Source organism: Marmota flaviventris, chromosome 14 (genome assembly GCF_047511675.1).
Source record: "Marmota flaviventris isolate mMarFla1 chromosome 14, mMarFla1.hap1, whole genome shotgun sequence".
NCBI lineage: Eukaryota > Metazoa > Chordata > Mammalia > Rodentia > Sciuridae > Marmota > Marmota flaviventris.
In genome coordinates, this window is record NC_092511.1 from 56,249,331 (window position 1) to 56,537,688 (window position 288,358).

Below are 288,358 nucleotides of genomic sequence, written 5' to 3' on the forward strand. Positions count from 1 at the left end.
TTTTGGTCAAGATAATTTTCACTCTCCATAGAGCAACCAAATGTAGGTTGATCCAAGCTCTTCCTCTTGTCTTAAAGCATTTCTTCTTCCGATACAAATTCACAATGTTATTCTTCAAAAATGGATATTTTTGTCACTATTTTGTGATTCATATTCCAGAAGAAACTTGTACAGTTACATGGGTTCTTTTCCACAGTTAGCTCTTTTTACCCTTTCTCTTTCCCAAATAGCTATAAATTCTCTTTGTGATACAAGTTCACCTCTTGCTCTCAGCTGAGGAAAATCCAACTCTTACATACAAAAGCAAAAATCTGATTTGGTTGGCAAAATTACTTTGTCTTATTGTTCTTAAACAAGGCCTGTAACACCTTCCCAACCTACCTGAATGTACAGGATTTCTGCTTTTCACATTATGGTGGACCATGTGGTTTTAAAGAGTTCTCTTCTCACCAAAAAATCTCAAACCTACACAAAACACAACTGCAAGTCCATACTGTAATTTGTGCCTCTTTAACTCTACCTTCTAGGAGGTAGAAATCCAGAAATCACAAAGATGAATTAAGTCATAAGAGATTATTAAATATAACCAGGCACAAAAAAGATCCAATTAGCAGTAATCCATTTCCCAAAAAAACATTATAGAGCTAGGGAAAGAATCAAAAATGTACCAGCAGTGGAATTGACAAATGGACAATAAAATACCATACTTGGATGAAAATGAGCCAACTAGAAACAGATGTAGCTGCACAAACATATTTCTCAGTGTTCAATGAAAGAAACAAGATCCCCAAGGATAAAAATGCTGGCATTCCATGCATTTTGGCAACAATCAAAACCTCTGTACTGGCTAGAGATATACACTCATGTATACATTTATATGTGCGCACATAAATAATAAAGGAAACAAAAAAGTGATTATTATGCTGTCAAGATTTCAGTGATCCCTGGTGGGAGGGAGGGAGAGATATATGATGGGGTACCTGTGGGGTTTCTAGGGTGCTAGGAATGTTCTACTCCTTGACTTGGGTGGTTACACACATATTCACTTCATAATTTTTCCTTAAGCCATTTATGTTTTATGCACCACTTTGCATATTTATCACATGATAAAACAAAGAAGAAAACCTGTGCAAGGATCCATAGTTTCACCAATGAGGACAATTATGCTGTACTCATCTGACCATATTCATCAGTAAACAATCCACAGTGCTGCCTTTGGAAAAAAACGAAATAACAACAAACCCCCTCAATGACAAGACAACTTTTAAAGTACACGGTATTACACTTAAGAATGCCTGTTCTTCCAGACACCATCAGAGAAAAAGGAGTCCACAGAGTGGGAGGTGACATTTAAAATAGGGTCCAGAGAAGCCACATCTGAGCCAAGAGCTCAGCTGGGGTGACTATCTCATTCCAAAGCCTGATACCATGAAAAATGGCTTCACTATCTTTTTTTTTTTTTTGTATTATAAAAATAATGCACATTCCTCATTCACTGTAGGAAATATAGAAAAGAAATATGAAATACAAGAAATATGAGAAAAAGCATTTGTTACTTTTAAAATCTTTGTGTGTATTCTCTGATTATACACCCACTACCCCACCCCAACTCCATATTGTTATTTGGTTGCCAGTAAAGAAGATTGACCTGCTTCAACAATAAAAAAAAAAAAGCATTTATTAAAAGGATCCTAGAAAGCTTGTACAATTCAAGTGAATGCTTAGGCCTCAGGATGCACAGATACCATGCTACAGGTACCTCAGCAATCTGCCTAGGACTAGGACTCTTCCAGGGGTTGTTTCATCTTTTAAAATCTTGGGGTTCTTGAATTGTTACACCCTGGATCTGCAATCTCTTAGAAAGGTGCTTATTGACTGAAATGGAACATTGTGTTAGTCAGTCCCACTAAAACTACATGGAATGTGAAGGAGCTGGACTGAGCCAAGAAAGTGTGTGTGTTTGGAGGGAGGAAGAGAAGGGGACAGTTATTTCACCATAAAAATGGGAAGGAAATGATGGAGAGCTCAAAAACAATAGATATAAGACCCTCCTCTTCTGTTTAACAGGAATGTTTTAAAAATTAAAACTTCTCAGTAGTTCTATGTCTATATCTCTTGGAAGTTTTTTGGTTTTTATATTGAAATAGGGCATGCATGGGAAAAGTACAGAAATCCTGTCTATAGGCAGAGGAATTTTCTGTGTAACTATCACTAACATCAAGAAATGAAATAGTATCCCAGAAACCTCACCGAATCATTACTCAATCTTCTTTTCAAAAGATAATCTCCAACCTGCTGTCTAAATCATGACTTAGTTTTTCCTGTTTTAAAACTTTGTATAAAATTGAATCATATATATTAACAATATATTAACTTTTTTGATATCTATGATTGAAGATTGAACCCAGGGATGCTTAACAACTGAACCACATCCCCAGCCCTTTTTATTTTATTTATTTATGTATGTGTTTATGCATTTCTTTATTTATTTATACCAGGGATTAAATCCAGGGGTGCTTAACCACTGAATTATATCCCCAGCTCTTTTTTTAAAAATTTTATTTTGAAACAGGTCTTGCTAAGTTGCCAAGGTTGGCTTTGAACTCACAATCCTCTTTCCTCAGCCCCAGAGCCACTGGGATTACAGGCGTGCACCTCCACCCTCAGCACTGATCAGCAAATTTGTAAGCGTCATCCAAATCACTATATTTAGCACTTGTCTATTGGTGGTAATGTCATATAGTCCTTCCATTGAGTAAATATAGCAATATTTATTTCTTTTTATTGTTGTTGGAAATTGAGTTGTTTCTACTTTTTTGGCTAATACAAACCATACAGTTAGGAACTCCTTATACCTCTCATTTGGTGAACATATAGATGCATCTGCAAATGTTTAATTTTAGTAAATATTGCCAAGCTAACTTTCCAAAATGGCTTTACAAATTTACATTCCCCTCACCAGTGTACAATAGTTCTAGCTCTTTTACTTCCTTACCAACGTTTGCAGTTGTTAATCTTTTAAATATTAGCCATTCTGGGAGTGAGTAAAGAAATCTCTTTGTGCCCCTGGCAATTCCCTAATGACTAATAGCACTGAGTGTCTTTCCAAGTGCTCATCATGCTTTGGGTGACATATACATTAGTGTCCTATTATTGCTGTGACAAATTACCACAAAGTTAGTAATTGAAAGCGCAGAAATATACTATCTCACAGTTTGGAGGTCAGAAGTCCTAAAATAAGATGTTGGCAGGTCTATGTTCCTTCTGAAGGCTCTAGGGAAAAATCAGTTTCCTTGCCTTTCTAGATTGTCTTTTTTTGGTGGGGAGGGGTAGTACCAGGGATTGAACTCAGGGGCACTCGAACACTGAGCCACATTCCCAGGCCTATTTTGTATTTTACTGAGAGACAGAGAGTTGCCTAGCACCTTGCTTTTGCTGAGGTTGACTTTGAACTCACGATCCTCCTGCCTCAGCCTTCTGAGCTGTTGGGATCACAGGCATGCGCCACCTCTAGGGCTTTGCCTTTCTAGATTCTCTATAAGTCACCATTCCTCAAATGACATTTATTCAAAGTCAGCAGCCAGTGGTCTTCCAGCTTCTCTTTCTACCACCATCCTCAGGTTACCTTTTCCTGACCCTGAATTTCCTGCCTCCCTTTTGTAAGAACATTAGTGAATATTGGGCCCAAGTGGATAATCCAGGCTAAACTCCTCATCTCTAACTTAAGCCTTATTTGCAAAATTGCTTTTGTCATCTAAGGTAGCTTATCCACAAGTTTCAGGGGTAAGATGTGGATGTCTTTGGAGGGAGGGACATATTCTTCAGCCTACCAAAAGTGATTGTCCATTTCTTTTTTGCCCATTTTTGTATTAGATGGGTATTGTTTTTAAATTATTGAGCTTTAGGAGTTCTTCATATATTTATTCTAGATACAGAGAAACGTGACCTACAATATTTCCTCCCAATCTGTGCCTTGTCTTTCATTTTCTTAGTGTCTTTTGAGAAGAGGTTGCTAATTTTGAAGAATTCCAACTCATCAATTCACTTTTCTTATTAATCATAAATTTGTTGTACTAAGAAACCTTTTTCTAACCTAAAGTTACAATGATTTTTTTTCTTCCTAGTTTTGTTTAGAGTTATATCCAATTTAAGTTAATTTTTGTATGAGGTATGATACATAGGTCTTTTTCGGGACTTTGAAACTTTAATAAATAATATAATGACTAAAATAGAATTTTCCAGCCACTGTGGGGGTTAGTGGTGGCTATCCTACAGTACAGCAGCTTCCTGGTCATAGTGTTCCTTTCAGATATTATGACTTATGTTGAGAAATATAGACTTTGGTCTTTATCCCCAGTTCCTGAAACAGAGCTCCCAAGACCTTCATAAGTTCCAACTCCTTTGGAATTTGCTGGATGACAGGAGCATCTTTTGTTCTAATGAGATTATTCTGGGTGGTCACAGAAGGACCAAGCCAAGATTAGGAGCTTGGAATATTCAGCCCTGCACCCCATCTCCGGGAGGGAGAGAGGTGTAAAAATTTAGTAATTATCATGCCTATGTGATGAGGTCTCTGTAAAACCTTCTCTGAACTATGGGGTTTGGAAAGGTTCAGATTGCCGAAGCTGTGGGGAGATGCCTGGAGAGGTCCGGAAGCTCTGGCATTCCTTGCCCTATGCCTCTCTTCTATCTGGCTTCTTATCTGTATTGCTTGTTATTCACTCTATAATAAGCTGGTAAATGTAAATAAGTATTTTCCTGAGTGCTGTGAGCTGTCCTAGAAAACTAATGGAACCCAAGGAGGGAGTGATGGGAAATTTCAGTTAGCAGCCAAATCAGACAGAAGCTGTGGGTCACCAGACATCAGATGACATCTATACTGGGGGACAGTCTTGAGGGACTGAGCCCTTAACCTGTGTGGTCTGACTTGAATGCCAAGTAGACAGTCTTAGAACTTAATTGAATGGATGTAGAGGACATCCAGCTGGTGTCCCCTGGAGAATTCCTTGCTGAATAGTGACAAAGCTTCATACATTTTGGTTCTCAGAGGCAAAGTGTGTTGTGTTGACTGTGTAAGAGAACAACAGGTATTTTGTTTTCCTGTTTAAGAAAACATTTAAAAAATTCTCAAACAAAATCCTGAACTAACAACAACAACAACAACATCAACAAAACATGTTCCTTAGAAACCAGTAAGAGATGATGAATATGCTTTTTTCTACCACACTTAAAAATTATTAAATAATTTAATCTCAGCAACTCTAGAGGCTGAGGCAGGAGAATCATAAGTTCAAGGTCCAGCCTCAGCAACTTAGGGACACGCTCAGTGACTTAGAGTCTCAAAAAATAAAAAGAGTGGAGATGTAGCTCAGTGGCAAAGTGTGCCTGGATTCAATCCCCAGTACCTAATAATAATAATAATAATAATAATAATAGATTTATTGATTTATTGCAGATACTGGACAAGAATGCAACTGACTGACAATTTTTTTTGCTTGTTTGAGGAGTTATATGAAGAAACCTAAACTTATGAACAGTATGATTTTTATTTAGCCCAGAATATTGTCTATTTGGCCTATCTTTCAATGCTGTTCTTTATGTATTTTTTTCTCTGGTTTCCAAGATGGAAAATATTTTTCCCCCTTACTATTATTTTACAATACTATGTTCTTATTGGGCAGAAATTTTTGATGGGGAGGAGTTAAATATGAGTTCTCAAAACATTCTGGATTTTTATTTATTTATTTTTGGTAATGGGGATCGAACCCCAGACTGTTTAAGCACTGAGCCACATCCCTAGCCCTTTTTAGATATTTTATTCCAGACAGAGTCTCGCTGAGTTGCTAAATGCCTCACTAAGTTGCTGAGGCTGGCTTTGAACTCTCCATCCTCCTGCCTTAGCTTCCCAAACTGCTGGGATTGTAGGCATGTGCCACCGTGCCCGGCCATTCTGGATTTTTCAATGCTTACAATTTAAGTTCACTTTTGTCTTTGTCACATTGTGTGCTGTGTTAATTTTGTAAAGATTCACACAGATAATGCTACGAGCACTTGAAAGTTATAGCATCAGAGAGGAGAACAATGGCCTCGGCACCCAGAAGACATAGTTTCAATCCCAGCGTTGGCACTTAAGACTTTAGAGAGATTTTTGGTCTTTTTATATCTTAGTTTACCCTTTTGCAAAGTAGAGGTGATGATACATTCCTTAGATGCCCAGACCAGGTCTCTATAAGCTGAGCTCTATCGAGAAGGTTGTGGGAGTCAAGAAGAGACAGGTTTTGCATTCTCACCAGCATCCACTGAAGAGAGCTCTGGGCTGGATCGAGGGATGGAGAGGAGGATTTCTCTGACTTTTGCTTTCCACCTGCTTTTCTGCAGTTGTGACAAAGTATGAGTCCCTCCCTGACTGCCTGCCTTTGCTGTTACCATGGTGATCCAGGTTCATTTTAGGAGTTTGTGACAGGACAGATTGTTTTTGCAGTTTGTGAAATTTCACTCTCTAAAAATAAGGACCAGGCAGTCTCAGAGGCAGTGATAATATGGTGGTAGGTAGAGCTTCTGCCACCTCTCAGCTACACAGTCAGCCCCGCATTCTGGATCTCAGTCCTTATCAGGGGGCAGTGATGTGACTGATAGGTCATGGCAGTTAAAATTGCAGTTGGCCTTGCAGTTTACTTCCCTCAGTGACATGTCCTTACGTTCTACCCCTTTCTAAGATCATACACATGCTCTCAGACCATTCATTCTAAAAAAGTAGACACAGAGACCATTGAATTAGCATGAAACACAGAGACTCCTATAAACTTAGTTAAGAAAGCTTTTAATGACTAAACATTCCAAACATTAAAAAAAAAAAAAAAGTAGACTGTATTCATCACCCAGCTTCAACAATTATCAATTCATGGCCAATATGTATCCCCATTCAGTTTCACCTTGCCTGCAGTTTTGAAGTAAATCCCAGAAATTATATCACATAGTCCACAAGTGTTTCAGTAGAAACCCAAAAAAGTAAAGACTGGGTTCTCTCTCTGTCCTCCCCGCCCACCTGTGAATGAGTGTGTGGTGTGTGGTGTGTGTGTGTGTGTGTGTTTGGCACCAAGGATTGAACTCAGGAGTGCTCAACCACTGAGTCATATCCTCAGCCCTTTTGAAAACATTTTTTTTTAAAGAGAGAGAGAGAGAGGGAGAGAGATTTTTTTAAAATATTTTTTTATTTTTTAGTTTTCAGCAGACACAACATCTTTGTTTGTAGAAAAAACACTCAGGAGTGCTCAACCACTGAGTCACATCCTCAGCCCTTTTGAAAACATTTTTTTTTTTTAAAGAGAGAGAGAGAGAGGGAGAGAGAATTTTTTTTTAATATTTTAGTTTTCAGCGGACACAACATCTTTGTTTGTATGTGGTGCTGAGGATCAAACCTGGGCCGCATGCATGCCAGGCGAGCGCGCTACCGCTTGAGCCACATCCCCAGCCCTTGAAAACATTTTATTATTAGAGACATGGTCTTACTGAGTTGCTTAGGGCCCCACTAAGTTTCTGAGGTTGGCTTTGAAGTCATGATCCTCCTGCATCAGGCTTCTGAGTCGCTGGGATTACAGATGTTCGCCACTGCCACTGTTTGTGTGCCTTTAACATCACCACAATACCATTTAAATGGAGATACTCTATCACTATGATAAAGAATAAAATTATTGCCTGGTACATCTTCCCATAAGGATTGAGCTGCTGCAAGAATTTCCCTCCTGTAATAAACAACCAGAAAATCGAACCAAATATATGTAACAACCGTGGTCAGACAATAGACACCAGGCAATGTAGGACTGTGTAACAGGAGAGAAGGGAAACCAATAAGGCAAGCCTTGTGAGAGTCCCTTCTTACTTTCTGTGTTCAATTCCTGGCCATGGGGCAGGAAGGAGAACTGAAACCCAGTTGGTTCACTGAATTTCAGAGGCAGAGATCAGAGTTTGAGGAGGCTGGCTAGAAATTGCAGGGCAAAATATCAGTGAGGAGGAGATGCATGGGGTTGGTGGTAGGAGAGACACAAGCAAAGTTACAATTCTGCACCTTGACCATTTTCAATGAATAATGTATCCATTCATCCATTTGTTTAGTTATTTTAATATTACAATGTTTCTTATATGTGCGGGATTCTGTTTTGGATGCTGGGCCTTATAATATATCATCCCATCACCAGGTAGAGTTCCAAGTTTCTGATCGGCAATCAAACTAGTAAGACACAAAAGAACCGTCTAGCACTAAGTTATGGACAGATGGAAATAAGTCAGGGAAAACAACATGCAAACATCTTTGGTCTCATCAGTGGTCCAGCAACTACTTGCTGGGAATTCAAATATAGTTTGCCTGAACCAAGTTAAGATATATGTGACTCATCTGGAAACAGAAAACATACTGCTCTAATTTCCCACTTGTGTTTTTTATAGGTTTCCAGTAATGCCACCCAGGGTTTAAGTACCAATTTGTAGCTCTCCTAGTAAACCAGACAGCCAACTCATGGAAAATAATATCTGTCATTATACAAGAAAATGTCTTAAATGTTAAAACCCATTGAAACATTATAATTTATTGAACAATTACTTGACTATATTTCAGAGCATCTATATAGCATCTCTTAATTGGTGACCTAAAATACACGCATTTTAGGCCTTTGCTAAGGTCTATAACCTCAAATGTTTTCTCAAGTTTTATTGTAAGCTCTGTGGCAAAAATTTATTTATATGGAGGATTGTTTAAAGGACATTCATATGAAGATGTGTGTCTGTATGTGTGTTTATCTGTATTTTCCAAGTTTAATTTTGCAGATGCTTAGAGAGTTTTTATATAGCTCTTATTGTCTTGACCCCATCAGAACAGGGCCATTTCCAAGTTGAGGTAAGAATTTACTTTCTTACCTTAGATTTGTTGAGAGACTTTAAGAAATGGTTATATAAAAATCTAAGATTAAATTTATTGCAGAGTTATTTTATTCAGTGCCTTCTATATAAAAATATGTAGCATAGCTGGGCATAGTGGTGCATACCTATAATTCCAGTGACTAGAGAGCTTGAGGCAGGAGGATTGCAAGTTCAAAGCCAGCCTCAGCAACTTAGTGAGGCCCTAAGAAACTTAGTGAGACCCTGTCTCAAAATTTAAAAAATGTAAAGAACTGGGGATGTGGTTCATTGGTTAAGCATACCTGTATTCAATCCTGTATCCCTCCCATCAAAAAAAGCAAACCCCCCAAAACAGTCAATAATTAAGAACTCATCAATTAAGAACTCATGGAAGCTTTGTTTGATTTTTGGGAAGTGAGTGTTGATGTAAATTTAATGATTCCTGTTGGCTGCCTACCAACATAGCCTAGAGGTGACTTTAAGCCAGGTATTGCGTGGGGCTTGCAGGCTCTGGAGTGAGGCACATCTGGGCAGAATCCCAGCTGTTACCTTTTTGAGCTGAGTTGCCTTGAGTAAGTTATTTAACATCTCTGTCCTTGCTGTCTCCTCAGTGAGGCAAAGATGATGATGATGAGGATGATAATAATAGCAGCTGCCTCCTTAAATTGAGAGGATTAAATGAGATTAAACATAAGTGTAGGGTTTAGCCTAATACCAACACACAGCAAACATTCTAAAACCATTAGCTCTTATTATTATTATGGATTTATGTCAATCAGGGTGTTAAGAAGCATGTCATTTTTAAAAAGGTTGACAGCATTTGGAAGATTAACACAAGTCTTAGATGCATTGACATCTGGTCTTCCTATGCAGAGGTGAATTTTTTTCCTCTTTGATTATGGTTCTTGAAATCCCAGAAACTAGGGATTTGGGGAGAAAAAAAATCAAACTATCCCAAATAAGCAAACACACAGTAATAACAGAATGTAGATGAATCCTATTTAATTCATTGGAATTACAGAGTCCAGGCGTTGGACAAAAAGTTAGATGTTAGGTATGGCAGTATCCCCTCCTAAAGTTAGTTATTAACTATTTAAATAAACTCAGATATATTAAACTATGTCTGAGACTAAATTCTCTCTTAAACAAATGGGAAGTTTGCTTAAATCAGAATGAAAATATAGATATTATTTCTAAACTCTAGCATGTCAACATATTTTCAGAACCAAATCTTGATCTGACATTTCGCTCGGTTTGAATTCCGTGTACAAGCAGCTTCTACCACTTGCAGGGCAAGGAGGGCGGGAGAGCTCCCATGGGGCGCCACACCCAGCTCGCGACTGGGCAGTCCAGCTGTCATCAGCCGAGAAACTGCCGCTGCTGCAAGGAGGAGCATGTGCTGACCTAGGAATAACAGCTCGGAGCTGATGATGTCAGTAACTTTTAAAATAGCTTATTTAAGAATCTTTTCAGTGACCTCAGCTACACTTAATACCACTTAGATCATCTGGACTTGAGCAGGAAATGTAAGAAGGAAGGGTGACAACTGGAACTCCAAGCAGCTGTATCCTAAGAAGCCCATTTTAGGAATGAACTTGTCTGAACAAGTTGAAGATTGAAGATCCCCTTGGTATCTAGTAACCATGATGCAGATATAGAACCCGTGTGTCCTCAGCTGCACAAGTCTGGGGAAAATCTAGCATTACCAGGACAGTTGTGTATGGTGTTTCTCAAGCTTTGTGTATACCTTCTGTGATAGCACCTTGAACCCTCTTCCTAGTCTTCTGTGTATTTTGGAGATTCTGAAGGGGATGACTCCTGTGGACCCAGACACAGTCCTATCATCACCGTGGGTTTCTTCTATGGACCTTCTTTCTGTCCTGCAGCCCTTGTGTCCACTGCAGTGGGCAATGCCTGCTGAAGTTCTGTGCTTCCAGATTGCTGATGCCTGTTGTTTGAACTGAGAGCATGTCTCCCTCCTGGAGAGCCCCTCTAATGGTGCTGCTGCTTGCAGAAGTGTAAGTGGGCTAAGTCCCCACAAAGCTGCACTTAGTAGTCCAGAGCCCTCAGGTGCTGACATCAACCCACAGTGCACTTTGGCAATTGTGGAATGATCTATTAATCGAACATCAAAACTATACCCTAAAATTCCTAGTACTGTATATGTTACCTTGAAATGCTTATGGACCATTAATTAAACATGCTCTTACTAAAAACTTGACAGTTTATTCCACAGCACCTAGATCATTACAGGACAAGAGAAGTTTTCAGTCTAATAAAAGGAGTTTGGTGCAAAATAAAACAAAACAAAAAGTCTTTAACTAATGCATTTTACGTTTTTCTCCCATTTATTTCTATTGCATGGCTTTTATTTTTCTACACATACTTCATAATTCATCTTAGTTACTTTTTATTTTGCACATTTAGATTTTTCCCTCATGTCTTGTTACTCTAACAAGGTTATCAAACAGAAAAGTGATTTTCTGGATGGAAATTCTAAATATTTGTTAGCCAATGGGCAGATAACCCACCCTGAAAGTCAATATAGCCTTCACCTATGATTAGGGAGGGGGAGGGAAGGAAAAAGAGAAAGGAAAGAGCATCCTTATGGCTATTTTTTCACAACTATAAATTTTTCCTTGGGGAAAGCATTCTAAGTCAAAGGGTTTGTGTTTTTTAAGGTGTTTGATACCTATTGTCTGGTTGCTCTCTGAAATGGTGGGATCAACTTATATTTCCTACCATGCTCTTGTCAAGCCTGGGTGAATCACTAAAATAAATGTTTCTGTATATAAAAAATTATTTCAGTGATACGCATGTGTTATAACAAGTTCAAACAATATATAAGTGATTTAAGTACAAAGTGAAAGCCCTACTCCTTACTTTTCCACTCATGACCTGAAACTTTCGGTGTCAATAGTTTTGTATCCTGCCGGATGATCTTCTGTGCATGTGCAGATGGGATAAGGTGATTAGGACATTTTGGCTTCTACTTCTAATGTGTGAAAAGAAACCAGCTGAAATGCAAGATCACTGGTTTAATGAAAAACATTCATTCACCCTCTTTCATTTCCTCATTTGTTTTAGTCATTTCTGTACTGTTTGAAAGCTTACAAGTTGTTAGTATTAGGTTCATCTGTGAGGGATGCCAGTTGTTTTTCCCAAAACAATAAAAAGAAAATTTATCATCATGCCATATATGCATATTTCAGAATACTGTTTAGAAATTCAGTTGAAGATTTTTCTGTTGCTGTGTAGAGTTGATAATAAAGGATCACCCTATATCCTTTTGTCTAATCTGCAAAGAACAAGACTTCCATCCACTAGATTAGGAGTCAGAAAGCTAGTCCATGGGCCAAATCCAGCTTGACACCTGTTTTTGTATGTTGTGCAAACTAAGAACATCTTTAATATTTTTTTAACAGTTTAAAAAGAATATTTTGTGACACATGAAAATTATATGGAATCCAATTTCAATGCCCCCAAATAACGTTTCAGTTTGTAAGGGTTGCCAGTTGTTTCCCAAAACAATAAATGGTGAATTTATTATCATGTCATATATACACACTTCATATGCATATGAATGACAACCACACTCATTTATTTATGTATTCTTTGGTGACTATTATAATTTGGATCCTAAATGTCCCCCAAAGGCCCATGTGTTGAAGACTTGGTCCCAGGGTAGAACTATTGGGAGGTGGTAGAACTTAGTAGGAAGTTTTCAGTTCATTGGGGGTATGATTTGGAGGAGATTGTAGGACTCTCATCCCTTTCTCATTCTAGTCTTGCTTCCTGGTCATGAGATGAACAGTTTTGCTCTGCTGTGTGATCCCACCGTGATGTGCTATTTCTCCCCAGGCCCAAAGCAATCGAGTGAACCAATCATGGACAGAAACCTCCCTTACCTAAGGTATTTGTTATAGTAACTGGAAGCTGACTAACATAGTAGATTTGTGCTGTAATGGTAGAGTTTAGAACATCCCTCATGGCTCTGAGAATCTGAAATATGTATTAACTCTCCCTTTGCAGAAAAAGTACATCAACCCCCGATTTAAATTTCCTTCCTTCTTTCCTTCCTCCCTTCCTTCCTTCCTTTCTTTAAGTGCCAGGGGCACTTAACCACTGAGCCACATCCTCAGCCCTTTTTATATTTTATTTACAGATAAAGTCTCGCTGAGTTGCTTTAGGGCTTCAATAACTTGCTGAGGCTGGCTTTAAAGTTGTGATCCTCCTACCTCAGCCTCCTCAGTTGCTGGGATTACAGGCATATATCACCGCCCCCAACTTGATTTAGATTTTCAAATGAAAAAGCTCCACTACTCAGCAGAAAACTCCACTACTTTAAATAAGAGGAATGATTCCATGGTGGATATTGAAAGGGAATCAGAGATTTGAGGTGCAGTTCATAAGTGGACTCTTGAAAACTGAGTGGACATTTAGAAGAATCAATGGTTCATTCTGGAATGAGCAAGTGTGGGAAGTAGATGGTCCTTGGGATGAATAGTTGGTTTGTCTCACAGCATGCATTTAAAATTTTGGAAATTACTAGGATGTTGTTCTGCAAAGGTGATTTTACTATTTAATATACTTACTAACAGTAAATGGGAGTGCCCTTGGATTCTCACTAATTCGAAAAAAAAATTCAAATCTGATGGGAAACAAATAGTACACTCTCATTGTTTTAAGTTGCATTTCTTTTATTACTAGTAAGGTGGGGATTTTTCTTCTTTGGTCACTTTATGAAATGCTTTTTCATGTTGTTAACCCAGTGTTTTCTTGGATCATCGTTTTCTACTAGATTTGTAGGAACTCCTCATATATTATAAATAGTAACTTTTTGTATTTGACACTTACTTCAAATGTTTTTTCAGGCTGCCATTTATGCTTTAACTTCTAAAAAACTAATACTAGCACTAAGCACTAATACTGTTTACTAAGCACTTACTATGTACTAGACACTCAGCCAAGAGCTGTACATATATTCATAGCAACTTGTTGATGTTGGCACTACTTTTATTCTATTGTTACAAATATGGAAACTGAGTCACAGAAAAACCAAATAACTTGCCCAAGGTCATATGGCTAAGAAAAAAACGGAACTGGGATTAGAACCCAGTGGCAGGCTCCTCATGACTTTTCCATACTATGTTCCACAAGTGTTACTCAACATCTCATTTGATCTTATTTTTGGCACCAGGGATTGAAACCAGGGGTGCTTAAACACTGAAGCACATCCCCAGTCCTTTTTATTTTCCATTTGAGACAGGGTCTCCCTAAGTTGCTTAGGGCCTCACTAAATTGCTGAGGCTGGCCTAGAACTTGCAATCCTCCTGCTCAGTCTTCCTAGCTGATGGGATTTTTAGGTGAGCACCACTGCACCCAGTTTTATTTAATCTTTACAACAACAGTCCTAGAAGTGGATACCATTGTTATTCATGTTTAACTGATGAGGAAACTGAGATGCAGGGAGGTACAGTTAAGTGGTAGAACTGCAATTTGAACACAAGTCTGCATTCAAAATCCATTTCCTTTTCCATATTACAATTCCCAGGCATTTTTCTTTTACTTAAGGACCTTTCCTGAAAGGAGGAGGTCTCAGCTGGGTTGGCTGAGCTGAGATGGGCTTGGGAACAATTGGTTAGGAAATGCTGGAGTCACAGAATTTTGTCCAGGTCTCCTAAACTCCTTTGAAGATTTCACAGTATTCTGATTGTGCTTATTTAGGATATTCCTTTTTTCCATTCCCAACCACACAAGCATCACAGTGTGATATGACGTTATTGCATTATGGCCATTCTCTAATGGGACATGAATCTAGAATGCTTGCATCTTGTAGTATCTCTTTCGCCTTGCTCTGGACCACATCCTGCCCTACCCACTTCTGCTTTTACAAACAAGTTGATGTGAATGGGGGAGGGTGGTGCTAAAATAAACTAGCTCTGTGACAGGAGACTTTCTGTATTATGGGGCAGCCTTCCAGAAAATTTAACTTCTGGTGGGAACTGGCCATGAGATGAAAAAAAAAAAAAAAAAAAAGCGTATGGTGAGGAGATGGAACAACCAGTGGGTGGGGTCTTCATCCTTAGTACCTCGGATTTGCATAATGATACCAAAATGCTTAGACTCAATCTGTTATATGAGAGATTAATAAATGAACGTTGTTTAAGCCTCTGTTTTATTTTTATATGTCACCTACATGCAAAGAATACAGAAAGATGTTCAACTGTACTAGTAATCAGAAAATATAAAAAAAAAACCCATGAGATATTATTTTACATTCTCTAGATTGGGAAAAATTAAAAAGTCTGACAATGCAAATAGTTGACAGAAATATGGAATAACTAGAATTCCACTAATGAGAAAATAAATTTGTAAGTTTTGTAAAGTGATTTAATTTGTCTTATAAAATATGATCCAGTAATTCCAGTCCTCAGTATATCCCCAACATCAATGAGTACACATATGTAAAAAAAAAGACACATACCAAATGTTCTTAGGATCACTATACAACTAAATAAGTGGAAATAACTGCTAATATCTAGTAGCAGGAGAATTATAAGTTCAGATGTATTCATATCACAGAACGTTAATCAGAAGTATAAATGAATGCACACACAAATATATGCCTCAACCTGGGTGAACCTTCAAATTATAATATTGAGTGATAAAAGCAACTTGCAGAAGAGTGTATATATGATATACACTGTTTCTAGGTCTTGTGCAGTATATTCTTTTCATTCTCTGAGATTACTACTTACAATAATTAATTTTTTTTGTCTTGCTCCTTGCATTATTCTTTTCCCACAGTCCTTTTAGGCTTGCTAATTTGTTTTCATTTCAGCACTTTTCTTCCTATGTCTGGCTATCTTTTGATGTCATTCATATTCAGAAATAAGGCACAGAAAGTCTGCTTATGCTTGGGTGAAACATATCAACTTATGTTGTTCTTAGTGGTTGATGGAGCAGAGAACTGGCAGTTTCGTTGGCAGTCTCCTCAACGTCCACGGTCATTTCCCCAGAGAGGAATCCTCCAATCATCTTGCAGATGGGTGTCAGCCCACCTGCCAACAGGCTGTGCCCAAGTAGAGGGCAAGAGCTTGCTCTCACGGCTTGGTATGCAAACAATATCCCTGTTTTCAGAAAGTACTCTATTTTCATTCTCAGCTGTGATGGTTTACTCAGAATCCTCCTTGTCTTTCTTATTAAATCTCTCTCAAATGAGCAGTTCTCAAAGTGTGATCCACAGGCCTTTGAAGGGTCTCTCAAACCTTTTCAGTGGTCTATGATGTCAAAACTATCTTTCTAATAATACTTAGAGGTTATTTGCCTTTTAAACTGCATTGACCTTTGCCTTGATGGTGCAAAAATAATGGTAACACTGCTAGCACCTTAGCATGAATCAAAACGGTTAGTGCATTTTCTACCATGATCTAGCCAGGGTGAAAATATGAAGGAGGAGAAGGAGAAAGAGAAGGAAGGAGGAGGAGAAGGGGGAGGATAGGGAGGAGAAGAAAGAGGAAGAGGAGAGGAGGAGGAGGAGGGGAGGAGGAGGAGAAAGAGAGGGGAGAGGAAGAGGAAAGAAAGAAATACAATATACTTAGGAATGTCCCTGATTAAGACGTTGAAGTAACCAATTTTACCAAATCTTTGTCCTTCAGTACAGTCTTTTTAATATTCTGCAAGGAAAAAATATTTGTATGATTCTTGGAGTTGTGAGCTGAACTAGTCGCTTTTTTGAGGAAACATAATTTTTACTTGAAAGACAGATTGGCAAGCTATTTATTCAGATATGCATATTTGGCAGACATTTTCTTGTAGAATGATTACAACGACCCTGTCACTTCAGAGAAAATGATATTTGTTGCCTATGACATAATCCAAAACTTTCAAGTGAAAATTGCACTTGTAGCTGTGACTATTATCTTGACAGTTTCTCAACACTTTAGGACTATTTTGATGAGTTCAGTGACAGCATTTTAAAAATGCAATTTAGACATATTTTAGGATAAACTGTCACACTTGAAAAATCTGAATGTCTTGGTGAACCAATATTTTCCAAATCACCAATGCATTATGCTGTCAAATTGTGCAGGAGTAAAAAGTCTACTCAAAATGCAAGTTAGACCAATAATTTCAATGTAAGGGAGTATCAAAAGTTTATTGATATGGGGGCTGGGGCTGTAGCTCAGTGGCAGAGTACTTGCCTAGCATGTGTGAGGCAGTGGGTTCTATCCTTAGCACCACATAAAAATAAACAAATAAAATAAAGGCATGCTGTCCATACACAAGTACAAAATTTTTTTTAAAAAGTTTGTTGATATGACTTCAAATTTTATATTACAACTAACTTTGAAGAAACTATGAGTTTTGGTGTTGTAAGAAATATATATACAATTTTCTAAAAATACTCTTAAGACTGATCCTTTTTCCATATCTATGTGAGGTTGTATTTTCTTCAACTAAGTAATGTATCACAACAGTTTAAACACAGAAGCAGCATGAGAATGTAATGCTGTTTTTTTTTTTTTTTTGGGGGGGGAGGTGTACCGGGGATTGAACTCAGGGAAACTGGACCACTGGGCCACATCCCCAGCCCTATTTTGTATTTTATTTAGAGGCAGGGTCTCACTGAGTTGCTTGGTGCCTCGCTTTTGCTGAGTCTGGCTTTGAACTTGAGATCCTCCTGCCTCAACCTCCTGAGCTGCTGGGATTAGAGGTGTGAGCCATGGTGCCCGGCTTGGGATGCTGTTTTAATAAGCTAGGTATTGAAGAGCTTGGAAAAAATATAAAATAGTATTTCTCATCATGGATTTTATTTTATTTTTTTCAGTACTGGGGATTGAACCCAGGGCCTTGTGCATGTCAGGTACTGAGCCACACCTCCATCCCTGATGTTTGTCTTGGAAAACAAAACAGTTTTTATAGTTTAGTATTGTAGCTCATTTGATAAAGATCACATATGAGGTAGAGTAGCTCCAAGATTAACAAATATTTTCTTAGGCCAGTCAGTGGAAGAGTGCAGAAAAGATGTGTATCTACAACCTGAGATGTATTAGAGATGATGGCAAGAATTCTTAACCCAACGCCACTAATAAATACAAAAAATTAATATTTATCCATCACATATTATATACCAGGCAGTATGAGCACATCATCTATATTATTTGCAACATTTTTCATTAAGAAATGTTTTTTGTTAAGCCAATCCCCCCAAATCAAAGGCCGAATGTTTTTTCTGATAAGCAGATTTTGATCCCTCGTGGGGGGTGGTAGGGAAGAATGGAGGAATTTGGATTGTTCAGAGGGTAGTGACGGGAGGGCTGGGGCTGTGGGGATGGGAAGGATGGTAGAATGAGACAGACATTATTACCCTACATACATGTATGATTACACTACTGGGGTGACTCTGCACCATGTACAGCCAGAGGAATGAGAAGTTGTGCTCCATTTGTATACAATGTGTCAAAATGCATTCTACTGTAATATATAATTAGAACAAATTTTAAAAAAAAGAAAAAAAAACAGAAGAGAGAGCAGTAGAATAGAAGAAGGGGATCAGGGGGAGGGACAGGAGAGAAAGGGGAGGTACTGGGAAATGAAATTGATCAAATCATACTGATTTATTATGTGCACGTATGAATATATTATAACAAATCCAACTGTTATGTATAATTATAATGTGCCAATAAAAAGGGAAAAAAGATGTTACTTGTGCTATCATGTGATGGGGTTATTATTGTTATTATTATTTTTTAAAGAGACAGAGAGAATTTTTTTAATATTTATATTTTTAGGTTTCGGTGGACACAACATCTTTTTTTATTTTTTTTATTTTTATGTGGGGCTGAGGATGGAACCCAGCGCCCCACGCATGCCAGGCGAGCTCGCTACCGCTTGAGCCACATATTATTGTTATTTTTAATCAAGTGAATAACTTTAATTTCTGATTTTAATTTTCAGTTTGTAAATGTCAATATAAAGAATCCACCTAAAACAAAGCTCTTTGGGGTCCTTGGTAACTTTTTTTTTTTTTTTAGTTATAGATGGACACAATATCTTTGTGGTGCTGAGGATTGAACCCAGTGCCTCACCCATGTGAGGCAAGTGCTCTACTACTGAGCCACAATCCCAGTCCCCTTGGTAACTTTTGAAGGTTCATAATCCGCTTGAATCAAATGTATGAAATATGATATGTCAAGAGCTTTGTAATGTTTTGAACAACTAATATTTAAAAAAAAATTTAAAAAAAGACTAAAAGTATGTGAGAATCATTGCTCTCTGAAGTCAGCCTCCCAATCTCTACATGGTAGAAATGGGCAGTTACTGGGCCGTGCTGGCTGGGAGGGAGTGGGGCTGTACCTCGTCCATAAATACATTTACTTTTGACTGCAGCCCATATTCTGGGTTTCAGGAAACAGGCTTCTCACTGACTTCACATTCTACAAATAATTAGTTACTTTGATAAATTTTTTGGTAATAACTTATAAACCTCCAGTCTCTCTCTCTCTCTCTCTCTCTCTCTCTCTCTCTCTTTCTCTAAGTGTATGGGTATTTGCTTGCCAAATCCTTAAACACTTGAAAATGTCTTTTTGAATCTTTGAATATATATGACCAATGGACTGTGAGTCTGGGAAAATTTTTGTAGCTAGTTTTCTGATTCATCAATATGGCTTTCCACAACTTCCATCCGTTCTTTTTTTGAACTATTATTGAACTTGTAAAGTGTTAAATTGGATCTTGGAGATTTGCCAGAAGCTCCAAAGCCAGAAGGATCCCACTGGTGTCAAAAACGTATACATTCTGAGGAAGATTCTAGACCAGGGCCAGTACACATTTTCTGTAAAAGGAATGAGAATAAATATTTTAGGCTTTGTGAGTCATATGATTTCTGTCAGGACTACTTAACTCTTCCATTCTGGTGTGAAAATGGCCATAGACAATCTGGCAATGAATGAGTGTGGCTGTCCTCCAAGAAAATTTTATTTATGGCATGAAAGTGTGAATTTCATGTAATTTTTGTGTGTCACATATATTATCCCTTTTTGATTTGGAAAACCATTTTAGAAGACAGAACCATTCTTTACTCATGGACCCTACCAAGACAGGTGAGGAGGGATATGTGACCTACAGTTTGGTGACCCCTGTGAGATCATTCACCATTCCCATAGGACTTGCATAACAAGTAAGCAGGTTCTACTAGCTTCTGTCAATCATAGGGCTCCTGCTGCACCCTGAGGTTGGGAAGGTAGGAAGAGGATTTCTTTGGAATCTGGTCATTGTGTTTTCAACCCTATAGCTCTGCATGGGTGGGGGGTGGGGGAGCACAGGATGCACTCTCTTCACACCAAGTGAGAGTTGTCAGGGAAAATTTTCAAGTGTTCCCAAACTGAAAGGTTTAAAGAAGGAAGACCTTGGACAGAGCTGTCCTCACTAGGACAGAATAATAATTAAAAAAAAAAAAAATACTGGAATAAATCTGCTTTGCCACTGCTGGAGGCTGAAAGCTTGGGTCTGGGACTGTATGCAGACCCTTTGAGGGAAGCCTGCTAGGGTAGGCTTTAAAAAAAAAATCCTGTGCAAGCTGGGCATGGTGATGCACACCTGAAATCCCAGACACTTGGGAGGCTGAGGCAGGTGGATCATGAGTTCGAGGCCAGAGCCTTGGCAACTTAACAAGGCTCTCAGCAACTTTAGTGAGACCTTGCCTCACATAAAAAATAAAAATGGCTGCAGATAAATAAAATAAAAGATAAATAAATGAAAGTGCTACATGGTAAAGCACTTCTGGGTTCATTTCCTAGTACCAGAATTTTTTTTTTTCTAAAAATAAAGGATCCTGTCCAAAGGGACTAACAGGAGGGATGAAGAACCCCTGACAGACAACTTGACTGTCAGAATGCACTCTAGAGGCTGAGGGTTAGAGACAGAAGGCTACCTTTCTACATCATGGGAATTGTTGTCCTCAGTGTGTGAGGGCAGCATGGAAGGAGTTGGCTGTGGTCCATGTGCCATACACAGGTGCAAAACCAGCCAGGCAAGACTTAATCCAGAGCTGGTCCAATGAACACAGGCATGGGGCAACTGAACAAGCAGAGCTACTCATGATAAGGTCACTTCAAAGGTGTCTGTGCTCTAGGGGATTATTCATGGTCTTTAGGTTATCATGAAATGCAGAATTTCCTGATGTATAGAAATGAAGAGTTAAGGCACAAAACCTAATAGATGCCTCTCTCTGCAGTGACTAGAACTAAAGCAGCTGTCCCAGATGTTATGCCCCAGAGACAGTCCTGATGGTGTCTTTCATCATATCCATCTTCTTCCTGAGACTCTGGACAGATCACCAAAAGAACCTAGCAAGTGGGGCTGGAAAAGGAGCCAGGCTAGAGTGATAAAACCAATTGCAACCTCTGCCTCTCTACTTCAGGTTGCAAATGGGCGCAAGGAAATACTGAAATAAAAAAAAAAGTTTGCAATATTTTACATTATTATGGACTAGAACTATAAGATTATTATTTTAATTTGGATTTTTTAAAAGCTAAGTGATATTAAGAAATCTATGAGTCCTGCCCAAGATTCCATCCAAGGGGCAAAGAAAAAAAAACTGTCAGTCTAGAGGGGTTAGGGGATTGAGAATAGGGGATTATTGATCACATTAGATAGGAGGAATAAGTTCTTGTGACTGTAAAATTTTTAAATAGTGAATCTTCTGTGACATGAATTATAATCCAATAAAAATATTGTAAATAAAAAACCTGTCGAAGTGAGAAGTGCTGAGGGAAGAAAAGTAGTTGCCCTCTGTGCTTGTGCTTTCCTGAATGTGTTACATTCAGGGCTATTAAATCTTTTGGTGTCTGTTGATTTTGTTTGTTTGTTTGTTTGTTGTTCTTTAGGAAGGGGAATCTGTGTAAAATTTTGGTGATAGAGTTATCATACGTTTTGTCCCTGTTCATGACATTCAATCTGAAACAAAACAAAACAAAAAAAGTAGGCAAAATTTTAGTCTCATTGTATCTGGGCAGGAGGGCTTCACTGAATGAGGGTCCTGTTGCATAAAAGGAAAAGATACTCCTTCTCCAGTGCCAGGTTCAACTTGTGCTGAAGTGCAGGGCTGGGGGGCCTCAGAGTGGATCTTGGCCTCCAGTTGCCCCCAGAGCTGGCCACCATTGTGCAGTCAACAGAACTGCATAAGGGTTCTGTATTCCTGCAGCTCCCCCTAGCATAGCTTTCTTTAGAAAGATTGCCTTCAGTTCCAGGCAGAAGAGCCACTCTCCTCCTTCAGATGGCATGCAGATGGCATGCTCTCTGTGCCAGGTGTGAACTGGCAAGCATTTCCCAGAGCCATGTCCTGTACACTCTGTGTGCTGCACTCTTCCAAATATTCTAGCAGAACTGACCTTCAACATGGAACCTCAGCAGTCCACACCTCCAGCAGGCATTGCTTTCCCACTTGTTTGTGTTAATGGAATTCTTCTAGAGGATCTATCTTCTTAGTTTTTGGCGGTTGTTGGTGTCAAATCTTTAATTAATTGCTGAGAGCCACGGCTGAGTCTGTATGGCCCCTGGCATTTTGCCAACAGTATTGATTGACAGGCGAGGCATTACTATCCGCCTCTGCCGCAACTTTTGAGTTCTCGCACTATTTTGGAGTTCTCGTGGGGATTTCCGGGGATTCCCCGAGAGTTCCCATTGGTTGGGGAAGTGCAGGAGGAGGGATTTCCGGGAGAGATTTTTCCGGCTGGGGGTTCCTGGACAAGCCTCGTGGCTCGTTCGGGAGGATTCCCCGGGAGCTGTGTGAAGTGTTTTCCTGCAGTTTAAAAATAAAGTTTGTTCCTGCTTCAGTGGCTCGTGATTTGTGCCCAGCCAGACTGCGGCAATTAATAATACTTTAAAAAATCTGAAATCTGAATACAGTTATCTGGAGTGGACTTCAGACACCCAGAAAGTTATACTCTCCATTTAAATCTTAAACTTAACCAAGGCACCCCCTTTAACGGGCAATTGTCTATACATCGATAACTCTCAGGGGGAGAGGAAGAATGGACTAACATTCCCATTGAAAAATCCACTTTTACTTAAGTTAGAGTCTTGCTGAACAAAGTGTTATGAACATAATAATATGGATTATGTAATAATAATATCACAATCTTCAGTTTTATATGATAAAGCTTAAGAAGTTGAAGATGAATCAGAAATGCTTTCTTTTTATTAAAACAACTTTTTATTTTAGAATAGTCCATTTATTTATTTATTTTCTTAGAATAGTTCTAGATTTGAGGGTAAATTGTAACACAGAGTTCTCGTGTACCTCATACCATATAAGTGAAGGAACGCTCTTTTTTGATATTTACATAATGAAGAATTGCCTTAAAAGATATAGTGTCTCCTTCCAGAGCAAAGAGCAGATTCATTTACTCTTTAGTGTAATAAATATAACATGTCCCTAAAAGACAGCACTTGGGGGCAAGAGAACCAATACAAACATTTTTAACTTATCCTATTTACTGTGCTGGGAGTAATTAAATCCTTTGTCTCATTAACAATCCACAAGTCCCTGGGCATGTTGTGTACTCCTGTAATCCCAGTGGCTGAGAAGCTAAGGCAGGAAGTTCAAGAACTAAAATCCAACCTCAGCAATTTAGCAAGGCCCTAAGCAATCTAGTGAGACCCCGAGTCAAAATAAAAAAATAATAATTAAAAAAGGGGCTGGGTGCATGTGATGAAGATTTTCTCGCATTCTGTAGGCTCTGTCTTCACATTACTGATTGTTTCCTCTGCTGAGAAGAAGCTTTTTAGTTTGAATCCATCCCATTTATTGATTCTTGATTTTACTTCTTGAGCTTTAGGAGTCTTGTTAAGGAAATCAGTTACTAAACTGACCCAATGAAGATTTGGGCCTACTTTTTATTCTATTAGGTGCAGGGTGTCTGTTTGAGTGCCTAAGTCTTTGATGCACTTTGAGTTGAGTTTTGTGCAGAATGAGAGATAGGGGTTTAATTTCATTTTGCTATATATGGATTTCCAGTTTTCCCAGCACCATGTGTTGAAGAGGCTATTTTTTCTCCAATGTATGTTTTTGGTTTCTTTGTCTAGTATGAGATAACTCTATGTGTGTCTCTGTGTCAGATACAGTATTAATCTCCAAGGTATATAAAGAACTAAAAAAAACAAACAAAACACACACACACACACACACACAAAAAAAACAAACCCACAGATAACCCAATCAATAAATGGGCTAAGGAAATGAACAGACACTTCACAGAAGAAGATATACAATCAATCAACAAATATATGAAAAAATGGTCAACATCTCTAGCAATTAGAGAATTGCAATTCAAAACTATTCTAAGATTTCATCTCACTCCATTCAGAATGGCAATTATCAAGAATATAAGCAACAATAAGTTTGGGGAGGATGTGGGGGAAAAGGTACACTCATACATTGCTGGTGGCACTGCAAATTGGTGCAATAACTATAAAGTGGTATGGAGATTACTCAGGAAACTTGAAATGGAACCACTATTTGACCCAGTTTTCTCACTCCTCAGCTTATACCCAAAGGACTTAAAATCAGCATGCTATAGTAACAAAGCCACATCAACTTTTACAGCATTTCAATTCACAATAGCTAAAATATGGAACCAACCTAGGTGCCTTTCAACAGAGAAATGTATAAAGAAAATGTGGTATATATACACAATGGGGCATTACCAGCCACAAAGAAGAATGAAATTATGGCATTTGCCAGTAAATGGATGGAGCTGGAGAATATCATGCTAAGTAAAATAAGCCAATCCCAAAGAACCAAAGCTCAAATGTTTTCTCTGATATGCGGATGGTGATTCACAATAAGTTGGGGGGTGTGGCTAGGGGAGAAGAGAGTTACATTGGATTAGACAGAGGAAAGGGTATGGGAAGGGAAGGAGTATGGGGCTAGGAAGGATAGTAGAATGAATCAGACATTATGACCCTATGTGCATATATGATTACATGACTGGTGTAATTCTACATGGTGTATGAAGAATGAGAAGTTATACTCCATTTATCTATAATGTATCAAAATGCATTCTACTGTCATTTGTAACTATTTGGAATAAGAAAAAATAAAATAAAAAGGGGGACTGGGATGTGGCTTAGTGGATAAACACCCCTGGGTTCAATCCCCTGTACAAAACAATATCTACATCTATATCTGTATGTATCTATATCTATATCTTTACTAGTTTTGACAAAACTGGCAGGCTGACTTGTTAGCTTGCAGTTGGGTAAAACATCAGACTCTTCGTAGGTTTGGACATCTTTCCCTTAATTTAGGGTCAGTACTAGCACTGAGTACTAAATTCAGCTAAATTTAAGGTCTTTTTTTTTGAGTTGCCAATGCTAAAGAATAAATTTTAAGAAGAGATACAACTGTGACTCTTACATAAGAAAAATCAAAATTTATTGAAGTGTTAACTCCTGCAAGATGTCACAACTCGTTGAAAAGAGAGATCAAAGACAAATTTACATGGAGTAAAGGAATGTTGAAGTGCAATTCTAATTAGACACAAAACTTTTCTATGGGAGGGGACTGGGATGAGGAAGAGGGTAGAGGTGGTCTAGGGAAATATAGAGTTTCCATTCTTGCAAGAATTGTTTGCATTGCTGTAAGTTATCCACAATTTAGAGTTGCAAAATGATTCCAAGACAAGGAAAATTACAAACACCATAGAATCAACCTTATGAAGGTTTACTGTAAATAGCACAGAATTTTACATTGGAAACACATAGTAATCTTTTTTTTTTCCAAAGTCTTACTTTTTCCTTACACCAATAAAATGTGCTACAAGAATGTTTCCAAGGTTATGGATCAAATATGGGAGAATCAAAAGAATGACAGGATGAGGTTTAATAAAGTAAACCTGTCCAGGTACATAGGAAAGATATTGGAAGAAGTTGTAATGACCTGGGCATGAGGTCTGATAAAAAAGAACACTTGCTGGAACTTCCTCAAGTCCCAAATCCTATCGATCCAGGCAGTTCTCTCTACTGACCACAAGGTGTTGCTAAGCAGGCATGATGACCCAGGGCAGGAGTGGAAGGAGCCCAGTGGCAACATCTAATCCACCAGTTGTTCCACTGCTTCACACATTTGGGGAGTCCCAGGACGTTTATTCCTACATCTATTCCAAGGCCTCGCACATAGTAAAGTCTTATTCATGAATAAGACTCAGTCCAAGTTTCTTGAAATGAATTATTCAGAACACAGGGAGTACTTTTATACTGTAGGCATTAAAAAAAAGTTTAAATAGCATGACATTTCTGTGTAAAGAACTTAAAAACCTAATGTTAGGGTTTGTATCTTAAGTGTACACCAGAGGTCTCTGTGTTAAAGGCCTGGGTCCCAGCTGATAAAGTTATAGTTACCATTGAAACTTTAAGAGGTGGGGTGTGGTGCAAGGGAGTGAGGTCACTGGAGGTGTGTTCTTAGAGGGGATATCTGGAGCTCTGCCCCTTCTCTTTCTGCTCTCTGGCTGCCACAAGGTGAGCAGTTTTGCTCTACCACATGTTCCCTTGCCAAGGTGTTCTGCCTTGCCCCAGTTCCATAGTGATGAGGCCAAGTGACCATGGATTGAAACCCAAACAATCCTCTCTTCTTTTTAAGTGTTTTCATCTCAGGCATTTTGTCAGAGCAATGGAAACTGACTAATACATCTTCTGATCATGCTAGGACAAAGGTAGAAAGGATTCCAAATTAGAAATCAGTTGGTCAATGAAAAGAAGACAAATGTAGCCATGAATAAGACTTGGTTAATGTATTGATGGTGGTTTCCATTGCCGGTACAGATACAGCAAAATACTTTTTTGAATGTAAACACAGCAAATCATTCCTTTAATTTTTTTGTTTTGCTCAGGTGTCATCAAATGTTAATTCCTCTACTTCTAACTCCAATGCTTTCTAATAATTTCTAATTAACTTTGGTGCAATGAGAAACGGATGGCAAGTTATCTACAATTTTATGTAATCTATATTAATAGGGAAAAAAATGAAAAATAGAGGAATCATGACTGCTGATTAGAAACATAGTTGGAAAGAAGGAAGAGAATGAATCAGGAAGTTCTCAGAGAATCTCTGAACTTCTTCCTTCCCCTGATGTTCCTGGCTCCTCGGACCAGGACATCTGTTGGTTTTCCCCGTCTAGGTACCTCTCACTCTTCTACTACTTCTGCATCTTCCTTTTATTTTGGGGGAAAACCCCTGCCCCATGGTGCATGGCCTACTAGGGCCATCAGTCCACATGCTACCCCTTGAGATTCCTGAGAGGGAAGCTCCAAGTTGAACCAGGCCACTCAGTGCCCTGACACCTGGAGATTGCCACAGGCCACAAAACCACCAGAATACTTTCACCTTGATGCCCCAAAGAGATGGGCTGTTGGTTTTTACTTTCTGGAATCCTGCAGTGCCCTGGTTCCTGTCCCTCCAGAGACCTAAGTCTTCACTTTTCCTTCATGTCTGTGAGCCATCCTATTCTCTTCCAGTAAATTCCTATGTGCCTATAGTAGCCAACATTGGTTTTTGTCAAATACAGTCAAAGAACACTGACTGGTATAATAAGGAAAGGGAACTAGTTAGAAATGTAGTCCTATGATTACTTCTATCATCTCTGTTGAACTAATTATTGAAAAGGGCCAATTCTGGGATAATGGAAACTTGCCTTGAAGATGAGGGATAACTAACATTTACGGATATTTACTATGTTCCCAGACACTTCTGAAACTGTGGGTATTGTTTCATTCAATCTTCAGAATGACCCCATTGGATAGGTGCTATCATCCCTATTTTATAGATGAGAAGACTGAGGCACAGAGTGATTAAATAACTTGCCCATCTTCAATGTCAGCTTTTCAAAAGTGCATTTGTTTTCTAGGGCTGCCATAACAAATCATCACATAGTGGGTGGTTGAAAACAGCATCATGTATTGTCTCAGAGTGCTGGAGGTTTCAATTCAGCAGAGCAATGTTCTCCATGACACTCAAAGAGAGAATCCTTGCTTGCTTTCTTCTAGCTTCTGGGGCTGCTGGCAATCCTTGGCATTGCTTGAGTTTTAAATTCGTCACTATAACCCTGCCTCTATCATGTGATCACATGACTGTTTTCTCTCTGTGTGGCTCTTCTTTTCCTTTTCTTATAAAGAGAATGGTCATATTGGATTAAGGGCCCCTCTGCTCCAGCATGACCTCATTTCAACTTAACTATTTACATCTACAGCCACCCTATTCCAAAAATGTCGCTTTCTGAAGTTCTTGAGGTTACGACGTCTTTTGGGGGGGGGGGGAGACACAATTCAATCCATAACCAAATTGTCTATAGGAGTAGTTCGAAAAAGATTTCTGTAGTCAAGCAAGTTTGGGAATCTGTTATGGCAATCATTGTGTGGTACTTGATGTTTAATTGGTTAATCTGTAAGATCATTCACCAAATTGTAACTATAATAAACAGTTTCTCAAACATGTTTGATCGCAGACTTCTTTTTACAGGCCTGTTGTGGGGTGAGTGTCCACTGTGGGCACTGCTCTCATGCCTAGTGGGAGGCAGGGGCACCCTGGTGTGGTTCCTCCCTTCTGTTCTTGTTTCACCTCTCACCTGCTGAGTCATCTTGAGAAAACCGCTTTCTTTATCCAAGCCTGAGTTTCCTTATTTCTAAGATAGGGGCAGCAATATACTTCCCCTCTGGGATTCTTTTTTGGGGGAGGGGGGTATTGGGGATTGAACTCAGGGGCACTTGACCACCGAGCTGCATCCCCAGCCCTATTTTGTATTTTATTTAGAGACAGGGTCTCACTGATTTGCCTAGTACCTTTTGCTGAGGCTGGCTTTGAACTCACGATCCTCCTGCCTGCCTCCTGAGCCACTGGGATTACAGGTGTGCACCACCCTGCCTGGCTCCTATAGGGCTCCTCAGAAGACCAAATTAAATAAGGTAGGCTGACAAACCCCTGGTACAGGGCCTGGGAGAGAAGTAGATGTTCACTTAACAGCAGGTACCTCAGTTATGCTAATCAGATGGCTCTGGATTTCTTGGTATTGTTATTAAACATTTTCAGGGTCTCAAGAACAATTCCTAAGCAGGATAGTTTCTACCAATAAAGTTTTCTTGTTCATCTTCCTTTTCTTTTTATCGTTTATTTTTTTTCTCTCTAGGAAAAAAAATAAAAAAGATAATGCTTTTCTTTATGGTAATAAAAATTTATCTTGGCAAATATTGCACCCAATTGTATTTTTAATGTTTCCAGTATGAGCAAAGCCTGGGCTGTTTGGCTCTACAGTTCCTTATTCTGCCCTTCCAGCCCACTGAGGGGAAGAGGATGTGATCATGCGATCACCAGCAGAAGGGAAATTGTGAAAGAGACCTCACTGTGAAAAAGACAGCCCACAACCGCCTGGGGTCTCAGAGGAAGGTGAGCTTCTGAGAGGACTTGTCTGGGAAGGGAACCGTCTGTCCTTCTGTCCATCGGCATGGAACCCAAGCAGATCAGGGAGGGCTACCTTGTGAAAAAGGTAAGTAGAAGCACCACTCACAAGGTGAGTGACAACTCAAGACAGGCTAGGGGAAGACTGGTATCTAGCTTCGAACTCGACCCAATTCCTTTCAGGAACACATTCTGCTGCACCTGTTGGGATGAAAACAGGAGCTCACTGCAGCACTGGGGAAGGTTGGGGTGGAGGAGTCAATAGGTATTCTACTGCCTTCTGTCTCTTAAAGGGAAATTGATCCAGCTCAGAGTTTAGCACAGTTTAATCTTGGGGACCTGAGAATTCTGAGCAGCAGGATCTGGGGGGAGGGGCCTAGGTTAACTCCCTCACAATTTAGAATAAACTTTTTTAAGAGTCACTCATGTGCATCTGCCGAAGGAGCCAACTCTTTTACTGCAGAGGTTACTCAGAGAGACTGTTTCTTTTTTTATTCAAATCTGCCCTCAGGGTTGTTTATTTGTTTGTTTTGGGGGGAGGAGTGCTTAAAAATAAGTTGAAAAATGATATAGTAATTATAGCTTATTTCTTGGGCCATCTTAAAATTGATGCCTAAAAAACCCATTATCTTTTAAAAATTATACTGAAATCTCTTCACTCACAACTCTTAATGAATTTGTTTAATAGGCCATCAAGGTGGCAGAAGCACAATTTTAAAGAGTAGGATATACAGAACTGAGCATACTTAAAAAATGCCTTGTCTCACTCATTTGGTATAAGGAACACTAAATCTTGTTAAGGCCGTTCATCTTTCTTCTGATTCTGGCTGGGTGTTTTCTGAGTTGATGTGAAAAGCCCCCATGGTGAATTCACACATAGGGCTTATTGGCATCCTGTGGGCAACGCCTATACACACAAGCATGCTCACACTAACCCACGTGAAACCAGAGATTCAGAAGTGAACGGAATTTTAGTACATCCCTTCCGCTGCCATTCTGCTGAATGAACACCTAACAAGACCCTGTTTTAGGCTTTGTTTTACGTGTTGGCCTAAAATGTTCTACTTCTAAGGGGACTGAACAGCATATATTGCTGCCTGCTCCAATTCTGAATTCAGTCTGAAATGGACCTGTAATCAGCTGGCCCCATCTCCTCGTTTGCACAAGAGGAGACTGAGATCCATGGTCACATGGGTGTGACAGAGTTGGGACCAGAAACACACTCTGACTCCTGGCACTGACTCATGGCACTGGCTCAATTCAGAACCCCAGGATCTTGCAAAGCAAATTTAATCTAAGTGTTTGCAATGTATTTGTGTTGGGGAGTTATGAGTTGGTGCTGGAGGATAAATGTGCCCCTAGCTGGTAGTGTCTCTGGCTAATTTGAAACATCCTTTGGAAGAGACACAGGTTTACACACAGAGGTGCATGTAGTGTTCTTGTGATAGGAACTGGTGCTTCCTCTGAAAACCAATAATAATCAATGTTGACGGATTTGCCTAATCCATTTGGGCTTCTTGAGAAAAGCAGGTGAATGAAAACATTTTCTGCATGGGTTTTCTGTTTGTTTGGTTTTTAGACAATGGAAAACATCTTGCAATGAAACTTGCTGTTATAAAGTTTGCATGCTTGTATTTAAACTTCTCTCAACTACAAAATATGTATTCACTCTATAATAACTGAGATTGTTTCATTAGGAAAGGAGGATAATAGAGTCAGGATTATGAAGCATATGGACTTAAATTAGTAAATAACTTCTAATTAGTGAGAATCATTCTCTCAGATTATGGTCTGTAGATGCCCTTTTAGAAAAGTGCCTAGAACCTAGTAAAATTTCATACTGATATTTTCACAATTTGTATCTTTAAAATTTTTGTTTTCAATTTACATCTTCCTTATGTTTTGCATTTTTATGTGGGGGCCACTTGAATACTGTCCATATAAATTTTCTAATTTGGCATTTTGTTTTTATTTAAAAATCTTATTTCAGGGCCTCATGCTCTACCACCAAGCTATGTCCTCTAACTTGACTTTTTTGGGTGGGGTGCTTTAACACTGAGCCACAATCCCAGCCTCACCCTTTTTTTTTTTTTTTTTTTTTTTTTTTGGTACCAAGGGGGTACTTAACTACTGAGCAATATCCCCAGCCCTTTTTAAAAAAAAATTTTTTTTTTTTTGAGACATGACCTCGATAAGTTACTGAGCCCGGCCTTGAACTTTCGATCCTCCTGACTCAGCCTCCTGCATATCTGGGATTACAGATATGCACCACCATTTCTGGCTAATTTGACATTTTAAAGAAAAGTTTGGTTCATAAATATTCTCTTTGTCAGTTGTGGAACTAAACCTGGAGCCAGAGTTTCCCACAAGGTGTAAACGTTCCTAATTTCTTTAGATATTAAGTTTTTTCAGTCACTGGGGTGGTGGCCAAGTTAATCATGAAGAAAGAGCCATGAAAATCTTTCTCTGATGAGACTGTTAGGAGCCTTAACCATGACTATTTGTGTTAAAACATGACAAATAACAATAGCTGAATCTCTCTCCATTCATCTTTTTCTCTTATGCACTTGGATAGTAATAAAGGACAACTTTCTCTTTGGTCTTGTTTTATAAATGCTTTTATTGGAATATTTTGGGTGGAAGAAATATGATATTCCTGCTCACAGAGGAATTTTTTCGTTAGAAATCTTGGTCTTGACAGCCAATGGGCTAGTAACTACAAAATGTTTCTGTTTTTCTTCTGTTGAGAGATAATATTTCACAATTTATGTTTCCTCTTTGGCCTCCTAAGATCTTAAATACATAATTATCTTAAACTTATAATTATCTTAAACACATAATTCTGTCATTTTCCAACCTTTTCATTCCAAACACCCAGATCTCCTTGCCTCAAAGTCTTGTCACTTTTTTTTTTTTTCCCAAGAAGCATTTAGACTCAACTAGGTAGCCGCTGGCTGGTATACAAATGTGACCTCATTCAGTCTTTACCACTTTGTGATTCTCATCTTAGAGTTGAGAAAAATGAGTCTCAGGGAAAATAAGTGACTTGTTCCCTATCAAGCATTTGGTAAGAGGCTAACCTGGGATTCAGACCATCATCTCATGATGCCAGGCATTGTTCTGAAAGGCAGGCTATGCAAGCCGACAAAAGGGAGGTCAGATGAACTCAGCAGAAGCAGTGTGGGGCCTGGACAAATTGTACTGTGGGCAAGACTGGGTTTAGTAACCTAGGCCTCCTTTGCTCTCTGATTAGGTGTTTATTTTGCATGTGTTTGAATACATACTGCTGAAGGGAATATGTTCATATGCATGGCTTTAAAAAAAAGAAAGGAGCAAATGAATACAATAAATAGACTAGACTCCTCCAAGTCATTTCCCTCATTCCTAGAGGTTTATGGAGCAGACCCTGGTTTCCACGACAACCCTCCCAGCAACCAGTAGGTACAACAGGACTGATTCAGTGGCTTTGGGACTTGGATGTCCTGTGAGACTGGGAGAAAGCACAGGAATTAGGGTGTTGGGAAATAGAAGGATAAGGAGCTGAGGCAGGAAAGAAAAGGGCTGCAGAAAACTGTGGCAGAAAGGGAGAGTCTAGGACAAAAGAGAGAACAGGAGAATCCTGGGTCCTTGCCCAGGAACCCTTTCCTACAGCTGGCTTGTCTTCTGGACAGATGAAATATCCCAGAGATTTGCAGCCATTGATTTCGTCATCACGGTAATGACTAACACATGCAGTGTCTGTCAGGCAGCAGGGACAGTTCTAAGCATTACATGCATCAGTCCCTTCATGTGACATACTTAGAACAACCCTACACAATAGGTACAATTATCCTGACTTTATAGATAAGGAAGATAACGTACAGAAAGGCAGAGCCTTGCCCAAGATCCCCCAGATAAAAGTGGCACATCTGGTTTGGAACCCGGTAGTGTGGCCTCAGCTTTGCATAGAGCTGAGCTTAACCACTTTCTATCTGGCCGTCTTGAGTTCATATTGCAGTGACTTTCTGTTCCAAAAGCACTCTTTGCTGTAATAGGTGGGACTCAGAAGAACCTCAAGCCAGAATAACTCTACCCTTGCCTACACCACTGTACTTGTTCCCCCCACCTCCCAGTACTGGGGATTGAACCTAGGTTCTATCACTGAGTCACATCCCCTGTCCTTTACACTTTTTAAAATAGGGTCTTGACAAGTTGCGGAGGCTGGCCTCAAATTTTTTTTTAAACATTTATTTTTTTTAGAAGTAGTTGGACACAATACCTTTATGTTATTTATTTATTTTTATGTGGTGCTGAGGATTGAACCCAGGGCCTCGCACGTGCTAGACGAGCACTCTATCACTGAGCCACAATCCCAGCCCCTGTCCTCAAATTTGTGATCCTCCCACCTCAGCCTCCTGAGTCTCAGGGTCTGTAGGCATATATGATGGTGCCTGGATACATATTTTTCAAACCCCTGCTCCCAGCTAGTTGCTTTGCTAAGCCCTTTATCATCTCCTTTAACCTTTACAATGAGAAGTAGGTAATTTGTTATCTTTATTTTATAGATAAACACAAAAGTCCAGTTGCCCCAACTGTCAGCCATGGGTTGTAGCTTTTTTTTTTTTTTTTCTTCAGTTGCTGGGGATCAAACTTAGGGGTTATTACCTGCTAGGTTAAAACTCTACCACTGAGTTCCACTTCCATCCCTTATTTTATTTAGAGTCAGGGTTTTGCTTAGTTGTCCAGGCTGGCCTTGAACTTGTGACTTTCCTGCCTCAGTCTCCTGAGTAGCTGGGGTCACAGGCATACAACACCCCTCAGCTGAGCTGTAGCTTCTTTCAGTGAAGCTGGACATACACAGGAAGGCATGCTCTATTTTGTGCATTCATCACAATGAATTAGATATTACTCTCTTCCCTGTTAAATTATAAACTGAGAGCAGAGACTGGATCTTGTTCATTTGTTACACCCAATACCAGGTTGTGTCTGAAGCAGACTCTTTTATCATTAGTTGGATGAACTTGAAAGAAATTTGCCTAAAATAGACTCATAGAGACCAAGGAATCAGGGTTCCATAGTATGGCAACTTTTTTAAGTATTAAAAAAATAATTTCAGACAGGATGTTCATTTTTAGATGACATGTAAAATGTGCTCCTAAGACTTATTGTTACTTTTTGCCTTGCTGGTGAGGCCCAAAGATTAGAAATAGGAATTATAGAAATAAAAAGATAAAAAGATATAGGGACAGCAGGCTCTTTGGGACAAATGCATAGAATCTCAGGGTAGAAAAGGATGTTAAATGTCCAATTGAACTTCTTCTCTGTAGCCTGCATTTCTTTTATTTTTCTATTAACAAGCATCTTGAATATTTCTTTTGTTAAGGAACTCACTAATTTAATTGTTTTCCTTTGAGTTGTGCATAAAACTGTATTTTGAAACCTCCATCTAGTGGGACTCCAGAATAATCCAAGTGTTTCACACCTTTAAAGACAATTCTCGTCTGCTCTGCCTGTTCATAGACAGTTCCTTCAGCAATCTCCCAGGAGAGAAGGTGTCATCTTTGTATTCTGTTTTGAACTGGCTCCAATTTTATCTGAACCCAGCATAGTTCTCCTAGCACCTGATAAATATAGAATTAGAGGGAATAGGTAGTATTTAAAGAGTGCTCACTGTGTGCCAGATATTGATTTCAGCAATTTATGTGGATTGCTTCATTTAACCTCCCCAAACCCTGAGACATAGGGATTATTACTATCCTCATTTGCCAGATGTAGAAATTTGCTTAAAAGTCACACTGCTAGAAAGTGCTGGGGTTGGGATTTGAGCAGGAGTCATCCAGTTCCAGGGCCCCTGGTCACTTCCTGGCTATGCCCATTTAAAGTTAGAATATTGCTTTCCTCTTTTAGATCCTATGCTATTTATATAACCCACAATGAGTGTAGTTTTTTGTTGTTTTTTTTTTTGACAGCCACATTAAACTGTTGAGTCATAGAGCTCTTCCCCCTTCCCAAATGCCCTTTCCCCAAATCTTGGCCCATACATTTTACTTTAAAATATTTTTTAAAATCTTATTAAATAAAAGGACTGTGTCTTACTTAATTCCAATTTGCATTTTTTTGTTGCTGTTGAAGTCATCCATTTTTATTTTTGTTGGACCCACATTAATTTTTCTTTTGAGAATTGCCTGTTTATATTATTTGCCCATTTGAAAACTGAGAGCATTTATATATTTCTTATTGATTCTAGAATGTTTTAAAAAATACCTTAAGGTTCTTTACCTTTAATCATTTAGTGATATATTGTAAATATCCATGCATTTGCTTTTGCTTCCAGTTATTGCTTTATTTTTTAATGTACAGAGTTCATGTTAAAAATATGATCAGATGTCTCATCTTTTTTTTTATACCAGAGATTGAATTCAGGGGCACTTGACCACTGAGCCACATCCCCAACCCTATTTTGTATTTTATTTAGAGACAGGGTCTCACTGAGTTGCTTAGCACTTGGCTTTTGCTGAGGCTGGCTTTGAACTTTCGATCCTCCTGCCTCAGCCTCCTGAGCCACTGGGATTACAGGTGTGCGCCACTGTGCCTGGCAGATGTCTTATCCTTTTATGATTTCTTCTTTTGGTGTCATGTAATGTCAGACTCTGATATATCAGTCCCATGATGATGACCATTTACCAGGAAACTTTAAATCTGACTTAGCATCTAAAACACACCATTGTGGGCCTGTAATTGAATAGATTTTTGTTTGTAATGGAAGAAAACAGACATATGCTACACACACACACACACACACACACACAAGCGTGCAGGTGTATACATGCAAACCATGCATACACAAACAAAATTGAACACCTTAATCCAAAAATAAAAAATCTGAAATGCTCTAAAACCTGAATCTTTTGAGCACTGGCTTGACACCACAAGTGGACAATTCCACACCATTTAACATGCACAAAATTATTTAATATATAGTACAAAATTACCTTTGGCTTTTTGTTTTGTTTTTGTTTTGTTTGGTACTAGGGATTGAACCCAGGGGTCCTCTACCACTGAGCTACATCCCACCTCTTTTCATTTTTTAATTTGAGACAGGGTCTCACCAAATTACCCAGACTGGCCTCGAATTTGCCATTCTCCTGCCTTATCCTCCAAAGTTGCTGGAATCACAGGCATGTGCCACCATGCCTGACTACCTTTCGATTATGTATGTGAGGTAAAAATGAAACATAAATTTCATGCTTGGACTTGTGTTCCATCCTCAAGTTATATCATTATGTATATGCAGATATGCTAAAATCAGAAAAAAATAATAAAAATCTGCAATACATCTGGTTCCAAGCATCATTTTGGATAAGAAATATTCAACCTATATCTATCATCTGTCTATGTGTAATCTCTAGTAAAGTGAAGTAGTTGGCTAAGTGTTATAAAAAAGAGATTGATCCAGATTTTAGAATTAGTTATCTAAGAACCAAAATGAAAATAGCACCTGAGAGGAAGGGAAAGAGCATAAAACTGGGAATCAAGAGAATTTGATTCTAGTGACAGTTTCACATTAACTAGGCAGGTGTACAAGGCCTAGTCACCTAACAGGGGCCTCAGCTTTATCTCTATGGTAAAAGTGTTGATAGATGGTCCTAAATTCTTCTTTAGCTTGGTCAGACTATAATCACACTTCCAGGTTTGCTCTTGGGTGAGCACCAAGAAGGTTGAGGCCAGACAGGGAAAAATATAAGAATGGCCAATAAGATCTATTGTCAGGTTACCAGAGAATTCCATCATCCTAACCTAACTCACCACTATCAGGCCTGGAAGAGAGTGCAAGCTTTATAAGTGGCCAGATATCTCTTCATTTTCCAAGTATTAGGTTCCTCAATTTGCATAATGACCCCAAATCCCAAATGACACATTCCCCTAGGAGTTTGCTGACAGCCCCTAAAGCTATATTTGAATAAGGAAAGCACACATTCACTTTGGACAGTTGTCTCTGGATGCTTTAATTGTCTGCAAAGGGAATGCAGTTCTGACAGATTTCTACCAATTTATTCTAATTCTGAGGTCAAAAGCCCTGAGTGATTATGGAAAGTATTATCCTAGATAGGCCTACAGTTGAATATTAAACTTTAGGTTTGAAAAGAATTTTAGTAGTCATCTAGTTGAAACTCTACTCTGAAAGTCTGTGGATACATCTTTCTTATTTCTAGTTATTTCAATTTTTATTGATCAGATTTGTCTATATATTTCAGTAAAATTATATTCCAAATTTTAATACATAGTAATGTCAAATGTTGTAAATTTATTTACTAACTTTCCCTAATTGTTTAAAAATATTCAAACTACAGAAATTGGGAAAACTACTACCACTAACCATATACTTTTTAACCAGATTCATCCATTGGTAAGGAAAGGATGCATTTGCTTTTTCTTTTTTCCTTCTCGATATTTCTCTACAAATATGCCCACATATAATTTTATGTCAAGAAATTTGAGAGTAATTTGCAAACATCATGCTAACTCACTCCACTACTTCAACACATATCTAATAAGAACAAGGATATTCTCCTATATAATCTCCTATGTAATCTTGAATGCCATTATTGCATCCAAGAAATTTAACCCTGATACAATGCCATTGTAACTAACATAACTTTTTATATTCAACCAATTCCAAATGACTCAATAATATGCACAACTGCTTTTAAAAACTTCATTATTCGGTCAAGGGCCCTATGTTGCATGAATATGTTGTTTTTCCAGTGATCAAATGAGAAAGGTAACTAAACTAGAATAGTTCTCTTTCATAGGATCAACCTGGCCAGGTATGGAGGTGCTTGTCTATAACCCCAGTGACTCAGGAGGCTGAGGCAGGAAGATCACAAGTTAAAAGCCAGCCTGGGCAACTTCATGTTCATTTGTTACACTCAATACCAGGTTGTGTCTGAAGCAGACTCTTTTATCATTAGTTGGGTGATAAATCAAAATTTAAAAAATTGAAAGTGCTGGGTATGAAGCTCAGTGTTATAGCTCCTGGGTTCAATCCCCAGCACCACATAAAAAGCAACCTGAACAGAGCCATATTACTATAATCATTGTGTATGCCCTTCATGGAATTAATTCTCAGGACCTGTATACAGCTAAACAGAACATTGCTTTTTAACTTGAAGGAAAACATATATACAAAAAAGCATGTAAGCTATGCCATAATTTTCACACACACACACACACACACACACACACACACACATATAATGTACATCATACACAGAACAAGATGAGACATTGACAGTATCCCATAAAAATCATTGCTCTCCTTCCAACTCTATACTCCCATCATAGATTACCATTAGTGTAACCTCTCACCAGTTATGCATGTTCTTGAACTTCACATAAATGGATTCATACTCTAAGTACATTTTTTGCCTGTTCTTTTTTCACTTGATATAACGTCTATGAAATTGATCTGTGGTGTTGTAAGTACCAGTAGTTCACTTTTTTAAATCGTTAAGTTGTATTCTGTTTTGTGAATTCACTGTATTAATAATACATTTATATGTTTTCACTGTACAGTTTACTTATCCATTCTCCTGTTGATGGGTATTTGAGTTATTCTCCATTTTTGGCTATTATGAATGACGTTGCTATGGATGCTATGAATATTCTAGTATCTAACCTTTTTGGCAGTATACACTCATTTCTCTCAGATCTGTGACCAGGTGCAAAGGGCACGTGTCTGTGTTTAGCTTTAGGGTGAAATTTCCAAATAGGATATAACATTTTGTATTTCAGTTATTCTTCTTTCTTGACAAATCTTGCTCTTCTCTATCTTTATAAATGTTGGGTACTCTTGTGGATGTGTCGAGGTATCTCATCGTGGTTTGAATCCATGTTTCCCTGATAAATAATGATGATGAACACTTTTTCATATATCTTCTTTGATTTCATGCCTGTTTATCATTTTTTGGCCCGTATAAAAATCATATTGTTTCTACTTTTCTTATTGATTTTAAGGAGTTCTTTATGTTTTGAATATGAATCTAAGATGTAAAACAGGAAGGAATTTGATTAAAATTATTTAATGTGTTGGCATAGTGTCTGACCTTGTCCATTTTTTGAAAAGGGAAATAGTGTAGTGTTACTCTGGATTAATTATTCTGCCTGGGCAAAAAAGTGATAGTGTATTTTAGTTGGGGGTGGGGGACAACTCTTTTAGGAGCCCAAACAAAGGAAATGTTTGGACAAGAAAAAGTAGTTATCTTCTTTGTATAGTCTTCCTTTTGGGCAACTAGACCTTTATATAGAAGCTCTTTGTATTTGAGATAAGCAGCAGGATCTGCTGGGAGCTGGATGATAATTTTAATTTGTGGTGGTCATGACAGGGTGGTATTGTGGGTCAAGGAATAGAGGCAAAGGAATTTACTTTATTCCTTTTCCAAAGCCCTCTCCCAAATTAAACCAGAAAAAAGGAATTTTCTCAGTCTAGTCAGAATGGTTAATTTGTTGCTAAAGGAGCAGTTGGCATTACTCCAAACTGAATCTTTGTAAGTATTAATTTTCCTGTGAGCCACATTAACTCCAATAGCATCACTCATATTGTAGACCAATTCGCAAGTGATTTTCATAGAACCTAGCCATGCCTGCACACAGGCTCTTGTCTGAGTTTCTTCTTGACATCCATATTCAGATAAAATCTGATTGAACCAAGGGATGGAAGCACTGCAGCACTTTAGGGGCTCTGTGAGCATGGACACAGCTGTTGGATCAAGATGCTTTTCTAGTTTGCCCAGATTCAGGCATACACTCCTATTTAGTTTAAGCTGGCACTTGAGATAGAATCTATTTACTATCCTTGAATTGAATTAAACACAATCAGCAGGCTTGGGAGCAGAAAGTAAACCACAGAAAGTCAGCCTGGAATGTGCATGAAGGAGAGTGGAGATCCAAATTGTACTCCCTTGGTCATGGCCCATTAGAGGCTTATGGGCTGATTATAGATGTGTGTGTGTGTATGTGTGTGTGTGTGTGTGTGTATATATATATATATATATATATATATATATATATATATATATATATATATATATATCTTAATTAAAAACTAATTCTATCCAGGTACGGTGGTGCAGGCCTGTAATCCCAGCGGCTCAGGAGGCTGAGACAGGAGGATCTTGAGTTCAAAGCAAGCCTCAGAAACAGTGAGGTGCCAAGTGACTCAGTGAGACTTTGTCTCTAAATAAAAAATACAAGAAAGGGCTGGGAATGTGGCTCAGTAGTTAAGTGGCCCCTGAGTTCAATTCCCAGTATCCAGCCCCCACCCCCCGCTAAAAAATAAAAATTAAAAAAAAAATTCTAACAAAATGAAAGTCCCCTTCTCCAATGAAGGCTGCTTTCCTGAGCAAGCTGATCATACAAATATGGATCACTTCCCTCTATATTGATCAAAGCTGTTCTATTTATTAAGTCCTGCATGTGTCTGTAGAATAATTTCAGAAAACATTGTTATACTTTGTTTCTACTCTAGTGTTAATCATTTCCTCATATCTTCCTCATTTAGTCTTAAATACTCATTATCACATAATGTGATTTTAAATTACAACCATTCATGCCACAAATTATTTACTGAAGACCTGGTAATGTCATTCAGTGGTAGGTTCTTGACCTCCTGAAATTAACATAGTTTGTTGGCAATTTTTAGCTGACAATGTTTTATATACTTTATGTTTTATATGTATGCATAAATATACATTGTATAATTCCTGTATATATGTAAGCATATATGTATTGTTCGCATACGTACATATTTTATTCATTATGTAAACCTAATTAATACTTGCTAATATGATGTAAGATAGAATTATTATCTTCTCTTTAAAAAAAACTGTGGCTCAGAAATTAAACACGTTCCCCCTAGGATATGTACAACTAATAAACAGCACAAGGGTCAAATGCAGGTTTGAGGTCATCCTGTACTTTCAAGCACTCTAAATACACACATGCCATATGATGACCTAGGAGGCATGCAAGTCCAGGGATGACCCCAAACCTTAATCTACCAAAAAAGAAACCAAAAGAGAGGTGACTTGTTTGCTCACAAATACATCCACAAATGGGCTTCAGCTTTCCCATTCATTATTCTACAGTGCACCTGGCTCAATGTTCCAGGGTCTTCCTCATTCACAAGATGATAGTGCTACCAGTTCATTACCACTGAGAGAGGATGAAAGAGTAGCTGTTTATTTTGCTAGAAACTCAAACAGGCATACAAACATGACAATATTTTAAAATATTTAATAATACAACCTCCTGTTTATAACCACAGTTGAACTTTAAAAGTCCTGTCCACATTATTTCCATTAATATGTGCTAGAATCCTCTGAGGCAATCGTTGTCACCCCCATTTTAGTCTTGGGAACTGAAGCTCAGAAAGGCTGCTCAAGTTTGAGTAGCAAGGACACAGCAGAGCTTGAACTGGGTCGTTTGATATTCAGCAATCACGGCAGCATGGTCTGGCCTTACAAGTGAAGCCAGAATTGAGGTGGGACCAGATTTTATTTACAGCCATCTTCAGTGAATCAGATCAGGTGCCCTGAAGATCATATTTTGAAAAGCACTAGGAAAATTGCTTCCTATATTTTGACTCTATAATTCTGATAAACACCCCCAGGAATTAAAATTTTCTAAAAATTAAAAACCTTTTGACAAAATACCAGTGGTTGTCATTTTTCTATATTTTTCTCTTCTCAAAACAGGCAGTTAAAAACTGAAAAGTGCATGAAGACAAAGAAATATGAGCTGTACTCAAGGAACCCCGCCCATCTCAGCTCTTTCTGTTGTCATTCTAGGGGAGCGTGTTTAACACCTGGAAAGCCATGTGGGTTGTATTGTTAGAAGATGGAATTGAATTCTACAAGAAGAAAAGTGACAACAGCCCCAAAGGGATGATCCCCCTGAAAGGAAGCACCCTGACGAGCTCTTGTCAGGACTTTGCCAAGAGGATGGTGAGTTGACATCACGAGCTACAAATCTGGGTCAGGCGCTGACCTTTAAGTCTGTGCATGGCCTGCAGTATTAGCAGTGCCTCCTGGACCAGCCTCATTCACTCTCAACCACACTTCATTATGGCATTTGAGTCTCTCTTGGGTGGAACAGGTTTGGGTCAACTGTTCTCTTTATGATGGGCTTCGGTGCCTTAAACATGGTCATTTCTAATGGGATGTGTTTTGATTTTCAGTTTGTGTTTAAGATTACTACCACCAAACAGCAGGACCACTTCTTCCAGGCCAGCTTCCTGGAGGAGAGAGATGCTTGGGTTAAGGACATCAAGAGAGCCATTAAATGCATTGAAGGAGGCCAGAAGTTTGCAAGGAAATCCACAAGGAGGTCCATTCGTCTGCCAGAAACCATCGACTTAGGGTGATTTTCTGTGGTTGCTTCTCTCTACCCTTCCTTCTTTCTCTCTGCTTTCTGAGGGGAAGAACACAACAGATCCTGCTCCAAGGCTTGCTTGGCCATCTCTGAAGTCTATATCCACTCTGCCAAGCTGCACTGGAACTTGGTGGACCTAGATGTTGAATTGGGTCTGAGGCAAGAAGCTAATGGAATAGGAATGTATAATTTCCCTCACTGGGTAGCTTTGTGTATGTCGTGTATGTGTGTGGGGGTGGGGTGGGGAGAATGGATGACTCATCATTTCATTTATGAAGTAGCCATAATAAGTTATTAGTCTTGAAAGAAAGCATCAGGATCTCTAGGCAGCAACCAAGAGGCAGGAATTAAGTATACAAGCAAGTGAGATTTCAAATTTGAATTCATGTTTTCATTCTCATAGTCAGGAAGGGCCAGCCAGGGTGAACACCCATCCTGCATGAAAGCCATTTGTTCCCTGCCCTGGTTTAGTGGGCTGTAATACTGGCTAGCTTGGCATTGCAAGTGATAGTTATCGTCTAAAGGGAGTCAGAGACCAACAGGTAAATATAGCCTCTTGGCAGTGATTGTGAATAGAGTTCTTTCCTGCATGCTTCATATCTTCTATGAGCACAGGAATCTCTTTATTTCTTTCTTTTCTTTTCTTTTCTTTTTTTTTTTTTTTGAGTACCAGAGATTGAACTCAGGGGCACTCGACCACAGAGCCACATCCCCAGCCCTATTTTGTATTTTGTTTAGAAACAGGGTCTCACTGAATTGCTTAGTACCTCACTTTTCCTGAGGCTGGCTTTCAACTTGTGATTCTCCTGCCTCAGTGTCCTGAGCTGCTGGGATTACAGGCATGTGCCACCTCACCTGGCAGGAATATCTTTCTTTCTGGTAGTTTTGCTTTTCAATTGAGCATACTCTGAAACAGGAACCCTGTTGGGAGGAATATCAAGTTAGCTGCTTAAAATGTCCAACAAGAATTCTCTTCACAAGGAGTGGGTAAGAGATGGGACACATCTAAGAGAGGACACAGCTGCATGATTAACACAAGACTCCTGTCACAGGAGTAAAATGTTTGGGCATTGAGCTTAGTAAGACTCAGCAGCTTCCCTCACCATGGGAGATTTTTGTTGAAAGACCCAAGAGGAGACACCTGGCTTTGGCTGCAGCTGCTGGTTGGGGACATCAGGTGATCACATTCCTGAGTGATGTCAGGGAGGAAATGATGCTCAAACTACATGGAGCCACAATATACAAGAAAGTGGGCCTGTGTTGTGCCTTAGATTCTCTGATAAGGCTATTTTTGGCTTATTGTTCCAAGGACAAGAAAAGTGAGAACTTTTATTTTGCCTTATCTCATCATTTTTAGAATAAAAAATAAGCTTAGTGGAAATGTTTGGTTTTTTCAAGACAAAAGTCTACAACATGGTCTCTTGAAGATCTTTAAATAATTGGGGGACTGTGTTAATCAGCTTTTCATTATTGTAATATATACCTGAGATAATCAACTTATAAAGAGAAAAGGTTCATTTTGGCTCATAGTTTTGGATGTTTTAGTCAATGGTCAGTTGGATCCATTTTGCTTTTAGGCCTTTGGTGATAGTGGTACATCAGGCAGGGGTGCATGGTATAGTGAAAACATTCACCTCATTGACAGGTTGTAAAAGAGAGAGAGAGTCTGGGGTACCACAGTCCCCTTTGAGGGCATGTCCCCAAAGACTGAAAGACCTCTCACAAGGCCCCACCTCCTTAGTGTCCTCCACCTCTCAATAGGACCAAGCTGCGAACTAAGCCTTTAACTCATGAGCCTTTTGGGGGGATATTCCAGGGATCTCAAAGATCTACAATGTGAGTGAAAAATTGGCCCTCAAAACCTTTAATCTTTGGAACCTAACTCAGGGCAATTTTCCACCTCAGGCACCAGGAATTAAATTTAAAAAGAGCTTAATGAATTTTAGAAACATTATGTATTTTTCTAGTGCATTTTGCTAAATGCTCTGCAGGCCACAGAATTATGTAAATATGAATATTTCTCTTACGGTCTGGTGGAGAGATAGGTTCAGGGGTTACTCAAAGTGGCAAGAGAAGCTTGTGCTCATGGCCAGCCTCTCCAGGGTGGCAACTCCCAGAGAGAACCCACTATTCTGAAATGTTCCCTACTCACCATCTGTTTTTGATCTCTTTGCAGTGCCTTATATTTGTCCATGAGAGACACTGAAAGAGGAATAAAAGAGCTGAATCTAGAAAAGGACAAGAAGGTTTTTAACCACTGTTTCACAGGTAAAAGGATATGCATGCCTGAAATGGGGTGACAAGGGAGGTAATAGGGAGTTCTCCTTTTGCTGTCCCTCTGCTCTATGTGTCTGGTGGGGGCCTGGAGCATGGGGAGTGAACAGTGTCACTAAATGCAGAGTGGTGAACATAAGAATTGACTTTCCCCCATGTGGAATCAGAAAGAAGGGTGGAAAAAACGTCTTTGTACAAGATAATGTTTCAGAAGTTCTAGCTGCATCAATTAAAGGATATTTCTCCCCCAATAAATGGCATTATATAATTGTTAGCAATACATACTCAGGTAAATAAGATGCATATCTTATTATGATAAACAGGGGTGGAGACATATAATGTTAGAGTTAAGTGGTAATCTTAGGATGTCAGAGGCTGCACAGGGTAGGGTTTTAGGTGTTATGAACTTAGGTAGTATGATGTAGTGATTGAAACATGTTCATTGGAACCAGACTACCTTGGTTCAAATCCTCCTGGGTCTTTAACTTACTAGCTATAAAAGCTCAGGCCAATAACTTAGCCTCTCTGTGCCTCACTTTCCTTATAAAATGTGGGTGTCATAGCCTATGTACTTTATAGGCTTGCTGTTCTGTGTGTAGAACATTGTCTGACACACAGCAGGTGCTAGTGGAGCAAGCACTCAAGTGACTATTATGACTGAGGAAGTCACATGTCTGCCTAAGTGAGTTCAGAAAAGAGAAAGAGTTCAGAGGGTTGTTGGGGGTGAAAAGGAGGTGGTACCTAACTTTGACCCTGAAATATGGGTATCATTCATGAGGAGGATGTCTGATGAGGAGGCTTGGCAAAGGACAGTGAGAACAAAGTTATTGGGCAGAGATGCACAATATGTATCTAAGAAAAAGAAATTGACCTGCCCGGTAGGGCAGATGGTTCATTATGGGGAACAAAATGAGATTTATAGTTTTGGACTAGATTTATCAGATACCAGGCATGGTTACTTATGGTGACAAGAGGCATCAAAGGAAGTAAATTCTGAGAAAATATAAGAGATATTGAATCTGAGGTATAAGATCAACAGATAATCTTTTTTTTTTTTTTTTTTGGTACTGGGGATTGAACCTAGGGGCACTTAAACACCGAGCCACATCCCCGGCCCTTTTAAAAAATAATTTATTTAGAGACAGGGTCTCACTAGGTTGCTTAGGGCCTTGCTAAATTGCTGAGTCTGCCTTTGAACTCGTGATCCTCTTGCCTCAGCCTTCCAAATCGCTGGGATTACATGCATGTGCCACTGTGCCCAGCTCAACAGATAATCTATGACAGTGGTCCAGGTCAGGGTCAGGAAGGAGAAGGGGAAGAATGTGAGTTGTAGTATCAGGGGATGAGTCTCAGGAAGTTCAGGCAGCAGCCCGTTAGCATCAGACAAGTAAAGGATGAGATTTGAGACCAAGATACCTAGCTGTGGTTGTTGGTGAGGGAAACTGACAAGAGCAAGGCAGCGACCTAACTCTACAGGACTGTGGTCAGGTCTTCAGAGCAAAGGGCAAAGGCAACAGGAAGAGGTTCCAATGTAGATCTGGTCACAAGATCCAGCTGACACTCATTTCTTGTGTTTATGTGTTCCTGAGTTCCAGGGTATTGGGCTACCACTTTTTACGTCTTTTCCATTGAAGTTCATGGTGGGTTCTAGAAATTTCCATGGGTAGAGGCTTCAGGGAAGTCAAGTAGTCTCAGCTGGGAGATGAAGACTGAGGCAGAGACTGGGACCCAGATGTGCTGATGTGTGATAAAGGACCTTGAATATCAGGTGATGGGGACACTAGACTGAGCTTATCTTTCAGGCTTCAGCATGCCTAGCTGAACAAGCATAAAATGTGAAGGCCCAGCGTTGGGCAACCTAGGCCTAAGGACACTTAAACTCTCGGAGTCTAAATTCTCTCATCCTTCAAATAAGGTCTGTAATTACTACCCTACCTCTTTTATAGGGTTGCTACAGGGATTAAAAGCAGAGATTCAGTATTAATTAATTTATCCTTCTAGAAAAAGTGGACTAAACTTCTCATATATGAAATTCACAGAAGGCTTCCTTACCGAAAGCTCTCACTGCTGTTGCACGTGCGGTACACCCCAATGCCCTTGCTTGGATGACCCAGGCCTGGCAGGGTTAAATGGACTCTGTCATTGTCATCTATAAAGAATGCATTGTTATGGATGCAGTGCTTTACTTTCACCTGTTAATAATCTAGCTCTTGGGTCAATTTCATTTTATTCCCCTTGTTATCCTCTCTTGAGGTAAAAGGTTGGTTAAATGACTTCTTGAGGGACCTGCAAGATCCTGCAGAGGTGTTAGAGTCTGTAAACAAGTCAAACGGCAAGAGGTGTGATGATAAACAAATAAGGTCATCAAATTTTAATTTAGGACACACATCCCATCATGATGATATTTGCTGCTTAAAAACTTGCAATGGCTCCTTAGTGCCAAATGACTTAACACGCCATCAAAGTTCTTCCCACTTACCTTGCATCTTCCTTCTCCTCCTCTCCTTTTGCCTGGTCTCACCACTCCTCCTCCTGCCTCCGCCCCCACTGCTGGGGCGGCTGCAGCTTGTGTGAATCTTCGCACCCACTGCTCCTCAGCCTGTGCTGAACCCTCTCAGCCCTGTCTTACATGTTTTCAAACACCTACTGCTTTTTTTAGGTCTCAGCCCAGTGTCAATTTCTCTATGAATATTTTCCCGGACAGTGCATGGCAGTCCCCTCCTCCTTCCCCTGCCCCTTCCACACCTTCAGATGTGACTCAGTAGATCTGCAGTATTGACTTGCTGGGTTCTAATACTTCTCACGCATCTCTCTCTTTTACATTCCCTAAGTGAATCTGCCCAATACCTCAGAGTACCTATTAGGTGCTCGATCTACTAGATGCTCAATAAATGTTAATTAATGAAAGAAATGAGTGGGTTAGGAAAAATGATTTCTCTGATGCAGATGTTGCTTCTTACACAGCATGCAGACATTTTAAAAAACTTCTTACATGATTCTTTTTGTTTTCAGGTCTCTATCTCACTAATTTTATTTTTTCCTTCTTGGAATAGCAGGGAGGATGAGACAAGTTGGACATGCAGGTGTTCTGGAGCCAGTGCAAGAGTGATGGTCAGTGGCTTGCTCTTTGAGGAGGATTAACATTCCCTCTATTGGTCCTCTCTAGGTAGCTGTGTCATCGACTGGTTGGTATCCAACAAATCTATTCGGAATCGCCAGGAAGGCCTCATGATTGCCTCATCACTGCTCAATGAAGGCTATCTGCAGCCTGCTGGAGACCTGTCCAAGAATGCAGCGGATGGGATTGCTGAGAACCCTTTCCTGGACAACCCGGATGCCTTCTACTACTTTGTAAGTGAGAAAAGCTACCGATCTATTCTTCTCATTGGGGGACTGCCCAAGGCAGAGTCTCTGTTGATTTCAGTTCTTAGCCACATATGCCAAAGAAAGTGCCCAGACCTACAGAGAGCTGTTAGCTGGGGTGGGGGGGAGGGTGAGGTCAACCGGGGAGAAAAAGGAACTACTCCAAGCCCCCAAGCCATGCAGCCTTGAGGCCCACGAAGCTTCTAATACACCAGCAAGACCCAGACTTGACAGCTTTTCACTCCACAGCGCTGCCCCATCCAAGTGAAACAGTTTAAAGGAAATGGTGGACTACTTGAATAGTTTTCTTTAAACTGACTTTTTAAACTCTACTCTTTTCATTCTTATACTAAGCAATAATTTACTTATACAAATTTATTAGGCTCTCCTACATAGCAAGCCCTTTCCTAGACAAAGGAGATAGAGCAGAAAAGAAAAGAAAATGCAGGCACAGATGTACAAAAATCACAGAGCTGGTTATAATTTTATTTTCAAATATACATTAAAATAGGTGACTCTTCATACACAGTGTGTCTATGCATGTCACATTCTACACGTTGTGTACTACCCACACCTAGTCTGCTTATTGCAGATTGGGAAATGCTGTATTACACAATGGGGACCCAATCTTGGGCTGTGTGATAATTCTGGCAACTGTGGATTTCTGGGGGAATTTTTGCAGTTTTGTTTCTATTTTGGATCAGAATATAGAAGTTAGGAAACTACTTAAGAGAACCATTCTTCTTTCAAAAATGAAGTGAACATCCCAAATAGAGTTTCATTTCACTTTAGAGGAAGTTTCTCTGTCATTATTTTTTTTCTTCAAACTTTTTATTATTTATAGCTATTTAAATGCAGGATCCTAAAAATACCCATCACAGTGACTGCTCCTCTGTATGATTTATCACTGAGCAATTTGTTACCGATGCCCTCTTGATGTGAGGGGTTGGTGCTGGACCCTTGCTCTTTGTTGTTCTTAAAGTTGGAGAAGGGGTTGAGTGGTAAAGGTCCTGAGGAAGATAGTGTTGTAAAGTGTTTTAATGTCAGTCACCCTGGTTTCAAGAATGGGGCTATGAGGTCCCAGGAAAAGGAGGCTTCAAAGGAAGAAATACACAAGGTGAGAAAGATGGAGATAGACTTAGAATATAGCTTGAGTGGGGCTGGGGTTGTAGCTCAGTAGTAGAGTGCTTGCCTCCCATGCATGAGGCCCTGGGTTCAATCCTCAGCACCACATAAAAATAATAAATAAATAAAAATAAAGATATTGTGTTCATCTACAACTAAAAAAAATTTTAAAAAGAATATAGTTTGGGGAACCTTAGAAAATGAAAGGATGTTGTCAAGATCACATTTAAGTGGAGCTGAGAAAGGAATGGCATGTAGAAGCAAGAAAATGAAGGAGAGGAGACTAGCTAACCAAGAACAGCCTTTAAAGTTCAGATGGGGATATGCCCAGTAGCTGGAAGGAAGAGGAGGAGCCTATCCCATTAGCTGGAAGGGAGAGGGAGGTGGGCATGGTACACAGAGCAATATGTCTAAGGTTAATGAAGTCATTTTGCTGACTGTTTTCCCAATAGCCAGACAGTGGGTTCTTCTGTGAAGAGAATTCCAGTGATGATGATGTGATTCTGAAAGAAGAATTCAGAGGGGTGATTATCAAGCAGGGATGTTTACTGAAGCAGGTGAGTGGCCACCCCTATTTCCTCCTAGCCTTTCCCCTTAGCAATTTCCCCCAAAGTTTTCCCTAAACGACTCAATGGCATTTAGTTTATTTGACCAATACTGAACCAGAAAATGAAATCCAGAGAATAAAAGTGAGAGGATTAGCTAAGTCGATGATCAAAGTGGCATTAGATTGGGAAGACTGAGGCAGGCAGGGCACAAGACACCCCTACAATAGAAAAAGATCTCCTTTATCAACATCACAGGGAGAAAAAGTTTTAAGAAAATATTTTCCCTTTCATTCTGGAGGAAATAAATTGGCTAAGAGATGTCATCCAAAAGACAAAGATGTTTTATGCTGAAGTACTGACATTTTGCCTCTCTTCTTCCTTTCAAAGTCACTAGGAGATAGGTATAGGCCACACCCAGGTAAGAACATTAGGCACTTTGTGGGCAAGGAGTACCATTCTAGATTGTGTGTAAGCATGGTGATACCAAAAACTAGAACAAGCCCAAGGCCAACTCCACAGAAACAGCAGGCAAAGGTCAAATCTAGTCTGAGGGCATGGACATAGCCCTGGGGGGAAGTTATATGCAGTTACCAGGTGTCTACAAATATAGGACATCATCAATCTGGGAGGAAAGGACTGGGGTGAGCTGAATATCTCTAGTCAGTTTTTAGGGACCAAGGCACATGATGCTTCGAGGTAGGAGAATAGAAGGGCTGGGGGTGAACGAGGAAGCCAAAGCCAGCACTTAGCAGAGGGATAAATAGCAGGAAGATGTGGGACTATTCAGGGTGAAATGAACTGATACTAGCATAGGGTGGCAAAGAAGCCCAGGCCACTTCAGAGGACCAAAGTCTTGTCTTTCTGGCTGTACTGTGAGCTGTATTAATAGCACCATCCAGTTTCTTTATCCATTCATCTATTGAAGGGCATCTAGGTTGGTTCCACAGTTCGGCTATTGTGAACTGGGCTGCTATAAACATTGAGGTGGCTGCGTCACTGTAGTATGCTGTTTTTAAGTCCTTTGGGAATCGACTAAGGAGTGGGATAGTCAAATGGTGGTTTCATTCCAAGTTTTCTAAGGAATCTCCATACTGCTTTCCAGATAGGCTGAACCAATTTGCAGTCCCACCAGCAATATATGAGTGTAGTACATATACACAATGGAATATTACTCAGCATTAAGAGAGGATAAAATTATGGCATTTGTAGGTAAATGGGTGGAGTTAGAGAATATCATGCTAAGCAAAGTAAACCAATACCCCAAAGACAAAGGCTGAATGTTTTCTAGGATAAGTGGATGCTAATCCATAATGGGGGGGCATAGGATGAGTGAAGGAACTTTGGATGGGCCAAACTGGGGAGGGGCCTGGGGGTAGAAAAAATGGTGGAATGAAACAGACATCATTACCTTAGGTACTCATATGATTGCACGAATGGTATGACCATACTTTATGTATGATCAGAGAACTGAAAAATTGTGCTTCATTTGTGTACAATGAATTGAAGAGCTGTCTTGTATAACTAATGAGAATGAATGAATGAATAAATAAATGCAAGCACAACTCATAATGGAGAAAGCCTGGTTGATGTAAAGAAATTTCTGTGTACTACCTATAGGTTCCATGAGACTAAGAGATTTTACTTCATATTATAGTCCTTCATGTTAGTGGTTAATGGAATGAACAAGGAGAAAAGAACCAAAACAGAGTATATATTTTTATTTTAAAATATAAGTCTCATTGGCTTTGTTGAGATTAGGTAATAAGGAGGATTTTGAATTATCCTGGGGAAGTGAAACATTAGTATTGAAAACTTGTCTTAGCTCCAAGTTTTAAAAGAACCAGGTCCTAAGAAATATACAGCAAGGATTTAGAAAGAATTCATGTCCTATTCTAATATCTTTTATGACAAGGTAAACAACTTGACTAAATTAAAGGAAAGGCAGTGGGGGCAGGGCCATAGGAAAGACTCATAGTTTGCCCCTCGTTGGCTTCCTCATTGATTCTAGAAAACATTCTTAGGTTCCAGGCTCTTTGATTTCAGATGCTGGAAGATGACTGTTAAGACAGGAGTAACTTGGAGGGAACTTCCTTTTTGAACCAAGGGCTTCATGTATGCTAGGCAAGCTTTCTACCACTGAGCTACATGGCCAGCCCCAGGCCCTAATCTTCAGAGGAGTTCTTAAAAAGCTAAGCAAGAAGGTATATAAACATCTGGGCTGGACTGGAGCCATATCTAGGCGGAGCACCCAGTAGGAGATGGATGAATAGTCAAAAATTGGTTAAGGAATAGGTACCTGAATGTATTTTGAAGATGATAGGGACTATGAGGAAATGGTGTGGGGTGGCAACTGTAGTAAACTTATATGTGTGTTTTCTTTACCAAACCTTTGATAGGTACAATGTAGTTGTAGCTAGCCCAGTTGATAAACAAATTTGACAGTTGGAGAGCTGTAAAAACTGTACCCTGGCTGATCAAATCAGTCTTTGGAATTTTGTAGCTTCCAAGTGATTCTGATGTGTAGCCAGTGCTGAGAACCAATGAGGTAGCCTTTTTAGTCTTAAAAGATAATTTATTCTATTTTCAAAATACAACTATTTAAAATGTCATTCTATAAACTTCGTTTCTACTTAGAGAAAACAGGAATCTGTGTGCATTCAGGAATTTGGTTCTTTTACACTATTCTTTCTTCCAAATTGTTTTCCGTGGGGCAGAGTAGGGAGAAAACCAAAGACCTCTTCTATTTGAATAGGCATTTTTCTTTAATGTTTCCAACCTCTTAGCCTCAGTGGTTAGTAACTGTGGTTCATGTCAGAATCACTTGAGGGAATTAAAAAAATTTTTTTTTAGTTCCTCAAAAAGTAAAGTACTTTTATATCCTTTTCTGGGAACAAGGCTAACCTGCCCACCAGGATTGTCATGAAAAAGGAACTGTGCTCCACACTTCAGAGGTGGGAAATAGCTTTGTCCAACTGGAAGACTATATCCCACTTGCACCTCAGAGGAAATAATTCTACTTTGCAAATGGAGAAAGTTTGAGGGTAAATGGTTGTGGATTAGATTCAGTATAATCCCTTCTTGTATAATTTCTTCTGTTAAAACAATGAATGAAATATGTAGTTGTTTAATTCCCAACCAGATTCTTTGAAGGAAAGGATAATGTGTTATACGTGTGTCTTGTTTCTACTGTGAAGTTCAGTGTCCTTCTTGGTCCGTGATTGGCAGTAAACACTTGTGAAGTGAATTCCATTGAATATAATTAGATGACTTTGACAAGTTTAATAACAATTCTTGGAAAGCTCAGGCCTGCGTACATTACTTAAAATCCCTCAGGAAACACTCCTAAAATGAAAGATGGCCAGACACCCCCAATTACAGCAAACTGCAATATACAGCACTGATGTCAGTGAGGACTTCAAGGGAATGAGGTGACTAGTCAGGGAAGGCTGGTTTCACCTTCCTCTTTCCTGTTACCTTCCTATTCCATCAGCTCATGACCTGGTGATCACTCAGTAATTTCGTAAGACAGCATGACATGAGGGTGTGCAGATGAAGAGGAAATGGTGCGGGGTGGCAACTGTAGTGTTTGTATCTCATGGATGACGTTAGTTAAGGGAAAGAGTAGGAATCCATACTTTTAGAAGCTGCTGCATTGCAAATGCCAATGATGATATAGCAGACAGAACTATTTCCTGCCCTTCCATGTGACTCTGTAGGGTTCCTGGCTCTATCCCTTCAGGCAAGTAAAAGATTCTTTGGAAATGAGTGTTTTTTTTTTAAACCAAATTCTTGGCCATAAAACTTACATCCCTTCTTGAAAGTGCCCTTTAAATTCCTCTGACCTGATTTTATGAAGGAGGCTCTGTCTGCTAAAACCACACATTATTCATTGTTTTGTACATCAGCAAAATGAAAAATGTTGGAAAATCCATCTATATATATGCCTGTTGATATGTGGTACTTTAGATTATTCTTCATTTTGGGTAGACAGTATGTTATCTTCTAATTTAAAACCATTTTAGGCTTCTGGAGGTATTTAAATCCTTTGACTTTTCTGTGGAAAAATCACAGAATCAGGTTTACTGTGATCATTAAACTTGCTCTTTAATGGCTATTACAAAGAGAGATGGAGCAGTTTCCATGTGCCAGACACTATGGTGAGCACTGGGGAATAAAGAGAAAGTTTCTGTTCTTAAAATTCACAGACTAGATGATGCCAAGGGTTTAATTCTACTGAGGAAGACCAAGTTTTAATCTATTTTTATTATGTCTATTATAGCCAAATTCATTTCCATGGCTATTGCTGCTACCTAAAGTTAGTTCCTAATAATTTTATGTCTGGATTATTGCAATCATTCCCTAATGACCTCATTTTTACATTCTTATCTTCTACCTGGCTTTCCTTTATTCTATCTAGCTGGTCCATTCTGTACTTTGTCACCATATTAATTTTCCCCAAATTGTAATCTTTTCCTTACTCAAAAGTCTTAGTAATTATCTCCCATCTTCCTTTTCAAAAGTCATTTTATTTTGACCAAGATCTGTGATTTTTCCAGCTTTGCTTCTGCTACTCCTCATGCACAGTGCATCTTAGCCAGACTGGTCTCATTCATCAGCTTCTGCTCATGCCCTGTGCATTTCCACCCATTTTTTTTGTGTTGTCAATAATCTTTATATCCATCTAAATCCTGTGTGTCCCACACAGACAAGTCCAGGCCTTTATGAGGCTTTGATTGACATCCAAAGCCCATAATTACATATTCCTCACTTATTTCCTTTCAAATCCATTATTTATACAAATTATTTGATTTGGGCTTTGCTATTTTATATTTCCACATAGTTCATAAACTCTTTGAAGAGCAGGCCCACATCTTAAACTGATAATATCCCTAACATAGCATATAGTACACAGCATCGCTTTACATGATAATGAAACTGCAAACCAAGCTTGGAAATAATCTAGTTCATCCATTTAATATAATAACAAGTTATTAATTGGCCTCGGTGCTATCCCCTGAGAATGTCCTGGGTCAGGGCCTTGTTCTCCTAAAGTTAATGTTTCATCTTCTTTTTTCTTTTATCCAATTCAGAAAAGACTTATGACCTAGGCACTGAACATATCGAGTGATGCTAGGAACTCATCATTTCTTTTCTTTTGTTGTTCCTGGATTTAGGGGCATAGGAGGAAAAACTGGAAAGTGAGAAAATTTGTTCTGCGAGAAGACCCTGCCTACCTGCACTACTATGACCCTGCTGGGGTGAGATTCTGTGGTCAATAAACCCATTCAAATGGAAACCTCCACTCCATTTATGGGCTGGGCTTCTGATTCTCTGTGTTGTTCATATTTCCATTTTCTTTTCACCCTCCCACTTTTTTCACCCATCTTCCTTTACCTTTTCCTACCTACTCACACTGCAACGATCTGAATCCCGATGCCTTAAAGGCCAGTATAAACTGAGGGATGGAATATAATATCACTGTATTTTAATTTATTTGGTTAGCTCAATGTAATTTTTTTGTTTGCCCTAATCTAATATTTTTGGGGAAACTCAATAAGTCCAACACTCTGCAAAAAAGTGATAATTCCAGGCCAACTTGGATGAATGCATTATTTAATTCCTGCAATTCAGGCTGTTGATTGTTGAAGAGAGCTTTTTCCTCAATAAAATGAGCCAACTCTGGAGAGTAAAAACCCATGTTAGGGTTGAGTCCTTGGTCTTTGTTTATGGTGCAGGGCTCTTTGATCTGCTCCTGGAAGGTGATACTACTGTGTCAGGTGCAGTAAACATGCATCTTTTCTTTAGAGGGGCATGGGGACCTCAGCATCTCCACTTCTGCCACTTTCCTCCAGAGTTGAAGTCCAGCTTGACTTGCATATTCTCATGAAACCTCCCTGGCTCCATTGAAAGTGGAGAATGGAGGATCTGGAATGAATTTCCTTTAAGGTCCTTCTGCTATTATTTATTTTAATCTCCTAATACTTACCAGAGTGAGTCTATGAGAATTTTGCACCATTAAAATAAGATGTATCCATACAGTGTATGGATGAATGACTTCTCTTTCCTCTAGGGGGAAGATCCCCTGGGAGCAGTTCACTTGAGAGGTTGTGTGGTGACTTCAGTGGAGAGCAATCCAGATGGTAAGAACGAATTTCTGTGAGAGATGTGTCTCCTTAGACTCTGCACTCCTGTACATCTGGTACCAACATAATCAATCAATCAATCAATCAGGCATAAGCATGCATGAACTTGCTGTCTGAAAACCTTAGAGAAACCAAGAGCTATTCTTTTCCCTGAGCTGCCCCTGCTTTCCAGACCTGAGGAACTGGAGTGGCTTTGTGGATGTCTATAAGTCCTTGAGCAATGCTGAGAAAATACATCACTTCCAAATTGGCTTAGATAGAGAGCTTATTAGCAAGTGATATGATGACATTCCTTAAAGGAAATTTTTTACTTATCCAGATCAGGAAATTCCCCACAACAAAAGGAGCATTTGTGCAACAAGAATTGTGGTGAGTGGACGGAGCACCTGGGTTACTATTAGGTCTATGCTACTCATTCAGCCACATGACCCTCAGTGAACCACCCCAGTATGGTGAATCTTAGTGCTTCCTCTCAAAACGAGGGGCTACACAGGATAACTTTCAGGTACAAGCTTATGCTGGACATATGGATAGTTATGTGGCTGTGCATTGACTTCTGAGGTGCAATGGATAAATGGAATCACTGGGCAATGTGGTTTGGATAGCCCAACCCTGATTTTATTTTGCCATTTTGGGTTTATGATGTTATAAAGGTGACAGGAAAACCATATCAACAAAAGCCCAGATTTGTACTACCCTAAGTCTGCCATCTCTCTGCCACCTAGAGCAGTGCTTTAGTTTTGGAGAGGATCATGTGGCTTTTTAATTTGAGATGGATGTTTTAAGTGGCTCTAATTTAACCCTTGACAAAAATCAGTTCAAACTGTATGTAAAATATTGATGGTAGGATTGGTTTTGTTTTCATATGCATGTATAAACATATATGTATATACAAATGTGTATGCATAGATATACATATGTGTGTGTATATATATATACACACACACACACATACATATATATGAGACTATCAGCTCATGATTTATATTATAAGCAGAAAAAAATCAATCATTAGATACCATTAGAAATTATTGCCAGGTGTGGTGGCACATGCCTATAATCCCAGCAGTTTAGGAGGCTGAGACAGGAGGATGGCAAGTTCAAAGTCAACCTCAGCAATGATGAGGTGCTAAGCAGCTCAGTGAGACCCCGTCTCTAAATAAAATACAAAATAGGTCTGAGGATATGGCTCAGTGGTTGAGTGCCCCTGAGTTCAATCCCTGGTCCCCCCCCGCCTCAAAAAAGAAATTATTTATGAAATATTATTGGAATGCAAAGGTGAAAATTTTACTTACAAACTATGAAATAAAATGTTTCTCCTTGAGTATTTTACTTGTTTCTTACAAATAAACACATACATATAGGATCATACTATGTACCCATCCATATGAATACAACATATATACCTATGTATAAATATACATAATCATATAATGTTTATATGTTTGAAAAACCACATACTTTCCTTGGGATTTTTTTTAAAAAGTGTTTCATGACCTGTGAGCAGGAGGGCAGGTCAGGTGACTTTCTGGTGCTCGTGTGTGTGCTGCCATTTTCTCTCTCCTCACAGGCAGGAAGAGTGATGAAGAGAACCTTTTCGAGATCATCACGGCTGATGAAGTTCATTATTTCTTGCAAGCGGCCACCCCCAAGGAACGCACAGAGTGGATCAAAGCCATCCAGGTGGCCTCGCGGACTGGGAAATGAAGACATGTCTGCAAGTCCTCATGCCCTCCAGAGAGAAGCCCTTGTATAAGCTTGGTCCAGGACCTGTCCACTTCTGTGACAATTCTACTGGAAAGGGTCAGGGGTGGGAAGTTTTTGCCAGAATGTAGCTAGCCATGTGCTGCATGATGTTCACCTGCACTGCCTCTCTCCCTGCAGCCTCTGTCCCACTCCATGTCCCCCGAGTCATATGACAAGCTGTGTGTCCTGGGTAGACTGTTTAACCTTTCCAGGCTTCAGGGCCTCTTTGGAAAAATGATGGAGGTAAACTAATGTGTCTGAAGTCCTCCCTAGCTTAAAAAACAAAACAAAATAACAAAAACAAACAACAGCAATAACAACAAAAGCAATGCCCTGTGATTCTAATCCCCATGAGAGTGGGAGTACTGCTAATTATCCTGCTGGTGTCATTCCTGGGCTGAGTCTTGGCCTCCAGTGGTCTTGAGATGAGCCAGAACCTGACAGCCCTTCCCTTCGAAACTGTTGCCAATTTATACTGAGAGGACTAGGCACTGACCTCTTCATTTTCTTTAGCTGTCTTCCACTTATTTTTGCCTGTGAGAGCACGCTTCTTTATTCCTTCCCTTCCCCAACACTTCCTGAGAGCAGTGGTGGATTTTAGGATTAAGTCTTATATTGCTTTTTACCATTTGGGAGGTTTTATCTTCAGAGAGAAAGACCTGAGGTAGTCAGGAGCAGCTGAGTGTCCTTTCCAGGCCCTGAGGCCACACACAGGTCTATTCTACTCCCACTTGAGTCTGATTTGAAGGAAGTCTCCTAGTGTTCCTTTCTGGAGCATTTCTCTACTACTTATTGTAATTAGAGGGGGCCCAAATATATGAATTTCTTTTGAGGGTTAGTGGGGGGAAAAGGGCAGGTGGGTTCCCTGTATGAGTGAGGCCTGAGCAGCAGCCGGGCTAATGTGCCCCCATCTGTAGAGAGTGGAGGAGCTGGATCCCAGGCTAGCTGATTAGATGGAGGCATATAATTGTCAGCTCTGAAAGGACTTGGACCCTCAGAGCTTGTGGTGGTGCCTGTCACCATTGTGTAGTGCCTTCAGTTCTCCAGTTCATGATTGCTGTGCTTGAGCCTTAAACACAAGCAGTAGCTGCTCTGATGGGCTCTGAGGGTTTCATGGCCCTGTCATTAGCCAGAGTGATCTGGCCTAGGACAAAATGGAAACCAGTTTAGTTTTTCATTCTGATCTCTAAATAGTTAACCATCTCCCAAATTGAGAAAGACAGCACCTATACAACCAGGTATGTGTGTGAAGGTGTAGTTCATAGTTTTCCAACTCTAGGTTTTTAATTTTATGGCTCCAGGAAGGAAAGGCAAGTAGAAAATTCTTCATGATTTGATAAATTCCTCTCTTGCCCTCCCTCAATTCCCCTGCCTTATCCATGTGATTGTGCACCTCTCCCAGATTGTTTTATCAGTGGCCTAGAGGTGAAGGGCTACCTTTTTCTCTAATACTTTAGCACCGTATCTTCATAGAATATGCACAATAGTTTTTTCTACTTTCAGTGTTAAACATATTTATTATTATGGAGTCAGCATTATGTTTTGAAATAAATCTGACTTTTGGGTGTGATGACTCTGTTTTGCTTCTTATTAAACATTCTCCTTTTCTATAACTCATTTTCATTGAGTAATAATAACCATCTTTTAGCTCTAAGATCATTTCCATGGTCTTATGGTTTTTAAATAAATTGTCAGTCTCTTGTTTTGGCAAGAATAGACCAAAAGTGAAGATAGGACTTAGAGAATGGAAAATACATGGACAGACTGTATCACTGATTTTTAACATATACCATCTTGATTATAACGTTCAGGCAAGCAAATGAATCCTTCAAGTATTTACATTAAGAAAAAAAAAATTTCCTTAATGGAAAAAGAGTTTCTAACTGAAGGGATGCTATGTATGGTTGAACTGGATGGTTTGGTCTAGGTGACTAATGCTCCCTAGGACTTGCATTACACAATTGTATATTTGTACACTATGACCTGTGGGCATTCACAGCATCACTAAGTCTTCCTAACATAGGTATTGGTTCTTCCTGGTGGGAAGAAGGTGTCCCTTGACAAAGTGGACATATATAGAGAACAGATATAGATGATATGTTAGAACTTCTTTGATTTACAAAGCTCAGATCCTATTACATGCTACAATGGGCTAATCCACAAGGGTCGAAGCCCTGGTGTGATAGATAGCACCTTCAGTGACGTGGAAAAAGGAATGAACAAACTGTTAATTTCATTTGAAGAACATCTAAAGCCAGAAAGAAAAGGTGTCCAGCTTTGATTTGGGGTTCCAGTTTAGAATGATAAGAAAACAGACTGTTTAAGAATTTACTGTGGAAGGATTAAGAAAGGAGATTAAGACAGGTGTGGTGGCACATGCCTATTATTCCAGCAAATCCGGAGGCTAAGGCAGAAGGATTGCAAGTTCAAGGTTAGCCTGGGCAATTTAGTGAGACTCTGTTTAAAAAAAAATGGAGTGGGGGTTGGAGATATAGCTAAGGGGCAAAGTATCCTGAGTTCAAACCCCTGGGGTGGGGGAAGGAGAAAGAAAGAAAAAGAAAAAAAAAAAAGGGAGGTTAATATCTTCTTGCTTTGTGTGACTGAGACTAAGTCAGAAAACAAAGTATCCAATTGGAAAAAATTAACACACTTAAGAAGAAAAGAAGGAGACATGTTAGGTGAGGATCTTACACATAGGTATAGAACATACTAGTGATTTAAGGACAGATGCTGAATTTCTCTTGTAAACACACACACACACACACATTTAAATTCTACCACAGAGAATGGCTTTCAAGAATAGAATGAGGAACTTGCTTAGATTAAGATAAATGGTTTTTCAACCGTAGCTGGTAGCCATTAAAGAAAGTTAAACAGAGAATCAACATCATTTCCTCTGGGTTTTGTGTGAAGCCTGATGTAGATATCCCTCAAAACCTGTAGGGTAAAAAGAAAATCATAAAAGTATTTTTTTATATATTGGATTTTATGTTCTGAATAAAAAGCTTCAAAACTGTGCCTGTATATTAAGAGATGTTGTGGAAGAAAGGGTAGTGAGAAAAGAAAGTTCTGAGAAAGTTAATTTAGTCTGCTTTAAAAAATAAACAGTGTGAAATTATAGCCCTCAGTGGTTTTTGGCCCAGTTTCAGAGCAAAGAGAAAATAAAATTTAGATGTCACTGGAGGAGAGAAAAGAGGATGGGAAGAGACAACTTTTATGATACCACATTTGCTACTTTATTTAAGTTGTGGTAAGTTTCAAGCGGAGAATGCTCACAGATGTTTTTGGGGAGGTCCTTTGATATGGTGGGGAATCTGGTAGTCCTGGAGCTTGGAACCTGGGTTCAAATCCTTGGTCTATGACTGAGTACATTTGCAACATCTCTAAGTATCTTTTACTGTAGCAAATCCTTGAGATGATCGACTTGTATAGAAAAAAGGTTTTGGCTCACAGTTTTAGACGTTTCGGTCTGTAATTAGTGGGCCCTGTTGCTTTGGGGCCTGTGGTGAGGGAGCATATAATAGCAGGGAGCACATAGCAGAACATAGCTATTCACCTCATGGCTAGGAAGCAAAAAAAGAGGGAAAGGAGAGGGCTCTTTCAAGGTCACACTTCAATGACCGGAAGACCTCCCACTAGACCCTACCTCTTAAAGTTTCCACCACCTCCCGACAAAGACACATGAGGACAAAGCATTTATCACATGGACTTTTGGGGGACATTCCCATGACAGCCATATACCATGTTGGCTGTCATCATCAACCATGTTTTCTGTTTTAGAGATGTGTTCTTTGGTCATAAAGGTGTCCGTGCTTTACAGTTTTTTTTTGGTCTTTCCTAACAACTAGTTCAATGCTTACGCATAGGAGGTGCTCTATAAATAGCTATTAGAACAAAACAATTACTAGTTATAGTAAGTAGGTCTTGATATACCAACTGGAGCTTGGGAAGATAACTGCAGCTCTAATAGCAAACACTTTCTGTTTGCTATCACCATTCTAGGTAGTTTACAAATAAGAATTCAGTGTTCAAAACAATCCTATGATATAGCACATTATCCCTATTGGAAAATTGTGGCACAAAGGAAATTGTGGCACGGTGAAATGGCAATTTGAAATTCAAGTTCACACAGCTAGGAATTTTCATAATCAGTGTTTTAGCCAAGTTTGGCTGGTCTCAAATTCATAATTCATGTTCTTAACCTTCTTGTTGAACTTCCTCTTCATAATACCAGAGTTTAATTAGAGCTGACTACAAGTGCCAGGAACTTTGCTACATATCACACAATTTGATTTTCTTACTTAATTTGTATAACAATCAATGAGGAAGCTTTATCTGCATTTTGGAAATAAAGAAAACAAGGTTAAACAACTTTCCTAAGAACCCTGAGCCAGGAGTTGAAGGAAATTCAAAACCTGGTCTGCCTGGCTTCTGGGTGTTCATTTAAGCATTCTGCTCTGTCATGGATGTACTTGGTTCTTACCACCTTTTCGCTATCTTGTTGCCTTGAGAAGCTGCAGCTTACTGTGCCCATGCCTCCTATCCTATCAGCTGCAACAATATTTCCTGTTACACCACAGTCCATCATGACACTGGGTTTTAAGCTTTTCTTTGCTTAAAGGGAAACCTCTAGCGTTAGATACAGCCAAGCAAGTAGTTCTGCCCTGCTGATATTGGTTTTGAGGTTTATGGGGATTGTATTCTCTATGATTATGTAACAAAACATTTTGGGGGTATGTATATTTGTGCACTTGTATATATACCTAAAACTTTTTTAAAAAATCCAATTCCACTGATGATAAGCACAGAGTACATACACAGGAACAACCTATTGTATGATCAAAAATCATATTTTGCCAAAAATAAAAAAATAAAGAACATAATTTAAAAGGGGGGGAACTTTACCAAAGATATATAGATGGCAAATAAACACATGAAAAGATGCTCAAAAAGGGAAATGCAAATTAAAACTACAATGAGATTTCACCTCATATTTATTAGAATGTCCAAAATTATAAAGATTGACTGTGCCAATTGTCAATAAAGGTATGGGGATATAGAAACTCTCATATACTGTTGGTGGGAAAGTAAAATGGTACAACCACTTTGGAGAACAACTTGACAGTTACTTAAAAAGCCAGACATACACATGTACTCTACTTGCAGCTGTATGTCCAAGAGAAATGAAAGCATATGTCCATACCAGACTCATACATGATTGTTCGTCATAGCTTTATTTGTAATAGCCCAAACCAGGAAGTGACCCTAATATCCAACAAAAGGTCAGTAGAGAAACCAATTGTGTGTATTCATACAATAAAATATTAAGAAATAAAGTGAACCATTGTTATCTGCAATATGGATGAATCTCAAAATAACTATACTAAGTGGAAAAAGCCAGATATTAAAGAGTACATACTAGTTAATTCTACTCATATAAAATTCTAAAAATTATGCACTAATCTATGGTGACAGAAAACAGATGAGTGGATGCCTGAGGATGGGGAGGAGGACCAAGAGGAATGTGTGGAAAAAATTACAAAGGAAAGAGGAAAGTTTTGAGAAACATGCATTGGTTCATTTATCTGGATTCTGGCAATGGTTTCACAGGGAAAGAGGTATGTCAAAACTTGCCACAGCATACACTTTAAATATATGCAATTTATTGCATGTCAGTTACACTTTGCAAGTAGGAGGCTATGTATCTGGGGTTTGGCAAACCCTAGTGCTTTGCAGTGTATCGGCCCTTGACTCTCTTTGCCAAGATCCCTGCTATGTTCTTGGGGAGCTGGTCCAGGAGAAGTCTGCAGGATTTAAAGCACCATCTCTAATGTCTAAGTGAGGTGAGCAGCATCTGAGAGTAAAATCTGTATTACCCCAAGATGCTTTAGGAATGTTATGTTTAGGTTAACTGAGATTTATCATTGTTTGAATATTAAGCAGACATGTTCCTAAGATAAAAATCTTCAGCTTGACAATCTCCCTAAAGTCTTAAGGCCAGGTTCCTGCCTTCTAAAGACCTGTCCCTGTAAAATCCCAATGACATTTTTCATAGAACTAGAAAAAGCAATCATGAAATTCATTTGGAAAAATAAGGGATGAAGAATAGCCAAAGCAATCTTAAGCAAAAAGAGTGAAGCAGGAGGCATCACAACACCAGACCTTAAACTATACTACAGAGCCATAGTATGGCATAATATGGCATGGTATTGGCACCTAAACAGACATGTAGACTAATGGTACAGAATAGAAGATTCAGAGACAAATTCACATAAATACAATTATCTTAAACTAGACAAAGTCTCCATAAACACTCATTGGAGAAAAGATAGCCTCTTCAACAAATGGTGCTGGGAAAACTGGAAGTCCATTATATAGCAAAATGAAATTAAACCCCTATCTCTCACCATGCACAAAACTCAACTCAAATTGGATCAAAGACTTAAGCACTAGAACAGAAACCCTGCACCTAACAGAAGAAAAAGGAGGCCCAAATCTTCACTATGTTGGCTTAGGATCTGACTTCCTTAACAAGACTCCTAAAGCTCAAGAAGTAAAATCAAGAATCAATAAATGGAACAGCAAAGGAAACAGTCAAGAACACAGAGAGCCCGTGTAATGGGAGAAAATCTTTACCACAGGCACCTCAGATAGAGCATTAATCTCCAGGATATAAAAAGAGCTCAAAAACCCAACGCCAAAAACCAAAACCAAAACCAAAAAAAAAAAAAAACAAACACCCAAGTAACCCAATCAATGAGTGGGCGAAGGAACTGAACAGATACTTCAAGGAAGAAGAAATACAATTGGTCGACAAATATATGAAAAAAACAAAGTCAACATTTCCAGCAATTAGAGAAATGCAAATCAAAACCACTCTAAGATTTCATCTTGCTCCAGTCAGAATGTCAATTATCAAGAATACAAGCAACAATAAATGTTGGTGAGGATGTGGGGGAAAAGGGGAAAAGGTACACTCATGTATTTCTGGTGGCACTGTAAATTGGTGCAATAACTATGGAAAGTGGTATGGAGATTATTCAGGAAACTTGGAATGGAACCACCATTTGACCCAGCTCTCTTCCTCCTTGGCTTATACCCAAAGGACTTAAAATCAACATGCTATAGTGAAACAGCCACATCAATGTTTATAGCATCTCAATTCACAATAGCTAAAATATGGAACCAATCTAGATGCCCTTCAACAGAGAAATGTATAAAGAAAATGTAGTATATATATACACAACTGAGTATACTACTCAGCCTTAAAGAAGAATGAAATTATGGCAATTGCAGGTAAATGGATGGAGCTGGAGAATATAATGCTAAGTAAAATAAGCCAATCCCAAAGAACCAAAGGCCGAATGTTTTCTCTGATATGTGAATGCTAATTCACAATAAAGGGGTGGGGCTAGGAAAGAATAGAGGTACTTTGGACTAGGCAAAGGGGAGTGAAGGGAGGGAAAGAGGTGTGGAGGTGGAAAAGACAGTAGAGTGAATGGAACATTATTATCCTATGTTTATATATGATTACACGACCTGTGTGATTTTATATCATGTACAATCAGAAGAATGAGAAGCTACACTCCATTTATGTATGATGTGTCAAAATGCATTCTATTGTCACATATAAATAGTTAAAACAATAGCGAAGAAGACATTCACTCTTTGTCAGTGTTTCTCCAAAGTTGTTGTTTTCTTCTTGATTTTACCTATGACATTTTGATACATTAAATTTTGATACATTTTTGAGTCTGAAAAAAAAAGAGCCATATGAAGCTGTCTGAGATTCTCTTTGTTGACTGAGGAGCTTGCTATCTGGGAGACGATGTTTCTAATGGTATAGGGAGAACAGAGGAAATGAGAGAATGTGGGAGCAAGTGGGCTGCCTCAGGGCAAAGTCAAGACACCAAGAGGAAGTTGTTTGCATCCTCAAGTCTCTCATGTTGGCCTGCATTGTTGTGGCTTGCCTCTTTATTTCAAAATCAGAATATGGAAATAAATTCCTATTACTTTTTAGAGTTCTGATTAGTTGGGTTTTGTTTAGTCTGAAGTTTTTTATAATTGGAGAAGTCCCCTCTGAATGACACAGGAAATAGACTCTGTGAGGTATGTAAATCCAAGCAGCTGAACAAGTTTGCCAAGAAAGGCTAAAATGATGTGCCGCTGGTGTGGGAACTGGTGAGCTCACATAAAGATGAAGTTGTCTATAGTTCCTCGGAACAAGGTATCTCTAACAGAAGACCAATTCCCTGAAATGAATAAGTCTAATGATTCTGGATTTTTCTACCCCTATTATGGAAGGAAGTTCCTAGCTCATATAAGCAAATCAGTTGAATCTCTCTGAGCCTTGCACACACAACTATAATATAAAGATACTGACACCTACCTTGCACCAGTAACCTGAGATTAAATGAAATAATATAAGGAAGATGACAGACAATAGCATGGATGTTCAATGTATGGTCGTTCAACAAGGTAATAAAGTAAGATTATTTTTGTCTCTGATCTGCTGAAGCTCTCAAAAGGACCAGAACCAAAAGTAGCTGTCAAGTACACCCACATTAAAGCAATGTGAGACATGCTAAGGGGTGGCCAAAAACGAGTTCTGAGGTTTCTAGCTCTTCCCCCATCTGAAAGATCTACAAAGGCTGAAGAACTCAAAAGACCAGTAGAAAATTAGGGGGAAATTCTTTGGGTAAAACAATTGAAGTGTAGTAGACTTTTCCTTTCCCCTCCAAGGGCATGATGTTGGGGGTGCTTTCTTTTATCCCACGTAGACCAGAAGAGGCTCTAAGAAGCTTTTAACCTGTGTCTCTAGAATCTGTGTAGCCCAGAGACTGGTGGCATGTCATGACCACCCTAAAAACGGAGGTTGTGGCTGACAGGTGTCCTGGAAGCAGAGGCAAGGAGAGTTGGCTATTCTGGAATCAGCCTGTGTGCCTACATTGTCAGGGCAAAGGATGCAGGAGTGAGTTTGGCAGCGTGGGCCACAAAGAAGTCTACCTGAACAGCAGGAGGATGATCTCAACAAAGGGGATGACCAGGGATCCTCAGAGATTGAAGGATAAACCTCTAGTAAGGAAAACATAAAATTAAATTTATTACAAAGAAAAAAAAAAGAAAAGAAAATGTTGGCAAACCAGCTACAGAACACATATAACCTGACTCATGGGAGCTATATCTTAATGTTCTTGGGGTGAGAGTGAGTGAACAATGACTTTGAAGATCCATGAAAGCACTCTGAAGAGGCAGCTTTGAACATTTGCAGGCCAAGAGGAGACCAGCACTGGGTTAGGTCCCCAGCAACTGCTACTTTCCTGCTCCTTGCCACTCCTCAGCTCCCGTGGCATTTCATTTCTGAAAGCACTAAAAAGAGAAATGGAGGCATGGGCAGGACACAGGAAGGCCCTTGCCACATTAGTCACCCTGACCACCACAGGCTTCTCAGGCCTTGCAGCCTAATGCATAGAAGACAGACTTCTCAACTCTAAATGAGGCTTGGAGCACTGTGGGAAAAGTTATATTTTAATTGCTGAGGTAAGATGGGTTTTTGACTTGAAGCAACTAGGGGGCATTTTATTATCTAAAGGAGACTGGAAACTGTAATGAAATCTGCCTGAGAGTCCACGCTGGGGTGGGGAAAGGTTTAATAATAGAGAACTGATTTGAATGTGCTATGAGAAAAAAAAAAACATTGAATGCTTATTCTAGCTGTCTGCTATGAGTCTGGCTTGGTCAACATAGTGGTTATAGTGGCTATTCTTAGAACAGGAGATATTACTCATGAAGGCAAATGTGGCAGCCCTGAGGGCTGTCACTGTGTATTCCCAGCTCTGTCTTCTGGGCACATGCTAGGGCTACACTTCTCAGCCCCTTGGATTTGGGTAATGTCCTGTGACCAGTTCTGGGATGAGCATTTCATTGCTGGTATAGGACTCTGGAACTCTCTTTTCTCTACCAATGACAAGACCCATCCTGTAGTCTGAGTAGTCCCATGTAGCCACTGAGCTCTCAGTTTAGTTATTCCAAATTGAGATGTGCTATAAGCATAGACATATCAAATTTCAAAGACTTGGTACAAAAACGGCATCTAAAATCCCTCACAAATGATTTTGTATTTATTACTTGTTGAAAAATTATTTTGAATATAGTGGGTTAAATAAAATATCTTATTAAAATTTATTTCCACTACTTCTTTTGACTGTTTTAAATATGGCTATTAGAAAATTTAGAGTTATATACATGGCTCTCATTTGTGGTTGGCCTTATGTTTTTATTGGACAATGTAGTTCCCAGTAGTTATTTCTTTCTTGGACTGGCGGGTTCCTAAAGTATGGATATGGAAAGTGTGGAGCAGATCCCACGGCCAATCAACAATGGATGCAGAATGTGAGCAAGAAATGAAGGTTTTCTGTTTCATGTCATTGTGATTTGGGGTTGTTTGCTACTATTGTATCACTAATACCCTCACTATCCTGATTTGTTCAGCTTGGAGGAGGAATGGCAGCAGAAGTGAACTTTCTAGCATATTCTCTGAAATCTCTATGAATGTCCTCATCTTCATGTCTGACCACTAGAAATAGAAGAATCTTCTAGGGTTTTCCTTGTTTTTCTTATTGGCTCTTTGTTTAGTAGTAATTCAGGAGGAGAATGGCAAATTCCGTATCACTCTGTGGATTTTTCTTTGATTGTAAATTTCTCAATATACAAGGAAGATAACTTCTTGGTTGTCTTATCTGCGGGTTCCAAATAAGGTAACCTAAGACCAGAAGACTCTTGTTTCAGTTTGGTCATTGGCTTCCTGTCACAGTGAGTAATCTGGTTGGATACGTAATGTACTTTTTCTGTTAGCCTCCTTGTCTGATTAGCCTTTCAGCATTGTAAGGTTCTAAGGATGTAAGGTTAACAGCAAATGTTAACTCCATCTGGGGAGATTCTGAGTCAAGATCTTTCCATCCTAATATTATATTTGAATTGGTTCATGTTTTCTTTGAGAACATTCACAGCTTTCTCTTGACTCTTAAGCCAATAGTGTTTCAAAAGGGCAACAAACCACATTTGAAAGATATGAGGAATAGCAGCACATGACCTTCACTTTGCTGCTTGAGGCATTTGTTATAAACAGTTTTATAATTTTCAGACTCTATTTGAAAAATCTCTGGTGGGACAGTTATAGATGGGATGGTTGGGTTGTAGTCTCTAGTTTCATTTAAAGCTTGGCAACAGGAAAGTAGTACATTCTCCTATCACCATTAACCAGCTGGGTGATCTTGGACAAGTCTCTTGCTCTCTGGGCCTCTCCATTATTTATTCACACTAGGGCTTTATAAGCTCACTTCACATTGTGGCAGTTGTTTGCAGCTGGGCATTCCTGAAAGAATAACAGCGGTCACTCTTGTTGTCAAACCCAAGTAAGAGATGATAAGGTTTCAATCTCAGCCACAAAGGTGAGGCAGGTGGGAGTTAGGTTCAGTTGAAAGCTCCACAAATATTTAAAGAGGGTTCCTCAGATGTCAGCAACTGTGTTAAGATGGGAGATAAGTCAGCCTTACTCTATGCCCTCAAGGACCCCTCCTTCTTGGGGAGAGGAAAACTTCCAAGCTGAAGATTACAACATCTTGTGACTGTTGAGTGCTGTGATGCATAAAAGAAGGAGAGATGGGCTGTTCAGAGAAGAATTCTTCCTAGAATTGATGGATAAATAGGATATACCAGGCAAAAGAGCAGGAGACAGATCTGAAAGCTACTTAGGAGGAATGAACAAGACAGGAAAGACACTAAGATGACTGCCAGTATATGACTTAGTGACCTGGAAGTAGTTCATTTCATTAATGAGTGTAAGAAATAAAAAAAGAATAGCCCAGTTGATGGAAGGAATGATGCATTTAGATAGGGAAATACTGAATTTAAAGTTCCAGTTGGGAATCGAGGAGTAAATACCTAATTACTATTAGGCAGCTAGGGATCTACAAGACTTGAGCAAAGGAGAAAGACCGAAGCCAAGTTTTAAATTTGGGAGTTATGAGCATGTCTGTGGGTATTTGAAGATGTAAGATTGGATAAGAACATCCAGGGATGACAGGAAGTCAGGAAGGATCCATGTATTTATTCACTGACACATTCATTACTTACTGAGAGTCTACTATGTGGTGATTGAAGAAGGTGAGATCAACATGGTAAAGTGTACACTTCAAAGACAAACAGGCGTGTAGACTCTACTTTAAAGACACCTAATGGTTCAGAGAAAGAGATAAGTGGGCAATAACTAGATGAGATAGGAAACAAAGAACACAAAGAAAATTGCTGGAGTTGAAAACTTAGTTGGATTTCATCTACATTTAAAAAAACATTTTTTTTTTGCCAATGAGGGAAAATAACAAAAATTTCAGTTGATTGTACCCATAACTTAATATTGTTAAATTATAATATTGTTAAAATTTATAGGAATTTCATCATATTTATTAATATAATAGTTTGATTCTCCTCTCTATTGAATTATTCTTCTATTCTACAAGTGATAAATAATTATGCTTCAAAAGAAATTGATACAATAAACTTTAATTTTGAGTTAAGTGGTATTTATGTGCCCAAATTATCCAAACATGTCCTCTAGGACTTATATCTGCAGATAGAAATTAATGCCAGTGAATCATACAGATGAATACTGTAATGAGTTTATAGGTCCACCTCAAGAAAATTTAAAAATAGAAAATGGCCAGACATGGTGGCACACACCTTTAAACCTAGTGGCTTGGAGGCTGAGACAGAAGGATCACAAGTTCAAAGCCAGTATCAGAAGCTTAGTGAGGCCTAAGCAATTTAGTGAGACTCTGTCTCAAAATAAAAAACAAAAAGGTCTGAGGATGTGGGTACGTGGTTGAGTGTCCCTGGGTTCAATCCCTGGTACTAAAAACAAAAACAAACAAACAAACAAAAGACTTAAGGAAGAGAGTCTAGAGAACTGAACTGGCTTGGGATTTTATTTATGCTAAGTAAATAACTAAAGATTTTGAGTTTTGCCCTTTCCTCTTGTAGGCAATGGAGAGCCACTTGTCAAAGGGAACCAGGTAGCTATCTTGGAGGAAGCTGGCTGAAGAGATGGGAAGATCAACTAGGGGACCATTGTGGTTCATCTGTATGGGAGGTAATACAAATGTCAACGGTAGAAATAAAGGTGAACAGTGAACTGTTTCATATGAAGAATCTACAGATTAAATAAGATGGTGACTGAATAAGATGGTGAGAGTTAAGAAGTACTCTTGAACCATTGAGACAAGCAGTTCCTTAACAGAAAAAGCAAATCGGAATGAGATTGGGTTTGGGATATAAGTTTGAAAATAAGAAGAGAGTGAGGACGCAGGATAGGCTTAGACTCATGAACAAGGAAGTAAGAGCTGAAGTCCTAGGAGATGTGTTCATCAAAAGAGAATACATAGAACTAAAAATCTGGTACAGCTCTCTGTCAGGACAATTGGGAGGACCCATAGATGGAAATCAGGATCAGGGAGAGGAGCCAGCAAAGGGTTGGTTGGTAGAAATATAATCAGGAGAAGTGTCTCAGAACCTGGGAAGAAGAGAGATTCTGCAAGAAAAGGGAAATGGTCAACAGTGTCAAATGCATAGAAATGAAGGAGGCTGAGACTTCAAAATGCTGTTGGGTTTGGTCGTGAAAGCATCATGGTGATCTTCAAGGCTTCAATTAAAGAAGATGGTAAGGGGAGAAGTCAGTGCACAGAAAGTGAGGAAGGATGGGTAGGGAAGCAGAGGTTGTAGACTATTCATTCTCCATATTTGTCATAGTGAATTATAGCATGAAGAATTGACTTGAGGCTTTCAGGAATTGTAGGGTAACTCATTCATTTATTTGCTCAGTAGGCCCAGATTTATTAGAACCCACTGGTTACCTTTTCACTGCTTGGTAAATAAGGTAAGCAAGATCCCCACTACTATGAACCTTGCAATCTAATATAGGAGAGATGGTTCTTAAACAGTGAAATAATCTTAGATATTAAAAATGCTATGGTGAAAGTGAAACAAGGCATGAGATAAGCACATTCTAGATCCTGAGGCAAGACTGAGCACTGAATGTTCCAAGAAGAAAAGAAGATAAGTGTGTCTAGTGCCTGGTAAAATGGGGAGAAAATGATGGGAGATATCAGAGAGGCTCAGGAGTGGGGTTTTATTCTAAGTGCAAGAGGGACCATAGGAGGGTTTTAAACAAAGAAGTCACATGATCAAATTCTCTTTGACTGCTTTGTGAAAAATGGAAGGCAAGAGTTGAAGCTGGAAATACAATGGGAAACTTCTAAAGAACGCATTCAAGAAATAATGTGTATGGTAAGAAGGGGGTCAATTTTGGGATATATTGGGATAGAATCCTCAATGGGATGAGCTAAATGATGTGGGAATGAGTCATAAGGCAAAAGACAAATGAATGTTGTCCTAGGTTTTGTTCCAAAGTGACTGGATAAATAGTGGAACTATTCACTGAGGTAGAAGACTGGGAAAGGTGCAGATGTGGGCTGTGATAGGAATAGGAGCCAGAGGTTTTGCTTTGCTTATCTATGACATGCTTAGTAGAGGCAGAGTAGAGGAGTGGTGAAAACCAAGTGAAAGATGCTTCTTCTAGTGGAGAACTGAACATTTATAGATTTTAGATTAATGGCAGGACTATGCTGAAGAGAAGATAAGAGAAAATGAGAAGTGCTTGGGAAGAGGTGTAGAGGAATTGAATCAATGGCCCAGGCAGAGAGCTGACCATGGAGAGCAGCAGGGACACACTGATTTGAAAAAGGAAATAAAGACAGGTATAAAAATAGAGTTCTTTAGAAGTCAAGAGGAAGAAAGAGGATAGATATCCTCTGATATCTCCCCAAGAGATGAGGTCATCTGCTTAGGATGATTGGGGTGAGAGGAATTGTTTGGTGCTTGAGGAGAAAGGAATTTTGGAACAGACATTGTGGGAACTCCGTTGAGAGTAGAGAATAATGATCTCTATGCAGTACAAAGAGTAAGAAAAGCCCTTGATCTCTATGTTAGTCTGTTTGTTGTTCATAAATAAAATACTTGAGGAAGGCTACTTTGGAAGGAAAGAAGATTATTTAGCTCAAAGTTCTGGAGATTTAAGGGAATAGTACTAGTTCTGTTGAGGACCTCATGGCAGATCACCATGGCAAGATGAGTTTGAGAGGGAGGATCATGTGGCTAGGCAGGAAGCAAGAGAGATAAGGAAGCAAGAGAGATATTCAGGGGTCATGCTTATGATTTTATAATAGCTGGCTCTCTCAAGAGCTCTGGGGTCCCACAAGAACTACTTTAATCGTTTCTGAGAGCAGCACATCCAATGACTAAGGCCCCACCTCTTAAATGTTTCATACCATCTCCCAGAACCTTTGAGTACAATATCTAAACCACAGCAACCTCCTTCAGAAGTCCTTAGTGAAGACAAGAGTAAGGAATTCATTGGGAATGACATCAGCGCCCAGGTGAATGTGAAGTCCCTAGAAGCAGGTTAAGAGTGTGTTGGAAGATTAGGTTAAGGGTATGTGCAACATCCAGGCAGGGAGTCTGGAGGAGCTAGAAGGGCCTCAGCATATTGAATGGGGCTTAGGGGTGATGTTCCTAGGGAAGGCAGAATGCTAGGTGTGTTTGCTACTGTGTAACGGTATAGAAGTGCTGCTAAAATTGTCATCCACAAACCAGCAGCAGTAGCTGCTTCCCTGGGAGTCTGTTGGAAATGCAGAAGCAGGCTGGGGATATAAGTTGGTGGTAGAGTGCTTGCCTAGTGGGCACTATGCCCTGGATTCAATCAATAGGACCTGGGTGGCAGGTGGGGGAGAAAAGAAATGTAGAGGCTGGGGTTCCCACCCAAATCTCAGTCAGACTGTGCATTTCAATCAGATGCCCTGGTAATGTGCTATTTTGTGATATGCTGCTGTAGGGATTGAGGCTTTCAAAGTTTAAGTCCTTTTTGAAATAAGAACTGTATAGTTCTGCTGAAGAACAGATCTTGTGGAAATATTTGACACATTTTACTTTCTAGTGTATCTTCATTTTTTCTGATTAAAAAAATATCACTGACAGTGTTTTAAAAGTGGAAGATAAAGACATGTATGAAGAAGAGACTAATTAACGTTTCACCACATTCTTAGGGTTTGCTACTAGAAGAACAGAACCATGATTGTGAGAGTCCTCCGAAGTTTAAACTCTACCAGGACATTGTCCCTGAAAAGCAATTTAGCCATAGAGTAACTCTTTCCTGCAGCCAGTTCCTTAACATATCTTCTGCTTATCAGCAAAATGGGTATTTAATAATAGTGCTTAGGGTTAACAAAAGGATGACATTAAAATTTATGTAAATAACTTAAGAAACTTCCTGGCACATAATGAATGGTCAAAAATTACTATGGTTATATATTAGGATTGTATCAAGGTAAGGAAGCTTTAAGCAAGGCAAACTTTTAATACAATATAACAGCTGTCCCTGCTTGTAGGTCTTTGGGCCACTTCAGGTATAGACTATAGACTTGAAGACTCTCACCAGCCAGGAGAGTTTAGGGGAAGAACACTGAAGTACTGCAGGGACAAGATACAGCCCTGACTGGAAGTTGATGGTCAAGGAATGGAAGCCAAAGTCTAGGCAAAGGGGAACAAGACATGGAGACTTTGATGTGGATAATTAGAAGCAATAGGGCATAAGCCAGGTCCTGGGATGGAAGACAGTTCTCCTGGCACAAGAATAGAGTGGCCACAGTGGCAGAGATGGAGGTTATGCATTGTGCCAACAGCACTGACTACCACTTTCCAAGGCTGATCTAACTACTGCCACTTTTGAATGTCCAACCTGTCAGCAATGAAGACCAATGCTGAGCACCCAGAATGGCACCATTCTTCAAGGAAACCAATCAGCCACTTGGCAAGTTGACTATATTCCACTCTGAAAAGGCCAATGATTTCTTATCACAGGAATAGATGCTGATTTCAGGTATGGATTTCCCTTTCCTGTCCATAGAGTGCCAGCATCACTACCAATGGCTAACAGAGTGCTTACCTATAGACACAGATTCCACACAACACAGCATCCAATCACAGATACATTCCAGGCAGCGGGAGGAGATAGGAAGTAGACCTTCATTCTATGACTAGCATATCTCAATTACCTTTTCACCTTCTTGAACCTCTCCTTACTCCATCAATTACCAAGTTCTTAATAAATGTTGAAGCCATCCTTCTTTTTTCTGTCTCTACACTTTTGTGTTAAGATCTGAACCCCATAATTTCTTGCCTGAACTATTTCAAGAGCCTGTTTTTTCTGCCCCATGATTAGGCTGTAATCTACACACTTATTTAACTCTAAACTTCTCCACATGGGATGAAGAACACTTGTCTATTAAAAAAGAATCAATTCTGGATTCTCTTTTCATTTGATCCAAGTATTCAAGATTCAGTAGTTCTGCCTGCTTCCTGGGATAATGTCCAATTGTGAGGGGTATGTGTTATGCTGGTGGAACATCACAGCAGGTGGGGAGAGGTTTTGGTCTGAACAGATATTTTAAGGAAACTTTTCTATATATATCAAACAATGTCCTTACATCTTACCCTTATGTACTTTCTATTAATTAACTTTTTAAATTAATTCCAATGCTTCAGCTTTGGCTCAACTGAACCCAGAAGTCCTTTCTGCAACCAATATAATCTTTCATAAGTATTTCTAAAATGAACATTAAGAGATTATTATTATTACTATTACTATAATTTTTGAAGCTGGGTTCTGCCCATTTCTCTGCAGAGGCTAAAAGAGTATAAGTGTAAAAATTGTCTGGAATAAAAAGTACATCTGATCTATTTCGTATTACTATCTTAAATGGATTAATCACATTATCTTGGATGAAAAAAACAGCCCCCAGAGAGTAACTACTGTACAAGTAGCTACCATACAACACCATTTAGGCAAAATTTAAAATCAGACAAAATTTATGAATGTTTATTAAAATCAGAAGTGGTTACTTTTAGGGGCTGTGATATTTGACATAATAAGAAACTTGTATTTGGTCTTCACTCTTGGTTTCTGGTACAGGGCTCCTAAAACCTTGAACCTTTTGAGTGACAGGGGTAAGAGGAGTTTCCTTCATTATTCATAGTAAGCTCCTTTCAACCATACCTGAATTTATGCTACTGAGATGATTTTTGGAGGATGTGGGATGGTTATCTGAGGAACCAGTCATGTGGTTAGAGTTGGAACTTTCAGTTCTTCTCCATCTTCAAGAGTAGAGAAGCAGAAGATTGAGTTCACTCACCATTAGCTAATGTCTTCTTAAAAAATACTAAATGATGTGGTTTGGAGAACTTTCTGGTTGGGGATGCAGGGAGGTGCTGAGAGGGTGATACATGCAGAGAGGGTAGCCCCTCTCTCATATCTTCCCCTATGCATCTCTTTATTTGCCTGTTTTTGAGTGGTATCCTTTATAAACAAACAAACAAACAAACAGGTAATTGTAAGGACAGTGCTTTCCTGAGTTCTGCAAAACATTCCAGCAAATTATCAAACCTAAGGAGGAAATCATGGGAAAGTCAAAGTCCATATCAAAGTCAAAGTCCATATCACAAATTGGAATTTGTAACTTGTGTCTTAAATGCCCCCAGATTTGTAAGCATAGTGAGCCCTTAAATTACAGGATCTGCACTAACTTCGGATAGCTGATGTTATAAATGAATTGTAGGATATCCAGTATATGTCTGAAGAATTGCTTAATGTGTGGGGAAGTCCTGAAGTATCAAGAGTGAGTGAATTTTTTTTTTCCATTTTGGGGGTTGTAGTGAAGGAGCTGGGAATTTGCATGAGGGAATCTTATAGGATTCTAGAATGGTCTTTATGTATTAATATGTGAATACACTTAAAATTAGTGTATTTTTTACATTTTATATATTCTTTATATAAAATTATCATATTGGTTTCCTATTACTGTTATAACAAATTACCACAAATTTAATGGCTTAAAACACACATATTTATTATCTTATAGTTCTGGAGGTTTTTTTGTTGTTGTTGTTGTTGTTGGACAAAGGATTGAACCCAGGGCTTTGTACATGCTAGGCAATTATTCTACTACTGAGCTACATCCCCAGCCCAAGTCTGAAATGGTCTCAAGGTGTGGACAGGCTGTATTTCTTAATGGACCTCTAGGGAAGAACCTATTTCTATACCTTTTTGAGCTTCTAGAGGCTGCCTACATTCCTTCCATTTCATAGTCAGAAATAGCCAGTTGAAAACATCTGTCTGGTTCTAAGTCTTCTAACTCCTTTATCCTCACTTAAGAACACTTGTGATTAAAAGTGGGCCCACCTGAATATCCAGGATAATCTCCCTATTTAAATCTACAAAGTAGGTACACAAAAGTCCTTTCCCTGCTCTGGTAAAAAGAAAATCCTTTTATTTCCCCACTAATTTTACTTATTCATTTAACCTTTCAATAGCTTGTTATTGATTGCCTCCTCTCAGCAAGGTTGAGAAAACAAAAGAAAAGTGAATCACTAACAGGCTCACTTAATGACAGGGAGACATTCTGAGAAATCCATCTGTAAGTGACTTTGTCATTGTACGAATATTACACAGTGTACCAATACAAACTGAGATGGCTACAAGGTCACAAGACAATATAATCTACGGGACCATTGTTATATATGAGGTCCATTGCTGACAAAAACATCATTATTTGGCAAACAACTATATGAGCTCTAAGCAAATTGACTTCCCTTTTGTTGTTCCCAAGCAGGTAAAAGACTAGGTTAGGTTTTCATTATAAGGAAGGCAAAAAAATAGAGCACATTCAAATTGTAACAATTTCTTGTTACTTGTACATTTTACCCACACTCATTTGACTATCATTATACATTCATGCATCTGTTCTAGTCATGCTCCCTCTAGACATGTTTTCTTAGGACCTGCTGTTTTGTCAGAAATTGGAAAATATCTTCATGAACAATTCTCTCATTCTTTCCATCCCCTCTTCATTTACATTTGCCTATGAAATTCTTATCTTTGACCAATGAATCAACAAAGTTACAAATGTCCCCTTGTTTGGCTTGGTTTATATTTTCCGAAGTCACACTGAAACAAAGGTGCCAGTGATACTGTTCCAAAGTCCATGGTCTCTGTGCATATGTAATGCACATGTGAGGGTGTGTTGTTTATCTCCACCAGGACATCTGGCTACCTGCAGGATGGCCACAAATGCTTCTTGGTCACATGTACTCTCTTTCAAAGCCTAAGGGCTTTATAATACTGAAATGTCTAAAATCAATAAAAGAGTTAGCTTTAAAATGAAGCCAAAAAAAAAAAAAAAATGAGATATACAACTTTTGGTGTATGTGTGATTAACATAGACAAATTAAAATTTAAAATGGAAGAACATTTGTTTTATTTTTTGAGTAATGATGGGTCGAATCCAAGGCCTCATGCATGCAAGGGAAGTGCTCTACCATTAAGCCACATTCCCAACCCCCTAAAATGGAAGAAAACTTGAAGTATTTAGGCATTATCATTAGCATGCAAAAAAATTTATACAGTACAAATATTTTAAATTCATTAAAGAAGAAGTTGGAAACTTCAGAAAGTTGTCACTGGAGAATCTTTAGAGAATAGGAAAAAAAGGAAAGTATCTATGCTCCTATTTTAGTGAGTGCTAATTCTGGACTTGTTACAAAACTTAAATTGTAAGACAGAATATTTTGCAAAGATATAATATATACAAGTGCTTATCACAGAGTCACCAGGAATACTCTATCCTTAAAATTTTAAAAATGGAAAATACTATGGATGTATACTATAAACTAAATATGCCTCCAGTGCTTAATTCCCAGACAGTTCTATTCTCTGTTTATAGATTGGCTGCACAATTGCTGGGATAGCAATTGAATGAATTAGTTGTGCAAAATGTTCAAGAGGTTTTTTGAAATGTTAATTTTAAAAAAATCCAACTTGTTTTGTCATTAAAAAAAATCCCTGTGTTAGATAACTAGCAAAATTGAGCTAACAATCTGGTCTTATAATTGACATTTTAGTTTATCACAATTTAAATATATCCTCCTATGTGAGCATTCACAGGTGGTTACATAAACATATTATGTAATCTACTTATTCCTAGTGAAATTGTGTCTCAGGGATACTCAACTGACAAATAATAATCTGACCTACTTTGCTACAGTGAAGTCAGATGCCAAAAATAGAAATCATGGTATGAAGTATAAATGTGTAGCTAAGGACTAAATATCAAAAAGTTCTGATTTCTAACTTCATGAAAATGAGCTTAGACTATTCTTTTCACCATCTAACTTGATAGTGTGGAAAAATTCCTATAAATAAAAGTACTATACTGAAGTACAACAAAATTATAAAAAATAACTTTATGGCTATTTTGGAAGAGCAGAATTTTATAAATATCTTGGATTGGTTAACCCAGATGTAAAAACCAATGTGCAAAGATTGTATCCATATTTGGAAACACCTATATTCATAATCAGCTGTTTCCATTATGATAAAAAATAAATATCTATTCTACATAAAGCATTTAAAGCTAAATTATGTTGCAAACAATAACAAGAAATACAAGACCTGACAGTTACATATTAGCAAGAAAGAATGTGTGAGGTTTTAGTTCCAAATTAAAGAAGTAGCAAATCAAAAAAGGAAGTGCAATGTAACACTAAAGTGTTATTATGCCTTTACAAGTACAGATCACCTCCCTCAGCCTTGGGAGAGCTTTGAATCTGTTATAGAAGCTAGGTGAGAGTCAGAATAAGGTAATATTTCATTATTGACATTCTTTACACTGGCAACCAGACAATAGGCTTAAAATCCAGTTATGATAAGAGAGAGAGGGCCTATTCCTTTTTAGGCCTGTAAACTCAGACCACAGAGCTACTATAAAGAAGATATTCCTTCTGCTGGGATGCCTGAGTGTTGGAGCTAGAGCACAGAGAAGGTGGGGGTGATGGAAACACATCTATTCAATTTCTGAAGTTGTGGGAGAGTCAGGAAGAAAGAATCAGGAGGGACAGGAGAGAAGAATTAGATAAAAGGAAGCAGAGTGAGTTTTCTTGCTCATTTTGAGTTCATGAAGGAGACTATATAAAGGCTCCCTGCCCATGTGGGATGAGCTGGCACAGCCAGGAAGAGAGTATAATATAGACTCCTAGCCTCTGTTTCATGTTGGAATCTAGAGGGTTTACCATCATGTCTACCATTGGTGGGAACAGATTGCCTCACAGCAGCTACTGGAGGGAGACTGCCTAGTTATGAAACTGCAGTGTTTTGGAAGAGATTTGGGTCCACAGCAAGCCACCACTAAGGGTAGGCCTGATCAGCATGAGAGCTCTCTCCCATTCACCACTGCTGTGCCCCAGAGAAGAGGCCACACATACATCAGATGTAAGTCAGCAGCAGATGCCAGCAGAAAGTCCAGGGACAGATCAGTCAACTATGCTTCAGAAAGTTGTAGGTCCATCAGACACTGTTGCCTAAGATAAAACGGTCAAACAACAGATGTTGCATGAGTTTTTCTGCCACAAAATCATGTGAGTTCTTCTGTCCCCAGGTGCCATTTTGAATGGGAGTAGGCAAGAAGGCAGTGGCAGTGCAAGGTAAAACAAATAATTTTCCTCAAAGGCATGATATTTATAATGCTTTGTTGCTGGATTTTATCAAAGGTTTGAAAGGAATTGAATATTAAAACTCCTTTTCTCTGCTAAAACCCAGAGGTTAGGCCTTAGGAAGAATGCCTGATAACTTATATCAACTAACATTCCTTTCCTATGCATATTTAAGTTGCGTAAGATAACCTATCATGGTATTCAGGATAACTATTGATATTTATATTTTTCAATTTATGTACCAGTTCCTTTTCAAAATAAAATTTCCAAAGTTATACAAATGTGTATGAGATTATATGCTTATGCCACAGTTCAGTAAAAATAAGGCAAATTTGGTTATGTCTTTCATCAGGTGAATTTTCTTACAGTCAGCCCACTTCATTCCTCCTACAGTGCTGCCTTGACACCTGGAGGCATTTGGAGTTTGTGCATTTCTGTATTTAAAGAATCAAATGACTCTTCAGGATACAGAGGGAGGAGAGAAAAAGAAAAGTCACAAACTAAACTGATAAACCTCTCAATTCTTGTACTTCTCACATGCATACCAAGTGGGATATGAAATTTGGGTTTCCTTTGTGTGAAATGTGCTGGCTGAGAAATACAGCAAAAAATCACACTACACAGAAATAATTTTGAAAAATGAGGGTGGGACGGTTCTGTGAACTTTAGGGGTCCTGCTTCTACACTGGAAGTAGAGAGAGAGCAGCCTGTGTTTTCTTTATTTATACAAGGGGGCTTCAAAGGATTTCAACGGAATGTTCTTTTGCCAAATAAGGTAGGAGGTGAGCTGTCCAAGTCTAATGGGTAATGCCCAAGTCCAGAGCTACAGAGCAGCATCTCTAGCAGAGTAAAGACTGAGCTCATGTGCTTTGCGTAATAAGCCACAAAATGACTTGTAATGCCAGACCACAATCTCCTTGGCTCCAAGGCTGAGTAGAGGTTATTCAGATAGCTCAGGGGTGGCCCTCCACAAACACCAAAAGGATGTTTTAAGTCATTAAAAAAAATAGACATGGATCTACTTAAAAAAATATGCAGAAGTAGCTTGTGAAAAATTTGTCTGCCTCATTCTGTGGGCGATTGTAGAAGGCTAAACAGGATACAGTTCTTCAAAAAAAGTAAGCTTGAGTGTTACTTTAAGGGTACTCCCTCTTCTTTCTTTTCTCCTCTTATTTCTTTCTTCTTTTTTTTCAGTAAACTAGTGCCAGACCCAGTGCATATGACAAGCATGATGGCACCCCTGGGTGATACATTAGGGAAGGGGACAAAGAAAAAACAAGTAGATACACATAGCAAAATAATTGCAGAGTGTAGAGGGTCCTCCCTATGAAGGCAAAGGGGTTGAAATGAGGAATAATAAGGGCTCCAGTGGGAAATCTGCTTGGATCTAGCAGGCAAGGAAAGCTTTGCTGAGGAAATGATACTTGAGCTAAGACTTGAAAGTAGATGATCCATTTGACCCAATTTTCTCAGGAACTTTCTTGGCTTTAAAACTCAAAGTCTTGCATCTCTGGAATCCTCGTAGTCCCAGGCAAACCAAGATGGCTAGTCACCCTATTTGAAAGATTAGAAAGAGATAGCATTGCAAATGGGGGCGGGGCTAGTACCCCAGAGAGAGAGGATGGCACATTCAAATACTGTAAATGGGAGAATTTGGCATAGTTGAATTCCCAGTCCAGAAGGATAGGATGAGCAAGGGGATGCAAGGACAAGATGAACCAAAGACAGGCAGGGACCAAGTCACACAGTTGGAGGCTCCAATTAATTTGAGGTACACTGGAAAGCTATTGATGGGTTTTATGTAGGAGTGACATGATCTGATAATTTAAAAGATCATGTTGGTTTCTGGATGGAAAATGGATAGAAGGGTCAAGATTGGAAGCAAAGTTGGAATGACATGATACTAACCCAAGAAAGTAGTGACATTTTTGAGAAGGGTTAAATGTAGGACATATTTTGGAGGTACAATGGACAGAAATTGCATGGCTATCTTGTATTGTCTAGTCTGTGGGCTACACAATTGACTACAATGGGGAAAACTGAAGGAAGAAGCAGTACTTTATGCCTAAATCTTCATCCTTCATGTAAACTAGTTATATATGAAAGGCCATTAGTTTTAGAACAATGTAACTCCTTGAAAAGAGACACTCATTCCAGTGCTATTTCAAACATGCTGCCTGCCTGCATAAGGAGAAAGCTCAGAGCCCTGGGAAGGGGTAGTCATTCTTGAGTCTTAGGCATAACCAGTTATGTCAATTAACATTTAGACAACCAGTGGACATTTCTTCTTGGAGAAAAACAGTGAAGGAGATGAATAATGTGCTAAGCAGAGTCATCAAGGCAAGGGCATAGATAAAAAAAAAAACAAGGATCTAATGGACTTCAGCACAGCTGGGCTACTTCTTGACACATAAATCCTGTCCACCATTATAGTGTGGGAGAAAAGAAGAAGGAGGTGGAAAATAAGAAGAAAATATTGTAAAAGACACTGTGGACAAAAGAAAACATAATTTATAAGAAAAAATATGAACAGAAATTCAAAAGAATAAAAAGGGAACTGTAAATAATAGGAATTGAGATGAGAATGACTAAAAATTAAGTAATGGATTTGCTTAGAAGTAGAAAATAAATAGGGACATGACTAAAAATTTAAAGAAATAGAGATTAAGGTTAAAAATTTGGGTTAATTCCCAAGTATTTTATTTTTTTTGAGGATATTGTGAATGGGGTGTTTTTCCTCATTTCCATTTCATAAGTTTTGTCGCTGATATACAGAAATGCCTTTGATTTATGTGTGTTGATTTTATATCCTGCCACTTTGCTGAATTCATTTAATAGTTCTAGTAGTTTCTTTGTAGACCCTTTTGGGTCTTCTAGGTATAGAATCATGTCTTCCACAAATAGTGATAATTTAAGTTCTTCTTTTCCTATTTTTATGCCTTTGATTTCTTTCGTCTGTCTAATTGCTCTGGCCAGTGTTTCGAGAACTATATTGAATAGAAGTAGTGATAGAGGGCATCCCTGTCTTGTTCCAGATTTTAGAGGGAATGCCTTCAATTTTTCTCCATTCAGAATGATCTCTAACAGTCAGAGAAATGAAAATCAAAACCACCCTAAGATACCATCTCACTCCAGTAAGATTGGCAGCCATTATGAAGTCAAACAACAAGTGCTGGCGAGGATGTGGGGAAAAGGGTACTCTTCTACATTGCTGGTGGGACTGCAAATTGGTGCGGCCAATTTGGAAAGCAGTATGGAGATTCCTGGGAAAGCTGGGAATGGAACCACCATTTGACCCAGCTATTGCCCTTCTTGGACTTTTCCCTGAAGACCTTAAAAGAGCGTACTACAGGGATACTGCCACATCGATGTTCATAGCAGCACAATTCACAATAGCTAGACTGTGGAACCAACCCAGATGCCCTTCAATATATGAATGGCTAAAAAAAAGTGGCATTTATACACAATGGAGTATTACTCTGCACTAAAAAATGACAAAATCATGGAATTTGCAGGGAAATGGATGGCATTAGAGCAGATTATGCCAAGTGAAGCTAGCCAATCCCTAAAAAACAAATGCCAAATGTCTTCTTTGATATAATGAGAACAACTAAGAACAGAGCAGGGAGGAAGAGCAGGAGGAAAAGATTAACATTAAACAGAGACATGAGGTGGGAGGGAAAGGGAGAGAAAAGGGAAACTGCATGGAAATGGAAGGAGACCCTCATTGTTACACAAAATTACATGTAAGAGGTTGTGAGGGGAATGGGAAAAAAACAAGGAGAGAAATGAATTACAGTAGATGGGGTAGAGAGAAAAGATGGGAGGGGAGGGGAGGGGGGATAGTAGAGGATAGGAAAGGTAGCAGAATACAACAGTTACTAATATGGCATTATGTAAAAATGTGGATGTGTAACTGATGTGATTCTGCAATCTGTATTTGGGGTAAAAATGGGAGTTCATAACTCACTTGAATCTAATGTATGAAATATGATATGTCAAGAGCTTTGTAATGTTTTGAACAACCAATAAAACAAAAAGAACTGGGGAAGCTATGACCACCTCTAGTTTGTTAATCACTTAGAACTTGTATAAAAAAAAAATTGGGGTTAAATTTAAAAGAAGGTAAAAAAGACACAATATACAAGTCAAGAGCAGACAAAGTGAAAAGTAAAAACTCTAAAGCCCAACCTTAGAAAGCTAAAATCATCACAAAGCTAAGCTAAGCTGAAGGATAAACATAGAGAACAAAAATAGAGAGGAGACAAAAGACTAAAGGAGGAAGTGCATAAAATTAAAATGTTAAAATTTGCTAAAATTTAACTCTAAATCCCCAAGTATTTATGGAATGAAGGTCTGGAAAGATAAGCTGCCATTATTTAAAAAGAAATAAAGCTGTCAAGCTAAAAAAGTGATCTCTGGGTTGGGCTCTCCATTTGAGCTTCTTAAGGGCAAGGCTGGCCTGAAGTGCCAGGCTCTGAGATCTCTGATATGTCTTTTTAATGCCAGTAGAAGTCCTACTGGTTAGCAGCAAGGAATCATCCTGGAGCATCAATACTAACCAGAGTTGACACTGTTTCTATTGCCATATCTTTGTTTCTATTTGTCACTGCATAAACCTGTGCAATACAGAAAATACCAGAGGGGAAATGATCGTTGAGTGTGAAAATATTGCTAATGATTTCTGCTAATTTAGTGACTAGAGATATACTGCAGGATGAGACTGGCAGGGAAAATAGCACAATCACTCAAAAGTGTTTTCTTCTGGAACAGTGCTCTCCCTCTTCATTATGGAACACTCCTAAAGCCAAGCAAGATTAAAACAAAACAAACCTAACAACAACAAAAACAACCCTCTTGTGAGGCAGAATAGTTGAAACAATTTTAAAAAGAACAAATTTGGAAGACTTATCTTGCCCCATTTAAAACCTAAGACAGTGGAGTACTGGCATAAGGACTAGACATACAGATCGATGGAATAGACTTGAGAATCTAGAAATGAACTCCACACATCTATTGGTCAATTGAGTTTAATTTTTTAGTTAATTTTCTTTTTGTAATTGTATATGGACAGCATGCCTTTATTTGTTTACTTTTATGTAGTACTGAGGATCAAACCCAGTGCCTCACAATTGTGAGGCAAGTGCTCTGCCACTGAGCTATAGCCCCAGCCCTGGTTAATTGGTTTTTGACAAGGATAGTAAGACCATTCAATGGGGAAAGAATATTTTTTTCCAATAAGTTGTGTTTGGGACAAAAAAAATCCTATCTAACAACATATACAAAAATTTCTTGGAATGAAATGAAATGAAAAGTCCAGAACAGGCAAATCTATAGAACATTAGCAGTGAGTGAGGTGGTGGAATGGTGGGGCATGTGGAGATTGGGTATGATTGCTAATTCTCATGACAGTTCTAATAGTAGGATACGTTTGTTATCTTCATTTTACAGATGGAAATCTGAGGCACAGATAATTTAACCACATAGTTAATAGGGGGAAGTTGCAGGAATGCAATTCTTCTAAGGGTTATTGGGAGGAGAGCTTCTACATAGTAAGCACTCAACTCAGAGTTGCTATTATCTATGGCTATTAATCCTGAATGATGACTTTTGAACTACAAATATACGATTCTTTAGGCAGGGACAGGAAAGTAGAAACTAAAACTAAGAGTGAGATAAAATTATGTATTATAGTTGGACACATTTTGCTTTCCATTTTGAGAAGTAGATATTAGTGTCTCTCTCTGTGTGTGTGTGTGTGTGTAAACTTACCTGTGATAACTTTTTTATTTTTATTTTTGTACTGGGCATCTAATGCAGGGGTGTTTTACCACTAAGTCACATCCCCAGCCCTTTTAATTTTTTTTTATTTTTGAGGCAGGGTCTATCAAAATTGCTTAGGGCCTAAGTTGCTGAGGCTGACCTTGAATTTATGATCTTCCTGCCTCAGCCTCCTGAGTCTCTTGGATTATAGGTGTATGCCATCACACCCAGAGATAAATTTATTTTTAAATGAAATGGAATCTTGTACATGAATATTGATTACCTTGTTCAGTTCTCCCAAGGCCCCTGGCTTCTTCTGTCATATATATAAGTTTCAAAGGGAAAGAATAAAAACAATTTTACAAGTGCTTCTACCTTTAGGTGAATTATTTTTATAATCCATATCATATATGAGATTAGAATTTATTTACAATGTTGGTAAGTATGAGAAATTTCTTTGTACTTAGAGACTGTTAAACCAAAAACACTTGATTCTAAGCCCTTAGAACCAATGATATCAAAGCTGACATCTGTTAAGTCAATGAAATTAACTCACCCTTACAGCCCAACTTCATAGAACTAAAGAATCAGTGGAGATAGTGGGCTGAAGTTTTAGGCACCCATGGGATACGAAATAATACCCCTGTGGAAAGATACCTGCACAGAAAAATGACAGATTTTTTTTTGTGTGTGTGTGTGTTGGGGGGTATTAATTGTACCTTTGGAGATTAAAATAGAAAACTACTGGGTAGCTAGGCCAGGACTGAAGGGTGTAGTGGGATGATAAATATCTTCATTGGGGTATTATGTCCCCTAGCATCTTAAATTTATAGCAGTAGAGGCTGTTTTTCATTTTGGGGGGTCATAACCCTGTGTTCTCTTCAAAAAAAGACCCCACCCCACTATCAGTACAACCCTGCCACATTGGATGGGCAAAACTGGTTTCAAGTATGTGATTTGGACAAATCTTGACTTCTGAAATTTTTCATCAGCAAACATGGCTGGAGGGAGGAACTCAAGTGCTTTCTTTGCATGGGTTTCAATAGAAATATTGCTCCCTCTGCTGGCAGGTGGTTAGCATTTACCACATCTCAAGGATGATGTGGAAAAAAGGGTCTCTCTCCTCCACCCACAAGCTATTTGACCTTGTTCAAGTTGCTTTACTTCTATGAATCTCCATTTTTGTATCTTTAAAATTTTAAAAACTACCTTTCAAAATGCCATTAAGACTATCTGATTTATAAACAAACCCATAAAAGATATTTAATGGGAGATACTTTCATTGTAAATTATGGGGAAGAAAGCTAGCCTGTTTAAGTTTGTTAAGGTTATAAAATATGATATTCAGTATTATTTATTCTCTGAATTTGAGAAACTTGTGTGTGCACTGTGTTAACCAAGAATCTACTATTATGAAGCATGTAGTAATAATGTAATATTTGTAAAGTTATTGATAATTCTCAAGAAATCTATAACTTAAGTCACAGATGCCCAAAAGCCTTTTTATAAAATTCAATACACATTCTTAATAAAAGTATTAGATAAAATAGAAGTTAATAAATATCCCCTTAATATGAAAGTTGAGAGGGGTGTACTTTTTAGAAAAAACCCCACCATATCCAAGTCAATAAACAAACTACAAACAGAGAGAAATATAACTGCAACATATATCATAAAGAATCTCCTTAATTTACAAAGAACTCAAAATTGAGAAAAAAACAGAGACTCATACACACAAAACCCACAAGGGTTCCTTAAACATATTAACTTTATTCATGGCAAGAGAAACATGATGGGAAAGTTCTTTCAATTTTACTGAACGTCTGAAAAAGTTCATGGTAAATCATTGGGGAAAAACTAAGATTACAACTTCTTACTATCAGGTTGGTGTGCAATCAGAGCTTGAAAATACACTTTTCTGTGATCAATGGAGGGAATTTGAATTTGGGTGGATATTAGATGAAAGATAAATTTCTTTTTATGGTGTTATGATAATAGGCAGGTGTTCATGTCCTTAAGAAATACATGCTTTGATATTCAGGGCTAAATTGCCAGGAGGTCTGTAACCCTTCTTTTAAATACTTCTACTCAAAGAAGTGTATAAGTGATGGTGGTGGTGGTGGTGTGTGTGTGCTTGTGTATGTGTGAAATGCAGATTACTAGTGGTTCTTTATGAGAGTGATTTTTTTTTCCCAAGGACAGTTGGCAAAGTCCAGAGATAATTTCAGTTGCTTTGGGAGGACGTGCTACTGGAAAGCAGTTGGGGTTGCTGCTTGACATTCTATAATTTTCAGAACAACCCCACAAACAAAGAATTATCCAGTCCAAAATGTCAGTAGGTGAAAGTTTAGAAGTTGGACATAAATAAAAATGAAGCCAATATGGCTAAAGTCAACAATTGTATATCAGGTGATTATACTGTCATGTTTTAAATAAAACATTTAGGGGAAAAGCAAGTGTAAAAAGAATAAAAGGAGTCTAAGAGAAAGAAAAACTTCACTACAAAACAACAGGGAAAACAGTGATTAAAAACAGTCTTTTTTTTTTTTTTTTTTAAATTTTCTTCTTCTTTTTAAAACAGTGAGAATATAGAAATTGTGCCCAGTCTATTCCCTAGGTGGTGGCAACAACAACAACAACAAAAACAAAAACAGCATTAAGTTGAGAGATTTTCAAATGTAATTTTTAGAATATTTCTTTTATAATTTTATGTATTTTCTACCAGGCTTCCACTGTGTAATGATCAGATTGTATCATTCTGTTATATTAAAACTAAATCAAAATGAGCAAACTGGGAAACCATTAGCTGGTTCCTTCCCTGCAGGGCTCAGAAGACTTATAACTGAAAAATAGGCCTCAAAAATGGTTATTAAATTTTTTCCTTGACAAATTAATTTTTATTATAACACAGTAAATCAACAAGGTTTGTAAAACTCTGGGTTTATCTTATTTTAGCATTCATCCTGACCTAACTGGGCAAGGACTAGAAGGTACTGGAAAATGCAGAATGAGTTTACTAAAAAAGTGGGGGTTTATTTATGGTAGAAATGGATACAAAGATGCTGATCTCTTATCAGTAACGTGACTAGCAGGCCTTGCTTTGCTAATTACCTTTTTAATCTGAGCCTCTGCTGTTATTCAGTTCTTTTTCTTCCTTTCTCAGGGTTATTTTACTGTGAAGAACAATAATAAAATGGATTGATATCTCTAAGTACTTTTCCACTGTATATTTCATCCCTAGTACTTCTTATTTTCCTGTAGCCTTCCATCTGTGAGTTTTGTGGGGAAGGTGGATACAGATAAACATGGAGTCAGAGCTCAGATTTTAATTTCTAAAGACTTAAACCAAAACCCCAAAACCAAACACACACGTACACACACACACACCCCCAAAAAAAAACACCCCACAAAAACAAAAAAACAAAAGCAGAGTAGAAACAGAAGAATTCAGTCAGTCAGGCCACAAAGGAAAAGATCCCAGGCATTTGAAAAAAGAAGAGGATCTCCTTAATTGCAAATAATTAATATTGAATAATGTAGGACATATATTTATTTAATTAATTATCAACAAATAGGAAATAGGAAAAGGATAAAATATGTCCAAAATCAGCATTCACACCCAGAGATTGAGATGTTTGCCAGATGAAAGAAAGAAGACAGGAGAATAAAGGAGGGTTATCTGCGGCATCTCTGGAAGGGTCCAGTTAGAAACCTCCAGACACATTTGAGGATTTCATGGCAGACTTCTGTTCCACATTTCTCCAGGAACTTGGGAGAAGGAAGATCTATACCAGTACATCAAACCGGAAATTGGGTATTTTGTGGTGTGTTTAGGCAGAATGGGTCTGAGGAGGGTAGGAGTTACTTTACAAAGTCACCACTTGGTCAGCTCCCATCTTCTGTTCCCTGAGGAATGTGGAGTTGGTGGGGAATGGGACACATTCTAAGATTTAATCTTGTCCCTGAAAAGTGCTCCTGCTATTTTTGTGTTAATTCAACGTCAGCACATTACTTGATCTTTGGGGGTTAGAATTGCCAGGTAAAATACAGATGCCGAGTTAAATGTGAACTTTGGATTTTAAAAAAGGAAAAACTTTTTAGTATAAATATGTCCCATACAACATTTGGGACATACTCATACAGACAAAATGATTTGTGGCTGACCTGAAATTCCTGTATTTAATTGATAAACCTTTCCACCCTATTTGGAATTCTTCTCTCCTTTTTTTCCTTCATTTCCTAGCATTTAGGGAGAGCAAGCAGCTTAAGTCACAGCATACTATCAGGAGTGAGGGTGCTGTTTCCCATTCTAAACAGCCTTTCTGCACAGGCCTCTTTCCACTTTGGACAACAGTCTCTTCTCTCATTGTACTTTTTGTCTCTGTCATTTGCAGTCTGTTTTTAGCACAATTAGTGCTCAGGGAATGGCGGGGTCTTCCCACAGTTGTCTCTGGGCTACCGCAAATCTCTCTGATATTGCCATTGCTCAAAAGACCCTGCAGCATCCATGATTCGGCTCCTGGTTTAGTTGGTCAATCCCATGGCTTCTACTTTACCTTATTATTTGCCTTATTTCTCAGTTACTTCTATAGCCCTCTCATGAACCATGGGAACTTTCTGAGATACCCTCAGTGTCCCACTAAACTGAGGGAAATTTGAGAGCTACCTTTCTCTCTCCATGCCCTTTGGAACTCTAACATGAGTGTATCAAACCTTTATATTTGTTCCATAGTCTCTAAATCCTTTTTTCTTAAAATTGTTTTTTTCTGTATGTGCTTTGGCCTAAGCATTTTTCTATTGTTCTATTTCTCAATTCACAAATGCTCTTTTTACAGTGTTCTAATCTGCTATCACACTTATATTATTTTGTTATTGTAGTTTTCAGTTAGTTCCATTTAGTTCTTTTTAATTCTCTAGTTTTCTGGCAAAACTCTCCGTTTTAATCTACTTCATTTTTTCCTCCATTTGCATGGGCATACTAGTCATAGTTATTTTTAAATTGTGTATAGGCAATTTATAAACTCTACTATTCTTTAAAAAAATTTTTTAAATTTGTTTTAATTCGTTACACATGACAGTACAATAATCTTGATATATCATACATTTGAATCAGATGGGGTATAATTTCTCATTTTTCTGAGTGTACAGGTTGCAGAATCACATTGGTCATACAGTCACGTATATACATACAGCAATAATAATGGCTATTTTATTCTGCTGTCCTTCTTTCCCCCTTCCCCTCCCCTCCCCTCCCATCACTTCGCTCTACCCAATCTAATGTGACACACTTCTTTTTTTTTTCCTCACATCGTCATACATGTATTCTGTGTAATGATGAGGGTCTCATTCCATCTTCTGTGTAATTCCCCTTCTCCCTCCCTTTCCTTCCTACCCCTCTTCCCTATTTAGTGGTAATCTTCTTCTCATGCTCTTCCTCCCTACCCCATTTTGAGTCACCCCTTTATATCAGAGAAGACATTTGGCATTTTAAACTCCACTGTTCTTGAGACTTGGTTCTATGGTCTGGTTTTTGCTCATCTTATTTTAAATGATTTAGTCTTTGAGCATGCCTGATATTTTTTATAAATTTAATGTATACATTGCATATGGAAAACTAGAGACTCTAGGCCACATCATCTTCTTTGAGAGGATTCACCCTGTCCTCTGCTAGGCAGTGGGTTTTATTTACCCGAATCAAATCAGGGATCCAGTCAAATTGAGGATAGAGCCCTTTGAATGGAGTCCCCTAGGGGTTCTAACTGAAAACAATCTAGGTTGTTCACCAGATCCCTTGCCTCTACTGGGTTTTCAGTTGTAATCACTGTGTCTTCAGTATTGTGAGACAGCAAAATCTCTATTTTGTTTCTCACGGGTTTAGCTTGTTAGCTTTCAATCCTGTAGAGACTGAGAACTTAGCAAATGTCTTGGAGGAAACCAGTCATGTGTCAGGTAATGTCTACAAAGTACTTAGCACACAGTTAGCCACAGGAGAGTATCTAGAAAGGGATTATTAAAAAAGAAGCTGTGATTCTATGGACAAAAGTCTCTGAAGTGGAAAAATTTGGTTACTGCCTTAATCCAATGTCAGACTACCATCTCCTATAGTACAATTAGATGTTACATGCTTCTTAGGTGATGAAATAAGAAGTATATTACATTGCCTTTGTAGTCCAACTGCTAAATATATTTTACCTGAATCAAATCATGAAGAATCAGATGAATCAATTACAGAATATTCTATGAGATAATCAACTTCGGTTCTTAAAAAAAAAAGGCAGAAAGATGCTTCTGGTTAAAAGGGATTAATGAGACAAAAACAAAACAAAACAAACAATAAATCCAACCTAACCCAACCAAAACAAAATAAAAAACTCTACATACATATATAAATCTTGTTTGAATCTGTAAGACATTTTGAGGTCCACTGGTGAACTTAAAATGAACTCTAAATCATATGATATTGACACTAAAAACTTTCAGATGTGTAAATGATTCTACATATAGAAAACTATATTCAAGAGATGACATGCTGAAGTTTTTAGGGGTAAAATATTATCATGCCTATAATTTACTTTCAAATATTTTAACAAAAATAAATATTAAATAAAACAAATGTAGAAACATGTTAGCAGGGCTGGGGATGTGGCTCAAGTGGTAGCACACTCGCCTGGCATGCGTGAGGAGCTGGGTTCGATCCTCAGCACCACATAAAAATAAAATAAAGATGTTGTGTCCACCGAAAACTATAAAATAAATATTTAAAAAATTCTCTCTCTGTCTTAAAAAAAAAAAGAAACATGTTAGCAGCTTTTATATCTAGGTGGATATTGTTTGTCATATATTTTTACTTTTCTGTGGGTTTAAAATTTTTCAGAATAAAAACTAGTAGGAACATTCTTGACTTTTCCATTTGTTTTTCTTTCTCTTTCTTTTCCTTTTTTTATTTTTGGTACCGGAGACTGAACCCAGGGGTATTTTACCATTGAGCTACATTCCCAGACCTTTTTATTTTTTATTTTGAGACAGGGCCTTGCTAAATTGCTGAGGCTGGCCTCAAACTTGTGATCCTCTGCCTTCCGCCTCCTCCAGAGTTGCTGGGGTTATAGGCAGGCCCAACCAGCTTGGCTTTTCCATCTGAATTATTAGATACTCTTAGTTTTTAAATTCATTCAGTAAACATTTATTGGGAACCTACTGTGTATTATATACTCTTACAGGTGCTGAGGAGTGGGAATGAACTAGATTTATAAGATCATTCTCTTTCAGGTTTCTTACCATAAAATAGAGTAAGATGACCCCCACATAATAATAGTGCTTTGCAGAGAGGAGGCACCCAATAAATTTTGGTTATTATAATTAATTAACTTTGCCTGTTGTTGATTTAATTTATCAATTTGACATTTCTGGCTTTCCAACTCAAATCCAGATAAAAATACATCATTTCCCATCTTATGTATTTTTCTCAAAATTTCCTGATGTTACTACTCATTTTTGTTAATATTAGAGCATATGACGTCTTGGAGAAAAGATGATATAAAATCAAAGCAAAGATGAAATTAAAATGATTAGGAATGTTATATAATTCAAGTTAGGTTTTCAAATATGCAAGTATCCTAAGGTCTAAAGTTTATAAAGATTTTATTGATAATTATGTCCTGGTCTAAGATTGGGTCACAAATTAGAAGAAATTTAAGAAAAGTTTCTAACCTAACAAAAGAGGTGGAAGACCTGTATAATGAAAACTACAGAACACTAAAGAAAGAAATCAAAGAAGACCTTAGAAGATGGAAAGATCTACCTTGCTCTTGGATAGGCAGAATTAATATTGTCAAAATGACCATACTACCAAAAGTACTATACAGATTTAATGCAATTCCAATCAAAATCCCAATGGCATTCCTCATAGAAATAGAAAAAGCAATCATGAAATTCATCTGGAAAAATAAGAGATCTAGAATAGCTAAAGCAATCCTTAGCAAGAACAGTGAAGCTGGTGGCATCACTATACCAGACCTTAAACTATACTATAGAGCAATAGTTAACAAAAACAGCATGGTATTGGCACTAAATAGACTGGTAGACCAATGGTACAGAATAGAGAACACAGAGACTAACCCCCATAATTACAGTTATCTTATATTAGACAAAGGCGCCAAAAACATACATTGGAGAAAAGATAGCCTCTTCAACAAATGGTGCTAGGAAAACTGGAAATCCATATGCAACAAAATGAAATTAAACCCCTATTTCTCACCATGCACAAAACTCAAAATGGATCAAGGACCTAGGAATGAAACCAGAGACCCTGCATCTAATAGAAGAAAAAGTAGGCCCAAATCTCCATCATGTCGGATTAGGTCCCTACTTCCTTAATAAGACTCTTATAGAGCAAGAAATAAAATTAAGATCAATAAATGGGATGAATTCAAACTAAAAATCTTCTCATCAAAAGAAACAATCAATGAGGTGAATAGAGAGCCTACAGCTTGGGAGCAAATTTTTACCACTTGCACATCAAATAGAGCACTAATCTCTAGGGCATACAAAGAACTCAAAAAGCTAAACATCAAAAAACTCCAAATAATCCAATCAATAAATGGACCAAGGAACTGAACAGACACTTCTCAGAAGATGATATATAATCAATCAAGTAATACATGAAAAAATGTTCAACATCTCTAGCAATTAGAGAAATACAAATCAAAACTAAGATTTCATCTTGCTCCAGTCTGAATGGCAATTACCAAGAATACAAGCAACAATAAGTGTTGGTGAGGATGTGAGGGAAAAGGTACACTCATACATTGCTGGTGGACTGCAAATTGGTGCAGCCAATATGGAAAGCAGTATGGAGATTCCTTGGAAAACTGGGAACAGAACCATCATTTGATCCAGCTATCCCACTCCTTGGCTTATACCCAAAGGACTTAAAAACAGCATACTACAGGGACATAGCCACATCGATGTTTACAGCTGAACAATTCACAATGGCTAAACTGTGGAACCAGCCTAGATACCCTTCAATGGATAAAGAAAATGTGGTATACACAATGGAATATTATTCAGCAATAAAAGAGAATAAAATCATGGCATTTGCAGGTAAATGGATGAAGTTAGAGAATATATTGCTGAGTGAAGTTAGCCAATCCCAAAAAACCAAATGCCAAATGGTTTCTCTGATATAAGGAGGCTGATTCATAGTGAGGTTGGGAGAGGGAGCATGGGAGGATTAGACGAACTCTAGATAGGGCAAAGGGGTGGGAGGAAAAGGGAGTGTGCATGGGGGTAGAAAATACGTTGGAATGATATGGACATCATTACCCTAAGTACATGTATGAAGACACAAATGGTGTGAATATACTTTGTGTACAGAGATATGAAAAACTGTGCTCCATATGTGTAATATGAATTGTAATGCATTCTGCTGTCATAACAAATTAGAATTAAAAAAATAAAATACTGGGCTGGGGTTGTGGCTCAGTGGCAGAGCACTTGCCTCACACATGTGAGGCACTGGGTTCAATCGGCACCACATAAAAACAACAAAATAAAGATATTGTGTGCATGTATGATTAAAATAATATTAAAAAATAAAATACTAAATCTTTAACTGTAAAAATAAAAAACACTCGAAATTCCTTAACACTCTTTCCAATAATCTTACTTCTTTTACACACTGGGTAAACTTAACACATGACTTTATCTATGAGTACGAGTGCGCCTTCCTTGCATTCTGCTCCACCCACTCACATTCTCAGATGCTAATGGCTTGCTCTGATAAATGCAGGGTTTAAGTTCATAACATACAACTAATCAACAAGTTCCAAAGTTTTCCTTTTGGTATAAACTGTGATCATAGCTTATAACTTATTATACGAATTGTTTTAATGCAATAGTAGTATAAAAACCAAACTAAAGTTTATTCATTTAACTTGCAAAGTAATACATAAAATTGATTGAGGTGACCCAGTAACATAAAATAATAAGTGGTACTTTTGAGGCTCAGTTTATTTTCAAGTGTTTATTAAAAAAAATAACAAAACACTTCTACTTTTCTCTTACATCTTTATAGAAGAGTAGAACACTTATTCCTTTGGTAGCAATAATATCAAACATCTCCTATGTCTTGAGCATTGTACTTGCAATTCAATGCAATCTTGTCCATTAACAATATAGTAAATTTGTTACTATAACAATGCAGATTTTAAATTACTTACAATAAAGAATTTTATTATTATTTTGAATAGAATTAAAATAAATAAACTATAGAAATAATTTAACAAATCTATGGAGTACTACCATGTGGAATACAAAAGAATAAATTAAAAATGGTCCCTGCCATTAAGAAATTCACAGTCTAAAGAGACAGAAAAAGAAAATATAAAATTTAGCATAGTATGACAGCTTTGAGTGTGGTATAAACAAAGAAGTACAGAAACCTTAAAAGGGTCACTTAATCCAGAACAGTAGTAGGTAGGACTGTTTCCAGGCTAAGGTGATGAGTTCTACAAAAGATTTTGCCAAGAAAAGAATTCATGGAGGATCAAAGGAAGAAGTTTATAGATATATCAAACAGCCTGTGCAAAAGGCAGAAAATTGAGGGAATTTACATGTTCAGAGAACTGCATAGCTTGATGTCACTGAACTAAAAAGTTATAGGATGGAATAGTGGTGCGATAAGAGGCTAGTTACAGGTCAGACCACATCATTAGAAACTGTACAAACTTTGCCAGGGAATTTTGACCTTTACCTGAATGCATTGAAGTGTTTAAGTTAGGTCATATGATAATTTGGGGACTTAGAAAGATTATACTGGTGAGGAAAGAACTGGAGGCAGGTACACCAGTTAAGAGGTTATTAAAGTAATCCTAACTTCAGATAAGGATCAGAATTAAGTAATGAAGCAGAGATAAATATGGAGAAGGATTGAAATGCCTAGGTATTAGGATGATAATATCACTAAACCTTGACTTCTGCTTGAACATGGAGAATGTTGGAGAAGAGTAAAATATGGTAACTACTGAACAAAGCCCATCATTCACTGAGGTCTGGGATGAAGAACAATTATTTCTGTGAGAGAATGAGTTCTGATTCAGGTGTCTGGAGCCTACCGGGCAGATCTGATCTGTGTCCTGGGTGTGAACATCATCAGCACCAACGATGGCCATAGTTGATGCTGGAGGAGTGGGTGGGATTATCTAGGATGTTCCTTAAGAATCATCAACATGTAGTAAGTAGCAGAAAGAAAGTAAGTCTTTGAAAGAAACTGAAAAGACTGGTTAGAATAAGCAAAGAAAAAATCCAAGAGGTTCTAGCCCCAAACCTAGAAGTTATAAGAACTGAATGTTTATGGGTGTCAAATACTTGAACAACCAAAATGCATTCAATGGATTCATCAATTAAGTCATTTGTAACTTGGATAACAACAGTTTTAATCATGTGGAGTGTAGGTCAGTTTAGAGCAGATTGAGCAATGAATGACTGATGAGGAAGTAAGAGTCAAAGAAGTGTTTTCAGGACATAAAATTAGAAGCACTATGGACAAATCAAGGTTTGATATCTTAAAAACATAGACTTACCTAAACCACAAATATCACCCCCTAGACAAATAAACAAAGGAAATTACATCAGGTAGGGCTTTTAGTGCAAAGGCTGAAACTCAATTTGTGTTAGTTTAGGTAAGCAGACAGGGAATGACTAAAACCAGGGTCCCAAATGCAAACAGACCTCTCCTGTAGCTGTTTCTCTTTCCTGTTGTCTCCATATTCTCTTATGATAATCTGTTTTTGCGTGGCAGGGGACCATTTCAACAGTAAAGAGGAAATGGATTTTTTTCCTCTGACTCATGGAAGAGGGTGGTTTTGGTCATGTTTCTATCCCTAGACTCACACAGAGGTAAGGGAGACAGGACACTGTAAATAACAGCATGGGGAAGAAGTGAGAAGGACAATTTCCCTAATTAGGGTGATCTCTATTAATAGAGGAAGGCAATAGATGGTGAAAGGGTTGGGCAAAGACAAGAGTTCACATCCATTACAAAAGATGATACTACTATATGTGTCCATATGCTATTGTACACAGATGCTATTCATAAAATGCTTTAAAGCTTTAATTTTTCCAATAATTTCAAAGTGCTTTCTTATTATCTCTTATTAAATAAAATTAGTAGGGTCTCTTCCTTTCCAATTACATTTTTGTTAAGAAGGCATGGGCAGAAGAGAACACTGCTGGGTCCAGGAATTATGCTCTATGAATAGCATAAGTTGTGGAGAAGACATAGGAAGAGACAGGTTAGCAGTGGCAATCAAAGAATGATTGAACTAATACGCAAATGTTACAGAGAGGTGGTCTTCAGTTCAATGAGGACAAACTGATATTGATCAGAGTTATCCTAGCATACAATAGGACGGTTCTGTCACATAGTGGGGATCCTATAAGAAGTATTTGAACTTGGGTTTGCTGACTGACAGGGTTTGAAGGATGAAATTATTGTACAGCCCTGGAAACTGAACTGCCTGATTTTCAAGGCCTTTTCCAACTCTAAAAAGGTAAGTAGAAGATTATCACTCATTTTCTGCTTGATCCAACAATGGCAATTTGTATAGAGTGTATAGGCTTCTTTCTTTTAGTTGCCTACTGATTAAATTCTAGTTTTCTGGATTCTTATTTTTGTGCCATAGAGAACACTTAAAGAAGAAAACCCCATACCAACTAAAATGTTTTGTAAATACTTTTTAACATGGTGGTGACCTGATTCATAATGAACACTATGATGGAATATTATATCATCTGCTCTTGCGAAAAAGAGAAATAAAAGTTGAAATAAAGGTTCTTTGAAAGTTGTAAACTTTAACAAAGTCAAGTGTCAAGGATTCTTTAGGATAATTTTGATTTTCTTTTAAATATGGAGAAAACAAAAAGGAGCTGAAAGTCCTTTGTCTTTATACCAATGAATAATACACTAGATGGTGCTCTAAGGCCATCAGAAGTTTTACTAGACTATATTGTATAGCAGTTCTGATGGTATTTGTGCTTTGGAAACTCTCCACACATTTTCAGCCACTGAGAATAATCTCAGGTTTGTAGGAAAGTAATGGAAATCTTAATCTGATGAGCTTTAGCCCTAAAATCAGACTGATTTTAAACTAAACCACGGGTTTAACATTTAACAATTTGATAATTCAATTTGATTCCACTGGAATGGAAAATTTAAAGTTATTGAAATGTGAGTTTATTATGCATTTAAATATATTGCTATTATTTTCATGTAGTCCTCCCATGAGTTTATTTATGTCTATTGTTTAAGTTAGTTTTTTCAAGTTGCTTCCTAAATTTTTGAATTATCATTAAACAGAAAACACAAATACCAAACTCTTAACATTTAAAGTCTTACTAAATACCAACACAAGTACATTAAACAATACATTTGAAATCATTCTATCAGTATATTATTTCTTACATAAAACAGTTCATGATTTTTTTCACATTACAATAAAAGCAAAAAAATATTTTTTACTAAAGTGTAAAACAAAAATAAAGTTTTACTTTTAAATGTTAAATATTAAAAAGGTAGATAAAAAATATCAACAGAACTTTTGTAAGTACAGACATTTTGAAATTTCAAAGTCACAAGATCTGACTGTAGTTTTTTTCTACTTATCTTTCCAGTTCTGCTTCTAGAATTTCTCCCCACGTATCTGCATCCATCGGGCACATAATTTTTTCTGGGAGGCTAATGGGAGAACGTATGTTGCTGTATCTGCCACTTAGCCATTCATGTTTTACTTTACTCTTCTGGTAATTCCTTAGTAGTATTACCTGAAAGGGGTAAACCATCATCGTTCAAAAAGAATGTAGGAAGTGGTTGGTTAGTGAATTTGTTCAAACTAGAGAAGCTGACTCACAGGGCTGAGAATATTAGGTTCTTACATTGATATACACATGTTAATACATTCATGTATATGCACATGAATGTGTGCATGTGTTTATGTATATGTGTGTACACAGAGACTGAGCCACAGAGTTTACTGGACGTTTTGGATAAGGGGACTGAAATGGCTAACAGGAAAGTTCCTGAATTTAGGATTTGAAAATATGAAAGGGTGAATGGGAGATAGTGTGGAGTCAGTGTATTTAGCAGGAAAATAATAATAACTCAACTTTAACTCATTTCCCAAAGTCCTCACACTCTGTACATTATTCTGTATATGTAATCCTACCATTTCCAAACCCACCACCATAATACTGTCAAAAGCACTGTGAACAGGAAAGGGTAAACTTACCCTCCAGGAATAACCACTTTCTAGGTCGTCATCTATTTCTCTTTGGCACACAGCTCTTACAGTCAAGCAGTGGGGCTTCCATAAAGAGTCACTGTTTCTTATTGTGTAATTCCAGCTCCTACATGTCACAGAAGCTCTGCACAAACTCTGAATGTCCAGCTGACTGAAAATTTTAAAAGTGACTTCTAGAGGCAGCAGTTCAACAAAGTTATTTTCACTCTCGTTTATTGCCTTCTCAGCATCCACAGAATTCAATTCTATGTCAGAAACTCTCAAATTATTGTTTCTCTTGGAATTTTTCTGCATAGCGTGATGTTTTAATAAATTATCTTCATTTGTAACCTAAAAGGCAAAGTTTAAACATATTCAGTCTCTTCAGATAAGACTACAAATCCTACTCAGAATGAGATACCTTTTGGGGTATGATTAAAGAATTTTAACTCTTCTTTACTTAAGCTTCTGAATCTGTAAAATAGTGCCAATGCTGCTTTTCATGTGGTTCCCAAAGATTGACAGGGATAATTTATAAAATAGCCTCACATCTGAATTACACATGGGAGGCACTCAACATTTTGGTTACCTTCGTTATGGAATATTTTTAATAATGGGGTTGTTTCTAAATGTTTTGTTTTGTTTGTTTTTTTGTTTGTTGTTTTGTTCTCAAAGAACACTGTCCAAAAGGGAAATGATTCTCCATGTCAGACCATATTTATTGAGTTTATAATTACCGAGAGAACACATTCAAGTATTTACTAAAAGTACTTTTAAAAATGAGTATGAGTCAATTCTATCAAACCCAAGTAAGAATACTTGGGTTTGATGTCTTGACATTAAGTTCTTCATCTATAATTTGTGACTTAATCATAAGAAAGATTCTTTTTAGTAATTCATATAAGAATTGTTTGTCTATTTGCACCTAGTGGGTAGGGGCTCAATTTGACACAAATACTAAAAGAAATGGACTAGAGAATGATATCCTGGTCATAATGACACAAAGTCTCAAATATTTAATTCAAACTAGTGTTTAAGAGATGGCCTCTTAAAGATATCCTACTGGTATAGTTAATTATGAGCTAAGTATAATAGTATCTAAGGCATCAAGCAAGTGAGCAATAACTATAAACAATGTTTATAATTCAGCCAGCTGGATTATGTGACTACAGATTTAAAGGTTCTGAAATCGCTATTCTTGAGCTACCTTCACATATAAAGACAGCTTGTATTTACTTAAAATCAGTTTAGAACGTTTTGAACTTCATTTTAAAATGGGCTTCAGGGTATAGTAGAAGGGGTTCAAGATACAACGGAATGCTTCTTTTAGCTCAGCTAATAGCAATTGCCCTATTCAAGTGTGCTATACAGTAATGTTTCTGGACTTGCCCAGACCACAGTGGCTCCCATACTTTAGGTTGTTTATGATACAAATTACTTGTAGTGGTTAGAATTGTAACCCCTGTGTTCAGGAAAGGACTTTGTCTTGAGGTTTTGGGGAAGTAAGAAAACTGACAAAACAAGACGATGAGTCATGAGCAATGAATCTTCGCACATTCTCCCCTCCTACCATCCAAACAAACCAAAGCCAAACCACCATGTTTTTGAAAAGAATCTCATATTAGGAGGATGTTACACTGCATTTAAATGTTCTCACTGGGGAATAAAACGCTTCCTCCCATCAGAATTCCACTGGAGGAGGAGGAAGGTTTTTGAAATTGACAGTCGGGAGTGCCTTGACCAGGTTCCTAAAATCTCTCTATGAATCTTTCTTCAAGTTCAGTTTTGACTAGTTGCCTAGAAAACTACTTCTTTTCTGTCTTTCATGAATCAAGCTTTTCAGTTTGGTAGGACGTCGGGCTCAGACTAGCTCTCGGAGAGCCTCCATCCTTCGGGAACCCACGGTCGGGACCTCGGGTCTCATCCTAGTCACCCTCCTGTGTGCTCTGGGTGAGCTGCAGCTGCCCGAAACCCAAGAACACCTGGCACTGACAAATGAACAACTGTCAAAACTGTCACCTCGATTCCAAGCCACTGAAGGAAGGCTTGGTTTGCGCATGGGTCGTGCCCCAGAGCGCGCAGGCCTATAGGTCCGCGAAGGGAAGACCCTCCTACTTACTGGGCAGCGGTGGATTCTCGTTCAGCAATTTAAATCCTCCGGGATTCGAATCCTTCCCCATCATCCTTCACGTCCCGCCCACTCTAGCCCCGCCCTGCCGACTCAAATTCGCACAGGCGCAGAGGCGCGCGCATTGCCTCCTGGGATTGGTAGTTTTTCTATGTCGTCTCAGCTCTTGAACGAAGGCAAAGGAAGGCGCCAAGGACTACAAGGCCCGGCGTCCTCCAAACCCGGTGGGCGGTGAGAATGGATGGGGGTGTAGGGAAGCCGGGTTTTTTAAACAATAATTCGTAGGACCTGAAGGGGGAATCCCCGATTGCGTCACTCGTTTGGGTGGAGGGCGGGACTCCGGAAGTGGCGCTGGGGCCCCTGGCCCTCAAGGAGTGAGCTCTCCCGAGCTGAGTCTTTGCTCCCCCTCCCCCTCTGTTTTCCAGGGGCCTGGGCATGCCCCGCGCGTGTCTGTGGAAGGCGGAAACGGCTGCAGGGGCCCGTGTTCTTGCGAAGGGACCTAACTAAGCCCGCCATGTCTGGGGGCTTCGAGCTGCGGCCGCTGGGCGACGGCCCCCGGGTGGCCCTGGCGCCCGGGGAGACGGTGATCGGTCGCGGGCCGCTGCTGGGAGTAAGTGTGGGCGGGGGCTTGGCGGACCTGGAGAGCCTTGTGAGGTTCTTGCTGGCTCTTGAGGCCTTAAGTCCTGGCTCCATTCCTCACAAGTCCTGCCTGACTGGATTTTGGAAGTTTGAGGCAAAATGTTTTTCAGTCAACTCACAAACATTTCTTTGTGTTGTCTTTAAAAGCACAGACTGTATTAACCATCATTATCATTTTATCCAGGGGGTTGGCAAACTAGGACTGTGAGTTGTTGTATCGACCATGAACTAAGAATAGTTTTTCAGTTTAAAAATGTGAAATTGGCTAATAGTTACTCCAAGGGTTGAGGATATTGTATCTTGTCTTGCAAAGCCTAAAATACTTACAGTAGAATCTGGCCCTAAAAAGGTTTGTCAACAGTGAAATTATCTCACCTGAGTTAATTTCTTTTCAGCTCTGGCTTTGTGGGTCTTTCTTTTATTATAATAACTTTTTTTTTTTTTTTTAGTAATCTCAATAGCTAATTCTTAAGTAGTATGTGGTGTAGTGTTCCAGCCATTGACCTACAGAAACTTTATTTTTAATTTTTTTTATTGATACTGGAGATTGAATCCAGCCATGTGTAACCACTGAGCCACATCCCCAGCCCTTTTCTGTTTTTTTTTTTTTTTAATATTGAGACAGGGTCTCACTAAATTGCTTAGGGACTCACTAAGTTGCAGAAGCTGACTTTAAACTTGTGATCCTCCTGAGTCACTGGGATTACAGGATTGTGCCACCATGCCTGACTAGGAGACTTTATATATACCATTCGATTTAATCCTTTCAAGACCCTGTGAATAAGGTGGTTTTATTATCTTTATTACGAAATTTGAACAATAAATTGAACAATATATTGCCACTAAGATATATGTTTATTCTCTTTGTTACAATAAAGAGAAAAGCTTCAGATTACATTATGGAATTCTAAAAATGCCTTCCTGAGCACATATCTGCCCCCTCCTCGCCCGCATTTAACACTTCTTGTGTATTGCCCAGTTTGTGTAGAGCATTTTGCAGACCTTAGTACTGCTGGGGCAAACAAAGCTAAGTGGGGCATGGGTCCCTGCCTTATAGGAGTTCTCTCTTGTATTGATATGTGGCAGCCAATACCACCGAGTAAGGAATGTTGACTATTACCCTGGTTAACTTACAGTGTCTTAATGGACCATTGGTTACTTACAGCTCCTCTGGGAAAAAAAGGTTGTCTTGTGGAAGTTGGTTCCAACGGGGTGTGTGTGTGTGCATGTGTGTAATTGTAGTAAGGTTATTGAGTTCAGTACTATATATTTTTTCTGGGCAAGTAATTATTTAAATGTTACATAACACCTTGTTACTTTTCAACATAGTGTGTTAGCCGATTAAACATTTGAAGGTGGAACCTAGGAATGTTTTTTGGCTTTGCTTGTTTCTTTTAAATATCAAGGTTAGAAACTCAATGTAGTATGTGCTTTTAGTAATCATATGTCTGGACTAACAAGTTTTTACCTTGCTTAAGGAGTTGTGTCACCAATACAGAGTACTGTGGGACTGGTTAAAAGATGGATGGATTTTTGGCTTGTGTTTTATAAATATGGCAGCAGGCTGCAGACCCTGGCACATTATAAGCCTTCAATACATGATCTCTTTATTTTTGTATCTCAGCTTCTTACTTTTTCTTGCCTTCAAAAAGAGTCCCAATGTGATACAGAATGTAAAAAGAATATCTTTGAATTTTGAAGTGAATTTGAACATTGTAAAGAAGCAGTGCTACCAATTACTAAAGCTTAAGTAGCAACATTTGTAATAATTATGTGTTAATTAGTTTTGCTGTTGTATTGATTAATAATTTACTAAATTCAGAAAATAGTTGATAAGTATATAAGAAGGAGTGTAGAAACAAAAAGAAGGTGAAATAAATCATTGCTGTCAAGAAATTTCTAGGTTAGAGGTATGATACATAAGCAGATAGGTAAGCAGGGTAAATCCTTAAATGGGGACTGGAGCCAAGCATGCATTTTTAAGTGAGTAAAGTGGGAAGAGTAAGAAAAGCAATATAGGAACAATAATAAATGATAACACCTTGCCTCAGGGTTGAGGCCACAAAGAGAGGGATCTCATTGTAGTTCCTGCTTTTTGCCCCAATCTGGTTATAGTGTGATATTGTTTTTACAGAGTAGTAAGCCATCTGGATTTTAGATATTATCCCCCCTAATTTTAAAAAGATCACCTTTAATTAATTTTTTTCAACACCATGAATCAAACAGAATTATGTTACTCGGTACAGAGAAGTATAGAAGATGCTTGTGGTTAAGATGAAGGATCAGGGTAAGCTTCATGAACTCAGTGACATACTGAGTTGGACTTTGAAGTGTTAGAACAGTTGTAATTTGGTGTGTAGAAAGTGGTGGTAGGGATGGAAGGGCCCATCAGCCTGACTGAATATATGAGTTAAGGCTCTAAGATTTGAAAGTGTATGGCATATTGGATAATTGAGTAAATACTGACTAGACTCTCCGTATGTCAATGATTCTGTTTAACAAACATTACTTTTTTAAAATGTTAGTTTTAGAAAAGAACTTTAAAAAATTTTTTTAGTTGTAGGTGGACACGATGATATCTTTATTTCATTTTTATGTGGTGCTGCTGAGGATTGAACCCAGTGCCTCGTGTGTACCAGTCCAGTGCACCCTACCACTGAGCCCCAGCCCCAGTTCTTAGAAAAGAACTTTTTATTGAATAGTTTTAAGTTCATAGCAAAACTGAATAAAAAGTACAGAATTCTCATATGGTCCCCCATCCTTTCCCTGCTATCAACAATCTCACACCAATGTGGTACATATTACAATTGTTCAATCTACATTGACACACCAGCATCTCCCAAAGTGCATAGTGTGCGCTAGGATTTACTCTTGAGATTGTGTATTCGATGGGTTCTGACTAACGTGTAATGACATGTATTCATAATTGCAGTAATGTGCAGAAGAGTTGCAGTGCCCTAAAAATCCTCTGTGTTTCTGCCTATTTATTCCTCCTTCCCCTGAACTCCTGGCATCCACTGAACTTTCTACTGCCTCTACTACAGTTTTGCTTTTTCTTGAATGTCATATTTTTAGAATTGTATAGTATGTAGCTTTTTCAGATTTCACTTAATTATATGTATTTAAATTTCCTCCATGTCTTTTTCAAAGCTTGATGACTCATTTCTTTTGAATGATGTTATTTGAATGATGTTTTATTGTTTGAATGTATTAAAGTTTATTCCTTCGCCTACCAAAGGACATCTTGGTTGCTTCTGAATTTTGCAATTAGGGATAAACCTGATATAAACATCCATGTAGAAGTTTTTGTATAGTCATGTTTTTAATTTATTTGGGTAGATACTAAAGAGCACAATTGCTAGATTATGTTGCAGGAGTGTATTAAGTTTTGTAAGGAATTGCTGAACTGTCTTTTTAAACTGGCTGTGTTGTTTGCATTCTTACCAGCAAAGAATGAGAGTTTCTATTGTTCCAGGTGTTTATATTGTGGCCATTCTAACAGATGTATTTGCATAACATCAGTGACTCCAAATCTTCCCTTCCTGTTTCCTACTCACCTGGAATGTACTATCTACTCACATGTCTCTATACTTTTGTATGAATTTCTTTCTCTGGAAATGTGATTTTGTAGATAGTGTCTTATGTCTGTATTTTTTAAAATTCTGAAGGTGATTCTGTTGCAAAGCTAGAGTTGAAAACTACTTCTAGACATGCTAAATAAAATGATTGACACAAATCTTTAAGAGGTCTCTGCTGAATTGAACTGAATAAGAAAAGTAATGTAACTTTTCAGAAGCATACATTTTCCTAAGCTCCAAGTGGGGATTTAAATCCAATTTCATCTTCCTAAGCTCTACTTATGTTTTCACTTACTATCACAATGTATTAATGATGAGGATGATGTTCTTATACTTATATGGCATTCACTATGCACATAGTATCGTAAGGTAAATAGGTTGGGTGAGTAGAAATTTAATGGTATCAAGTCAGGCAGTTCTATTATATTGGCTAACAATTCAACAAGCTTGAAGTAGTGTATCTCAAAAAGCATTGGATTTTAGTTTTTAAAATCAAAATTATCCACATTTGGTCACTGTTGTGGATAAAATAATTGTTTATGAATTAGCCCGATAGTCTGCCATTTACACCATTATTCTTATTGGAAAGTACGTTCACAAGTTCAAAGAATATTTCACATCTAGTATATTAGTAACCTTTCAAGAGAGCTTGTTAACACCTTTGAATCTTTTAATGGAAAGCTTCAGGCCAAAATTGAGTCCATTTCTTTAAACTTTCTCTATCTTAACATCTTAAGATGTTATCTTAAATCGGGCTTTGGTACATTGTAAGAACAGTAATGTTAAACATAATCAACTAACTTGCTCTGCTGTGGAATAAGACCAACTTCTCATCAAATGTTATGGTAGAGTCTCAGTGGTAATGACTGAACTCTGGAGTGCATGCTGGGACTGACGCTGGGAAGCTCCATATATAAGAACATTGATTGGTATATAGAAAGATTTTTTTTTTTGCAATAATTGGTCTGCATTCAATTTCAGTCTTAAGTTTGCATTTTTATTGCTGGAGACACAATAAACACAAAAGTATTGAGAAAACATCTTACGAAAATTATGCCTAAAATAGATCCCATATTTCTCCCTTAGTTTATGAATTTTCCCATAATACTGGTTCAAATTCGATTTTAAATGATTTTTAGTTTACTATAAAAATTTGAATTTGCTTATTGTTAAATTTGTCTATTGTGGATAGATTAAACTAGATACCCTTAATTATAAAGTATTGTATAATATAATTTTTATTATCTTAGTCCTTAGTATATCATATGGTTCATATTGAAAAGAAACATATCTTGTCTATTTGGCTGTACTTATGTGTATAGGAACCATGCTAAATGGTAATGTTAGTTATTGGAATGGGCTTCTTTTGCTCAATTCAAGATAGAAATAAAAAATGCAAAGTATAGCTTTTTTTGTACCAAGCTCATTTTGATGTTAACTAGCTCTTAGTATTAACACCTCCCTGCTCTTAGTGTTACATACAGGCCCATCCTGGGGTTCTTTTGCTTAGCTTGAGATAGAAACCATGAAGAGGCAAACATGAACATGGCTTTGCTGGTGCTCATGCTCCATCACAAAGAAGACTGTGTCCCCAAACTGCTTGCTGAGAATATTAGCAGAAAAGTTTATATAGACAAAGAAAAAAGAAAAAAATACTGGCTTACACAAGCTAATAGCTGTTACAAACAGTTACAGAATTTCTTTACACATCTAGTCAGTTCTTTGTTGGCTGCACCAGGGCTTGCACATGAACAAGGCAATCAATGTCTGCCTTGGATTTGTCTGCACTTGCTTCACAAAAGATGATATAGGTGCTTTCTACTGCTGCCCCAGGAAGATCAGATATTGGTCAAATTAAGGCATATTGTACATGTAGGGCTGCTGGAAAGCTTTGGGAAGAAGTTAGCAGCTCGTGAACTTGGTCTGTTGTGGAAACAATTCTTGGATTCAGGGCTCTCCTTTCCCTGTCTCAGGAAATTGAAATCATGAAATATTTCTGCTTATGGTTTTTAGAAATTTTTCTAGGAAAACATTATAAGAAAAATGAACTGATGTTGGTTTTTTCAGTAAATATTATATTTATTTTCAGTAAATATTATATAAAATGAAATGAAAGTTACCATTGTGTTCAGTTTCAGAATCCAGTAGTTTTCTGATTTTACTCCATCTAGGTTTGATTTTACTTTGAGAATTTTGAGATCAGTAGTTAAAACAGGTCAGATTCTGAATACTTAGGCATTTCTGTTAGTAGTATAAGAAAAATCTCCATTTTGTTTGACTTCATAAATGCTAAAAATAAATATTTGGCAACAACCAAATCACAATTCGATTTTTATGTTTTCATATTTTTATCTTTTCTTCTGGCACCATGTTTACATCTTAATAATAGAAAAAGAACTTGTACAAATACTATAATGAATAAAACATTCAATTCAAAACCAGGAAACAAAGGTTAGGTATCCATATTTTGTATTGATACAAAAGTGATATAAGAACAGAGAGCCTTGAATATGTTATTAGATATCTAGATCATTATAACAGTTGTTGGAGTAATGTGTATTAATCACAATTGCTTTTGACTGCAAGTACCAGAGATGTGAGAAACAGAATTTAAGCAAACAAGAGATTGATTTTTCTTCTGTAATATATATGAGTGTATACATACTTTAAAAAAATTTTTTTTGTAGTTGCGTATGGACAGCATGCATTTATTTTATTTGTATGCGGTGCTGAGGATTGAACCCAGTGCCTCACACATGATTGGCAAGCACTCTGTCACTGAACTATAGCCACAGCTTTGCATACATGCTTTTATTTCTTCTGAACACAGTTGAAAGTACATTGCATACATGGTGGCACTTAATTGCTAAATACATTAACCTGTATCACTTAAGAATAAGGATATTTATAGATAACTATATATTGTAAGAATTTATTACTAAGCAGTACATTGTAATGTTTCATATTTTGTTCTGCCCAGTATTTCCAATAATATTCTTTTAGCATTTCAAAAAATTCAAGATCTAGTTAAATAGTATGTCCTTTAATCTAGAATATTTCTCTTGCTTTTCTCCTTTTTAAAAATTTGTTCTTTTTAGTTATACATGACAATAGAATATATTTTGATATACATACATGGAGTGTAACCATTCTTGTGGTTGTACATGATGTGGAGTTACACTGGTTGTGTATTTTTATATATGAACATAAGAAAGTTATATCTGATTCATTCTACTGTCTTTCCCATTCCCATTCCTCTTCCCTTCCCCCAATTCCCCCTATCCAATCTGGTGAACCTCCACTCCCACCCCTCCCAGCCTATTGTGAGTCATCATCCACATAACAGAACATTCAGTGTTTGTTTTTTGGGGGGATTGACTTATTTCATTTAGCATGATAGTCTCCAGTTTACTGGCAGATGCTATAATTTCATTTTTTTTTATGGCTGAGTGTACATGTACCAAATTTTCTTTATTCATTCATCTGTTGAAGGGCACCTAGGTTGGTTTCATAACTTAACTATTGTGAATTGAGCTTCTATGAACACTGATGTGGCTGCATGACAATAGTATGCTGATTTTAAGTCCTTTGGGTATATGTCCAGGAGTTGGGTCAAATGGTGGTTCCATTCCAAGTTTTATGAGTAATCCCCATACTGCTTTCCATAGTCGTTATACCATTTTGCAGTCCCACCAGCAATGTATGAGTGTACCTTTTCCCCCTACATCCTTGCCAACATTTATTGTTACTTGTATTCTTGATAATTGCCATTCTCACTGGAACAAGATGAAATCTCAGTGTTGTTTTAATTTGCATTTCTCTAATTGCTAGTGATGTTGAATATTTTTTCACATTTGTTGACCATTCCTATTTCTTCTTCTGTGAAGTATCCAGTTCCTTGCCTATTTATTGATTGGATTATTATTATTATTATTTTGCTACTAAGTTTTTAAAATTCTTTATATATCCTGGAGATTAATGCTCTATCTGAGGTACAGGTGAAAGATTCTCTCCCATTCTGTAGTCTCTTGTTATGTTCTTGATTGTTTCCTTTGCTGTGAAGAAGTTTGAATCCATCCCATTTATTGACTCTTGATTTTAATTTTTGTGCTTTAGGAGTCTTGTTGAGGAATTTGGTACCTAAACCAACATGGTGGAGATTTGGGCCTACCTTTTCTTCTAATAGGTGCAGGGTTTCTGTTCTAGTGCCTAAGTCCACTAGACTTGATCTACTCTTAAGTTGAATTTTGTGCAGGGTGAGAAATAGTGGTTTAATTTCATTTTGTTACATATGGATTTCCAGTTTTTCCAGCACCATTTGTTGAAGAGGCTATCTTTTCTCCAATGAATGTTTACAGTGCCCTTTTCTAGTATGAGATAACTGTATTTATGTGGGTTTGTGTCTGTGTCTTCTATTCTGTACCAGTAGTCTGCACGTTTGTTTTGGTGCTAATACCATGCTATACTATGTCTCTGTTAGTATAGCTTAATTTCTGGTATTGTGATGCCTCCTGCTTTACTTTTCTTGCTAAGGATTGCTTTAGCTATTTTGGGTCTCTTATTTTTCCAAAGGGATTTCATGACTGCTTTTTCTACTTCTATGAAGAATGTCATCGGAAACTTAATAGGAATTGCATTAAATCTGTATAGCACTTTTGTTAGTGTGGCCATTTTGACAATATTAATTCTGTCTATCCAAGAACATGGAAGATCTTTTCATCTTCTAATGTCTTCTTCAATTTCTTTCTTTAGTGTTCTGTAGTTTTCATTGTAGAGGTCTTTTGCCTCTTTTATTAGATCGATTCCCAAATATTTTATTTTCTTTGAGGCTATTGTGAATGGGATAGTTTTCAGTTGATTTATCACTGATATGCAACTTATTTATGAGTGTCAATCTTATATCCATAGACTTTGCTGAATTTATGTTTGAGTTCTAGAAGTTTTCTGGTAGAGTTTTTGGGTCTTCTAAATTTAGAACCATGTCATCAGCAAAAAGGGATGGTTTAGAGTTCTTCTTTTCCTATTCATATCCCTTTAATTTCTTTCTTCTAATTGCTCTGGCTAGAGTTTCTAGGATTGAATAGAAGTGGTGAAAGAGGGCATCCCTATCTTGTTCCAGTTTTTAGAGGGAATGTATTCAATTTTTCTCCATTTAGAATGATGTTGGCCTTGAGTTTATCATAAGCATCTTTTACAATGTTGAGGTATATTCCTACTTTCCCTAGTTTTCTAGTGTTTTAACTGAATGGATGTGTATTTTGTCAAATGCTTTTTTTTTTTGCATCTATTAGATAATAATGTGATTATTATCTTTAAAATCTATTGATGTGATGAATTATGTTTATTGATTTCCATATGTTGAACCAACCTTGCCTCCCTGAGATGAACCCCACTTGATTATGTTTAAATATGTTCTTGTATGTGATTTACCAGTATTTTATTAAGAATTTTTGCATCTGTGTTCATCAGGGATATTGGTCTGAAATTTTCTTGGTGCATCCTGGTCTGGTTTTGGTATTAGAGTGATAATAGCTTTATAGAATGAGTTTGGCAGGTTTCTTTCCATTTATATTTTATGGAATAATTGGAGGAAGATTGGTGTTAGCTCTTCTTTGAAGGTCTAGTAGAACTCAGTTGAGAGTCTGTCTGATCCAGGATTTTTCTTTCTTGGTAAGCTTTTGATGGCATCTTCAATTTCATTGCTTAAAATTGATCTGTTTAAATTTTCTGTGTCTTCTTGATTCAATTTTGGTAGGTCATATGTGTCTAGAATTTGTCCATGTCTTCAAGATTTTCTATTTTATTAGAGTATAAATTTTCAAAATAGTTGGATTATCATCTGTATTTCAGTAGTGTCCCTTGTGATATTTCCTTTTGAAGGATATGGAAAATAGGCCACAGGGAACTCCCCTTATCTATAACTGTTCCCCTGCCTACCCTCGTGCCATGTGTATGGAGAGATATCTGTGGTAAATTGGAGCTTTTGTCATTGCAGTGTTATAAAATAGAAGCCTAGGCCTCAGCTAGAGGGAAGGAAGGAAGGGAAAATAGGGAAGAGCACAGAAGGGACTTAAACCTGTTCCCACCTATAGCTGAACCAGCTGTCCCTAGTACAGTAGGCCCTATGAAACTTTCCTTATAGCTGTTTGCCTGCCTGCGCTCCTGCCCTTCCCTGAATGAGCCTACCATCAAAATTCCTTCATCACCTGACCCTGCTAAACCCTATAAAACTCAGACTCTTGTTGTAATCATTTTCCCCTTGAAAATGAGGCCCTCCGTTGCTTAATAAAGCACCACTGATTCATGGAAGTCTGTCTTTGCTTCTTTTCTTTTGGTATTCTCTTTCATTTGCTCCTCTCACCTTGTTGTTTTTTTTTTTTCATGAATTTTAGTAATTTGAGTCTTCTCTCTTTCTGTTAGGTTGGCTAAGGCTTATTAATTTTATTGATTTTTTTTTTCAAAGAAACCAATTTTCTGTTTTGTCGATTTTTTTGGATTGTTTCTTTTATTTCAATTTCATCTCTTAATTATTTCCTGTCTTCTGCTTTTTGTGTTGATTTCTTCTTTTTCTAGGGCTTTGAGAAGTACTATAAGATTATTTATTTGTTGACTTTCTATTCTTTTAATGAATGAGCTCAATGCAATGAAATTTCCTCTTATAATTGCCTTCATAGTGTCCTAAAGATTTTGATATGTTGTATCGCTATTCTCATTTACCTCTAAGTCTTTTTTAATTTCATCCCTGATTTCTTCTGCTATCTATTTGTCATAAATAGTATTTTATTTAGTCTCCAGTTAGAGTAGGTTCTATTTTTTATTTTATCATTGATTTCTAATTTCATTCCATTATGATCTGTTAGGATGCAAAGTAGTATTATTTTTTGTATTTGATAAGAGTTTCTTTGTGGCCTAAGATATAGTCTGTTTTAGAGAAGGATCCATGTGCTGTTGAGAAAAAAGTGTATTCAGTCATTGATGGATGAAATATTCTATATGTTTGTTAAGTCTAAATTATTATTATTGTATTTTTTAGTTCTCTAGCTTCTTTGTTTAGTTTTTGTTTGGAGGATCTATCCAGTGGTGATAGAGGTATGGTAAAGTCACCCAGTATTATTGTGTTGTGATCTGTTTGCTTCATGAAATTGAGAAGGGTTTGTTTGATGTACATAGATGCTCTATTGGGGGCATAATAATTATGATTGTTATGTCTTTTTGATGTATAATTCCCTCAAGCAGTATGAAATGTCCTTCTTTGTTTCTTCTGATTGACTTTGGCTTGGTGTCCACTTTATGTGATATGAGGATGGAAATCCCTGCTTGTTTAGAGATCTATGTGAATGATATGTTTTTTCCCATCCTTTTACCTTCAGTTTGTGGATGTCTTTGCATATGAGTCTCTTGGAGACAGCCTATTGTTGGGTCTCATTTTTTTTTTTAATATTTATTTTTTAGTATTTGGCAGACACAACATCTTTGTTTGTATGTGGTGCTGAGGATCGAACCCCGGCCGCACGCATGCCAGGCGAGCGCGCTACCGTTTGAGCCACATCCTCAGCCCGGGTCTCATTTTTTAATCCAATCTGCCATTCTATGTCTTTTGATTCATAAGTTTAGGTCATTTAAAGTCAATGTTATCATTGAGATACAATTTAAAAATTTTTTTTTTGTTGTAGTTGGACACAATACCTTTATTTATTTATTTAAAAATATTTTTTGTAGCTATAGATAGATACAATATCTTTATTTTATTTATTTATCTTTATATGGTGCTGAGGATTGAACCCAGGGCCTCACATGTGCTAGTTAAGTGCTATAACCCCAGCCCCTTATTTATTTATTTTTGTGTGGTGCTGAGGATCATGTGGCTTGCATTTGTTAGGCGAGTGCTCTACTGCTGAGCCACAACCCCAGCCCCCCCGCCCCCATAACAATTTTTATTCCTTGTCATTTTGATTTATTTCTAGTTTTTAATTTGAATTAGTTTTTCCTTTGATTGATTAGTCTTGTAGGGTAGTTCTTCTCTTTGCTGGTTTTCACTTTTATTTTTTGTTTCTTCTTCATGAAGTATCTTATTGAGTCTGTTTTGTAGTGCAGATTTTTTAGTTCTGAATTCTTTTAACTTTTGTTTATCATGGAAGGTTTTTATTTCATTATCAATTCTGAAGCTTAATATTGCTTGAGTATAGTATACTTGGCTGGCATCCATTTTCTTTCTGAGCTTGTATATATTATTCCAAGACTTAATAGCTTTGAGGGTCTGGGTTGAGAGATCAGCTGACATCTGGATTGGTTTCCCTCTATATGTTATCTGTTGTTTTTTATGGCAGTCTTTAAATTCTATCCTTATTCTGAATGTTACGCATTTTTAAAATAATTAGTCTTGGTGTGGATCTGTTGTCATTTTGTATATTTGGGGTCCTGTAAGCCTCCTGTATTTTATTTTCCATTTTGTTCTTAGGTTTGGGAAATTTTCTGATACTATTTCATTGAATAGATTGTGCAGTCCTTTTGTTTGTATCTCTGAGCCTTCATCGATTCCAATAAATCTTCTTTTGTTTGTTTGGTACTGGGGATTAAACCCAGAGACATTTAGCCACTGAGCCACATCCCCAGCTCTTTTGAATATTTTATTTAGAGATATGGTCTCACTGAATTGCTTAGGGCCTCACTAAGTTGCTGGGGCTGGTTTGAACTCATGATCCTCCTACCTCAGCCTCCTGAGCTGCTGGGATTACAGGTGTGCATCACTGCGCCTGCCTCTGATAAATCTTAAATTTGTGCTTTTTAAGTTATCCCATATTTCTTGGAAGTTCTGTTCATGGTCTCTTAACATCTTTTGTCCATGGTCAACTTTGTTTTCAGGATTATATACTTTGTTTTTATTGCCTAAAACTCAGTCTTCAGGTGATCTAGTCTGTTGATACTTTCAACTGAATTTTAAATTTAGTTACTGATTCCTCCCTTTTTAGGATTTCTTCTTGGTTTTTCTTTCAAAATCTATCTCTTTATTGAAGTGATCTTTTACTTTCTATATTTTCTCTCTGATTCACTCCTTATATGGTCCTTTACTTCACAGATCAGTGATGTAATAAGTGTAACCACTTAGGTCTGGTGGTGTCTGTCAGATGTTACAGTAAAGATACCATTTCTTTTGTAAGCAGTTTGTAGGATGATGACCTGAGACTGGTAGTTAACATATAGTGATTTTTGTGTTCTATGATTTCTTCTACTTTATCTGACATTCTTTTATAAAGACAAAGCTTTACTTCCCTGTCCCATGCCATTTCTTCAGTTTGTTAATGTGTCATAATCTATTACTATCATTAGTCATTTTGATGGCTAAATTGTTCCAAATTTGTTCAGTGAGAGTCTTTTCACACTGCTGTGTCTGTCCTGTTGACATGTGCTCAAGGTCCATATTATACTTTCTTCTTTCCCCAGATGCCGCAGTCTGGCTGCAGCAAACTAACCGAGGTGGGGGGTGGGGGGGGGGTGATGAGCAACTTGTGAAGATTGATACAGCAGGAGTGGGAGCCGTTTATTGTAGGACTGCAGGGGTATATATACATCACTGAATACACAGCTTGTTTCAATTTAGCATCATCCAGTTACAGCAATCCTCATCATCTTAATAATTATACACAGCTTAACATCATTAGATACAGCAGTCAGTCATTAAGGAATCTCTATCATCTTAATGGCTCGCTGGTGTTACTTCATCTTAATAATTATACACAGCTTAACTTAATTAACATCATCTTAACTTGTTTGTGGTCCTCTACACCCAGATATGGAATCAATCATTTTGCCAAAGAGTTCTGGTTTCTCTAAGTGGGGGAATGGTATTAAAAGTCAAGATCTGTGTAATTGGATGTATTCTTTCTTCCAGGAGTCCCCCCTTCTTCCTGAGATGTTTCTCTTTCTGAGTTTGCTATATCTGGTTCAACATATTCCACCTTCTTTTTTGGGGTTCCCCAGTAGCTGGGCCTCTGAAATACTAGGTTTGAGATGTGTTTTCAGTATTCCCCACTTGAGATGTGACTTACTTTTTCTGGGAGAGATATTATCTCTGTTCCTGGATCCCTAGTTCTCCACTTCCTTATCTCATTCTTCCTCCCAGTTGCCACCTGATTTTTTCTGCTACATCATAAGATCTATAGCCTGATCTAGATTTAATATTTCTTTTCCCCTCTTAGATGTAAATTAAAGGATTTCCCAGTTATGCTTTAGATATGGAATACAATAGTATCATTTGCTCTATTTGTTGATTTTTTTTTTTTTTTTTACTTCTTGGATGGTGTGTGGTATGATTAGAGTTTAGGTGTCTATACTTATTCTACAGGAGCTAAAATGCCTAAATTTCAACTATTTTTATGCCTTCCTAAAATATGACATGTTTGGTTTTCAGCTGAAATTTTTAAGTGTGGTGATTTTTTGGTTAATCAGTAAGTAAACTTGGGTATACTGTCAGTGTATTTTGAAGTTTGTAATGACATTTGTTCCTACCCTAAGTGGCCTCTAGGCAGTGTACTCTTTTTTTTTTGGTGGGGGGGTACCAGGGATTGAACTCAGGGGTGCTTAACCACTGAGCCACATTCCTAGCCCTATTTTGTATTTTATTAGAGACAGGATCTCACTGAGTTGCTTAGCACCTTGCTAAATTGCTAATACTGGCTTTGAGCTCTCGATTCTCCTGTTTCCACCTCCTGAGCACTGGGGTTACACGCATATGCCACTGTGCCCGGCCTAGTATATTCTTTTTGAGTCCTTGGATTTCTTTGCTTTTAATATTCTTTCTCTTTTCACTTGCAGACCAACATCAGACATTATTCTCCATTGTCAATGCTCTGACTCCTAAGCTTTATTTTATTATATGACATGAAAAGGGAATTAGGAATTTGGATGACATCTTTGGGTATGATATTAGAATAAGCAGAATCAAATGGAAGCCTGAAGTTCTCTTGGAGCTTTATTTAGAGCCTGCATCTTACCAGTATATCTATTTGGTGATTAAGTAGCCATTATCCCCTTATTTCCAGTTCTTTACTATGTTCCAGTTTAGACAATAAACTGTGTAAATTGTTTTTAAAAATGAGATTTTATTTTATGTAATGATATTGAGGATATAAATAGTTTTATGTAATGATATTGAGGGTGAGTAGTTGCTTAATATCTCTGCCTTTCCATTTTCTCACCTATACAATGAAGACAATAATACCTTCTCCATAATTTTTGTGAACACTAAAAAAGATGATACATGATAAGTATAGAATAGTGTCTTGGTCTTGATAAATAATTGCTATTATTTTTGGCATAGTAATGCATTGGATATGATGAGATCAAGGAATCTTTTAATTTATGTCCTTTTTTATTTGAAAGTTAATATAGACTATTAGTTTATATCTACTTCTCTGAAATAGCCATTGGGGCTAATACTACATATATTTTAAATGGGATATCTTTAATAAATTTTATTGTAGAAAGTATTTTAAAAATTAACTTTGGTTTTGTGGAAAATTCATTATGTGATACTCATTCTGTTATGATACTTCATTAATACTTGTATAACATCATAGCCTTAAGTATGGAATTGCTATCTGGTTTTGAAAAAATGAGTACTAATTCCTGGCATTTTCACATTTTGCAAGGTCTTGCAGAGATAATGGATTTAATTGTAATTATGCATTGTTGTAATAGTCTGCTTTTAAAGGTAATTTTGGTCCTGCTGTGGATAATGCCAGAGTTTCAGTGCTAGATAGTAAGGTAACTAAGAGATGAGCGAGATAATTATGGTGTTAAGTGAAGTTGGGGTTTAAAATGTTTTAATTATGTATCAATCTCAAATAATAAAAAGAGTAGTCTTAATTATTGAGTTTACAGTGAAGTGGGAATGATTATCATTTTTAGCATTTAAAGTTCAAACAATATTTGAACTTGAGTATGCAGAAGTGATTGTAAGCACATTTAGAACATTATTGGATCTAAACAGGAAATATATATATATATTTCCTGTTTAGATATAAATATAAATATATAATTATGCTTTTTTTTAAAAAAATGAAGATGTTAATTTCTTCTTCACTGTAAATACTTGGATTTTACTAGTCTCACTATTGCCTACCTGTTTTCTTAACTACTATGATGGCCCCAGATCTTAAATACAGGTCTGCCTAATCTGTATATTCCTCTGACCCCATAGCCTTTAGTTATACCATTTACTAAACTGCCTCTTAAAATTTTTGTCATTATAACATAATATATATTTGTTGTATTTGAAATGATTCCTAATGAGTACATATTATATACATTTTGTTCTCATTTTATTAATTTTGTTGGTAAGATTCCCTACTAGGTGACCATCATGAACAGAACTATCATGTAAAGTTCTGGGATCTTTTAGATTCCAAGCTGATCTTAGTCTCCATCATTTACTCTTCCGTGTCTTTGGGCAGGTCTCTTAATTTCTGAGTTGTTTTGTTATCTGTTAAATGAGGATAATCATTTCAATTTAAAGTTGTTTGGTGAATGATATATTTCCTAGCTAGCCTACTGATTTCAGAAGCATTGCCAAGGGTTTTAATTGCTTAATTGTTTTGTGTTTTCTGAAGCATGTAGCTGTATTTGGACTTTTATTTTTTCTCCTGTAGATAACTGACAAGAGAGTATCCAGAAGACATGCCATTCTTGAGGTAGTGGGTGGTCAGCTTCGAATCAAACCGGTAAATATGTCATTCATTATTTATTTTATTATTTTGTCTCTCACCCTTTCAGTGCCTGATTAGAAATATTTATTTTCTGAGGTTATGGAAATAGGGAATTAATGTCAGAATATGTCCTTCTAATTGCCAGAAGATCCTTGGGAGATTAAGATCTAAATTGTTAAACTATGATTTTTCTCATAGGACAAACCTACATTTGTATGGTTAGAATTTAATGAAAAAGTGACTGCCAGTTCATTTATATATTATGCTCTTGTTCATAACTGCATATTTCAAATAAGATTGTATAAGAAAGCCTGTAACTATGTAATGGTTGGTTTTTTGGGGTAGGAGTTGTATAGTGTCACAGGGTTATATTTTAAGAAATTTCTATACTTTATATAGAGTTGGATATTTCTAAAACTTTGAACTTATTCAACCTCAAGTTTTTTTTTTGTTGTTGTTTTTTTTTTTTTTTTTTTTTTGCTGGGTCTTGAATTTAAGGCCTTTCTCGTGCTAGGCAAATGCTCCTCCTTTGAACTACATCCCTAGTCCCCTGAGATTTTAAAAATAATTTTTATTTGGAATTCTCTATTGAGGGCTCTAATTTTAATTATTTACTTTATAGTTTAAGCCCCAATGATTTGCAGGGTCAGCAATTCTGAGAGTATATTATGTGATTATTCTCTTTCATTTGTAGAATCTGTTGTGTAGGAGAATGAAGTATTATTTGTATGAGGGTCCATTTATTTTGGATGAGGTGTGTGATGATAAAATCATTATTATGGAATTTAATTAATTTATATTTTAAAACCAGTTTGTATTTTCATCTTTTATGTACAACTGCTTGTTGTTTCACTAGGTATTTCTTTTTACACAAGTGTTACTTTCTTTTATTCTTGTATTGAACTGTTTCTAAATTTGAAAAGTATCTTTTTTTTTTTTTAAATTTAGAGCATTGTAGCTATATATAGTATTGGGGGTACATTGTGACAAAATCATATATGCATGGAATTTGATTTACCTTATTTCAGTACCTGTTCTCTACCTTTCCTTCCTCTCTTCCCTCTCCTCATTCTCCTTCTTCTACTCTATTGATCTTCCTTTCCCTTATTTATTTTTTATTGGTGCTTTCTACATATACATAAAGGTGAAATTCCCTGTGATATGTTTATATATGCATATGATGTGACTTTGTTAAATTAATTCCTCATTTTCTCCCTTTTTCCATCTGTCCTCCCTCCCTCTTGATCCTCCTTCTACCCCACTGATCTTATCTATATCTTTATGATACTCAACCCTCCCACCTTCCCTTATCTTGCCCTCACTTCGCATATGAGAGAAAATATCCAATCCTTGATTTTCTGAATCTGGCTTATTTCACTTAGTATCATGCTCTTCATTTCTTTCCATCTACTGGCAAATGCTATAATGACATTCTTTATGGCTGACTAAAACTTGATTGTGTGTGTGTGTGTGTGTGTGTGTGTGTGTGTGTGTATCACATTTTCTTAATCCATGCATCTATTGATGGACATCTGTTCTGATTCTTTAATTTGGCTAATATGAATTGTGCTGCTATAAACATTGAAGTATATGTATCACAGTAGTATGATGATATTAGATCTTTGGGATAAAAACCATTAAGAAGGATAGTCATATGGTGGTTCCATTCCTAGTTTTTAAAGAAATCTCCATACTGCTATCCAGAGTAGTTGTACTAATTTGTAGTTCTACCAACAATGTATGAGTGAACCGTTACGCACATTCTTACCAGCATTTATTAAAATTTATAGTCTTGATAATTGTCATTTAGATTTGCATTTCCCTAATTGCTAGAGATGTCGAACATTTTTTCATATATTTGTTGGCCATTTGTGTTTCATCTTTTGAGAAATGTCTGTTAGTTTTTTTGACCATTTATTGATTGGGTTATTTGTTTTTTGGCATTGAATTTTTTGAGTTCTTTATATATTCTGGATATTAATCCCTGGTCGGAGGACCAGCTGGTAAAGATCTTTCTGTAGAGTCTCTTAAACTCTTAGTCATTACTTTTGCTGTGTAGAATCTTTTTAATTTGATGGCATCCCACTTATTGATTCTTTTTTTTTTTTCTTGAGCCTTACGGGACTTGTTAAGGAAGTCACTTCACACACCAGTGTGGTGAAATGTTGACCCTATGTTTTATTCTAGCAGTTGCAAAGTTTGGGTCCAATTTCTAAGACTTTGATCCATTTTAATTTTTGTTCAGGGTGAGAGATAATGATCTAATTTCTTCTTCTACATAATGATATCCAGTTTTCCCAGCACCATTTGTTAAGAAGGTTCTTTTCTGCAACATATATTTTTGGCACCTTTGTCAAGTATCAGATGGCTGTAAATATGTGGGTTTGTCTCTGCATCTTCTATTCTGTTCCATTGGTTTTCATATCTATTTTGATCCAATATCATGTTTGTTTTTTTCCTGTAGTTCTGTAGTATAATTCAAGGTCAGGTATTGTGATGGCTCTTCTTGCTGAGGACTGCTTTGGCTATTATGGATCTTATTATTCCAAATGAATTTTAGTACTTTTTTTTTCTAGTTCTGTGAAGAATGTCATTGTATTTTGATGGGGATTACATTAAATCAATTGCTTTTAGTAGAATGGCCATTTTTATAACATTAATTCTGCCTATCCAAGAACATGGGATTTCTTTGCATCTTCTAAGTTGTCTTCAGTTTCCTTCTTCTATGTTCTATGATTTTCATTATGGAGATGTTTCACCTGCTTGGTTAGATTAATTCCCAAGTATTTTATTTTATTTTTTTGAAGTTATTCTGAATGGAGTGGTTTCCCTAGTTTCTTTCTCAGTGGAATCAATATTGGAATATAGGAAAACTATTGATTTATAAGTGTTGATCTTGTATTCTGCTACTTTGCTGAACTCATTTATCAGATTTAGAAGTCTTCTGGTAGAGGTTTTGGGTCTTCTATATATATGAGATCAAGTCATCAGCAAACAGATATTTTGAATTCTTCTTTTCCTGTTTGTATCCCTTTAATTTACTTCTCTTGCTTGGTTGCTGCGGCTAGAGTTTAAAGAGCTAAATAGAGTAGAAGTGGTGGGAATGGACATCTTTGTCTTGTTCCTGATTTTAAAGGAAAGCTTTCAGTTTTTCTGTGTTCACTATAATGTTGACTTTGAGTTTGTCATGTATAACCTTCATAATGCTGAGGTAAGTTTCTTTTATCCCTAGTTTCTTTAGTGTTTTTAACATGAATGAAGCCTGGATTTTTATCAAGGGCCTTTTCTGCGTCTGTTGAGATAATCATATGTTTCTTGTCCTCAATTTTATTTAAGTGGTGAGTTACATTTATTTATTTGCATATGTTGAACCAACCTTGCATCCCTAGGATGAAACCTATTTGATCATTCTATATTTCCTATATTCCTTCCCTTAGTGAGCTTTATTAACAACAAAAAACTTTAAGCAGGGCAGTTCATTACAAGGATGTTAGAAATTGGGGACTGGAAAACAACACAGTTAAAAAAAAATCCATAATGTCCCCAATTCCTGGAAATGTCATATATAGTTCTTACTACAGCACTTATTCTGCATTAAATAATATTAATTAAGTACTACTATGTTGTAGGTATTACACTAAGTACTAGGAATCATATATATAGGTATATTATCTTCTCCATGTGTTTTTGAGTGTGGTTTGTTAATATTAAGAATTTTTAGAGAGAGGTGATGGGAGGGGACCGGAGGGGAGGGGGGGTAGGAAGGGCAGCAGAATACAACAGATACGAGTATTTCTGTATGTATAAATGTGGCTGTATAACCAATGTTATCCTAAAATCTGTACACGTGGAAAAATAAGAATTCACACCCCATTTGAATCAAATGTATGATATGTCAAGATCAATTGTATTGTCTTGAGCAACTAATAAAAAAAAAAGAATTTTTTGCATCTGTGGTCATCAGGAGTATTGGTCTGTAGTTTTCTTTCCTTGATGTGACTTTTGTCTGATTTTTGACATCAGGATTATACTGGATTCATAGAATATGTTTGGGAGTGTTTCCTCCTTTTCAATTTCATGGATTAATTTGAGAAAGATTAATGTTAGTTCTTCTTTAAAGGTCTGTTAGAAGTCAGCTGAGAATTCATCTGGTTCTGGACTTTTATTTGGTGGAAGACTTTTAATTGCTGTTTTAATTTCATTAATATATTGATTTGTTTAGGGTTTCTATATCTTCCTTTTCAATTTGAGTAGGTTATATATGTCTAAAAATTTGTCAGTGTCTTCTAGACTGAAAAGTATCTTTTTAATTCTCATACTGGGAAAATGTTTTAATAGAGCTGAATTTACCCTATCTTAACCTGAGTACATAATTTTAAAAAAGTTGTATCTCATTCTGCATTGTCTTAGTATTTCAGAAAAAGCATTAATATTTGTAGTCAGTATCCCTTGATAGCTGCATTAATTACCATCAATTATTCATCACTTGATTCCTGTTCAGCTATCTTATCTTAGATGAAACTTTCTGGATAATAAGCTCCTTTATTATAGGAATTCTGACTAATCTTTGGATTCCTAATATTTAGCATAATACCTATTTAGCATAATACCTACCACATAGTGCCGCAGTCTGGCTGGGCACAAATCAAGAGCCACTTGAAGATTCAAGCAGGAACGAAATTTATTTTTAGAACCCATGCCGCATGCCACCCACAGCGAACTCTCCAGGAACTCCCCGAGAGCTCCACCGGAACTTCGGGGCTCTCCGAGCACTCAACTGGAACTCAACCGGTGAACTCCACCCATGCAAACTCTCTAGGAAGTCTGAGAGCGCCCAACCCACGCGAACTCTCTAGGAACTCCCCGAGAGCTCAAAAATAGTGGGCATGCAAGGCAGCAGGAACCGCTCCTTCTGGCAAAATGCCAGGCACCATCTTGACCTAGCCGTGGCTCTCAACATCTCCCCCCTTTTGTTTAATGAAACACCAAGTATGTGGCTTAGGGACCATGCCTGTCTTAGGTTGTCCAATACTACATATGGTCCTCACCCGTCATCAGATGAACTGACCTCAAGGCGTCAGCCTCCTGTCTTAGGTTGGTACCATTGCAATTGGATCTTACCCGTCATTGACTACCGGCCCAGAATTTAGCCACACTTGTGGATAGTGGTTTTTACACAAACACCATGAACAACCTGCTACAAGCAGAAAGGGGAGGATACAAAACCCCATGACACCAAGCCAATTGACAGCCCCTTTTGGAAAAATTGTACCACCAATGACATCATCAGCGAAGATATCCTGGCACTACTACAATTCACTGCACCAACAGATAGTTCACAATGCATACAAGTGATACATAGTCCAGGCAAGTTCTGCAAGCAGTTCAAAGCAGAGGAATCCATTAATATGTCCTTTTCCTTCCAAGTAAATTGACTCCTAGTTTGAGCATCAATTGTTGAGTTACATTATTCATTGATGCGTCAGTTTATACAGTTTGTTGTGATAGCTATCGCAGAAGCTGTAGTTTGGTTTTATCTTTGTCTTCACCGGCACTAGGATGAAGATAGGAATTCTGGCAGTGATGGCTAAAAAAAATTATGTAACATTCCAGCAGGCACTAAAAAAAAAGCAATTTTCTAAACAATTTAGTATCCTGAATAGAATTAGATATAATGAAAAGGAAAGGTGAAAGTAAACAAACAGATCTGTTAACCTTTTTTGTTCACATTTTAAAAAAGTCTTCAACAGCTGTTTACCCAATTTAAATTAAACCATTTAAATCACGTGAATAATAAAAAAAAAATTGGATCCATTTTTTCATGAGCGCTCTTCATATATGATATATGGACATATGCACATACAGACATGCAACACAAAACACAAGTGTGCACACATAACACAATACATACAACACATAATAGTAAAGGCCTTGTAGCTTTTTACAGGTGAAATCTCCATTGCAATGCTCAAAAACTCCACAGTCAAAAAATAAAACTGATCAGAAAAACATTAACCTAGGTCTGTATGAGCTCAAAAAACAAAACAAAACTTCATGATGTGGGAAAGGGCAATAATAAAATAGATATTAAAAAAACCATCCTGGTTACCACTTGGGTTTGACTATACTTTTGATATCCCATCCTTTTTCCTGAAACTTGCATATGGGTCTGAAGGTATTCCCACAAGCAAAATCCAAGGTTTCTTACATTTGATATAGGCCTTAATGGTGTTCATTATTCATTAGCCTCCTGGTGTGGAAGAACCACTGTCGCAGATGTAAGGATAGCCAAACTGGAGTTCTGGATATCAGCTGTTATGGATTTGAGCCAAATCATCTTCTTTTTGGTCTGTAGAAATCGCTTTAGTTAGTCTCTCTGGAATCCAAATTGGCTGCTGTTCTCCCTGTGGAAACACACAAACAGACCCCCCCGGACTCCAGACAATCACTGGGTCAGGACCTTTCCATTGTCCTGTTAGAATATCCTTCCAAAGTACCTTGGGCTTATGTACATTTTTTTGGACACGTGCCTTTCCGCAGCACTAAGCCCTGATGAATCCAAATTTAAAAAGTTTAGAGTAAAAAGGGTTATTTTAAGTTTATCTTTGGGGGATATATACCCCTTCCCAATTCCTTCTTTTTGCTTTAGTAAGTACATTTTAATAGTTTGATGAATTCTTTCGACTATGCCTTGTCCCTGTGGATTGTATGGGATTCCTGTTATATGAGTAATGCCAAATGATGAGCAAAATTGTTTAAAAGAGGTAGAAGTATAGCCAGGGCCATTATCTGTTTTTAACTGTTTTGGAATGCCCACAGTGGCAAAATTTTGTAAGCAATGAGCTATAATATCTTTAGATTTTTCTCCGGCATGAAGGGAGCCCATCAAAAATCCGGAAGAAGTATCAACTGTAACATGCAAATATTTTAATTTTCCAAATTCTGGCAAGTGTGTGACATCCATCTGCCAAATATGGTTAGGTATCAGTCCTCTAGGATTGACTCCAAGATTAACTTGTGGTAAAAAGGTCACACAATTTTGACATTGTTTTATTATTTGTCTAGCTTGTTCCTTAGTTATTTTAAAACTCTTTTTTAAAGTATTTGCATTGACATGGAAGGATTTATAAAAATTTGTAGCTTCTTCTAGTGTAGAAAAAATATGTATGTCATGTGTAGTTTTATCTGCTAAATCATTGCCCAAACTAAGGGCTCCAGGTAATCCTGTATGTGCCCTGATATGTCCTATAAATAATGGATCTTTTCTTTCCCATATTAGACTTTGTAGAGTGGAAAACAAAGAGAAAAGAGTAGAGGAAGGGGAAATCCTACCAGCATCTTCAAGGGATACTATAGCATTAACTATATACTGACTATCGGAAAATAAATTAAATATAGAATCTTTAAACATCACAAAAGCTTGTAATACTGCATTAAGCTCTACCTTTTGAGCTGATTGTTTGGGTACTAAAAATGTAAAGGTTTGATCAAGGGTAACTACTGCTGATGTACCATTATTTGACCCATCAGTGAATATATTTGGAGCATTCATGATAGGTGTTTTTCTTGTCATTTTTGGAAAAACTACAGGGTGTGAAGACCAAAAAGACGACAAAGGATTAGATGGTAAGTGGTTGTCAAATGAAACATTAGATTTGCACATGATTATTGCCCAAGTATTTAACTCATTAGCTAACTCATCAATTTGATCCATTGTATATGGAGTAATAATTTTATTGGGAGAAATTCCAAACACTCCCTCCCTTTGCTGCTTTTATTCCTTTGAGTATTAATTGTCCTACAGCCTCAGGATACCTAGTAAGAATAGTGTTAGGAGAATAAGATAAATGTATCCATAATAATGGACCTTCTTGCCAAAATACTCCTGTAGGAATATTTTTTGTTGGTAGTACAATAAATAATAAAGGCAAACTTATATCAATTCTATCCAAATACATATTTTCCATATATGTTTCAATGATTTTTAATGCCTTTCTTGCTTCAGGCGTTAATATGTGGGGTGAATTTGGATCTGATGGACCTTTTAGGATATCAAATAAAGGTCCCAACTCTCCTGTTGGTATGCCTAGATAAGGCCTTATCCAATTTATGTCTTCTAATAACTTTTGAAAGTCATTAAGTGATTTGAGTTGATCTACTCGTATTTGAATTTTTGGTGGACAGACCATGGTCGAGGATAATAGAACTCCTAAATAGTTAATTGGAAAATTTAATTGTACTTTATCTATTGCTATCTCTAGATTATAATTTTTAAATAAGTTTGTAAGTGTGGCATAACATTCTAGCAATGTGTTTTTATCTTTGTGTGCCAATAATACATTGTCCATATAGTGAAATATTTGTAGTTCAGGATTTTGATTTCTAAGTGGCTGGATTGCTTTGTTAACATAATTTTGACACATAGTTGGGCTGTTAGCTATCCCTTGAGGGAGTACTTTCCATTCATATCCCTGATCGGGACCTTCATGATTCAGCACAGGGATAGTAAATGCAAAACGTGGATTATCCAGGATGAATTGGAATTGAAAAAAAACAATCTTTAATATCTATAACTAAAACATACCAGGTTTTTGGCAAAGCAGACAATTGGGGAATCCCTGATTGAGCAGGTCCCATAATAACCATCTCATTATTAATGGCTCTTAAATCTTGCAATAATCTCCATTTACCAGATTTCTTTTTGATGACAAAAATGGGAGTATTATGGGGAGATATGGAAGGTTGTATATGTCCCTCCGCTAATTGTTGTTTGACCAGGTCATGGGCTGTTTGTGTCTTTTCTTTAGTCGGGGGCCACTGAGGAACCCATACTGGCCTTTCTGATTTCCAAGTAATATTTATTGTCTCAGTGACCCCTCCTAAAAACCCAATCCATGTCTATCTGTTTTTTGATCTATTTGTATTGGTGCCACCATACCTTGTCCTTGTTCTCCTAATCCTTTTTCTTTCTTAAAACCTTGTCTAACCATAGTGGGTGCATTTGAATTGATGTTATTTGTTAATGTTAGACCTAATTGATCTAGAACATCTCGTCCCCATAAATTTATAGGAAGATTATCCAATACATATGGCTGTATAGTTCCTTCACATCCTTCAGGATCCTTCCAATTTAATACCATTGCACTTCTATGGGGATTAGTTGCCACTCCTAGGCCTCGAAGCGTTTGAGTGGCTTGTTGTAAAGGCCAATGTTTTGGCCATTCTTGAGAGATAATGCTAAGGTCTGCACCTGTATCCAGTAGACCATTAAATTCATGTTCTTGAATATTTAGTTTTAGCATTGGGCAAGAATCTAAATTTAAAGAAAGCATAGCCCAATCTACACCTGTGGAGCCTAATCCCCTGGAACCTCTTTCTATAGTACGGCTGGAAAATTTATCATGTAGGCTGGGTATTATTAATAACTGTGCTATTCTATCTCCTGGTGAAATTACTGATATACCCCTTGGAGAACTGGCTATAATTTTTATTTCACCTTCATAATCGGGATCAATTACCCCAGGACTTATGATAAGTCCTTTTAGTGTAGAAGAACTGCGACCCAATAATAAGCCTACTGTTCCTTGGGGAAGAGGCCCTTTTACCCCTGAGGGAATGATTTGAACTCCCATCTCTGGAGTTAGTACTGCTCTGGCGGAGGCGCAGATGTCCAATCCTGTGCTCCCTCTGGTTTGTCTAGCGAAAATGTTTGAATAGAGCTGAATTTACCCTATCTTAACCTGAGTACATAATTTTAAAAAAGTTATATCTCATTCTGCATTGTCTTAGTATTTCAGAAAAAGCGTTAATAGTTGTAGTCAGTATCCCTTGATAGCTCCATTAATTACCATCAATTATTCATCCCTTGATTCCTGTTCAGCTATCTTATCTTAGATGAAACTTTCTGGATAATAAGCTCCTTTATTATAGGAATTCTGACTAATCTTTGGATTCCTAATATTTAGCATAATACCTATTTAGCATAATACCTACCACATAGTAGTACTTGATTAATATTATTTAATGCATAATAAGTGCTGTAGTAAGAACTATGTATGACATTTCTGGGAGTTGGGGACATTATGGATTTTTTAAAAGTGTGTTGTTTTCCAATCCCCAATTTCTAACATCCTTGTAATGAACTGTCCTGCTTAACATAAAGTTGTTTGTTGTTAATAAAGCCCACTAAGGGAAGGAATATAGGAATTTCTTAATTTATATTTTGCCTTTTCTGATAGAATTTATTACTAGTTTAGATTTACTTTTTTCAAAATAGCAATTATGGCTAATAATACAGCTGCTTCTCAAGTGAAAGATCCATATCTTAACGCTGACTTTCTACATGGTTTATATTCACTCTTCTATAATTCATGTTAATGAAAGGAAGATTTTATACTGAGTACTTTTTTGGATAAGTATTATGTCTTTAAAAAGTTATTATGGAACATTTATAACATAAAAGTATAAACATTTATAACATAAAAGTATAAAGAATAGTGATGCCAACTTACCAAACATTGGAAGACATAAAAAAATATTCATTTTTAAGGAAATGTACAAGTTTAGTACTAGAATTTGAGTGCTGTTTTAGAAAAAAATATTAAATTTCGAGGTTTTTTTTTTTTTCAAGAATTTTGTATTCACTTTATTTTACTTGAAGGAAATTTGCATTTAGCTTTGGCAATGTTCTTATAGATCCTTTGTTGTATGTAATGCTTAATATAATATTAATTTGGTTTCAGTAAAATATCACCTTGAAATAGATTGTTTATTTTTATAGCTAACCTTGCAAAGTGCAATATAGAGAAATTTACAGGAAGTCTAAAACTGACTAATTGTTAATAGAAGTTTTAAGATCTTACAAATAATGAAAACAAGATTAACAAGCCACGAATCCTTTATTCATTTTATCTGTGTTATATCTTATATGTGTTATATCTTATTTATTCTCTGTTCCCTAATCAGTCATAAATACTTTGACCATCTAAGGCATATTATATATGCAACTGTAATAAAATGTTGAAGGAAGTTTTAGTTAAAACTTTGTAGGGGCAGGGGCTGTGGCTCAGCGGTAGCGCACTTGCCTGGCATCTGTGAGGCACTGGGTTTAATTTTCAGCATCTCATATAAATAAATAAATAAAAATAAGGCTCTATCAACAATTAAAAAAAACTTTGTAAATTCATAATAGCTAAACTGTGGGACCAACCTAGATGTCCTTCAGTAGATGAACATGGCGTATATACACGATGGAATATTACTCAATAAAAGAGAATAAAATCACGGCATTTGTAAGTAAATGGATGGCATTGGAGAAGATAATGCTAAGTGGAGTTAGCCAATCCCAAAAAACCAAATGCCGAACGTTTTCTCTGATATAAGGTGACTGACTTATAGTGGGGTATGGAGGGGGGCGCATGGGCAGAATAGATGAACTCTAAATAGGGCAGTGGGGTGGGAGGGCAAGGAAGGGGACAGGCAGTTAGCAAGGATGATGGAATGTGATGGACATCATTATCCAAAGTACATGTATGAAGACACGAGACCATACTTTAAATACAACCAGAGATATGAAAAATTGTGCTTTATATGTGTAACAAGAATTGTGATGCATTCCACTATCATTTATTTAAAAAAATAAAAAAGAAAAAACATTGTATAACTGCATATAGCAAATATTTTTTATTATGACGATACATTCTATATGTTGTATGAATGTATGTTTAAATGATAAAATGCATTTTTACTTTCCTTTAATTTGAATATCCAAATTCTCTACCAAATAAGAAATAGTTTTGACAATGCTGTTGCATGCAATAAAGGCAATTACTAGTTCAAACTTTTAAATTGGAAGAATTTCTCCTTTTTTTTTTTTTCCTCTGTGGTATTTCTCCTTTAAAATTTTTTTTGGCTTTCCAGCAGTTCTTGGAAATAGTGCATGAGATGATGTTAGCTCATGAGGAGATGATATTAGCTTTTTTATGTCATTTAAATTTAATCTGCTGTCTAATATCAGCAGGGAGAAAATGCATTATAAAGGCAAACTGATGGTGTTCTCTGTAAATTACTGTATTACCAGTGGTTGGTTATATTTTCAGGGTGAATTCATAGCTGTCAGTGTTTTATTTAATTTTAATAAAATCTTACTCATTTTGATTCTTGAATAGCTTAGGCAGTAGTTTTATAACTGTATATAAATTACATTTTTTTTTGGCCTTTTGATGTTGATCCTCAGAACATATGCCTTTAGGTGATTGTGTTTTTTCTTTCACAAAATTCCTGAGTCATGATTGTTTTTCTCCCTAGTTCTGAATATACTGTAAAATATTTGTAAAATTCTATACTAGCTTTTCCTTAATTCATATTATTAAAATTTAAGGGAAAAAAAGCACTGAAAATAATAAAGCCTCTTTTTTGAGCAGTCTTTCTTTAATATTTAATGATAACTCCAAGATAAAGCTATAGAAAATTGATTTATATTTTAGTTCCATTTCGACAGGGTTAATGTATCCTTTGTAGCACTTCGTAAGTCATAGCATAATCTATTTAAATTTGCATTTAAAATTTCTCAGATATGCTAAAATGCATGCACCAACAATATGTCTCTCATATAGATAACTTGTATATTTTATTCACAGTGGGCTTGGGTTTGCTAATATTTTGTCTGCCCTTGTCTGCTTTTAGGATCAAAGTTAAATTCTTCTTATTGAAGGAATTGGGGATCCATTCATCTCTTTGGGCTTCAGAAAGAATTTGAAAATTCAGTGAAATCTTTAAATCTACTTGGTTCTGGTTTTGGGAGGGGTTGGAAAGCTTTTTTTTTTTTTCCCCTTTGGTATTTATTTTTAGTTATAGTTGGACCCAATACTTTTATATTATTATTTATTTTTATGTGGTTCTCAGGATCGAACCTGGGGCCTCATATGTGCTAGGTGAGTGCTCTACCACTGATTCCCAGCCCCAGCCCAAGATTTTTATTTAATTTTGGTGGTGTTGGTGGTCAAACCCATGAACTCACCCATGCTAGGTAAGTTCTTCATCTCTGATCTGTATCCACAACCCTAATTTTTGTGTTTTTAAAATATTATAGATCCAATTCAATCTACTTTTCCTTTCATAGTGAAATACTTTAAAATAACTCAGGCATACTCATAAATGTACTTTTATTATTTTTAGTCAGTTTAAGATTCAACTTCAGCCTTACTAATTTATTGGCATAAAGTGTTTACAGTATTATTTTAAGTTTTGTCTTATATGTATTTATGTCTTTGTTTTTATTCCAGGCTTTTTTTGTGTGTGTATGTGTTTGTCTTTTTCCTGTTTGGTTATTAATATTGTTAAATATTTGCCTACTTTATAACTTTTTAAAAACTGCCTTTTGGACTTCATGTTTGATGCCATTTTTGTTGGATTATAAATAGTTTGACAGATTTTTTTTTTATCTGACTCTCAGTGAGTATTATAGATTTAGGTTTAAGTTAAAGGATCAGACATTATACTTTCTTGGAATATCATTTTTCCTCTTAATTCTGGGATCTCTAGTTTAAGAGAAAGGAAATGATGATCATAGAACATTGGTTCATTTTCTTCATGGGATTTACTAACTGCCTAATGGTTAATTACCTATATTTTAAAAATAAAATGCTTTTAGCTGAGGAATATATTCAAACTTAATATTTCTTTGTCTTCAGGTTTGTGATAACTTTGTAAAGAAATATAGTTTCCTTTCTTAAGTGTTTTGCCTTTTCTACTCCTACAACTTTATGCCTTTGTATTTAATATCCTATTCTTTGTATGCATAGGGCTTTGTTAATATTTAATGTTATTAGAGATTCATCTGAATTTTTATAATAGTTATGACTAAGATTATGGTTGTTTACTCTATAATAAGAAAGAAGCTCACTTAAAGAAGATGCAGGTTTCAAACAGAAGCTATGTACATTCCTGCTCAGACTCCTGCTTCTTTCATGAACCTAGAGTTGCTAACCCTGCTGACCATGGTATACTAAAGGAAAGGGAGCTTCACTTAATAGGGTGAGGAGTATACAGGGAATAATTCTCAAGTCCAGCAGTGTGTATAAGCTCAGAAACTGCTAATGTGTCCTGTGCTTGTTACACCCCAAAACTCTATCTGCCATGAGGCAGAGGACCACTTCAACAGAAATTAGGCATGAGTATTAACATAGTGAAAGGTTCTTAAATATTAAGTTTAAATTATATCTTGATTTTTAACAAATCAGCCACTTCTGACTCTTTAGGAATACAGTGTTGCATGAAATACAGTGCATCTTATGCAGTCTTGTGTACATTTTTGTAAAAATGACTCTTATAATAAGAGTGACTCAATAAAATAATGGCCTCCCAAATTGGTATTGCCTCTGTTTTAATTTTTTACCTCTATCTTTTATCTCCAAGTTTTATTTTACTGTTTTAAACACAGATTTAAAGGGTAAAAATGTTTCTAATAGCAGATATACATAGGAATGGCATGTGACCAAATTCTCATAAAACAGTTGTCAGAATTAGGTAGATTATATTCATCTAACTTCAGTTATATGTGTATTTTTGTTGTTCTTCAGCATATGTCCAATCCTAGGGTGGTAATTACTTTTCTCTACTGGAGATTGTTGATGTCTCCAGAAAAAGTCTCATTTAAATTGATGAAGTTACTCTGTATAAAAATCTGTCAAAATCAAAGATCTGTATTACTTTAGATTGCTTTGTCCAACACTAAAACTTATTTATTTTAAAAACCCAATGAAATTGTTGACAGAAAGCTATCTGACCTATGGAAATGGCCCATTTAAACTTGACTGTAGTTGAGATTTTAAAAGTGCCTTTCAACATATTTTTTGTTGTTGTTGAGTCAGGTCTCATTTTTGTTAACATGGAGATAATCAGTGGCAAAAATAATTTAAAATAGTAGATTATGTAATGGTTTTAACTGAGATATATTTACTACTTGTGACTTAAATATGGATGATAATCTTTATAATTACAGTTTATTCAAACAAAATAAGATTCCTTTTCAAGGGAACTAGAAAGAAAACTGTGTTGCTTGCTTGAGAGATTTGATAAAAATTTCCCTTTGCATAGTTTCTCATTTCTAAATTGAATTAAGATGTTCATGTTTCTTGTCCCAATGTCCAATTGTCTCTGCTAAGAAAAACAGAAGATGTTTTTAATCAGTTAATTCATAACTTTCCTTTTTTATTTGATTTGTGGAGTAGTGGGAGGTAGTCTTTTTCTTACTTATGTAAAAGTAATTATCATGGAACTTATGAGAGCCAAGTTTATTAAACTTTTAAGTATAAATTGATATGAAGTTGTTTTGATACCAAAATTCTCGGTCACTTCATATTTAGTTGTATTTCTATTGTAGTTTCAAGTTACAAAATCTCTGTATTCTTTTTTTCTTTGATAGATACACACAAATCCATGTTTTTATCAGTCTTCTGAGAAAAGCCAACCCTTACCAATGAAGACAAATCTATGGCGCTGGTTGAATCCTGGAGATAGTTTTTCTTTGTTAGTTGACAAGTACATTTTTCGTGTTTTTGCTACACAATCGGAAACAGACATGGAATGCACATTGCGGTAAGACTGCATGGTGAAATGAGAGTTAGTAATAATAGTTGTAATTCTCAGTTATTGCAGAAGCCATTCTATGCTCTGATTTAGAGCTATAGTAGCTACATAATTTTGTGTGTGTATGTGTGTGTGTGTGTGTGTGTGTGTGTGTATGCATGTGCATTTCTAGAAAATATTTGACTTTAGAAACTGAGGAACTCATTATGCCTCAATAATGATTAATCCCATATGTGGTATCTTTCACCTTTATAATCAGAATGTATTTTCCATTCAGTAGTAACCAGGATAGTTAATTTGAAATTGACTATATTTTCCTCGTTTTTTTAGCTTTCTAAAGTTTATTAAGGTATTAACCTTTTAGACATAGTTGTATCTGTTTTTATAAAAATAACAGAAAATACAGAATAGGGAAATGAGGTATTAGAATAAACATACTGATAATCTGGTATAAAGTTAAAATTCAAACACTAGTGTTTTTGAGCCAGTCATTGGAAGATTATATGATTTTATTTTAGCTTCTATAAGCTAAACTTTATAAGCTAAACTTAGACCTGTAGAAGTAAATGAACAAAATTATACAGAGTATATTCTTTAATTGCAATCTTAACTCAGAAATCAATAACAATAAGATATATAAAAATCTTCACATATTTTAAAATTTGCTTATTTCTAAATAATTCCTGATCAAAGAAATAAGTCACAAAGGAAATCGTAAAACATTTTGAACAGTGATAACTGGAAACAGTATAAAAACTTGTGAGATGCAGTTTAGTTCTTAGACAAGAAAGATATAAAACTTATACTTTAAAAAGATAGAAGGAGCAAATTAATCCCAAAGTAAGTAGGAAAAAAAAAGTGAACTATACAAGATTGAAAGTCAATGCAATAGAAAATAGACAAAAAGAAGACCACCAAAATCATAAGTGAGTTATTTAAAAAATTAATAAAATTGGTAAACTCTTAGTAGGGCTTATTAAGTGAGAAAACCCAAATTATCCATATCAGGAATAGAAGAGTATCATTATTAATACTGCAGACCTTAAAAGAAAAGCAAAGAAATATTCAAAACTGTGTCAATAAACTTGGCCATTTAAATGAATTGATATATTTCTTGAAAAATAAAACTTACCAAAATGGATACAGGAAGGAAAAAAATTCTGATAAATCCTAGACCATTAAAAAAATTAAATTGTTAATTTAAGGATTTCCCACAAGGAATATCACTAGCAAATCCTGTTAAACTTACAAGGCAGAAACAATGACAATATTACATCTTTTTTTTTTTTCCCCCCAAAATAGATTACACACTTCCTAACTTGCTTTTTGGAGCTTCCCTAATTCTCATACCAAAATCAAACAAGACTTTACAAAGAAATAAAGCAAGAACTAAAGACCAACATTTCTCATAACAAAATATTTACAAACCAAATCCAGAAATAAGTAAAAAGAATGATACACTATGACCTAAATACAAGAGCTAACACTATATAAGTCCTAGGAAAAACATAGATATAAATCTTTGCAGCCTTGGCGTCTTAGATATAATACCAAAAAGCACAAGCTTGTAAGGAAAAAGTAGATAATTGGACTTCATCATATTTAAAAACTTCTGTTTCTAAGGACACCATCAAGAAAGTAAAAAGGCACCAAACGAATGAGAGGAAATAACTGTAAATCATGTCTCACAATTTATTTATACTCAGAATAGCTAATTTTTTTATAATTCAACAACACAAAGACAACCCAATATAAAAATGCATATCTGATTTGAACAATATTTTTAAATAAGAACATGAAAAGATGTTCAATATCATGAGTTATAGGGTAATTCAATTAAAACCACAGTGAGATACTACTTCATATCTACTAGGAAGGCCTTACTCAAAAAGATATTAACAAATGTTAAGAATGTGGAAAAACTAGGAACTCATATATTGTGATGGGATTGCAAAATGGTACATCTTCCTTGGAACATATTTTTGATAGTTCCTCAGCATTTTAAACACAGAATAACCTGTTCTAGGTTTGTAACTAAAAGAATTGAAAACAAGTCTATTCAAAGACTTTACATGGATGTTCATAGCAACATTATGCATAATAATCAAAAAGTGGGTAAAAACCCATATGTCTATCAGCTGTTGAATTGATTTCAAATGCAGAATATTCATAGAGTAGAATATTGTTTCTGCCATTGAATATGATTCCTGTCCAGGTACAGTGGTGCATGCCTGTAATCCCAGCAACTCGGGAGGCTGAGCAGGAGGATCACAATTTCAAAGCCAGCCTCAGCAAATTAGTGAGGCCCTGTCTCAAAATAAAAAATTAAAAAAAAAAAAAAAGGGCTGTGGATGTGATGTGACTCAGTGTTAAGTTCCCCTGGATTCAATCATCCCTGGTACCAAAAAAAAAAGCAAGTCTGCTTTTAAAGATTATTCTTTGCGTAAGAAATACTAAAACAAACAAAACAAGCCAATTATTAATTGGATTCTTCTCAGCTAGACACATTTATAAAATCTTCCATCTTCATTTTTTTGGAGTTCACATTTATTGGTGCATAGTTTACATGCAGAATCGACTCTTTTAAAATGTACAATTCAGTGCACTTTGGCAAATATATATAGTCATGTTAAGTACCACTGCAAAAAGATAACACTCTTGTTCTCCCAAAAGGTCCATTTTGCTTCTTGTTAGTCCCTTCACTCTACCTCCAGTCCCTGTCAACTGCTGATATGATTTCTGTACATGTAGCTTTATTTTATGATATCCTTTAAATTGAAGCATACAATATGCTTTTTAAATAATAACTCAACAACTGTGGATGATCCTAATACACTTTGCAGAGAATATGAATTAAGTAGTTCAGTGAGTATGTTCCCCATGTGACTGTGGGTACTCCTGTGTAAGGACATTTAGCTTCTAGTTGTACTATAAGTTTGAGGAGATTTCACAGGTGGTGATACTGGCCAGAATTCTGGTAGCAGTTGTGTAAACCCAAATTCAAGATTTTATTAATTATTTTTCTAGGAACCTATCTAGCTTAGATGATGGTCTTAAAGTTTACATTATCTCTGTAGATACAGGGTGGTGATCTTAACTTTTATCTGGGAAAATACAAAGAATAAATAAATAGCTCTTAAGCCTGGAGAGAGATGATTGGCACACATTTCATAAATCACTATGGTTTTAAGGCCCATGATTTGGAAAGAATGATTTATTTCATGGCAATATGGATGGCAGAAGATAAAGAACATATTCTATGTATTTTATTCTATTATATTATAATCTTTTTTTTTTTAAATTTTTGCTAAATTTGAGAAAAGGAGCACAACAATGACATGGTCTCTGGCAGAAGTGTTTTTAATGATTAATAAACAAATTTCTATTTTATTTTATAGAAATAGCCAAATGCTTGAGGAAGATAATATATTGAATGAAGCACCAAAATCTCCTGTGACTAGTTTGCCTGATAAGACAACTGGCACCTCACAGCTAGAAAGAAGCACAGAACTAGCCAAGACCCAGACTACTACCACTAATAGTGTGGTAAGAAATTTCAAATAGCATCACTCATAATATGTTCTTTAAGTTATTTTGAGGAGACAAAAGACAACTAAAATTAGGCTTATTCTAACAGTCTTGCTAGCATTGATTTGTTTTGCTGTTATATTAAGCTTTAGAGAATGTCACACTATAATGACATTTCTACTGATAGATATGATGAATTTCTGGAAGAAATTTAATGCAATCCACAGTTGTAGATGAATATTTTTATGGTAGTGTTTTTGCAAAGTAAATAATTTTACAAACTCTTAATGATGCGTGATTGTCTTTAGGGGTTAATGGAATAGGTGTCTTTTTAGTCTTTCCTAGGTGAATGTAGAGACTTCAGTAAGCAACAGTCAAACCCTGCCCAGAGGAAAAGAGTTCTTCCAGCTTGGATGTTAGCAGAGAATTTAAGTGATCAAAACCTTTCAGCATCTGTCATCAGTGGAGGTAGGTTTTTGTTTCTGCTAATGCTGACTTTAAGGAAAATATCAAACAGATTTAGAAAGTTTTTCTGAAAAAATAGAGTAGTGGTTGTGTCAGTATAGCTTAACCTAAGAATTTTTTAGGTGTACATAGACTCTAATTTAAAACACAAGATATTATCTTATGCCATGTATCAAATATTATCCTAATGATTATTTATATTTCATCTAACAAGCAGTATTATGTGCCAGATTTAGGATATTAATATAGATTTTCAAATTAACTTATTGGTTTCACATCTAAGATAAAATGTGAGTACAATAAAAAGCATTTAAAATTAGTGTCATTAATTTTTTTTTTTTTTTTTGTACCAGAGATTGAACCCAGGGGTGATTAACCACTGATCCACATTCCCAGCCTGTTTTTTATTTTTTATTTTGAGACAGGGTCTTGTTAAGTTGTTCAGGGCTTTGTTAAGAGACTGGCTTTGAATTTGAGATCCTCTGCCTCAGCCTCCCAAGTTTCTGAGATTACATTAATTGAATTTTTAAAAAGCCAAATGCACAATGTCTTTGACAGGAGATTTTAAAAAGGTGTGACCTCTCTTGTAGTATAGCTCATTGTCATGATAGGTATCACAATAATGTATGTTTTCTGCTGAGTATTCCCATTGCTCCAGTTCTGTCTGTTTACCAGGAAATGCTGTAAAGTCATTCTTCTTCATGGCTGAGTAATACTCCATCATGTGAATATACCACATTTTCTTTATCCATTCATCTGTTGAAGGACACCTACGTTGACTCCATAACTTGGCTGTTGTGAATTGAGCTGCTATAAACATTGATGTGGCTGCATCACTGAAGTATGCTGATTTTAAATCTTTTGGATTTATACTGAAGAGTGAGATAGCCAAGTCATATGGTGGTTCCATTCAAGTTTTCTGAAAACCTGACTTAGTACAAAATGAAAACATGGGGCCTATTCAACTGTTTTGGGGTTGGCGTGTACCTTAATAGTAGACTACATAGCCAAGTTTGATCTCCAGACCACAAAAAGAAAAAAAAGGATTTATTTCCTTTTTATTGTTGCATAATAATTAAACATAGTAGTGGGATTTGTGGTTACATAGTTATACACGCACATAATAGAACGGTATAGTTTGGTTAATGTCATTTCTCAGTACTTCTCATTTCTCTCCACTTCTCCATGATTCCTTTTCTCTGCCATATGGGCTCTCTTCTATTTTCATAAGATTCCTGCCCTACCTCAATATATGTGCACCTTTCTCATATGTTTTTCACATATGAGAAAAAACATTTGACCCTTGACTTTTTGAGTTTGGCTTATTTCACTTAGCATGATTTACTCCAGTTCCATTCATTTCCCATAAATGACATACTTTCATTCTTCTTTATAGCTGAATAAAATTCTATTGTGCTTCATGAGACCCTAAGTTACTTAGAGAGTTCCTGTCTTTAAATAAAAAATTTTAAAAAGGCTGGGGATCATCCTCAGTATCTCAGTGGTTAAATGCCCCTAGATTTAATCCCTGGTATAAAAAAAATTCTATTGTGCATATATATTCTTTATCTATTCATCTGGTGATAGCTATTGTGCTGCTGTAAATATGGGTATGTATGGATCACTATAGTATATTGACTTTAGGATAAGTACCAAGCAGTAGTATAGCTGGGTCACATGATGGTTCCATTCCTAGTCTTTGAAGAACATCCATACTGTTTCCAAGTGTTTGTACTGATTTACAATCATCTTTTATAATGTCTTGACCATATTTCTAATAACTACATTAAAGTGTGTGTCTTTGTGCAACTCTTTGGTTATCTCAGGTTAATTTTCTATTGACTGCTTTTTAAATATTATATGGATCATATTTTTTTGTATATTCTGTAGCTAGTGATTTTCTGTTGGATATTGGTGATATGAATAATAGATTATCAAGGCTCTTGATTTCATTATGTTTTCCTAAGGAAGTAGTTCTAATAGGCAGTTAACCTGGCTGGATTCAGATCTTAGTCTCTTGTTTTCCCTGATGTGGACAGCAACTATAGTCTCTCTACTTAGTTCTTTTGGTTTCCAACTGTGACTTTTTCCCTGGATTCCTGGGGTTTCTTCCATGAACATTAATAGTCAGCAAAGGATTTGGGTCATTTTTATTTGTAGAATTTTGTTCTTGCTGTTGCCTCCACTGCTGCTGCCTCCTCCTCCTCCTCCCCCTTCCTCTTCTTTCAACTTCCATCTACTCCTTTCCCTCCTCCTTTGCCCTAGGGATTGAACCCATGGTACTGAGTTGTCCTTGTTATTTTATTTTGAAACAGGGTCACTGCCGCAGTCTGGCTGGGCACAAAATCACGAGCCACTTAAACAGGAACAAATTTTATTTTTGAAACTCCCGCCAATGCCCTGTAAGCTCCCGGGAAATATGCCGACCCAAGGCGTTCTCCCAGACCGGCAACAGGAAATCCCTCCTCCGGAATTTCCTCCTACCGCACTTCCCCAACCAATAGGAACTCTCCAGGAGTCCAGTAGCAGGCCAAGGTGGACAGCAGGGGTCTAATATCCATATGAATGCAGATCTTAACATAATCATATCATCTCAATGGCTTGCTGGTGGTCACCTTTCTACCAAAAATGCCATGCATCATACTACTTGGCTATGGCTCTTAGCAGGTCACATCCAGTCCTTGTTAATTTATTTCGAGGCAGTGTCTTGCTGTGTTGCTGAGACTGGCCTTGAACTTGCAATCCTCCTGCCTCAGCCTGCTGGGATTTTGGAGATGCACTATGCCCCTTTTGGGCTCCCTTTCTTCTGGGATTTTATTCCTCACTTTCTGTCTTTTCTACTAACCTCAAACCAGACTGAAGCTTTCTACATTACTTGTGAATTGGGAAATACCCTCAGGAAAACAGAAATTCAAAAGTTGTAGTTAATTTTTCAAAGTTAGATTCTTCTCTGCCTGTCTTTTTGTTTACTATCCAATGCCTTCATATAGTTGTTCCTTTTAATATTTTTGTCCTGAATTTATAATCTTTTATTTGATTTGATTAGTTCAATTAAGATATTCTGTCAATTTTATTTTGAACATTATCTTTTATAAATTATAGTAGAAATTAGTACCTTTTTAAAGAGGGAATATTACTGTCCTCAATGATTCTCATATTCAGTAGTCATGGAATTCTTTGAAAATTTTTGATCAAATGTACAATGTATAGAATATACCTTCTTCAATGCTAGTTGGATTAGAGTAGGATCATAAGAGTAGGTTATACATTGTATGTTGAAGGGGATGTGGTTTAATCTGAAGAATTCTCAAAACTAAATCAAAGAGTTTCCTGATAAAGAGTTTTATTTTAGTATAATGGTTATTATCCCCTCCATAGTCATTTCATGTGGAAAATATTTTTATCAGTAACATTACTTATTAAACATGATCCTCACTTTGTAGAAAGGAAAATGAGGGCTGGTAGTGGGAAGGAGCGGGTACTTTCCCTCAGTAGAACAATTTCTCTCCAATAGAAAGAGTAAGTTTTCTTGACCAAAAGTTATATCAACGCAAACTACCTTCCTAAGTACAAATCTTTTTATTTAAGAGTTGTTTATACTATAGTTGCTTTTATGTTATCACTTTTAGATTGCTTATAATAGTTCAAAATATGTTTTGCTTCAAATAACCAGCTATTATATTAACTTTCATTTGACAGATACACCATATAAAATGTGAATTGCCTTTTTGGGCACTTCACCTTGAAAATACAAATGACAGTTATCTGACATTGATCAGGACTGGAATATTACATGGCACACAATGCACCAAAATGCTAAAGCTTCAAAATAAGATCTGAAAGTTTTTGGATTCAAGCCTATCTTCATATAAACTTAAATTTTGGTAAAAGTACATACAAGAGCAAAGTTAGGTTCCTTAATACCTTTAATGGAGTTAAGAAGTATACAAATTTAGAAGAGGAAAAATTAAGAAGTATAAACAGTTGTGTACTTGAATTCTGATAATTAAAAATTAATATAATTAGACATTTCTATTGCATAGCTTTTAAAATTGTTTTATTCACCTAAGTAACTAATGACCTGCATCAATAAACCATTGCTAGATATTTAAAAAATCATCTTCCAGGACACCTTTTAGGCTCATTAATATGTGTGCAACTTCTGTCTTTTGTACCTGTAGTACTGTACCATGGACATTGACATTTACTTAGATTGTCTAAAACCAACTTGATATTTTGAAATCTTTTGAGTACTTAGGATCAGGACAGATAATGTTAACTGATGATTAATGACTTATCCAAGATCAAGTAATAAATGCCAGAGCTGTAACTGAGACCTATCTCTTTCTGACTGTAAAGCCCATGTTCTAAACATGTCACTGTATAGCCACTTACGTTTACTTTCTGAATGTCCTGGTTTGGTTTGTTTGTTTTTTATATGTTCTTACATTTGGTTTGTTTGTTTTTGATATGTTCTTTAACTCTTGGCTGGTATTGATTCTGATAAACACTCATGCTATTCTTAGGTTGTTTTATTTTTACTTTTTTTCATGAATAACTTCAATTTTTTTGAAAAAAAATTTGGCATAGAAATAATGGTGCATTTTTCATGTGTTAATATAATTAATGTTTGTGGGCAGCCAATCTGAATGATTTTGCATTCTCTTTCCCTGAGCTGGAGAGGCTCTGACTGTCACTACATCTCATAGTGACCTGGACATTACCCTAGTCCTGGAGATTGAGGACGTGTCTTCACACATAGGTGTGTCGCTCCATGGATAGAGCTATGCTCACCTGTTCCTTTGTGATATTATCCCTTTACTCTGTTTGGGTTAGAATGTTCCATGAAAACGCCCTGTGTGTGTTTACTTCTCTTGCTCTGCTTTTGAGTGTGGCCTTCCTAGATATCAGTCAACCTGCTGATAGCAGATATCTCAAAGCTAGACTCACCCCCTGAAACCTGACCTCTTGTTTCATTTGAATGGCTTCTCCTCAGTAAAAGGGTTCAGTACATGCTTGCTTGCTGTCTTTCTTTCTGTGGACCCTTAAGGTCAGAGGAGCCATCACAGGATCCCCAAAGAAAAAGGTATCTCTGTTTCTTCTGTCTCTTGTATGGTTATTTTGCACAGCCCAGTTCTCCTGGAGTGACCTTGAGTGTTTTTATCACTAGGAACACGACAAATGTTGTTGGTAGATTTCTTAATATTATATCATGTCTATGTTTCCAGAGTAAATTCAACCTTGTCATGATGGCTTCTTATTTTTATACTCCGTTAGATTAAATTTGCTAATATCTGGTATAGGACATCTCTATATTTATAAATACATCAGTATTTTTCTTCATGCTATAAATGGCAAATTTTAACATTAGAGTCATGTCAGCTTTGTATAAAATGAATTAAGTTTTTTTTTGTATTTTTGTAGGGGCACTTTGAATACCTTTTCTTTGGAATTCCCCTATATTGCTATCTGGGCTGGATACCTGCTTTTAGTAATTGTTAGTTATGACAGGAATAGAAGTTAGACCACTAGAAAGAATGAAACACTCAGAGACAAATCAAAATAGATACATTTAATATAAAAATTATCTGCTAAAACTGGTGAGGAAGGGATACATTATTCAATAAATGCTTGGGGGAAATAATCTATTTGGGACAAAGTAATATTAGATCCCTACTTATACCATATTCAGAGATAGAGTCTATTGAATTAATAATGTCAACATAAAACTTAAAATTGTTAATGCATTTGATGTAAATATGGGAAATATTTTTAATAGTTCTGAAGACTTTCAGAAGATGATAGGGAACCTAGAACCATAAAGGAAAAATTGACAGATTTATATTTTAAAAATATTTGCATGCAAAAACTTACTCAGAGGCATATAATGGACTGGTAAACAATATACTGGGAGATATTACCTGTCATACTTAGAAAAGATTGAAGATTAAAAAAATTGTCTATAATAAAAAATATTATACTCAATAGAAATTTTGCATATTGTATGTGATGTATTATAGAATAATAAATACTAATTGTTAATAAACATATGACTCTACTATTAGGTAAGTATAAATAGAAACATACAATTGTAATTTCTTATTTATTAACTCATCAAAATCTATTGCTGGCAGAATGGGTATTATTGAACATTGTTCATAAAAGTATAAATTAGTATAGACTTTTAACATCATCTGCCAGTATCTCTTTCAGTTTTTAAATGTACCACACATTTTGACCCAGAAGTTGTAGTTCTAGGAATTTATATTACAAAAAGAACAGCACTTATACTTTTAGTCCTATATGTGTTTATATATTTGTATTTTTAAATATATTTGCTTAAACTTAGAAAAAAAAGTTGAGAAGACTACTAATTACTAACAGGTTGTTATAACTGATTTCTCTGGAGGGTAAGAGAGTGGATGGAAGTTTTTTTGGTACTGGGGATTGAACCTAGAGTCACATAATCACTGAGCCACAACCCTAACCCCTTTTTTGTTTCTTTTTTGAGATGGGTTCTTGTGAAGTTGCTCAGAGTCTTTTTTAAAAATTATTATTAGTTGTTCAAAACATTACAAAGCTCTTGACATATCATATTTCATACATTTGATTCAAGTGGATTATGAACTCCCATTTTTACCCCATATACATATTGCAGATTCACATCGGTTACACATCCACTTTTTTACCTACTGCCATACTAGTGTATGTTGTATTCTGCTGCCTTTCCTATCCTCTACTATCCCCCCTCCACTCCCCTCCCTTCCCTTCCCTTCTTCTCTCCCTACCCCATCTACTGTAATTCATTTCTCTCTCTTGTTTTTTTTCCCCTTTCCCCTCACTTCCTCTTACATGTAATTTTGTATAACAATGAGGGTCTCCTTCCTTTACCATGCAATTTCCCTTCTCTCTCTCTTTCCCTGCCCCCCTCTCGTCCCTGTTTAATGGTGGTCTTCTTCTCATGCTCTTCCTCCCTATTCTGTTCTTAGTTGCTCTCCTTATATCAAAGATGACATTTGGCATTTGTTTTTTAGGGATTGGCTAGCTTCACTTAGCATAATCTGCTCTAGTGCCATCCATTTCCCTGCAAATTCCATGATTTTGTCATTTTTTAGTGCAGAGTAATACTCCATTGTGTATAAATGCCACATTTTTTTTTTATCCATTCATCTATTGAAGGGCATCTAGGTTGGTTCCACAGTCTAGCTATTGTGAATTGTGCTGCTATGAACATCGATGTAGCAATATCCCTATAGTACGCTCTTTTAAGGTCTTTAGGGAATAGTCCAAGAAGGGGAATAGCTGGGTCAAATGGTGGTTCCATTTCCAGCTTTCCCAGGAATCTCCATACTGCTTTCCAAATTGGCCGCACCAATTTGCAGCCCCACCAGCAATGTACAAGTGTACCCTTTTCCCCACATCTTCGCCAGCACTTGTTGCTGTTTGACTTCATAATGGCTGCCAATCTTACTGGAGTGAGATGGTATCTTAGGGTGGTTTTGATTTGCATTTCTCTGACTGCTAGAGATGGTGAGCATTTTTTCATGTACTTGTTGATTGATTGTATGTCCTCCTCTGAGAAGTGTCTGTTCACGTCCTTGGCCCATTTGTTGATTGGGTTATTTGTTTTGTTATTGTTTAATTTTTTGAGTTCTTTGTATACTCTGGATATTAGGGCTCTATCTGAAGTGTGAGGAGTAAAAATTTGTTCCCAGGATGTAGTCTCCCTATTTACCTCTCTTATTGTTTCTCTTGCTGAGAAAAAACTTTTTAGTTTAAGTAAGTCCCATTTGTTGATTCTTGTTATTAACTCTTGTGCGATGGGTGTCCTATTAAGGAATTTGGAGCCCGACCCCACAATATGTAGATCGGAGCCAACTTTTTTTTCTATCAGACGCAGAGTCTCTGATTTGATATCAAGCTCCTTGATCCATTTTGAGTTAACTTTTGTGCATGGCGAGAGAAGGAGATTCAGTTTCATTTTGTTGCATATGGATTTCCAGTTTTCCCAGCACCATTTGTTGAAGATGCTATCCTTCCTCCATTGTATGCTTTTAGCCCCTTTATCAAATATAAGATAGTTGTAGCCTTGTGGATTAGTCTCTGTGTCGTCTATTCTGTACCATTGGTCCACCTGCCTGTTTTGGTACCAGTAGCATGCTGTTTTTGTTACTATTGCTCTGTAGTATAGTTTGAAATTTGGTATCGCTATACCGCCTGATTCACACTTTCTGCTTAGAATTGCTTTTGCTATTCTGGGTCTTTTATTTTTCCAGATGAATTTCATGATTGTTTTATCTATTTCTACAGGAAATGCCATTGGGATTTTGATTGGCATTGCATTAAACCTATAGAGAACTTTTGGTAATATCGCCATTTTGATGATGTTAGTTCTGCCTATCCATGAACAGGGTATATTTTTCCATCTTCTAAGATCTTCTTCTATTTCTCTCTTTAGGGTTCTGTAGTTTTCATTGTATAAGTCTTTCACCTCTTTTGTTAGATTGATTCCCAAGTATTTTATTTTTTTTGAGGATATTGTGAATTGGGTTTTTTTCCTCATTTCCATTTCAGAAGTTTTGTCGCTGATATACAGAAATGCCTTTGATTTATGCATGTTGATTTTATATCCTGCCATTTTGCTGAATGCATTTATTAGTTCTAGTAGTTTCTTTGTAGACCCTTTTGGGTCTTCTAGGTATAGAATCATGTCAACTGCAAATAGTGATAATTTAAGTTCTTCTTTTTCTATTTTTATGCCTTTAATTTCTTTCGTCTGTCTAATTGCTCTGGCCAGTGTTTCGAGAACTATATTGAATAGAAGTGGTGATAGAGAGCATCCCTGTCTTGTTCCAGATTTTAGAGGGAATGCCTTCAATTTTTCTCCATTCAGAATGATGCTAGCCTGAGGCTTAGCATAGATAGCTTTTACAATGTTGAGGTAAGTTCCTGTTATCCCTAGTTTTTCTAGTGTTTAAAGGGATGCTGTACTTTGTCGAATGCTTTTTCTGCGTCTATCGAGATGATCATATGGTTCTTATCTTTAAGTCTATTGATGTGGTGAATAACATTCATTGATTTCCGTATATTGAACCATCCTTGCATCCCAGGGATGAATCCTACTTGATCATGGTGCACAATTTTTTTTTTGATGTGTTTTTGTATCTGATTCGCCAGAATTTTATTAAGGATTTTTGCATCTAGGTTCATTAGAGATATTGATCTGTAGTTTTCTTTCTTTGAGGTGTCTTTGTCTGGTTTCGGGATCAGAGTGATGTTGGCCTCATAGAATGAATTTGGAAGAGCTCCCTCTTTTTCTATTTCCTGAAATAAGTTGAAAAGTATTGGTTTTAATTTTTCTTTAAAGGTTTTGTAAAACTCCGCTGTATACCCATCCGGTCCTGGGCTTTTCTTGGTTGGTAGTTGCCGCAGTCTGGCTGGGCACAATCAGAAGCCACTTGTCAAAAGAAACTAACTTTATTTTTAGAACCAAACACGCCAAACAAACAGCCTCTCAGGAAAAACCCCTCAGAGCCCAACTGCCACCATCGGCTTTTCACAAGCCTCTCTCTCCCCCCACAAGCTTCTCTCCACCTCCCACCATCCTCCTGCTCTTGAGGCCGATTGGCTGGGTCACGTGGGCGGAGCCAAAAAAGTCCCCCAATGAGCAGCTCCGTGGTCTGAAAGGGCAGGGAAACAGTCCAATGAGCATCACCGCAGAGGAGCCAATCAGCTAGATGTTGCTGGGGCCGAGGAGCCAATCAGCTAGATGTTGCTGGGGCCGCTGTGAGCCAATCATCAGCCGGCAGCTGGATTGCTGGCAGCTGGAAGTTTGCTGGGGCCCCTTCGGCTGTGGCTCTCAACATCTCCCCCTCTCTGTTTAAACAACAAGCATGTGGCTTAGGGACCGTGCCTGTTAGGCAGTCCAATTCAACATATGGTCCTTACCCGTCATCGGATGAACTGACCTCTAGGCGTCAGCCTCCTGTCTTAGGTTGGTACCACTGCAATTGGATCATACCCGTCACTGACTACCGGTCCAGCATACAGCCATACTTGTGGATAGGCCTTTGCACCAGTGGGGGGGTGAGGTTCTTTGCCTCACCTCTGTTGGCCCCCAAATTTTAGACCATCACTAGTAGAGGAGGATGCAAAATGCCATGACATTAAGCCAATTGAGGGCTCCTTTGAAAAATTGTACCACCGGTGACATCATCAGCAAAAATACCCCAACACTACCACAAGTCGCTGCACCAACAGATAGTTCACAATGCATACAGGTGAGCTCATAATGTGTCCAGGCAAGTTCTGCAAGCAGTTCAGTGATGGCTATTGTAGAAGCTGTAGATTGGTTTTATCTTTGACTTCACCAGCACTGGGATGAAGATAGGAATTCTAGCAATAATGGCTAAAGAAAAAATTATGTAACATTACAGAAGGCACTAAAAGAAAACAATTTTCTTAACAATTTACATTGTCTTCACCGGCACTGGGATGAAGATAGGAATTCTGGCAATAATGGCTAAAGAAAAAATTATGTAACATTACAGAAGGCACTAAAAGAAAACAATTTTCTTAACAATTTACATTATCTTTAAGAGAATTATTAAATATAATGAAAAGGAAAGGTGAAAGTAAACAAACAGATCTGTTAACCTTCTTTTTTGTTTACATATTAAAACAATCCTCAACAGTTGTTTACCCAATATAAATTAAACCATATAAATCACGTGAAAAAAAAAAAATATTTGGATCCATTTTATCATGAGCGCTCATCATATATGATATATGGACATTCAAACATATAACACAAAACACAAGTGTGCACACATAACATAATACATACAACACATAACATTATAGTAAAGGCCTTATAACTTTTTACAGGTGAAATCTCCATTGCAATATTTAAAAACTCTATAGTCAAAAAATAGAACTGATCAGCAAAACATTAACCTAGGTCTGTATGAGCTCAAAAAACAAAATAGAACTTCATGATATGGCAAAGGGCAATAATAAAATAGATATTGAAAAAAGCATCCTGGTTCTGTTGCAGATGTAAGAATAGCCAAACTGGAGTTTTGGATATCAGTTGTTATGGATTTGAGCCAAATCATCTTCTTTTTGGTCTGTAGAAATCGCTTTAGTTAATCTTTCTGGAATCCAAATCGGCTGCTGTTCTCCCTGTGGAAACACATAAACAGACCCCCGACTCCAGACAATCACTGGGTCAGGACCTTGGTTAATCTCTCTGGAATCCAAATCGGCTGCTGTTCTCCCTGTGGAAACACACAAACAGACCCCCGACTCCAGACAATTACTGGGTCAGGACCTTTCCATTGTCCTGTTAGAATATCCTTCCAAAGTACCTTGGGCTTATGTACATTTTTTGGACACATATGCCTTTCCGCAGCACTAAGTCCTGATGAATCCAAATTTAAAAAGTTTAGAGTAAAAAGGGTTATTTTAAGTTTATCTTTGGGGAATATATACCCCTTCCCAATTCCTTCTTTTTGCTTTAATAAGTACATTTTAATAGTTTGATGAGCTCTTTCAACTATGCCTTGTCCCTGTGGATTGTATGGGATTCCTGTTATATGAGTAATGCCAAATGTTGAGCAAAATTGTTTAAAAGAGGTAGAAGTATAACCAGGGGCATTATCTGTTTTTAACTGTTTTGGAACACCCACAGTGGCAAAATTTTGTAAGCAATGAGCTATAACATCTTTAGTTTTTTGTCCGGCATGAAGGGAGCCCATCAAAAATCCAGAAGAAGTATCAACTGTAACATGCAAATATTTTAATTTTCCAAATTCTGGCAAGTGTGTGACGTCCATCTGCCAAATATGGTTAGGTATCAATCCTCTAGGATTGACTCCAAGATTAACTTGTGGTAAAAAGGTCACACAATTTTGACATTGTTTTATTATTTGTCTAGCTTGTTCCTTAGTTATTTTAAAACGCTTTTGTAAAGTATTAGCATTGACATGGAACTTTTTATGAAAATTTATAGCTTCTTCTAGTGTAGAGAAAATATGTATGTCATGTGTAGTTTTATCTGCTAAATCATTGCCCAAACTAAGGGCTCCAGGCAATCCTGTATGTGCCCTGATATGTCCTATAAAGAATGGATCTTTTCTGTCCCAGATTAGACTTTGTATAGTGGAAAGCAAAGAGAAAACAGTAGAAGAAGGGGAAATCCTACCAGCATCTTCAAGAGATACTATAGCATTAACTACATACTGACTATCAGAAAATAAATTAAATACAGAATCTTTAAACATCACAAAAGCTTGTAAAACTGCATTAAGCTCTACCTTTTGAGCTGATTGTTTGGGTACTAAAAATGTAAAAGTTTGATCAGGGGTAACTACTGCTGCTGTACCATTATTTGACCCATCAGTGAATATATTTGGAGCATTCATGATAGGTGTTTTTCTTGTCATTTTTGGAAAAATTACAGGATGCAATGCCCAAAAAGACAATAAAGGATTAGATGGTAAGTGGTTATCAAATGAAACATTAGATTTGCACATGATTATTGCCCAAGTATTTAACTCATTAGCTAACTCATCAATTTGATTCATAGTATATGGAGTAATAATTTTATTGGGAGAAATTCCAAACACTCCCTTTGCTGCTTTTATTCCTTTGAGTATTAATTGTCCTACAGCCTCAGGATACCTAGTAAGAATAGTGTTAGGAGAATAAGATAAATGTATCCATAATAATGGACCTTCTTGCCAAAATACTCCTGTAGGAATATTTTTTGTTGGTAGTACAATAAATAATAAAGGCAAACTTATATCAATTCTATCCAAATGCATATTTTCCATATATGTTTCAATGATTTTTAATGCCTTTCTTGCTTCAGGCGTTAACATTCGGGGTGAGTTTGGATCTGATGGACCTTTTAGGATATCAAATAAAGGTCCCAACTCTCCTGTTGGTATACCTAAATAAGGCCTTATCCAATTTATGTCTCCTAATAACTTTTGAAAGTCATTAAGTGATTTGAGTTGATCTACTCGTATTTGAATTTTTGGTGGACGGACCATGGTTGAGGATGATAGAACTCCTAAATAATTAATTGGAAAATTTAATTGTACTTTATCTATTGCTATCTCTAGATTATAATTTTTTAATAAGTTTGTAAGTGTGGCATAACATTCTAGCAATGTGTTTTTATCTTTGTGTGCTAATAATACATCATCCATATAGTGAAATATTTGTAGTTCAGAATTTTGATTTCTAAGTGGCTGGATTGCTTTGTTAACATAAATTTGACACATAGTTGGGCTGTTAGCCATCCCTTGAGGGAGTACTTTCCATTCATATCTCTGATCAGGACCTTCATGATTCAGTGCAGGGATAGTAAATGCAAAACGTGGACTATCCTCAGGATGAATTGGAATTGAAAAAAAACAATCTTTAATATCTATAACTAAAACATACCAGGTTTTTGGCAAAGCAGACAACTGAGGAATCCCTGATTGAGCAGGTCCCATAATAACCATCTCATTATTAATGGCTCTTAAATCTTGCAATAATCTCCATTTACCAGATTTCTTTTTGATGACAAAAATGGGAGTATTATGGGGAGATACAGAAGGTTGTATATGTCCTTCTGCTAATTGTTGTTTGACCAGGTCATGGGCTGCTTGTATCTTTTCTTTAGTCAGGGGCCACTGAGGAACCCACACTGGTCTTTCTGATTTCCAAGTAATTTTTATTGTCTCAGTGGCCCTTTCTGAAAATCCAACCCATGTCTGTCTGTTCCTTGATCTATTTGTATTGGTGCTGCTATACCTTGTTCTTGTTTTTCTAATCTTTTTCCTTTCCTAAAACCTTGTCTAGTCATAATAGTGGGTGCATTTTGGTTGATGTTATTTGTTAATGTCAAACCTAATTGATCTAGGACATCTCGTCCCCATAAATTTACGGGAAGATGATCCAATACATATGGCTGTATAGTTCCTTCACATCCTTCAGGATCCTTCCAATCTAATACCATTGCACTTCTATGGGGATTAGTCGCCACTCCTAGGCCTCGAAGCGTTTGAGTGGCTTGTTGTAATGGCCAATGTTTTGGCCATTCTTGACGAGAGATGATGCTAAGGTCTGCACCTGTATCCAGTAGCCCATTAAATTCATGTCCTTGAATATTTAGTTTTAGCATGGGGCGAGAATCTAAATTTAAAGAAAGCATAGCCCAATCTACACCTGTGGAACCTAATCCCTTGGAACCTCTTTCTACAGTACGACTGGAAAATTTATCATGTAGGCTGGGTATTATTAACAACTGTGCTATTCTATCTCCTGGTGAAATTACTGATATACCCTTTGGAGAACTGGCTATAATTTTTATTTCACCTTCATAATCGGGATCAATTACCCCAGGACTTATCATAAGTCCTTTTAGAGTAGAAGAGCTGCGTCCCAATAATAAGCCTACTGTTCCTTTGGGAAGAGGTCCTTTCACCCCTGTGGGAATGATTTGAACTCCCATCTCTGGAGTTAGTACTGCTCTGGCGGAGGCGCAGATGTCCAACCCTGCGCTCCCTCTGGTTTGTCTGATGAGGGATCTGATGGACAATGTGTCCTGGGCACTACCCTGATGGGGTTGCTGGGTTCCTCCAGTGCTCCGTATATTTGTGGTTTTGGGCCCCGGAGCATTGGGCCCCCTTGTCCATTTTTTGGCAATGGAGCCTGATGCCTTTCTCCACGATATCGTGGATAAACACCTGGTCCTTGTTCGTTTTTTGATAATGGAGTACCCTCTATGGTGGTTTGAGAACGGCATTCATTAGCCCAATGTCTCCCTCTACGGCATCGTGGGCAAATACCTGGTATTCTACTCCTTGGATACCTAGTTTTGTTAAACCCTCCTCCAATGGGGCAATTCCTTTTAAAATGTCCTGTTTGTTCACAATTGTAGCATGTTCTTGGCCTGGCATCTAAAGCCTGTTTTACTGCAGCTGCCACAATTTGCCCTTGTTCATTAATGTCTCTGGCATCTAAAGCCTGTTTTACTGCAGCTGCCACGACTTGCTCTTGTTCATTAATGTCTCTACATAATTTAATATATGTGTTTAAATCTTCATGTTTCCATGGTCTAATGATATCTCTGCACCAACGATTCGCTTGCTCATAAGCCAGGTGTTTTAGTAATGGCATTGCTTGTTCTGTATTCCCAAAAACTCTGGTAGCTGTTTGAATAAGCCTATCTACAAATTCAGCATAAGGTTCATTAGCTCCTTGTATTACCTTAGATAATTGACCTTGTAAACCTCCATGTCCTTGTAAAGTCTTCCATGCCTTAATTGCATCTGCAGCAATTTGTGCGTATACGCCAGGATCATATGCAATTTGTTGCTGCTGATCCTCATAAGGTCCCTTTCCTAACAACATATCTAGATTTCTCTGAGGATAACCAGCTGCTGCATTTCGCCTAGCCGTCTCCTTGCAAAATTCCTCATTGGCAACCTTCCATAACAGGTATTGTCCTCCATTTAGCACAGCTTTACACATATTAGCCCAATCTGCTGGCGTCATGTTCAAGTTGTTAATGGATTCGACCAAGCTTACAGTGAAGGGTGCTTGAGGACCATAGGTTGTTACAGCCTCTTTTAGCTGCTTCACTGTTTTGAAATTTAAAACTTGGTAAAATCGCTGCCCTCCTGCCTCAAATACAGGGCATGTTAATATTTGAGATCTTGTCTCAGGATCCCAACTATCAACTGCGGGGGTTGGGGACCTCCCAGCATATGGAGGTGGCCTTGTTAGTTGGACACTTACGTCCTCTGGTGATAGAAAGGTGTTAGTAGCAGTCTCCTGTAGAGGTGGTGCTGTTGGTTGGACACTTACACCCTCTGGTGATAGAAAGGTGTTAGTAGCAATCTCCTGTTGTAACTTTCCCCCTGATGGCTTTTTCTGTTTTACACTTTCTTTCTCTGTCTGACTAACTTGAGAGGCCTTCTCTTTTACTTGAATCTTTTCCTCTGTCTGACTAACTTGAGAGACCTTCTTTTTTACTTGAATCTTTTCCTCTGTCTGACTAACTTGAGAGACCTTCTCTTTTACTTGAATCATTATGTCTTCTCCTTCCTCTACCATTGTCTGAACTGAAGGCTTTGGACTAAGCAAACAAGATACGAACGTCCACAATGGCAATGTGCCAACTGGCAGAGTCCCTGGGCTTTTCTTTTCTATTCTTTTTAAATCTTCACCATGATGGTTCCATTGTGATATATTTAACAACTCCTCCTTAAAAAGCCATGGGCTACATTTTTGTATTGTATCAACGTATGCCCTGACTGCTATTGATTTTACTGGGATGCCTCCTTCCTCTAACAATTTACTTAACACTCTTTCAGTTTGTTTTTTACTAATTTCTGATCCCGTATTTCTACTATAATACAACCCAACAAGATGACGCCAAACAAAACCGAGACAGAATGAAATAAAAAGGGAACAACAAAAAGTCATTATAGCCTTTCTATCCTCCTGACATGTGCATCCGTCCTTTCTCCCTATCTGTTCCTCAGACGTAAATAGTTTTTCCTCAGATGTGAGCGGTTTTTCTTCCGTCTCACTCATCTCCAGGGACAGGCAACTTAAAACAAAAGTGAAACAAAATAACAAAAGAAGAATCTTAAAATGGCTACCCATCCTCTCGCCCTGCCCTCAGGGGCGAGCAGTTCACTTACCCTCAGTCGCTCCCCGTGCGAGCCACCAGATGCCGCAGTCTGGCTGGGCACAATCAGAAGCCACTTGTCAAAAGAAACTAACTTTATTTTTAGAACCAAACACGCCAAACAAACAGCCTCTCAGGAAAAACCCCTCAGAGCCCAACTGCCACCATCGGCTTTTCACAAGCCTCTCTCTCCCCCCACAAGCTTCTCTCCACCTCCCACCATCCTCCTGCTCTTGAGGCCGATTGGCTGGGTCACGTGGGCGGAGCCAAAAAAGTCCCCCAATGAGCAGCTCCGTGGTCTGAAAGGGCAGGGAAACAGTCCAATGAGCATCACCGCAGAGGAGCCAATCAGCTAGATGTTGCTGGGGCCGAGGAGCCAATCAGCTAGATGTTGCTGGGGCCGCTGTGAGCCAATCATCAGCCGGCAGCTGGATTGCTGGCAGCTGGAAGTTTGCTGGGGCCCCTTCGGCTGTGGCTCTCAACAGGTAGTCTTTTGATTGCTTCTTCTATTTCATCCATTAATATTGGTCTGTTCAAATTGTGTGTATCCTCCTGATTCAGTCTGGGCAAATCATATGATCTAAGAAATTTATTGATGTCTTCACTATCTTCTATTTTATTGGAATATAGGGTTTCAAAATAATTTCTAATTGTCTTCTGTATTTCTGTGGCATCTGTTGTGGTATTTCCTTTTTCATCCCGTATGTTAGTAATTTGAGTTCTGTCTCTTCTTCTCTTTGTTAGCATGGCTAAGGGTCTGTCGATCTTATTTATTTTTTCGAAGAACCAACTTTTAGTTTTGTCAATATTTTCAATAGTTTCTTTTGTTTCAATTTTGTTGATTTCCGCTCTGATTTTAATTATTTCTTGCCTTCTGCTACATTTGCTGTTGTTTTGCTCTTCCTGTTCGAGGGCTTTGAGATGAAGTGTGAGCTCATTTATTTGTTGGTTTTTTCTTTTTTTGAGGAATGACCTCCAGGCAATTAATTTCCTCTTAAAACTGCTTTCATTGTGTCCCATAGATTCCGATATGTTGTGTCTGTATTTTCATTTATCTCTAAGAATTTTTTGATTTCCTCCTTTATGTCTTCTGTAACCCATTGATCATTCAGTAACATATTGTTCATTTTCCATGTGATGTAGGATTTTTCCTTCCTTCTTTTATCATTGATTTCCAGTTTCATTCCATTATGATCAGATAAAATGCATGGTATTATCTCCACCCCTTTATATTTACTGAGGGTTGCCCTATGGCATAATATATGGTCTATTTTTGAGAAGGATCCATGTGCTACTAAGAAAAAAGTATATCCACTTGATGATGGTTGATATATTCTATATATGTCAGTTAAGTCTAAGTTATTGATTGTGATATTGAGTTCTATAGTTTTTTATTCAACTTTGGTTTGGAGGATCTGTCCAGTGGTGAGAGAGGTGTGTTGAAGTCACCCATAATTATTGTGTTGTGGTCTATTTGATTCTTGAACTTGAGGAGAGTTTGTTTTATGAACGTCGCAGTACCATTATTTGGTGCATAAATATTGATAATTGTTATGTCTTGTTGGTGAATGGTTCCTTTTAACAGTATATAATGTCCTTCCTTATCCCTTTTGATTAACTTAGTTTTGAAGTCGATTTTATTCTCTATGAAGATGGCCACCCCTGCTTGCTTACGAGGACTGTGTGTGTGGTATGTTTTTTCCCAGCCTTTCACCTTCAGCCTGTGTATGTCTTTTCCAATCAAATGTGTCTCCTGGAGGTAGCATATTGTTGGATTTGTTTTTTTAATCCATGTTACCAGTCTATGACGTTTTATTGGTGAGTTTAAGCCATTTACGTTTAGAGTTACTGTTGATATATGGTTTGTACTTCCAGCCATGTTTGATTATTTATCTTTTTTTTTTAATTTGGTGTGTTTCTCCATGATTAGCTCCCCCCCCCCCCGGCTTTACTGAGGTACTTCCCACTGTTGGTTTTGGTTATTGTTTTTCATTTCTTCCTCGTGTACTGTTTTGCTCAAGATGCTTTGCAGTGCTGGTTTTCTGGCTGCAGATTCTTTTAACTTTTCTTTATTATGAAAGATTTTTATTTCGTTGTCATACCTGAAGCTTAATTTTGCTGGATATAAAATTCTTGGTTGGCATCCATTGTCTTTCAGTGTTTGAAATACGTTGTTCCAGGATCTTCTCGCTTTCAGCGTCTGTGATGAAAAATCCATTGTTAACCTTATTGGCTTACCCCTGAATGTAATCTGCCTCCTTTCTCTTGTAGCTTTTAATATTTTCTCTTTGTTCTGTATATTGGATATCTTCATAACAATGTGTCTTGGCATTGGTCTATTGTGATTTTGTATGCTCGGTGTCCTGTATGCATCTACAATTTGTACATCCATTTCCTTTTTTATATCTGGAAAGTTTTCTATAATTATTTCATTCAACAGGTTGTTCATTCCCTTGGTTTGACCCTCTATACATTCCTGTATCCTGATGGCTGTTAAGTTTGGTTTTTTTATGTTATCCCATATCTTGGATGTTTTTCTCGTGATTTTTTACCAGCCTTTCTGAGTTGGCTAGACTCTTTAAGATGATATATTTTGTCTTCATTATCTGACGTTCTGGCTTCTACTTGCTTCACTCTGTTAGTGATACTCTCATTTGAGTTTTTAATTTGGTTTATAATTTCCTTCATTTCTAGAATTATTGTTTGATTTTTTTTGTAATCTCTATCTCCTGATAAAGATGCTTATTTGCTTCTTTTATCTGTTTATGTAATTCATTTTCAATGTGTTCTTTCATTGTTTGAATTTGCTGTCTCATATCCTCTTTAAGATTCCATTCCATCTGTCTAAGGTATTCCTTGAGTTCTTTATTTGACCATTTTTCTGATGCCTCTAGGTCCTCCTGAATATTTAGGCTGTCCTGCATTGTTTGTACTCATTTTCTTCCTTGCTTTTTCATGCTGCTCATGTTACTTCTTGTTCTGTTTGACTGCCGAGTTACTGTTTACTCCTATAAATTTATTTGGTTTTGTGTGTCTCTGGGGTCTCTCTTTTGTGATGAGAGGCTATGACTAGAGATGATGAGTTTTGTTGCACTTTAATGCAGATTCATTTGTTTCCTAAACTGTGTATGGATTCTGATGGCATATAGCGGTCTGCGGTTTGGTCTTGGGACTTATATTTAGGTCAAATGATGTGATGGTATTGAGGTTGGTATCTCTTGGCAACCTTGGAAGGTTGCTCTACTGACGAGGGATATTAACAGGAGAATGGTCTGGAGTATTTGGGGGAAGCTAGGGACTTGGTAGCACTATATAACACCTCGGAACATTGACCTATACATATTTAGTAAATTACACATAAACAGCGTCGTGATGCTTGGGAGGAAAGGTATTAGAAGGGAAGGGAAGAAGTCACTAAAGAGAATGAGAGTAAACAGGTAGAATTCAAGGAAAGGGGAATAGGGAAATTGAAAAGAAATGAAAAGACAAAAGAAAAAAATGGAAAATAAAAAAAGAAAAGATTAAAAAAATCAAAAAAAGTAAAAAATAAAAAAAAATTAGAAAAATAAAAAATAAATAAAAATAAAACAAATTTTAAAAAATGTAAAAAATGCAGTCTTAGAGTTTGATTAACTTCTCTTCCAGTAGGTGGAGCTGTGCCCACCGGGCCAAGCTTCTCCTCTCAATACACAGGAACCAATCACTGTGCAGCAGCTCCTCCTCCCCGACTGGGCGGGTCTCTAATCCTGAGTGCCTAGGGCCTTTTCTTGTGTCTAGTCACTTCCCCACTTTTCCTCCAGCCAGGCCCCGCTCACAGGTGACGCTCACCACAATACTGGCTACACGCCAGGTCTCCTACTCCCGGGAGCCCTATTTTCTTGAACGACTGGGCACAATCTCCCTGCTTGCCATTCCCTCAGACCCTAAGATTGTGGAGCTTGGGGCTGAGAACCCTCAGTGTATTTTGCTTGCCCTCCGGTAGCCACGCCCCCGGTAGCTGGTGCAAGAGACCTCAGTTGTCAGCGCTGGTGGGAGCCGTAGCCGGGGGTACCGCGCCGCTCCTGATTCCCTCGGTCTGACTATCGTGCTCACGGGAGAGCTGGGAGGGGCCCTTGAGGTTTCCCCGCTGTGTGGAGAGGGAGGGCTAGGGGGTTACACACCTGCCGCCGCTGGTTTCAATGAAGTTATCTCCTCCGCAGCATTCTGCCATGGTGGTATCCCATGCGAATGGCAGCAGTTCGTTCGCTTTGCCGGGTGACCGAAGCAACGGGTGGGTCCTGACCGGCTCTCCCAAGCCATTGTCAATTCTGTGGGCACTATCTATGAAGGCTCGGTTAGTATTAGCCTCTGCAGGATCAGGAGGGACGGACAAGTTGTTTCCGCGGGATCATTTAGCGCTGAGTCACAGCGGTTTGTCTGGTTTGTCTGGGAGATGCAGGCAAACGGGAGCCTGAATTCGGCCGCTCCGGGCTCGGTGTGTGTTCTGAGAGGCGCAGATTATTCGCCCCAGATCCACGTTAGCTCAGCATTGCCTAGTGATCCTGAGCAAATAGCATTTTGCTCAGAGTCTTGCTAAGTTGCTGAGTCTAGCCTCAAACTTCCATCTTCCTGCCTCAGTCTCCTAAGTCACTGGAATTACAGGAGTGCACACTGTGCCCAGCTCAGAAGAGATGTATTTTAATGGCACATATGCATCTAGTTGAGCTATCACTCATATAGCTCATAACTATAATTAGTAACAGTTAAAAATAACTTCATTAATAGTTAATTTCTTTTATATTTCTGTCATCCAAATGGACTTATCCTAGACATAGAGTAGTATTTGCTTTACTAAATTGTTATACAATTGCTATAACCCAATTAAGCTATTTGTTTTATATACTCTTTTTGAAGAACATTTTAACAATATTAAAATAACTCCTTCTCATATAAAAAGAAATTAGCTTTTGTTCTTAAAGAAATATTTATAGTAGAGAATTTAGAATTTTAAATAATTGGCTATTTTAAATAGGTATATTTAATTTTAGAATTTTATGTACATGTGTAATATGTGGAATGTGGTCCACTATCATTTTGATAGAAGGTGTGTCTTAATTTACATTTTATAGTTCTCAGTATAGTAAGCAAAACTGCTATACTATTATTAGTTTATTTGGTTTTATGACTGCATAACTGCTGTTGCATATGTTGCACCAAGGTGTATAGTTCTATTAAATCTCATTCCTGATAGTTTCCTAAAATGCTAGGAAATGTTTCCTAATTTAGATTCATGATGAATATTTAAGTCATTTAGGCAAAGTTTAGTATTGACTAGTTTATGCATATGTTTTATTTAATAAATACAGTAATTTCCCCCTTATCTGCAGGAGATTTATTCTGAGACCCCCAGTGGATACCTATAACCATTGATAGTACCAAAATCTATATGCTGTATTTCTTCCTATCCATCTATATCTATGATAAAGTTTAATTTCAAAGTTAGGCATGGTAAGAGATTAGCAATAATAAGTAATAATAAAATAGAACAATTTTGGCAATATACTAAATTATATAATAGTTATGTGAATATGGTCTCTTTTTTCTTCCTCTGAAAATATCTTTTATTATCAGGCAAGTTGATCCATAGTTATAATCCCCACAACTCAGGAGTCTGAAATAGAAAGATTGCATGTTTAAAGCCAGCCTTAGAAATTTTGTGAGACCTTGTCTCAAAGTAAAAATTTAAAAAAGAGATAGGAGTGTCCTCAGTAATTAGAATGCCTCTGGGTTCAATCCATAGTACTTAAAAGAAAAAAAATGTTTTGTACTTTAACCTTTTCTCTTAAAGAACACATTTTATGGCTTATCTTTGGCATATCTGAGTTACCAACATTATTACTCTTGTGCTTTAGGGCCATTATTAAGCAAAATAAGGGTTAATTGAATGTAAGCACTGAGATACCACAACAATTGATCTGATAACCAGGACAGCTATTAAGTGACTAACAATATACAGTGTGGATGTTGCTGAACAAAAGAATGATTTATATTCAGGTGGGAGAGTGCTGGAAGGTACAAGATTTCATTATGCTACTCAGAATGGCATGCAATTTAAAATTTATGAATTGTTTATTTCTGGAAGTTTTCATGGGTGACATAGGTAAGTGAAACAGGAGAGTGAAACTATGGTTAAAGGGGGACTACTGTACATTATCTTTATAATGGTTCAATTCATATTCCTATTTGATAATATGAACAGCATTCCATTGCCCTTTTTTCCCTGAATTTAAGGAATATTATTTCAGGCCACTTCAATATCCTTTGGAATAATCCTAAGCAAACTATAGGCCATTTTTTTTGCGAATAAAGTTTTATTGGAACACAACCATGATCATCCACATATATCTTGTATGTGGCTGTTCTTTTGTTTCAAAGGTAGAGTGAAGTAGTTGTGACATACACTGTATGGCCTACAAAAGTTATACTGCATTTTCTAGCTTTTTCCAGAATATAGAATAATGATTAAAGATCATATATATCAGAATACCTATATTCTGGATCTCCAGGGAATTTAGGGACAAATTCTGTTCATATTCACAATTCACTTAGTCAAAAATATTTATTGAGCACCAGCTTTGTACTAGGCCATTTGTAGGTACTGGAGACTCAAGGAAGAAATAAATAATTAACAAGGTGCATAAAGTCTTTTCCCTTTTGAAGGTATCATTCTATTATAAAAGAGACAATTACCCATGAAATTTTTTGGAGGGCCGTATTGGAGATTGAACTCAGGGGCAAATCAACCAGTAAGATACATCCCCAGCCCTATTTTGTGTTTTATTTAGAGACAGGGTCTCACTGAGTTGCTTAGTCCTCACTTTTGCTGAGGCTGGCTTTGAACTCATGATCCTTCTGTCTCAGCCTCCCAAGTCTCTGGGATTACAGGCGTGCACCATCGTGCCTGGCCAGCCATGAATATTTTTCTCTTAAAAACAAGTAGGTCTTTTTGATTTTGTATTAGATGATTTATGACATTTAAATATAATATACTCACTTAGGCTTACCAACTATATTGAAATTACATAGGATAAGATGTCCATTGTTATTGAGTCTTAATGTCTTCCTTGACAAAGTCTGTAGAGGTCATTCTCCTTTTGGGTTATTTTGGGTTCTTATCTTTGTTTAGGATAAATTGTATTCTTCACTGTGGATGTTAAATATTTAGTAAGCATATGCAAGGTTCATTGAGTTGCTCTATGCAGGATTTCTTTTAGAGAAATTCAGTTCTGCAATGAAAAATATATATAACTAACATGTGTCAGGTGCTTTAGTAGATAGTTTACATATCAACACATTTACTTCTTCTGAAAATTCTGTGATTTATTAGAATTGCCACTTTGCAGATGAAAACAAAGTTCAGAGAGAAAGGTAAGGTGAAACAGTTAAGGCACGGAGCTCCCACTGGCACCTTGGCCTTGTGATTTGCAAATAAGGTTTTTTAAATTGGCTTTACTGTAAACGGAACTTTAATTTTATTTGCTCTTTTATTCTCTTTTTTTGTATGGAATATTGACATATGAAATATGGAATATAATTTTCTTTGTCTTTATGTATATGTGTAAGATAATAATATAATCCAAGAATGTGGAAAAGAAGGAATCTCCAAAGATAAAACCCAAGTAAACATGAGCCAGCAAAGAAAGCGAGTAATTTCATCAGGAAATTCAGAAAGTATATCAGCAGAAGATGATGCAGGAAAAAAGTGCAAAAATGCTGATCAAGAAGAGTCTATCATTTCATCCAAGGTGATTTTTTTAAAAATGTATTATTTGATTATTTACTTTCTTATGCCTCCTTGTAGAGCCTCTTTTCCTTTTGGAAAAATGTATCCAGTCCCTATGGACTCAACTTTGCTTACTTATAGAGTCAAGTTTTATAAGTGAAAGCAAAATATATTATGGCTCATATATATTTGACATAAAAACTTATTAAAATTAAACTTTTCTTAGATAAACTTTGAGCCTTCACACATTCTACTCTTTGACCTCTGAACATATCAATTGCCTTTGCCTTTTTTTTAGAAGAGAAATTATTTTATTCAAAAGAACATCTATGGTATATATGTTTTACTGTGCTTATTCCAAGTCATAAAGTTTGATAACCATAAGAAAAACTTTATATCTTTTAAATTGATAAAGAATACTAAGCAAATCCAAGATATTTGAGGTATTTTTGAAATTTTGATGACATCAAGGGAGTATTACAGACAAGTCCCAGAAAGAATTGAGCTCTGCTTGGCTAAATGTTCTTCCTCCCTTAAGGGTTCTGCAAGAGATTTACCTCTCCTTTATGCAGAGCTTTCTGGTATAGCTGGGCCAGAGAACATGACTGAGACTGAAGGCCTGAGTAGGGCCTTTCCAGAGCCCACCTGCATCTCTGCCCACTTTCTTTCAGCTGGTCCTGTAGAAATAGCTACATTGCAGAACAGGTGAGAGAAAGTGAAAAATGAGAGAAAATAATAGGTTGGGCTCACCTGTCTAGTCAGATGGAGGGCATTTGCCAATTATTAAGAACTCAAAGAACAGTTTTGGTGAGGCCTTCAGAGCAGAAGTGGGATTATTTACTTGAGAAAAAATGAATTATATTCTCTTAAAGAAAAATAAGTAAAGAGAAGGGATAGAAATCACCTCCCCCCTGCCAGTCCTTGTTCCTAAGATTCCTACTCATTTGTTCTGTGTGGTCTGTTTATTAGTATGTTAGTATTTTAATGTGCCCTCGAAGTTGAAAGCTGTCCCAAGATCACATTGCTAGAAACCTCAAGTCTCAAATAGATCCTTTCATTTGGGATACAATGGATTTTTCTCCTATATAGATTAGATTGTGTGAAAGGGTTTGTGACTGTAATCACTTTGCTTCATTAATTAGTTCATATTTTTCACTTTGCTCTGAAGTAGTTCACATTTTTCATCAGTTCTTGTGTCTTTCTGAAACTTTTAACAGTTATGTAATTGTCTATTTTAGAAGTGAAAATTAGAGTTCTTGAATTGATTAATGAAAAGAATGGTTGCTGTGGTTTGAATGTTTTTGTCCCCTCCAAAAATTTATGTTTAAACTAAATCCACAGTGCAACAGTTTTGGGGGTGGGTTGGCTCATGAGGTCCTCACCCTCATGAATGGATTAGAAATGCTGTAACAGGGGCTGGGTTTATGGCTCAGTGGTATATTGCTCGCCTAGCACAGGTGGGGCGCTGGGTTCAATCCTCAGCACCACATAAAAATAAAATAAAGTTATTGTGTCCAACTACAACTAAAACAATAAAAATTTTAAAAATGCTATAACAAGGGTTTTTAAGAGTGGGTTTACCCTTTTTGCTTTTCCGTCACCTCAGAAGACAACATTCGTTCTCTTTTGCCCTTCTACCTTCTACCCTATAAGGAGACTTCATCTTGGGCTTCCCAAACCCTAGAACTGGGAGAGAATAAATTTATTTCTTTATAAATTACTGCAGTATTCTGTTACAACAGCACAAAACAGATGAAAACAATGGTATTTTTTTAAAACATAATTTTACATAAATCATGAACTTTGTCAGAAGTAATACTAGGAAGCCTGATCCAGTTTAAAGCAAAATAGAATTGTAAGGTGTATCTGCTCTTTTTTTGCTGTGAAATAAGCAACCCCAACACTTAGTGGCTCACTACAGCAAAGATTTATTTTTTCTTATAATTCCATGAGTTGGCTGGGTCAATTTGGACAATTTTTCTGTGGCATATTTTTAATGTCTGCTGGGCTGCATTTTAGCTAGGAGCTGTGCTGAAGCTGGAGCATCTGAGATGGCTCCAGGAACATCAATGGTGCCTCATCAAGGGGTGATGGATAACTAGGAACTGGCTGGGTCTCCCACCTTCCACTTACCATTAATTAGTCTAGACTGAACATCTTTATTGACAGCTGGATACTAAGAGGGTCAAAGAAGCTGCCAGATCTTTTAAGATGTAGAGCTAGAACTGTTACTGTGCCATTTCTACCACATTCTTTTCATCAGAATAAGTCATCAGGTCCCAGGTAGATGGGATAGCTGGTAGAAGAGCAAAAGAAATTTAAATATAAGTTGAGAATCCCTAACCTAAAAATCCAAAATCTGAAATACCTTGAAATTTGAAACTTTTTTGCACTACAAAGAGCTCAAAAAGTTATGAATTTTTAAGTATTTCAGATTTGGGGTTTTCAGATTAGGGATGCTCAACCCAATAAAATCTACTCAAATATTCCCAAATCCAAAAAATTGAAATCTAAAACATTTCTGGTCCTCAACAGTTTGGTTAAGGGATACTCAACCTGTAGTAGGCGGGAAACTACTTTTCTTAGAAGTTTGATATTATGGAGGGCAGCAATGTGAGGTGGGAACTTTTGCAGAGGGAGGACCTTGAAATATTTTCATCCACAGAAATAACCCTTTTAGCTCTTTAGAAGAGAGTTTAAAAGAGAACAAGTTGAAAGTCTCAGAGAGGGAAGAGATTATGGCATTAACACAGTCAGGAAATAAAGAGAATTAGAGGCAGGGCAGTGACTAAAAGGATAGTGAAGTGGCATTGGATTAGAAAAATATTTATGAAAGCAAAACTGCAGAAGTTGTTGCTTAGATTTTGGGAAAGTACAGGAATAAAGGACATCTAAATTTTTGGCTAGGATTAATGGATATGTTCTGTTGGCAGAAACTGGTAGAGAATACAGACAGGATTTCAGCTTTGGCATTTTGAGTTGAAGCGCATAGAATAATTGAGGCAGAAATGTTGAGCTAGTGTAGGAATATATGAATTTGAAGCTTAGGAATGAGGTTGTGGCCAGGAAGTTGGGATTTTTCAGACATTAGCATGTGTATACTAATGGAGTCGATGTAGGACTTATAAGGCAACTAACTGGCACAGACATTTGTGCCAAGGAAAGCTTGGAAACAAGAACAAATTATCTCATTGAATTTATTCTAGAAGGAAGTTCTTTTTCCTGTTCTTTGTAGTATATTAAACTTCAGATGGTTGAGGGGCTGGAAAGGACTTCTTGGGCAATTTAATAGACTATTTTAATAGCTTTAACAGTACATTCCAGTCACCTGCAAGCACCAATATTGCCTTCTACCAGCTTCATGTTCTTTGTTCTCTGAAGTTTTTAACATGTATTTTCAGATTGTAGGGGATCTGGCCATTCTACCACGTATCTCCGGCTTTCTATACTAAATCCTTCACATTTGCATCAATTCTTAATAAATTAGCAATGTGAAATGCTTAGAAAAAAATGGAGCTCTCTGTTTTCCTCCTACCCCTCATATAGAGAGCCTTCCATCTTTTCTGTTCCCTCATTCACCAGTTGCTTTAGCTCATGAGCTTTGTAATTGGCACAGTACAGATTTATATCTCAGCAAACTTACAGAGTACTTCAGGTAATGGATTTTGGGATCATTTATAAATAATTGAAACTGTTAAATTCTTGAATGCCAAGGGTCTACTGTCTATCAATATTTCATGGAGTTCCAAAAAGAGCATTATGAATTCTAACTTTTGTACCTTTTAGAATATATTTGAGAACTCCTGATCCATAATATTACTATTCCTTTCTTTTTTAGAGGGTAAATTAGCATGTGAATTAAACATACTCCTTGTGAGGCCTTAGGTTTTTTAAATAAAACAAATTCTTCTTTATATTTAATGAAATTAGAGAGTGTTGAACTATGATGCTATAGATTTCATTTCTTGTATTTCATTTTCTTTGGATTTTCAGGTTTTTTAATTATTTCTTGCATACATCACAATAGAGGAGTGCATTACATTCATAATTTTTTTGCATTGCAATTCTTAATACACCTTTATACCACAATTTATCAAATCTCTATTTGTATATAAGGTATGTTGACACCAAATTCACATCTTCATACATTAATTTTGTATAATGATGACCGTCTCCTTCCACTATCCTTGCTATTCCCATACTCCCTCCCTTTCCCTTCCACCCCTGTTCCCTAATGGGGTTGGGAGAAAGAGCAAGGGAGGAAGATTACCTCTGGATTTTCAGTTTTTATGTAGCAAAATACTATATGCTTTTTGTTAAAAGCAGATTTGGAAGCATGTGGATTAAACACTTTGATTTGCCTCATCCTTGGATCTACTTTATGTATTCGTTTTATGTATTCATTCAAGCTTTATATCTGATTTGCATAAGTAAATACACATATAAATAGATGGGAAGTTTTTTTAAGCTAAAGAGTATTATAGTATACATATTGCTCTTGTTTAGTTAAAAACATCTTTAAATATGTCATTATTACTTTAATGTCCCATTCTATCCCCAGGCTTTACACAGAGAGAACCAAGATGCCAGAACCTTTTAAGGTCTAGGATAGTGCAGTGTTTGTGGGGAGAATTTACCTCCTTCCTTTCTAAAAGGCACTGTAAGATAATTAGTTATGGAGTTTAGAAATGCCAGCAGGAATAAGAGCCTGACATTTTATTGGATATCTGCTTAGGTAATGGAATTGCTGATCTACCCCATTGCTGAAGGGGGAAAAAGAAAATTGAGAAGAGCTGACCAAGTGTGGGGAGGTAGGTCAGGATTGCCCCATTCCCATCCGAGAGTTTCAGTTGCTAGTACGTTCCAGATGGTCCTATAGTAGCTGTATGAGACTGGGATGGAGCAGCTTAGAAGCAATGTATATTGTTAGAGATGTGACATGAATGCTACCAGCCAAGGCTAAGCTACAAGAGCTAGACAAATGATTGCTTTCCCTGTGGGTTATCTATTACTATACAGAACCACAGTAAGATCTAGGTTAGTTCCATTTGCAAGGTGAATAATATTGAGTAGTATTTTGAAATTTACTGTATTTATTTGAAATATACCATATTTCTTAAAAAAGAAAGAAAAATATTAAGACACTAAAGTAAATACTTCAAAAGAAGTCATATTAATAATAACTTAAGAAATCTGAACTATTGGATTCTAAGTAATATCAAACCAGCTTTTTCTAGCTGGCAGTAATATATATGAGTTCCTTACTTATATATGGAGGTGAGCATTTATGTGTAGCTGGTGTGTAGTCATCACATCGTATGAATGGTTACCAGGATGGCTTGTATGTATCTGAGCACTGCTTCTACTTCACAGGAAGGATAAGTTATTAAGAGATCATTTAATAAGATAAGACTAGGATTATTCTTTATGCTAGTGGTAAGTATAAATTAAAAAGCTTCTACAGTACTAATGAAAATGTTTATTTGTTTCAAAACATCTTTAAATTGGTTAAACTTTTATATGGGAAATGCTTTTTTTTCTGAATTTGTCATTGCATACCTTCTTGCAGAATTTTTTTTTGATTGTGTGAGCTAGGAACAGTTTTACCATTCAGCTACAGAAAAACCATAATTATATTTAGAGGGTAGAAATAAAGTATTTCAGTAATTTTATAGGATTATAAGGACAGTGTATGGGAACAGAATGACACATGTTTGAACAGAGACATTTAAGAGCTATTTTTGAGAGATTATATTCAAATGAAATTAAATATTTATGTTTCATTTGTATTTTTCTGATTATTTTTCATTGAACGTCTGACATAATTATAAAGGTTTAGTGCAACTTTAAATTTATTTTCTAATAGTTGCAAATTGTTTCAAAGTTGCTAAACTAGAGATGTTATGGAGGAGATTTGTCCTATCCTTGGTTCTTATGTCTTTGCTGAGAAGAATTCAGAAACACACACACAAAACTTAGAGTATGAAACAGCTTTAAAAGTCTCCACTTCCCAGATCCACCTACTATTGGATTGACAGTTATTTGTCTCATATTTTGCTTTCCCAGGGACTCAGGGTCTTGTCACAGTCACAAGTTCCATTTTTTTCTGGTCAGCATTGTTTGTGTATCTTGTTTAAGATATTTCAGCAATTTGGCCCTTTTGAGCAAACATGTCCTTACCCCTGGTTTTTACCCCCTGAGTTCATCTATCTTCCTCCTCTTATAAAAGGAATAGTTTAGAGAGCTGAGATCAGGACAGGGTCCTGGAAGGCTATCTTGTCAGACCTTGAGGTGCCACTGATGCAGGACTGTTGATTTACTGATTTGTTCTTCACTAAGTATTTCTTAAATCCCTGGCCCACTGCTCATGTCAAACTGCTACCTAACAGAGACAGAAAATAGTGATTTTTTTTTAAGTAACTTTAAAATGTGAATCTTGAAAGTTTTAAAATTTTACATATTACATAGATATTGTAGTTTCATGCTTCTGTGCTTAAATTTCTTTCAAAAACATTTCACTTATTTCAGATTTTTTTATTTTGTAATAGGAAATGCCAGAATCATTTTCTACAGTTACTCTGAGTAGCACAGATATAAATACTCTGAAGACAAATACACAGAGAAATGAAATTCCAGTAGAGGAGCTTGGTAAGGTTTCTGAACATAAAATCATAACTAAAGGAACACCAAATAAAGACGACAAGGCAGTGAGCTATTCTGAGAGTTATTCGAGTGTTCCAGGCAGATCATCCTGTGGTGAGTTTCAAGGATCTCATCCCGAGTCTACTTCTGATTCCTTCAGTCCTGAAACTTTGCATGCAAAAACAAGTGATTCAGTTCCAGGAGGTTCCGAAGAAAACAGAGTCAAGAGAACATCCTGCATGTATGGGGCAACCTGCTACAGGTAAAATGAAATTAGAGTAGAATATAATTTCAGTATTTTAACAGTACGTAGCTACATAGATATATGCTGTAGTATATCAAAAACCTAATAAAACCCATTAGCCTAAAGTTAGGAGCTTTTCTACTGGTTTGCACTTTCTCTATATGCATTCTAGCAAATCCTGCCAGAAGCTCTTAAGATACAATGGGGCATTGAATGTTTTATATGTAGACATGCTGACTAATGCAGGAATCTGAATACTGGCGAATCCAGACTTGAAAATGGAATCACCCAGACTTAAATACCTGCCTATTTAATGTCTTAATATTCTAGAGATGGCTTCATAAATAGTTGTTGGGTATAGTCTATTATGATAATTTTTAATTGTGTTTAGGTCTCTTATTGTATATTTTTATTTATTTATTTTGGTACTATGGATTGAATCTAGGACTAGATAAGCACTCTATCCAATGACCTAACACCCCCAGTCTTCTAAAACAACTGAATATATATTTCCTGGGTTAATTGATTGCTCCTGTATTTATATCACTTAATCACATTGTCCTGTATTTTCTAACTTCATATTTTGTGAATTCAAATTATAACATCTTAGTTTTAGACTATAGTTTCATCTGAAATGTTTATAGTAGCACGTAAATAATTGTACAGTTCAATTTCAAAAGGATTTCTTTGAGTGCCAACTTGTCAAACTAAATATCATAGCAGTGCATTCCAGTAGAGTTTGTTGTCTTCTATGCAGATAGTATATTTACCCCATATATTCTGGTATTTTTACGTTTGTATTATTTCTTTTTAAAATTAGCATTCAAATAATTGTAGTTTTCAGTGTCAACAGTTCTCAGTTTTGCATTTATATACAATTTTGTCTATTTGCAGTGGCCTTATTGTATATCTAGAATGTCATATTAAAACTTGTAGAGTACATAAGCCTGATCTTGCTCTGGATTTTGAAGAATCCCATTTTGAATTTGTATTAGTTCCTTAGACCTGCCATAACAAAATACCACAGACTTAGTGACTTAAACAACAGAAATTTATATCTCAGAGTTCTGGAGACTAGAAGGCCTAAACCAAGGTGTTTGCAAATTTGTTTTTTTTTTCTGAGACCTCTCCCCTTGGCTTAGGGATGGCCATTTTCTCATTTAGCCTTTTCACAGTACTGATACCTCTTTGGTGTTTCTTCCTCACTTCATAAAGATACCATTTATATTGGATTAGGGCCCTACTCTTATGACCTCATTTAACCTTAATTATCTCTTTCATAACCCTATCTACAAATGCAGTCACATGGGGGACTAGGACTTAAACACAGGAATTTTGAGGGGCACACAATTCAGTCCAGAAGATGTATTAGCACTATCATTGTCTTTGTTAAAAGGTGATTGAATGTTTTATCAAGACCATAATTCACTTATTCACATTTGATAATGATACAAGTTAGTTTTAAGTCTTACCTTTAGTTATTTTATTTTTCACTAATTTTGATATGTATATATAATTAATATGTAAAAATATTTAACATTCAAACCTTGAAAATAAAATGTTTATAATTATAACAAAGGGGAGAAAATAACAATATTGAGTTTTTGCTATATATGTACATTGTAGAAATCAATTAAATGCAGCTATCTTTAGCTGCATTGATACTGCTTTGTTTTATACCATGTCTCTCTCTAGGACAAGTGAATAATCTCCTAAGTCTCCTTGCTTTCCCTCAAGAGTATAAGAATAGAGTATACTGAATAGAATATTATTCTTGAACGTTAGTTTTACTCAATCCCTTGATGTCATGTTGTTGACTCCCAAATCTGTATCTCCCAAATAGATTTCTGTACTGAATTTTATTCAGGAATATACCACTTACATCTGCAGGAACTTCAAATCCAGCATTTCTAAAACAATTAAATCTTACTTCAATCCTTTGTGAAATAAAACAACAACAGTAACATTTAACTTTATAGGAACTGTTGCTTCCAAAAAATCTTCTTTGAAGACTTTATTCCTTTGGGGTCATATAGTTTTTCTGTTTAATATCATGTGTTCCATGAGTACATTACTTTAAAAAAAAATCAACCATAAATTGAGTTGTCTGTTATTAGCATATATGAAATTTATGTCTTAAGTATAATTTATAGCTTTTATCTATATAAACTCACGTAAATCATTTAAGGTGATAGTATGTAACAATATTTTTACCTCTGGTAAATGTGAAGTAATCTTGTTGAAGACCAAACTTCCCATGAGACCAACTGGAAAAGCTAAACAGTCACATTTGAAACATCAGAGGCAGCCAAGACTTTGAGTCTCCTATTCTCCTTGTGAAAGCTGCCAAATTTTTAATGTTTCAGACTGAGGGTTGAGGGGCCAAGCAGAGTTTTGGGCAGTCTCTTGGGACAACAGTAATGGAATTCAGGGTTTGCCAAGCAGGAGGGACCATGAATGTGGAAGCATAAATGTATTTCCTGGGAAGGAAAATATGAGTATAAGTATAAATGAATATTGACTATATTAAGAAATAATAATTTTTAAGATGTACAAAATATATTGAAGTAAATATAGCACTAAAGTGGTTGATGATTAAAGCAAGTAAAAGCATTCATAGCTTTGTAATAGCTCATAAATTATAAGAGTAATAATTTGTATTAGATATAAATTAAAAGTTAAATTTATAAATAACAATTATTTTTTAAAATTTATTTTTTAACATTATTTATTAAAAATTAATAAGAAATTTCTGGGTAATCATCCAAAAAGTACTTATATAATTAGAGGCTAATGAAAACAGAGAAATTAACTCATTTAAAAATGTGATTAACTAGAAGAAAGCAAGAAAGGAGAAAAAAGGAAACAGTTGGATAAATGGAGAAAATAGTAAGATGGTAGAGTTAATGTTATTAGTTATTAGGAATTATACGCTCACTTAATAGAGAAAGATTGTCACCCTGGATAAAAAGAAAAAAAAATTCTTCAATCTATTTGTAAGACTCATACTTTAAATATAAGGACACATAAAAGTCAAAATTTTAAAGACAGAGAAACATAAACCCTTAAACTCTAAAGAAGATCTTGTGTATGCATTACTAATAAAAGATAAAGTAAGAACTGGGCTTAGCACACGCTGTAATCCCAGAAGCTCGGAGGCTGAGGCAGGAGGATCATGAGTTCAAAACCAGCCTCAGCAAGTTAGTGAAGTCCTAAGTAACTCAAATGGCTTGGGGATGTGGCTCAGTGGTTAAGTGCCTCTGAGTTCAATTCCCAGTACCAAAAAAAAAAAAAAAAGTAAAAATTAAGGCAAGACATTATTGAAGATATTGAAGTTATTATGGTTTGAATATCTCCTGGAATTTTTGTGTTAGAAAATTAGTCCCCAGTGTGGCAGTGTTAGGAGGTGAGGCATAGGGGGAGGTATTTGGATCATGGGAATAAAACTGTCATGAATAGATTAATGTCTTTATTACGTGAATGAATTTTTGCTCTCATGGCATTGCAAGAGTGAGTTGTTATAAAACAGTGTTTTATTACATACTCACTTGTTTTTCCCCTTTTTCCCTACCATGTTATGATGCAGAATGAAGTCCTTACGAGATGCAGCCTTTCAATCTAGAACTTCTTAGCCTCCAGAACAATGAGCTATATAAACTTTTCTTTATAAATTACCCAGTCTTAGGTAGTCTGGTATAATAACAGAAAATTAAAATAGAGAAGCCATTCATGTTGATAAAATAGTCTTTAATATGAAAATACTAAATTGTTATGCACCTAATATTGCAACTTGAAAACACACAGAGCAGAAGTTAAAAGGAGAAATACATTTACAATTATAATAGAAGATTTTATTATTTTTGTCAGCCATAAGTCAGTCAGATAAAATAATTAGTAAGACTATAGATTTGTACAAAACAGTGGACAAACTTGCTTTGGGTATTTACTATACTTCACTGAAAAACTGATAAAAGTACTTTTGGAACACTTCCCAAAGTAAACCATCTCTTAGGACATTAAAAAATTTTTTTTAAAGGATTAAAACTGAACAAAAATAAGGGTATTTCTGAGTACAGTGTAATTAAACTAAAAAATCAACAAAGTAGAATGAGAAAATCCCCTAGTATTTGGAAATTAAGAAATTTGCTTCTAAATGAAAAACCACATGATGTTAGAAAATATATTAACTAAATTATACTACAACTGTGACTTATGAAAACTTTTATAATGTGCTTAAATCTGTATTAGAGGAAAATTAATTGTCTTAGATGCATATATGAGAAAATAAGAAAGACCATCAGTGAACTGAACTTTCACCTTAGAAAAGGAATAACAAATTTAAAGAAAGTAGAAAGAAGAAAATAATAAAGGTAGAGAAGAAAATGATGAAAAAATAAAGATATAAAATAGAGAAGCCAGAGGTTTCTTTTTTGAAATAACTAATAGCATTATTAACTCTCAGAATGACTGAAAAAGAGGGGACAAGTAGGGAGTAGGAGGAAGTGGGGATAGTGCAGAAGTGGAGGCCAAATTACTAATACTGTGAAGGAAATAGGGGCTTCACTGAAAATCTTATAGACATTGAAAAAATAATGAGTGAATATTATAAACAACTTTATGCCAGTCAATTTAAAATTTGAAAGAAATGAACAAATTCTTGTGAGGGGGGGGGGACTCTTAGCCAAATGAATACAAGTAAAAATATGAAATCAACATAGTCCTATATCCATTGAAAATTAAATCCATAATTATATACTTTGATAAGGAAAGGTATGGTCCCAGAGTACATTACTGGTGAATTACATTAATCATTTAAAGAAAATGGTAATTATTATATAATATTTTCAGAGAATATATAGAAAGAAATCTCCCAATTCAATTTTTTGAAGCTATCATAAACTTGATAGCAAAATCCAATGAGAATATAGAGTGAAAATCTTAAACAAAATAACAGCAAATTGATTCTTGCTATATATTAAAAGAATACTCTGTCACTACAAAGAGTTATTTCAAATTCAGACTTGTGCAAAGTTGATTTGATATTTAAGAATCAACTAATGTAATTCACCATATTAATAGGTTGTATTTGTTTGCTAAGACTGTCATAACAAAATACCACAGACTCAGTGGCTTAAACAATAGAAATTTATATTTCATTTCGTTCTGGAGGCTTGAAGGCCTCAGTCAAGCTGTTGGCAAATTTGTTTATTCCTGAAATCTCCAAAATTTGGTTTACTCTGAGATCTCTCTCCTTGGCTTGGAGATGACTGCTTTCTCAGTGTGTCCTCACGTGGCTTTTTATCTGTATTAGTGCTTTCCAGGTGTCTCCTGCTTATTTTATAAAGAGTACCAGTTATATTGGATTAGGGATTCATCCTTTTGACCTTATTTAACTATTTCTTTAAAGGCCCTATCTCCAAATATAGTCATATTAGGGATTAAGGCTTTGATATATGAACTTTTTGTTTTGGTACCAGGGATTGAACTCAGGAGCACTCAACCACTGAGGCACATCTCCACCCCTATTTTGTATTTTATTTAAAGACAGAATCTCACTGAGTTGCTTAGCACCTCACTGTTCCTGAGGCTGGCTTTGACTCATGATCCTCCTGCTTCAGCCTCCTGAGCTGCTGGGATTACAGGCATGTGCCACCGTGCCCGGCTTTGATATATGAATTTTGAAGAGACATAATTTAGTCTTTAGCACAAGTTAAAGGAGAAAAATCATAGTGATCATCTCAATACAGAAAAATCATTTCATAAAATTTGTCATCCCATTTGTGAAAAAATTTTTAGCAACATAGGAATAAAAGATATTTTCAGTTTAGTAAGGAACATCATACTTTTGGGTGAAATATAAAAGTCTTTTTTCATGATGGTGAAAACTAAACAAGTATGCCTATCATCACTACTCTTATTCAACATTATAACAGAGATCATAGCCAGTACAATAAGGCAAGAAAAAGAAATAGACAATATGATTGGAAAGGAAGCAATCAACCTATAATTATTTACAGATGACATGACCATCTAACTTGAAAATTCAGAATAAACTTCATATTCTTTGTATTAATAAATGAATTTAGCATAATCATTTCTGTATCCCAGCAACAACTGTCAGGACTTTTAAAACTAGAAGATTTGTGACAGTATTAAAACCTTAACTAGCCAGGAGTAAATTTAACAGAAGATGCAAAATATATGTGGTGATTATATTAAGAAATTAAATAAGGAGTGTATTATGCACATAAATAAGAAGAATCAATATTATGAAGATATACATTTTATCAAAATTTATAAGTTAAAGGCATTCATCAAAATCTTAGTAAAGTGTGCGTGTGTGTTTGTGTCTCTGTGTGTGTATAAACATATGTGTGCACAGGGTGTGTAAGTTGACAAACTGATTTTATAGTAGAATAGCAAAGGACCTAGAATACTGAATAAAATCCTCAAGTGCAAACATGAGTGACTAAATGCTACCAAATAATGAGTCTTATTATAAAACTGTAATATTGGTATAAGTTTAGATAAATAGTACAAAAGAATGCTGGGTCTCAAACCAAACCTATATGGCTAACTTTATGATAAAGGTGCCACTGCCAGTCCATGCATTAAGCATGAACTTTTGATCAGTGGTGTTTGGCAATTGGCTATCCATGAAAAATAATAGTCTTAATTTTTCCCCATACCTATCAATCCCCCAAAAAATTTCAGGTGGATTTAATTTTTTTTAAATGTAAAATATATAACAATAAATTTAGCAGAAGATAACATAGTGGAATACATTCATAGTATGGGCAAAGTTTCCTTAGCCTGATTAAAATATGATCATAATCAGGTAATTCAGGTGACCAATTGGATTATGTTAAAATTACCATTTTCAGTAAATCAGAATATAATATTAAAAGAGTGAACAGGCAAGCCACTAAGAAGTTATATGTATATCAAGGGACTTATGTAAAAAATAATTAATTAGCAAGCAATAAGAAAATGATTGCACATACCTGTGATCTCAGAGTCTTGAGAGACTGAGGCAGGAGATCACAAGCTTGAGGCCAGCCTTAGCACTAAATAACAAGGTCCTAAGCAACTTAGCAAGACCTCATCTTGAAATAAAAAATAAAAAGAGATTGGGATGTAGCTCAGTAGTAAGGTCCTCTTGGGTTCAATCCTCACCCAGTACCACCCTGCTCAAAAAAAGAAAATGATTACCAGTTCAGGGGGAAAAAAAAAAAAAGGAGCAGAAGGTACTTTGCAAAAAAGGATATCTAAATGGCCAATAAGCATATAAGAGGATTTTAAAGCTCATTAGTCATTGGGGAAACATATATTAAAACATAATAGTGCAGATCAGTATTGTTAAACTTTTTAGAAGACCAGACAGTAAATATTTTCAACTTCTCCATCCATATGGTTTTTGTTGCAACTACTCATGTCTGTTGTTGTAGTGCATAAGCAAGCAACTGTAATAGCAAAGACAGTGCTGATGTCACTACTACCCAAAGTCATATGTAGATTTAATGCAATCCCTATCAAAATCCCAGTCATATTTTTTCACAAATAGAAAAATGAATCCTAATATTTGTATAGACTCTCAAGGGACTGTGAATAGTCAAAAGAGTCTTGGGGGAAAAAAATTGGAGTTCTCACACTGCTCTTCGAAAAAAATGGAGAAAGTTCATATCATTGGATTTGACAAGATTTCCTGGATGTGACACTAAAGCACAGATGATAAAACTAGAAGTAGATAAATAAGACTACATCAAAAACTTAAACTTCTATGCATCAAAAGATATAATCAACAAGATAAAAAGACAATGTGGAATGTTTGAAAATTATGAGATTGAAGCAGTAATAAAAAGCCTTCCAACAAAGAAAAGCCCAGGTCTATGTGGATTTGCAGCTGAATTCTGCCACACCTTTAAAGAATTATTGCCAATGCTCCTCAGATTATTTCATGAAATAGAAAGGAAAGAAATGCTTCAAAACTCATCATATAAAGCCTATATCAATCATCCTATAAAGCCAGTATCACCCTTATACTAAAATCCCACTGGGACACTTCATGGAAAGAAAACTATAGACCATATCCTTGATGAACATGGACGCAAAAATTCTTAATAAAATATATTAAATAAATGTAACCAAGAGGTGAAAGGCAATGTAAAATGGATCATGACCTAGAAATAATATCAGAAACTGCAACTGCTAAAACAGGTGAAACACTTTCAACTATAGATATAGGCTACAACTTCCTCAATAGGACTCCTATAGCTCCGGAAATAATACCAAGAATCAGTAAGTGGGATGACATCAAGCTAAAAAGCTTCTGCATAACAACGGAAACAACAGCATGAAGAGAGAATCTATAGAGTGGAAGAAAATGTTTGCCAGATACTCTTCAAACAGAAGATTCATATCTGGTATATGTAAAGAATTACCTCCCCCATAAAACAAAAACAAAAAGATCTCATTTGATAAATTGGCAAATGAACTAAACAGACACTTCTCAAAAGAAGACATATAAATGGCCAATAATTATATGAAAAATTTTCAACATCTCAAGCCAGCAGAGAAATGCAAATCAAAACTATACTGAGATTCTCTCTCCAGTCAGAAAAGCAGTTATCAAGAACACAAGTAACAATAAATACTGGTGAGGATGTAGGGAAAAAGTAACCCTTTATACTCTGTTTGTGGGAATGTAATTAATACAGTCACTATGGAATCAATAGGTATGATTTCAAAATCTAAAGTGGAACTCCCACAATGGTCCAGCTATACCAGGCCTTGGTATTTATCTAAAACAATTAAAGGCATCACGCTTTAGAGATACATGCATTTACATGTTTATAGCAGCACAATTTACAGTAGCCAAATTATGGAACCAGCTTAGGTGTCCATCAGCAGATGAATGGATAAATCAAATGTAATATGTATCCACACTGTAGTTTTATTCAGCCTTAAAAAAGAGTGAAATTATGTGATTTGCAGGAAAATGGATAGAAGTAGAGAGCATTATGTTAAGCAAAACAAGCCAGACTTGGAAAGATAAGTGCTGTATGTTTTCTTTCAGATGTGGAAACTAGCAAGAAAAAAAAGGGGGAAAAAAAAAAAGAAAGAAAAAGGAAAAAGGAACTCATGAAAATAAAAGGAGGGAGATCTTTAGGGTAGAGGAAGGAAGTCGGGGGACGGGAGGAAGGAAGAGCAGGGGAAGTTACTAGAGTGGAATTAGTCAAATTATGTTATATGCATGAATTAATATGCCATATTCTGTATAATTAATATACACCATCGAGAAAAGGAAAATATATGCTTACAAGTAGAAAGGGTTAACATCCAGAATGCATAATGAACTCATAAAACTTGAAACAAAAAATAACCCAATTAAAAAATGAGGAAAGGTCTTGAGTGAACATCACTTAACACCTATTAGGGCAGCCACTATCAAAAACAACAAAGGAGAAAATAATAAATGTAGGTAAGGATGTGGAGAATTTGGAACCCTTGTATACCATTGGTGGGATTATTAAAGGGTGCAACCACTATGGAAAACAACTGAATTTCCTCAAAAAAATTAAAAATAGAAATATCATATGACAGAGCATTCTACTTCTAGGTATATATTCCAAACAATTGAAAACAGGATCTCAAAGAATTGTCTGCACACCTGTATTGATAGCATTCATAATGGCTAAGAGGTGGAAGGAGCACAAATGTCTGTGAGTGGATGAACAGGTAAACAAAATGTGGTGTCTACACACAGTAGAGTATTCAGCCTTAAAATGGAGGGAAATTCTAACGTATACTCCAGCATGGATGAACTTTCAGAATATTATGCTAACTGAAATAAATCAGTCACAAAAAGACACATATTGTATGATTCAACTGATATGAAATATCTAGAGTAGTCACACTCATAAACATAAATTAGAATGGCGGTTACTGAGGTCTGGGGTTAGGGCAAATGGGGAGCTGTTTTTTAATGGATACAAATTTTTAGTTTTGTAAGATGAAAACTTGGGGGGATTGACTGCACATAATGTGGATATAATGAAGTGTATACTTAGTATAAAATTTACCATCTTAACCATTCTTTTTTTTTTAGTAAAAAATTTAAAAGGCAGCAGGCCATATTTGGTATGCTTCCCATAGTTTGTAAATTTATGCTATAAATTATGCATTCAGACAAAAAAACAAAACAAAAAACTGAGAACAAATGTTGGTGAGGTTGTTGAAAACCTAAAACTCTAATAACTATTGGTGGAAGTGAAAATTGATACAATCATTTTAGAAATTTGGCAACATTTATCAAATCTGAGCAAAAATATACACTATCATCGCTCCTAACAGTATGTTCAGGAAAATGCATTCTGTCTGTACCGAAAGGCTTATTTCAGTATACTTATTGCAGTCTTGTTTATATAAGTTAGTAGATTAAATTAACCATCAAGAGTAAAATGGATAAACTAACAGCTTTATAAATGGAATAATACTTAGTAGTGAAAACACCTTCTAATTTTAATATATGTTTTAATCATACAAATATAAAAAAGTTAGGCTATGTATTTCTTATTATGTACATACTGTGTATTTCCATTTAAGTTCAAAATCAAATAACATTGGTCTATTGCTTTATAATATCACTATTCAAAGTATGATCCAGAAACCCATGAAAGTCCCCCAGAACACCTTTGGAAAATCTGTTAAAGCTGTTTTAATAGTAGTACCAAAACTTTTTTTGTGTCTATTCTTTTTCACTGCCCTTCTCTCACAAGTATACCATAGACTTTGTCAGAGGCCATATAATGTGTTTTATTGTTAATGATTAAATGCGGAAAAGGACAGGAGAAGCCAGATGCCTTATTTTAAGACAGATGTTACATTTCTACAAATTTTTTTTTCCTTAAGGATTATTTGTGTTAAGATGTGTTATTTGTGATAATTTGTAGAGGGTTTATTACTTTTATTTTAAAAGTAATGTATTTTCTCATTTTTATTTCAAATAAGGTAAATAACTTACATAAACATGAGCTCTCTCAAATTTTAATAAATTTATTAAAGAGATCTGAGTTAGAAAAATGCTTTTAGAAGACAAGATAGTTAACCTTTGTGTAGTAAATGATTGAAAGGGGACTTTGTAGAATGTTGGTAATATTCTGTTTTTTAGCAGAAGGTACATAGATGTGTTCACTTTGTTAAGTCTTTAAATGCTGTATATGCTTATGATATTTGGATACTTATTAATATATATGTATGCAATATGTTTGAAAATTGTCCTTTGATATTCATGATTTTTCACATGATCCCAGAAATTTATGTGTTTCTATGAGAGTTTTGAACTGACTACATGTCATCAATTTTATGTCATCAACATAAAATTGATGTCATTTATGTTTATGCCATTGGTTAGCAAGTTGGTTCCTGTTCTGGAATAATGAGATGTTTATTGCTTGATTTCCCGCTATATCCACTAAAAAATCTTCAATATCGTATTAATTTTTTTCTGATAGTATATTTGTTACCCTCATAGGAAGAATCCTGTCCATTTTCAACACTTCAGCCACCCTGGTGATAGTGATTATGGAGGTGTACAAATCATAGATCAAGATGAAACTGATGATCGGCCTGAATGCCCCTATGGAGCATCTTGTTATAGGTATGTAAATTGAAATGCTTGGCTCTGTTTCCTCACTCTGTAAACTCTCTTATTTATTCAGGACAAACTGAGCAGCCTCTCAAGCCTTCAACTTTTAGTTTTTGAACTTCTATACAAAATAGATTTTTATTTTGTTAATACATAGGATTAGAATTATGGTTTTTTTTAGATTATTCTAAATAGTTATTAACCTTATACATACCTGAAAAATTCCTTCATTTCTAACTTTCTAAAATGCAAATCAGATAATTTAAAAGCTCTCTTTGTACCTCCTACCTCACTCCTGTTTTCTGGAGTTGAATCCAGGGTGTCGTGTGCTAAGCATGTAGCAAGTGTTCTACCGCTGAGCTATACCCTTCAGGCCCTTTCCCTGCTTTCTTAACTTCTACCACTCCACCATCCTTGCCAACACATAAAACTCAATTGGAAAAGAAGAGTGAGAGTACCTGTCTTCTGTGCTTCTATAGCATCTTGGATCATACAGAGTAGAACTCATTTCTTAGATTATGCTTCTTCTGTTTGTTTTTTTTAAACAAAAGATTGATGTGATTTTTTATACCTTTATTATTGTATTTATTTATTTATTTATTCATTTTATGTGGTGCTGAGGATTGAACCCAGCGCTTTGCACATGCTAGGCGAGTGCTCTACCGCTGAACAATACCTGGATTGTGCTTCTTTCACAGAATGTCTCCCAGGTATCTTGAGAGCAAAGACCCTTATGCTTGGTATCTTGCAACTTTGTTCAATGAATGAGGGAACTTGAATTGAACCAAACTTCCACAGAAAGAAGTAGTGATTCCAGTACAAGAGACCTTTAATGCCAGACAGCCATCTTTTATAGATAAATTTGAATATAGATTATTGAATTACTGGACACCCAGAAGTTGTTCCAATTTCGGTGATTGTGCTTTTCAGTAAGATGTCAAAACAGGCTTCTGAGTCTGGAAAGAATAATCAAAAGGTTTACACTTTATCATATGAAAAATAAGTTCTCCCTTCCAGCAAAAACAATATCCTGCAAAGAGTAAGGGGATCTTATGATCAACCTTGCCAAGAAAGTTAAAATTTAGGAGAGATGAACAAATTCCTAGAAGAACAAAACTTAAGAAACAGACATAAGAAAAAAAGGAAATTGAAATAATCCTATTGCATTAAAGAAACAATATGTAATTAAAATCCTCCCAAAGAAGTGATATATCCATGTGGCTTTAAAGGCAAATTCTACCAAATATTTAAAGAAGAAAGTCAAGTTTTTACATAAACTATTCCAAAACAAGACAAAAGAGTATATTCCCCAGCTCATCTTAAGAGTTGCTACCAAAACCCAGTAAGAATAGTAAAAGAAGGACACATTACTTTTGAATGTAGCTCTAAGTATTCTAAAAAAATTGAGTCAAGCATTAAATCAAAAGGAAAATTTAATACAACCAAATGGGATTTGTCTTAGGAATAAATGTTTCATTTCACATTTAAAAATAATGTAATTTGCCATTGTCATTAAAATAAGTAGAAAAGTTATATGGTGATCCCAGTAATTATGTGATTTAAAAAAAAATTCTGAAAAAAATCAGCATTCATTGGTGATCAAAATTCACTACAAAATATGGACAAAAGGGAACATCTTTAATATAAAGAATAGCTACAAAAAAATTATAGCAAATATCATACTTAAAAGTAAAATATTAAAAATTTCTTTTCTGAAATAAAAATGTGACAAAAAAATGCCTATTTTTATTACTTCAATTCATCATTGTCCTGGAAATTCAAAGCAGTATAGTAAGACAGGAAAAGAAAAGTAGGTAAGAATTAGAAAGGAATAAATAACACTGATACTCCCAGATGGTATTATTGTAGACATAGGAAATACAAAATTGCCTACTGATGAGTTATAAATATTAATAATGGTTTAGGAAGGCTTTTGGATACAGAGAGCAATATTCAAAATCAATTTTATTTCTATTTACCAATGCCAACCAGTTAGAAAATAAAAAAAATTTAAAGGTAAAATTTATGTGAACATCAAAAAATATTAAGTTCTTAGGACCTCTTTGGAGAAAACTATAACACTTCAATGAGAAAAAATTTTCAGAAATACCCAAGCAATTATAAAGATGAAAGTGTTTGTGATTCAAAGATTCAGTATTGTTAAGATGAAAGTTTTCCTCAAATTGATTTCTATGCAGATTCATTCAAAAATCACAATGCTCTTTGTGTAAAAATGTATAATGTGATTCTAAAACTTTTACAGTTGTGTACAGGAATGAAAAATAGCCATGACAATCTTAAATAATGAAGAACAGTGGCAGGATTTGTTATACCTTATGGTGATTAAAACAGTGCAATGTGGGCACAAAGATGAAGTAATAAGACTGGAACAAAGAGAAACAAAGCAATGGAACTTTAAGTTATTGAGGGAATTGTTTCATGATATAGTTAATATATTTGCATTTTTTGTTCCAAATGGTTTTTCACAGCTCATGTCATAATTTATGACCCTACATTGATGTGACTTTTCATTTTTAAAGAAATTTTTGTAATAGAGAATTTTTTATATGCACATAGAGAATGTAGAATAAATTCCAATGAATCTATCACACATTTTCAATAATTGGCGAACTGAAACTGGCTATTATTATTTCACCTCCCCTTACACATTACTTGCTAACTCCTGCCCTTATATTATTTTGAAGCAAATCTCTTGAGCTCATGTTTTTATTCCATTTTATCCATAGGTATCTTTGCATATATCTCTAAAAACATATAACACCATTATTAAGTAAATCTTTAAAATCATTTAATATCCTATCTAATATCTAAATTCCTTTATTAACATTTTAATATTTTAAACTTTGTTTCTTTGAATCAGTGTCCAGTTAAGGTCCATATATGATAACAGTGACCATATAATTGAATAGGTTCAGTTTTTTTCCCTTGTAATCTATTTTTAAAGAAAGCTAGTCATTTTTCTTAGGAGTATCCCATAGTTTAGATTTTAATTATTGTATTAAAAGGATAACATTATGTTCCCCCTGTATTTACTAATAACTTGTAGTTAAAGCTGGAGGTTTAACTAGATATCTGTTCTAAAACATGAAAATTGCTTGGCCCAATGACTATGTCTCTCTTAGTCTCCAAAATGATTTTACCTTAAAGTCCACATTGTCTGATATTTACAAGTGCTTTGGGATTGCTCTAACATCTAATTATTATTATTGATTTATGATTTAATTCTATGTCATATTTTGTACTCTTTTGAATTTAAGTCTTTAGAAATTTATTAAGATTCATTTAGGCCTAGCATATAGCCTATCTTTGTTGAATATACCATGGGCATTTAAATGTATATTCTGCAATTACTGAAAGTAAGATTCCATAAATGTCAGTTTGGTCAAATGGTTATAGTTTTCTTAAGATTCTTTATATTCTTGCTGATTTCTTTTTGCGGGGGTGCGGGGTGCGTAGATGTTTTGATAGTTACTAAGAGAGGAATGTTAAAATTTGTCCTCATTGGAAAAGCCATAAAAATGGAAAATTAACTCAGAGCTGTTTCTCTCGGCTACACATTGACTTGTTAGTTTCTACCTGTTTTGGTAGCCAAACACTGTCTTCTAATTATTATTTTTTACATATTTTTTCAAAGTGTAATTGTTATCTATGAGAGTTTTGGTCTGATAGGGCCTTCCCTTTCATAACTGGAAATGGATCTCCTATTTTGTCTGTTTTGCACAGCTTTCATTGGTTATTTTTTTGTGAATACTTTTTTCATTCTGTTACTTTCAACTGTGTCCTTAATATTTAAAGCACATCTCTTATAGTATGTAGTTGGCTCATTGGTTTTTATTTTTAATTCAGTCTGATAGTCTTTTTTAGATGGAGTATTTAGTCCAATTACATTTAATATAATTACTGTTTTTTAATTCAATTATTCTAATTTGTTATACATGATGGCAGGATGCAATTCATTTCATATTACACATATAGAGAACAATTTTTCAAGTCACTGATTGTACACAAAGTATTTTCACACCATTCATGTCTTTATACATGTACTTAGGGTAATGATGTCTAACTCATTCCACCATAATTCCTACCCCTTTGCCCTCTCCCTTCCCCTCCCTCCCACTCCCTCTATCCTATCTAAAGTTCCTCCATTCCTCCCATGTTTCCCCCATCGCCATTTTGAGTCAGCATCCTCATATCAAGGAAAACACTTGGCCTTTGGTTTTTTGGGATTGGCTTACTTCACTTAGCATTATATTCTCCAACTCCATCCATTTACCTGCAAATGCCATGATTTTATTCTCTTTTAATGCTGAGTAATGTTCCATTGTGCATATATACACCAAAGTTTCCCTATTCATTCATCTACTGAAAGGCATCTGGGTTGGTTCCACAATTTAGCTACTGTGAATTGTGCTGCTATAAACATTGATGTGGCTGTGTCCCTGGAATATGCTGTTTTTAAGTCCTTTGGGTATAAGCCAAGGAGTGGAATAGCTGGGTCAAATGTTGGTTCCATTCCCAGGTTTCCAAGGAATCTCCATACTGCCTTTCATAGTTATTGCACCAATTTTCAGTCCCACCAGCAATGTAAAAGTGTGCCTTTTTCCCCACATCCTCGTCAACACTTATTATTGTTTGTATTCTTGATAGCTGCCATTCTGACTGGAGTGAGATGAAATCTTAGAGTAGTTTTGATCTGCATTTGCTAGAGATGCTGAACATTTTTTTATATGCTTGTTGATTGATTGCAATTACTGATATTTTTGAGTATATTTTTTCTTTTTTGCTATTTGTTGTCTGTTTGTCCCACATATTCTGTGTTCCTTTATTCTTCTTTGCCTAACTGCTTTTGAGTTAACTATGTTTTTAATATTTTTTTAGTTGTAGATGGACACAATATCTTTATTTATTTCTTTATGTATTTATTCATTTATTTTTATGTAGTGCTGAGAATTTACCACCTAGCCCTTGAGTTATCCATTTTTATTCCAGTTTTTTTCCACTGTTGACTTTTTAGTTTTTTTCTTTTTAGCATTTACATAAGATTTCAATAGATATCCATGATTTATTACATTCTATCTTACTACTGATATTTTAACCATTTCCCAGAGTGTGATAATCTTTTGTCACTTTAATTCATTTATTTACTCTTCTGCTTTTTTTCATTCTTGTCATCATATATTTTTATATCTATACATCAACTCAAAAGACTGGTTTTTGTAATTAATTAATTTATTTAGTAAGTAAGTAAGTACCAGGGATTGAACACAGTGGAGCTTAACTACTGAGCCACATCCCCAGCCCATTTCTTACTTTTTCAAATTTTGAGACATGGTCTTGCTAAGTTGCTCAGGACCTCACTAAGTTGCTGAGGCTGGCTTTAAACTTTAATCCTCCTGCCACAGCCTCCTGAGCTGCTGGGATTACAGGTGTGTGCCACCACTCCTGGCTTTTTAATATTTTCAGCTGCAGATGGACACAATAACTTTGTTTATTTTTTTATGTGGTGCTGCAGGTTGAACCCAGTGCCTCATGTGTGCTAGGCAAGTGCTCCACCCCTAAGCCACAACCCTAGCCCTCTGCTATTATTTTAAGTATCAACATTCTTTTATATTTAGTTACATATTTATCCTTTTGTATTCCCCTATTTCTCCTTGGTTCTTTCATCTGTAATTATTTTCTTTTAATCTTAAGAACTTCTTTGTTATTTCTTAGAGTAGCAATCTAATGGTATTTTTAAAATTTACATATAGCTGAAATTTTTCTTATTTTGGTTCTTTTTTAAGGCTCTTTCATTTGGGTATATAGAATATTAGCTTTGCAAAAATTTTTTTTTATCACTTTGAAGATATCATTCCATTGATTCTTGAATCCATAGGTTTAGTTGAAAGTTATTTGTCTCTCATTGTTGCTCCTTTGAAACTAATGTGGCTTTCTTTTTGGTCACTTTTAAGCCTTGTATGTTTGTTTTTTTGTTTCCAAAAACCTAATTAGTATGTGCCTCCCATATATTTCTCCTTGTATTCTTCCTATTTGGAGTTCCCTTAGTTTTTTTCCACATTAATGTTTTCATTAGTTTGGGAAGATTTCATAGCTGTTATAGATATTGCTTCTGCCTCATATAATAATTTTGTCTTTTTCACAATCCAGTTAAACACACATTAAACCATTTTATGAAGTCTCACATAGCATTTCTGCATTGCTTTGTTCTTTCCATTATTTTCTTAATCTGAAAAAGATTTGCTTCAGATTTGATATTTACTACTTTACTGGTCTTAGAGTTTACTAATGCTGTCTTCTCAATTTTGTCTATTCTGCTTTTGAACCCATTCAAAGAATTCTTTTTGGGAGGGGCGAATATTGAGTGATCAGGGGCGCTTGATCACTCAGCCACATCCCCAGTCTTATTTTGTATTTTATTTAGAGACAGGGTCTCACTGAGTTGCTTAGCACCTCACTTTTCCTCAGGCTGGGTTTAAACTTGGGATCCTCCTGCCTCAGCCTCCTTAGCCCCTGCGATTATAGGCATGTGCCACTGCCCTGGCCAAAGAATTCTTAATATAAGATAATGCATTTTCCAGTTCTATGATATAAATCTGATTCTTTTTTATAGATTCTTATTTTGGTGAAATTATTCAGGTGTTCATTCATTTTCCTCATTTTTAAAATCTTTACCATATTTAGTCTTAATTTTAAAATGCTCATTTGCTAATTAGCATTTGTGGATCTGCTGCTTTTGCAGTTTTTTTCCTCTTGATTATTTATTCTATAATTTTACCTTTTCTTATCCAGTATTTTTTTTTTTTTTTTGGTACTGTGAATTGAACCTAGGGGCAGTTAACCACTGAGCCATATCTCTAGCCCTTTTTATTTTGTTTGTTTCTTGTTTGGGGGGTGCTGTGGTGGTGATTTAACCTAGGGGCAACTTACCATTGAGTTACACCTCCAGCCCTTTTTATTTTGTATTTTGAGACAGGGTTTCACAAAGTTGCTTAGGGCCTCATGAAGTTGCTGGCTTTGAACTTGCAATCCTCCTGCCTCAGCCTCCTGAGTTGCTGGAATTACAGGCATATGCCATCACATCAGCTCATTTGTAGTATTTTTAAATTATAATTCTAACATTGTATATAAAAATAGCTGTAGGAATTCTAGATGTTATTAGATATTAGTGAAGGTACTTTTTATACTTGGCAAATCCTAATCATCTCTTTTCAATCAGAGATTTAGATAAAAATAGCCAGGTTAAAGTTTTAGTGAAATTCAATCTCTCTTTGGTTTGTCCTTATCCTTTTAGTACAGCTTTTCTAGACTTTTGTTTGAGAGGCAGGGCTCTTTCTTCTTAGCCCCAAAGCTTCCTTTTGTAGATTTTGATCTCCCATCGCCTGTCACTTACACTTCCTAAATTCTGGCACAATTATTGGAGGGGACAATAGTTATATGTTTGTTACAGGTACCTACCCTTATTACAAGTCCCTACAGGGGGACTTGTCTCTGAAATGCTGCATGAGTGGGAGATTTTACACTGCCTTTTTGAAATTTTAGACCTAGACCTTCTGCTTCTTACATCTCCCAGGAACTCAGCAAATTTTGCTCTAGGGAAAAAACAATTTGTGTTTGGAACTCCTTCAGTTTACAAACTGTTATGACAACCTCATGAGCATATGGTAACTTCTATTTGTTTCTCTTTCTTCAAATAGAGTTCCTATACTTGGCTCAAAATTTCATCCTTTACCTCATCAAGAACTGGCAACTGGCTTTAGGGAAGAAACAAGCGGTGATTATCAGCTCACATAGGGAGAGTTTTTCATCTCTAAATGAACTTTTAAAATATCTTTTAGATATTCTAAAATTCTCATTGCTCTCAGAATCCTATTATATAAGTAATTTTAACCATCTTTCAGGTTTATTTTAGTTGTAAAAATAAGGGTATTGGTTCACTGTGGTGTCCTATATCCTTTCCAGAAGCAAAATCTAAATGTGTTCATATCTCTCTCTCTCTCTACCTTTCTACCCCTCTTCCTCCTGTTCTTAACACATAACTTTGTCTTGTTGTTGTTTTGAGACAGGTCTCGCCAAGTTACTAAGAATCTTGCTAAGTTGTTGAGACTAGCCTCAAACTTAAAATTGTCCTGCCTCAGCCTTCTAAGTCACTGGGATTATAGGTGTGTGCCACTATGACCTGCCAAATATGCCTATTCTTTAGGAGAAAAAATTAAAGCACAAAGAGTACTTAGAATACTGATGTTGAAAATGCTGTCTCTAGGTCATCGATATCTTTAAAAGATCAGGAAATGGTTAAGAGAAATTACTCCAATACTAGTAGCCTACTTGTGCTAATAAAAATGTTCATATCTATATCTAAGTATATTTATCTAGAGATATGGTGCATTTTTTCATCTATTGATCTCCTTTGCATGCTGATTCTAGTTGTAGATAAAAACTTGAGGGTTTTTTTTTTCTCTTGCTAATTTTTATTATAGTTCAGATAGACCTTTAGAGAGTGTGAGATATGATTGCTTACTCTGCCTGAGTTTTAAAAATAAGGAAATGAAAACTAAGAAAGATAAACTTGCCCAAAACCCAAAGCTTGTGAGATCAAAACCAAATCTTTCTCCTTCAATCCAGAATTATTCCATGATCTTGCCTGACTCCATGATTATTAGTCATGAATGGTAGTGTCTTTTTAACCAAGTGACAAACTATTTCATAAAGAAAACAACATTAACAAAAGAAAACCCCCACTTAAGGCAATTTGAAGAAATCATGACTTTTCCAGGTCAAAAAATAATAGAAAAAAATATATATATTTACATACCTTATCTTTATCACATTATCATTATTATTTAGACAAAAAATATCTAATAGACTTATTTTATATCATTGCTAAACTGAACCAATGCCATATTATGTTCAATTTACTATTCACCAATCTTTTGTGTATTTTATTAGCCATATACTATTTAGTGCTAGAAAATAAACCTACTGTATCAAAGTGATACAGTGCTCTAAGTTAGTTTGCACATTTTCATGTAAGTGCACACCAGCTTTTTCCTACAACCACAAAAGAAAAATATTACAGTTTCACAAATATGGATTGGATATGTAAATTCATATTTTAGTAAAAATATAGATTTCCATAGTTTGGTTTTTAGAAAAGGATATGTAATATTATGTTTTACTTTATTTTATACTACAAGTATTATTAACATTTTCTCTGACTTATGATATTTTTGAAATCTTACAAAATTATATTCCACTTGAAAATATCAGTTGGAAACACTAGAGAGGTGTTGTCATTTTAAGTATCTTGTTCATTTAACTAATTTATTTTTGCACTGTACTCTGCTATTTGGCAGAAAACTTAGTTTATTGGATTTGATTACTTAAGGCACTTGTCTGAATTAGAACATTAGATACGTAATGTCCAGCATAATCCAGTGATCACTGGATTTGCCTGTGACTCATTCACTTCCTTTGGTGAGTAATAGGATTTTATGCAGATTGTTATTCCTATTCTTACTTGCTAAATTAAGACCTAACTTAGCATACATACATGCGAAAATGAGTGAAATCCATGTTACACCAACTTAGTTTAAGAATGTGAAGTTAAACTGTGTAGCAGTTGCCTAAGGTTAACAAATCTTAGGCTGACATGTATTTTGCAAATGAAAATGTTGGTGTCTTGATCTTTTTCAGAAGCTAGTGCCCTCCTTTTGTTAAAATTTTAATGTTCTTTAAGAGGGATGTCTAAGAGAGGTATGTCGATCATCAACTCTAAGTGCTCTTAGGTAATACTGAATCTTCAACATAGCCTGTATAGTGTGAAAGAACACAGTGTTTTGCTACAAACATAGTTCATTTATTCAAAACATATATTTAATAGAAAGAAAATTGACATTTTTTTTTGTTATTTGATGATCCAGTTTTGTAACTATGATACAAAGAGTTCTTTATTTTTTATTTTTAGGTGGACACAATATTTTTATTTTATTTTTATTTGGTACTGAGGACGAACCCAATGCCTGCATGTGTGCTAGGCAAGTACTTTACCACTGAGCCACAACACCAGGCCAATACAAAGTTTTATATTATTTTCTTTTTAATTTTTGGAAAGTGTTCCAAGTTGATGCAGTATTGCCTTAATTGATCATATACAGATATATTTATCTCAAATTACAAGATAATATTTTTCGAAGCCTAATAAAAAGAATATGTGTATTTAATATAAATCTAGGTCATATTATTAAAGCAAAAATAACTAGATCTTTGTAAGAAGACTCTAGTCGTCAGGTAGTTGAGAATACCCAGAATTAATCTGTATGAAGCTGCCATGGTTTGGGTACGGCCCTAGGATTCAGTATTGGAAATTTACCAGTCAAAATCATATATTAATGGTATTTGCGAGCGGGCCTTTAGGAAGTAATTAGGACTTTGATAAGGTCATTAAGGTGAAGCCTCCATGGTACCTGGAGTGGCCTTATAAGAAGAGGAAGAGAGATTCTAACCTGTCTATTCTTAGATTTCCTAGCCTCCAGAACCATGAGATAAATAAACCTCTATTCTTTTCAAGAAACCTACTCTGTGATATTCAGTTATAGCAGCATAAAATGGACTAAGAGGTAATCACATTATTTATAGATAAGAATAATCACTGTTACTAGGACCTTATTCCACCTTATAGATTTTACTTGTAGAAGAAATAACCTCTTGTATCATTTTCATGCATGCAGTTCTTTAGTCATGTGTAAGAATATGATCCTCAAAGTATTTAAGCTAACTATTTTTTTTTCTTTTTTTTTTAAATTTTTTTAATTTTTTATTGTGGGTTGTTCAAAACATTACAAATTTCTTGACATATCATATTCCACACTTTGATTCAAGTGGGTTATGAACTCCCACCTTCACCCCATACACAGATTGCAGAATCACATCAGTTACACATCCATTGATTTACATATTGCCATACTAGTGTCTGTTGTGCTCCGCTGCCTTTCCCATCCTCCACCCTCCCCCCTCCCCACCTCTCCCCTCCCCTCCCCTCCTCTCTCTCTACCCCCTCCACTGTATAACCCTGAGGGTCTCCTTCCATTACCATGCAATTTCCCTTCTCTCTCCCTTTCCCTCCCACCTCTCATCCCTGTTAAATGTTAATCTTCTTCTCCTGCTCTTCGTCCCTACTCTGATCTTAGTTACTCTCCTTATATCAAAGAAGACATTTGGCATTTGTTTTTTAGGGATTGGCTAGCTTCACTTAGCATAATCTGCTCTAATGCCATCCATTTCCCTGTAAATTCTATGATTTTGTCATTTTTTAATGCAGAGTAATACTCCATTGTGTATAAATGCCACATTTTTTTTATCCATTCGTCTATTGAAGGGCATCTAGGTTGGTTCCACAGTCTTGCTATTGTGAACTGTGCTGCTATGAACATCGATGTAGCAGTGTCCCTCTAGCATGCTCTTTTTAGGTCTTTAGGGAATAGACCAAGAAGGGGAATAGCTGGGTCAAATGGTGGCTCCATTCCCAGCTTTCCAAGAAATCTCCATACTGCTTTCCAAATTGGCTGCACCAATCTGCAGTCCCACCAGCAATGTACAAGTGTACCCTTTTCCCCACATCCTCGCCAGCACTTGTTGTTGTTTGACTTCCTAATGGCTGCCAATCTTACTGGAGTGAGATAGTATCTTAGGGTGGTTTTGATTTGCATTTCTCTGACAGCTAGAGATGTTGAGCATTTTTTCATGTACTTGTTGATTGACTGTATGTCCTCCTCTGAGAAGTGTCTGTTCAGGTCCTTGGCCCATTTGTTGATTGGGTTGTTTGTTCTCTTATTGTCTAATTTTTTGAGTTCTTTGTATACTCTGGATATTAGGGCTCTATCTGAAGTGTGAGGAGTAAAGATTTGTTCCCAGGGTGTAGGCTCCCTATCTACCTCTCTTATTGTTTCTTTTGCTGAGAAAAAACTTTTTAGTTTGAGTAAGTCCCATTTGTTGATTCTAGTTATTAACTTTTGTGCTATGGGTGTCCTATTGAGGAATTTGGAGCCCGACCCCACCGACTGTAGATCGTAGCCAACTTTTTCTTCTATCAGACGGCGCGTCTCTGATTTGATATCAAGCTCCTTGATCCATTTTGAATTCACTTTTGTGCATGGCGAGAGAAAGGGATTCAGTTTCATTTTGTTGCATATGGATTTCCAGTTTTCCCAGCACCATTTGTTGAAGATGCTATCCTTCCTCCATTGCATGCTTTTATCCCCTTTATCAAATATAAGATAGTTGTAGTTTTGTGGATTGGTTTCTATGTCCTCTATTCTGTACCATTGGTCCACCCGCCTGTTTTGGTACCAGTACCATGCTGTTTTTGTTACTATTGCTCTGTAGTATAGTTTGAAGTCTGGTATCGCTATACCGCCTGATTCACACTTCCTGCTTAGCATTGTTTTTGCTATTCTGGGTCTTTTATTTTTCCATATGAATTTCATGATTGCTTTCTCTATTTCTACAAGAAATGCCGTTGGGATTTTGATTGGCATTGCATTAAACCTATAGAGAACTTTTGGTAATATCGCCATTTTGATGATGTTAGTTCTGCCTATCCATGAACAGGGTATATTTTTCCATCTTCTAAGATCTTCTTCTATTTCTCTCTTTAGGGTTCTGTAGTTTTCATTGTATAAGTCTTTCACTTCTTTTGTTAGGTTGATTCCCAAGTATTTTATTTTTTTTTGAGGATATTTTGAATGGAGTGGTTGTCCTCATTTCCATTTCAGAGGATTTGTCGCTGATATACAGGAATGCCTTTGATTTATGCGTGTTGATTTTATATCCTGCCACTTTGCTGAATTCATTTATTAGCTCTAATAGTTTCTTTGTAGACCCTTTTGGGTCTGCTAGGTATAGAATCATATCATCTGCAAATAGTGATAATTTAAGTTCTTCTTTTCCTATTTTTATGCCTTTAATTTCTTTCGTCTGTCTAATTGCTCTGGCCAGTGTTTCGAGAACTATGTTGAACAGAAGTGGAGAGAGAGGGCATCCCTGTCTTGTTCCAGATTTTAGAGGGAATGCCTTCAGTTTTTCTCCATTCAGAATGATGCTAGCCTGAGGCTTAGCATAGATTGCTTTTACAATATTGAGGTATGTTCCTGTTATCCCTAGTTTTTCTAGAGTTTTGAACATAAAGGGATGCTGTACTTTGTTGAATGCTTTTTCCGCATCTATCGAGATGATCATATGGTTCTTATTTTTAAGTCTATTGATGTGGTGAATAACATTTATTGATTTCCGTATATTGAACCAGCCTTGCATCCCAGGGATGAATCCTACTTGATCATGGTGTACAATTTTTTTGATATGTTTTTGTATCCGATTCGCCAGAATTTTATTGAGGATTTTTGCATCTAGGTTCATTAGAGATATTGGTCTGTAGTTTTCTTCCTTTGAAGTGTCTTTGTCTGGTTTAGGTATCAGGGTGATGTTGGCCTCATAGAATGAATTTGGAAGTTCTCCCTCCTTTTCTATTTCCTGAAGTAGCTTGAAAAGTATTGGTATTAGTTCTTCTTTAAAGGTTTTGTAAAATTCTGCTGTATACCCATCCGGACCTGGGCTTTTCTTAGTTGATAGTCTTTTGATGGTTTCTTCTATTTCCTCAATTGATATTGGTCTGTTTAGGTTTTCTATATCCTCCTGACTCAATCTGGGCAGATCATATGACTTAAGAAATTTATCTATGCCTTCACTATCTTCTAATTTGTTGGAGTATAAGGATTCAAAATAGTTTTTGATTATCTTCTGTATTTCTGAAGTGTCTGTTGTGATATTGCCTTTTTCATCCCGTATGCTAGTAATTTGAGTTCTCTCTCTTCTTCTCTTCGCTAGCATGGCTAAGGGTCTGTCGATTTTGTTTATTTTTTCAAAGAACCAACTTTTAGTTTTGTCAATTTTTTCAATTGTTTCTTTTGTTTCGATTTCATTAATTTCAGCTCTGATTTTAATTATTTCTTGCCTTCTACTTCTTTTGCTGTTGTTTTGCTCTTCTTTTTCCAGGATTTTGAGATGAAGTATGAGATCATTTATTTGTTGGTTTTTTCTTTTTTTAAGGAATGAACTCCAAGCAATGAATTTTCCTCTTAGAACTGCTTTCAATGTGTCCCATAGATTCCGATATGTTGTGTCTTTGTTTTCATTTATCTCTAAGAGTTTTTTAATTTCCTTCTTGATGTCTTCTATAACCCATTGATCATTCAGTAACCTATTGTTCATTCTCCAAGTGATGTATGCTTTTTCCTTCCTTCTTTTATCGTTGATTTTCAGTTTCATTCCATTATGATCAGATAAGATGCATGGTATTATCTCTACTCCTTTATATTGTCTAAGAGTTGCCCTGTGACATAATATATGATCTATTTTTGAGAAGGATCCATGTGCTGCTGAGAAAAAAGTGTAACTGCTTGATGTTGGGTGGTATACTCTATATATGTCAATTAGGTCTAGGTTATTAATAGTGTTATTGAGTTCTATAGTTTCCTTATTCAACTTTTGTTTGGAAGATCTGTCCAGTGGCGAGAGAGGTGTGTTGAAGTCTCCCATGATTATGGTATGGTGGTCTATTAGACTCTTGAACTTGAGAAGAGTTTGTTTGACAAACATAGCTGCACCATTGTTTGGGGCATATATATTTATGATTGTTATGTCTTGTTGGTGTATGGTTCCCTTAAGCAGTATGTAGTGTCCCTCTTTATCCCTTTTGATTAACTTTGGCTTGAAATCTATTTTATTTGGTATGAGTATGGACACTCCTGCTTGTTTCCGAAGTCCATATGAGTGATATGATTTTTCCCAACCTTTCACCTTCAGCCTATGTATGTCTTTTCCTATCAAATGCGTCTCCTGTAGGCAGCATATTGTTGGGTCTTGTTTTGTGATCCATTCTACTAGCCTGTGTCTCTTAATTGGTGAGTTTAAGCCATTAACATTTAGGGTTATTATTGAGATATGGGTTGTTCTTCCAGCCATATTTGTTTATTTCTGTTACTAAACATGGTTTGTTTTCCTCTTTGATTATTTTCCCCCCCTTTACTGTCCTACCTCCCACTGTTGGTTTTCATTGTTATTTTCCATTTCCTCTTCCTGTAATGCTTTGGAGAGGATGTTTTGAAGAGATGGTTTTCTAGCTGCGAATTCTTTAAACTTTTGTTTATCGTGGAAGGTTTTAATTTCATCTTCCATCCTGAAGCTTAATTTCACTGGATACACAATTCTTGGTTGGAACCCATTTTCTTTCAGTGTTTGAAATATGTTATTCCAGGATCTTCTAGCTTTCAGAGTCTGTGTTGAAAGATCAGCTGTTATCCTGATTGGCTTACCCCTAAATGTAATCTGCTTCCTTTCTCTTGTAGCTTTTAAAATTCTCTCCTTATTCTGTATGTTGGGCATCTTCATTATAATGTGTCTAGGTGTGCATCTCTTATGATTTTGCACATTCGGCGTCCTGTAGGCTTCTAGGATTTGGGATTCTGTCTCATTCTTCAAGTCTGGGAAGTTTTCTCGTATTATTTCATTGAATAGACTGCTCATTCCTTTGGTTTGGAGCTCTGTACCTTCCTGTATCCCAATGACTCTTAAGTTTGGTCTCTTAATGTTATCCCATATTTCTTGGATGTTCTGCTCATGGTTTCTTAACAGTCTTGCTGAGCTGTCTGTGTTCTTTTCCAGTTGAAATACTTTGTCTTCATTGTCTGATGTTCTGTCTTCTGAATGTTCTACTCTGCTGGTAGTATTCTCCATTGAGTTTTTAAGTTGGTTTATTGCTTCCTGCATTTCTAGGATTTCTGTTTGTTTGTTTTTTATAACCTCTATCTCCCTGTATAGTTGATCCTTTGCTTCCTGGATTTGTTTGCGTAATTCATTGTCGAAGTGATCTTTCATTGTCTGATTTTGCTGTTTAATGTCTTCCTTGATACTCCAGATCATCTGAAGCATGTATATCCTGAATTCTTTATCTGACATTCCATCTGCTGCAGCTGTTACCTCTTCTAAATTTGCGTTGACCTGCATTGCTTGTGGTCCTTTCTTTCCTTGTCTTTTCATACTGCTTGCGTATCTTTCCTGCAGGTGCGGGCGGCGGCTCTGCTCTCTCCTTATTCCAATTGGGGTGTCGTGGCTACCACGCCAGCAGGTCACTGGGCCTGTTCTGGGCGCTGGCGGCGGCTCTGTTCTGCCCCTACTCCAATTGGGGTGACGAGTATACCACGCCGGCAGACCACCGGGCCTGATCCGCCGGTCGGTTGCAGGTTTGCCGGTTTGCCTACCCTGCAGGCGCGGGCGGCGGCTCTACTCTGCCCCTACTCTAAATGGGGTGACGTGTCTGTCGTACCGGCAGGCCACTGGGCCTGTCCCGCTGGTCGGTCGCAGATCTGCCCACCTTTCGGGCACGGGTGGAGGCTCTGCTCTGCCCCTACTCCAATTAGGGTGTCGTGACTACCCCGCCTGCAGGACGCTGGGCCTGTTCCTGGCACGGGCGGCGACTCTGCTCTGCCCCTACTCCAATTAGGGTGGTGTGTGTACCACGCCGGCAGGCTCCTGGGCCTGGTCCGCCGGTGTGTTGCAGGTCTGCCTACCTTGGAGGCGGGGGCGGCGGATCTACCCTGCCCCTCCTACCACGCCTGCGAACCCCTGGGCCTGATCTGCAGGTTGGTCACATGTCTGCTCACCCTGCGGGCACGGGTGGCGGTTCCGCTCCGCCCCCACTCCAATTGGGGTCACGTGACCACCACACCGGCAGGGCCTGATCCGGGTGTGGGAGAAGGATCTGCTCTGCCCCTACTCCAGTTGGGGTGACGTGTGTACCACACTGGCAGGCCACCTGGCCTGACCCGCCAGGCTGTCACAGGTCTGTTTACCTTGCAAGCGCGAACGGCGGCTCTGCCCTGCCCCTCCTACCACGCCCATGTACCACTGGGTCGCGGGTCTGCCCACCTTGCGGGTGCCGGCGGCGGCTCCGCTCCGCCCCTTCTCCAATTGGGGTCACGCGGTCACCACGCTGGCGAGCCGCTGGGCCTGCTTTGGGCGCTGGCGGCGGCCCGGCTCCTCCCCTCTGGCTCGATGACAAATTGAGGAGACTCGGGTGTCTGTGCCTCACCCCCCCTACCAGGAGACCAACTGTTTATGTCGCCGCTGGTATTGATGAAGTTCTCTCCTCCGCCGCTTTCTGATGACATCAGATCTCTGCCATGTTGGTATCCTATGCGAATGGCAGCATTTCGTTCCCCTTGCCGGGCAACCAAAGCAACGGGTGAGTCCTGACCGGCCCTCAGCAGGACCCGGACCGAGAAGCAGTTTCCGCGGGCTCCTAGCCCCGGGCCAGGGAAGTTCCGGGAGCCGGAACTCGGCCCCTCCGTGCTCGGTGTAAGCTCCTATAAGTGTAGGCTCCAAGAAGCAGTCCCCGCGGGCTCAGTTCCGGGAGCCGGAATTCGGCCGCTTAGTGCTTGGTGTATGCTCTGATAGGAGCAGGGTCCAAGAAGCAGCCTCCGCAGGCTCCGCTGCCCTGGGCCAGGGCGGTTCCGGGACGGTTCCGGGAGCCAGAACTCGGCCGCCCCACGCTCGGTGTTCGCTCCGATAAGATCAGGTTCTAAGAAGCACCCAGGCACTGAACCCTAGCAATTTGTCTGCAAGCCGCAGGCGAATTGCAGCCTGAAATTACCTGTTCTATGGCTGAATGAGCTGCGGTCAGTCGAAAACAGGGATGGTGACGTCAGCTTTCCAACATGGTGGCTGCTGGCCTCCTCTGTGGTCTGACCGGTGTGGAGAACCGAGATGGACCGCTTCCTTCCCCCGTCTTGAACCCAGAATTCAGCCCTGAGTACGGTGCTTGCACGGCTGGCAGAAACTGCAGCGCTGTATCCCTGCGTCGCTATCTCCTCGTTTCCCAGCGCGCGCTGCAGACTCTAGCCGCGGGGCGATTTGCTGAATAAGCAGTGTTACCCTCCGTGCGACAAACCTCTCGCGTTTGAGTCCCCGGAGCCGATCCTCGTGAGATGGAAATCCTTCCTCCAGGTTCCGGAGCACCCCACTATTGCTGGAAATTCCTAACAAGATATCTTTTAGCCGTCCTGACTTGTCATACTCCCACACAGTGAAGCAGCACACGGGGGCAATGCACTCCCCTCGCCGCCATCTTCCTTCCCTCTCTAAGCTAACTATTAATCACTTGGTATACAGTTTTACAAAAGACTTGGCTGTCATTTTTTTTTAAACTTCACTTAGAAATCACAGTAACAACATAAATTATATTCATGTAGCCTTGACAAGACACACTGGAATGTCTTCTGTGTTTTGTTTTTCTCATTTATTTAAATATGCATTCATTTTCATAAAAATAAATTTATTTTTCTTTGTTATATTTAGTGTTACATATATATGAGAATTTTCAGTTCTTTTGTAACACATGGTAAATTGTAGTGATTTTCAGTTAACAAATTGAATGCTTTCTATTATTTCATCCTACTTTACTCTTTCAATATTTAACAACAGACTATATTTGTTAATTATTTTCTTCAAAATTTTAAGACCTAGATATTAGATAATATGGAATTTGTGTTTTTGCTTCAGGTTTTAAAATAAGTATTGAATTTTAAAGATCAAGATAAATTATTTTTTTGGATAAAATAAAAATATAGTGTGACTGTTAAATATTGAGCATAAAGGTGTGCTAGTCACTATTCTAGAACATGATGTAAAACCATTCTTTACATTCATTTAAAAATAATAGTATTGCTGGATGTGATGGTGCATTTCTGTAATCTCAGCAATTTAGAAGGCTGAGGCAAAAGGATCACAAGTTCAAAGCTAGCCTCAGCAACTTAGCAAGACCCTAAACAACTTAGTAAGACCCTGTCTCAAAAGAAAAAGGGCTGGGCCTGGGGATGTAGCTCAGTGGTTAAGCACCTCTGGGTTCATTGCTGATACAAAAAAAATATCATTGTAAGTTATCAATGTTTGGAAAGTAAATGAAAATGAAAATTAGTATTCTGTTATACCATTATGTAGTTAAACTTTAGGTAGTTCTATGATGGAGAAAGAATGAGTTTTTAATCAGCTGACTTAGGTTCTAGTATTGGCTATGCTAATTTTCCAGCATAACTTTGCATAAGTCATTTGATATACATGGGTTTCAATTCCTCATTAAAACATGAAAAACACAGATTGGATTGCTTATACTCTGGAGTCCTCTCAATATATTTATATTCATGAAGTCACTAAGTTATGTTCCTGGCTTCTCAAATTTAGCCTTCTTTGCTGTCTCCTCTACTTCCTTATTCATAGATATCACAGAGCTCAGTTTTTAGATTTCTTGCCCTTTCCAGGGGAAAGTTTTTGGATTTCTCAGTTTTTATATTTCTTCCCCTTTCCATTCTATTCTTACTTCCTAGGTGAGTTAATTCATCAATTTAATGACTCTAGATTGATGTGTTTAAATGCTTTCTTCTGGTTGCATCTGAAATAGAACTGTTAATTTTTATTGTGAAACTCTTTTTAAAGTGTTTCTCATCTCTGTAGATGAATCCACCATTTACATGATGTTCAGGCCTACAACTAAAAGGCACTCTTGATTTTTCTCTTTTTTTCATATCATACATTCAATATGGCCCTATAAAATACACTGGGCTCTGATCACTTCTTATTTCCTCAACCACTACCACCTCACATAACAACTGTTTTACCTGAAAGACTGAGTAGCTTCCTAACTGATATCCTTATTTTTTCTCTTGCCCTTCTGTAGTTCATTTTCCCCATAGCAACTAGAGTAATTCTTTACATGTAAGTGCTATCATATTGTTTTTTCACTCAAAACCTTCCAATGGTTTCACATAATGAACTCTTTATAAGTTCTTTCACTGACTTCATTTCCTCCTTACTCATTTCCCTTGAGCCATAGGAATTTCTGGGTGCTTTTCCAAATACCCTACCTTGTTTCCACTAAAGGGCCTTATCTAATATGAACACATTTACTGTTTCCTTTTGCTGGAGTGTTCTTCCTTCAGATATGCATTTGATTTACCTCTTTGGAAAAGCCTTCTCTGATTTCTCTACCTAAAAACCTATCCCACATCTCCATGCTCATTTAATCTCTGTACCCTTTGCTTTATTTTTCTTAATAGCAATCACTTCCTGAAATTATAAATATGTATTTAGCTGTTTTATGTCCTAGCACATAAACCCAGTGAAATTAGAGATTGCTTGTTCACTACTGACTGTGCCTCTGCAACCTACAACAGTACTTGGCACATAGTAGGTATTCAATGAATTTTTTGACAGAATAAATGAAATGGATAGTTGTAGAGTCTCTTTTATTCTTACTTAAACATTGTTCATAGGACATCATCAAGAAATATTAGAAAGGGTCAAATTTTCCATTTTTCTTATAGTTATGAAGATTTATAAGTGTCATAATGGAAAAATTTATACAACACTATGTTCTTATATTTTAAATATATTATTACCTAAACTTTTTGTTGTTGATGCACCTATGTTTTGAAAACCTGAATAATGTTTTAGGAAGTATATATTTTAAAGTAAAATAATTTTATGTTTAAAACTCAAAAGATTATTGTTAATAATTAGCATCAATAAAAAATTATTTTGGAACATGCTGGATTACAGAAAATGACATTTGTGAAAGAATCTTTTGTTTTTTATCAATGAGTTTTGATTAATTCCTTTTATTATTAAGAAAAAGATCTGGGTGGAATTTGTCATTGCCCTCAAAAGTTATTTTGAAGTTTATATATCCACAAAGAACTTCATTTACCACCTAGCCATGACCCAGAAATATATGAAAAAGACATTTTTGTCTTATTTTGAAACAACTGATTTTTAAAAATGGAATATGCATAATTAAATATTAGAAATTATTGTATAAATGAATGAAATATGATTGGGGAAATACACATCATAGAAGGAAAAATTCAGCCATTTGGTATTAATTGCCAATTACCTTTACAAACACATAGAATTTCCACCTATTGGAAATCTTAAAGTGAAATTGATTTTTATGTCATTAATAGCAAATATGTATAAAATGCTTAATAGCTTACAAATGTGTATGCATTACTTCAGCTTGGAACAACCCTTGGAACAACCCCAAGTAATGTAGCTGGTGTTGTCCAGGCTTTTCAAGTGAAGAAAAAACTTGTGAGTCATACAACCAGTAAATGGCATTGTTTGAATTCAGACTTCACTCTACCAAGAGAAATAAACCAAACTCCCATACTTAAAGGTCAAATGTTTTCTTGTTTGTGAAAGCTAGAGAAAAATAGGAATTTTTTAAAGGGAGGGATCTTACTAAAATAGAATGGAGAACAGTGAAGTAAAGGGAGGGAATTGGGGAAGGAATGGGAAGGGAAAGAACTACAGGATGAAATTGACCACATTATGCTATGTGCATATATGAATATATCACAATTAATTTCACTTTTGTGTATAACTATAATTTTGAAAAATAATAAATAGAAGGAAGACCATTAGAGTAGAATGAAGAGAGGGGAGAGAAGAGGGAAAGGAAAGGGAAAGCACTGGGAATTGCAATGGAGCAAGTTATGTTTTTTGCATTTATGAATATGTCAAAATGAAACCTATTATTTATAACTATAGTGCACTAGTAAAAACATAAAAACAGCATGATCCTGGCATAAAAATAGACCAGTGGCACAGAACAGAAAGTTCAGAAGTAAATCCACACTTTTATTGCCAGCTGACATTTAAGAAAAACATCAAGAACACAATAAATGGAGGCGGGAAAATTGGATATCCACATGCAGCAGTATTAAATTAGGCCCTCATCTCATACCATGAACAAAAAATCAACTAAACGTGGATTAAAGACCAAAATGTAAGAGAAGTTGTGTTTCATTTGTGTACAATGAGTTGAAATGCATTCTGCTGTCATGTATAACTAATTGGAACAACAACAACAAAATACAAAAATAAAAGACTCAAAACTATAAAACTACTAGAGGATAAAGGAAAAACACTCTAAAGATATTGGTCTGACCAATGTATATTGGTTATGATCTTCAAAGCACAGGCAATGAAAGCAAAAGTGGATGAATGGATGAATTACATCAAACTAAAAAGTTTAAGAACAGCAAAAGAAATAACCAACAAAATGAAAAGCCAACCTAGAAAAAGGGAGAGAATGTTTACAAATCATACATAAAGGGTTACTATTCAAATTATGTAAGTTACTCAATAAAAAGAAAACTGATAACGTAAGTTAAAAATTTAAAAATATTCCGGGCAAAGAACCTGAATAGATAGTAGAGAGAACTGGGACCAAACACAGAGCAGGCCCAGCAGCCTGCTGAGGGGCAGAGCCGCCCCCCACCCCCCTCGCCTGCCAGGTAGGGGAAGGGTGACCACCGACAGAAAAGGCCCAGTGGCCCAGGGCGGGACAGAGCTTCCAATCACTCCTGCAAGGTAGGCGGGCCTGCGACCCACTGGCAGAAGAGGAGCAGCCGCCTGCTGAGAGGCTGAGCCGCCCCCTCCCCCTGCGCCGGCATAGTAGAGGGAACTGGGACCAAACACAGAGCGGGCCCAGCGGCCTGCTGAGGGGCAGAGCCGCCCCCCACCCCCCTCGCCTGCCAGGTAGGGGAAGGGTGACCACAGACAGAAAAGGCCCAGTGGCCCGCGGCGGGACAGAGCTTCCAATCACTCCTGCAAGGTAGGCGGGCCTGCGACCCACCGGCAGAAGAGGAGCAGCCGCCTGCTGAGAGGCTGAGCCGCCCCCTCCCCCTGCGCCGGCATAGTAGAGGGAACTGGGACCAAACACAGAGCAGGCCCAGCGGCCTGCTGAGGGGCAGAGCCGCCCCCCACCCCCCTCGCCTGCCAGGTAGGGGAAGGGTGACCACAGACAGAAAAGGCCCAGTGGCCCGCGGCGGGACAGAGCTTCCAATCACTCCTGCAAGGTAGGCGGGCCTGCGACCCACCGGCAGAAGAGGAGCAGCGGCCTGCTGAGAGGCAGAGCCGCCCCCTCCCCCCCGCGCCTGCAAGGTAATCGGAACTGAGACCACCATCAGAACAGGTCAGACCTGCAACCGAGAGACAGAACAGGCCCAGTGGCCTGAGGAAGGGTAGAGCCGCCCCCCCCCCACGCCTGCAAAGTAGGCGGACCTGCGACCCACTGGCAGTACAGCTCCAGAGGCCTGCAGAGGGGCAGTGCCGCTGCCTGCGCCTGCAAAGTAGGCAGAACGGCGACCACCGACAGAACAAGCCTAGCGGCCCGCAGAGGGACAGAGCCGCCGCCCGCGCCTGCAAGGACGGCGGACCTGCTACCGACTGGCAGAGCAGGCCCAGCGGCCTGCCGGCGTGGTAGGCACATTGCCCCAATTGGCGGAGGGGCAGAGCCGCCGCCCGTGCCTGCGAGGGAGACTTTGCAACTATACAAGACCAATATAAATATATAGGGGGAAAATTCAATAGCACAACAGTTTCACCAAGAAGAAAGGAACGCGAACAGTATGAAGAGACAAGGAAAGAAAGGACCACAAGCATTGCAGGTCAACTCAACTTTAGAAGAGGTAATAGCTGCAGCTGATGGAATGTCAGATAAAGAATTCAGGATATACATGCTTCAGATGATCTGGAGTCTCAAGGAAGACATCAGACAGCAAAATCAGACAATGAAAGATCACTTCAACAATGAATTACATAAACAAATCCAAGAAGCAAAAGATCAACTATACAGGGAAATAGAGGTTATAAAAAACAAACAAACAGAAATCCTAGAAATGCAGGAAGCAATAAGCCAACTTAAAAACTCAATTGAGAATACTACCAGCAGAGTAGAACACTTAGAAGACAGAACATCAGACAATGAAGATAAAGTATTTCAACTTGAAAAGAACATAGACAGCTCAGCAAGACTGTTAAGAAACCATGAGCAGAACATCCAAGAAATATGGGATAACATCAAGAGACCAAATTTAAGAGTCATTGGGATACAGGAAGGAACAGAGTTTCAAACCAAAGGAATGAGCAATCTATTCAATGAAATAATTCGAGAAAACTTCCCAGACTTGAAGAATGAGACAGAACCCCAAATCCTAGAAGCCTACAGGACGCCGAATGTGCAAAATCATAAGAGACCCACACCTAGACACATTATAATGAAGATGCCCAACATACAGAACAAGGAGAGAATTTTAAAAGCTACAAGAGAAAGGAAGCAGATCACATTTAGGGGTAAGCCAATCAGGATAACAGCTGATCTTTCAACACAGACTCTGAAAGCTAGAAGATCCTGGAATAACATATTTCAAACACTGAAAGAAAATGGGTTCCAACCAAGAATTGTGTTTCCAGCGAAATTAAGCTTCAGGATGGAAGATGAAATTAAAACCTTCCACGATAAACAAAAATTAAAAGAATTTGCAGCTAGAAAACCATTTCTTCAAAACATCCTTGGCAAAACATTACAGGAAGAGGAAATGGAAAATAACAATGAAAACCAACAGTGGGAGGTAGGACACTAAAGGGGGGAAAATAATCAAAGTGGAAAACAAACCATGTTTAGTAACATAAATAAACAAATATGGCTGGAAGAACAACCCATCTCTCAATAATAACCCTAAATGTTAATGGCTTAAACTCACCAATCAAGAGACACAGGCTAGTAGAATGGATCACAAAACAAGACCCAACAATATGCTGCCTACAGGAGACGCATTTGATAGGAAAAGACATACATAGGCTGAAGGTGAAAGGTTGGGAAAAATCATATCACTCATATGGACTTCGGAAACAAGCAGGAGTATCCATACTCATATCAAATAAAATAGATTTTAAGCCAAAGTTAATCAAAAGGGATAAAGAGGGACACTACATACTGCTCAAGGGAACCATACACCAACAAGACATAACAATCATAAATATATATGCCCCAAACAATGGTGCAGCTATGTTCATCAAACAAACTCTTCTCAAGTTCAAGAGTCTAATAGACCACCATACAATAATCATGGGAGACTTCAACACACCTCTCTCACCACTGGACAGATCTTCCAAACAAAAGTTGAATAAGGAAACTATAGAACTCAATAACACAATTAATAACCTAGACTTAATTGACATATATAGAATATACCACCCAACATCAAACAGTTACACTTTTTTCTCAGCAGCACATGGATCCTTCTCAAAAATAGATCATATATTATGTCACAGGGAAACTCTTAGACAATACAAAGGAGTAGAGATAATACCATGCATCCTATCTGATCATAATGGAATGGAACTGAAAATCAACGATAAAAGAAGGAAGGAAAAAGAATATATCACTTGGAGAATGAACAATAGGTTACTGAATGATCAATGGGTTATAGAAGACATCAAGGAGGAAATTAAAAAATTCTTAGAGATTAATGAAAACACAGACACAACATATCGGAATCTATGGGACACATTGAAAGCAGTTCTAAGAGGAAAATTCATTGCTTGGAGTTCATTCCTTAAAAAAAGAAAAAACCAACAAATAAATGATCTCATACTTCATCTCAAAATCCTAGAAAAAGAAGAGCAAAACAACAGCAAAAGAAGTAGAAGGCAAGAAATAATTAAAATCAGAGCTGAAATCAATGAAATCGAAACAAAAGAAACAATTGAAAAAATTGACAAAACTAAAAGTTGGTTCTTTGAAAAAATAAACAAAATCGACAGACCCTTAGCCATGCTAGCGAAGAGAAGAAGAGAGAGAACTCAAATCACTAACATACGGGATGAAAGAGGCAATATCACAACAGACACTTCAGAAATACAGAAGATAATCAAAAATTATTTTGAATCCTTATACTCCAATAAATTAGAAGATAGTGAAGGCATAGATAAATTTCTTAAGTCATATGATCTGCCCAGATTGAGTCAGGAGGATATAGACAACCTAAACAGACCAATATCAATTGAGGAAATAGAAGAAACCATCAAAAGACTACCAACTAAGAAAAGCCCAGGACCGGATGGGTATACAGCAGAGTTTTACAAAACCTTTAAAGAGGAACTAATACCAATACTTTTCAAGCTACTTCGGGAAATAGAAAAAGAGGGAGAACTTCCAAATTCATTCTACGAGGCCAACATCACCCTGATACCTAAACCAGACAAAGACACTTCAAAGAAAGAAAACTACAGACCAATATCTCTAATGAACTTGGATGCAAAAATCCTCAATAAAATTCTGGCCACTCGGATACAAAGGCACATCAAAAAAATTGTGCACCATGATCAAGTAGGATTCATCCCTGGGATGCAAGGCTGGTTCAATATAAGGAAATCAATAAATGTTATTCACCACATCAATAGACTTAAAAATAAGAACCATATGATCATCTCGATAGATGCGGAAAAAGCATTCGACAAAGTACAGCATCCCTTTATGTTCAAAACTCTAGAAAAACTAGGGATAACAGGAACATACCTCAATATTGTAAAAGCAATCTATGCTAAGCCTCAGGCTAGCATCATTCTGAATGGAGAAAAATTGAAGGCATTCCCTCTAAAATCTGGAACAAGACAGGGATGCCCTCTCTCACCACTTCTGTTCAACATAGTTCTCAAAACACTGGCCAGAGCAATTAGACAGACGAAAGAAATTAAAGGCATCAAAATAGGAAAAGAAGAACTTAAATTATCACTATTTGCAGATGACATGATTCTATACCTAGCAGACCCAAAAGGGTCTACAAAGAAACTATTAGAGCTAATAAATGAATTCAGCAAAGTGGCAGGATATAAAATCAACACGCATAAATCAAAGGCATTCCTGTATATCAGCGACAAATCCTCTGAAACGGAAATGAGGACAACCACTCCATTCACAATATCTTCAAAAAAAATAAAATACTTAGGAATCAACCTAACAAAAGAGGTGAAAGACTTATACAATGAAAACTACAGAACCCTAAAGAGAGAAATAGAAGAAGATCTTAGAAGATGGAAAAATATACCCTGTTCATGGATAGGCAGAACTAACATCATCAAAATGGCGATATTACCAAAAGTTCTCTATAGGTTTAATGCAATGCCAATCAAAATCCCAACGGCATTTCTTGTAGAAATAGAGAAAGCAATCATGAAATTCATATGGAAAAATAAAAGACCCAGAATAGCAAAAACAATGCTAAGCAGGAAGTGTGAATCAGGCGGTATAGCGATACCAGACTTCAAACTATATTACAGAGCAATAGTAACAAAAACAGCATGGTACTGGTACCAAAACAGGCGGGTGGACCAATGGTACAGAATAGAGGACACAGAAACCAATCCACAAAACTACAACTATCTTATATTTGATAAAGGGGATAAAAGCATGCAATGGAGGAAGGATAGCATCTTCAACAAATGGTGCTGGGAAAACTGGAAATCCATATGCAACAAAATGAAACTGAATCCCTTTCTCTCGCCATGCACAAAAGTGAATTCAAAATGGATCAAGGAGCTTGATATCAAATCAGAGACGCGCCGTCTGATAGAAGAAAAAGTTGGCTACGATCTACAGTCGGTGGGGTCGGGCTCCAAATTCCTCAATAGGACACCCATAGCACAAAAGTTAATAACTAGAATCAACAAATGGGACTTACTCAAACTAAAAAGTTTTTTCTCAGCAAAAGATACAATAAGAGAGGTAAATAGAGAGCCTACAACCTGGGAACAAATCTTTACTCCTCACACTTCAGATAGAGCCCTAATATCCAGAGTATACAAAGAGCTCAAAAAATTAGACAATAAGAGAACAAACAACCCAATCAACAAATGGGCCAAGGACCTGAACAGACACTTCTCAGAGGAGGACATACAGTCAATCAACAAGTACATGAAAAAATGCTCACCATCTCTAGCAGTCAGAGAAATGCAAATCAAAACCACCCTAAGATACCATCTCACTCCAGTTAGATTGGCAGCCATTATGAAGTCAAACAACAACAAGTGCTGGCGAGGATGTGGGGAAAAGGGTACACTTGTACATTGCTGGTGGGACTGCAAATTGGTGCAGCCAATTTGGAAAGCAGTATGGAGATTTCTTGGAAAGCTGGGAATGGAGCCACCATTTGACCCAGCTATTCCCCTTCTCGGTCTATTCCCTAAAGACCTAAAAAGAGCATGCTACAGGGACACTGCTACATCGATGTTCATAGCAGCACAATTCACAATAGCTAGACTGTGGAACCAACCTAGATGCCCTTCAATGGATGAATGGATAAAAAAAATGTGGCATTTATACACAATGGAGTATTACTCTGCATTAAAAAATGACAAAATCATAGAATTTACAGGGAAATGGATGGCATTAGAGCAGATTATGCTAAGTGAAGCTAGCCAATCCCTAAAAAACAAATGTCAAATGTCTTCTTTGATATAAGGAGAGTAGCTAAGAACAGAGTAGGGTCGAAGAGCATGAGAAGAAGATTAACATTAAACAGGGATGAGAGGTGGGAGGGAAAGGGAGAGAGAAGGGAAAATGCATGGAAATGGAAGGAGACCCTCAGAGGTATACAAAAGTACATACAAGAGGAAGTGAGGGGAAGGGGAAAAATAATACAAGGGGGACAAACGAATGTCAGTAAAGGGGGCAGAGAGAGAAGAGGGGAGGGGAGGGGAGGGGAGGGGAGGGGAGGGGGGATAGTAGAGGATAGGAAAGACAGCAGAATACAACAGACACTAGTATGGCAATATGTAAATCAATGGATGTGTAACTGATGTGATTCTGCAATCTGTATATGGGGTAAAAATGGGAGCTCATAACCCACTTGAATCAAATTGTGAAATATGATATATCAAGAACTATGTAATGTTTTGAACAGCCAACAATAAAAAAAAAAAAAAAAAAAAAAAAAAAAAACCTGAAAAAAAAAAAAAAAAAAAAAAAAAAAGAACCTGAATAGATAAAAATCTCAAAGGAAGACAGAGAAGCGGCTAACAAGTGTATGAAAAATGTTCAACATCATTAATCATCAAGAAAATGCAAATTAGAACTACAATGAGATATTACCTCACACTTGTTACAATAGCTATTAAATATGTAAAAATAGGGTTTGATCCTCAGCACCACATAAAAAAATATAAATAAAGATATTGTGTCCATCTACAACTAAAATATATATTTTTAAAACATATGAAAAAATAAGTGTGGGTGGGCAAGGATGTGGAGAAGAGAGAACTCTTTCCTGTTGTTAGTGGGAATGTAAATTAGTATAGTCATTATGGAAAACAATATGGAAGTTCCTAAAAAATTGAAAATAGAGCTTCCATATGATCCGGTTATCCTCCTACAGAGTATATAGTATATATATGAAATCATTAAAGAGGTAATGTTCACTCCTCTGTTCATTGCAGCATTATTCACAATAGCCAAGATAGGGAATCGGTTAGAGTGTCTATCATAGATGAGTGGATAATGTTATATATATGCAATGGTATACTAGTTAGCCTTAAAAAAGAAAGAAATCCTGTCAAGACAGATGAATCTGGAGGACAGTATGCTAAGTGAAATAAGTCAGGATGAGAAAGACAAATACTTCCATGATCTCAGTAACATATGGAATCTAAAAAGTCTTAACTCTCAGGAATAGACAATAGAATGGTGGTTACCAGGTGCAAAAGGGAGTTGGGTTGGGGAGATGTTAACCAAAGGATACAAAGTTTCATCCATTTGAAGCAAATGTAAAACAGGGTAAATTCAAGACATCTATTGTATAATATTGTGACTGTAGTTAATAACAATGTACTGTATATTTGGAAATCTCAGAGAGTCAATTTTACCTGGTCTACCACACAAAATGTGAAGAATGTTAGGTAGTACATTTGTTAATTAGTTCAATTTAGCCCTTCCATAATGTATATATGTTTCAAAACAACATATATAAAATTTTGACAAAAAATTAATTTTGAAAATAGAAAAACAAATATTACATCATTTTGAAAACTCTTATGAAAGTTAATCAAAATGTTTTTGAAGGCAAAAAGTTGATTATATTTTAGTATGTAGATGAATCTATGAAAAGCATAGTTGAATACTACCTTGTAAAAGATAGTATTATAGGAACTAGGAAAGGTATTAAAAATGTAAGAAAAATCAGCAACTCATTTGACAGGTGATCAAAATAATACACATATATCACATATGCATATAAGGTATGTATATAAAGTATATATTATAAAATTTCATAATAGATTTTCTGTTCTTCCATTTTGGAATATGCAACTGTAAAACTGTTTTCTTCATTCATTTTTTTTCCTAAATGGCTGGACTTCTTTTAGGTAATATGTAAGGTTAGAGTATTTAGATGGGATTTGTGAGTGCAACTGTGAATGTGTTCCAAGAGAATAGAAAATGGAGAGCCATCTGCTGAAACTCTAAACTGTACCCTCCCCTTTTTCTGATACCGTATCTTTGCTTTCCCTTTTTAAAAAGTTAATGTGACTTTTAAACATTCTAGTTTTACAACATATTTCAGCAGTCTTTTAACCCTCATTCAGTGAATAATCTGTACTTGAGTCTCAATGTTAAATTCCTTGGTTCCAGTTCTTCACTTGTAAGGGCCAGAGGTTTAGTCATTTGAGAGTGTCTATAATATCTTTATTTTATTTATTTATTTTTATGTGGTGCTGAGGATCAAACCCAGTGCCTCAGGCATGTGAGGCAAGTTGCTCTACCACTGAGCTACAACCCCAGATCCCAGTTATCTTTTTTCTAAATTAAAGATGAATACTTTTGGTATTAATATCTTTGCTTTTTTGTTCTTCCTTCCCTGATGCCCAGTATTAACTGTACTTAAAAAAACACTGAATTTAACAAGTCAGTGACTTGCACTAGCATGTACAGAAAGGAAAGATCTTCCTACAAATCATCACACAGCTTTGTTTATTTGCAGCTCTCTTCACATCTAAGTTGTCCAGTTCATTTTTCTCAAGTTTGAGTTTCTTTTCATCAAAGGTCAGATTTAGGTTAATTATCCCAACCTCACAATCTTATATAGAATCTTTTTTCCCATTTCTCAAAACTGTTGAGTTATGACCCTAATTAATTACAGTTGTAGTCTTGCATTGTTTAATGTTCACATTGTAGGAAAAGTTATTTTAACAAGAAAAGATACTATCAGTAAGGAAAGTCACTGTCACCTAACAAGGCCTGGTGTATAATAATTACTCTGAATATTTCTTGAAACTAATAAGGAATGAGTTGATAGCTAAGATCAATTATTTACCACCTTCTAAACTCTTAGACTATAAACTTACTATGTTATGGAATCTCACAACAGCTTTGTATGGGTGCAAGTTCTATGATATCTTCGTTTTACAAATGGGGAAACTGCAGCTTAGCCTGTAAGGTGGTGGTTGAGCCAGAATTCTGATTTGATCTTTCTGATTTTGATCTCTACCCTCTTTTAGTCATTACCCTCCCTCTTTGAATAACAGCATTTCTATAGAATTTCTACTTTTTTTTTGAGGGTCACTCTGAAAAGAAGATAATGTCTTGTGAGTTTTTTTGGTTAATTTTAAATTTATCTTGGCAAGGAAGAGCTCATTTTTTAAATGTATTGTTCAGTGTGATAAGCACATGTGGCTATTATATTTAATTGTACATTAATAAGAATAAAATTTAAAATTCAGTTTCTTGGCTCTTTATTACCCACATTTCAAGTGCTCAATAGCTGCATGTACTCAGTGTGCAGATAGCATAGATAGAGAAATTGCCCCTCATCACAGAAAGTTCTATTAGAGAGTATTGTGAAGATTTTCATCTTTCATTTGCAACTCTTGAAAGTAGTAGTATTTCTAGAAAACAGGTTCCATGTTACCACAGCTTTTAAGCAATAACTCTGTTTTTCTGGGTTTTATCAGTTCCTTTAAAGTTATGTTTTTATAGTTACTTCCTATTATCTAAGAAGTTATGATGAGGATTTGAAGCAAATCTCATATTTGAAGCAAATGTAAGTACTAGGCACTGCTGGAAATAAGACACAACAATAAAGTGGATGGACTTACAGTCACCCCTATCAAGCCTTTTGCCATGCTCGAAGATGGCCGCTGCGCACGGGGGTTGCTGAAGTGCTGAGCGTGGTGCTCAGAGCAGCGGCTTTAATCGAGATTTCGCACAGCGTGTAAGAGCTCCTTTCACCGTTAATCTGTAGCGGACCACTTTGCCAAGCAGCAGGAAGAACAAAGAGATCGAAAAAGAGAGGCTTGGCTCCCGGACGCTTTGCTGCCCAGAGCCGCGGGCGCTTTGCTCCCATCTGCTTCCTCTTTCGCTTCGCTCCAGGCAGAGAAGGTGAATGTGTAATCAGCAGTGGATTGTAAGTACCCTAGGCAAAGAAAGCTCAGTGCGCCCCGCCTTTTTTTTTTTTTTTTTTTGAATATTTTTTATACAGGGAGAGTTTGTGGATTGGGATTGTTGGCTGGGCTGCGGTTTCTGTGCCGAAAATCCACTGCGCGGGAGCCGCCATTTGCTCTCTGCTAGCTGTCTTGATGGCTATGTCTACATTGTCCGGCAGCCGCACCTAGAGGTTGGAGCTGGGCTGTGTGCCGAGCCCTGCCCTCCAAAGGCTGGACCGCAGCCTTGAGCGCCTGGGTCGCCTGTTCGCCACTGCACCCTCGGGCAGAGCCTGCTCTGGGGTCGTTCTGCATCCCCCTGCGAGGGGACCTGTGCTCCAGAGGAGGGGGCCGGAGAGCTGTGACGGCAGCCGCTTGGGCCCCAGGTGCTGGGCACCGGTAGGCGGCGCAGCTATGGTCGCGGACGAGCGCGGCGCCCCTGAGCGTGGCCCCGGGGAAGAGGTGATGGCGGCAGGGTTTAATTTCTAGAAATCTGGACTGGAAGCAGAAGCAGCAGTTTGTATAATCCCAAGAACTTGCTTATGCCAGGAAGCTGTAAGGGCAACATGAATATCATTGAGGAGATCTAACATGGCAGTGGGCGAGGAGAGATCAAGTCTCTGACCTCTTCAACTGCGCGGGCATAGGGAGCTGTAAATTGTATAAATGCTGTTTGCTCAGGATCACTAGGCAATGCTGAGCTGACGTGGATCTGGGGTGTACAGTCTGGGCCCCTCAGAACACACACACCGAGCCCAGATCAGCTGCATTCAAGCTCCGGTTTGCCTGCTTCTCGTGACTCAGCACTAACAATCCCGCTGAAATAACTGGTTGGCCCTTAGGAACTTTCAGAGGTAAAAACCAACCGAGCCTTCATAGGCAGTGGCCACAGGATTGAAACGGGGATTGGGAGAGACAGTCAGGACCCACCCGTTGCATTGGTCACCCGGCAAAGGGAACGAACGGTCACCATTTGCATGTGATACCACCTAGGCAGAGAACTGACGTCACGGACGGAGGAGAGAACTGCATTGAAACCAGTGCAACAGGGCTCCCAGGAGCAGCAGACATGGCGTGTAGCCAGTATTGTGGTGAGCGTCACAGGTGAGCGCGGCCTGGCTTGAGGAAACACAAGAGAAGGCCCTAGGCACTCAGGATTGGAGACCCGCCCAGTCTGTGAGGAAGAGCTGCTACACAGTGATTGGTTCCCACCTAGTGAGAGGAGAAGCTTGACCCAGTGGGCACAGCTCCACCTACTGGAAGAGAAATTAATCGAACTCTATGACTGCATTTATTATTATTATTATTATCATTTTTTTTCTTTTTCTTTTTCTTTTTTTTCTTTCATTTTCAATTTTTTTTGTTGTTGTTCTTTAACTTTTTTTAATGTTTCTAATTTTTTTTATTTTTATTATTATAATTTTTTTAATTTTAATTTTCATTATTTTTATTATCATTATTTTTGTAAAAAAATTTTTTTCTTTCTTTATTTTCTAACTTTTTTGTGTGTGTTTTGTTTTTGTTTCTTTTGTCTTTTCAATTTTCTTATTCCCCCTTCCTTGAATTCTACCTGCCTACTCTCATTCTCTTTAGTGACTTCTTCCCTTCCCTTCTAATATCTTTCCTCCCAAGCATCAAATAAATTTATAAGAGTAAACAGTAACTCAGCAGTCAAACAGAACAAAAAGTAACGTGAGCAGCATAAAAAAGCAAGGAAGAAAAGGGGTACAAACAATGAAGGACAGCCTAAATATTCAGGAGGACCTAGAGTCAGCAGAAAAATGGTCATATAAAGAACTCAAGGAATACCTTAGACAGATGGAATGGAACCTTAAAGAGGATATGAGACAGCAAATCCAAACAGTGAAAGAACACTTTGAAAATGAATTACATAAACAGATAAAAGAAGAAGTTAAGCATCTTTATCAGGAGATAGAGATTATAAAAAAAATCAAACGATAATTCTAGAAATGAAGGAAACGATAAACCAAATTAAAAACTCAATTGAGAGTATCACTAACAGAGTGGAGCAAGTAGAAGCCAGAACGTCAGATAATGAAGACAAAATATATCATCTTGAAAAGAGCCTAGCCAACTCAGAAAGGCTGGTTAAAAATCACGAGAGAAACATCCAAGAGATATGGGATAACATAAAAAAACCAAACCTACGAGTCATCGGGATAGAAGAAGGTACAGAGATTCAAACCAAGGGAATGAGTAGCCTGATGAATGAAATAATTACAGAAAACTTTCCAGAAATAAAAAAGGAAACGGATATACAAATTTTAGATGCATACAGGACACCGAGCACACAAAATCACAGTAGACCAATGCCAAGACACATTGTTATGAAGATATCCAATATACAGAACAAAGAGAAAATATTAAAAGCTACAAGAGAAAGGAGGCAGATTACATTCAGGGGTAAACCAATAAGGTTAACAACGGATTTTTCATCACAGACGCTGAAAGCGAGAAGATCCTGGAACAACGTATTTCAAACACTGAAAGACAATGGATGCCAACCAAGAATTCTGTATCCAGCAAAATTAAGCTTCAGGTACGACAACGAAATAAAAATCTTTCATGATAAACAAAAGCTAAAAGAATTTGCAGCCAGAAAACCAGCATTGCAAAGCATCTTGAGCAAAACACTACACAAGGAAGAAATGAAAAACAATAACCAAAACCATCAGTGGGAAGTGCCTCTATAAAAAAAAGAGGGCGGGGGAAAGCTAACCATGGAGAAACAAACTAAATTAAATAAAAAAAAAAAAGAAGATAAATAATCAAACATGGCTGGAAGTACAAACCATATATCAATAGTAACTCTAAACGTTAATGGCTTAAACTCTCCAATAAAGCGACATAGGCTGGTAACATGGATTAAAAAAACAAATCCAACAATATGCTGCCTCCAGGAGACACATCTGATTGCAAAAGACATACACAGGCTGAAGGTGAAAGGTTGGGAAAAAATATACCACACACACAGTCTTCATAAGCAAGCAGGGGTGGCCATCCTCATATCGAATAAAATCGACTTCAAGACTAAGTTAATCAAAAGGGATAAGGAAGGACATTATATACTGTTAAAAGGAACCATTCACCAACAAGACATAACAATTATCAATATTTATGCACCAAATAATGGTGCTGTGACGTTCATAAAACAAATTCTCCTCAAGTTCAAGAATCAAATAGACCACAACACAATAATTATGGGTGACTTCAGCACACCTCTCTCACCATTTGACAGATCCTCCAAACAAAAGTTGAATAAAGAAACTATAGAACTCAATATCACAATCAACAACCTAGACTTAACTGACATATATAGAATATATCAACCATCATCAAGTGGATATACTTTTTTCTCAGCAGCACATGGATCCTTCTCAAAAATAGACCATATATTATGCCATAGGGCAACCCTCAGTAAATATACAGGGGTGGAGATAATCCCATGCATTTTATCTGATCATAATGGAATGAAACTGGAAATCAATGATAAAAGAAGGAAGGAAAAATCCTACATCACATGGAAAATGAACAATATGTTACTGAATGATCAATGGGTTACAGAAGACATAAAGGAGGAAATCAAAAAATTCTTAGAGATAAATGAAAATACAGACACAACATATCGGAATCTATGGGACACAATGAAAGCAGTTTTAAGAGGGAAATTCATCGCCTGGAGGTCATTCATCAAAAAAAGGAAAAACCAACAAATAAATGAGCTCACACTTCATCTCAAAGCCCTCGAAAAGGAAGAGCAAAACAACAGCAAATGTAGCAGAAGGCAAGAAATAATTAAAATCAGAGCGGAAATCAACGAAATTGAAACAAAAGAAACTATTGAAAAAATTAACAAAACTAAAAGTTGGTTCTTTGAAAAAATAAATAAGATCGACAGACCCTTAGCCATGCTAACGAAGAGAAGAAGAGAGAGAACTCAAATTACTAACATATGGGATGAGAAAGGCAATATCACAACAGACGCTACAGAAATACAGAAGACAATTAGAAATTATTTTGAAAACCTATATTCCAATAAAATAGAAGATAGTGAAGACATCGATAAATTCCTTAAGTCATATGATTTGCCCAGACTGAGTCAGGAGGATACTCACAACTTAAACAGACCAATATCAATAGATGAAATAGAAGAAGCAATCAAAAGACTTCCAACCAAGAAAAGCCCAGGACCGGATGGGTATACAGCGGAGTTTTACAAAACCTTTAAGGAAGAATTAATACCAATACTTTTCAAGCTATTTCAGGAAATAGAAAAAGAGGGAGCTCTGCCAAATTCATTCTATGAGGCCAACATCACCCTGATACCTAAACCAGACAAAGACACCTCAAAGAAAGAAAACTACAGACCAATATCTCTGATGAACCTAGATGCAAAAATCCTCAATAAAATTCTGGCGAATCGGATACAAAGGCACATCAAAAAACTTGTGCACCATGATCAAGTAGGATTCATCCTGGGATGCAAGGATGGTTCAATATACGGAAATCAATAAATGTTATTCACCACATCAATAGACTTAAAAATAAGAACCATATGATCATCTCGATAGACGCAGAAAAAGCATTCGACAAAGTACAGCATCCCTTTAAACACTAGAAAAACTAGGGATAACAGGAACTTACCTCAACATTGTAAAAGCTATCTATGCTAAGCCTCAGGCTAGCATCATTCTGAATGGAGAAAAATTGAAGGCATTCCCTCTAAAATCTGGAACAAGACAGGGATGCTCTCTATCACCACTTCTATTCAATATAGTTCTCGAAACACTGGCCAGAGCAATTAGACAGACGAAAGAAATTAAAGGCATAAAAATAGGAAAGGAAGAACTTAAATTATCACTATTTGCAGATGACATGATTCTATACCTAGAAGACCCAAAAGGGTCTACAAAAAAACTACTAGAACTAATTAATGAATTCAGCAAAGTGGCAGGATATAAAATCAACACGCATAAATCAAAGGCATTTCTGTATATCAGCGACAAAACTTCTGAAACGGAAATGAGGAAAAACACTCCATTCACAATATCCTCAAAAAAAATAAAATACTTGGGAATCAACCTAACAAAAGAGGTGAAGGATTTATACAATGAAAACTACGAAACCCTAAAAAGAGAAGTAGAAGAAGATCTTAGAAGATGGAAAAATATACCCTGTTCATGGATAGGCAGAACTAAAATCATCAAAATGGCGATATTACCAAAAGTTCTCTATAGGTTTAATGCAATGTCAATCAAAATCCCAATGGCATTTCTTGTAGAAATAGATAAAGCAATCATGAAATTCATATGGAAAAATAAAAGACCCAGAATAGCAAAAGCAACTCTAAGCAGGAAGTGTGAATGAGGTGGTATAGCGATACCGGATTTAAAACTATATTACAGAGCAATAGTAACAAAAACAGCATGGTACTGGTACCAAAACAGGCGGGTGGACCAATGGTCCAGAATAGAGGACACAGAGACTAATCCACAAAGCTACAACTATCTTATATTTGATAAAGGAGCTAAAAGCATGCAATGGAGGAAGAATAGCATCTTCAACAAATGGTGTTGGGAAAACTGGAAATCCATATGCAACAAAATGAAACTGAATCCCCTCCTCTCGCCATGTACAAAAGTTAACTCAAACTGGATCAAGGAACTAGATATCAAATCAGAGACTCTACGTCTGATAGAAGAAAAAGTTGGCTCTGATCTACATATTGTGGGGTCGGGCTCCAAATTCCTTAATAGGACACCCATAGCACAAAAGTTAATAACAAGAATCAACAAATGGGACTTACTTAAACTGAAAAGTTTTTTCTCAGCAAGAGAAACAATAAGAGAGGTAAATAGGGAGCCTACATCATGGGAACAAATTTTTACTCCTCACACTTCAGATAGAGCCCTAATATCCAGAGTATACAAAGAACTCAAAAAATTAAACAATAAGAAAACAAATAACCCAATCAACAAATGGGCCAAAGACCTGAACAGACACTTCTCAGAGGAGGACATACAATCAATCAACAAGTACATGAAAAAATGCTCACCATCACTAGCAGTCAGAGAAATGCAAATCAAAACCACCCTAAGATCACTCCAGTAAGATTGGCAGCCATTATGAAGTCAAACAACAACAAGTGCTGGAGAGGATGTGGGGAAAAGGGTACTCTTGTACATTGCTGGTGGTACTGCAAACTGGTGCGGCCAATCTGGAAAGCAGTATGGAGATTCCTGGGAAAGCTGGGAATGGAACCACCATTTGACCCAGCTATTGCCCTTCTCGGACTATTCCCTGAAGACCTTAAAAGAGCGTACTACAGGGATACTGCTACATCGATGTTCATAGCAGCACAATTCACAATCGCTAGGCTGTGGAACCAACCCAGATGCCCTTCAATAGATGAATGGATAAAAAAAATGTGGCATTTATACACAATGGAGTATTACTCTGCACTAAAAAATGACAAAATCATGGAATTTGCAGGGAAATGGATGGCACTAGAGCAGATTATGCTTAGTGAAGCTAGCCAATCCCTAAAAAACAAATACCAAATGTCTTCTTTGATATAATGAGAGCAACTAAGAACAAAGCAGGGAGGAAGAGCAGGAAGAAAAGATTAACATTAAACAGATACATGAGGTGGGAGGGAAAGGGAGAGAAAAGGGAAAGTGCATGGTAATGGAGGGAGATCCTCATTGTTATACAAAATTACATATAAAAGGTTGTGAGGGGAATGGGAAAATAAACAAGGAGAGAAATGAATTACAGTAGATGGGGTAGAGAGAGAAGATGGGAGGTGAGGGGAGGGGAGATAGTAGAGGATAGGAAAGGTAGCAGAATACAACAGTTACTAATAGGGCATTATGTAAAAATGTGGATGTGTAACCGACGTGATTCTGCAGTCTGTATTTGGGGTAAAATTGGGAGTTCAAAACCCACTTGAATCAAATGTATGAAATATGATATGTCAAGAGCTTTGTAATGTTTTGAACAACCAATTAAAAAAAAAAGAAAAAAAAAACAATAAAGTGGATGGTTCTTAGACTGACTAGAATTTATTTATTTATTTATTTGCTTATTTATATATATGACAGCGGAATTCATTACAATTCTTATTACACATATAGAGCACAATTTTTCATATCTCTGGTTGTATACAAAGTATATTCACAATTTGTGTCTTCATACCTGTACTTTGGATAATAACGATCATCACATTCCATCATCATTTATAACTCCATCCCTCTGCCCTATCTAGAGTTCGTCTATTTTTCCCATGCTCCCTCTCTCCCTTATCCCATTATGAATCAGCCTCCTTATATCAAAGAAAACATTCGGCATTTGGTTTTCTGGGATTGGCTAACTTCACTTAGCATTATCTTCTCTAACACCATCCATTTATTATCCATTCATCTATTGAAGGACATTTTGGTTGGTTCCACAGTTTAGCTGTTGTGAATTATGCTGCTATAAACATTTATATGGCTGTGTCCCTGTAGTATGCTGTTTTTAAGTCCTTTGGGTATAAGCCAAGGAGTGGGATAGCTGGGTCAAATGGTGGTTTAATTCCCAATTTTCCAAGAAATCTCCATACTGCTTTCCATATTGGCTGTACCAATTTTCAGACCCACCAGCAGTGTGTGAGTGTACCTTTTTCCCCACATCCTTGTCAACACTTATTGTTGTCTGTCTTCATAATAACTGCCATTCTGACTGGAGTGAGATGAAGTCTTAGAGTGGTTTTGATTTGCATTTCTCTAATTGCTAGTGATGGTGAACATTTTTTGCACATATTCATTGATTGATTGTATATCCTTGTATATGGTCCTTGGCCCATTTATTGATTGGGTTATTTGGGTTTTTTGTTTGTTTGTTTTGTTTTTGTGTTTAGCTTTTTGAGTTCTTTATTTACCCTAGCGATTAGTGCTCTATCTGATGTGTGAGGGGTAAAGATTTGCTCCCAAAATATAGGTGCTCTATTCACCTCACAGATTGTTTCTTTTGTTGAGAAGAAGCTTTTTAGTTTGAGTCCATCCCATTTATTTATTCTTGATTTTAATTCTTGTGCCACAGAAGTCTTATTAAGGAAGTTGGGGCCTAATCCGACATGATGGAGATTTGGGCCTACTTTTTCTTCTATTGGACGCAGGGTCTCTGTTTTAATTCCTAAGTCCTTGATCTACTTTGAGTTGAGTTCTCTGCATGGTGAGAGGTAGGGGTTTAATTTCACTTTGTTGCATATTCCAGTTTTCCCAGCACCACTTGTTGAAGAGGCTATCTTTTCTCCAATGTATGACACCTTTGTCTAATATAAGATAACTATAATTATGTGGGTTAGTCTCTGTGTCCTCTATTCACCTGATTATTATACAAGTTTTTTAATCCAGTTCATAATTTGCCTGGACCTCTATCTTCTTATGGTCATTACTAAAGTTGGAAAGTATAGCCTCTAGACAAGAACTTTATCTCATTAGGCTCACATTCATTGTACATCTACCACCTGGCCATTTTTATCCATTGAACTATATATGGAAATATGAAGTTGAGTGGGAGGACTTAGGGAAAAGTTTAAATCCTTACTTAACCTAAGTTCTTTAGCTTTTTAAAAATTGCTTTATTTTCTAATGGAAAAAAATTTTAATGAAGAACAAGGATTATATAGTCTGAGAAAGAAGGCCTAAGGCTGAACTTATTACTTGTTTCCTAAAAGATATCATAAGGGGTACTTCCCATCTTCTCATTTTTAAATTAAAAAAAATGCTTATCAAATGTCTGTTTTGCCCCTGGTCCCAGACTCTGTCTCCTCAAGGGTAAGAATGTATAACTTGCCATATATCTTAACTTCAGTGCCAGCTTAAAGCCAGAATACAATGAAAATTTCATCCAGTACTTAAAGAATTAATAAGCAAATGAAAATTCATCATGTAAAAATAATAATTTTCTGTTACAGATATATTAGAAAGTTGTATATTTGAGCATGTATCTATTACTAGTATACATGATCCTCCTTTTTGTCACCTCAGGAAGGAGTACCACCCATCAAATGGATTATGATTAACATCTGCTTTGGATTTTTGCTGGCAAAGTTTTACATTATCTGGAAAATATCTTATACACACAGGGTACCAAATATTTGTTTAACTAATAATAGAAGAAATGGGTCATAGATACATATAATTTTAAAATGATGTTCCATTAGTAGTTTATGTTTGGCTTTAGAATACGTAATATGAATTTATCAACAAAATTGACTTTCTTTTTTTTTCCTTATAACAAACAATTGGCATTCTTTCGAGAGTCATTAGTTAAATGGTTTTTTCCTTAGGACTCAAGGAGAGCCTTACTAGTGTCTTTCTGGACAATATGTGCATGTGTATTTATCTAAATACATTCAGATATTTGTGTCATATATTTTACATTATATTGTTGTGTGTGTGATAATAACATTTCAGAAATACAGTATGTCTTACAAACATGACATACTATGTTTTGACTCATCCTATCTTTCTAGAGTATAAGTTCCTGAAGTATGAACTTCATCTTTGTATACCTATGCATATCTTTGCATAACTCTTGTCTTTGCATTTAGAAATGTGCTTGGCATGGAATAGGTACTTAGTAAATACTGTAATTAAAAAGAATGTTTTTCAATAAGAAGGTTTTTGGCCTAATTTTTTCTGTAAGTTACTTAGTATTCTAGTTTAAATAGTTTTATTAGTTTTTAGTAAAACTAGATCTTATTTTTTCTTTTTTTCAGAAAGAATCCCCAGCACAAGATAGAATATAGACATAGTACTCTTACAGGTAAGGAATTTTACTTCAGGGAACTCAAAATGAAATCATTGGGTGATTCTCCTCTTAAATCTAGATGCAGTTTTTAGGTATTATAAAAATTTATCTTTGCTTTTGTGAATGTGTTGAATTGCTGATTTTAATATATATATTAAAAGTTGTGAACCTTTTAAACAGCAAATGTTTTCCCCAATCATTGTCTAACAACATATAATTTTCCTTGTATCTGTTAGGATTCTTTTGTTTACTAAGTACCTGAAAACAAAATTTCAAGCTGACCTAAGAGATAATTAAAACTCATTGACTCCTATAAATAAAAAGTGCTAAGGTAAAACTGGATTTAGACAAGATTTTTTTGCTTTGGCTCATTATAATGTCTATAATGTCCCAAGGACCTAGTTTCCTTCCCTCATCTGTCTAGAAGAGTATTATCATCCTAAAGCATTCTGTCCCACCTCAAGGTCTGTAATACACTCTATTCAGCTGGTCCAGTAAGCACCTGTGTTAACATTTGAGGAGAATGAGAATGATTAATCCTAACTCTCATAGGGGGAAAAGTGAAATGCACTCTTTTTACTGGATTCAGTCATATTCTTACCCTTGAACCAAGCACTATGGCCTCTGCTTAGTTTAAACCAGGGTAGAGCCACCTTCTTCAGAACCCAGGGATCCCCAAGAGAAATTGAAGCTTTGGGGAGGAACGAAGGAGAGGGGACAGACATCAAATATCCATCTGTTCAGTTTACATTTTTTACCTTCTGTTTGTCCTGTTTCTGAACTCTACTATTTTTCCCTTTAAAAAATTCTGCTTTCTTTATATTATTTATAGACTAGTTCATCAAACAATATTTCTGCCCACAAAGGAAAAAATAAAGTATATATTATGGATGCTATGCTTGCCTTCAATTGTACAAGCATATACAAAACTAACTTGTAGCAAAGTGAGGAAAGTAATTTCACAGTAAAAGAATTCCATTTAGTATTTCTAATTGTAACACTTCAGTACTTCAGATATAATTATACTCCCTTTATCTCAGCTAACAGAAACTAGGGGTTATATGTTATGCTTTCTTTATTAAGCTGTATATAATGATGTGCTTATGGTAAACAAAGTAGCTCTTTTCAAGTAATAATGTAATAACATTTTGTTAGAGGTATATTAACAAGTCATGGCATTGTCTCCTGACATTTATATATGTTTATAGAAATAGGATGTGTTTACTTAAGTTATCATATGCATCATATAGCATAGTTTAAAGTATCCAAATTTGTTATGCTTTTTACTATTTTGGTTACTTGTAGTAAACTTTTGCTGAAAAATTTAATGGAAAATATAGAAATAAATAATTCATAAGTTTTAAATAACATTATATTATTATAATTACATTTTATTACTTATTATTTATTTTTAGTTATATATGGATGTATAGATATATATGTATATATGTATATATATGTATATATGTATACATATGTATATATGTATACATACTATATGTCTATATATAGTATGTGTGTTTAGCCTGCAGCCAGCACAGGCTTCATAAATGAAGGTTCACCTACGTGAGAAATCTGAAGGGAGTTTTGAATTAAAGAGGCAGGCTCTATTACCTTTAAACCAGCTCCAGGATGGCTTCTCCTACCTCCAGCCTCCAGCTACCTATTAGAGTAGCGAGGTTTACTGAAGAGGCTAGTGAGAGAGAGAGAGATTACACCAGGGAGTGGACTTTTATTGGGGGACAAAAAATTCTGGGGAAAATCCCATCCAATGAAGGTTAAGGGGGGCAGTGTCCCAAAGTCGATTGGGTCTTCAGGGTAGTGGCCAGACACGCCTCCACACGGACAAGCCCTCGGACCTGAGAAAAGCTCTGGACACAGGGATACGCTTCTTGCCCAGCCAGGGAGGTAACTCAAATTATGTGCAAGGATGGCCTCCCACATGTGTGTATATATAGTATATACACATACATCTATATATCCATACATATAGGTATATATCATAATACTGTTTGGGGCATCTAGTGGGGAGCTTGGAATATATCCCTCATAGTTAAGGGAGGACTACTTAATGTACTTTCAGGAGTCGCTATGCACCAATACATTCAGAACATCTCTTCCCCTTTTAAACTTATAAATTGAGAATCTGGAATATTTCAAGTATTAAATTAAATTTTGAGGTGATTTTTTTTCATCTCCCAAATCCATAGTTTTAACTTTACCCAAGATCTGAATCTCATATATATGTTAATTCATTTACTCTTATACTATCTTATTATTTATTATCTTTTTTCTATTTTTGCAAGGTCTCAGAGACATGAGAACTAGTTTATAACTATGAGAAGTAGCTCTGGCTCTCAGTGTTTGTTGTGAGGTGCTCTGAAATCTTGAAGGAAATGAAAGGAACACTCTATGATGGGGCTTATCAAGGTAGACTTGAAGTTGATTTTCAAAATGGTAGGATTTCAGTTATCTTTGTTTCTTGACTTTGTGGTGAGTGGGTGTAGTACAACCCAGAGAAAGTGAATAACAGTCAAGGACAATAAAAAGAAATGTGTTCAGAAGCAGCAGGTAGTTTTAATTGATGAAGACTCCCAGTAATCACTATGGCTGATACAAAAGGGTATATCATGACCAGATTATAGAGGATCTTTAAAGCCAAAGATGTGGGCACTTTGGCAAATAATGGTGAGCCAGTATTTTGTGAAAATCAAGCTGGTAATGAACAGCAGTCTGAATTATATCCAGGGAAATCTTCTGGAGATTAGTGAAGTCTTCAAGTAAGGGACCAGAAAGAGCGTGGCCACCATGAGAGTGGAAAGATGGAATTGGGTATGAGAGAGGTATTGAAGGAAGAATCAATAGGATTTGCCAACCGATGAGCCATGGTATTGGTCTGGGATGAGGTAAAGGAAATAGAGATGACTCTAGATTATAGTTATATAATTATAATACTATCAGGAGACTGGAGATGACATTTACACATAATAGAGATTAGGAAGAAAAACTGGGTAGGTTTTTGTTTTGTTTTCAAATTACACATGTTGAGTTTGAGGTGGGGGCATCATAACTATATAACAAGATAATAAGACTTACATGGTACCCACATAAGATTATCATATTAAACTTTTACTATTTAATCTCTGATTTGTAACACTCCTAAAACACTTCAATCTATAAAGTTTTTCTATTCCAGTAACAGTTTATTTAGTTCATTGTTTTTTATAAGTTTGTTGTCATCTGTTGTTTCTTGTATATCTAACTGGCTTAATATTTTACCAACTTTCAACACATTTTCAGAGTGCTTTTGGCATAAGACACTGAATGCAAGAGTAAACAGTGCCAGGAAACTTTTATTTAATACATTCCCAGCTACCTTACCTGTTGACAGTATTTAAAATAAATTATCATCAGTGTCTTATATCACCTGATCTTTGCAGTCATTTTCCTGGCCTCTGTTATTTTGGAGGATACATTATTCTAAGCAGTTGTTACCATTCATGGATGAAAATGTAGAATATTCTAGGATAACTACTTTAATATTTCTGTAGTTCTGCAATGATATACACATGTGTTTATATATACATTCTTTTTCTTCCTGAGAAGTTGAAACCTGAAGATCTATAAAAGAAAAATATTAAGGAAAGTTAGTGGAATTTAAAGAGATTTTATAAACTGACTCTTAGTTTGGGGAAAGCTTAAAAAATATGGAATATCAGAAGGTCTGATGCAATGGTATTTAAAGAAGAAATAAACTTTATGTATAATAAAGTATATCAGAAGTATAGAAAATGATTTCCCAAAATAAGAATACCTACTAGTAGCTAGATTGATGCATTAAAAAAAGTCTTGGTCTGGGCCTGTAGTTCAGTGCTAGAGCATTTGCCTAGAATGTACAAGGTGCTGTGTTCAATTCCCCCCCTCCAAAAAATGTTTTAATAATAAACAGAAACATTATTAAAAATATTATTATAGTACATAGTGAATTTTCATCTTTAGGGATATTGGATCAAATTATTTCTGTACCTAAAGAAAATCGGTCCTAAGATTTATAGGAAAGAAAAGGAAAATAAAGCTTTAAGAATCAAGTTGTTAAAAAAAAAAAAAAGGATCAAGTTGTTAATCTGCTATGAAGCAGTTGCCATCTTTTATTCTAATACTAGAAAGTTATTTGGAAAAATCAGCAAAGTAAAAATGTTCACTCCAGCATTTCTTCCATCATGGAGCTAACATGGCCTGCTCTTTGCTAACACTACAGACTTAGTTCTTGAAATGAGAATTGACAGTGAAATTTAAATAGTAAAGGAAATATTGAAAATAAAATTCAAATTGTTATATTACAAATTCCTGTGCAGAAGTAGAAAAATCAGAAATTATCATATACTAATATGAAAACATAGTTAATATCATGCTGTTTATTACTTTTTAAAGACTTTTTTCTTTAAAAGAACTTTTTCTATATTTGTTTGTTTGTCATCAGGTAGTCAAGTTTTAAAAAACCAACACAAACTTATTTCTTTTGTTTTGCATTCAAATAGCCAAGCTGCCAGTCCATCTTCACATTTTATATTCACTGATTTGTGAATATAAAGAGAAGATTATAGAGAAAGTGAATTTTCCTACTTTGGCCTTAAAATTACAATTTTGGAATCAGAAATGGTCTTTGAGATCATTTAATAATTTTCTTCATAGATTTAAAAGGTAAATTCCATTAGGTTAAGTGACTTGTTCATTGTCATTGCCTTTAAAAAAATATTTTTTAGTTATAGATGGACACAATACCATTATTTTATTTATTTATTTATTTTTATGGTGCTGAGGATTGAACCCAGTGCCTTACACATGCTAGGCAAGTGCTCCACCACTGAGCCACAACCCCAGCCCTGTCATTGCCTTTTATATAACACTGATATTTGGATGTCTATCTTCAAGTCTAGTCCTCTTTCTTTCAAGCCATGCTATTTTTTTCAAAGTGATCTTTCACTGCCTGTATTTGCTCTCTAATGTCTTCTTTGAGATCCTAAAACATTTTAATCATGTATATCCTGAAATTTTTCACTGTCATTTTTTCTGCTGTAGCTGTCAATTCTTCTAATGTGTTGTCTTGAATTGTTTGTGGTACTTTCTTCCCTTGGTCTTTTCATGTTGCTCGCATTTCTTTCTTTCCAGCTCTGTGGAACTGGTGTGTTATTGTTTTTACCCTATAAATTTGTAGTGCTCTTGTATGGTTCCAAGATCCCTCCTTTGTGGAGAAAGACAATGTTAACAGATCCCAATATCAACAATACATCACCTATGAACAAATTATTGTTATTAAGACATTTATAGTTAGTCTCAATGTCCAGAAATGTTGGATTCAATTATTATTTAAAATATAATCAGTAGTTTCATAAAAGGTGTACAGTTTCTGATGGCAGACAGTGAACTAGGGGTCGGGTGTAGGACAATATGCTAAGGGGGAAAGATGTGAGGGTATAGGATTAATATAACTTAGGAAATTTGGAGGAGAACTCTAATGAAGAGGGTTAGTAGCAGGAGAATAGACAGGAGGTAATTTAGGGTAGACAAGTACGTGGGAGGACCGTAGAGTACATAAAAACAAACACAAATATGTATTTAGAAAATTACAGGATGTAAAAATAGTAAAATTTGGAGGTTAAGAAGAAAAAAAAAGGAAAGAAAGAAAAAAAGAGAGAAAAGGGGGGGGGGGCTTATGCAATTCCTCTATATTATATTATTCTGGTGACTCAGTTCTCAGAGTTCTAATTCATGTAAAGTTCTTGGATTCACATAAGTTGTGGTTGTGAGGACCAGGGGATAGAAGGGTAGAGGAGAAAGAAGAGGGATAAGAAGGGGGAAAAAAAATACTCTTAGAATTCTGTTTCTTTCCTGCTTCTCTTCCAGTAGGTGGAGTTGTCTATTTTAAGCTTGAGTCTCTGCCCTCAGGGTGGTGTAGGTAACCTGGATGAGAAGACTTGATCCCCGGTGTTGTCTCCCTCTCCTGTCTGGAGCTTCCCTAATCTTGGTCTCACTGTTTTGCTTTAGGTTTTAGACCCCTCCCCTCTCTTGCTTATCAGGTCCCAAATGCCGACCTCTCACCCTCCATTTCGCTCCAGGGGGGCGGCACTCCTGTTCAACTGAGAGCGGGTTTTGTATTGGGTAGTCACTGTTCCTGAGTTATCGCAGCTGGGGGGAGTTGGAAACACAGATACCTGTTCAGTCAAAAGCTCTGTGCTGATAGCCACACCCACCAAAATGGTGAGAAAGGTTTTCCAAGATGGAGTCCATTTGCTTCCAGTGCCAGGGTGTCTGGTGAGGTTGGGGGAGCTGGGATGTCCTTGTGCTGTGGCTAGAATGCAGTCGGGTGACCTGCGTGGGAGCAGAACACAGTCTGGAATTCTGCAGAAGTGCTGATTTGGTGATTCTGCTACACCGCCTCAGAGGGGTGTGTGTATGTGTATGTGTGTGTGTGTGCGTGCGCATAAACTGCGGGAACACAGAGGCTCTGATTTCTGCACAGGTGGTCGCAGGACTGGTGGTCGTGTCACATGCTCCGAGATGTTGTATTCTGTCTAGGTGAGTGAGACCTTGTGGGGAAGCTGCCTGACTGCTTTCTTGGATTCATGCACAGAGCAGCCAGAAACAGTACCTCCTCTATTGCAACATCTTGGATTCCCTCCTCCATAGTATTTTTTATTAGTATATTATAGCTATTAGTGTATTATAACATTGGGGTTCATTTGACATAATTAATACAAGTATGGAATATAATTTGCTCCAGTTCAGTCTCTCATACTTACTTTTTTCCTCCCTTCCTCCCTTCCCCCATTCTCTTTTCTCCACTCTCCTGGTATTTCTTCTGTTTATTCATAGTTCTTTTGTAAATTAGCACCGTGTGTGTGTGTGTGTGTGTGTGTGTGTATGAATGAAGGTGAAATTCACTATGTTATATTCATATATGTGCATAGGATAGTTTGATCAGTTTCATTCCACGGTTCCTCCGTTTTCCTGTCTCTCCTCTCCACCCCCAATCCCTTTACTTTACTTCACTGATCTTTCTTCTATTCTATAGGATTTTGTATCCCCCTTATTGCCCCTACTTCAGTCTAACTTCTGCATATGAGAGAAAACATTTGACCCTTGACTTTCTGAGTCTGGCTTATTTCACTTAACATGATGTTCTCCAGATCCATTCATTCATTAGCAAATGCCACAATTCATTCTTCTTTATGACCGAGGAAAACTTCATTGTGTATATGTGTGTGTGTGTGTGTGTGTGTGTGTGTGTGTGTATCTCATTTTCTCAATCTGTTTGTCTGTCTGTGGGCTTCTGGGTTGGTTCCATAACTTGGCTGTTGAGAATTGTGCTACTATAAATACTTCTATAAATACTGATGTGGCTATACTCCTATAGTATGCAGATATCAGTTCTTTTGGATAAATAATAAGAAGTGGGATAGCAGGATCATATGGTAGTTTCCATTCCTAGTTTTTACATTTTTTTTAAGAACTCTCTCCATACTCCTTTCCAGAGTGATTATACTAATTTGCATTCCAAGTAATATATGAGTGTACCTTCTCTCCCACATCCTCACCAGCATTTATTATATTTGTATTCATGATTATTGCTATTTTGACTGAAGTAAGATGAAATCTCAATATAGTTTTGATTTGCATTTTCCTGATTGCTAGAGATATTGAATATTTTTTTTCATATACTTGTTGGCCATTTGTATTTCTTCTTTTGAGAAGTGTCTCTTCAGTTCTTTCGCCCATTTATTGATTAGGTTATTTGTCAAGCCATGGTATTTTTTAGAAAATATTTTTTTAGTTATCAGTGGACCTTTGTTTTATTTATTTATATGTGGTGTTGAGAATCCTCACACATGCTAGGCAAGTGCTCAACCACTGCACCCCAAATCCAGCCCACAAACCATCATATTTTTAAGACATTTTTGTTGGGTAAGAGGATGGGCAATCAAATAAGAATAACAATAAAGAAACCTATAAGCCTACTAGATAAAAAGCAAGAAAAATAAATAAAAGAAACACATTTCTTCCAGGCTTATCTTGCTTTGGAAGAAACAAGCTCACTTCTGATTTTTCTGATATACTCAACAATTATATTTCAAATAAACAAAGTGTATTACAAGAAAATGCTGTAGGCTGTTAATTTTTTCAAAAGTACATTATGCTGTTTAATTTTGTGTACATCTACTGGAAATAATGACTATAAAAACAAAACTACAAAAAGTTATATTGTTATTGATTTTAAAAAATTAAACAGATACTGCTAGGTCTCCTGTTTTTATTTTTGTGCTTACATAAGTTTTTCATGAACAACAATGTAATACTGTGTAATACTGTATTACATCTCTATGTAATACTGGTGTGGTAGTTCAGGATTCTTCTGTGATGTGACTCCTCAAGACTCAGCTGTCTTGTTCTCTAACTAAGAAGCTTTCTTTGATCTATAGCAAGTTTTATGGAAACTTTACTAGTTACATCACTTTAAATTCAGATGCCTACATTCCATGCTCTATGTTTCAGCTTGTGCAGTTAGAGAATGTATTCACAGAGGTTGTGGGGTTTTTTTCCCCCTGCTTTCAGTGTTTTCTATACTCCTTTTGCATAAAAACATTCATTTTCATGTTAAAGGCAGATATTTTACTCGTGGTTAGGTGCTAGTCATATTATTTCTGAGCTGCTTCCTGAAATGGTTCCTGTTATTCAGGAAATCATATAATTATTTAGATCAACAAGTTCATTGAATCAGTGTATTTCCTAAGGACAGAAACTGACATTTCTCTGAAAATATCTTCAAAGATTACCAAAACAAAGAAACAAATATAATAAACCTTCCCATCTGAATGGCATTTGCATTGTATAATATCTTAAATTTTTGATTGAGTCTACTACTAAAATCCATTGATTATCTTCACATAGGAAATCACATGTCATCATTTAAAACCATGCTAAGTATTATCTGTATGATACCACTAATAAAGGGCATATTGCTGAATTCCAGAACAGCCTTTGCCCTTATGTTATGACTTTGCCTTTTCTGGTGCTTCATTTGAAGCACCAAGTACCTGTTCTTCTTCTAAAATACAGTAAATGAAATTTGACTATCAGCCACAGTGAGTTCCATGAGTAATGGTTTTGTTAATATTCTGGAGTTCCTCTTAAAGTAACATGAATGTGTAGACATTAAAAAAAAAAACAAGTGTAAATGATAGATAAAAATAAATTTTGAGTAAATAAATGAAATTTTTCTGATTAATAAGCCTCACTGCTTCAACAAATGAGTCTGCTTAATAAATTGCTGAAGATTTTCAATGTTCATTGAGGCTTAAAATCAACTCATTTAGCCAGTCTCTTCCATAATTCATTACATTGACAGGCAGGCTAGTGAATAAAAGTAAGAAGAATTCTGTAGAACTAATAATGTTGTAGTTCATTTATCCATTCACATTTTCAATAAATACATGGTAAGTAGCATTATAGAATCTGAGGATTCAACAGAAACAAAAGCCTGCCCCTGTAGGATTTTACAAAGTGGACAGTGTACATATAAACAATTGCATGATGTTTCATGGTGATAACTGCTAAGAAGAAAAAATAAATCTGTGTAAAGAGAATGAATAGCAAAGAAACATGGTGATACTATTTCAGACAGGATGATAAAAGAAGTACACTCTGATATTTTGACATTAAGCAAAGTCCTGAAAGAGGGAGCAAGGCAGGTAATTATGTGAAGTTTGCCAGGAAATGGGAATAGCAAGTTTCAAAGCCCTAGTAATGATCATGTTTGGACTCTTCTAGGAGCAGCAAAGAATAGATGAAAATGTAACAGAGAGTATACTATGAAGAATGGCATGAAATGAGATTAGAAAAGCCAGTAGTGAGCTAGCCAGTTATGTAGCGTCTTAGAAACCAAAATCTACAAGTGGGAACTTCATACTTTATTCAGAGTGATATACAAAGCTGTTGGAAAGTTTTCTGGCTTCCCTGTGGAAAATAAACTAGAATAGAAGCCAGAAAGCCAATTAGGAGGATATTGCATTCAGGAAGAAAATAACAGTATTTGAAACAGGGTGTTACTATACAGTGGATATACTTCGAAGGTAGAGCCAACATGCTCTCTTGACATACTGGAGCTGCGTTTTCAGTGATGAGTATATTCAAGATGACTTGAGCTGGAAGGTAGAGGGTTAGAGGAGTCATGTATGCAACACTTGATAAGACAGTGACCAGATTTGGGTGTGATGACTCAAGAATTGGGTTCTGTAACTGTTATGTTCCAAGTGTCTGTTAATTATCCAGTTGAACATTATATATATATATATATATATATATATATATATATATAGAGAGAGAGAGAGAGAGAGAGAGAGAGAGAGAGAGTCAGAAAAATTTGTGGACTTAGGACCTAAGACTGGATGGAGTCATCTAAGTAGTAGGTTAAAGAAGAGGTCCCAACCTGAAACATGGGGCACTCTAGGAAGAGCCAGCAAAAGAGACTGAGAAGGAGTAGCCAGCAAGATAAAAGGATAACTTGAAATTTGTTTTAGGCTTATATTGATTTTTTTTTTTTAAATCCTCTAAGGTAGTTTCAGAACCTGAAGGGAAACAGCTTACTGGGATATCATTAGCACATTACTGTGTGATAAGGTATATTTCCATCCTACTAAAAAAAGTTATATAGATAGGTACTTCTCAGAGAAAACTGGACAAGAACATAGATTAGTGTTCTTTCCTCCTCACTTTATTCCCCAACTTCCAACTACCTTGGAGTCCCAAGTATTTCTTTAGTGTATATTATCACTTTTAAAAATGAAGGAGTGAGATTAGCTAGACATAAAATATTCTCTCAATATATTTACCAGGAAGTATTTATATGTACAAATATAAGATTTTCCTTAAGTAACTGATATGTCATATAGTATAATATATTATGCCAGGAAGTGTTTATATGTATAAATATACCATAAGATTTTCCTTAAGTAACTGATATGTCATATAGTATAATATATTATGCTAGTAAGAACAGAACAAGTTATCATGTAGCCTTTTTAGCTTTGGCTGCAAAGAAATTTGGAGAGAAATTTGATGCTCGATGTATAACAATGTTAAATATTGAGGTTGGCTTTTTGTATACTGATTTTTATGTTCTTTATTTCTTTTATTTGCATTTTATTATTATGTTATTATTGTTATTGATATAAGCTATCCCAGATCTTTTCTGGAATGAGTAGTGATATTAAGAAAAATATAAACTCAATGGGCTATCAGAGTTGAAAGATAGATTTAAAGCATCATGACATTATTTTAAAAAGTAAGGAATTATCAGGCAAAAAGTAAAGGGAAGTCAAGAATTTAGAGAAGTAAGTAAGCCTGAAGCCACTTTTCCCTTGAAAGCACTAGGTAATCCCAGAAAATTAACTCTCCTTTCAGTAGTCTTTCAGGGTAGAGAAGGAGACAGAAAACAAAAACTCTTCATCCATATATAAGTTGGGGAGTCTGACAGGAGATCTTCTTCTATAGCAATCTGGAATCCAAGATCTCAGAGTGAAGATGAAGACACATTGGAACAATCTGAAGAGAATTCAAATATGGCAGGACTTTTCTGAGTTGTCCAGCAGACTTTAGTATTTTTAACCTATATATTTGCTGTTCATCAGGGATTGTCCTCTACACTGAGGTTTCCAGATGAAATCTTCCTAGTTGTTTCTTGGATGTTCCACATTATCCTAGAGTCTGCCACTACCCTGCTCTCAACCAACTCTGCTGCTCACTATCGAAAGAATATAAAGAGTTGGATAAGGGATAAATGAATCTGGAGACAAAAATTTTCTAGTATTGTAATATTATTTAGAAATCTGAAAATTTTAGTGGCTGTTACCATAGCAATCCTAGCCTTTATTAAAACATGAACTCTAAGAATATTTTAGATCTATAAAATTAACTTTCCAATATACCTAACTTGTATAGCCCTGATGTGTCAAATCAGATTTTGCTGTGTTTGCTCTGATAACAAACACTCCCAAATTTCAGTGTATCACAAAAACAAATAGGTGTATTTGTCCTTCATGGTGCAGCTGCAAGTTGGCTGTGCCTCTGTCCCATGTGTGTTCTCATCCTGGGATTCAGAGTAAAGGATTAGCCCTGATTAGGGATATGACATTCATGTGGCAGAGGGAAAAATGACAATGACAGAACCACAGAAGAACTCCTAAAGCTTCTGTTTCCACTCATGTTTCTTTGGCCAGGTCAGTGGAGAATAGGGAAGTCAGTGGAGGCTGAGGATCCCAGGAAGGGGCAGTGAGAAACTGGGAAGGTAGGATTGCACCACTATAATCATGGTTTTTTTAAGGAACCATTATTTTGACTCATGGGCCATTTTAGTTCCAGGAACCTCAAAATAGGAAAAGTTAGAAAAATAAATAAAAAATGGTCATTTTAATGTGCTTTCTTAAAATGTATAGTGGTTAGCTATGTATTAATAAAATAGAAGCAGAAAAATATTTTATCTCTAATCCCAGGTTGAATGGCAATTAATGTGTTATATATCAATACTCTGTTTTAGATGAAGATAATGATGATGTTGGACAACCCAATGAATCTGACCTGAATGACAGCTTTATAGATGATGAGGAAGAAGAATATGAGCCAACAGATGAAGATTCTGACTGGGAACCAGGGAAGGAAGATCAAGAGAAGGAAGACGTGGAAGAGCTTTTGAAGGAAGCAAAAAAGTTTATGAAAAGAAAAAAATAACTCTTTTCTGCAATAATATAAGACTCAATTTCAGGAAGTAAGGAGGTACTAGAGTAATCATTATTTTCTTTCTTTTGATAGCTACAACTTTTGCTATTGACTTTGTGCAAGTAAAATATTGAAATGTCAGCCATTAAGGTAGTAGGTGGAATTTATTTTGTTGCCTTACTTAAGCACTTACTAGTAGAAAGCAGATAGAGGTTAAAGAGGAATCATATTTTCCCTGTACTTTGTATATTGATAGTAAAAAGTAAAAGCCTTGGTTGTACAAAACTTTCCTCTTTTTTCGTTTTCTTTTTTTCAGTCACTGTCTTTGTAGATTATTATGCAAGTATAACCAGGCAAATTACTTGATGGTTGAGAAAGCATGTGTCTTTCATTGTATTGAAGTGATTCTTCAAGCAAAACCAAGCAAAACCATCACATAATGGCTACTATTTTTCTAGTACTCTAGATATGAGCTTTGTGATTTCATTTAGTAGTTGTATCTTTTGTAACTTGGTGAAATTATTACCAACTGGATACTGAAATAGATTCATCTAAGCTATAGAAGAAAAATGTTCACTTTGCAGGGAATCTATGTTATTTTGTGTCACACAGCTGTAATTTACTACAGGTCTGAATTTGACAGTTTTTCAAACTAAAGTCCTACCTGATTATGTTAACTTTCATGGTTCTGCCTTTGCATTAAGAATATGAATATTTTCATATTCTTTTTTTTAATATTTATTTTTGATATCTTTATTTATTTATTTTTTTGTGGTGCTGAGGATCTAACCTAGGGCCTCACAAATGCTAGGTGAGTGCTGTACCGCTGAGCCACAACCCCAGCCCCATTTTCACATTCTTCTAACCATAAATTTCTTAAATGATATTAGTTCTTTTGAGCTCAGAGCTCAGATGAAAGTAGCATGTTGTTTGCCAGTGTTTAAGTTTCTGGCTTCTTATATCAAACAAGGTACCTCTTATACTTCAGTTTGATGAAGTATATCTCTATTTATATTTTAAAACTACTTTTTACCCAGAAATACTCTTCATTTTAAGTGACTCAGAATTTTTAAAATATAATGTAGAATTTTTAACAACAGTTGGATGTGTGTACCCAGGGCAGAAGGCATATTATTGAAATCATAAATCACTAAACCAAAAGCATCCTTATGAAACATTAGTGTTATCTACTCTAAAGGAACTTCAAGATTTGTCTTAAAAGAGCTAAACAGATTTATTTTCAAATATCTCTCCAAGTAATTGCACAGTATTAAAATTCACTTAAACCACAGCAAGGATAAGATATTTCTCTAGACTATTACATTTTATTCTATTATTATTTGGGAACTTTTTTTTTCCTCTGCTAATGTCTCTTTAGTCTTGGGGGCTTGACAAACATGAATAAAATCTTTGACATTATTCTTATCCTGGCACTGACTAAATCCTTAAGGGGTTCTTTAATTCACTCCTCAGTATATACCCAAAGATTGAAAGCATGTCCATATAAGAACTACACACAATGTCCATAGGAGCATTATTCTTAATATGTAAAAAGAAGCAATACCAAAATGTCCATCATCTGATGAATTGATAAACAAATGTGGTATTTCTGTGCAATAGAATAGTATTTGGCCCTAAGAAGGAATGGCATACTGATACATGCTACAGCATGGAAAAACCTTGAAAATATTATGTTAAGTAAGAAACTAGACCCAAAAGGCCACATATTATATAAACTCATTTATATGAAATGTCCAAAATAGGCAAATTCATACAGAGAGAGAGAGTAACGGGTGCTAGGGACCTGGACAGTGGGAAGGAGAGAAAGATTGCTAATGGGCCTAAGGTTTCTTTTTGAGTGATAAAAATGTTCTAAAATTAGATAGAGGTGATAATCATACAACTCTACAAATATACTAAAAACTAATGAATTATACACTTTCAACGGGTGAATGTTATAGAGTATTTTATCTCAGTAACCCTAGTATTTAAAAACAATGCAAAGAGTAACATCAGTCTTTTTTTTTCACATTTTGTTTTATTTATATATGGTAGCGGAGTGCATTACAATTCTTATTACACATATACAGCACAATTTTTCATGTCTCTGGTTGTATACTTAGTATATTCACACCAATTCGTGTCTTCATACCTGTACTTTGGATAATAATGATCATCACATTCCACGCCCCCTCAGTCTTTTAAAAATAGAAAAGCATTTAAAGTCTAAAGATATTCTTGATATAGTAGGGTAATATAATAGTTCCTGTTAGTTGCTTTTTTTGTTGGTTTAGTTTGGTTTGGTTTGTTACTGGGAATTGAACCCAGGGTTACTGGGTCACATCCTCAGCTCTTTTTTTTTTTTAATTTTGAGACAGGGTCTCATTAAATTGTTGAGGCTGGCCTCAAACTTGGAATCCTCCTACTTCAGCCTCCCAAGCTACTGGGATTACAAACTTGTGCCACCACACTGGGTGGTAGTTGCTTTTTAAGATAGTTTGGTACAGCTTTAAAAATCATCCTAAGGACACTTTATTTTTGTATATGCATGTGTGTGTGTGTGTGTGTGTGTGTGTGTGTGTAAAACAATTAATTACAATGTAATGAATATTTGCCACTTTTAATTAGGCAGTGTTTAAAATCTGTGATTTCTAGAATAGAGAGGAAAATTGCTGACATTAGGCTGTCAGTGGTTTCAACAGCAACATTAACAAAAACTTCATTCCTTAATTAATTGCCATTTTAAACTGCAGATAAGAACCAGTTCTCCCTATAATGGTGTGTCCATGGAATTTAAATTATGTCCCAGCTTTCTTCATCATAGTAGAAATTATGACATATACATTTCTTATTTGTATGCTTAATTCTAAAAGCAAATATTTTTAGTTAATCTTTTGAGAGGAGGGTTTCCTAGTATCTTGGGAAACTGGAGACATGAAGATATTCTCTTCTTGTTTGTTTTATTTATTATTTTTAGAGACATGAAGTTCAGGGGGAATACTTATGTATTAACTCTGCTTTTTCCCAGGTTGAGAACAGCCTTGTTGATACCCAGTTTGTTTCTAAAACTGTAAGATCCTAGTGGTTGTAAAGATTCATTGTAATTAAAGCAGATGGATTGTAAGTATGATTCTTCCAGAATGGTGATGTCAAATTGAGCATAGAGGGATAGTGACTTTCTTGCAATTAATATGTGCAAAGTTCAGTGTCACTGATATTCCCTATGGAGGGCGAAGTTGCACACTGTCCTGCTATATCCATCCCTGCTCTGTGAGGTCACCTTATTCCCAGTAAGTTGTCCTTGTTGGCTAGGAGTCTATAATGGTGTGTGTGTGTAGTCTCTTTATACTCCCTCATCGATGCCTTCTACCAGTCTGCAAAACTAACCTACAAAGCTATACCTCTATAAAGCACATGGAAAGAAAAGAAATAATTGTTACCAATGTTATTATTTGCCATCCTGTGTACACAAAAAATTATTATCATAGTCAACAACAGTTGTACCCTTGTGTTCTAGACCCTGTCTTAGGTACTGGCAATTCAAAGAACATAGAGTTTCTGTTTTCAGTGTGCTTGCAATTTATTTGGGGTAATAGGATATTTAGTCATCTCCTTTAAGAATTTGTCCAAATGTCTAATGGCCACCTGGGCCACCCCATTTAACATTTTCAGCTTTCAATACCAACAACATTTCTAGTCCCCTAACCCATCTTTGTTTTTCCCATTACATTCATTTCTTAATGTACTGTGTAATTTGTCTATGTTTATTTTTCTTTCTTCCTGCTTTAGATTGTAAACAAATGGATTTTTGTTCATTTCTTTCACTGCTAATCCCTAATGCCAAGAATAATGCCTGGAACATAATTGGTGTTCAATAAATATTTTTTAAATGGATATATGATTACTTGAACATTCAGAATCATGACAAAAAGAATATTATATCATGGGCAGTGCAGAGTTTTCAGGATGAAATGGTAGGGGAAAAAATGTATTGTTGGCAATAACTCCAGAGAAGTTCAGATATCAATGAAAGCAACAGAGGTTTGTTTTGGAGTGTATTGTTATCGTAGTGAGAATACCATACATGTTTTATGGGCAGGAAGAAGGAATCTGTATAGAGGCAGACTCAGAAAGCTGTGAATATGAAGGAATGGATATTTGTACTTCTGTTAACATTATTTAATTTAACTAAAAGTATTACAACAGTGATTCTCAACTTTGCTGTTCATTGGAAGGCCCTCTGAAACTCTTCATAAGGATAAGTACTGGACTTCATCATAAACTAACTGGTTCAGGATAGGGCACTAGTGTTAGTATTGAATAGACCCTATTTTAGTTAGCCTTCTTGATGCTGTGACTAAAAGACCCCACCAGATCAATTTTAGAGGAGGAAAAGTTTATTTGGGGGCTCATGGTTTCAGAGGTCTCAATCCATAGACAGCAGCCTCCATTCCTGGAGGCTCAAAGTGATGCAGGACATCAAGACGTAAGAGTGTAGCAGAAGGAAGCAGCTCACATAAAGATCAGAAAGAGAGACTCTACTTGCCAGATACAAAATATATACGCCATAGTCTCGCCCCCATTGAACCATTTCCTCTTGCCACACCTTACCCATCTCCAATTACCACTCTGTTAATTCCATGAGGGATTAATTTGCTGATTAGGTTAAAGTCATAACCCAATCATTTCTCCTCCAAACCTTCTTGCATTGTCTCACGTGAGCTATCGGGGTGGGGGGGGGGGGGGCACCTCACATCCAAACCATAACAGACCCCCACACTGGATGATGGGATGCTGTCGAAGAAGAGCTTTTGGAGAGCAGGTAGTGTGAGCCGACTTTCACGGATCCAATGACCAAGTCAATCCAGCCCCAATGATGAGAATAAAGCACATTTGGAGGCATCTCGAAAGAAAATTAATCATTCCAAAGTTTGGGATTAGTTTTTGAGACTCTCTTTTCATGATGCATAAAAGATGGAAAGCCATGAATAGAAGTAGTCAATACTTAGGGCTGAGGCTGTGGCTCGGTGGTAGAGCGCTGGCCTGGTGCATGTGAGGCACTGGGTTCGATTCTCAGCACTGCATATAAATAAATAAGAGTTTATCAACAATTAAAAAAAAAAAACCAAAGTAGCCAATACTCTTTGAAACCATAAAATTGTTAGTATAAAACTTCTACCACCCCATCATAATTATGTTTGAGATTCTGAATTTCATTAGGTATAAGTTTAGCAGCTCACACTGGTGCCAACTGCACCATCAGACAGCTTCCTCAGATGATGTGCCATGGGGAGCCCACAAATGAATACCTCCTATTGTGTAATGAAATTAGAAATGAACTGCCAAGGACAGGAAAAATAAATGTAACCAATGGAAAATTTTAATCTAGCATTCTGAATAGATTAAAACAATTCTTGTGAAAAAGAACAAATGAGGTTGAAATTGTAAATTATTTAGAAATAAGAAACGAGCAGCATTATGTTAACTAAAAAGTAAGAAGAAGATTAAAAATAAATGAACTGAGCAGTTTGCTCAAAACACTGGACGAAAGTGACAAACCCAAGGAAAGCAGAGAAGAATTAACATGAGAAATAGAAAGGTGGCCTATTTTCAGAATATAGTATTTGGCTTTAATTGGAACCCATTGTAGCCATTTTAATCATAGTCCTTCCCTGTGCTCACCCCAGTTTTAAAAATCAGCTAATCCTGTCGATGTAACCCCAGCTCCTCCACTCAGGACAATGGGGACCGCTGCTCTAGGGATAACAGCAGATGGACTGCAGCTCAGGGGCGCTTGCTAGCCAGGTTAGATAGCACTCCCTTCTGACAGGAGTAAAGCTTGCTTACCCACCCACTTCTGAGCACGTGTTTGATTTCTTGGAGCACCTCGGTATTTCTACATTAATAAAATAAAATCTTGAGATAATAGACTAAAATTAGAAAGCAGTAGACTTGATCAATAAGACAAAAAATAGAGTTGTCTTTGAAATGCTCAATCAAATAATTATTAGCAAAAAAGGGACAAATATTAGAAATGAAAAGGGTTAAAACTACAAATATGGATGTTTTAAAATTCTGTAAAAGGATATGTACACCTTTATGTCAGTAAATTTATAAATCTTAATGAATACATGACTTACTAAAAAATATAATTTACTAAAATTTACTTTAAAAGATTTTTAAATCTAAATAGATCTATAGCTACAGGGAAATGCAAAGTATTCAAAGGTTCTGCTCCTAATATAGTGCTAGATCCTGGGAATTGCAAATGAATTCTACCAAACTTTTACTCAATAAATAACTCTCCTGTTAGAACTACTATAGTTGTAGGAAAACATAGCAACTCCCCAATTCCTCAGCTGAAGACAGCATTGAAAAATTTACTTAATCTCAGTATGAATGAACATAGGTATAAAAATCCTAAATAATTTCTCAGTTGACTCCAGCAAGGCTTTTAGACTCCTGACCTAAAAGGATTTGTGCTGAGAGTGCAAAGTTACTTCAGTATCAGTAAATCTATTAACGCAATTCATCACATTACCAAATTAAAGAAATGGCATGCTCTCACAAGAGGCCAGATAAGTTACTGATAACTCAATTTTGTTCCCTTTGAAAAACAAATGAAAAGAAAGCTAATGGTAAGCTAGCAGTGGAATAGTACTGATTTGCCTGGATGAAAGAACACATTTTAGGGGCTGGGGATGTGGCTTAAGCGGTAGCGCGCTCGCCTGGCATGCATGTGGCCCGGGTTCGATCCTCAGCACCACATACAAAGATGTTGTGTCCACGGATAATTAAAAAATAAATGTTAAAAAAATTCTCTATCTCCCCCACTCTCTTTAAAAAAAAAAAAAAAAAGAATACGTTTTAGTTTTCAGAATCGAAGCAAATGTCATAGGGAAACCTTGGTAGCATTCCTAAGAGAAACAAGATTGTCCACTATCACCTCCACTTTTTGTGTTCTGGGGAGTCTTCCTTAGGAAATAGAAATGAAAAGAAATGATAATTTTATGTACTCTATGCAACACTGCTACTTAGAAAACAAAAAAACAAAAGTCCTGAAAAAGTTATTAAAACAAGTTTTTTTAAAGAAAGTGGCTAAATACAATATCACCAACACTTGACAGCTTCCCTGTACACAAGCAATAACTAGTCAGAAACGTGAGAAATAAGCACCTTATCTAGAATGATCAACAAAAACCCAAATGCCTAGTAATGAACCAGAAACAATTGTGCAAGACCTAAACAATTAAAGTATTGAAACTGAACGACACGAAGGACTGACATAAATGAAGATGAACACATTTCTAGATAGGAAAATGCAGTGTTGAAAAATATAAATTTTCCCTAAGTTAATCTATCCATTTAGTTGCAGTATCACTCAAAATTTCAAATAGATTTTTTTTATGGTTTTAGACTTTGATTCTAAAGTCACTTTTTAAGGAAAAAAGCTAGGCAAATTAATAATTTTTGTACAAGAACAATGGGAAGATTTGCCTACCCTGCCAAACAGTAGAGCTATACGCACTTTTTTAAAAAAGAGGTGTTGGTTCAACGAAAGACAAATGGATGAATAAAACAGAATAGAAACTCTGAAAACACATCCAGTGTGTGTTTTTGGCGGGGGGGTTGATTTATGAGAAAAATGCAATTTTAACTCAAGAGGGAGATTTTAAAAAATGATGACTTTATACTCTTGGCTTCAGAGTCTCAGAAAAATAAAATTCAGGTGGATTAAAAAACAAACCTGCAGAAAAATATTAGAAGGAATTGTAAAACAATCTCTAATGTTGAGGAAAGCCCTTTTAAATGAAAAAATCATATTTTAAAATCTATAAAGAAAATAATAGACATATTTCAGTCATAAAAATGGGGATCAGCCAATCTATTTCTCTTATTGTGCAGCAAGAGTAAAATTGATTCTTTATAGAGATTCATCCTCATTGAATATGCAACTGAACTAGAACCCATGCCATGAAACTCCTTCTTCTACTGGCACTTAATGCTTCTCCAATGATTCAATATTTAGGCCAAAATTAACAGCACAGAATGTTCATGAATCTTATTATGAATATTGGAATATAATTCAAGTACTTTATACCAGTCTAAGATGGAGTAAATATATGGTTTCAATAAAGATTTATGGGTAATAAAAAAAAAATTTGGAAACCTTTGTTTCAATTCTGAAGCAATAGAATGAGAGAAAGTATTTGCCGCACGGGTAGTATATACATATTTTTAAAAAACCTTACAAATGATGCAAAAGAAAAGTGGACAAGAGACTGATAGATGATATCAACAGTTTGCCAATGTGTATATGAAAACATATTCAGCCCTTCCAGTAGTTAAAATGATGAAATAGTTCCTGACCATCAGATTTTCAAACCTAAAGTATTTATAATTTTCAGTGATAACCAGGAAGTACTAATTGGTCAGGTCTCTCTGGAAGGCAATTTAGCCATACCTATTAACATTGAAGTACTTGACTCAGCTGTTCCTATTTTAGAAACTGTCCGGCAGAAACATTTGGATCTCAACATAAAGGTGAATACGTTGGCTGGGCCCTGTGGTGCATGCCTGCAATCCCAGGGACTCAGGAGGCTGAGATAGGAGATTCCATGTTTGAGGCCAGCCTCAGCAACTTAGACCCTGACTCAAAATAAAAAGGATTGGGGGTATGGCATAGTGTTAAAACACCCCTGGATTAAATTCTCAGTACCAAAAATAAACAAACAAACAAACAAATAAATAAAAGAATACACCAGGAAATCCAACTCTATATCTGTAGCAAGAGACAAAAGGAAAACAAGTAAGCAAACAAAAGACAAAAAAGAAACAACCTGAATATCTGTCAATAGGGAAGTGGTTATAAATTAAATAGTGTCCATACTATGGAATATTATGCCACCATTAAAAAAATTAGGGGCTGAGTTGTGACTCAGTGGTAGAGTTCTTGCCTAGCACGTGTGGGGCACTGGGTTCGATCCTCAGCACCACATAAAAATAAATAAGTAAAATAAAGATATTGTGTCCATTTACAACTAAAAAAAGTTTTAAAAAAAAGGTTGACTTATGTACTAATACAGAAATATCTCCAAGAAATGGTGTTTTTTTTAAGGACATCATTGAATAATAAGCCCAGTGCGATTCTATGCAGAAATGAAGTATATTTGCCTATGAGTAGAAAAAATGACCAAGATGGTACATAGATAGCTGTTACAGTAATTAAGAATGAGAGTGGATATAAGGAGGGAAAGGTTGTAGGGATGGACTATCAAATTCAATCTACATATTAATATATTGAACCTTATAACAACACTGAATTCAAGTGCCATTTGCCTTAGAAAGATGTGTGTATTCATATATAATACATATGTGTGTATATATGTATATGTATATTGTTGGGGATACCAACTGAGTCTGGGAGTGAGAGAGACGGCATGCAGTCTCAGAATGAAGCCTATATTATTTCTGATGCTAGAGTAACATTTCTATCAACAAAACTATTTTGGTGACCAGGAGTCATCTTCCTAAGCTGGCCCATGGGATTTTATCAAAACATAAATTAAAACAAAAACTATTTTACTGGTTAAATCATGAGAGATCTTACAGATTCAAGGCATGCTCCATGTCATGTGTGTTAAGCAATGAATGTCCTAGTCCAAATCTGATGGCAGAACTTCCCCAGGACACTCCACATTCCAGGCACTTAACAATATAACCCTGTAAGGCAATTTTGGGTGAGGGGTTTATACAGACTGGAGGTGGAGGAATATCATAAATAAAATAGGAGCCAGTTTAGTGATGAATTCTCACTCTTTATCCCTAAAGGAGTCTCACCTTCTGGGATCTCCTGATGTTCTGGGTCCACTGTGAACAATGAATTACCTGGATTCTCCTGTACCTTAGTGCTTGGATTCTTCTTCTTGTCTGAATCCTTAGGTCAGCAGATGAATACCAGCATGTTTTCTATTCTACATATTATAGCATGGAAAGGTAAAGAACCAGGAGGCTAAGAAAATGCAGGTCAAAGAATTTGAGCTATTATGTCTCCAAACAACCCCATCCTGCCCCAGGGCATAAGTGGGGAACATGGAATATTCCCTAATTGCGTTAATGCTAATTTAATGAAAGGATATCATTGGAATTCATCTCTTTGGCTTTAAAACAGAAATCTGATATTCCAAAACTGAAATCAAGCAAACTGTGTGCTCAGCACCCTCAGTTACATGCTGGAGAAATTTACCTTCTTTTGACAGCGTTGACAGGAGATAATATCATGTTACTTGGTAGGTCTCATTAATAGCTGCCCAATCAATCTGTCTGGTTTTCTTCTTAGATACAGCACTTGTTATTTCTAAATAATGGTTGACATCCCAAGATGGTGCTAATAATACCCATGCCTAAATATTAACCATGCCACCTTATTTTTAAAAAATGGTCCTTTCTTGACTTGGCAGGTTTAGTGATCTATGAAATAAACCATTATTTGGGATTAGCAGTCAATATTTATGTAAACATTTCCAATTCAAAGATGTAAGTTTATTTTTACCAAACTTTTTTTTTTTAAACTGGCACGCTGACTATTGCCCCCTAAGGTGATAAAAATCATCAGCACTCTAAGAAATTTTTTTTTTAACAAAACAGAAGTATCTATTTGTCCTATCAGAATGAATGTAAAGTTAATGTAATTTCCTGCATCTGTACTCTACACATCACCATGCCAATGATGGCTGCTGTTGGTTTGTTTTAAAGAACTTTTGAAGCCTCCCTGGGAGAGCCAGCCCTTCAGAGAAGCTGCCCCACTCCTTGAATCTGCCTCTCTGAGAACAACAATGCACAGGAGAGGACCTCAACATGGCTACATGATGTGACCTTTCTGGTCCCAGCAACTGGCCCCTGATTAGAGCCAAACCAATAATGCTCTCTCCAGGGAATTTGTAGTGGGTGAAGAGAGAAACAAGGAGTCAGAACTGGAACACTTTACACTTCCGACTGTGGAAAAGCAGGTTCTAGAACGTCCATTGTGGAGTCTTTGGAGCTGACTCAGTTCCTTGGGTGATGAAAGCTTCCTTTCTTTTTTCTTATTTTCCTTAGCTAGGAATGAATGTCTGTTGCATTCAGCAAATGGAGGGGGACTTATATTTATTACATTGAAGCATAAATTATGATTAAGCTATATAACCAATACTATGATGATTATTTGAGAAAATTTTTGTCACAAATTGTTAATGATCTTTCTTTTCCTGTTCTTTCTCCAAAACTTAGTAATAGAGGACGCAGACTGAAGTAGAACTGCTGAAGAGTTAATTTCTAGTGTTGTCTGTTTAAACGTCTGACATAATGCTGTAACATGACATTCTGGTACTTTGCTGAGTAGTGAGTCTCATAGTTTATTCAGTTATACAGGTGCTTTGTCAGTGCTCCCTGAGCTCCAATATGTACAGGGTTTCTCAAAAGAAAGTTTCCTTGGCTCTTCAGACCCCAGTGTGCAACACGTTGCAAAAACTTATATGTTTATTATTAGAGATTTATACATAGCTTTAAGCTACATCAGTTGGGAGGGAAGTTTCAGGTTAAGTAAGCAAAGTAGGTAAAGAGGAACTGGGTATTTGGGAGTTCTAGGTGTTAAGAGGACAGATCAGCCTGAGCCTGTTGAATTCATTCATTCATTTTCAGTACAGGAAGTTCTCTGTGCTTTTGTGAATTGTTGAGCACTAAATACTAATGCTATGAAGTTGTACTGAACTCTGTAATTCCTGTATTCATTCATTTATTCATTCATTCAATAGCTACTTACTGATCTCCCTTTAAGTGCCAATCTCAATTTGAGGCACTGGAGTGACAAAAATCCTGGCCATCTCAGAGCTGTCTCTCAAGTGTATGTACTTCCTCTATAACATTGACATGCCTTGGTTGGTTCTAAACTGGATCTAAAGTCGTATTTGTGGGAGGGCAGACAGTTGTTTTTCTGCTGCCTGGCAACTGCTGTATTTCAGCCTTGCCACATATATAAATGCATTAACTAACCTCTTGGGAACTGAGCCCAGACTCAGAACACCAAATTTGGGCTTTCTCAGAGCAAACAGCTCAGAAGGAGAAATGAAGTTTCCAAGCAGTGGAGATAAATTAGCCATAGAAGAGAAGGTCAATATTCTCTTTGAGCAGGTGCCAGCTCTTGCCATAGCATATTTCTTCACCTGCCACAGCCTAATAGTGCCTGGAACTGAACTTGGGAGTCTCCTCCGAACTATGGATGCTAGAAAAGACACCACTAGTTCCTCCTTGTTAAGATATATTTCTTTTACAATAGCTAATGGCAAATGTCTCACACTCATATTTCTTCTTTTATCCTCCCCAACTTTAAACAAGTTCAAGGAAAGAACTCAATCCTTCTTCTTCTTTTTTTTTTTTTTTAACTTGTTTGCAGTGCTGGGAGTCCAACCCAAGACCTGGCACATGTTAGCAGTGCTCTACCACTGAGCTACACCCCCAGCCCCAAGATCTCAATTCTTATGGGAATCTGCTCTCCCTCTCTGGAAGAACAAATTGAGGACTGGAAAACAGATGATTCAGGCAAAACTAAGCTCATGCTGAGAGTTCCAGTAAGAATACAGCAAACTCAAAACCTTAGCCACAACAGTGACTACAGAACAGTGAAGTGCAATTTACCATAAAATGCCTGTGGAAATGGCATTTCATTTCATGGTGTAGTGCTTCGTGACCTTCATCTTTGCTGACTACAACTTTGCAAATAGGCAAATATGTAAATACAAACCAGTCTCTTCCTCTGCCTACATGCATCCTGTCGCTCTTTGTGGGCTTTTGTAGATTCATATCTGGCCACATTTCATTAAGGACCCAAGGCAGCTTATGGAAATACATAAGGTGGGAAACAGATGACAAAGGAAATGTAAAAGCAGGATAGAGAGCCGAAGCCAGGGTCAAGGTAATTCACAGGAATGCATAGAATAAAGAAGAGAATGGACTGGGATAAGATTGGATAAGGCCAGATGGATGTTCCTGTCATCTGTGTGAGACAAGCATGGATGACACATGGCCATGAGGTTCTTTGGGTAACAGAATCTCCCAGGTGGCCACCAGGAGGTAGAGATTGTCTTCTCTTTTAAGTGTCCAGACTACTGAAAGTGGGGTTCTGTGCCTGGTCTAGAAAAGAAATTAGGAAATTGGTGGGGAGGAGGGAGGGAAGGGAGCAGGAGATTGCTTGGGTATCAGAAGTTGTCATTTCTCTCCTAAACTATCCTCAGTGGATTTCCATAGTCAACAGCAGTCTTTCCCAAATGGATTTTTGATTCTTTAGGAGGTTTATAGGTGAGACTCAAAAAAGCAGTACAATGATGAAATAAATTTGAGAAATGGCCAATGTAAATCAAGTTCTCACTTTGAGACATCATTGTCTAGCATAAGCAAAATTTTATGGTGAATTTTTAAAATTGGATTTATTGTATATACTATGTATATACAATAAAACTTATATAACCTTGCTTTCTCCACCCAAAAAGACTTGTTGAGTAGCTAGAAACGTGGCAAAATTATTCTTGGCACTGAGGATGAAGAGATGAATAAGACAATGCTCTTTCCTTGATGGAGGTTACGGTTTAGGAGGATGACAGTTTGGATCTACAGTTTGGATCTGGAGAGCCCCCGAAAGGCCATGTGTTAAAGGGTTGGTCCCCAGCCTGTGGTGCTATGGGGAGGTGGTAGAACCTAGTGGGAGGTGGGGTCTGGTGAAGGGTTTTATGTCATTAGGGTTTGACCTCAAAGGGGACTGTGGGGTCCCAGTCTCTTCCTCTCTCTTTTTGCTTCCTAGCCACCATGAAGTGAGCAGCTTGTGTCTCATTGCGCTCCAACCACGGGCTCAAAATCAATGGGGCCACACAACCATGAACTGGAATCTTCAAATCTGTGAGCCAAAATAAATCTTTTCTCCTCATCAGCTGATCAATCAGGTATTTGTTACACTAATCAAAAGCGGAGTAGCACACCCACAAAACAGAGACTATGTTAGTTGCAATAAATGCTATGAAGATAAAGCAGAAGAAGAGAGAGATGCAGAATGGGGGGAGGGGGCCAGTGGTGGTGACTATTTAAGATGAGTGGTCAAAGAAGGCTCCCTGAGGAGTGATATTTGATTAGAGACCAGAGTAAAACAAGGCAAGGGCCTTATGAAGATGTAGTGGAAGAGGATCAGGCACGAAAACCAGGGATGGGAAGGAGTGGGAAGGAATGAGAAACTTAGTTGGTTTGTTGTGTACCTGTTCAACAGAGAAATATAAGATACCAGGTGAAAAATGAGTAATCTGGAATCTTAGATTCTGGTGGTGACTAAGCCTACAGGGTCGAAAGTATAAATCCTGATGGATGGTGTCAGCTCTAATTGCAATTGGTCTGTGGGTAACTGAGGTTGTATTGTCCTGTAGAAGAGGAAGAGGGAGTATTACCAGGGGCATTCACAGCTCTGTGAAGCTCCCTTATTTCTGGTTGAGGGTGCTGTCCCCAGAGGGAAAGGATGGGTCATGCTGGAAGAGTCATTAAGAGTCTAGTTTTCTTGAGGGCGGGGGCTGTGTTTTCTTTTTCTCACATAGTACTTAGCTCAGTGCTGCATACAAAGACATAGCTTATTCTCTGTGTTTGTTCCAGTGAATTGAATTTACATCTTGTGATTTCTGAGAAATGAATACTCTAGAAGAAAAAGTGAGACTCTAGCCAACAAAATCCAAGTCCATATCAGCTGTCAGACAGATCAATTCATAATATAGGAGAAATTTAAACATTTCTATCATCACCATTAATAGCACCCAAATTATAAATGTTAAACTTCAAAAGGAAATAATGAAGAACTTGTATGCATATTAATGATTATGTATTATACATTCTGGTATGTAGATAACAGGAAGATACTAAAATAAAAAATTAGGCTTTTATGGATGTTAAGTATGCATTTGAGTCTTAGTTTCCGTTTTTAAAGTCCTATCATTTTTATCTGATTCAATCTAATAAAGTAATTTCTTCTCTGTATTCATCATTGTACTGAAAAAAAAATGAAAAACCATTGAAAATTGTAATTAATCATGCCCTTTAAGTAATGTAGTTTCTCAAATTGCTGACAAGTTGGCTAACATCCCTGAAATTCTCTGTGCAGCTCTTGGTCAGACTTATAACCTCAGAAAGGATTTGTTTCATCATTATGACTGAAAAATAATTTATTGGATGAAAGTAGTAAAAGATTCATTATCGTTTAATTTTATTGCCAGAAGACGCCTTTACTGAGGAGTGATGTTGACTGTAAAAGCATGTTGACTGTAACTGGAGTCAGTGATGTTATGCCCTCATGTATCAAGTGCCATCAAAAAATACAGAAGAATATTTATCAGTTTAAATTTTTATCATTTAAATTTTTTCTTCATTTCTGTTAAGGTCTTTGTTCTTTGTAAATCTTTAGGAAACTATGATGTATCAAAGAATGCTTAAATATTATGATATGCCAACAGTTTCACATTAGAGAAAACAGACAAGCAGAACAAATACAAAAATCACCACCACCTTCAGTTCATCACTAGTAATTCCCTTTTGGGGTACACTATTTCCATTCTGCAACTGATAAATTAAAAATTAGAAATGTTAAGTGAGTTTACCAAAGCAACAGAGAGAAAATAGTAGAAGTGGTGGTTCTATGAGGGAATGGTTGGTGACTTAGGCCTCTTTCTCATTTGCTCTATAGCAATAGTTCAAGTGCCCCCATCTAATCTGCCAAACTTGACCATTCCCTGTAAACTGCTTTTAACTTTTGAAGCTACCCATAATTAGTAGTGATGGGTTCATATATAGAACCAGTCTTCCTGCCTGAACCAGCCCCCCTCATGCCTAAACATATAAATAAAATGAAATGCCATGAGGTTCAATTATTATCATATGCTTTGCTTTGCTTCAGTGCCCCACTTTAGAATATAGACAGATAATGACAGATCAGTTCAATTATTGGTCCTACTGAAATCCATCATCCTAGTGATCTAAGGTCTTATTTGCTAGATTTGCTACTTAAAAGCCCAAGACACAATAAAGGAATAAAATAGATGCCAAATTGGCATTATTCTTTTGGTGATAAATGAAGTGTTTCTGAAAGAGGAGATCCTGATTAGAGATGTAAGGATCCCAAGCTGCTAATTACAGTTGACTTCCTGCCTTTGAATGTCTTCCTGTCTCTGTCATTGGCAGTGACTGACAGCTGGCTTAATAATCAAATTCAAGCACTGTTTGCTTTTCATGACCTTTACTGAGAAACGAATTTTCGAGCTCTGGACATGAATAGAGCATTTTAATTTGGGAAGAATAATGTGTTTGCATCATTCCCAGCAGCCCGTGGATCTGATTACCTGTGTTATTTCTGCAGTCCACTTCAGAGTGGACTTCTGGAGGATGGCTGATAGTTGAAGCCATTTCATAATTAATCTCCAGCTTTGTCTCACCACACACACGTCACCCCAAAAAGGGCATATTTGGTTTTGGTTGAATTAATGTGGGCTCTAGCAGACCACTGCTTTCGTGTGCCTCCAAAACCTGTTTATTTTGATCACTTAAATTTTTTCTTCATATTCTGTTAATGTCTTTGTTCATGCTGGTTGATATGAACAAGTTAAGTTTTTCTAGCATAGCCATGATTTTACCGTTCCTCATCTTGTGCTTTTCCTTTCCTCGGTACTCTCCACTGCCCTCTACCGGCGAAGATCTTGTAGTGCAGCAGCACTGAGCTACCATACCCCAGTGACCTTTGGGTTTACTTCTGTAAAAAACGGGCCTAGCAAACTGGCCACCTACAGTTGTTGAAAGGAAGAGCAGTAAAGATGTATATAATGTGCCCAGCATGTACTGGGTAGGCACATATAACTGCTGCGGTTATTTCTTATGTATCCAAAGTCCTCTCTATGGTCCTGATATGTGCTCTTTGCAGATCACCACCCCCCCTGCCCTTTGTTTTAATTCCCCAAATACTTTCTCAAATACTTCATAGAGAATTAGTTTTCTGAGAGAAAATTTCCCCTCGTCATCAGGATCAGTTTGGTTGTTGCAGAACATGCTGGGTTGTTTCTTTCTGGTTGATATCTACCTTGGAACTTCTCCAGTGGTCTTAGGTCATTAGGTGCATTCAGCCTGTAAAGACCTCAGGGGCTATTGGTGGCAACATCTGTAAACAAAGCCTACAGGCTTAAGAAACTTATGTTCAGGACTTCAGGATTGCCAAAGATGTATAGCCAGGGGTGACTACATAAATTAGCACAACACTGGGACATTTCTGAAAGTGAATACTAATTTTTTTAGAATTCAGTGATTTTTTTTTGCTTTTACTTTTTATTTGTTCTTTTTGAATATACATGACAGTGGAGTGTATTTTGACATATTATACATACATGGACTGTAACTTATTCTAATTAGGATCCCATTTTTGAGGTTGTGTATGGTGTGGAGTTTCACTGGTTGTATATTCATGTATGTACATAGGAAAGTTATGTCCAATTTATTCTACTGTCTTTCCTATTCCCATCCCCCCTTCCCTTCATTCCCCTTTGTCTAATCCAATGAACTTCTATTCTTCCCTCACCAGCTTTAAAAATAACCAGTGAATTAGTTTTATTGTATTTACTGACCTACAAAATTGATTTATTCAAATAATTTTTTGAAAATGAATTCTTTTTAGAAACTTAAACATATGAGTGTACAATTAATCAAATTTTAAGATTTTCTTATGTTATTTAAGTATTAAAAAATTGCATAAGTACAATATTTATTCAAAATACATATTCTTGTAGTTTAGTCAATTTCATAGCCATATCTGTCTCTTATTCTGTGATATCAATATTTTACTGAAGAATCTGGCTTTTCAATATGGTCTTATTTTAATTTTTTTTCATTAAGTTACCTGAAGTCTTCAAAGTTGCATTGTTTAGGTAATCAATCTGAAATTATTTGACTTCATTTTTCTCTTCTCTGCAGAACATAACATTGTTAGTAGAGAAAATATTTTGCCTTAGATTCTGAGGTACCCACTAAGTAAGATTAGAGAAAATTCTGCTAAATGGAGACTATTCCCAAGTCTATTTTGTTTAACATTAATAGGAACAATGTGTCGACACAAATATTTTCAGAAGTACTGTCTTTTATCTCTATTCAGAGTATTCCCAAGGATTTTTACAAAATAGACTCATTAAAAAATGTTCAGTAAAGAGTTTTAGATGTTGTAAAGTCTTAGGTCTACTCAATTTCATTTCTTTCCAGTGTAGGATATAAAGGTACCAAATTACAAATAGCAACTCCATCAAAAAACTCTACTCTGAGGAACCGGAAAGCCATAAGACATATAGAAAACAATAAAATGGCAACATAAGTTCTTCCCTACCCATAGCTACATTAAATGTAAGTAGATTAAACTACTTCCTAATCAAGACTCACTTTAGATCAAAGGACATACAAAGATTAAAAGTGAATGAATGAGGGTTGGGGTTGGGACTTAGTGGTTGAGTGCTTGCCTCACATATGTGAGGCACAGGGGTTCGCTCCTCAGCACCATGTAAAAAATAAATGAATAAATAAAGATATTACAGCTTAAAAAATTTTTTTTTAAAGTGAATGATTGAAAAAAGATATTCCATGCAAATAGTAACAAAAAGAGCACAGGAGTGGTTATACTAATATCAGACAAAATGGATATTAAGTCATGGACTATTATAAGAGACAAAGGATTCTATTATATAGTGATTAAAACATTAATTCATCAAGAATATTAATAATTATACATGTATATGTACCAAACATGAATGCTACTAAATATATAAAACAAACATTAACAGAATTAAAGGGAGAAACTGATCTACAAAAATGAGAGGTTACTTATACCCCCTTCAATAATCAATAGAACAACCTGATAGAAAATCAATAAACAAACTAAGGACACAAATACCATCAGTGATCAACTAGACCTAGCAGACATAGAGGGAACATCCACCCAACAAGAGTAAAATGTACATTATTCTCAGGTACATGTGGAACATTCTTCATGATAGACCATATATTAGGCCACAAAACAAGTCAATATATTTAGGAAAATTGAAAGGGGACATAATAGATGAGGATGGTGGGAACATGGGGTTAAGAGAATAATTCTATAAAACGAGGCCCTTGTTCTGACTTCCCACATGCTTTCTTTGCCAAAAAGCCTGGCCTGAGGGAACAGGAAATGTTACATTCCTCAACAAACTGAGGCAGGGGGCAGAAGGCAGAAGGCCTGACACTCCCTGCAGATAATGAATGGTGGGGGTGGAGAGAGGATGGTGGCTGGTTATCACTGGGTTGCTAATAGTTAACCTCCAGGATCACACTTCCCAGCTCAAGGGGTTGAAATTCCCAACACAAGTGATTACCCTCTGTGGTCCTGCTCCTTCTTGTCCTTAGGCACATAGAGAAGAAAGAGAAGGTGGGGGGATTTGTGTGGGGTCTATAAAAGAGCAAGACACACCAACTCCTATGGGTAACCAGCTCTGGGCTCTCCTCTCCCTGGAGAAATCTCTGTCCATTTCTGAAATAAAACTTGCTTTCTACTCTTGCCTCAGTGTTTCTCCAGTGTTAATCTTCAACACTATGGGACCTGTTTCTGATCTACAAGAACAATATCAAAACCATACAATTTAGCATTAAAAAAATGGAACCCCCCAAAAAAATATATGGAAAAAGAGAAAACACAAGGGAAATTATAAAATATCTTAAGACCAATGAAACCAAAACACAACATACCAAAAGTTATGGGTGCAGCAAAAGCAGTATTATGAGGGAAATTTATAGCTATTAACACATTACAAGACAAGATTTAAATCAGCAAACTAAATTTACTGAGAGTAAACATAAAGCTAGCAAAAAAGAAAAGGAGATAATAAGATTAGAGCAAGATAAGAGAATAAAAAACACCAAGAATCAATAAAGCAAGAGATGGTTCTTTGGAAAATGCAATAAAATTTACAAAATTTTAACTTGATTATAAAAAAAGAGAAGACTCAAAAAACTAAAATCAGAAATGAAACAGGTGTGCTGTTGCAGCCAGTGTTACAGGAATAAAAAGGATTATGAGATAAAACCCTGACAGTGTATACCAACAAGTTTTGTAACCTACTGGTGAAGCCAGATTTATAGATAGGTAGTTAGTGTAGTCAGGTAAATCGGGTCTAATATGGAGTAAGATGAAGCAGCTCCCAGCAAACGTGGAAACACTAATCCAAAAGCCCTTCCTGCCCAGATTACTCCTTCAGCTCACCTGTCCCCAAACCCTCGGGGGGGCCTTCCCACCTACATTCCATTCCTGTCCCAGAACAAAGGACAGGAATGTGACAGGAATGCGGGAAAGCTGAAAGAAGACCTTAGCTATAAAAGAGGGAAGACCTCCCCCTTCCATGGATTCCACCTCTTGGGTCCCCTTCTTCCTCCAGGAGAAGTCTTTTCTGCTGTCCTTTAATAAAGCTTCTACATTCCACTCTAAACTTGCCTCAACGTGCTTCTCTGGTGTTATACTGCAGCATAGGGGAAGTAAGGACTCCTCACTGGTAAACAGCAGTAACACTGGGAATGGATAAATTCCTAGAAACACAAACCTATCAAGACTGAAAAATTCTGAATAAGCATAATTAGCACAAAGATTGAGCCATATCAAAACTTCCCCATTAACAAAAGCCAGGACTTGATGACTTTACTGGTGAATTCTACCAAACATTTAAAGAAGAATTAATACCAATCTTCCTCAGAAATCTTTCCAAAAATCAAAGAGGAGGGAATACTTTCAAACTCATCGTGACAGCAAAGACACACAAAGACGCTACAAGAAGAGGAAACTTTCATATTCGATATCTGCAGTGAAGACTGATGAAGAAAAAGCATCTGAGAAAACTTAACACCCCATCATGAACAAAACATTCAACAAGTGAGGAACAGAAAGAAATTTACCTCAACATCATAATGCCCACCTGTGAAAAACACAGTTACCATCATACTCAATGATGAAAACCTGAAATATTTTCCTCTAAGATCAGGAACAAGACAAGAATGCAAGGTTTTACCACTTCTATTCAAAAGAACACTGAAAGTTCCAGTAAGAGTAATCAGGCAAGAAAAATAAAAGGCAGAAAAATTGGAAAGAAAGAATTATCTCTGTTTGCAGATAACATGATCTTACATGTAAAAATCCCTAAAGATGCTACCAAAAAAAAAAAACCCAAAACAAAACAAAACAAAAACCCTTTTGGAAATACTAATGAAGTCAGCAAAGTTGCAAGATAAAAATTGAACACACAAAAATAAATTGTATTTCTATACACTAACATCAAATAATCTGAGAAGGAAATTAAGAAAATAATTCCGATTACCATAACATCCAAAAGAATAAATTTAAATAATGAAGTGAAAACCTTACACAATAAAAAAATATAAACTGCTAAAAGAAATTAAAGAGAATAAAAATAAGCAAAAAGACATTTTGTCTTAATGAATTGGAAGACAACATGCCTATACTACCGAAAAGGATCTACAGATTTAATGTAATCCCTATCAAAATTCCATTGACATTTTTCGAAGAAATAGAAGATGTATCCTAACATTCATACAGAATTTCAAGAGATCCTGAGTAGACAGAACAGTCTTGAAACAGAACAAACTTAGAGTTTTTTTTTCTTTTTAATATTTGTTTTTTAGTTATAGGTGGACACAATATATTTTATTTTTATGTGGTGCTGAGGATCAAACCCAGTGCCTCATGCAAGTGCTCTACCTCTGAGCCACAACCCCAGCCCCGGGATTAAACTTCTTGATCTCAAAACTTACTCCAAAACTACAGTATTCAAAACAGTGGAACTGAGAACATAGCTCAGTGGCAAAGTGCTTGTCTAGCATGTGAAAGGCCCTGGGTTCAATTCCTGGTACCTTAAACAGACAAACAAACAAAAAACAGTGTAGTGCTGGCATAAAGATAGACATTTGGACCTATAATAGAGAGCCCAGAAATAAACCTTCATCTTTAGGGTCAAATAATTTTCAATGACAGTAACAAGACAATCCAATGGGGGAAGGACCTATTGTTGTTCTTGTTGTTGTTTTCCAACAAATGGTACTGGGAAAATTAGATTTCCTAATGCAAAAGAATTCAGTGTACTTCTTATGTCATATTAAAAAGTTACCTTAATATGTACCAAGACCTAAGGCTGGGTATATAGCTCAGTTGGTAGAGTGCTTGCCTTGCATGTACAAGGCCCTAGGTTCAAGCCTCAGCAATGCTCATACCCCTCCCTCCCCCCGCCCCCCCAAAAAAAACAAGACCTAAACATAAGATCTAAAAATTACAAAAGTATTAGAAGAAAACATAGGGAAAAACTTCATGACCTTGGATTTGACAAAGCTTTCTTGGATATGACACCAAAGCACAGACAACAAAAGTAAAAATAATTAAATAAGACTACATCAAAATTTCAAATTTTTACACATTAAAGGATGTAATCAAAGAAACAAAGGCAACCTACAAAATGATAGAAAGTATTCGAAAATATTTGCATATTGTCTATTTGATAAGAGACTAATACTGAATATACATATCATCTTTAAACTCTTATACCCTAGTAAGCAAAAGTCACATGAGCTGATTCAGAAGTGTGGTAAGGACTTGAATAGAAATTTCCCCCAAAGAAGATATATGAATAAACTTGTAATCCCAGTGACTTGGGAGTGAAGACAGGAGGATTGCAAGTTGGAGGCTAGGCTGAGCAATTTACTGACACCCTCAACTACTTTGTGAGACCCTGTCTCAAAATAGAAATAAAAAGGACTGGGATTATAGCTCAGTGGTAAAGTACCTCTGGGTTCGATCCCTTGTACTAAAAGTAGATAGATAAATAGATAGATAGAAAGATAGATAGATAGATAGATAGATAATTAATGGCCAACACTTATAAAAAGATGTTCAGCATTACCAGTCAGGGAAAAACAATCAAAATCACAATCACATGTATTAAGGTGACCAACATCAAAAACAAAATGTAAAAAAATAAGTGTTTGTGAGGATGTGGAAAAAATTGGAAGCTTGTTTCCCTTTGTGGGTATTAAAATAGTGTGCTTAACATTATGACAGTTCCCCCCAAAATTAAAAACAGAATTACTACATGATTCACCAATGCCACTTCTGGGTATATAGTCAGTATGATCTCAAACATTGAAAGTAATCTCAAACAGATATTTATATACTCATGTTCACGGCAGCACTATTCACAATAGCCAAAAAGTAGAAGCAGCAACCACGTCCATTGACAGATGATTGAATAACAACCCAATCCATACATCTATTCGATATAGAGCACTACCCAGCCTTAATAAAGGAGATTTTGACACAAGCTATGACATGGATGAAACTTGAAGACATTATCCTCAGTGAAATAAACTAGTCACAAAACACAAATGTTGCTTGATTCCACTTCTATGAAGTAGCTAGAGGAGTCAAATTCACAGAGGCAGAAAATAGAATAATAGTTCCAGGGAGTGGGATGGGGGAAATGGAGAATTGTTTAATTGGTATGAAGTTCCGATTTTGCAAGCTGAAGATGTTCTGGAGATCAGTTGCTAAACAATGTGAATATAGTTAACATTATTGAACTTTACAGTTAAAATGCTCAAGATAATAAATTTTATGCTATATGTTTTACCACATTTTGTAAAAAAAAATGTTTTCATAAGTAGAGATATTCCAAAGCACTATCAGAGTTTAAAATCATTTGATTTTTTTCAGTCCCTCTAGCTTTTACAGGAATAAATGTCAATGCTTCTGTTTAGAAGTTTTGCTTTCAATAATTGCTATTTTTTTAAAAGCTTCAAATTTTAAGTTGCTTTGTTGTTACAGTCATTGAATCCTTTAATTGAAGATTTTAAATTGTTTATGCTCAAAAAGCAACCAAAATTTAGAAGAACTATACAATTCTAATACAATTAGAAGAGACACTGATTGACAAAATTGTTCTCCAAAAGCACAAACATTTCCAAATCTGACAACAGAAAGCACGAAACAAGTAATTTTATCTCCAACGTTCAACGTATTACTTGAATGGCAAGAGCATTTACAATGTCAAATGCTTCCCTTTGTTAGAATCATCTACCAAAAGCTTAATAATTGTGCCTCTAAGTGTTGAGAAAAGGATCAAATCTTTTTTGCAATCAGCTCAATTGACTTTCAATAAGAATCATTTGATGATTTTTCTTTTATAAATAGAGTCAATACATTAATAACTATCACTTCATTTGTTTGCACACATCGAAAAGTGGTGAATTAAGGTAGAAATATTAAGGTAGAAATCCTTCTGAAATAACTCAGAAGGATGGTTATTTAGCCTAAATCACAAGTCACATGTTATGGGTAAAGCTCAGTGGCACAGTGCTTGCCTAGCAGGCATGAGGCCTTGGGTTAGATCCCAGCGCTAAACAACAGCAGAAGAGTCATAGGCCATGGAGTGATACATAAACACATCATCTACAGCTGGACGTGAGAAATTGGGCATACTACCTTTTTAAAATAACTTCTCATAGTAGGTCCTGGTGCTTTTATAGCAGATTGGTATCATCTTGTTTTCATGTGGTCAGTGATGTCACTATGGCCCCCACAGTGGACAATTATTATCAAATTCTCTAAGTTGCTTGAAGCATCTTGCAGGCCACAGCATGGGCCATGGCACAAATGGCCAGTTTCCCCAGCAGCCAGCAGAGATACCACCAGCAAAGACTTTTTCTACCCTTGCCCACAGACATGTGGATTTGGGATCTCTGGTTCTAAAATGTTTATTTTTTTCCTCATCCAGCCTTGTTAAAGTGGATTTCTGTGTCTGATCCTTGGCTTTCTCTAGGCAATTTCAAATATCTTTTATATGTACCCACTTACTTTCTCAACCACCTGTGTCAAGCAAACTGCTGCTTCCCTTCCTCCAGCAGAAGTGGAAAGTACAACTAATAAAAGGCAGCAAAGGACTTTGAACCTAGATTGGCCTGATGATAAGATTCATGATCTGTCCAAGGCTCCATGCTGTCTCCTCTTATAACTAAGCCATGATGGGAACACAGATGATGGATGATAATAAGAAATGCTGTTGGTTGAGAGCTGCCAGGTCCTATAGGAAGCATTTTAGGATCTGAAGCTCTTCAAAGTTTACAAGTTGCTGTTTCAAGATGCAAAGCTTCCATAATTTTTATGCAGCAATTGACAATTAATACCTATAAACATTTCTTCAACCAACCCCTCAAACCCATTGCTGCCTAAAAACCTACATGGCGCGAGAACAGATTGGATCTGTGACTCTCCTTGACACTGCTGGGCTGTACTGGTTCTGCTCCCTGGGTCTTCCCATTTACGGACCAAGCAGCCACTTCTGAGACATGTTGTTCTTAAGTAGAAGACAGGAACTCAGAAGGCTGAGCCAAACCATCTAAGTGGTCACAGAGAGTATGCTTACTCACTTTCCATTGGCCAAGGTGAGTCAGATGACCAAGCCCAAAGTCTACCAAGGTGAGACATGGGACCAGGCCCAAAGAGGGTAGTGGAGTCAGGAAAGCATTCTCTACCTGCAGACAAGTGTGAACACAGAATTATTAACAAATAATACAATCTAATCATTGACCTTAATCTTGAAAGAAGAATGTGTGTCGGGTGTGGGGGGGGTATGGGGGGCAGGGTGTTTACAAGACACATACACATTGAATGAATCATTAATCACATTTAAAATAATCAAAATCTAGCAAAAAACAATTTTGCTATTTTGTATATTAGATAAACAAATCTCTTTTTCTGAAATACCCTCCCAATTTCTGTTTCCCTTTTCCTCCCCTTAAGACTACCATTGTTTAACATGGGACTTTACATACAAGTCATCCCACAGGGGATACCATTGTTTCCTAGACTCCCCACTTTGCTTTCCAAGGATGCCAAAATCTGTGGATGCTCAACTCCCTTATATAAGATGGCATAGTATTTGCATGTAACTTATGCAATCCTCCCCTACAATTTAAATCATCTCCAGATTACTTACAATATCTAGTACAAGGTAAATGTGATATAAATAGTTGGCATACAATATTTTTTAGAAAATAATGATTAGAGAAATATCTATACACTCAGTTTATAAAATACTTTTGATCCACAGTTGGTTGAATCCACCCATGGCATAACCCGTGGTTATGGAGAGCCAATTATATTAAACAGTCAATAAATGTTAATATGTTAATTTTTCTTATTGATTTACCTTTTCTTCTTGAGGTGATTTTTTTTTAATGTAGTCTTTCAAATAGCAGGCAGTCAAAAGAGGGAGTGAGTTGAATTGAAGACAGGAAAAAAGAACAGGAGTTTGAAGGTGGTTGTTGATAAAGAATATCTTTATCAGGCCACCTTTCCTGATTCAAGGGATCACAAAATAAATAAATAAATAAATAAAATAAAATAACACCTTTACTGAGATTTCCTCACAACTTTAAGAGCTAATAACAGCCCCAGATTAATTAAGGCCTATATTTTTTATTCAGTACATTTTGAGCTCAATTAATCTTGCTACTTTTATTCTTCTTCTTGATTTTTTGGAAATTAAAGAAAAACTTAACATATTTTATTATTTTCCTAACCAGTTCTTCCTGGAGGTGAATCCCAGGCATGTGTATAAGGAAAATGTTTCTCAGCTGATTCTGATGCACAATTCTTATTTTTAAACTATGTTAATACAGGTAACAAAACAAAACCTCAAGAAGACTCAACATTCTCCCCAAACAAAACTGAGAGCTGGGAGGCCAGTCCTGTATCATCTTCTGTTCTTCAAATCCCTGCTTTATTTACCTCACCAAAACAGAATGGGCATGTTTCTAGTATGAAAAACTTAAGTTTGAATTCTGGCCCTGCTGTTTACTGTGTGTGACTATGGGAATTTTTTTTTTTTTTTTTTTTTTTGTACTAGGGATTGAACCCAGGGACACTTAACCACTGAGCCACATCCCCAGCCCTTTCTCTGTTTTATTTCGAGACAGGGTCCCCTGAGTTGGTTAGGGCCTCACCAAGTTGCTAAGGCTGGCTTTGAATTCATGATCCTCCTGTTTTAGCCTTCTAAGTTACTGGGGGGACTTCATGCCTTTTATTTTTAATTGTAGAATGGAGCTGATGAGAGGACACACCTCATAAAGTGCTTGTGATGATTAAATGGATGATGTGTGCATGGCGTCAGTATATATGGGGAAGTGCTCAATGAATGTCTGCTCTCTTCCATGGGAAGGAAAAGTTCTGGACCCAGTGTCTCTTCTTTTGGCTCCATGGAGGAAAAGAACCCTGGAGAAGAACCTGTGCTCTTACTCTTGGGAGTCAGGCTTCTTCAGACCCAGAAATAACTTGTACACCTCTGGCAAAGCCACTGTGCACAGGGAAGTCTTGTCTGTGTTTGATCCTGGCTTGATGAGGACCATTTAATGTAAATGGTTTTAGAATCTGACACGTCTGTAAAGTTGAGAGTGTGGCACTGAATAAATAAGAATATAGGGGATTTTTCTTTGAGTTTACTAAATACTCTCGCTAAAGCCTTTTCAACTAATAATTCAAATTGCTAAACTTTGGGCCTCACTCCTTTCCATGACCCCAAAATGTAGGTAATAAGGGTGGAGGACTCATGAATGGACTTAGTGCCTTTATAGGAAGAACACAAGGGGGACTGCTGTTGAGGTCAGTAGTAGAGCGCTTGCCTAGCAGGTGTAAGGCCCAGATGGGTTCAATCCTCAGCTCTGCATATAAGTAAATAAATAAAATAAAGGTATAAAAAATATTAGACTTACACACACACACACACACACACACACACACACACACACACGAGTCATCATAGTAAAGGCAGGACCAGAATTCAAACTCATGTTTAAATTCAAACTACCACCTGAGGATACTGCAAGAAGAAAGCAGTCTGCAACTGAAGAAGTAGGTCCTCACCAGATGCCAAATTAGCCACATCTTTATTTAGGACTTTCAAACCTCCAAAATTGTGAGAACCAAAACGTTTGTTGTTTAAGCCACCTGATTTATCTTAATTTGCTATGGCAGTCGATAGTAGCAAAGATAGGGCCCCACCTGCAATCCCTTATGTAAGTCTAATGACATTCTCAAAGTATGGCCCCCAAATACCAAAACACTGGAGGTTAAGTATTCAACATATGGATTTGTGGGTGGACATGAACATTCAGTGCATAACAGTCATTCCTCATTCTCCCCTACAACCAGTCCCTGGCAACCCTCATTTTGTTTTTTGTCTCTATATGTATTTATCCTTGCTTGCCATTTAATTTGAAAAGAAGCCCAGAATTAGTTGCATTTTGTTTCTGCATAATATTTTCAAGGCTTATACACATTATAGCATGTGTCAGCAGTTTATTCCTTTTTATCTGAATTATATTCCACTATATTGGCTATACCATATTTTTTGCCCAGTCATCTTAAGTTGATACATAGTTGCATATTTATGGCAATTTGAATAATGCTGCTATGAAATTCATGTACAAGTTCATGAATGGAAATATATTTTCAGTTATCTTGGGTATATATGGAGGAAAGCAAGTTCTGTGTCGTGTCACTCTGTTGAACTTTTGGAGGAACTGCCAGACTATTTTCTACAGTGACTGCACCATTTTACATTCTCACCACAAGGCATGATGAAGGTTACAATTTCTCCACATCCTCACCTATAATTATTATTTTCTGTTTCTTTTTTTTTTTTATAGCTATCCTAATGTGTAGGAAGTGGTATCTCATGGAGATTTTGATTTGTATTTTCCTGTGACTAATGGCATTAAGCATCTTTTCCTGTTGACTCTTTACATATCTTCTTTGGAGAAATGTCTGTTCAAATCAATCATTTATTTTTAAATTGAGTTATTTGTCTTTCTGTTGTGGAAGACTTCTTTATATATTTTAGATGTTAGACCCTTAGCAAAAATGTGATTTGCAAATATTTCCTTCCATTCTGTTGGATGTTTTTTTTTTTTCATTTTCTCGATACACCTTAACACCTTAGATGCACAAAGCTTTTATTTTGATAAAGTCCAATCTAGTTTTGTTGTTGTTGCCTTGTACTTTCGATGTCATCTAAGAAAACTTTGTCTAATCCAAACTCACAAAGATTTAAACCTATGTTTCCTTCTAAGAGTTTTATAATTTTAGCTCTTATATTTAGGTCTTTTGAATCATTTTTAGTTAATTTTAAAATGCATTATTAATAGTCCAAATTAACTCTTCTGTATGTAAATATCAGATTGTTCTAGTATGACTTATTGACAAGACTATTTTTCCAACTAAAAGTGTTAGTACCCTTGTCAAAGTCCAACTGACCACAGATGTATGGGCTTATTTTTGGACTCTTTGTTCCATTGATTATATCTATCCTATGCCAATTTCACACTGTCTTGATGATCATAGATTTATAGTAAACTTTTAAATCAAGTGGGTGAGGAAATTGAGGCTCAGAAATGTGAAATAGCATTTTCAAGGCTACACAGAGAGTTAGTAGAAGAGCCAGAGCCAGATCTATTTTTAGTTCATTTTCTACTTCTTTACCATGTCAGTCAAATAGAATTTAAAACAGATCCAAATAATTTTACCATTAGTGTGAGTTGCTTATTTCCTGTTACTGAATCCAAGTATAATCTAGTCACACAATCTTACAACTGAGACATTTTAGATGAGTACTTATTGTTTCATTCATGAGCACATTATTGTTTCACTGAGTTAAAGCAAAAGGTTTGGGGATGATGGTCAGCATCAAAGATATACTGTTTCATAAAGAAAGGGAGGATGTGTTAACAGTGGAATGGAGGGGTTGAACCAATGGTATGGTGTTCTGTGTTGGGGAAGGGTAGTTTGGTTGTGACCTTCATTAATAAAGGGAAGAGAGATAAGGAAAAAATTGTCAAGAAAATTATAAATTGTCAAAGTTGAAAATGCTACATATAGAGGCCAGAGAGCAGAGCAGACATAACAAGGGACACATACTCTCTAAAGTGACCCACTTGTTTTGGAGAACGTTAGTTAAGGTGATTTGCCAAGGATTAAAACATCTCTTCCAGGGAAGTGCAGGAGATCAACAGAACCTTCACATAATGTGCAGCAAATTCAGGCAGATCCAGAACCTGAAATGAATCTAAAAAGGAAAAATATGTGCAGTGGCCAGGCACAGTGGTGCACACCTGTAATCCCAGCAATTTGGGAGGTCGAGGCAAGAGGATCTGGAGTTCAAAGCCAGCCCCAGCAACTTAGCAAGGCCCTAAGCAACTCAGCAAGACCCTGTCTCTAATATGATACAAAAAAGGGGTTGGGGATGTGGCTCAGTTGGTTAAGTGCCCCTGGGTTCAATTTCTGGTAACCGTCCCCAGCCCCCCAAAAAACGTGAACTGAAATTAGTGTGTCCCCACCCACCTCTTACTTGTGAATCAAGCCCAGTAGCAAATCTGAGTACCACCCAAGATGATAGGAGGGGTAAGCTTTCAGTAGGGAAAAGCCACAGGTCCCAGAAGGAAGTCCCCAAATCACTTGTATATCTGGCAGGAAATGGCAGATGTTATGTAAAGAAGCCAGCCCAGGTTCATTACATAACATGACTGATGCTCCTGTCAACTGTGTGGAGGTAACTCATGCTGCTGTATGTCATTCATGAGAGGAGACAACTGCAGAGCAGATGGAGTGGTTGGAGTAAGCAGTCTTGCTCAGACCTCCAGTGCAGTGGCCACTAGCATAGGTGATAGCATCCACATGAATGCCCGGGCAGGCGGAACACCAGGCCCTCTACACAAAGGCTGCTACTACTCCCCCAAAAGAATATCCTGAAGCATGCACATCAGATCAGGATTGGACAAACAGCCCAGATGATGATGTTGACAAGTACTTGCAGCTTACCAAGAGATCAGGCAAGCAGCAGGCTTCCCACATCACACAGATCTCCCAGAAGAAATACCAGAAATCTGCCAAACCCTCTTTCAGTTGTAAAAGAACTTGAGTGACACTATTGGAAGTTTGGGGAAGTGGAGCAGAATGGGAACTTGCAGCAACCAAATGACATTTCTAGTGACATGGACCAGGGTGGAAAGGATGTGGGCACAAAGGTGGCTGGATTTGGTGAGAGTGTGATCATAGTGTCAAAAGTGGTCTTTCTACCTTTTCCCAGGCCCCTCATCCAGTGGCAGGTCTGTGGTCTCAAAGCCCAGAGAGTCATCTCATAGGTTAGGAACAAATTGGGCAGTGCATATATCTCTATCCTTGACTCCAGAAGGAATCATGTTAGAGCTGGAAGAGAATTTTGAAGTTCTAACAAAGCTGAATCCCAGACAGAGAAGGTAAGCAAGTCCTACACCATCTCACAGATAGCGGCAGAATAGAAATGTGAACCCTGCACTCTAGGCTTCCAGCCTGGTACTGGATCCTCCTCACCCAACTGAGTGTAGAATTCTGGAATGTGAAGTTCAATGCAGATATTCATCAACTGGCATACTGAATTGATATGCAAAGACTTTAAGGGCCAAGGATTGAGCTCGTAGACAGAATCTGGGCCATTGTTAGTGCTTAGTATACATTTGTACAAATTAAAAAAAAAAAAAAAAAAAAAAAAAGCTCTTTCTCCTGGGTGCTCTTAGGCCACAGAAAGGCTATCAGTTTGGCCTGAGGCACCTGGTCTTGCTTCAGCACCTTCCCCCCCTTCCCCCCTAACACCCCCCATACCCCCCCAACACCCCCCATACCCCCCCCAACGCCTTCCTGTCTGGATGTTTTGTGCAGCTCACTGAGCAGTTCTGCAGAATGGGGAGAAGTTTCAGGGAAGCTCAAGCATACAGTTGTCTAGTACAGGGAAGTTCCTACTAGTAGGAATTGAGCAATTTTCAGTTTTCTGTGGTTCTAGAATGGCCAGTCCACACCCCAAATGCTTCTTGCACTCACCATCTGTTTTCTACAATTCTACTATAGAGGGTCAATTCTGAAGCTCATAGCTTTATTGCCATAATAAATTGCAAACATCCTCTGTGAAATGACTAGTAATAGCTAGTGTTAGAGAAGTGAGGTGTGGAGGCAGTTTATAGTAGTGAAAACTGGAAATAACATAAATAACTATCCATAGGTCTCTACATTGAAATTGTGGTATGTCTCCACAGTGGAACATAATTCAGACACTAAAAAAGGGTGAGGTAAATCTTTTATATGTACACACATGTATACACACAAATGGCATAAAAAGGTAAACCACATGGATATGTGGATAAAGCAAACTGCAGAACAAAACATAAGTTAGATTTTTGTTCAATAAAAGTATGTACATAGGGGCTGGGCTGAGTGGTAGAGTGCTCGCCTAGCATGCATGAGGCACTGGGTTGGATCCTCAGCACCACATAAAAATAAATAAATAAAAATAAAGGCATCATGTCCACCTACTTAAAAAAAAAAGTATGTACATAAATTCTGTATAGTCTCCCTGATTTTTTCATGTCATTAGATTGAAGTACAAAATGAGTTCATATTATTTTTACTATCAAGAGTAAATGCCAATGAACCTACACGTTAACCCCTTAGGAGAATTTCTTTCTTGTTTTCCCACTACCTCCCAGAAAAAAATCCATGATTTCCAAAGACACTTTTGTATCCCAAGTCTTGTCTGCTCACATGTAACTAATAGAGTCGAAACTCAAATATACCTCCTTGAACCTGAAGGATACCACATCTGCTATGTGACCTGTTTTCTTCAGAATGTGTAGTTGAGCTCTGAGCTTAAACCATGAAACCCAGAGACTCTCACCAGAAGCCTTTCTTCTTTACTGTTTTTTCCAACACCATAATGCATTTCTACCTGATACTGCAGGCAGAGAGCCAGCTCCGGTTGTTTTTCTGGCTAGAGATGGAACTGAGGATGCTTCCTGACATCAGGGTTCCAACACATTACCAAGACTTTTGTTACTGCCTCCACCATCATCCACAGGTCAGGAAAAAGGTTGGGTCATGCCACCGTCTTCCTCTCTAGGCCCAGGCAGTTCAGTTCTGCCCCTATATGTTCCATATAGCCTCTCCAGGCCTCCAGTTCACATGGCCAAAGAAGGTCTTCCCTCTTGCAGACCCAAGACTCACCCATTTCCTGCCTGTCTGGATATGACAGAGACTCATAATTACTACTGTCTTTTCCTAATGGACTTCAACATATCATTTCCACAGGGAAAATAATCTGAGCTTGGACTCTTCCCAAGGCACATATTGTTCCATCTTCTTCCTGGTCTCTTTGATACATGTATATAAAGATTCTAACAAGCCATGCTCACCATTAGGATGTTATATTAATACTGTTGCATTGAGGTAGGTATTTTAAAAATTGTCACTTTATAGTCTATCCTCTGAATTGGTTAAAATATACATTAATGTGTGCAAATATCACATTAACTAGTTCTGTATAGGTTGTTGTTGTTGTTATACTAGGGATTGAACCCAGGCACATTTTGCCACTGAACTATATCCCCAGTACTTTTTTATTTTTTATTTTGAGACAGAGTCTCACTAAGTTGCTGAGGGTCTCTCTGATTGGTTGAAGATGGCCTTGAACTTGCAATCCTCCTGCCTAATCCTCCTGGTTGCTGGGATTACAAGCATATACCACGACACCTGGCTGTATAAATTTGTTTCAAGACACTCCGCATTTAAGAAAATATCTATACCCAACTGCTAATAGGGATAGGGATAAAGGTAGGTGTGAGATTCTTTGTTTTTTATACTTTGTATTATTAGAATTTAGTTTTGTACAACATGTAACTTTTGTGATTACAGACAATATTTTTAAACATTGAAAATATATGCTTGGTGTACTGTGCCTCATTAAACATTGTGTGTGTGTGTGTGTGTGTGTGTGTGTGTATGTGTATAACAATCCTTGTTTCTAAGGATAATATTTGCCGGCACCGGTGAGCAGAAGCTCTGGACACACCTGAGAAAGACTCAGGTGACCTTATCAACAGGAAAAATTCTGGTAAAGAGGCTATGGAGTCAACGACAAGATGCTCCTCTATGCAAAGGCATTTCTGTCTTGGCAACTTCAACTCTTTTGAAACACCCACTTGCTAAATGGGGGCTTCCACTCTACTTGACCCACTTTGTAGACAGTCCTAGTCTTTTTATCTCAATATTTCTTGTCCTTACATTTTTCCCAGTTGCTCTTTAATTACTTGTTAATTAACTTTGAAATTGGTTTCATTGAATCAACTCTATCACCACTTCCTGGCTTTTGGCCAGTGATAAAAGTGCTTCTGTGTTGTCCAATTCTAAAAAAAAAAAAAAAAAAAGCCAATTAAGATTTTTTAAAATAGTGTTTCTGGAACATTTTCATGTACACCTCTCCCTACTTCCCTACATACAAATATACGCACTTACACACGCATACACACATAAACACACACCACTTGAAAATCATCTGAATAGTAGGCAGTTTTGTAACTTGCAAACTAGACAAAAGATTCATGACATATTTTAAACTAAAATTTCCCTAGGTGTAATTTGAATTCAACCTCGTCCTGTGTATTTCTCTGTAAGTACAGGGAGCAGTTGGTCAGCACAGAGCTCTGATGCTTGATGTGACTTTGAATGATGTCACCTTTCTGGCCTGGCGCCTTTGGCTGTTCTGCTGGTGGCAGCTGAAACAAATGTCAGACAGACCTAAAATCCACAGAGGGAAATGGTTGAGTGGAATCTACCGAATCAGTGTATATTTATTATAAAGCAATTTTGGACAGAATGCAGTAAAGACTGAAAGTATCTGAGGAGGAAGTTCAGGCCAAGATATTTCCAATGTTAGACTGTTTATTTGAATTCTTAAACTACTAATCCAACTTCTATTTTTACAGTTTATGTTTTTGGCTAATTTAATAGACAAAATGGTTCCATATTGTTTGTAGATGTCATATTTTGGGTTACTGGTGAGGATAAGCATTTTTGAATACGTTTTTATTGTTATTTTCATTTCTCATCAATTGCCTATTTGTGTATTTGCCTGTTTTATTTTGAGACACTAGTATTTTCCTTAGTAAAATGCAATAGTACTTCATATGTTAGGGATCTTGCCCTTTTGTTTGCAAAACTTCAACATAAATATTTTTCTTGGTTTGACATTTACTCTAATTTTGTTTATGATTTTTCTTACTTTGAAATGCTTAAACTTTTTTAAAAAATATTTATTTCTTTTAGTTGTACACAATGCCTTTATTTTTATTTATTTATTTTTATGTGGTGCTGAGAATCAAATCTAGGGCCTTGCATGCACCAGGCAAGCACTCTACCATTGAGCCACAACACCAGCCCCACAAATGCTTAACTTTAATGCAGAAAAATTTATCAATCTTCTCTTTTGAGATATCATATACTGCTTTTTTTTCCCAGTAAAAACCTCTACTAAATTTTCACCAATGTTCTTTTCAGTTTTTAACTTTAAACTTTTTATACTTCCATAATGTAGTGTGGAATGTAGTGTGAGAGAAAGACTTAAATAAATGTTTTTCCCTAATAGTTGAGTCTCCTGCTCATTGATTTTTAAATTACTTCACCCTTTTCTCCTTTATGATATTTAAAGCATTACACAAATAATACAGGTTCATTTTAAAATCAGAAAATGCAAATAAATGAGCCGAAGGGAAAAACACTTGCATTTTCTTTCCACTCTGAGCAGAGTGTTAGCAGTTTACTTTTGCCCCTGCAGACATTTTCTTCTGTGGATGTAGGCAGCACACATTTCCTCTCCAAATGGAATCATGCTGCAATACAGTTTTGTTAACCTAATGTGTTTTTTTTTCCATTCAGTAATAGATCATTTTTCCTTGTCAATCAATGTACTTTTATAGCATCACGTCCTAAATAACTTTTTAGAAATATACTATACTTTCAGAAAAGCACACATTCTGTAAATATAAAGCTGCATAATTTTTTGCCAACCAAAGATACTCATGTTAGCAGCTACCAGATCAAGAGACAGAATGTGACTAGTACCCCAAAAGTGCTCCCAAATGATTCTTTTTGATCACCCCCCTCACTGTCCTTTGATCCTGATTTCTATCAGCTATAGATTTACTTCACAGCCCCCCACTTTTTAATAGCTACGTAGTATTCTGTCACACATACATGTGTCAGAACATATTTGTTACAGGCTAAATTGTGTTCCTGTGAAAGACATCTTGAAATTCTAAGCCCTGTTATTTGTGATTATAACCTGATCTGGAAATAGGATATTTGCAGATGTGATCAGGTTATGATAAGGTGTAGAGTGGATTCTGATCTGCTATGACTGGTGGCATTGTAAAAAGAAGACACCATGTGAAGACACCACACACAGAGGAAGGCCATGCAATGACAGAGACCAGAACTGGAGTGATGTAGCCCTGAGCCAAGAAATACCACGGGTGAATGGAAGGTGGAAGATAAGGAAGTATTCCACCGAGTATCTCAGAGGACTCAGAAGGAGCATGCCTTTCATGATACCCTGACTTTGGACTTCGGCTTCCAAAATTTCTGTTGTTTGTGATATTTTGTTATGGCTGCCCTAGAAAACTAACACAAGAACTCAATTTGGAATAATTTTTTTTCTAACATTTTATTATCCCTTGTAGGGTTATGTGTAAATAGTTCTTTAATATTTTTTCCTCAAAACTATAAATCTGAATCAAAAGTATTAGTGGAAAATATTAGTAAGACAGTGGATATGAATCACCAAACTGCTTTCCTTGAGGTACTCTGGATGTAGGTGTTATAGGCTGCTTGCTTTGTAATGCATTCTCAGGTAACTCCAGCGTCCCCAGCCTGTAACAACAATGGGCCCACATAAAGATAGAACTGCCTATCTACCTCTACCTACCTAATGCAAAACCTCCCAGACTCATATCTCTGGGAGCCTGTGGGGGCTTATATTTGGGTTTTTGAATATTCCTCTCATATTCCCCTCCTGCCCAATATCTGAACACATCCTCTTAAAAGACGTTTGGGGGCTGCTTCCTCTAGGATGGCTACTTCCCCTAGGATGGCTCCAGATCAGTGGAAAGGGTGGCTTGAGAAGCTGTAGCTTAGGTGTCAGGGCACTGCTGCCTTACATGTGGCCCTGGTTGCATTAAAAGCAGCCTACATTATTCTAACAAGAGGAGAAGGCCTTTCTTCTTGACTGTGTACTGGAGTCTGATAGCGGTATTACCTGTGTTCTCCTGTCTCCAGAAGTCCTGCCACCTATATAGCCTTGTCACAATGGAACTAAGTCAGAAAGGCTTGACTCTGAGGCAGATACCATGGGGTAGTGGGTGATCTGTCCCTGTCCTTCCCTCTCCCTTTCACTCTCCCCATATAAAATATTCCAGAGGGTGACTGCACCAAGTCTGCAGGCATTATGCCTACACACGTCCCAGTGGGTGCCCTTGTGCTCAAGCTCATTATCTTATCACTGTCTTCTTAAACCTTCATAATATTTTGATATTAATGGGACATTAATGTTCTTATTACTTTTTAAAAAAATTCTTCTATGCTATTTCCTATTTGTGCTTCCAAATAGGAAAAACTGTTCATATGTATTGAATAGTTTTTCTCACTTCCAAAATAATTTCATTAAGAATTGGTTTAGGGCAATAATAAGGCACTTAGCTGGGTGTGATGGCACACACCTATAATCCCAGCGGCTGGGGAGGCTGAGTTAGGGGGATCTTGAGTTCAAAGCCAATTTCAGCAAAAATGAGGTGTTAAGTAACTCATTGAGACCCTATCACTAAATAAAATACAGAATAGGGCTGGGGATGTGGCTCAGTGGTTGAGTGTCCACGAGTTCAATCCTAAGTACCTACCCCACCCCCCAAAAAAAAGCCAGTTAAGAATAATGAGTTACAATTTTTGTTTAGGCTCTTTTTCAGAAACAGGGCCTGTCTGTGTACCTATCCAAATGCTCCTTCATATCCCCTCCAGCAGGCCTTAGGGGATGGCAGAGGGCAGCCCACGCAACCTGCTGAGTGGGCTTTGGGAAGCTAGTCAAACATGGCTGGCTCGGATGCTGGAGAGGTAATTGGAACAGGAGGCAGGATGAGCTCTGAGCCAGTTCTGGCATCTTCCAGGAATCCTTGATTTTTTTCATGGCACTGGATGAGGGTGTGCTGAGAGAACAAATTTGATGAAAGCAGAATATAAGCTGATTTAGTAAATTTTCCAGACAGGCAAAATTGTGACTGGGCCCTGGAGCCAAGGATCATGGAGAGAAGGTCAAAATGAGAACAGGTAGATAGTGTTGTGAATATAGCTGGCCAGAGAAGTGGGTAGAGGGATGTGCTAAACATCAGGAGACTGGGACTTGAATATGGACTCTGAAATCAGCTGGCTCTGTATATTGGGTGAATGGCTTTCCCTTTTGACCATCTGTTGGCTCCTTTCTCAATGAATAGTACTCACCAAATGAACTTGAAGGTCCTCCTAGAGCCAGATTTATATGTGGTATTCATTATATCACAGGAGTTGCATGGTTGACAAAAGCACTAAGATGTTCAAAACTTCCATGTCTAAACCCAAAGGGATATAACTATGGGATAAAATAAATAAATGAGAATTATTCTTGGAATTATACCTGTGAATGAAATAAGAAAGGAAAAAAATAAATAAAAGCATCCAAGAACATTATTTGGGGGTAGGTGGACATCTCCAAAGAAAGTGCTTCCTCAAAAGGTTCTTTGGATCTTGTTTGTCAAGACTCCTGAGGAGGCAAATTTTCTAAGATATTGCGGATCATTGTAGGCAAGGTGAGCCAACATACTTCTGCTCTTCATGGCAGTGAACTAATCACAGGCCAATTTTTCAGTTGTTGGTGTCCTTGGGGCTTTACATTTTGGGGAATAATTATCAATGGAGTCCCACATTTTGTTTTTTTTAACTCATTTCATTTCCATCCATTAAAAAATTAGTTTTGAGTTACAGTTATTTCTTTAAGCCAAGGTAGTCCTAGTTTAGTTCTGTCACAGAGACAGACTATCAAAATTCTAAATGGATTCTACTTGGATACTCAGAGAGTCTCAGCTGAAGAGAGGGCTGGGAAAGAAAGCAGAAAATAACATACAGGCTCCCAAACCCTTCAAAGGAGCCCCAATAGGACCTGCAGCACATAGAGCCTGCCAGACCACACTGACTCCCAATATTACATTTCCCCTAAACGAGACCAATGAATCATCCCAATTATGTCCTTATGTCCTCCTGACTTATTTACCATGGCATATCCATTTATCCAGAAGTCATCCACAGCCTGTCCAGCCTCAGGTCAGACAGAAATGTCTCCATTGTGGCTACCCTCATTATTGGCCTCAACTACCATTTCCTACCAGGACTGTGAAGGAGAAAGGGGAAATCTGGAGTTCTACTTGGTACCAGCCTCCAAGATGTCTTCCATGTTAGTCACAGTGGCTCTCACCTTCTGGTGTTCATGCATTTGTGTGGTCCCCCTTCCCTACTTCCCTTTACTAGGGTTTGTCTGATGGTATAAGACATATGGTAGAAGTGGGAGAGGTCAGATGCCATGCTGTGAGGTCACTCAAGTAGACCCACTTGATGAGGCCCCACAATAACCACATGAGTGAACTCAAGGGCACATTTCTCTCTCTGTTAAACCTTCAAATGAGAATGTAGCCCTGGATGACAGCTTGATTCCAATCTCATGGCAGGCCTTGGGCCAGGAATCACCTGGCTCAGCCTCTCTGACATTCCTAGACCTCAGAAACTGGGAGATAATACATGTTTGCTTCAACTACTAGGTTGGGATGATTTGATAAGCAGCAATAAATAAATAGTGAAATTGTGTCTTTTTTTTTTACTTCCAGGAAAAGATAAACAGAGTCAAGAAAACATATGCTATGTCTACACTGACAAATCAATGTCTACCTGGTGCCAGGCTCTGGTCTATGTTACCATATTCTCAAATACATTTGGCAATAAGAATGACCTGGGGTGGGGTGTTGGCTAAACCTACAGATTTCTAAGCCCCATTCCTAGGTTTACAGTCAGACCCAGGAATTAGTAAGATCTACTAGCACCCCAGATAATTTTTATCACCTGGAAAGTTTGAGAAACAACTGCAGAATATGATGCAAAACTGAAGGTGATCTAGCCCTTCCTCAGGGGACAGTACAATATGGAGAACAAATTGATACACAAAAGTGCATTTAAAGAAAAATTCTAAGTGATAAGGAAGAAATAAAAATAAGTAGGAGAAATAAGGCATATTTTCCACAAGAAATGGCATGTAAGCAGGGTCTCTTAGATTGGTTAGGATCTCGCAGAGCAAGATAGGGAAAGAATCAGTTACAGTAATAGCTGGCATTTCTCAGAAACCTGGCTAAATGCCAAACATTGAGCTAAGCACTTTACCTGCCTTACTTTGTTTAATAATCACAACAAGTTTATGATGTAGGAGCTATTGTCAACCCTAATTTACAAATGAAGAAAGTGGGCTTTGGTTACCACACTGCCCAAGATCACACAGGTCATGTGTGTAGAGCTAGACAGAAAGCAGGCAGGTGACTCTGAATCCCAAGCTCTTTACCACTGTCCTGTTCCATGTCTCAGGAAGCTTGAGATTCAGACTTGAAAGTGGTATGACATTTTTTTTTTTTTTTGCAAATGACAGGAGTTTTGCAGGAATGATAGAACTTGTCCAGAGTGGGATGCAGGCCCCAAGAAGATACTGCATGAACTATTAGAATCTGGTTGTGATTTCTTAATGCAAGCACAACTCATCCATTTTATTAGTAAGAAAATGGAACCCCAGAGAGGTTATGTGACTTGCCTAAAGTCACACAGTTCAACAGTGGCAAAGTGAAATAACAGTCCAGATCCTGGGCAGCATCTTTTCCATTATGGACAGCTGGAGGCCAATCATGGATAGACACTGGATGTACGCCTTGCTAAAGAGATCTGAGCTGTTCTAAGGGACAGGTATTTTTGCAAAATACACATAAAACTCACCAATTTATACTTTTTCATCATCTCAAACAGAAAGTCTGAACCTATTAAACAAACCCCATCGTGCCTCCCTGCAGCCTCTGGAAACCACCATACTTACCTTCTGACTCTGAATTTGTCTGATCTAGATGTGGAATCATACAGAATTTGTCTTTTGGTGACTGGCTTATTCACTTAATATAATGTCCTTAAGGTGCACCCATGTTACAGCATATATCAGAATTTCCTTCCTTTTTGAGGCTGAATTTCATTACATATTTACATTTACATATATCACATTTTGTTTGCCCATTTGTCCACTTCTATTGCTTCCATGATTTGGCTATTGTGAATAATATTGATAATGTACAAATACCTCATACATTTTTTTAGATATACACCCAAAAGTAGAAATGCTGAATCATATGGTAAGTCTATTCTTTAAAATTTTGAGGAAACACTATACTATTTTCCAAAGTGATCACATTATTTAATATTCCCACCAGTGTGGTACACTAGAATTCTGATTTCTCCACATCTTCACCAACATTGTTATATTTCACTCCTTTTAAAGGCTGAATATTACTCTACCGTATGTACACATCATGTATTTTGTTTAAACGTTCATCAGTTGGACATTTGGGTTGTTTCCACCTTTGGACCATTGTGAATAGTGAACATTGGTGCACACACATCTGAATTCCTGCTTTCAATTTTTTTCTAGTTATATCCCTTGGTGTGGAATTGCTGATCATACGGAAATTCTATGTTCAAGGTTTTGAGAAATCTATAGGATTTTGAAGGAGATCCGTGTTCTGGAAGTCAGCTCTGGTCGTCCCTACCTTCTTCTGAGCAGACCTCCCTGGGGGCTGAGGAGACCTTTCCTTTCTCCGTGGTGCCCCCGTCGCCTCGCTTTGCTCTCTAGAAAGTAGATCTCAGGCAGCTGATGATGAAGATGACCCTGGCGCTCCGCTGGGCTCCCTGGAGAGGATGAGGTTTGGGCCAGTCCTCGCATATCCTGTGAGGGTCATGTTGTGGGCAGCAGAGGAGGCTCCTCCCGGTCCTTTGAAAGCTCTAGGCTCAGCCGGGGCCCTGTCCGCCCGCCCACTCTGGTGGCCGCGCTGGGTGGTTCGGTCAGGTGAAGCGGCGTGGAGCCGGGTGCCCTGGGGCGGGCACACCCCCGGCAGGCTGGGCGCAGAGCCCTGCTCAGAGCGTGGCGCCCTCCTTCCCGCCCGAGGCGGCCGTTCCGGAGGCTGAGCCCGGGGAACGCACCGCCCGCCTGGGCTGCCTCCCTCCAGCGCGTCCCCGCCGCGAGCTGCCGCCTCTGCGTCCCGGACACAACGGCCGAAGGACGACCCCCGGCTCCCAAGCCCCGCGTGTGCCCGAGAGACCCCCGCGTGTGCCCGAGTGACCCCCGACGTACCCCTACTTCGAGAGGGGACCCTGCCACCCCCCGTAGCCTGGCGCCCTGGTCCGGAGCTCACCTTTCGGAGCCCCCGCCGCCCCGCGACCACCGGGGGCGGGGACAGCGAGTGCGGGGCGGGTTCCAGAGGGGGTGGCCTCGCTGCGGCTCTCCCCGTCTGCCGCGCTAGAGACAGCGCAACTCCCTCCCTATCCGGGAGAGATCCTCCAGAGGAGAAGGAGAGAGGGGACTTGTCCCCGCCAGCGGGTCTCTGAAAGCCTGTACTGTCCCCGGCCCTAGAATGAAGAAACCTGACCCTCGTCCGCTGGGCGCCGAGATGCCGCAGGTACTGAGCGCGCTCTCCGGGGAGATGCTCCAAAGACCCCAAGTGGTACCAGCCCGCAGAGGCCGGCGTGGTGAGGGTGATGAAGCCAGAGCTTTTGAATGGGGAGGGGACTTTTCCAGGGACTGGACTGCGTTCGTTTCTTCGGGGAGCCAATCTGCCCCCTCCCTCTTTCTTTAGGCATAGCCACCTAGGCTCCTAGGAGAAAGTTGGGAGCAGGAGAGAGTTTATCAGCAAGCGCTGCAAAGGGACGCTTCCAGCGATCCAGAGGACAGCGGAGGATGGGAACTGGGGTCCTCCTTGAGGGCTGAGAATACAGGGGAAAGGATCCTTGAGCAATTTCTCTTCCAGTCCTTAATCTCCTAATGCCTTAGTCTCCCCCCCCCCCCCCACCGCCCTTTAGAAGTTTCTGCTATTCTTTGTTCTAAATCCTGACTTTGAGCCTTCCTGGTAGGTGATTGTAGGGTACCTCTCTGGAGGTGGAATGCCTCAAAGACACAGAGATTGCAAGCGGTGAGATGTGTCCCAGGGTATTGCAGCCCTGCCTTCCTGGCTTCCAAGCCTGACCCTTTTGGCTTTTCATCTCTGGGTTCTGCCTCACACCTGACAGAGACAGAGAGCAGGGATGAGATGGACCGAAGTGATAACTCAGAGAAAAGGCCAACTCAGGGTGAAGAACAGGGAGGGGGAGGCAGCAGTGGGTCTAAACTTCATTGAGGTGCAGAGGGAATTTAACCCTCCATAAAGACATGCTCCAGATGTCTTGTCTTTTTGAGGAATAAGGCAGCAGGATTTTGGGGGGTTCTTCTTTATGTCCCCCCTTTCCAGGAATTTAGATTTGCTATTCTTCTCCCTCCCGTTCTCCTGAGCTTTAGGATGCTCTCCAAACCTAGCCCTTCTCTTACATCCAGCTCCCTGGCCTGATGTCTTTGGCTGTGGAAGGGACTGCCCAAAGAAGGGACAGGGAACTCTGGCTTCCTCTCTTTCCCCATCCCAGCCCCCATATGTGGTGTGGGGTCTCTGCAGCAGGATTTCCCTCCCCATATTTGCAGCTGGCTGGGAGGCCTGAGTGCTCAATAGTAATTCCTTGCAGTTCTGGGGTGTAACACTCTCCCTCTCCAGGGAGCTCCATGCTTTACAGACGATATTGATCTCCTGTCTGGAGGATGTTGAAACTCTGAGTGTTTAAGCTATTTACCTCAGGACACGCAACCAGCCAAGGAAGGAATTTGTTTTCAGGTTCTCTTTATAACTCACTCATTTAGTGACAGGCTGTGACTTCCACCCTGCAAGCTTCTGCCTGGGGACAGGTCTGGAGAAACATGGTATCCAGCTTCTAGGGTCACAACAGATTTTGATGTAGGAACAGGAAGCCCAGGGAGGAGAGAGCTCTGTGATTTTTACAGCTGTGTTTTGCCAGAAGAATAGCTCAGAAGAGCTGATGGGGTTGTCTCAGAGTGTTCACTCTTCAGTGGCATACAGAGGAGTTTCTTTTGAGCCACTGGAAAGGATCTGTGGTTACCACACAGGACTATTGGTCTGGCTTTTAGGATAGTGAGTGGACTTTGGAATAGGTCACTTCTATTCCATTCAGCTGCCCCACACTCCCAACTTTGGTCCTTGAGAAAGAATGCATCATTTTTTTTTTGAGTGGAATGGAAATAAATGGAAGCACAGCCTCATTATCTCTACAGCGATCCAGCATTCTCTAATTGAGTGAAGATGTGGTTTTCATTCATTTGTTTTCTCTCACTGGTTCCTTTATTTCCACTCCATCACCCTATCTATGTTCACTCGGAGCAGGTGGCTAATGGGTCTGCTTAGGTTACAGAATGATTTTAAATCCAGCCAGGTTCACTTCAACATGCAGCCAACTATTTGTATGTCTTTTAAAGGCTTAGAATGGAGCTCGGATACTGCACCCCAAGGATGCTGGCAGGGACACTGACTCATTAAGGGAGAGCAGAGCATCAGCAGAGAGAGGGGACATCAGCCTGCAGAGATTTCTCCGGAATTCCCAGCAGTATCACTCAGAGCTCCGCAGGGACAGATGGAGATCACTACGGGGGTCGTGGATGAGAATGTCACCAACTCCTCCACCAGTTTCCTCTCTGTACTCAACCCCTATGGAGCCCACACAGCTTCCTTTCCATTCAACTTCAGCTATGGTGACTATGACATGCCCTTGGATGAGGATGAGGATGTGACGAACTCCCGGACATTCTTTGCTGCCAAGATTGTCATTGGCATGGCCCTGGTGGGCATCATGCTGGTCTGTGGCATTGGCAACTTCATCTTTATTGCCGCCTTAGCCCGCTCTAAGAAGCTGCGTAACCTCACTAACCTGCTCATCGCCAACCTGGCCATCTCTGACTTCCTGGTGGCTGTTGTCTGCTGCCCCTTTGAGATGGACTACTATGTGGTGCGCCAGCTCTCCTGGGAACATGGCCATGTCCTGTGTGCCTCTGTCAACTACTTGCGCACCGTCTCTCTCTATGTCTCCACCAATGCCCTGCTGGCCATCGCCATTGACAGGTGAGTGCAGGGTAGTTGGGGGAAACAAAGTTAGTCAGGGAAGAGGGGCCATTGGAATGATCCCTTCCTTTATTGCAGTTGCAGGCATGAGGCACTCAAAAGTTTCCCCATTGACTGGACAGTTGGAAGATTTCCAGTTTTCCAGCTTTGGTGAGACAGGAGGCAGAGTTGGGCACTTTGGAGCTGGGCAGTAAGAAGGCATCTGGTTTGCCTGCTGTGGACCTGCTCATAGATGTTGTACCAGTTCAAGGTTAAGAGTAGCCATAAGAGATGTTCAGGAACAAGTTTAAGTTCCAAGTAATTATTTTAATATCTTAGGAGAAGTTTCTATCTCCTCAAGACTTCCTCTTCTAACACACGACCTCTTAGCACTAATTGATGGCTCATTGATTGAGGGAATTGTTTGGAAAAGAAACAAGGCAACCTATGCTTCCTTATTTTGTTTGTTGTGGTTACATGAATGGCTTTGTGCCTTCAAACCCATTTGCATGCAGCTCGGCAAGAGACCCGTTTTTAGAACTGGTAAATAAAATCAATAAGAGCAATCTCGGCAAACCTTTCTTATATTTAGTTGTTTCATTGGTATACACTTGTGCTAAATGGGCCAGAGTGGTCCTTGTTTCCTGGGGAGGTCTTTGCAAGCTCCTCTGCCCACTTTGACTTTCATTACAAAGCACCTTGTTACATCTAAGACAGTAACCCTGAGGGTCAAATCAAGACTCTGTGTACTTGGAGCTGAACAATCTGCTTCCCTGTATATCCAGAGAACCTAAAGCACCCACGCTTGTCCTGTCCCATTGCCTCAGGGCTCCTGGTGTTCCATCTGCCTCTCACAGTTCAGGCACCCCAGATCAGTGATCAAGCGAGAAGCACAGCTAATAGAGTATGCTTTCTGAAGCTAGGGACAAGGTAATCAAAGTGGAATAACCTGGAAAAAGTCTATTCTTAAGGAAAGAGACTACAGAGGAGCCTGGCTTTAAAACCACTGAGTGGGCAGCCACTGAAGAATGTCAGGGAGTTAGTAGCTGAAATGGCTTTTGATCTGTCACCTAGAGCAGGTGCTTGGAGGTATCATTCTTTCAGATGGCAGCCTCACCTTGGTCATGGTCTTCCACACAAGTGGCAGAGCCCCACAACATTTGTCCACTTAGGCAAGGACTCTATAGCAGGAGGGTAGCGATCAAGCACAGTATTCACCTAAGTTTCCTTTCAGAGCTACTGAGGAAGAGCTCCAGGGATTTGACTTCTAACCTTTTCTGAAAATGGAAACTGTTCCCTTTACTTCTAAAGACAAAGAATATGGGGTTGTTTCCTGAACTTTCATGCTAGCAAGACATATTTGCCCCCGGGTTTCTCTGAGCTACAAAAAGGAGTGTAAGTAGGTACCTGCTATGGAGTGGGGCCTTGTTCCCTGGGTGAGATCCATCTCACCACGGAAGGCCCACTTGTCATCAGATCTGACAACCATAGGAGGGCTTCAAGGGAGAAAGAAGTTAGGATAAACTGAAGGGCACTGGGTTATCTTTAACATGTGGAGGTATTATCTTTGTCAATCAATCAACCTCAATCCACTGAACTCCTCCAAGCTCATATCCTAATTTCATACCAAACTCAGCTTGTCTGAAATACTGTGAGCATTTCTCATGCACCGTGAGTTGACATAATACAGATTAGATGCAATAAGAAAGAGGAATTGAAGAGCATACTTTACACTGAGCGCGCTGCTATTGTTCAGAGTGGGATGTCTATCCCAATGCATCCAGACATTGGTGGAAAACAAGGTGTACTGACACTGCCATCCAAGGCCTGGCCTGACTGACCAGCTGCCTAAGGCATTAAGTTTTTTTAATTGATTATTTTTTTATTTTTGCTTCAAATTATGTTTTTGTAAAAATGCTGCTATCATGTAATTTAAATTTTGTGGCCTAGGAATCACTGATTTTTGTCTGTTCCTTTGTGATGTTCAAAATCCTATGAGTAATCTTCAGGTTTAATTTGGTTAGCTCAAGGCAACTAAATTCTTATCTTGGTGTAACACACACCTTGACAGTTTGTAAAAATGCCTTTATTTTTGTTTAATGGAATTTCTGTAGAAATAGTGTTAGCTGTTACTCGGGTTTGAATTCCTACTGTAACACCTATTTGTTGTAAGGCCTTGGTTTTTTGACCGATATCTCCCTCAGTTTTCTCATCTACAAAATGAGGACAATAAGAAAATCTAATGTATTGCATTTCTTTGAGGATTAAATGGAGTAATCTCTGTAATTGCTTAGGACAATGTTTAAGATAGAGTAAGCATTAAATGAAGAGTATATCAGATAATTCTTATATTAATCTCCTTTCAAAGAACAAGGACCACAAAACCAGGTAAATTAATGAATATTTTCAATTGGCTAACCTTTTTGGTCTTCACTGAAACAATTGTTTCCATGTGCTTTACACAAAATAATAATATAAGAATTTTAAAATATGTAACTCTCAAGATATGGCAGAACAGAATTATGTATTTTCTACCTGTTTGGATTTCTGTTTTAACTTTTTTTTTTTTTTTTTTTTGGTACCAGGGATTGAACCCAGGGATGCTTAACTAGTGAGCCACACCCTCAGCTCTATTTAATATTTTATCTAGACACAGGGCCTCCTTGATTTGATTAGAGCCTCACTAAATTGCTGAGTCTGGCTTTCAACTCTTGATCCTCCTGCCTCAGCCTCCCAAGCTGCTGGGATTACAGATGTGTGCCATTGCACCTGGCTCTGTTTCTTCTCTCGATTCTGTTGTTCAAACTAGAGGGCTCCTTTATCCTTGTCCTTCTGTTCTCCAACATTCTTTCAACTTCCAGGTCCTAGTAAAACTTACTCCTGCCCCCTACCATGTTCATGTAGGTTGGGCCATCCTAGTCTCACCTTGGCCTTCCTGACTTCAGTGTCTCTTGACTCTGCCTGTCTGTCAGCCCCTCCATTCATAATCCATCCTAAGCATTCATTCCCTCATGCAGGCATTCATTCAAACAAGCAGTTACAGTGACTGCCACGTGACAAGTATGATTCCAAGGATTAAGGATATGATTAAAAAAAAATTTTGCTTTCATGGAATTTATGTCCAAGAGACACAAGGGATGGAGAGAAATGACTGTTATAGGCAAAGCCTTAGGAAGCACAGACTGTTATAGTCCAGCCTTAGGAAGCACAGATGCCCCCTGGACCCTTCATCAGTTGGGGACAGCTACCCCAGGAAGCAGGTGGTACACTCTGCCCATCCCATGACCAGGCCAGTAGCTGCTGCAACCATTACCATGGCTGCATGGGGTTGAGTCCTGGGGACAGAAAGGGAGCCAATCTTGTGCTTGATCACCCTGCCCACTATCTCACAGACTACTTCCTGGGCATTACTTTGTCCAACAGGCTTTATTCCTTATTCTCCTGGAACTGTTGGCTTTGGGTGGATCTGGACCGAAGCCATTGAGGTTGGAGATGCAGAGGGCAAGCAAGGTCATGCTCATAAGTTGAGAAAAGTAGTTGTCAATTATCTGACTGCTTCCTGGAACATCAGTGGGTAAAACTCAGCATGATGGAGGGAAAGGTGAAGGGCTGCTGAGCTACTGGGAAGGTGGAGGAAAGGGCACTGTTTGTTCTTACTGAAAGTAAAGGGACAAATGGCATATTGAAGAGGCCTCCAGATTTGTAGCAATATGTCATGGCTCTTGTCAGTTTCTAGCTGTGTGGCTTTTAGCAAGTTATTTCACTTCCCCAAGCCTTAGCTTACTCATCCATAAAATGGGTATCTTTGCTCTCTTACCCTTCTAATAGGGTTGGGCTTGCCTGATGAAAATATAGATTTGAAAAGTCTCTATAAATTGTAAACTTCTTTACAAACAGAAGCAAGAATTACTAATACTAGAGTCATTTCTGACCTTCACCCAGCCAAGACTGATGGGAATCCCTGAAACTCTTTTCTGCAACTTACTAGGTGGTAAGTGTATGAGGAATGTCCTTTGCACAGCTCATGACACTGATCCTTTAGGGATGGATTTGGGATGATGTCAGAGACAGTCAGGATAAAATAACCTTGAAGGTTAGTTTTGAAGTGAAGGTTTGGGTTCAGTAAAGTAGAAAGTTGTCGAGGACTTGCAAAAGCAAAATTTATCAAGAACATTGTTGTGAATACAGAATAACTTTGAAAAATAAAAGTGATTTTAAGGTACTAATAGCTTCTTGTATATTAATAGCTTATTGTTGTTTATATGCAGTAGCTCATTGGAACCTCACAATATCAGGGTGATATCTCCAGTTTACAGATGAGAAAATTAAACCAACAGCGCTAAGAAAAAAGACTGAGATTGATATAGCAAGTTGCAGCAAATCTGGGACTAGATTCTTGGTCTTTTGAGGTTCTAGATGGGGTTCTGGCTTGCGTATTCATTAAAAAACATTGAATTTGATTCATCATAAAGAGTTAGGAAGCTACTATTGGGAGAAGAAACAGAAAAAAGTCATATTGTGAACACATACGAAGGTAGAAATTTTCTGTGACAACCAGCAGAACCCTGTGAGGTAAATAGAAAGCAAATGCACCCATGAGAACAGAACTCCACACTCTTAATTTTAATGGCAAATCCAAGCACATTTGATGTTCCTGTAATATTGGGAGCATTGTGGCCTTTGATGAAACGCCTCACGCATGTGCAATGGTCAAAATGTTGTCAATATTCTGTGGTTATTTCCATTCCATTTTCAGTACTAAGTAGCTGGCTAGAGTGCCGGGGATGGATGCGGGTGGCCAGGGCAGCCAGCTGGGTGTCCAGTACGTAGACTCAACCTATCCAGCATCATTTAACATCTTCTGGGAGCTGGAAGAGAGCAGGCATCTCACTCCAGTGACCTCTCAAATATACTCAATGGCTTTGGCTGCCTATGTCATGTGGGGAGGGATGGAAGTAAGAGAACTACAATCAGGGGAAAAAAATTTAAAAAAAATGAAGCTCTCTTTAGTTTACAATCCCAAGAAACATGACCTCAAAGGGATCGGTTTCAAAGGAAACAGAACTGGTTTGGCCTTCCTTCAGGCCCCTGTCACATTTGCACTCCATTCTACCTGGGATAAGCTGTGGACACATGAGAACATGTTTATTTCCAGCATTGATTTGTCCTTCCCTCCCACTTCACTTCCCATTTTTCTCCTTCTCCAACTTCCACTCCCTACCAGGCACAGAAAGCCTTCCAGGAAACCAGAGCTCTTTGCAGAAGTGTGTGCACCCTCTGGAAAGGCTACTGTCATACCACACAAATGACTAACGGCCCCCAGAAAGTGCTCTCTCCTTCCTGGACCACTGTGGTAACTGCAATGTGGGTTCTTTTGGAAAGAACAAAAAGCAATATCTTTTATTGTCTGATGCTTTGTGGTTAAAAAAAAAATACATTCGTGTATATTCTCAATTGATTTTCACATCAACCCTGTGAGGTAGGGTTAAATGTTTTCTATCAAGGGTCTTGTGTAGATGACCTTGAGAAGTCACTCATCTCTCAATAGACTCCATTTTCCATCTGGAAAATGAGATAAATGGCAATGTGCATTTCCTCCACCCCTGCATGCAGAGCAATATATATATATTTTTTTAAATGTGGGATGAAGACAAAGCTTAGCTTGCTGCTTCTACTGGAAAGGGTGAGTTCTCCCAGCAACTCTTTGGAGTTATCGGGCCTATTGTCTCTTAACCTCTTGATAATTTGGATGCATGTCCTGAAAACCGGAAAGACCTGGGAATAGTGCCAGACTAGAAAATTGTGGCCATTTTTTTTCATTATATACCAAGT

The 288,358-nt window shown here is 37.2% G+C and overlaps 4 protein-coding genes across 9 annotated transcripts in view; 3 read left to right on the forward strand and 1 right to left on the reverse strand.

The window, feature by feature from the left end:
- The first annotated feature begins 28,722 nt into the window (after positions 1-28,722).
- Positions 28,723-59,526, forward strand: Plek (pleckstrin). 2 transcript variants are annotated; one of them, XM_027934314.3, is made up of 10 exons: positions 28,723-28,857; positions 29,171-29,435; positions 42,175-42,330; positions 42,564-42,745; positions 44,934-45,025; positions 48,198-48,382; positions 49,972-50,076; positions 55,242-55,325; positions 56,138-56,207; positions 57,781-59,526. In XM_027934314.3, the coding sequence occupies exons 2-10, from the start codon at positions 29,394-29,396 to the stop codon at positions 57,915-57,917; spliced, it is 1,053 nt and encodes a 350-aa protein (XP_027790115.1). In that variant the 5' UTR covers positions 28,723-28,857; positions 29,171-29,393; the 3' UTR covers positions 57,918-59,526. The 2 variants fall into 2 exon arrangements, with proteins under 2 accessions (XP_027790115.1, XP_027790116.1); XM_027934315.3 differs by having other exon boundaries at positions 28,724-28,857; positions 29,171-29,335.
- A 7,670-nt stretch (positions 59,527-67,196) lies between these two features.
- Aplf (aprataxin and PNKP like factor) lies at positions 67,197-241,123 on the forward strand. 5 transcript variants are annotated; one of them, XM_071601660.1, is made up of 10 exons: positions 67,197-67,496; positions 70,995-71,103; positions 135,116-135,288; positions 138,678-138,825; positions 139,143-139,275; positions 163,571-163,752; positions 170,279-170,634; positions 182,150-182,275; positions 224,430-224,476; positions 237,051-241,123. In XM_071601660.1, exons 3-10 carry the CDS (start codon positions 135,170-135,172, stop codon positions 237,239-237,241), a joined length of 1,302 nt encoding a protein of 433 aa, XP_071457761.1. In that variant the 5' UTR covers positions 67,197-67,496; positions 70,995-71,103; positions 135,116-135,169; the 3' UTR covers positions 237,242-241,123. The 5 variants fall into 5 exon arrangements, with proteins under 5 accessions (XP_071457761.1, XP_071457762.1, XP_071457763.1 ...); XM_071601661.1 differs by lacking the exon at positions 70,995-71,103 and adding an exon at positions 119,635-119,706; XM_071601662.1 differs by lacking the exon at positions 67,197-67,496 and adding an exon at positions 119,635-119,706 and having other exon boundaries at positions 70,999-71,103.
- Positions 99,944-102,838, reverse strand: Fbxo48 (F-box protein 48). Its single transcript, XM_027934383.2, has 3 exons — positions 102,762-102,838; positions 100,652-100,993; positions 99,944-100,187 (listed from the first exon to the last, which is right to left on the reverse strand). Exons 2-3 carry the CDS (start codon positions 100,955-100,957, stop codon positions 100,026-100,028), a joined length of 468 nt encoding a protein of 155 aa, XP_027790184.2. The 5' UTR covers positions 100,958-100,993; positions 102,762-102,838; the 3' UTR covers positions 99,944-100,025.
- Positions 241,124-282,062: 40,939 nt separating the features above from the next.
- Positions 282,063-288,358, forward strand: part of Prokr1 (prokineticin receptor 1) — a 7,230-nt gene continuing 934 nt past the window's right edge. Inside the window, exon 1 of the mRNA XM_027934610.3 lies at positions 282,063-282,547. Within this exon, the coding sequence (XP_027790411.1) occupies positions 282,063-282,547 (485 nt within the window). The remainder of the gene's footprint in view (positions 282,548-288,358) is intronic.

Coding starts and splice junctions, on each gene's coding strand:
- Fbxo48 (XM_027934383.2), bottom strand. CDS start 100,957: ATGCAGAAAAATTCCAAGAGAAACAATAATTTGAGAGTTTCTGACATA. Junction 100,188..100,651: donor AAAGTGGTTATTCCTGGAGG/GTAAGTTTACCC, acceptor TACCCCTTTCAG/GTAATACTACTAAGGAATTA.
- Plek (XM_027934314.3), top strand. CDS start 29,394: ATGGAACCCAAGCAGATCAGGGAGGGCTACCTTGTGAAAAAG. Junction 48,383..49,971: donor CGGATGCCTTCTACTACTTT/GTAAGTGAGAAA, acceptor TTTTCCCAATAG/CCAGACAGTGGGTTCTTCTG. Junction 56,208..57,780: donor AGTGGAGAGCAATCCAGATG/GTAAGAACGAAT, acceptor CTCTCCTCACAG/GCAGGAAGAGTGATGAAGAG.
- Aplf (XM_027934381.2), top strand. CDS start 103,285: ATGTCTGGGGGCTTCGAGCTGCGGCCGCTGGGCGACGGCCCCCGGGTG. Junction 139,276..163,570: donor AGCATCTGTCATCAGTGGAG/GTAGGTTTTTGT, acceptor TATATGTGTAAG/ATAATAATATAATCCAAGAA. Junction 182,276..224,429: donor TATGGAGCATCTTGTTATAG/GTATGTAAATTG, acceptor TCTTTTTTTCAG/AAAGAATCCCCAGCACAAGA.